Source organism: Pan troglodytes, chromosome 22 (assembly GCF_028858775.2).
Source record: "Pan troglodytes isolate AG18354 chromosome 22, NHGRI_mPanTro3-v2.0_pri, whole genome shotgun sequence".
Classification (NCBI taxonomy): Eukaryota; Metazoa; Chordata; class Mammalia; order Primates; family Hominidae; genus Pan; species Pan troglodytes.
This window is the reverse complement of record NC_072420.2, coordinates 46,000,923-46,244,715: the sequence shown is the minus strand read 5'-3', so window position 1 is coordinate 46,244,715 and position 243,793 is coordinate 46,000,923. Positions and strand designations below refer to the sequence as shown.

The 243,793-nt window shown below is 57.6% G+C and overlaps 2 protein-coding genes and 3 long non-coding RNA genes across 22 annotated transcripts; 2 read left to right on the top strand and 3 right to left on the bottom strand.

Annotated features, from left to right (window-relative positions):
* Window positions 1–5,410: 5,410 nt before the first annotated feature.
* Window positions 5,411–11,518, bottom strand: LOC129138291 (uncharacterized). Its single transcript, XR_008541472.2, has 4 exons — window positions 10,986–11,518; window positions 7,132–10,448; window positions 6,290–6,508; window positions 5,411–5,693 (listed from the first exon to the last, which is right to left on the bottom strand). It is a non-coding gene; the product is annotated as an uncharacterized LOC129138291 (long non-coding RNA).
* Window positions 11,519–19,874: 8,356 nt separating this feature from the next.
* Window positions 19,875–67,288, top strand: SLC19A1 (solute carrier family 19 member 1). Of its 8 annotated transcripts, none has more exons than XM_009441640.4 (6): window positions 19,875–20,233; window positions 44,163–44,400; window positions 50,501–51,257; window positions 51,498–51,699; window positions 56,481–56,622; window positions 65,868–67,288. In XM_009441640.4, exons 2-6 carry the CDS (start codon window positions 44,212–44,214, stop codon window positions 66,348–66,350), a joined length of 1,773 nt encoding a protein of 590 aa, XP_009439915.2. In that variant the 5' UTR covers window positions 19,875–20,233; window positions 44,163–44,211; the 3' UTR covers window positions 66,351–67,288. The 8 variants fall into 8 exon arrangements, with proteins under 8 accessions (XP_009439915.2, XP_054531118.1, XP_001157360.2 ...); XM_054675143.2 differs by lacking the exon at window positions 19,875–20,233 and adding an exon at window positions 33,515–38,148; XM_001157360.8 differs by lacking the exon at window positions 19,875–20,233 and adding an exon at window positions 39,789–39,916.
* Window positions 67,289–68,431: 1,143 nt separating this feature from the next.
* On the bottom strand, window positions 68,432–182,757 carry COL18A1 (collagen type XVIII alpha 1 chain). 9 transcript variants are annotated; one of them, XM_009441685.3, is made up of 42 exons: window positions 182,641–182,757; window positions 182,409–182,503; window positions 117,413–117,957; window positions 111,921–112,007; window positions 110,132–110,191; window positions 109,187–109,316; window positions 108,192–108,268; window positions 107,714–107,929; window positions 107,349–107,375; window positions 105,720–105,782; window positions 105,529–105,615; window positions 105,153–105,206; window positions 104,815–104,973; window positions 103,646–103,708; window positions 102,850–102,876; window positions 97,356–97,487; window positions 96,839–96,901; window positions 95,906–95,932; window positions 94,824–94,859; window positions 94,026–94,097; window positions 93,192–93,227; window positions 92,748–92,837; window positions 91,487–91,516; window positions 91,338–91,364; window positions 90,419–90,481; window positions 90,069–90,143; window positions 89,081–89,107; window positions 88,737–88,790; window positions 88,220–88,294; window positions 87,097–87,165; window positions 86,573–86,615; window positions 86,005–86,067; window positions 79,426–79,469; window positions 78,933–79,064; window positions 78,117–78,270; window positions 77,964–78,037; window positions 77,429–77,560; window positions 74,903–74,935; window positions 72,628–72,873; window positions 71,969–72,166; window positions 71,004–71,119; window positions 68,432–69,991 (listed from the first exon to the last, which is right to left on the bottom strand). In XM_009441685.3, the coding sequence occupies exons 1-42, from the start codon at window positions 182,649–182,651 to the stop codon at window positions 69,781–69,783; spliced, it is 4,023 nt and encodes a 1,340-aa protein (XP_009439960.3). In that variant the 5' UTR covers window positions 182,652–182,757; the 3' UTR covers window positions 68,432–69,780. The 9 variants fall into 9 exon arrangements, with proteins under 9 accessions (XP_009439960.3, XP_009439942.3, XP_009439944.3 ...); XM_009441667.4 differs by lacking the exons at window positions 182,409–182,503; window positions 182,641–182,757 and adding an exon at window positions 129,741–131,128 and having other exon boundaries at window positions 77,429–77,557; XM_009441669.4 differs by lacking the exons at window positions 182,409–182,503; window positions 182,641–182,757 and adding an exon at window positions 130,446–131,125.
* LOC134809220 (uncharacterized) lies at window positions 79,061–80,957 on the top strand. The gene is made up of 2 exons (XR_010154391.1): window positions 79,061–79,548; window positions 80,505–80,957. It is a non-coding gene; the product is annotated as an uncharacterized LOC134809220 (long non-coding RNA).
* A 57-nt stretch (window positions 182,758–182,814) lies between the features above and the next one.
* Window positions 182,815–198,226, bottom strand: LOC104004773 (uncharacterized). 3 transcript variants are annotated; one of them, XR_677809.4, is made up of 5 exons: window positions 197,714–198,226; window positions 194,263–195,589; window positions 190,546–190,617; window positions 184,921–185,371; window positions 182,815–184,819 (listed from the first exon to the last, which is right to left on the bottom strand). It is a non-coding gene; the product is annotated as an uncharacterized LOC104004773 (long non-coding RNA). The 3 variants fall into 3 exon arrangements; XR_677806.5 differs by having other exon boundaries at window positions 182,816–184,819; window positions 194,263–195,549; window positions 197,714–198,225; XR_677812.5 differs by lacking the exon at window positions 194,263–195,589 and having other exon boundaries at window positions 182,825–184,819; window positions 197,714–198,210.
* Window positions 198,227–243,793: the final 45,567 nt, after the last annotated feature.

The following is a 243,793-nucleotide window of genomic DNA, read 5'->3' as shown; positions in this document are numbered from 1 at the left end:
CCCTAATCACATAATGTTGACCCCTAAAGTAGCTGAGGGACTTGCTCAGTTAAAAAGGCTGGGCTGGGCCAGGTGCGGTGGCTCATGCCTGTAATCCCAGCACTTTGGGAGGACGAGGCGGGCGGATCACGAGGTCAGGAGATCAAGACCACGGTGAAACCCCGTCTCTACTAAAAATACAGAAAATTAGCTGGGTGCGGTGGCGGGCATCTGTAGTCCCAGCTACTCGGGAGGCTGAGGCAGGAGAATGGCATGAACCCGGGAGGCAGAGCTTGCAGTGAGCCGAGATCGCGCCACTGCACTCCAGCCTGGGCGACAGAGCGAGACTCTGTCTCCAAAAAAAAAAAAAAACGGCTGGGCTGGGCTGGGCTGACGGTCCCCTTCTAAAGTGGCCTCCTTCTCACTTGCTTGTCTGGTGTCCCCCCAACCCTGGGCTCCCTCTCTCCACATGGAAGCCCACCCCCCAGGCCTCTCCGTGAGCCTGGGCTCCACCCAGTAGGGGGGTCTCGGGTAGATGGACTTCCTGCGTGGCAGGAGCTTCTAGACAGCAGGAAGGGGCGGCCATAAGCCAGTTCCCGAGGACAGGTGGCTCTGGTGCAGGCTGCCCGTCAGCCCAGCCGTGGGGCACACCGGACTCGGGGCCACGTTATGGGATGAGGGCTGTGGCAGCTATCTCTGGGGAACACACTGGCCACAGTGAATCATGTGCTGGCACGTAGGGTGCACTCACCCTGCTCAAAGTCCCGGTGCCGCATCCCCCAGAATATCGCTCCCAGTTCATGATCTCCTCATCCACATGGGGTCCAGGTGAGGCTGAGGCTTCACAGGTGTGGATCCCCCTAGTCTACAATGGGACAGAATAGCTCCAAATAGCACTCCCCACTCCCAAGAGGGGCACGGGTGCGAGTGGCCACCGGCCCATAGCAATTCTGAAATCCGTCTGGGCGCAGGCCACCAGTGATCACCCCAGAGGCCCGATCAGTGGCTTTGCTGTGCCAGAAAGACAGTGCAGGTCCAACGCCCACCTCGTGTTGACCCTGCTCACCCAAGGCCTTCTCTGAGCCCACATTCAAATCCAAGCAGGCGCCTGAAGAGGGAGGTGAGAATTCGTCACTGCCTTCCCTTCATGTCTGCTGCAGTTCACACCTGGCTTCGCACTCACTGAATGGCGTGGGGCACGGGCCTGTCTCCGACAGAGATTCCCACTGGGATTGCTGCGTCACCTCCTCCCGGCTCGTCCCCACCCTCCCAGCGCTGCTGGGCCTCCTGCCCCGTCCTCGCCGTCTGGGATTTGTCCCCTGCCAGGCGTGCATTCCTGGGGCGGCATCCTGCCCTTCTCATCCTGCGGTCACAGCTGCAGGGCGGCTAAAGCACCTGGAATGGGGTGGGGACCGTGACTAGCTCCTCCTGCGCCACGTAGGGAGTCTGGCAGGGATATGACTGCCATCCAGAAAGCCTCGGGCCTCTGTGGCCCTGAGACTGGTCCTCACCAGCAGCATTTGGCAGGAGAGACGCAGTCCACTCCGCTTTCAGAGGCTTTTAGAGGCAGCTGTGTCTCCGTCAGGCTCAGGAGACAGCAGGGCTCAGCCACCAGCTAGCCAGGGACCCCATCTGGGACCCCATAACCACTGTTATGCTTGAGCCGTTTTGTACCTTGGGGCCTGTTTTTCACACACCCAGCCTGCCCTGGCAGCACAGAGGACCTCCGAGAATGTGTGTGGAACGAATGAGTGAATGTGGAAGCTGGCGGCCGGCACTGGGCACATGTCTGTTGCAGCTGAACCCCAGCCTCACATTCCAACTGCCCCCCCTCAATGGCCAGATGCCCAACAAGGAGGGTGCAGCTAGCACCAGAGGTCTTGGGCCTGTGCAGGAACCTGAAGACAGTTCTGGAACAGGGCTGCTGGCTTTGCATGCCGTCATACCCAATGTTCATTCACCTCGACTCTCCATTCAGTGCTGGCATCTCCAGGCAGAACCTCGCAGTGTGCAGGGCTTCCACTATGCCTTCCCAGTCCCCGCCACCAGGAAGGTCTCCTTGGCTCCCATGGAAATGAAGCAGTGGCCAGAGTTTGCACGAGTGGCCAAAGATCAAGTGGCTGAAGTTGCTCACTGGGAAGGACATCAGAGGCAAGTGCACCGGCATCCCGGGGCACCGACATCCCAGAGGCATCTGACATCCCAGGGGCACCCCCATCCCAGGGGCACCGACATCCCAGGGGCATCTGACATCCCAGGGGCACCCCCATCCCAGGGGCATCCGACATCCCAGGGGCATCTGACATCCCAGGTGCACCCGCATCTCAGGGGCACCCGCATCCTGGGGCACCCGCGTCCTAGGGCCACCCGCATCCCGGGGCACCCCCATCCCAGGGGCACCCGCATCCCAGGGGCACCCCCATCCCCGGGGCACCGACATCCCAGGGGCATCTGACATCCCAGGGGCACCCCCATCCCAGGGGCATCTGACATCCCAGGGGCACCCCCATCCCCGGGGCATCCGACATCCCAGGTGCACCCGCATCTCAGGGGCACCCGCATCCCGGGGCACCCACGTCACGGGGCACCCCCATCCCAGGGGCACCCGCATCCCAGGGGCACCCCCATCCCAGGGGTAAGCACATCTCAGGGGCACCCGCATCCCAGGGGCACCCCCATCCCAGGGGCACCGACATCCCAGGGGCAAGCACATCTCAGGGGCACCCGCATCCCAGGGGCAACCGCATCCGAGGGCTGCCCACATCCCAGGGACACCCCAATCCCAGGGGCAAGCACATCTCAGGGGCATCCGCATCCCAGGGCCGCCCACATCCCAGGGGCACCCCCATCCCAGGTGCACCTGCATCCCAGGGCCACCCGCATCCCAGGGGGCTCCCCCATCCCAGGGGTACCCGCATCCCAGGGCCGCCTGCATCCCAGGGGCACCCCCATCCCAGGGGCACCCGCGTCCCAGGGCCGCCCGCATCCCAGGGCACCTCCATTCCAGGGGCACCACCATCCCAGGGGCACCCCCGTCCCAGGGCCGCCCGCGTCCCAGGGGCGCCTGCGTCCCAGGGGTACCCGCATCCCAGGGGCACCCCCATCCCAGGGGCACCCGCATCCCAGGGGCACCCCCATCCCAGGTGTACCCGCATCCCAGGGCTGCCCGCATCCCAGGGGCACCCCCATCCCAGGGGCGCCCGCATCCCAGGGGTACCCGCATCCCAGGGGCACCCCCATCCCAGGGGTACCTGCATCCCAGGGCCGCCCGCATCCCAGGGGCACCCCCATCCCAGGGGCACCCGCATCCCAGGGGCACCCCCATCCCAGGGGCACCCGTGTCCCAGGGGCACCCGCATCCCAGGGGTGCTGTGCACAAGAGGTGACCCTCCCCTCCCCCGGAAGCACTCCTCTCCAGGAACTGCAGGCCAGGGTGGAGGGAACCCTGTCTGGATTGGGAGCGGGGCAGGGGGAACCCTGTCTGGATTGGGAGCGGGGCAGGGGGAACCCTGTCTGGATTGGGAGCGGGGCGGGGGGAACCCTGTCTGGATTGGGAGCAGGGGTGGAGGGAACCCTGTCTGGATTGGGAGCGGGGCGGGGGGAACCCTGTCTGGATTGGGAGCAGGGGTGGAGGGAACCCTGTCTGGATTGGGAGCGGGGCGGGGGGCACCCTGTCTGGATTGGGAGCGGGGCGGGGGGAACCCTGTCTGGATTGGGAGCGGGGCGGGGGGAACCCTGTCTGGATTGGGAGCGGGGCGGGGGGAACCCTGTCTGGATTGGGAGCGGGGCGGGGGGAACCCTGTCTGGACTGGGAGCGGGGCGGGGGGAACCCTGTCTGGACTGGGAGCGGGGCGGGGGGCACCCTGTCTGGACTGGGAGCGGGGCGGGGGGAACCCTGTCTGGATTGGGAGCGGGGCGGGGGGCACCCTGTCTGGATTGGGAGCGGGGCGGGGGGCACCCTGTCTGGATTGGGAGCGGGGCGGGGGGAACCCTGTCTGGATTGGGAGCGGGGCGGGGGGAACCCTGTCTGGATTGGGAGCGGGGCGGGGGGAACCCTGTCTGGATTGGGAGCGGGGTGGGGGGAACCCTGTCTGGATTGGGAGCGGGGCGGGGGGTACCCTGTCTGGATTGGGAGCGGGGCGGGGGGCACCCTGTCTGGATTGGGAGCGGGGCGGGGGGAACCCTGTCTGGATTGGGAGCGGGGTAGGGGGAACCCTGTCAGGGCAGGGAGGGACCAGGGCTGGGAATGCACATCGTGGCAGCTGGAGCCCTGATTCGAGTGGAGTTTGGCAGAGACACCCTGAAGACGCAGCACTTGAGTGCAGAGCTCCAGGCTGAGTGGGAGGGATGTGGGTGCAGGGTGGTGATCGGACATCCAGCCAGTGCCAGGGAAAAGTCCCATCAAAGCGACAGACTCTTTGTACAAACTGGCTCAGGGCCAGCTCAAGTTGAAGGACAAACAAGAGGTGAGCCCCAGGCTGCCCAGGCAGGCGGGTCTGATGCAGAGCTCGCGGCTGTCTGGCATCCAGGCACTCGGGCCAGAACCTGCAGCAGGTTCAGAGAGAGACAGCTGCGACGCGTCCTCACACCTCCACCAGGAAATCGATTCTGGGGTTCGGAAAGGAGGAGTGGGCCTGGGACAGCTACCCACACAGGAGCCCCCGTGGCTAAGGACGGGCCAGAGTCACACGGCGAGGACACTCACCCACCTCTGCCTGCTGGCCTCGCTGCCTGCCTGGGGCGCGTGCAGGTCCCAAGTGGAGACCACACCAGCCCCAGTCCCCCAGGCCCCGCCCAGGCTCCCTGAAGGGCAGTGAAGGCTCAAGAACCTTCCAGGCCATGCCAAACCTTCTTCCCCACCTTGGGTGTGAGACCACGCACCTTCCCCAAAAGCTGGTGCAGACATCACGGTCACCACTCACATGACCCCAAGTGCAGACTTGGTCACTGTCACCACTCACCTGACCCTGGGGAGTCCAAGCACGTGCAAAGCTCACCTCCAGCCCCGTGGCGGGGCCTGGCTGTGCCCTAGCTCCAGGCATCCAGGGTCACGTGGGCAGGATCTGAGGATCAGATCAGCAACCCTCCACCCACCTGCCACGGGGCTGTGCACTGGCCAGCTATCGAGGCCCTTTCCTAAGCCGGGACGCACCCCACGCAGCCCACCCGGGCCCCCTGAGCAGGTGGATTGTCCTGCCTCTCCTGCCTGTCACCCGGTGGTCCTCCTGCCCTGGTTCTCACCACCGGAGTCGCCAGCTCCTCCAGGTCCTTCAGGGGCCCCCAGTCGCCACCTCCCTAGTCACCCCCAGCCTCCCCCAGGCCAACTCAGGGCCCACAACACTGTTGTAATTACTTTTAAATCATAAGAAAAGAAAAAAGAAATTTTAGATCAAATAAAATGTTTTCATATATAATATTAGCACATTTGGGCTTCTTATCAACACAGACGTAAAACAGGATTTTTGATATTTTGTGGAGGGAGGGCCCACGGAGGCAGAGTGCTTGCCCCACGGCATCTTGTGTCCTGGCCGTTGGGCCACGTGGCTTCCCAGCTGGGCAGGACCCTCACCCTCTAACTCCTGGGGCTCACAGCCTTGGCAACTGTGAAACCTCATGGGTCCAATTGAGCGTCTGGATTCTTGTTGAACGGAGTTCAGGAAGGACTTTCTGATTCCGTGAAATCTTGCGGATCCGGCACAGCTGCCCTCTTCTTCCTGCCGAAAAGTGCCAATCACTCCCTGGTGTGGTGGAGCTGCCAGCCAGCTGGGTGGCTTGTGGCCCAGAGCCAGCAGCACTAAACAGAGCCCCCCACCCTGGGAGTGCCTGGGGGGCTAGTGAGGAGGCGTCCTCAGCAGGGGTGTCTGCACAGCTGAAGCCCCTCCAAGGAGTGCCCAGGCAGTGCCTACGTGGTCCAGAGAGATTTAACCCCTGGGCCAGAAGCCATAAGAGGCAGGCAAGCACTGCTTCCTGCGGGGTGAGGGCTGCTCGCCCAGACCACTGCAGCCACTGGCAGGAAGGCACGGGCTGCCCTGTGTCAGGGGTGGGATGGTGCATGGACCCAGGTCGCTCTGACGGGTCCTCCTCACCGTGAGAAGGGATGGCATCATGTGTTCAGAGGCGTGAATCAGTGTCAGGCATTGCTTGGTGCCGTGGCACGCTTTCCTGTACAGCCCGAGGCTGTCTGGGGAGAGGTGGGAACTGACCTTTCGTCTCTCTCTGCAGCATCCCTTGCCACGGGCAGCTCCCCATACGCCACCTCTTATTCCCGGCCCCTGGCCCTGCCCCAGGGGGAACTCAAGGGTTGTCTCACCCTCAAAATCGACCTGTAGGTTGATGGCCCCGAAGACCCGTGGAAACCAGGAGCATACCCCAGGCAGCTTCGGCCTCATTTTGGAGGTTCCAGCTGAGCTGAGCCAGCAGCTGAACAAGCCCACAGGCCCCACAGTGTCCTTCCCAGGTGGTTCCGGGGGGCGCACCTTTCCCTGGCAGGGACCGGGGGCTGGGTGGGGCAGAAGGACAGCCAGTGTCTCTGAAGAAGGAGAGAAGACTTTTATTGTCAACGAGAGGAAGACGGAAACAAAGGACAAAAAAAGATGTTATTGGTGAAAGCTTGGGGGATTCAGCCAACTTCTATTTCTAACAAATGAAGGACAAGAAAAGGCTTAATCAGCTAATGGAATACAGGCTGGGCCGCTAACGCGGTGTGAGGGGCCAGGGAGATGGCGTCCATGTTTGAAATATAAATCAGCTGTGAAGGCGCCAGTTTGCCAGGGAGAAACCAAGCCATGACCCCGGAGCTGCTCACAGCACCGGCCCTGCAGGCAGGGGAATGAGCTGGGCCAGGGTGCCACGTGAGGGGGCAAGGGGGCAGGGCAGGGAGCTGTATCCCAGGGTCCTCCTGCATCTGCAGCTCACGCAGCTGTAGACAAGGGCAGGATGAGCAGGGGCGCCGGGCAGGGGCCTCCAGGAGGCACTGGGAGAAGGCCCAGGGGGCCGGGGTGGAGGCTGCAAGGTCCTCCTGGGGATGGAGGCTGCAAGGGCCAAGTCTGTTGGCGGCAGTTTCACTGATGTCTGTCCATCTAGCTGTGGTGCATTCGAAGCCCTCTCAGCAGCGAGAAGACCACTATCCCCACATCAGGAACAGAAACCCACCTGCAGGGAGGGAAGCGAAGAATCCCACCAAGGGAAGCGAAGAATCCTCCTGAGGCCTGTCCAGCAGCAGGTGGGGAACTGGTGTGAAAGGAGCTTCGTGGGGAAACAGCCCGGCCTGCTCTGGGTGGTGGGTGCCCCTGTGCATGAAGTTATCAGAACCCAGAAGTAGACACCTGGTTTGTGCATTTTAGTAGAAGCTAATTAACCTCAACTACCCACATGTACATAAAATTCTCGGAACCAAATTTCCATCCTGTTGTCTCTGGAGGCAAATCCAGGAGCCCCCCCTGTGGCCCCCGGGCACTGCTTACGCACCACGCCCACACCGGAGGGCAAGGTGAGCTCCTGTGCCCAGCTAAGTGGACGTGGGAAGTATTCGTCCAGCAAAGGCGGTGGCTGCCCGTCTGCAGTGCCCATCTGCCCGTCTGCACGGGGCCAGCCGGGACACACAGGGCCAGCCGGGACACACGGGGCAGGGCCTCTCCCACCCGCTGGGGGGGTGCTGCTTTCTGGAGCGGGTCACGCTTTGGGGCCACCTTGAGAATGCGGGGGTTCTTTGTTCCCTAAGGAGACAGGAGGGACCCAGTGGTGCACACTGTACGCTGCTTCGTGGGGCTGGGTCATCCTCAGAAGTGCTTACGGTCAGGCAGGTGTTTTCCGCACAGAATGTCCACCAACCTACAGAAACCCAGAGGGCTTTTAAATTATTCTTATAATTTTTAATGAGGTAGGAGCTAAAACAGAAAAACCTGAACCACCAACAACCTGAAAGTCCCCATCACCAGAGGCAGGAGCTGGGCTGACTCCTCATCCTGCGGACATCAAGTGGTCCAGCCAGGCACTCCAGGGGAGACTGCGTGGTGGGGGGTGTGTGGAAGACACACTTGTCATGCTGGGGCAGGGCCTCCACCCCCTTCCTGCCAGCCCTGTGGCCCTGCGACTCTCCAAACAGTGCCCACTGCCTCCACCTGGGGGTGGGGCCCTTGTCGGTGTTCTCTGCCCCAGGATGGGGGGCACTGCCCGATACTTGGCTGCCCACTGAAGTGGGGGTGGGGCCGGGCGCCTGCGCACCCCCGGGGAGCACAGAGGTCAGGGAGGGCCTCCCGGCCCACACAGCTTCAGCCGGCTGGCCACCCATAGCCCCGGGCCCAAGAACGGTGCCAAGTCCTCCTCAGGCCCTGATCCCCATAAGAAGCGCTGGGCAGTTAGTGGATTTCCCCCACTCTCGGGAAAAAGGATGGAATCTAAAACTTGGGACTGTTCACCACTCTCTCAGGAGGGCACAGCAGGGAGTCTGCAGCTTCCCGCCAAGATCAGTTTAACATTGTGAAAAAGAAGCACGCAAGCCTTGAAACTTGGAGCCAAGAGAGAAAAACAGGCCCCAACCGATGGCCTCCTGTGGGGCCAGGGGTGACATCCCACAGCCCCAGGGCTCACCGAGGTCAGAACCACCTGATAGAGCCGACCCCTCCCCACACATGGGCAGTCCGAGGCCCTGGACGTGAGCAGAGGGGCCGTGAGAGCCGGGCCGGGGTGGGGCAGGCTGCTCAGGGCAGGAAGTGAGGCCCAGGACACAGCCCTGGGAAGAATGGAGTCCGGAGGGGGAGGAGGGTGGCCGGAGCGCCCACTGGAACGCCCACCGCCTCTTTGGCTTCGTTGTCCTGCCAGGGCGCAGGTGTGGGACGTCTCTCCCAGGTGGTCGGCGCGGCCGCCAGTCTGGCCTGTTAGCACGGGTGGCTCTGCAGGGGGAGATGCGGCCAGCGAGGAGAGCCCGGCAGAGCCTGAGAAACTGAAACGCAGGGTGTGCGGCCGCTGCTGGCCTTTACACTGTGGGAACAAGCAAAATGGAAAAACATTGAAAGGCAGAGAATAAACCACCACGAGGCCATTTGAAGGCCCCTCAGCCCAGCAGGTGGAAGGCGGTCCCACCTAAAACTTCTGGGCTGTGACAAACAGAATGGTCAAGGGCCGGAAGCCTCGGCATCCACCACAATGAAGCAAAAAGCCACGAAAAGAAGTGAGTGAGATAAAAAGCAAGGGCTACAGCTGAGTTCCAGAGAAATGCAGGTCACAAGGCCAGGAGGCGCTTCCTGGGAGGCAGTCACAGACCAGACCTGGAGGCCAAGGCAGAGACGTCGCACTGCACCGAGGGAGAGTGAAAGCAGCCAACATCCTTGGAGGAGACAGAGTCCCACTCAAGCAAGGGCTCTAGACATTTTTGAGGAATAAACAAAAACATTTGAATGGAAAGAAAAATAACTGAAAACATAAGTGGAAATGTTTTCCTCAGGCCTCGGAAGGATCTGTTGACACAGATGGGGACGTGCCCTGTGTTGCTTTAAGGAGTCAAAGCAAAGAAACACAGACACATGCTGGGAATGCACTTGAATCACACGGATTTTGGAAACATCCTACGTGTGTCTAATGAAGAAGAAAAAAAAAAACACGGAAAAAGTTTACCAAAAGAAACCAAAGCTGGCCTGTCCTCAATCCCCCACCCCCTGCCCTACCCCAGGTTGTCTCTGTGTGGGAAGAAAGAAAAGCAGGACCCAGGGAAGTGCGTGAAGCTTCCCCCTCTGTAAGCCTGTTTCCTCCTCTGCAAGATGGAGCTAATTACAGCCCCCGCCCATAATGCTATCGGGAAGACGAAGCAAGTTCCTGCCCGTGGAGACCTTGGCACTACCCCAGGTATGGTCAGGCACTGTATTATTATATTGTTATCATTGGCATGTATGAGCCCACAGAAAGACAACTTTAGCAACCTGAGAGCTTGATGTCCTCTCTAGTACTAAGAATGTTCCATTTAGTGCTGGCATCAGATGGGGACTTTTATGTTTCAAGAATGCCCAACTCAAACCAGCTTAAACATGAAATTGTTGATTAATATTGACTCATAACTAGAAAGTCCGGAGGAGAGCAGGCTTCAGGTACAATGTGATCAGGGTTCCAGTAACATTTATCTACAAATCTCTGCCATGCCGTGCTTCACCCATCTGTCTTATTCTCAGGGTTGCTTCCCTCCTGGTATCAAAGTAGCTGTAGTAGCTGGGCACAGTGGCTCATGCCTATAATCCCAGCACTTTGGGAGTCTGAGGTGGGCGGATCACTTGAGGTCAGGAGTTCCAGGCCACCTGGCCAACATGGTACAACCCCGTCTCTACTAAAAATGCAAAACTTAGCTGGGTGTGGTGGCGTGTGCCTTTAATTCCAGCTACTGGGGAGGCTGAGACAGGAGAATTGCTTGAACCGGGGAGGCGGAGGTTGCAGTGAGCCGAGATCGCTCCACGGCACTCCAGCCTGGGCAGCAGGGCGAGACTCTGTGTCAAAAATAAAAAAGTAACTGCAGTAGTTCCAGGCTTCATACCCACACCCCACACCAGCGACAGCGCAAGCTTCTGTCCTAGACTGCCCTGATGGCTGAAGGGCCATCCCCTGGAAGCTGGGATCAGTGAGGAGGCTGTGCTGACTGGCTCAGAGCATCAGGGCACCCACCCCTCCAGCAGGGGAGTGTGCGCACCCAGCATAACGGGGAAGTCGCTGCACCCTAAGAACAGGCAGTTGGCCTGCAAACCCAGACTCCATGCAGCCCCCTCCCCAGGTAGGAACCAGGCATCTGGCTGGCCACAAGCCGTCACGACTTCAGGGCTGGGCCAGGGCCTTGCCTCCTCCAGCCCCCCACGCCGGCTTCTGTCCTTTCCACAGTGTTAAGTCATCCTCCAACACATCTCTCAGCCCAGGGTTCAAGTCTCCTCCCTCCTCTCACAGCAGTCCTTGGGGCTGCTCCGTCTGCTGTACCTAATAGCTGGCCTTTGACTTCTGCACAGCTGGACGTTCATGCTAGAGGAAACTTTTACCTGTTCTCCCTGGAAGGAAAGCTGCAGGGACCCACACAACACCTGCAGCCTTGCTGGTGTCCTCTGCAGTTGCTTCTTTCTTTCATACGATAGAAAATAAACGGTCTCTTTTTCGTGTACTTTGTAGAAACACCGAGTCAGAGTCCGAAGAGCCCCAGGATGGTAGATAGGAAGGGGACGCTTCCACCACAGGGCACGGGAGGTTGGGGCCCAGAGAGAGTAAATCATGCTGTCAGGGTCACAGGTAGCAGTTTGTAGAACCGAATCTGACCCAAAACAAAGTCCGTTAACAGACCTTTGAGCGAAGAGCGATTTCATGAGTCACAATGCACCTGCACACTCCGTGTTTTTCTAACTGGAGTGAGGAGGGGAGCGTGCGTCCGTCTGGAAACGCTGCACATTCGTTTTGACAGGAACACGGCAGGCAAAACAATCTGATTAGTGACCCTCTGGGAGCCGCGATCCGATTAGGCCTCCCAGGCGCCTGTGCTGGCTGCCCCTGGACGGAGGTGGCTGGAGACAGCAGAGCAGGCGGAATCAGGTCTGGTTTATGTTGAAGACTAAGATGCGTCTCTGGGGATGCTTGCCAGTTTCTGCTTGGCCTTGGCAGCTTTGTTAACCTGGCAACTGGAGCAAGAGAGAGGCCTATTTGAAAAATTAAAGATGTGACGAAGGGATAAAAAGGTCTCTGGAAATTTCCATCTGAGTGCTGGAGACCAAATCTGTTCCCCCCATCAGGACAGCAACTTGGGCTGCCATCTTCCTGCCAAGAAGCTCAGCGGGGCACGTTTCCACTCAGCCTGCTGAGGAGAAGTCAGCTATTAGCAGTGTTATTTTTTAAACATGAGACGTGTTCTAAGAGAATTTAGAAGACATATTTGTCTTAAAAATTATGACTTATTCAATGCAAGCTGTTTGTTGTGTAACAAGATTGGGTGAAATGAAATCCGCTCCGATGACAGGGCTTCTGTTGGAATGTGCCACTGTAGACGGTCTGTGTTTATAGACTTGAGAATTAATCATTTTAAACTCCAGAAAAAACCCACACACTTCCGGGGTGAATGCTAAAGACAGTGCTGTGGTCCCTCTGTAACACCAACAATCCACAGACTTTACTCTAAAACCCACATTTCCAACTCTGGGGTTCCTACTTGCTTCCCGCACCCTGGCTTCACTTTATTGAGAGCACAGATTAACTGCACCCATTTAAAGTGCACAATATGATACGTAGGCACTTCTGAAACTGTCACTAAAATCTAGGTCATGAACATATTTACCCCAAAATCTCTTCCTCCGCCTCAGATTCTCTTACACTGCTCCCCTGTCCCCAGGCAGCTGTCGGTCTGTTTCCAGAGCTACTGACGGATCTCCACCTTCTAGAGTTGTATAGAAATGGACTCAGGGGGCCAGGCACAGTGGCTCACACCTGTCATCCGAGCACTTTGGGAGGCCGAGGCGGGCGGATCACCTGAGGTAGGGAGTTTGAGACCAGCCTGGCCAACATGGTGAAACCCTGTCTCTACTAAAAATGCAAAAATTACCCGAGCGTGGTGGCACACACCTGTAGTCCCAGGTACTGGGGAGGCTAAGGCAGGAGAATCACTTGAATCAGAGAGGCGGAGGTTGTAGTGAGCCGAGATTGTGCCACCACACTCCGGCCTGGATGACAGAGCGAGACTCTGTTGTTAGACTGGCCTCAGTCACGAGCACAATTGCTTTGACATTCATTCACAGCATTGCACGGGCCGGTCACTCCTTTACCGAGTCATGCGGATTGGTCATTTACTTCTTTTTTTTTTTTTGGATATGGAGTCTCGCTCTGTCGCCCTGGCTGGAGTGCAGTGGGTGCTATCTCGGCTCACTGCAACCTCCACCTTCCAGGTTCAGGTTGAAGCAATTCTCCTGTCTCAGCCTCCTGAGTAGCTGGGATTACAAGCGCCCGCCACCACACCCAGCTAAGTTTTTGTATTTTTAGTAGAGACGGGGTTTCACCATGTTAGCCACGATGGTCTTGATCTCCTGACCTCGTGATCCGCCCGCCTCGGCCTCCCAAAGTGCTGGGATGACAGGCGTGAGCCACTGCGCCCCAGCCGTCTTACCGGGTTTTAATTTCCGTTTCCCTCATGAATAATGACACTCTTTCATGTGCTTATTTGCCATAACTAAACTGTTTATTATTTTTTCTAGTGTAGTTTTTCCTTTTATTTATTTTTAAATCCTTTTTTTTTTTTCTTTTGAGATGGAGTCTCTGTCACCCAGGCTGGAGTGCAGTGGCGCGATCCCAGCTCACAGCAACCTCTGCCTCCCTGGTTCAAGCAATTCTCCTGCCTCAGCCTCCCAAGTAGCTGGGATTACAAGTACCCACCACCATGCCTGGCTAATTTTTGTATTTTTAGTAGAGATGGGGCTTCTCCATATTGGCCAGGCTGGTCTTGAACTCCTGACCTCAAGTGATCCACCCACCTCAGCCTCCCAAAGTGCTAGGATTACAGGTGTGAGCCACCTTAAAGTACTTTTTGTAACAGATTCAGATTTACAGAAAAATTGTGAAGATGGTACAGAGAGTTCCCACATACCTGGTACCCACAGTTTCCCTCATAAACATCTTCCATTACTAGGATACATTTGTTACAATTCATGAACCAATATTGATACATTGTCGCTCTCCAAAGTCCCCGCTTTATTCATATATGATTAGTTTTTCTCTAAGGCGCCTTTTCTGCCCCAGGATCCTGTTCAGAATCCCATGCTACGTTTAGTTATCTCGTCCCCATAGGCTTCTCTTGGCTGTGACAGCTTCTCAAGCTTTTCTTACTTTCGATGGCCTTGTCAGTTTTGAGGAGGACTGGGCAGGTATTCTGCAGAGTGTCTCTCAGTTGGGATCTGCTGGCGTCTGAGGTTTTCTCATGATTAAACTGGGAATATGGGGTTTTGAAAGAACACCATTGAGGTAACCCACCATCTTCAGCCAGTCATGTCAAGGATCCGTATGACCAGCATGATTGTCACCATTGATGAGGACTTTCATCACCTGGCTAAGACAGCTTGTCCGCTTCCTTGCTGAGAGTGTTCTTTCCCCTTCCAGAACAGTCCGTCTTGGAGGGAAGTTGCTGTGCCCAGCTTGCACGCAAGAACTGGGGAGTTACGCCCCCTCTGAGGCAGAGTGTCTACATAAATTACTTGTCATTCCTCCATGGAGATTTGTCTCTTCTCCTTCATTTATTTGTGGATATGTTATTGCATCCTTTATTTAGATTGGTGTGGACTTGTGGGTATTTACACTTGGGTCACGGTGCAATAACACTTCTTGATTTTGTTGCTCACATTGTTCCAGCATTGCCCGTTAGGAGCTCTTCCAGTCAACTCCTGTAGCCCTTTGACATAGCCCATCAATCTGAGGTTTGTTCTGGCATTTTATTACTACATTTTAGTACAAGATGTTCTAGTCTCATCTTGTATATTACTGGCCCCAGCTCTGGAATCCACCAGTTCTCCAAGGAACCCTGGTTCCTTTCATTGAAGAAGCGTATTGGAAACCGAGATCTGAGCATGAGATGTGCTTGTAGCTATTGAGGTGTTGTTGCTGCCAAACCCTCTCAGCTCACAGAGGAGAAAATATATCTGCATATATTAACCATGTATATATGCATATCTAAAATACTTCTCTAAGTAGCCGTAGAAATCTATACGGGGCTAAACATCAGTTCATACCAATGTCTCCAACTCAAATCTAGCACCATGTGGATCATCCCAGCTGCCTCCTCTTGCTTCTGTAACCTCCTAATAGTGAGAAACCTGGCTCCTACCATCTGCTATCCATGTATTTAATTGTTCAGTTTTCAGTATACATGTGCTGTGGTTTGAATGTGTTCCCCAAAAGTTCATGTGCTGAAACTTGATCCCCAGTGAAGCAGCGTTGAGAGGCAGGACCTTTGAGAGGTGATTGGATTAATCAGTTCATGGATGAATGGGTTATGCCGGGAGTGAGTGAGTTACTTCTCAGAAGAATGGGTCTGTTGTAAAAGCAAGTCTGGCCATCTCTTGTAAGACCCTCACCATCTGATGCCCTGTGCCACCTGGGACTCTCCAGAGGGTCCCCACTAGCAAGAAGGCCCTCACCAGACGCAGCCGCCTGACCTTGGACCTCCCAGCTTCCAGAATGGTAAGAAATAGATTTGTTTATAAAGTACCTAGTCTTAGGCATTCAGTTATAGCAACAGAAAACAGACTAAGACAATATTATGGTAGTGTCAGAACTGTTAACTCACACCTCACTGGGAGACAACTTTGTCAGCTAGAGTCCAGTGCTTACGTACTGTTCCTTTGCCTTTAGTCTTAAAGACTCCACTCATTCTGAACTAGGTCAGTGCTGTTCCCCCACTCCCTTCAGTGAGGATGTTCCATGCGTTTGTAATACAGTTAGATGGTTTTGTCACATTCTGGATTCCATCCTGAGGTCCTTGAGCTTCCTAAATGGTTTTTAAATTTGCATACAATGGGGTGTATTCTTTGTACTGTAAAGTTTCACAGGTTTTTGATAAGTTTATAATATCACATATCCACCAATACACTATCATACAGAATAACTGCCCTAAATAATCTCCCGTGCTTTAGCTATTCAGTCCTCCAGCCCTTCCCACAAACTCTTTACCACTGATCTTTTTACCAGCACAATGGTTTTGCCTTCTCCAGAATGTCATATCATTGGGGTTATAGAGTGTGTAGTGTTTTCTGCCTGACTTCTTTCACTGAGTCTTATGCTTTTAAGATTTATCAGGAATGTGTTTCTGTATCTATTGACCACATGATTTTTCTTTATGTTTATTGTGGTGAATTCCATTGATTGATTTTCCATTGCTAAACCAAACTTACATTCTTGGCATAAACACCAGTAGGTCACAGTGGAGTTTCTTTTTTATATGTTGTTGGGCATAATTTGAGAATTTTTGTGTCTACATTTAACTAAGGACAGAGCAGAGTGAAATATTTTAAATGTTGAAAGAACTCCACCAACTTCGAGTTCTATATCCAGTAAAATTATTCTTCAGTGTAAGGGAAAAATAAAAATGTTCTCAGACAAATAAAAATGGAGAGAATTAATCACCAGCAGACATGCTCTACCAGAAATATTAGAAGAAGTTCCTTAGGAAGAAGGAAATTATATAGGTCAGAAACTTGAATCTATATAAAGAAACTAAGTGTTTGAGGATGAATAAATATAAAATCCTCCCCCCCTTATTCTTAGTTGATCTAAAATACAACTATTTATTAAAAGTAATAATTATAATGATATTGGGTGATTATAGCATATAGATAAGTAAAACAAATGACAGCAATGTGGTAAGGGATGGGAGAGGACTGGGAATATTCTGTTACAAGATACTTGTAGTGTATGTGGAGCAACATAGCGTTATTTGAAAGTGGATTTAGATTAGTTGTAAGTGTATATTGCAAACTCTAGGAAAACACCTTAAAATTTTTAAATAAAAATTGATATGCAAAGAAAAGGAACATATGGAATGTGTACAGAAACATGTAAGATGCTCAGTTAAAACCAGAGAAGGCAGAAAAAGAATCTCAAATTGTGTTTTCATCTTCAACCAGTTTAAAATACTTTCTAATTTCCTTGTTCATCATTTCTTTGACTGGTGGGTTATTCAGATATCTGTTTTCAGTTTGTAAATATTTGGAGATTATTCAGAAATCTTTGTATTATTAATACCTGATATATTTCCGATTGGCCAGAGAACATACCATGATGCAGTGAATCCTTCAAATTTATTGGGAATTTTTTTTTTTTTTTTTTTGAGATGGAGTCTCGCTCTGTCACCCAGGCTGGAGTGCAGTGGTGCGATCTTGGCTCACTGCAAGCTCCACCTCCCGGGTTCATGCCATTCTCCTGCCTCAGCCTCCCCAGTAGCTGGGACTACAGGTGCCCACCACACGCCCAGCTAATTTTTTTTGTATTTTTTTAGGAGAGACGGGGTTTCACCATGTTAGCCAGGATGGTCTCAATCTCCTGACCTCATGATCCGCCCAACTCAGCCTCCCAAAGTGCTGGGATTACAGGCATGAGCCACCGCACCCGGCCGGGAATTGTTTTATGACCCAGAATACGGCCTATTTTGGTAAATTGTTTGTGTGCAGATGAAAAGAATGTGTATTCTCCTGTTGTTGGGTGACATATTTGATAAATATTAATTTGGCTGATAGTATCCTTCAAGTCTTGTCTGCCTTTACTAAGCTGTCTATCAATTTGTTCTATCAGTTATTGAAATGAGGTGTTGAAATCTCTTACTGTAATTGTTGGTTTGTGTACTTCCTACATTCTAGCTGTTTTTGCTTCATGTATTTTGAAGCTTTATTAGGTGCGTACATGGTTAGGGTTGTTAAGATCTCTTGATGAATTAATCCCTTTATTATTATAAAATAATCCTCTTTATTTCTTACAATGTTACTTATCTGATATCTACTTTGATATTGTAATAGCCACTCTGGCCATCTTTTGAATAGTGCGATGGTATATATTTTTCCATCTTTTGATTTTAAACCAATTTTGTATATTTATATTTAAAGTGTTTTTCCCTGTCAGCAACATAAAGTTGAGTCTGGCTTTCTTATCTAATCATATAATTTCTGCCCCAATTGAATTGTTTGGGCCATTAGAACATGACTGTGATTATTAATATGATTGGGTTTAAATCTATTATCTTACTTTTCTTCTTATATTTGTTCCATCTGTTATTTTTTCTTTTTTCTGCCTTCTTTTGCATTGTGTTTTTAATTCCATTTATCTTCTTTGTTGGCTTATTAGCTATAATTCTTGTTTTTTCTTTTATTTGTAGCTTTAAGATTAATCGTATGTATCTTTAACTTACGCAGTAATGTGATATTAAAATAGCATCTTTCCATCCCCTCTCACACCTTTTTTGCTGTTGTCAAACATTTTTAAACCTCACATGTTTTTAAACCTCACACTTGTTTTTTTTTTTTTTTTTTTTTTCTGAGACAGTGTCTTTCTTACTCTGTCATCCAGGCTGGAGTGTGGAGTGCAACGGCACGATCATGGCTCATTGCCACCCTGACCTCTCAGGCACACGAGGTCCTCCCACCTCAACCTCCCGAGTAGCAGGAACTATGGCACGTGCCACCATGCCCGGCTAATTGTTTGTATTTTTTGTAGAGATGGGGTTTTGCTACATTGCTCAGGCTGGTCTTAAACTCCTGAGCTCAAGCAATCCGCCCGTCTCGGCCTCCCAAAGTGCTGGGATTACAGGTGTGAGCCACCATACCTGGCCAACCTCACACATTTTTAAACCTCACAATACATCATTAGGTTTTTTCTTTTCGTTTTAAGCAGTTGGTTATCTTTTAAGGATATTTTAAAAGTAAGTTTTTAATATTCATCCACATATTTTCCATTTCCAATACTTTTTATTCCTTTGTCCAGCTTCAGATTGTCCTTCTGTCCGACGACTGCCTTTAACATGTCATATGACATTTGTCTACTGTTGATGAAATCTTTCAGTCTTTGGATTCCTAAAAAAGTCTATTTCACCTCCATTTTTAAAAGATGCTTTTCTCGGGTATAGAATTCTAACACTTTTTAAAAATCTGTTGGTACTTTCGGCCGGGCGCAGTGGCTCACGCCTGTAATCCCAGCACGTTGGGAGGCTGAGGCGGGTGGATCACAAAGTCAAGAGATTGAGACCATCTTAGCCAACATGGTGAAACCCCATCTCTACTAAAAATACAAAAGTTAGCCAGGCGTGGTGGAGCATGCCTGTAGACTCAGCTACTCAGGAGGCTGAGGCAAGAGAATTGCTTGAACCTGGGAGGCGGAGGTTGCAGTGAGCCGAGATCGCACCACTGCACTCCAGCCTGGCAACAGAGTGAGACTCCGTCTCAAAAAAAAAAAAAAAAAGAAAAAAAGAAAAAGAATCTGTTCGTACTTTAAAGAGGTTGCTCCATGGTCTTCTCACTTGCATTGTTTCCAATCAGAAATCCATCCTTATCCTTATCTTCATTCCTCTGTATGTGAAGTTTTCCCTCCCTCTAGTTGGTTTTAAGAAATTTTGCTTTAACACAAGTTTTGAGCAGTTAGATTATAATGTGACTTGGTGTTGCTTTCTTAATATTTCTTGTGCTTGGGGTTTACTGAGATTCTTGGATTTGTGGGTTTACCTTCTTCAAATCCTTGTTTTACAACTTAAAGTGCCTTAATATTACACACGCATTAGGGCACTTTAAGTTGTCCTGTAGCTCACTGATGCTCTGTCCATTTTTTAAGTATTTTTTTCTGTGTGTTTTATTTTGTACAGTCTCTATTGCTGTTGCTGTGTCTTCAGGTTCACGCATCTGTTCTTCTTCAATGTCTAATCTGTGGGGATCCCATCCAGTGTACTTTTCACCTCAGACGTTGTAGTTTTCATTTCTAGAAGTTTGATTTGTGTTTTTTTTTTTGAATCTTCAATGTGTCTCCTCCTAATACTCACTCTTTTCTTTACCATTTTGAACATAAAAATATAGTTACAATAATTGTTTTAATGTCCTTTTCTACTAAATCTACCTTCTTTGTCATTTCTAGATCTGTTTCTATGGATTAATTTATATCCTCATTTTGGGTTATGTTTTCTTTTTCTTTTTTGCATGCCCACTAATTTTTGATTGCATGCCAGACATTCTGAGTTTACTTTGTTAAATAATTGACATTTTTGTCTTCCTACAAATATTCTTGAGCTTTGTTCTGGAATGCAATTAAGTTACATGGAAACAGTTTGTTTCTCCCAAGGCTTGCTTTGAACTTTTCAGGCAAGGTCAGAACAGTTTTTAGCCTAGAACGAGTTTATCTCCCCTACTGTGGCAAAGCCTTCTGAGTGCTCCACTCCACGTCCCATGGGCCATGAGATCTCCGCTCTGACTGGCGGAACAGGCAACATTCCTGCCTATGCATGAGCTCTAAGGGTCACTCCTGCTTCTCTTTCTGATGGTCTTTCCCTGGCCTTGAGTATTTGCCTCTCACACCTGCACAGATCCGTACACACGTAGATACCGGAGGAGGATCTTCCACAGACTGTTGGAATCTGCTGTAAATTCAGCTCCTTCCTCTCTGATCCATTCACACCTAGACACTGGAGGAGGATCTTCCATGGACTGTTGGAATCTACCGTAAATTCAGCTCCTTCCCCTCTGATCCATTCACACCTAGATACCGGAGGAGGATCTTCTGCGGATTGTTGGAATCTACCGTAAGTACAGCTCCTTTCTGTCTGGGACTCCGTCCTGTGGTTTATGGCCATCTTTGCCTCACAGCCTCCCAGCTGTGTTTCCTCAGCTGTAGGAAACCGTGGTTCTGCCTGGATTCCTTTTCCCTGTGCTGCATCCTGGAAACTCTCTCCTGGTCATGAGCTCCGGCAGCTCTAGGTCTCAACCCGTTTGTTTCACGTCTCTCAGGGAGCACTGCACCACGCTGCCGGAGACCAGGCTCTGAAAACATTTTGCTTCACATATTTGCCTGTTTTTTTCAGTTGTTTCATGGGGGAGAGTGAGTCTAGGTTCTGTTCCTCCCGCGCTGTTAGTGGACGTTTTCAGAACTGGCCTTTTGAAAAACTTCCCAGAGACAGTCACAAATGTTCCGTAGTCACTGGGGCTTCCCTTTACGATGCCGATGTGGCGAATGCGTGTGGTGTCGTGTCAGTGTGATGCACCTGTGTGGTGAGTGTTGTCTGTGTATCATTTTCCACAAACATAGATTTTGGTTCATGCCTGAGCTCTCTGACTGATAACTGTCTTAAAATTAAGAGGAAACCCTTTGGAGTTAGTGTGCATTTCTGGATTTGTCTTTTTTTTTTTTTTTTTTTTTGAGACGGAGTCTTGATCTGTTGCCAGACTGGAGTGCAGTGGCGCGATCTCAGCTCACTGCAAACTCCGCCTCCTGGGTTCAAGTGATTCTCCTGCCTCAGCCTCCTGAATAGCTGGGATTACAGGCACCTGCCACCATGCCCAGCTAATTTTTGTATTTTTAGTAGAGACAGGGTTTCACCATGTTGGCCAGGATTGTCTCGATCTCCTAACCTTGTGGTCTGCCCGCCTTGGCCTCTCAAAGTGTTGGGATTACAGGCGTGAGCCACTGCACCCAGCCTGGAAGTCTTATCTTTCTTTGCTGTGCAGGTTCCCACCTTCACTTTTTATTTAATTTTTTTATTATTTATTATTTATTTATTTATTTTTTGAGATGGAGTCTCGCTGTGTCCCCAAGGGTGGAGTGCAGTGTCACGATCTTGGCTCACTACAACCTCCGCCTCCTGGGTTCAAGCAATTCTCTTGCCTCAAACTCCCAAATAGCTGGGACTACAGGTGCATGCCACCACACTTGGGTAATTTTTGTATTTTTAGTAGAGACGGGGTTTCACCATGTTGACCAGGCTGGTCTCGAACCCCTAACCTCAGGTGATCTGCCCACCTCAGCCTCCCAATGTGCTGGGATTACAGGCGTGAGCCACCGCGCCCGGCCTCACCCTCACTTCCAATGCAGAGTCCAGCACTTGCAGCTGGAACCCAGCAGGCCAGGAGTGGGAACACTGGGAGGCGCTCCGGGCCCCAGACCTGCCATATTTAATCCTGGCTGCACAAACGCAACACGTTCTAACTCGAAAGAGGTTCATTTATTACAAGTGAATGGCATGGCAAGTTACTGCAATAGAATACTCAAATATTTATTTTATACTTGGTCAATTATTTCTGGCACATCTTTTAGGGTCATTGCTCGTTCCTGTTTTACTTTGGTTGTGCTTGTCTGAAGGCATTTGCCCCCAGCTGGGTGTCGTTCAGACCTCTCGCCTCTCTTGTCTTCTCAACAAGACTCAGTGACATTTGCTCTCTCCAAGTGCACGGCAGCGGAAAATACTGTGGTTCGCAAGACAGGGAAAGTGGATTAGGCTCGGTCGTTTATTCTCCTTCTTTCCTTCTTCCTTTGCACATGGGTGGCTGGGAAGCAGCTTCGTTTCTAAGGGCAGGGAATGACCACAGCAGTGGTAAGAGCAGCAGCTGAGGCTGAGCCAGGCCATGACCATTCCCTCTGCCAGCCGTGAGAGCGCCTCTTTATCATGGAGAAAGCAGCATCAGAGAGGCCAGCTCAGAGGACAGCGCTGATTCTCTGGGGCTCGGGCGTCCCTCAGCTCCAAGCCGATTCTCTGGGGCTCGGGCGTCCCTCAGCTCCAAGCTGATTCTCCGGGGCTCGGGCGTCCCTCAGCTCCAAGCCGATTCTCCGGGGCTCGGGCCTCCCTCAGCTCCAAGCCTGGGTGCTGCTCTTCTTGTTTCTCTGTTTGGCCTCAGCCCAGCATTGGGTTCGTCCTCATTGGCACTTGGCCACTGTAGTCACCACTCCGCAAGACCCCTCACCTTTGTCATTCCTCTTCTTGGTCCTTCAAATCCTCATTCCCAACTCCAACCTCCGCTCCCCTGCCCCGCCGTGTGCGGCTGTCCTTGCTGGTGTTGTCTCTTCCCTCCTGTTCTGGAGGAGTGTGTGTCTCTTTGTTTGGACTCTGATTTCGCTTCCTACCATGGTGCCAGTGCCACATCCCATTCCCACATGGCGTCTCCAAGACCCCTCCCTGCTGTGTGGTGGATTAGCTCCTGTGGGCGCCACCGTGGGCACCCTAGCGGGGGTGCCAGTGCCACATCCCATTCCCACATGGCGTCTCCAAGACCCCTCCCTGCTGCATGGTGGATTAGCTCCTGTGGGGGCCATAGTGGGCACCCAGTGCGCTTTGCCTGACCCTCCCCAGGTGATGGACACGGAGTGTCCCGCTCCTGCCGGCCTCATTGAGCTGTGGGCACGTCCCTGTGTGGGCCCTGTGTGGCTGTGGGAGGAGTCCTTGGGGGGTGGATCCTGGAGAGGACTTTGCTGGGCCCTGGCGTCCCCACCTCTCAGGGCCAGGCCGCTCCCCAGGAAGGCTGCACGGTTTATGCTCCATGAGTGACCCCAGGGCTCCCCTATGCCCACGTTCCAGCCACACCTGGCACGAGCCAGTTTCCTACATTTTGGGAGCTGGGGGCTGTGACGTGCTGCCTTCCGCAGAGTAAGCTGCATTTCCGATGTTTTGGCCCCTGCGGGTTGTCTGTTCACATGCGGATCCTGTCTCTGGGGCTGTGGCCGATTGCCTGAGGTTCAGCTGTGCCCACTGCCCATGTGGAGGGCTGTCTGCCCCCATCATCACCAGAAATGGATGTCACAGTGAAAATAAATCTGCTTGTCACACTGGGGGCCATTTTGACAGCAAACTCCATGTCTAGCAATTTCTCTTAAAAATACCCTGTGTGAGGGAATGATGCGCATTTGAATGACTAGTTCTTCACTGCTGTTAATGAGGAACACGGAAGCTCTGCGTGTGCTGATGTGGAACCACCTCCGAGCCAGTAAGTGAGAAAACTCACGCGCAGGTGTGGCCCCACGTCCAGAGGTCCATCTGCACGCCCCGGGCTCTAGGTTTGGCCGGATGCTCCCTGGACAGAGCTGCAAATCAGAATCCACAAGTACCTGCAGGGGCCTCAATAAAATAAAGACTGAAAAACAACTGGAAAAAAATATAAATCTTAGCAAATCTTTGCAAGTTGGAGCTGGAAGACGTGGCCTTCCTGTGGTCTCCGGAGGACGCTGCCTACCGCTGGTCCCCATGGGGGACTCGCCCACACCCCTGGCCATTTTCAGTGTGTGTGTTTGTCTCCTTGTCGGTGCGTGGTGACACCTCACCGACCTAAATCCACAGATGGGGGCAATTCCCTGATGGACCCAGGACACTGACACTCACCCGGCCTCAACGTCGCGATGTTTCCACACAGCTGAGGGGCTAGCAGTTCTTCATGGTGCTTTTTGACTTAAAGATGTTTTTAGGTTGGATGCAAGCACGTCTACCCATCTTTTCCTTTGTGATTTCTGCCACTGGCATCCCCAAATTTATGTAGTTATTGACTTCCACATGAAAATTCAATTTAGGCCAGGCACAGTGGCTCATGCCTGTAATCCCAGCACTTTGGATGGCTGAGGTGGATGGATCACGAGGTCAAGAGATCGAGACCATCCTGGCCAACATGGTGAAACCCCATCTCTACTAAAAATACAAAAATTAGCTGGGCGTGGTGGCGTGCACCTGTAATCCCAGCTACTTGGGAGGCTGAGGCAGGAGAATCGCTTGAACCTGGGAGGCAGAGGTTGTAGTCAGCTGAGATTGCAGCATTGCACTCCAGCCTGGGGACCTAGCCAGACTCCACCTCAAAAAAAAAAAGAAAAAAGAAAAAGAAAAAGAAAATTCAATTTAACTGAAATGTGTTTCCCTGTGTGCTGAGAAATTGGAACACAGCTCCATCTTGTTCCAAGCAACCAGGTGGCCATGCTCTGTCCTGCCCTGGCAACAAGCCTGCCCCGACTCCCTCAGATTCCCGGCCGCAGGGCTTCCTGTAGCAGCTCCGCTCCCTACCTGTGCCTGCCCTCACTCAAACCAAACGCAGTCCTCTCACACATTTATTTCTGGAGCTGAACTCGAGTCACACTGGCCACATGCGAAGAAGAAACACCCTCTGCAGCCCAGTCACAGCCCCACCACCTGCTGCACCCCTGGGAAGATCCCCAAGGCTCGCCGGCCAGCACCCCTTCTGTGGCACCACTGCCTTCCCGGGTTCTCAGGGGGTCTCACTGCAGTGACAACGGGGTGAATCCTTCAAAGGGTGAAGGGCCCACTGGGGATTTCTCAGCAGCCAGAGCTGCAGGCCCACACCCTGGGGCCAGGCTGCAGAGCCGGCATGTCTGAGTCCCAGCTGAGGTCCAGCCAGCCGTGGCCCACCTGGACTTGGGGGGTCTCAGCCTGTCGTCTTGGATGCTGGGTGTCATGCACTTGTCTGGCCTGATCTGTCACCGGCCGTGTGGAGTCCGACTAGAGAGCCTTGGCCCCAAAGGGTTTTCAGAAGCCGCCTCCAGTCTCTCGTCAGCACGGGACGTGCTAACCACTGAGCCCAGGCTTGGAGACGATGCCGCCGCTGTCTGAATATGGAGCCACTCGGCACAGACTGCCTTGGATGGCACGACTCTAAAAATATCCCCAAATAGGTGGCCTCCTGGTCATGCCCTCCGAAGAATGGAGCTCATGTCTAAACAGGAATGATTCCGTCAGACACGCAGGAGGCAAAGGTGAGCATCACACTATCACTCCCCATGCCACTGGGCTCAGGAGGCCAAGTCCGAGTGCCGAGGGCACGGCCACCCCCACACCCGCTTCCCCTCCGCAACCATCTGGGCTGCCTCTGTGCTGTTAGTTGAGCAGAGGGCTCAGCCTGAGCCGGGACAAGCTCCTCACTAGCATCCCCGAGAGTCACCAGAGCCCAGGACAGGGTCCAAGAGAGGCACACTGTCTGAGTGTGGTGGAGGGTTGAGGCTCCCCGGGAGCCTCAGAGCATCCCTTCTGCTCAATTCAGGGCAGTGAGTGGCCTTGGTTTGGGCCCCTGCACCCTGGTCCTGGTCACTGCACAAACCCCCAGCCCTCGCTCCTCTGCTCTGGCCATGAACCACTGCAGGGCTGCGGCTGGAGCAGGACACTCCAGGCGGACCCTCACATGCCAGCAGCCTCCGGGCCCACCCGTCTCTGTGACAGAGACTACCAGCAAGGTGTGCAGGGCCCGGGGCTCAGGGCCAGGCTGGGGCCACAAGGCACAGGCCAGCACCTGGTTCACCCAGAGCAGACGAGAAGCCTCAGGATAATGTGGCACGGGCTACGGGGTCAAAGCCGGGGACTCCAGGGTGTCACGAGGCCAAGGTCTGTCTCCACTGATAGGGAAGACCCATCTCCCGGGCCACTGTCTGAGCCCCAGTGCCCTGGCCTCGGGTTCTCTATCTCAAATCCCTTCCTGCTGCCAGGGCTCCAGCAGCCCCAGGGCCCAGCCTCCAGCTCCGTTCTTCCTGAGTCCTGGGCAGCTCCATGCAGTGGGTGCCGTTGTGCAAAGAGCTGACACGTGGGGAGGCAGTGGCTGGTGCCCAAGTCCTGGCACCAGGGCACTGGCCAGGCCAGGGCTGAGCCCAGGGGAGGTTACATGGTGTCCAGAGGCCTCTCGGAGTGGCCGGGCATCTGAGGTGCCGTCCCAGGAGACACGTGCAGGCCGGTTGCCGTGCAGGGCCCCCAGGAAGCCCCAGCCACAGGTCTCCCACGCCACCCTCCACCCCACCTCTCTCTGCATCCAAGATCTTCCAGAGGACGTGAGAGAACATTTAAAATACTTTGGTGCAACAGAGACAGATCAGCCACAGAGCGCTTGACAACGTCCTGTTCTGTCCTGTCTGTGACAGCTCCGGCCATGTCCCTGGCCCCCACCCCGTGTCTCCTGGCGCTATGGCTGCAGACAGGTGTGTCTCTGATTGGTTTCGTCTGCACGGTGTTTTGAGAAGAATTCAGTTAGTTTTAATTAGTACAAATTTAATCAATTTTAATTAATTTTAACTACCTAATTTTAAGTCTTTAATTAGTTAAGAAAGGCAGGGTTTCACATAAGAATTACAGATTTCAAGCTTCTCTTTAAAAGTTGGAAGCATCAAACACCCAAGCCCGGGCGCTGGTGGGGAGCAGCGGGGGAGGACGAGCTGCTGACGAGCGGGTCTGGCTCAGAGCAGCGTCCACCCTCGGCCCTCACAGGCCCCGCTGCCCGCCAGAGCTTGAGCTTGCAGTCTTGGGTCCGCCCGGTCTTTCTGTCTGCAGTGGAGGTAGAGACGCTGACGTGCTCAGCTTAGGAGTCTCAGGTCTCCCCGGACCGCAGGCCGTGAGGACCTCTGCTGGTCATCCCCGGGGTGGCTGCAGCCACCCTCTTCCGGGGACTGGAACGGGAGCATCCTTGTGGCCTGGAGGGGACCCTGCTGGTGGCCGCCCGATGCTCAGGCCCCTCTTTCCAGCTCTGTGTGCCCCACCCCAGCTTCTGTTCTCGGCTTTGACCTATGACCTCCGACCTTCAGAGGATTAGGGCGGGGGTCTTCCTGGAAACCTCAGAGGATCGTCTGTGCCGTGGCCACCTCCCGGGTGTAGACCTTGCTGCATGCGCACCGTGGCCATCTCCCGGGTGTAGAGCTTGCTCCATGCGCAGCGTCGCGGTGATGTCACTCACTGGGCCCGCAGGGACCACGTGGATCCTGCCTCAAGGTCCGCGACCCCCTCCCGGCACCTCCAGGACCGTGCATGGGCGGCAGCCGGGCCCCTCGGCTCGCGCGGAACTCTGCGTGGGTCGCTTTCTGCCAGCGCCCGCCGTTCGCGTGGAGCCCACCCTGCTCGGGAGGCTGCGGTCCCAGGGCCTAGGCCAGCCTCAGGCACTCCCCACGCGGGCCGCCCCGCCCCGCCGCCCTCCTGAGTCCCAAGTGCCCGGGACGGTGGGTTGGCCTGCAGCCCCTTAGCCCCTGCGCGCTGCCATGCAAGCCCGTCCCCTTTCGCCGCCGCCCCCGCCGCCGCCCCCTGCACCTCTGTTCCCTGCAACCCGCGTCGCCTGCATCGCCACCCAAGCCGGTTCCCCTTCCCCCCACAACCTCCCTCATCCCCCTCCCGCCCCCAACACCCCCCACGGCCCCCAGCTCTCCACACCGCCCCTGCCCCCCATACTGTCCCCGCCGCCCCCGCCGCCCCCACCCCTACCCCCACCGCCCCCACCCCTACCCCCACCCCCCCACCCCTACCCCCACCCCCCCACCCCTACCCCCACCCCCCCCACCCCTACCCCCACCCCCACCTGCAGCGCTGCCGCCCCCGCCGCCCCCGCCGCCCCCGCCGCCCCCTGCGCCGCGAGGCTGCTGGGCTGGGACCCGCGGAGGCTCCGGGCGCCGCTCGCCCCCTGGTGGCCACTCCCCGCGTTGCGTCGGGGAAACCCGAGGCCTCCAGGCGCGCGCACAGGGCGGCCCCACACATAACCTGGACGTGCTCCTGGGCGCGGGGTTCTGGGAACATCGACCCAGGGAATGGACCGAAAGTACCGATGTCGTCAGAGGGGCTGCTTCTGGGAAGAAGGCGAGGGGCCTCGCCATTGAAGCCGGGAACAGGGCCCGCTGCTGGGACTTAATGAATCTGGACAGTTAAAAGCAAATAAAATGGGAAAAACCGAAACTGTAAGAGAAAGATTCACTTGTCAACTTGTCATAACAATAATGTAAAAATGATAGCACAGCAGTTTAGTCACCACAGCCAAGCGGAAGGAGATGTCCAAATGTCCATCCATAAATGAAAAATCAAAATGTGGAGACGCACACAGGGAGGATCGCCGGCCTGAAACGAAGTTTCCACGCCGCTGCCCCGTGCAGGGACCTGGAGACACGATGCTGAGTGCCCCTGGCCAGGCACAAGAGGACGCCCCCTGTGCGTGGTTCCTCTCAGAGGCCCCGCGGTGGCCAGACCCGGCCAGAAAGTGGGATGGGGGCGCAGGGGATTGGGAGGGGGGCGCGGGGGATTGGGAGGGGTGCGCGGGGGATTGGGGGGCATGGGGGACTGGGAGAGGGGCACGGGGGACTGGGATGGGGGCGCGGGGGACTGGGATGGGGCGTGGGGGATTGGGAGGGGGCGTGGGGGACTGGGAGGGGGCGCGGGGGGACTGGGATGGGGACGCGGGGGGATTGGGGGTGAGTGTCCTGGGTGCAGAGCTTCAGTTTTGCAGGACGAAAGAGTTCTGGAGATGATGGGGGTGACGGCCACACAACAGTGTGAATGTCCTTAATGCCATTGAAGTGTGCAGTTGAAAATAGTTAACATGGTACGTTTTATGTCTCTTTTACCACAAAAAAATACAAAATAATAACAGCAAGGCCTAGGGCTGGCACTGTGATTGGCCGGGCTGCCTCCCGCTGAGCCGTGTCCCCTGTGGCTCCTCTGGACTTTATCCCGGGGACCCTCACGGGCTGGAGGGAGGATGTGGCCTGGAGTCGTGTCCTTCATACAGCACCATGACCCTTGCACAGGTCCTAAAGGTCAGCGGCTCCTGTCCCCTTAGGCCGGTGGGAGGGATGCGCTGTGCCTGGAAGGACGCGCTGTGCCTGGAAGGACCAGTAGAGCTTGCAGGGCAGGACCCAGCCCCAGCCTCTGCTTACAAAACTGCACCCACGGCAGCAAAGGCCCCTGCCCTCCAGGCCCAGCCTCCAGCGAGGCCCCCGCTCCGGTCCTGCCCCAGCCCTGAGCCTGGCCACCTGCCGCCCAGGTGGAGTCTTGTTTCTTCTCAGCATCGGTGCTGATTCCTCCAGGTGAGCAAGATAGTGGAATCTGCCCCCTGCGATTTGCCAGGAGGAAGAGCTTGCATTGCGCGAGGGCTTGTGTAAAAGCACGTGGGGGGCGCCACGGAGAGCTGGGGCTGGCACTGCCCTGGGTGCCCTGTTCTGGGCGAGAGGCCGTCTGCTCTGCTGGTGACCGTGGATTATAGCACACAGCCGTCGTGTGTTTTGGGCAGTGTCCTCCTATCAGCACAAACGCAGGGACAGGGTGGACGGGTGGACCAGCCCAGAGACTCCCGTGTCAGATCAGACTCATGGCCCAGGAATGACCTGCAGGCTCCACATTAGGGGTCTGGGACACACCCAGGGCCAGGATGAGACTGACCCCAACCCACTAAGACCCGCTCCACTCCGCTGAGACCAGTCCCTCTCTGCTGGGGCTGGGGCTGTCCCGGGTGCCCTGTTCTGGGCGAGAGGCTGTCTGCTCTGCTGGTGACTGCGGATTATAGCACGCGCTTATCCCTCCTCCGCGTGGTCCCAAGACCCGGGCCTGGGTAGGACCCGGGGTCTCTGCACATTCGAGGGCTGCAGTCCTGTCCTGGCCTGAGCCTCTGGGTGGGTGTCGCTCTCCCCAGGGGCTCTCCCTGGGGCCCCCGACCCAACAGCCACCGATGTCCAAACTGCCTGCTGGTAGCACAGCCTGTGGGTCTCCCTGGAGTGGACAGGAGGGCAGTTTTGTTCTTTCCCTGGGACACTCCTGAGAGCTGGACCAGCCTGACCCCTGCTGCTCAGGCTGGGAGGGAGGTCCTGAGGCCAGGATGTAGCTCCCTTGGGCAGACACAGATGCAGCAGCAGCAGCCCAGCCTCTTCTTTGGCCCATCGCAGATCTCTCTGGTCTGACAGTGGCCTCACCCACTCCCTGGGGTCATCACTGTCTCCTCCTGAGGAGGCCGTCAGTCCCCACCACACAGCCAGCCCCGTGGAGCGGCGAGACAGTGGGTCAGACACTCGGGCAGACACCTTTTGTAGAAAAGCAAATTCCACCCCATGCTCTGAGGAACACACCTGAAACAGCCATAAGGAGGCCGCACAGGAAGCCGAGGTCTCAGGCCAGCGCGGCGGCAGAACACGCAGGCGGTGTGGGTCCATCTCCACGCTGCCCTAAAGTACGGACATAAAGGCGTGGACATGCAGGGAGGCGCGAACCCCAGTCACGGCGGGGCCCTTCACTCTGGCAAACTTGACACATACCCCAGACAATGCATGAATGAGGCTATCAGAGATTGAAATCCCACTATTTGCAATTTAGATTTTATTCATATAAAACACGATGTGCATAGAGAATATGCATTTTTCGAAAGCCCATGAAAAAGTTTAAAACATAACCCAAAACCAAGCCACAAATCGAAGCTCAAAACAATTTCACAAAATGAAAACCTGCTTAGGCCACGTTCTTTGATCTGAACTTTATAAAACGACATATTAAACCAACAAACAACAACATCTGGCTACTGGAAACGTTTGAATCATTCTCTGTAATGAGTCATGAGTCCAAGAGGAAATCAAGCAAAAATCACGTCCTACGTAGAGGCTGACAGCAACAAGTGTAGTGACACAGCGTCCATGGGCCTGGCCAAAGGTGCCCCGTGAGAGGAATGAATTATTAAATGGTTTATTATTCCTAGTTTTATTCAAATTAAAGGAACATAGCAGTTAATTCAGAAACTAGAACAGAAAAGGAACAACTAAGTCAACAGGAAAAAGAAAAAATAATGAGAAAAGCAGAAATTAATTAATTGGAAAGCAATTAAAACTTGATTTTTTTTGTTTTTTTCCTTTGAGATGGAGTCTTGCTCTTGTCGCCCAGGCTGGAGTGCAGTGTCTCGGCTCACTGCAACCTCCAATTCCCGGGTTCAAGCTATTCTCCTGCCTCAGCCTCTTAAGTAAAACTTGAGTTTTTAGATCCAAAAGGTAGTTCCTTGAAAGAAAATAAGAGGAACAGAGAGTGCAACCAACCCAGGCGCAGCTGGGACTGTGAAGAACAGGAAAGGGACTAAGACGAGGGGGAAGGTAGAGGAGGAAGTGGGTGTTGTGGGGAGGAGAATGGAGGCGGGGGCCAGTGCAGGGAAGGTTGGGGAGGGTGGGGGAAGGGTTGTGGGGAGGCGGGGGGGTGTTGGGGGGCGGTGGTGGGAGGGAAGGGGACAGAAAGGCGGAGGAGAGGGGAGGAAGGCAGAGGAGGGAGGCAGGGAGGGGAGATGGGTGTGGGGGGAAGGGAGGTTGAGGAGAAGGTGGAGGAGAGGAGAGGGGTCTGCAGACTGCACGCCCCTGCACTACTGCGTGTGAAAAGTGAGAGGGAACGCCAGTCATCCAGGAACACGTGAATACTGAAACATTCAGAAGAAGACGACGAAATCTGCATGCAACAAAACCACGGAAGCCCGGGGCCTGCAAGGCCAAGCCTCCCAGCGGGGCCGCTGTGATCCTGAACCGTGAATGGAGAGCTGGCTGTGGTCTCCCCTTGGCTGGGAGAACTGAGCTCCATCCTGCCCAAATCTCCCTGTTTATTTCATGCAGTTCCATTCTGGATCTAATAAGACCGTGTAGTCAAGGAAATTGGAGCTGGAGAACCAGCCCTTTCCACGTGGAAACGTTCACTTGTGCTTGTGGACGGGGTGGCAGGTGGCCCATGGGAAGAAGGGAGCACAGAAGACCCCGTCTCCATGGGGTCTGGCATATGGGGGCCTGAGGTGTCTGTGGGGGCTGGAGAGAACCAACAGCTGCCACCTGGGGACACAGTCTCATGTGACCCTTTGGGGCTCAGAGGCCTCAGGGGGCAGGAGGCGCCTCCCCAGGAGGGAAACACCCCAAACCACGGAAGTGACCAGGGCAGTGCATGGGGTGTGGGAGAGACCAGGAGGAGGTGCCAGCCTGGGCTGGGTGGGCAGGAGCAGGATGCACAGCAGCCCAGGAGGGGCTGGGATGGGGTGGGCGGTACCCCACACTGACCCCTACTGTCCACTTTTGGCCAATCCTGCAACATCCGCATGTGCCAGCCTGGCCGGGGAGAGACGGTTCCCAAGATGCCAGAGAGTTCGGGGCTCTGCAGCCTGGGAGGGCTGCCCTGGGGCTAAGAAGGGGCAGAGATGGGGGTCTCTGTGGGGACCAGATGTGAAGGAGGTCACATGGAGACCTACGTGGCTGGAGCATACTGGACCTGTACCCCATCTGCAACCAAGAGCCACAGTGTGCGCCCAGCTGTCCCCTCCCCACCGTCCACCACCCCCCACCTGTCCTCCTCCCCACAATCCTCCACGTGTCCCCCTCCCCACCACCAACCACCTGTCCCCCTGCCCCTCCCACACCACCTATCCCCCTCCCCACCACCCACCACCTCTCCCCCTGCCCCTCCCCCACCACCTGTCCCCCTCCCCACCACCCACTACCTGTCCCCCTGCCCTTCCCCTGCCACATCACTGCCCTTTTCTCCCGAGGCTGAGGGCATTCTGGGTTCTCCCTTGTAACCAGCTGAGGCCTGGATTGTCTCCCAAGAGACACGAGAGGGCTTGGAGCATTCGACGTGCTTCCAGGCCTTTCCCCCACTTCCAGCAGTGCAGGCTTTTAAAAAACAATTTTATTGAGGTGCAATTCACATGCCATAAATTGCACCCATTAGAAGCAGTTGTTAAACATGTCTGACAGATGAACACAACCATTAACCTCTACCCCCATCAGACACAGAACAATTCCACTGACCCCGAGCCTCCACCACAGGCACCTGCTCACCTGCCTCCTTCCAGGACGGAGCCTCCCTCCCCCACAGATGGACTTTCCCAGGCTGGACTCTGGCCCCCCAGCACGAGGGTGCTGAGACTCACTCAGTTGTTATTTCCTTTTAGTCTGAGTAGTCCCTGTTACGTGGATGTACTGCGTGTTTATCCTTCATCCCATAATGGATATTCGGGTTGTTGCCAGTTTTTAGCAGTTACATGAGAACAGGGTACAACCCCTGTGCATGGGCTTTTGTGGGATCATGCATTCACATCTCTTCAACAGATGCCTAGGAGTGGAACTGTGGTTCATAAAGTAGACACATGTTAAACTCCACAAGAAGCTGCCCCACTGTTTTCCAAAGTGTTTGTAACATTTCACATCCCCATATACCGCTCCACAGCCTTGTCAACACTTAGTATTGTCAGCTTCTTAAATTTTAGCCTTTACAGTAGGAGTGGTTTGGTACTTCAGGCCTTAATGACAAAGGATTATGATATTTATGATATTAGGTACATTTTCACGTCTTATTTAAGTGTTCAAATCTTTTGCATATATTTATTTATTTATTTTAGACAGAGTCTTACTCTGTCACCCAGGCTGGAGTGCAGAGGTGAGCTCTCGGCTCATTGCAACCTCCACCTCCCAGATTCAAGCAATTCTCCTGCCTCAGCCTCCTGAGTAGCTGGGACTACAGGCACCCGCCACCACACCAGCCTCATTTTTGTATTTTTAGTAGAGATGGGGTTTCACCATGTTGGCCAGGCTGGTCTTGAACTCCTGACTTCAAGTGATCAACCTGCCTCGGCCTCCCAAAGTGCTGGGATTACAGGTGTGAGCCACTGTGCCCGGCCTCTTTTGTGTATTTTAAGAAGTGGGCTATTTTCTTATTACTCAGTTGTAAGCGTCACTTACGTGTCTGGATACAAGTCCTGTATCAGATACAAGGAATATGAATGTTTCCTCCCAGGTGTGGCATTTTGTTTGCTTCCTGTGTCACTGGACACAGATCTACAAGTTTGACAGGGTTAGCTTTTAGTTTGAGTCTCAAATTAGTGTTTGTGAAAGGGACGTGATAAAGTCTGATGTTCATCTTCCCCTGTGGATATCCAGCTGTTCTTGAACTATGTGATCTAGAGACCACCCTTTCCCCAACTGAATTACGTGGACACCCTTGTTGGAAATCTGTGGTCCATGTGGGTGGTCCTATTGCCGGACTCCACCAGCTTCCCTTGGTCTCCATATCTCTGAGCTCTCCGACGTCACTCTTCTTAGTCACAATTGTTCTGGCTATTGTAAGTCTTTTGCATTTCCATCTCAATTCTGAATCAACATCTCAATTTCTAAAAAATAAGCCTGTGAGATCTCTGTTGGATTGCACTGAATCTATGGATCAATTTGGGGAGAATGTTCACCTTAATAATGAGCCTTCCAATTGTCAATGAAAAGAGTCAAACTATGTAAAATATATGAAGAGATTTATGCTGAGCCAAATATGAGTGACCATGACCCTTGACGCAGCCCTCAGGAGATCCTAAAACATGCGTCCAAGGTGACTGGGCACAGCCTGGTCTCATACATTTAAGGGAACATGAGACACCAATCAAATACACGTAAGATATACACTGCTCTGGTGTGGAAAGGTGGGACAACCTGGTGGGGGCTGGCTTCCAGGTTACAGGTAAAGCTAAACATGTCGGGATTGGCAATTGGTTGAAAGAGTTATTATCAATAGAAAGGAATGTCTAGGTTACAGTAAGGGGTTGTGGAGATCAAAGTTTTAGCAGCAGATGAAGTCTCTGGGTCGCAGGCTTCAAAGACTAGATTCTAAATGATTCTTATCAGACTTAAGGTCTGTGTTGACGTTGAAAGTTGGTCAGCTTTCCCTGAATTCCAAAAGGGGGTCAGGTATAATGACGAGTATCCATCCCTCCCTTCCCCTCATGGCCTGAACCAGTTTTTCAGGTTAACTTTGGAATGCCCTTACCCAGAGGAGTGGTCTGTTCAGAGGGTTGGGGGCTTAGAAGTTTATTTTTGGTTTACACAATCCATGAACAAGGTCTGTCTCCCCCATTTATTTAGCTCTTCACTAATTTCTCTCAGTAATGTTCTGCAGCTTTCGGTATAGAGAACTTACACATTTTTCATTAAATGCATTCTTAGATATTTTCTGATTTTCATTGGCGTTGTAAATGCTGTTTTTCAAATTCTGTCTTCCAATTATTTGTTGCTAGATTATAGAAGCACAATTACTTTTGTATATAGACTTAGTATCTCATGACCTTGCTAAATGCCCTTATTATTTCTAGTATTTTTGATAACCTGTTAGGATTTCCTGCCCTGACAATTGCATCATCTGTGAACAGAGACTCTGCCGCTTCCTTCCCAATCATTTTGTCTTCTAACGTCATGCTTAGGTTTCTCGGATAGCTTGCTTGCAACCAAGATGCATGCCTGTGATTGTGGCGGAGCTTGATGCAAACCTCCTCCGACCCCAGGATGTTCCTGTAGCCGGACATCACTCCACCTGTGGGCAGGAGGGTTATCACCTCCAAGTTCTGGAAATGAGGACCAGGCAGTGTAGGCTTCAAACTCCACCTTGCAGTGGCCAGATTTCCACTGGTTATTTTAATGTTTTTCGAACACTCTTTTGTTAGATGACATTATTCTAAACAGCTGCCTGTGATTCCAGAGGTTCAAACCTCCCCCTTTCCCTAGTAAAGATGGGCTATTTAAGCATGATTTTGTGAAAGTCTGGCTGTAGGGAGACTTGGGGGCATCGGGATTCAGTGTTCTGCTGCTGGGCCAGGCAGGGCTCAACTGAGAGGGGCTGGGCCTGCTGGGGCCGCTGTCCGGGGCCTCAGTGGGGCTCGGAATTCAACTCCATGCCCAGAGGACCAGGTGGGACACCCTTCCAGGGAAGAAGTGTGGCAGGCACAGGCCCAGGTTAGCCCCACTGCTGTGACAGGCTGTGACAGGCTGTGAGGGACCTGCGCTCACTTGGGGGATGCGGAAGCCAGGAGCTCCGGGGCTCCAGGCAGGCCAGGGACAACGCTTCTTCCTCTGGGCTTTGCTTCTCCGCTCAGCCGCCACAGGGCTTCTGGCTTCACAGAGAAGGTGCTGAGGACGGTGGCCCGGCTCAGCCTCTGAGAGGATGGGGGCCACAGCTGCAGGCAGGCCTGGGCTTGGGGCTAGTGCTGGGAGGCCTGACACAGGGGCATCCATGTCAGTCCCCCTTCTCCAGACCTTTGGGCCCCTAGGCCCTTGTGATGGGCCACCCCTGGCCGCTGGGAGTGTTAGGAGGTCAGCTCGTGGAAAAAGTGGGGGCGAAGGCCTGGCGGGAGTGGGGGCTGGAGAGAGGGGCAGCTGCAGCAGAGACCCACTGGCCAGCAAGCGAGGCAAGGCATTTACAGGGCACACTGCACCTCTACCAAGCAGATTCAGATGGGAGCAGAAGCGCCTGTCATTCAGCAAGGTGAGACTGGGGAGACGTCTGGAAGTGCGGGAGGAAAAACTGGCTGAGGCCATGTGCAGGCCAGTTCACTGCACATGCTGGGGCGTGGCAGGCCGGTCCGCGCCCGTCTTCCTGCATATGGGGTGCCGTGTGCAAGGAGCATGCATGTGTATGTCTCTGTATCTCTGTATGTCTGTGTCATGTGTATGTCTGTATGTTTACGTCTCTGTATCTGTGCATATGTCTTGGTGGTGTCTGTACGTGTGTGTATGTATGGGGAGGGCTGTTTTTGTGTTGCTATAAAGGAACACAGAGACTGGGTATCATAAAGAAAATAGGTGTAATTGGCTTACGGTTCTGCAGGCTGTACAGGAAGCATGGTGCCAGCATCTGCTCCTGGTGAGGCCTCAGGAAGCTTCCACTCATGGTGGAAGGTGACGGGGAGCCAGCGTCACATAGCAAGAGTGGGAGGAGGGGAGGGCAAGGGGGGGATCCCGGACTCTTTTAAACAACCTGCTTTTGAGTGAGCTAACTGAACAAGAACTCACTCATCACCAAGGTGATGGTGCTAAGCCATTCATGAGGGATCCGTCCTCATGATCCAACACCTCCCGCCAGGCCCCACTTCCAACACTGGGAATCACATTCCAACATGAGATTCGGAGGGGACAGAGAATCCAAACCACATCAGTGTGTGTGCATGTGTCTGCGCATGTCTGTGTCCATCTGCATGTGCACGTCTCTGCACGTCTGCGTGGATCCGTGTGTCTCTGTGCATGTGTGTCCATGTATTAGCATTTGGTCCAAGCCTTGCTTCCAGAGCCACAGCCACCACAACAGCACCAGCTGAGGGAAAGGGCTGCTCGAATGCCACTGCCTCCCTATGCTGACGGGGACCTTAACCACAGGGACAGCCCTGTGTCTCTCCAGCCAAGGCAGAGGACTGGCCGGTTGGTCTCAGAAGGCAGTGGGTGGGCAGGGTCCTCATTCTCTGGCAGAGATTTCTTGGGCCTGGACTATGGGTGCTAAGGCTGCTGGGGAGTGGGGGCCCAGGAGCTGGGGATGGGGCATTGCTGTGGGGTGGGCTGCAGAGCCCACCTGAGCCCCTCCAGGAGGGGAAGGGGTCTCTGCGGCCTGCAGCCCCCAGACATCACTGTATATGGCTGCAGCCTACAGGCTGGAGGGCTGGGATCCACACTGCTGGGCCCCTGCTGATCCCTCCAACCCAGGGCTTCTCCCAGGGACCAGCTCTCCCTCCCATCCCTGACGCTCAGGCACTTAACTATTTGACAAACCGATGATGAAACACGTAAGGACGGGGACCGCTGGAGGCTCCTGAGGGCCCAAGCACAGGATCCATTCCCAGATGCCAGTGTCACTCCCAAGTCACCTGCGTTTGTAAGTCTCTATTTTGGGTGGAGCCCTCTGGAAGCCCACGCCCCACTGTCTGTGGCCACTCCTCGCAGTCCTCAATGGAGGTTTCTGTAAGTTCTTCACGAGTCTCCTGGCTCTTTCCTCAGAGCAGCTGCCTCCAGATTACAACTGCCAAGTGCTGTTGGTGGCGGAAGCCCTACCTCCCCACTCCGAAGCAGCTCCTGCAGGAAACCTGGGCCTTGTGTGGCTGGGGAACTCCCAGGACTCCTGCCACGCAGGGGGACCCGAGGGCAGCTTGGGCAGGCCCCTCGCGGGCAGCGGCGGGTTCGCTTGGCTCCACCTGGCCGGAGAGACAGGTGAGGGACTGGTCTTTGTGGCTCCCTGCCTTGCTGTCTCCAGGCGGGAGGGGGGTGGGAGCCATCCTTCTGTGGGAAGGGGTCTAGGAGCCCCGCTGCTGTTCATCCCCACTTCCCCTCGGCTTCCTGGCCTGTCCTGCGTGTAAAGGGAGCAGGCTGCCCTGGCGAGCTGGCCCCATGGCTGGCTCCTTTCTGCCTGGAGGGAAGGAAGGGCCCCTCCTCCTCCGCGTTGCCCCTCCTGTCTTCCAGCAGGGCCAGGTTCTGCCCACCCGTGGAGAAGGCCAGTACAGGGGAGAGAGCCAGGGCTCCCACGAAGCAGGGGGTCCCTCCAGGCGAGGCGCTCCATCCTGTAGTGTTCCCTTAAATTCTGCAAGCTACCCCAGATCCCCCATTTCCAGCCAACAAATCCTTTTTAAGTTTCTTTGAGATTTGTTCGTGTGGCTTGCTACACTCAGGACTCTGGAAAGAAGGCCCAGGCCAGAGCTTTGGGCAGGCGGCCATTTAGGGCAAGGGCCCTGTGTTGGCTTCCTGGTGGGGTTGCCCAGCTGGTGGGCGGGAGAGCCAGAGCACCCCCGCAACACCAGGAGGCAGGTCGCGGATTGTGCTGTCTACACTCCGGAAGGGGTACATTCCAGGGGCTGCTGCCCCAGACTCACCCCTCGCCTGGGACCCGCACTCTTGAGCTGTGGGTACCACGGTGGCCGTCCCCTTCTGTTCTGTGCGGCGGACTTCCTGGCTCCTTAGCCTTGGGGCCCCCACAGCCCTCGGCTTGGCTTCCCTCCCCATAGCCAGGCCCTGGATAACTCCAGGGTAAAGTGACCCTGAGGCCCCCCACTTCCCCCCGTGTCCTGCACAGGCCTTGGGCTTTCGGCGGTGCTGTCTGCTGCAGCCCCACGCCTTCCTGGGAGAGTGGCCCAGGCCCCCCTTCCTGAGTGTGACTGCGCTGCCGTCTGCGAGGCCTGCGCGGGTCTCCCCCGGGCTCTCCCTGCTGGGATGGGGACTGGTGGCCCCGGGCCACGTCCTGGATCCGGCTTGCTCCTTGGTACAATCCCTTACGGGTCACAGTCAGGCAGGAGGGCGGGCGGCGGGGTCCCGGGGGCGCCGAGTTCGGGGCCGTGCGGTCCCCAAGAGCAGGCTGTGCGTGTCCCTGTTGGAGCCCCACGAAGGCGGCCCAGGGCCACCCCTGAGGGCGCGTGGGCCCGACCCGCGTCCCGGATCCAGCTTGCGGCCAGGAATGCAGGTGTTCAAGGGTGCCAAAAAGAAAACGCACAAGGCCTCGTCGAGGTGGCGGGGGTCAGGAGGGGGGCTAAGGAGGGGACCGGGGGTGGGAAGAACGCGGGGGAGAGGGATGGCAGGGTGCCCGCCCGAGGGACCGACACCTCCGCGAGTGGCACCCCAGGATGCTGACGCCGGCGGGGGTGGGGGCCCGAGGGGCGGTCGGGGTCAGGGGGCGGCCCCAGGGGTAGGGCCGCAGCACGAGGGGCCGCGTGACCCCTGCGGTGACCGGGTGGGGAGAGGCCGGCGCCGGGGCTGGGAGAGGGCCGTGGGCGGGCGCGGCCGTGGGTGGGAGGATGCCCCGTGGGGACGCTCCTGCCGCAGCGCCCGGCCACGCGCGAGGCCCCGCCCTCAGGACGCGTTCGGTGGGACGGACCCGCCCACCCCGCAGCCGCGCGCCCGCCGCGCCGCCTTGTGGGCGCTGTAGTCCCGGAGTCCGCGTGCGCGGGGCCGGGTCCGGGAGCCCCAGAGCAGCCGCCCCGCCGAGTCGCAGGTACTGGTGGGGAACGGGGCCACGGGGCCGCGTGTCGGGGGCTGCGGGGTGTCTCGGGGCCCTGGGGTGAGTGGGGGGCGCGGGCCGAGGTTTGCAGGGCCCTGTGAGGTGAGTGTGGGGGCTGGCGCTGGGGTCCGCGGGGCTCTGGGGAGGGTGCGGGGCGTGGGCCGGGGTCTCAGCGGGGGTCGCGGTGGCCCGGGCGCCGTGGGCTGCGTGCCGGGCGCCTGGCAGAACCGTTGCTGTGCAGCGGGTTTCCCGCCGCTAACTTTCCGCCGCAGCCTGCTAATGGGGTGGGGAGTCCCGCCCCCCAGCCTGCCCTCCGCGTCATCCTGGGGCGCCAAGTCCCACCCCCGGGTCTGGAGGAAAGCGTGGATCCGGCGTTCGCGCCCAGGCACGTGTTGCTTCGGGACGGGCCAGCCGGTGGGTGAACCCTGCCAGCCACGCGTGGGGCGGGCCCCTGGCACATCTCCAGGCCATTGTCTCCTGTGCCAGAAGCTTTGTAGGTGCAACTTCCCCTTGGAGCAGCTGTGGGTGCGGATCCAGCGGAGTAATCCCGAGGCGTCTCAGAGAGAGCCTGGACAGCCGCTGGAGCCTTTCCCGAGTGGGTCCTTCCAACACCTCCACAGCAGGAAAGCCATCCCCCTAGGGTCCTGTCCATCGGAAACTCCTGTCCTGGGGAGTCTGGCCTGCCTGGCCTCAGGACACAGGCTAAGTAAGCTGGCCCCGAAATCCAGAATGCATCCAGAGGGAAGGTGGGATAAAGTCCTTGGAGGTGCCTGTTGGCCGCCCTGTAAAGAGGTGGCCTCCCCCTACGGAGACCCGAGGATCCCCGCACAGCCCAGATTCAATCAGCAGAGCCGAGGTGCCTCTGGCCCAGTGCACCTGCCTGCCCTGTCCAGGCCTGGGAGCCAGGCTGCATCTCCCTGGCCGCCTTTGCCTGGGTGCCACCTGTGCACTGCTTGTTGCAATTGCTAATTGCTTTCTTTCCGAAGGGGCTTTGGTGGATTTTTATAATTCCAGATAGTACAGTTATCTCTGCTGGACACAGATGAGAAACAGTGCTTCTCGGGTGTTTGGGCCTGCAGCAGTGATAGCCAGAGGGTCTAATTATGCTGTTAGGAACCCTGAACTTGGTCATCTGAACAGGGGTGGGAGGGTGTGCAATGCTTTCTTCTTCTTCTTCTTTTTAAACTAGCAGGCGTTCTAAAAAACATCACGAACATTCTTGGTTAACCTTCCAGAGTAGGAGCTGGTTTAAACATGGAATGATAGGTGGCGTTTGCTTTCCGTTTTGATTGCAGGTCTCTGGCCTTCTCTGGTGCTTGGAAGGACAGGGCCTGGGTGGGGGTGGTCACTGCGGACAGTGGGGCCGGGGATTTGCGGGGGCTGTTACAACCTTCTCCTGAAGGCAGGGATTCTCTCTGCTTCCCCGTGGCCCTCCTGTCTGGTCGGGGACTTCCTTCAGATGCCGGGAAGAGGCCTCAAGCTGTATGGGACTGGGCTGGGGTCTGGACACTTGGAGTCTAGGCGTCCCCTGGCTTGGGGCTGCGTTTCTATGATGGTGACCAAGTTCCCTATCTTTCCTCTTGGAGGTGGTCTTGGCCGTGATGGCCAAGCCTCTGTCAGTGGGCTACGTTCACCGCACATAAGTTGAGTATGCTGGCAGCAGAGGCTGACTGTTAAGACCAGCGGCAGCCCCTTGCTGGCAGAGACTCTGGCTGTCTCTCCAAGGAAGGAATGTTCTGGTCGCTTCTGGAGGTGGCACCTTTCAGAACAGGGGGCCCAAGTACCCAGAGCTCCCGGGCCCCTGGGGGTCCTGTGGGTGGGGATCTGACTCCTGCGGCCATGGACTGTGGGCCCAGACCCTGGGCTTAGTTCAGCTCCTGATGGCTCCCCGTTGTCTGCGGCGATCTGGTTGCTCTGGTTGTCTGGGGATCGGTGCGCCTGTCTAAACCTGCTGACAGGTGGGAAAGTGAACTTGACAGGGAGTCCCAGGGCCAAATGGGTCTCCCAGTGGGGAGGGGTGGGTGCGGTCTGAGGTATGTCCAGCTCTACCCGTGGCCTCTCTGGGCATCAGGGTCCCTGGTGATGGAGCCCAACCTTTGTGCACTGATCTTCCCAGCTATTGACAGGCCCTGAGGAGGCGTGGAAGGTGAGGCCGAGGCAGGCGACCGTCAGATCTGCCTCAGCCTGGCAGTGGCCCCTGCCTGCGCTTCCTCCTGCCTGGCCGGCTGTTTTCATTCTGGCCCTTTGAGAACTTCTAGGGTCCTGGCTGCCTCCAATGGAGGGTGCTGGTCCCATCTTCTTCCCAGCTGTGCCCTGCCATGGAGCTCCGGAAACCTCGAGGTTCCCCTAACCCTTCCCCCTCCTCCCTGCGGCCCCCATTGCAAGCCCACCAGCCTCTGCCTCTTAAGGGCTTCCCTGCCATCACCTATGTTCCTTTGTCACAGACATGAGTGTGTAGAGGTGTCAAGACGGGACCCCAGATGATGCTGATGGCTTTGCCTAAGTGGCCTGGGGAGGGTCTCTCTCTCTGGTCCCTGAGGGCCACCTTTTTCCTAAGCCTGTGTGTCAGGTTGGGGGCGGTTCAGGGAGCACTTCCAGCCTGAGTGGTCTCTGATACGTGGAGACTGAATGCTGAGAGCCTGGGGCAGATTTTCCTAGGGGTCCCTGGACCCCCAAAGCTGGCCCCACATCGAGGGATGCTCTGAGCCCCTGCTGGAGGGTTGGAGGAGACTCAAATCCAGACCCTCTGCAGACCCCCCTGCCACCCTCCCAAGCCGGCCCTGTGGCGAGGCACAATTGTCCGACTGTCAGCCCAGTGCAGATGGGATGGCGACCCCGCCCCACAAGGCTGCTCAGCTGCCCTCTGCATGCACTGCATCCCCACCCCACCTGAGCAGCAGACGGCCTTTCCACGCGCACTCTGCCAGGCCTGGCCTCCGGGAGCAGAGGTCAGCTGATACAGACGTGAGGTGCACCTGTGGGGGACCAGGGCCGGGTCCTGGCCTCACGGGGTTGGCTTGGCGTGGGCGCCTGACACACTTGTTTATGGCAGTTCACTTTTGACTTACTTGAAGGAGAACTTTACACCGAGGCCTTAATGGAAAACCAGAGCCACGTGGCACCTGGAGACATGATTCTGATAAGTGGACAGGCTTTTGCCCCGCAGCTGAAAGGCACAATTTGTGGTGGTGAGACGTGCCCTTGCCCACACCGGAGGAGCCTTTCTCCTGGGCAGAATCAGGACTGAAAGAGACACGCCCTCGAGTGTGCTTCGTGCTGCTGCTGCTCCGCCATGTGCCCTGGCCGTGTGGGGCGGGGGTGCTGGCGGGATGGTCCCCAAGGTTGGGTGCATGTTGCCTCGTGGATGAAGGCCTGTGGTCTGGGGTGCTCCATCTGGAACGTGTCAGGTCCACTCATGGCTCCTGCCAGCTGCTTTCGTCTCGGGTAACCTGCCGCCGGGGATGCTGGGGTCCCTGGGCTCAGGGGCTGGGCCTCGGCTCCATCCCATCCTCCCTCCCACGCGTGTTTCACCCCTGGCTGCTCTCAGCCCCGTCAAGGACACCTGCTTTTCCCTCTGCCCTTCCCTCACTGTGGGCTTGGCCTGCACGCCCTCCTGCCAGGGCACGGGGGTGGGTGCCTTCCCCACGCTCATGTGCAGGATCCAACCCCAGGCTGATGGGGACCTGAGGCTGGTACCTGCAGCCTCCCGCCGCTGGCCACCTGTGGTGTGACCCCGGCCTCCAGCAGCGTCCGTTCCTGCCTGTGCCCTCCCTGGGCCACCTGGGTACCACTAGAGCAGCAGCAGGCACGTGGGCTGCCCTCAGGCCTGTGGGGTGAGGTGTGCCCCCCCGACCGCCACACGTACTGCCCAGCAGTGCCATGAGTCTAGTGTGGCCCCAAACCCTAAATTTTGTTAGTTTAGTTAATAAAGTAAGTCAATTAGTTAATTAACTTGGTTTTATTGGCATTTAAATCACTGCATGTGGTTGGAGATGTCCCTCAGCCTCAGAGACCCTGGAGGTGGTGACAGCCTGGCCTGGGGGACTCCGGAGCGGCTCAGGTGTCGGTGGCTCCCAGTTTGGTGCTACGGGGTGAGGATGGGTCTGGGGTCTGCATTCGTCTCCAGGGTGGCGTTTGGTCCTGAGTGGCGAGGAGGAGGCCGGCACTGGGCCTCGTTTTGCCGGGTAGGGAGGCCTGCAGACCATCTTCCAAGGTGCCCTGACTCCACCCCTCCTTCCAGGCACAGCGTCACCTTCGTCCCCTCCGGAGCTGCACGTGGCCTGAGCAGCATGGTGCCCTCCAGCCCAGCGGTGGAGAAACAGGTGCCCGTGGAACCTGGGCCTGACCCCGAGCTCCGGTCCTGGCGGCGCCTCGTGTGCTACCTTTGCTTCTACGGCTTCATGGCGCAGATACGGCCAGGGGAGAGCTTCATCACCCCCTACCTCCTGGGGCCCGACAAGAACTTCACGCGGGAGCAGGCACGTGGGTGCCGGGGTGCCGGGCGGCCGCCTGTGGGTGGGCGGGGAGCAGCTTCTGGAATAGGCACGTGGGCGCCGGGGTGCGGGGGCGGCCGCCAGTGGGTGGGCGGGGAGCAGCTTCTGGAATAGGCACGTGGGCGCCGGGGTGCGGGGGCGGCCGCCAGTGGGTGGGCGGGGAGCAGCTTCTGGAATAGGCACGTGGGTGCCGGGGTGCCGGGCGGCCGCCTGTGGGTGGGCGGGGAGCAGCTTCTGGAATAGGCACGTGGGCGCCGGGGTGCGGGGGCGGCCGCCAGTGGGTGGGCGGGGAGCAGCTTCTGGAATAGGCACGTGGGCGCCGGGGTGCGGGGGCGGCCGCCAGTGGGTGGGCGGGGAGCAGCTTCTGGAATAGGCACGTGGGCGCCGGGGTGCGGGGGCGGCCGCCAGTGGGTGGGCGGGGAGCAGCTTCTGGAATAGGCACGTGGGTGCCGGGCGGCCGCCAGTGGGTGGGCGGGGAGCAGCTTCTGGAATAGGCACGTGGGTGCCGGGGTGCCGGGCGGCCGCCAGTGGGTGGGCGGGGAGCAGCTTCTGGAATAGGCACGTGGGCGCCGGGGTGCCGGGCGGCCGCCTGTGGGTGGGCGGGGAGCAGCTTCTGGAATAGGCACGTGGGCGCCGGGGTGCGGGGGCGGCCGCCAGTGGGTGGGCGGGGAGCAGCTTCTGGAATAGGCACGTGGGTGCCGGGGTGCCGGGCGGCCGCCTGTGGGTGGGCGGGGAGCAGCTTCTGGAATAGGCACGTGGGTGCTGGGTGCCAGGGCGGCCGCCTATGGGTGGGCGGGGAGCAGCTTCAGGGGCCAGGGCGCTTTTCCTGTTGGATGTGCGAGCACTTGAGGCTGGAGTGGGTGAGTGGCCGTGTCAGCTGATAATATGGTCCCGGAGGGAACCCGGCTGGGGTCTCACACCCCCTGCAGCGGGCACCATCAGATGGAGGGGCCTGGCTTCGGCCTAGTAACCAGGCTAGATAAAAAGTGATATTGTGTCCTGCAGAGAGGGAGCCTGCCCCACCCCACCCGCCAGGCCGGGCTCATCGGCCCTCCTGGTGAGGAAGCCCACGTCCAACCCTGCTGGGCACCTGCCTTCAACAGAGACTTAGTGGCTATTTACCTAAAGAGATTATTGAAGGAATTTTCATTTTACTCAGCCATGAGGACAAAGGGTCTTACTGAAACTGTTCTAATAGGCTTATGCCCAGTCACGGGTCTCTCAGGTCACGTGAGCGGTGGAGGCGGGAGCGGCTGTATCTGAAGCAGTTTCCTCCTGGAGCTGTGGGGTCCTTGTCCATAAGGCACATCCGCACAGGAAGAGCCTGGAAAAGCGCTCTCACAGGCTGCCGGCCCAGCTGGTCACCCCGACACCCCATCCCCGGGCCCTGGGCCTGCTCACCTGCCCATCCCAGCCGCTGACCCCGTCCTCTGCTCCCACATGGCTGACGCTCGGCATGCCTCTTGTTCCCTGTGTCTCCTGGCAGGAAGCCGGACCCCACCTCTCCCAGACTCTAGAATTGTGAAACTGATGTGCGGCCGAGGAGTGTGCTTTTGGGACAGTGGAGGTGCTGCCCTTCCCGCGTGCCCAGCTCAGAGCACCGTGCGGCGTGATTGTGTCTTGTCCCACGGCCAGCACTGCTAACCGCCAGGCTGGGTCACTTTCTAGGCGAGGACAGGGTCTTGCCCTGGCTCCGGCTGTCGGTGGCGGGGCTGGGGCTGGAGCGGCGGAGCCATCTCCTTGACCCCTCATGAAATGCCTTCTGCTCCTGGCCAGTCCGCCCCTCTCCCTGCCACCCACTGACCAGATGGCATCTCTGCTCTTAGTGGAGGGCCACTGTCCACCGCCAAGGTTATTTATAGGGATGAGCATTGTGTGTGGCGTTTCCCTTAAAATAACAAAATAAGAAAAGTCTCTAGAGCGAAAATGTTTAAATCCCATCTGCCTGCCCTCTCGTGTTGTACATTAACGGATTAAAAAGTAGATTCCAGAAATTAAGCCATTCCACCAGGCCTTGGATGTCCTCAGAGGGACGATGGGTGCAGGCGCTCTGCGCACCTGCCACTTGGTGAGGCCCCCGATCTCAGCCCCTCTGGCTGCAGGAGAGGCCCGGGGAGAGCTTCATCACACCCTCCCTCCTGGGGCCCGACAAGAACTTCACGCGGGAGCAGGCACGTGGGCGCCGGGGTGTGGGGGCGGCCACCAGTAGGTGGGCGGGGAGCAGCTTCGGGGGCAAGGGAGGCCCAGCCTGCCAGGACTCGCCAGCCCCTGTTGTTGCCAGGCTTGTGTCTAGGAAGTTCACGTAAGTGGTGTCTTGTGACCCAGCTTTCGCAAGTTGCTCTCCTGCCCGATCTGACTTGAGAGACGTTCCACGTGGGTTCGAGGCTGTTCTTAAGCTGCGCCTCCTGGGTTGAACTACAAGGTGCTTATCTGCTGCTTTGCTGGAGGTGATCAGGGGATTCCGGCTTCTCCCACTGCAGGTGATGGCTGCAGGTAGAGCACGAGCCGGCAGCCTCAGGCAGTGGGCCTTGACCCAGCTGGCCCGGGCTGGCGCTTCCAGTTCACTCCTGGGGCGAATGCTGCTTCCTCCGCAGCCTGCCACGGGCTGCCCATGTTCCCCTCACCAGCTCGGGTGGGCTGCTGAGCGCCGGCCGTCTGGCCGCTGTGAGGAGCGTGGTTTCCTTTGCTCACATTTGCTCTGCCGCCATTTCTCCCGCCGTGGGCCGGTGTTTCCCGGCAGCCCTGTGGTTGCTGTCCTCCTTGGACCTGGTTCCCTTTTCTGCCTCCTGGGGACCCCGTGCCCTTGGGATTGGACCCGTTGTGTGTTACATACGGTGTTTCTCTGGAGTCATTTTGAATTTGGCCAAATTTCCCACCAGGGTTTCTGCTTTGAGTGTCAGCTGAGAGCGCTTTCCCCGGCCGAGTCCGTGAGGTGCTCCTGGGTGCACTGAGGTTGCCTGGGCCCCCGCTGGAACTGTGCTGTGTGGTGGGAGCTGCAGCCCCCGCCCTCCTCCAGGGAGACCCCCCGGCCCAGGACCCTGTGCACAGCAGTCCCTCCTGACCTGCGGCCCATGCCCCGTCCCCAGCCAGCCCCTGTTGGGTGCCCTTCTGTGGCATCCAGTCCTGCTGCCCCACGCCTGGCCCTGCCCTCGCGTCCTGCCTGCCTTCGGGCCTTGCCCACCTTCCCGCCTCCCTGTTCAGAGAAGCCGCCCTGAGGCCGTCTGGATGTAGATTTGGGCGCAGCTGCCTGCACTCTGCCCATTCAGCCTGGACCCCAACCAAGACCTGTGGAGAGCAGGGCCGACGCTGGGCTCAGGCAGCAGGAGGCTGTCCTCGTGTCAGAGTCGTGGCCGCCTGACAGATGCCACCTCCCTGCTGGGACCGTTGTAAGGGCCCCTCCCCCAGCAGCCTTGTAAGTGGGACGCAGGTCACAGCTCTGGGCAGAGCCTCCCTGCTGTCTGCCTGCCAAGGCTGAGGAAGGGGGAGTAGGGGCCGTTGAGGAGGTGCAGGGAGAGAAGCGGGAGGGCTCTGGGTGGGTGTTAGGGGGTGTTCAGGCTCCACCTTGACCCCGTGGTCTGCCAAGGGGGAGCTCTGCACTCAGACCCTCAACTAAGACCAGGAGGTGCCTGATGAGGCCCCAGCCTGCAGAGCCAGCTCCTGGTGGAAGAGGAAATGAGGCATGCTCCATTCATTCAGACGTGGGTGAGGCTTCTAGGACCCCGGCCGCCCTTTTCCAGAGAGCCGTGGGGTCTGGGGAGAGCCTCTCTGCTGGCTGTCTACCATTTTGACTCTGGGCTGTGGGCAGGACCTGTGCCCCGGCCAGGGGCTGGGGCTGTCATGCCCCCGCGTAGCCTCCTGTGTCTGGGGGTCGGGGGTCCCTGAGGTCCTAGGAGGGCCCCTGCCTCTGAGCCGCTTCTTTTGGAATCTGCAGGGGTTCCCTGGGCTGGCCCTGAGGAGGAGCCTCCCCCAGTCGAGCAGGCCATCAGCCAGGAGAGCTTGCCCACAGAGGGGCTGTTTGATGTCCCCAGGACATTGCTGTAAACACAGTGCAGAAGCCAATGGCTGGCCCTGAGGCTCTCTGTGACCCGGCGGGCTCACTCAGCCTCCTGGCACATGACCTGCCCTCAGAGTGTCCTGGAATGTCCTGAGCAGGACGGAGTGCCGGAGGGACCTTGGGTGCCTGGTGCTGCTGGGACCACAGCCTTTGGGTCAGCCTGGCCTCCATGAGGGTGCAGGCTCCGGGGTGCGACCTCAGGGTGCCCTGAGGTGGGGTCTCTGGGCAGCCTTCCCCTGAGCCCCTGGGAAGCTTCTCAGCATGCCGGCCTGGCTGCAGGGTCCTATTGCCCAGCTGTTCACAGTAGCCGGTGGCCGGGCTCTGAGCACATCGGGCCACACATCTTGGGTGTGCCAGACACGAGGCTGAGAGCCCCCGGGGAGGCGGCGTGGCTCGGCGCAGCACCCCATGTGCTGACCCAGGGTTTGGTCCTGCCAAGTGTGGCTGGCAGGGGCTGAGGTCACCTGGGGCAGCACGAGTAGGGCTGTGGGGTTACTGGTGGTCAGGCCTGAGTCGGGTGGGGCCTGCTGGAGGCCCAGAGTCCAGCAGGGCCCTGCTGGCTCATCTGGTACCAACCTCCGGTGGATCTGAGGTGGGGTCTGGTGGGGCCCGTGGGCGGGGCCACCTGCTGAAAATGCACCTGGGCCCCAGGGGAGGCTCCAAGCATAGGGTGGCTCCCACATCAGTCCCCAGGGAGGGGCAAGGCAAGCGGCTTGGCCTCACAGGGGTGGGGCCTCTTCCTCTGGACTGTGCCCAGGTGTGCCCAAGTGTGCCCACAGCAGCCCTGGCCCCTGCCAAGACAGCTGAGGACGTTTGGTGCCTGCCTGGAGTAGTCTGGGGCAGTGCCCTCTGACCTTGTCCTGTAGGAGGTAGCACCCCCAGCCCCATGCCCAGCTCCACGTTCCCATGGAAGGTGGATGTGTGTTGAGGCCACAGGCATGGAAGCCAGGCCTGGAGTGTCCACCAGCAGCTCAGTGGCCAAGGCTGTGGAGCTGGGTTCCCACATAACATGTGATGGAGGAGGAGGGGGTGGGCAGGCTGACAGCCTGTGCTCCCCCTCCTGGGTGGGTACAGGGTGGCTACAGGGGCGTTTGCCCCCCTCCCTGCTCCTGGGTTGGAGTCTGGCCTTAAAGACCTTGCTCTGGGGACAAGTGTGAGATGGGAGTGCGCAGCCCAGGGCCCTCTGCCCTACCCCACTCCCTCTCTTTCCCCTTCTTCCCCTTCCTGTCTTTCTTCCCCTGCCGGGTTCCCCCACGAACAGTCCCTCCCACGAACCTGCTGTTCCTGATCCTGCCCTTCCTTTCTTTGTCTTCTGTTTTTGTCTCTCTCCAGGAAGGATGGAAGGAGCTTGTGCTGGTGTGAATGTGTATGGGTTACAGCTGTGTTTTCCATATTGTTTAAAATGAAATAAAACCATGTTTTGATTCTATTAAAAATAGAGAAGCTGGCTGGGTGTGGTGGCTGGTGCCTGTAATCCCAGCACTTTGGGAGGCTAAGGTGGGCAGATCACCTGAGGTCAGGAGTTCGAGACCAGCCTGCCCAACATGGTGAAACCCCATCTCTACTAAAAATACAAAAATTAGCCAGACATGGTGGTACGCACCTGTAATCTCAGCTACTCGGGAGGCTGAGGCAGGAGAATTGCTTGAACCTGGGAGGTGGAGGTTGCAATGAGCTAAGATCGTGCCACTGCACTCCAGCCTGGGCGACAGAGCAAGACTCTGTCTCAAGAAAAAGATAAAAATAGAGAAGCTTAGATGAACAGGCTTGTTAATAACGATTCCTTCTGTGGCCACTGCCAGCTTTCCGCAGGCAAACGCTCCCAGGCTGCTGGGATGGTCGGGAGCCAGAGGTCCCTGTTCAGAGAGGACGATGCAGTGGGACATGGGACAGGGGCATGTTGGGGAGAGGGGTCCCACCAGGCAGTGTTGGGGCAGGAAGCCGTCAGCAGCCATGACCTAGGGCGGGCTGTGTCCGCCGCAGCGGCAGCATTGCTAACGCCTGGTGGGGCGCACGCCCGCCTGTCCGCAGGTCACGAACGAGATCACGCCGGTGCTGTCGTACTCCTACCTGGCCGTGCTGGTGCCCGTGTTCCTGCTCACCGACTACCTGCGCTACACGCCGGTGCTGCTGCTGCAGGGGCTCAGCTTCGTGTCGGTGTGGCTGCTGCTGCTGCTGGGCCACTCGGTGGCGCACATGCAGCTCATGGAGCTCTTCTACAGCGTCACCATGGCCGCGCGCATCGCCTATTCCTCCTACATCTTCTCTCTCGTGCGGCCCGCGCGCTACCAGCGTGTGGCCGGCTACTCGCGTGCTGCGGTGCTGCTGGGCGTGTTCACCAGCTCCGTGCTGGGCCAGCTGCTGGTCACCGTGGGCCGAGTCTCCTTCTCCACGCTCAACTACATCTCGCTGGCCTTCCTCACCTTCAGCGTGGTCCTCGCCCTCTTCCTGAAGCGCCCCAAGCGCAGCCTCTTCTTCAACCGCGACGACCGGGGGCGGTGCGAAACCTCGGCTTCGGAGCTGGAGCGCATGAATCCCGGGGGCGGGAAGCTGGGACACGCCCTGCGGGTGGCCTGTGGGGACTCAGTGCTGGCGCGGATGCTGCGGGAGCTGGGGGACAGCCTGCGGCGGCCGCAGCTGCGCCTGTGGTCCCTCTGGTGGGTCTTCAACTCGGCCGGCTACTACCTGGTGGTCTACTACGTGCACATCCTGTGGAACGAGGTGGACCCCACCACCAACAGTGCGCGGGTCTACAACGGCGCGGCAGATGCTGCCTCCACGCTGCTGGGTACGCATGCCCTGGTCCCCGAGGCTCCTTCCCCCGGAGGCTCCCTGCCACCTCCCCCTGCCCCGTGGATCCTTCCCCCGGAGGCTCCCCGCCACCTCCCCCTGCCCCGTGGATCCTTCCCCCGGAGGCTCCCCGCCACCTCCCCCTGCCCCTTGGATCCTTCCCCGGAGGCTCCCCCTCCCCGCCCCCTGCCCCGTGGCCCCCCAGACCTGCTGCAACGCCCCATCCCTCCCCTCTCAGGCGCCATCACGTCCTTCGCCGCGGGCTTCGTGAAGATCCGCTGGGCGCGCTGGTCCAAGCTGCTCATCGCGGGCGTCACGGCCACGCAGGCGGGGCTGGTCTTCCTTCTGGCGCACACGCGCCACCCGAATAGCATCTGGCTGTGCTACGCGGCCTTCGTGCTGTTCCGCGGCTCCTACCAGTTCCTCGTGCCCATCGCCACGTGAGTTCCAGAAGGGTGGGAAGCCGGAGGCGGGCAGGCGCCAGGATCAAGCCCCGCACTTCGCTGGGTGCTCCCACCTTCCTGCTGCGCCCCAGCGGCTGTGCCACTGCTGGCCCCGCCAGCCACCTGGAGCTGACCAGGGTCCCCACTTGCCTCTCCCTGGGACCTCAGGCGTCCCTTCCTGTGCCGTCCTGCTGCTCCCCCACGCCCTCCGCGCTCCTCTCTGAAGCCTGCTGGGCTCACAGCCTTGCCCTGCTCCCAACCCCACCCTCCAGGCCCCGGGCTGCTGAGACCCCATCCAGGCAGGAGCGGGAGCTTGCACCTGTGTGAGTTCATCCTCAGCTTACACTCACACCAGGCACTCACACCACACACACACCACACGCTCACACATGGACACACACCACACACTCGTGAACACACAGCACATGTGCACAGATGGACACTCACCACACACTCATGAACACATACCACACGTGCACACATGGACAAACACCACACTCACACATGGATATATCACACATGAACACACCACACACACGGACACACACCGTGCTCACACATGGATATATCACACATGGACACACTGCACATGGACACACCACACACACACGGACACACAACGCACACTCACATGAACACACCAGATGCTCATAGATGGACACACCACACAGACACACCACACACACGAACACACACCACATGCTCACAGATGGACACCCACTACACTCACATGAATGCATCACACACTTACACATGGACACACACCACACATGGACACACCACACGCTCACAGATCAACACCCACCACACTCACATGAACACACTACATGCTTACCCATGGACACACAGTACACACGGACACACACCACACACAGGGACACACCACATGTTCACGGACACCCACCACACTCACATGAATGCACCATATGCTTACACATGGACACACACCACACATAGACACACACCACACACAGATGGATACACCGCACTCACATGAACACACCACATGCTTACACATGGACACAGAGCACACATGGACACGCTACACGCTCACAGATGGACACACACCACATGGACACAACACATGCTCACACATGGACACACACCACACGTTCACACATGGACACACCACACGCTCACACATGGACACACCACACGCTCACACATGGACACACCACATGCTCACACATGGACACACACACGCTCACACATGGAGACGCCCACACATTGACACACTCCCACCACATACTCAGACCACACACACAGACACACTCAGACACTGACCCTGTGCGCTCACAGGGTCCTGCTCCCTGGACCTGCCCCCTCTTTCCTGCCCGCTGGGAGGACTTTGGCCCCAGCTCAGTTCCCCTTCCTGGGCGTCCCCTCCAGGGTGGCCTCCGAGCCCTGTCTCCCTCCCTCCGTGGGTCATCCCCCTGGGCCTTATGCTGGTCACGAGCCTGTTTGAGCTCAGAGCACCCTCCTGACCCTTGCATTGTGCCCTCTGCGTCGGTGGCCTCACCCCTGCAGCATCCTGCCTGGATGTGCTCGGCCCTGTACTTCCCCATCCTCCCCACGTGCAGGCAGCAGTCTCCTGGCATGGGCAGCCCGGCCCACCCTTCTCTCCCGCCCCTGCCATACTCGGGGCCCCTTCTGCTCCTGTGTGGCCGCCTTCTCCAGGCTCCCTGAGGCCCACACTGGGCTCTTGCCGTCCCTGGCTCATGAAGGCCCGGCGTGATCTTGCTCGGGCCCTCCTCCCTGACCTGCCACACTGTGGAAAGGGCCGGGCCTCTGCCGATGTGCTGTCCCATTGCTGCATCCAGGGGGACAACGCCTGAGAGGTTTTAGTTATAAAGTCATTGATGCCCATCGCAAAAAAATCCAACACGGTGCAGCAGCGTGCAAAGCAGAAAACTGCTGTTTGCTACGGGGAATCCCAGCATTTTCTGCTTGTCTGTGTTGGGTTGATATCAGACACAGATGCAGGTGGTCACTCACAGATGCAGGTGGTCACTCCCGGTCATGAGCGGTGGGCCTTACAACCCATCCCCACTCTATGGGTAAAGTCACCATTTCCATTTTTCTTATACGAGGAAAACACTGAGATGAATGCCCTTCTACCTACATTTTTGTTTCCAAATTCTAATAATGACCCTCAGGTGGATTCCTGGAAGGGGAATGGCCAGGTTGGAGAGTATGTGCTTTTGAAAGCAGGTTTCCATCAATATTGCAGGTACCCTGCAGGCCGGCATGCGGGCTTCCTCCCCGTCGGGATGGTGGAGTGGCCTCCCCACCCTCCCTGAGCCCCTGACGGGCCGGCTGGGCTCCCAGCCTTTCCTTAACCAGAGTGAGGCCGGCCGGCCTGCTGTGGACTGAGTGGCCCCTGTGTGTCTCCTGACTGTTGGGACTCGCTTTCCTCCCTGCTGATCTGGGGAGCATTCATCTGTATCATGTATTTTCAATCACCTGTGCCCCCATCACGCCCCACACTCATCTGCCTTTAATTCAACTCACAGTGTTTTCTGAGTGTCCTTGGAAGCACCCTGGGGGCTGGCATGGGTTCTGCCCTGCCCAGCGCCGGCATCCAGAAGCTCGTGTTTGTGCTGGGTTCTCCCTGTTGTTCGTCTGCCCTTCATCCCACTGACCTGCTCACCAGGACCTCTGTGTGCTTCTCATCCTCCCTGCCGCCCACCCGCCTGCCTGCCCCCCAGCCTCCACTGTCCCCCCGTCTCCAGTGCCCAGCAGCACAGACACCTCTGCCCTTCTCTAAAGGGTTCCTGGGCATTTTTATTTTTTCTGCAGGTGAACTTTAGGACATTTTTTGTCCGGTTCTTTTTTTTTTTTTTTTAAGCACTTTGCAGATTTTAATTGGAACTGCATCCGAAGACTAGTTTCTTTGCAGAGCACCAGAAGCCTGGCGTGTCACCTCTCCATGTCAGGAATGTGTTGCCTTCATTCCTGGACATGTTCATGCCACCGCTCACCTCCAGGGCCTGCCGTAACTGGCTGCCACTCACCTCTAGGGCCCACCCTGCCCGGCTGCCACTCACCTCCAGGGCCCGCCCTGCCTGGCTGCCACTCACCTCCAGGGCCCACCCTGCCTGCTGCCACTCACCTCCAGGGCCCGCCCTAACCTTCTGCCACTCACCTCCGGGGCCTGCCCTGCCTGGCTGCCACTCACCTCCAGGGCCCGCCCTGCCTGGCTGCCACTCACCTCCAGGGCCCGCCCTGCCTGGCTGCCACTCACCTCCAGGGCCCGCCCTGCCTAGCTGCCACTCACCTCCAGGGCCCGCTCGATCTGGCTGCCACTCGTCTCCAGGGCATGCTCTGCCTCCAGGCCCCCCATCCCCAGCAGCTGCCACTCACCTCCAGGGCCCACCCTATCCGGCTGCCACTGACTTCCAGGGCCCGCCCTTCCTGGCTGCCACTCATCTCCAGGGCCTGCCCCGCCTCCAGGCCTCCCTCCCCCGCAACTGCCACTCACCTCCAGGGCCCGCCCGGGCATACCCAGCTGCTACTCACCTCCAGGGCCCGCTCTGCCCAGCTGCCACTCAACTCCAGGGCCCCACCTACCCAGCTGCCCCTCACCTCCAGGGCCTGCCCTGCCTGGCTGCTGCTCATTCACCGACTCTGTGGTTTCACTGCTCTTCTAATTTATCAAACATTTAACCATGAAAGACTTTCATTCCAGACTTTTCTGTCTGTGCCCAGAGGTTCTCTTGATGATGATTTTCTGAGTGTTTTGAGACGCCCGTGACCTGGTCTGTCCCAGAGCTCATGGGAGCCCTTGCAGGCATCTTCTCGAGTTTGTGTTTTGTGACACCCATTGTATAGGTTCAGCATCCCTAATCAAAACAGCCAGAATTCAGCTGGGCGCAGTGGCTCACACCTGTGATCCCAGCACTTTGGGAGGCTGAGGTGGGTGGATCACCTGAGGCCAGGAGCTCGAGACCAGCCTGGCCAACATGGTGAAACTCTGTCTCTACTAAAAATACAAAAATTAGCTGGGCGTGATGGCGCGTGCCTGTAATCCCAGCTACTCGAAAGGCTGAGACAGGAGAATCGCTTGAACCCAGGAGGCAGAGGTTGCAGTGAGCTGAGACTGTGCCATTGCACGCCTGAGCAACAGAGCGAGACTCCATCTAAAAAAATAACAACAAAAAATCCAGAATTTGAAATACTCCAAAATCTGACAGTTTTTGAGCACTGGAAAGATAACCCAGTGGAAAATCCTGTACCTGACCTTGTTTGACGAGTCTCAAAACATGGTCAAAAGTTTCTTCATGCACAAAATTACTCCAGAACTCAGGGTGAGGCCCTGGGCAGTAGCAGGCAACCCCTTTGGCTTGCAAATGTCTGTCAGGTATTATATAAAATCACCTTCTGGCTGTGTGTATACAGTGCATATGAGCATAAATGAATTTCGTGTTTAGACTTGGGTTCCATCCTCAAGATATCTCATTATGGACATGTGAATATTCCAAAATCCAAAACTTTTGGTCCCAGGCATTTTGGATAAGGGACCCTCACTCTGTACTGAGCCAGGGGGACACGGCAGCTCCCAGAATGGCCCCTCGAGGGTGGCCTGGGTGCTGGCTCCTGCCTGGCAGGGGCGGGCATGTGTGGGAGAGATGGGGGCCTGGTGGGGGGCTTGTACGTGCCCTGGGACCCCGTGGCTGCCGGGCGGGTCATGGGCTGGTGGGAGCTGGGCTGCAGGCTTTTCCCTGTGGCGGCTTCTCGTTCTCCCAGCAGCGCCTGATCTGCTCGCTCTTCCCGTTCAGCTTTCAGATTGCATCTTCTCTGTCTAAAGAGCTCTGTGCCCTGGTCTTCGGGGTCAACACATTCTTTGCCACCATCGTCAAGACCATCATCACTTTCATTGTCTCGGACGTGCGGGGCCTGGGCCTCCCGGTCCGCAAGCAGGTGAGCCCATTTCAGGCCTGCGTCCTCAGGGACGGAAGCTACTTGTGGGGACGTTGTCGAGGCCTCCTGGTGCCCGCCTGATGTGGAGCCCACTGTGGGCTGGGGGCACAGGGTGCGGGCCTGGGGCTTCCAGTGGGACACACCAGGCCAGCGAGAGCAGGAAGTGAGAGAGACCCTAGCGGGGCTCAGTTGTTGTGGGCGGGAGCCTCCGTCAGGCCCTGGGCTTCAGTGGGAGCAGCTGAGCCTCTGCTCGCCACGGCAGAGCTGTCCTTGTCTCCGCCCTCTGCCTGTGGCTGCCGGAACTTGGTGTCCTTGAGCCCTGGCTGGAGGCCACGTGAGCTTTGTCCTCTTCAGGAAGGAGAGCTGAGCAGAGCCACTCAGCAGTGTCGGCGCGCAGGCCTCTGCGGGTACCCTCCCCTTTCCCACCTCTCGCGGGCCTTTGCTGCTTCTGAGAAGAGCTGGAAAACACACATTTAACTCCTGAGGGTCCCAGCCAAGGCCGGGTCTCCGAGTGAGCTGGAATCAGCCATGGTGGGCGTGGTGTGAGAGGTCCTTCCAGGCTCCTCAGGACTGCCCCAACCTGCAGCTAGACAGATGCCCTTGGCGGGTGGGACAAGGGCTTTGTCCACCTGGGGCCCAGGTCTCACTGGGCAGGAGGACTGTCAGGGTTATCCCTGATCCTCTGAGGGTGCGGAGTCTGTTCAGCCTCAGTGACTCCAGAGCTCAGGGTAAGGCCCGGGCAGTAGCAGGCATCCCCTTTGGCTTGCAAATGCCTGTTAGGTGAGGATGGCTGTTGCTCGCTCATCGAAATGCATTCTTCAGCCCAAGAGTGTCATTAGGGCCTGTCCACGCTGGCAGGCCACGTGGCCCTGTGCCACAGAGCCCTCTGGGTACAACACCCCCAACCCAGGTGTGAACACTCAGGGCGGGTGAGCCTCCGAGGCCCAGGTGTGAACACTCAGGGTGATGAGCCTCCAAGGCCCAGGGGTGAACGCTCAGGGTGGGTGAGCCTCTGAGGCCCAGGTGTGAACACTCAGGGCGGGTGAGTCTCCGAGGCCCAGGTGTGAACACTCAGGGTGATGAGCCTCCAAGGCCCAGGGGTGAACGCTCAGGGCAGGTGAGTCTCCGAGGCCCGGGGGTGAACGCTCAGGGCGGGTGAGCCTCCGAAGCCCAGGGGTGAACGTTCAGGGCAGGTGAGTCTCCGAGGCCCAGGGGTGAACGCTCAGGGTGATGAGCCTCCAAGGCCCAGGGGTGAACGCTCAAGGCGGGTGAGCCTCCGAAGCCCAGGGGTGAACGCTAAGGGCAGGTGAGTCTCCGAGGCCCGGGGGTGAATGTGTCCAGGCCCGGCCTGGGTGGACACAGCCTCCTGGTGGCCGGGCTGGTCTCAGGTCTGCAGAAAGGGGGCCCAGAAGGCTTCTATTGAATGCATGGCCCCAGGGCGGGGTGCTGGCAGCAGTCCAGCTGGCTTTGGAGGGGCTCCAGCACCCGGAAGGAGGTCCTCCCCATTCTTGGAGCCCCGAGTTACCTCTGTCCCCAGACAGCAGTGGCTGCCAGCATGTATGGGCAGGGAGCGCCCGTCCCAGGGAGACCCCCAGGGCCCTGTGTGGCCCCAGCCAGGCTGGAACTGGCATCTGACCTGCCTCTGGGTGCTGACTGCCCCTGACTACCGTTCCCGCCCCACCTCCATCCCTCTGTGACTGCCTCTTGTTCAGCCCCTGGCAGCTGGAGGGGCAGATGCCTGAGGGCTCTTTAGGGACCCTGTGCGTGTGCTCCCCTGCAGCTGCCCTGTGGAGGGGACCCTTCACGGTGGGCTTCTAAGGGCCCATGGGGGCTTGGTGCAGGGGGTGGAGCAGTTCTTCCCCAGAGAGCTGGTCACGAGGAAGCCCTTTCCCTTCCTTAGCTGGTCCTGGTTCTGGTGTGGCCGTGGAGGCTGTGGGGAGACAGCTCTGGGGAGGTGGAGGCAGGTTCTGGCCTGTGGTTCCTGGCTGCCTCTTGTCACATAGAAAAAAAACACGTGGACTTTTCTCTGGCTGGTTTGATTTCTAGGTTAAAAAGTAACTAGTGGGGCATTTTGCTCATGGCTGGACATCCTGTTGGGTCTAGAGGAGGTGGTGCGGGCTCATCTTGCCCCCGTGCCTGTTACTGGGTGCCGAGTGTCCACTCTCTTTCCTCCAGCATGGGGAGAACAGCTGGGCCAGGAGTTCAGGCTTGGTCAGGGGTAGAGTCTGGAGACGGGAGGGAGCCGTGATGGAGCACGGGGGGACAGACAGGGCTAGAGCTTGCCTGGGTTTGTCTGCTTTTTAAATTAAGCTTTATATTTGGGTAATCTTATATTCACATGCTGTTTAATAAATAATACAGGGAGATCCATGTACCCCGTACCCAGTTTTCGCAGTGGTCACGTCTTACAGTTCTGTAGCACATCACAACCAGCATGGTGACAGTCAGGATCCAGAACATTCTATCCCCACAGGGATCCCTCATGCTGCTCTTTATAGCCAAGGCCCACCCTACTCCCAGCCTCACCTCCTCTTTAACCCCTGGCAACCACTACCCTCTTCTCCGCTTGTATGAGTTTGTCATTTCAGGAGTGTTGTATAAACACAGCTATGCATTGTGTATCGTTTAGGGATTGGCTCTTTTCACTCAACATTGTTCTCTGAACATTCATCCATGTTGTTACTGTGGCTGTGGCTGATTCCTTCTTGCTGCTGAGTGGTGTTCCAGGGTGTAGGTACAGCACACTTTATTTATTCACTGTTGAAAGACTTGTTTCCAGTGTGAGGTATTACCAATAAAGCTGCTACGGACATTCTTTTATAGGTTTTTGTGTGAATATAGGTTTTCCTTTCCCTGGGACACACGCCCAGAAGTGCAAGTGCTGGGTCACCAGGTAGTTGCCTGTTTCTTTCCAGGAAAGAAGCAGGGAAGCAGCCCACTTTCCATAGCAGTCGTACCGTTTTATATCACCACCAGCAGACTTTGAGAGATCCAGTCACAGCGTCTTCGGTATGCCGTGTTGCCACTAGTTTTTATTTTGGCCGTTGTGATAGGCGTAGTGATATTTCATTGTGGTTTTAATTTGCATTTCCCTGGGGGATAATGTTGTTTTAATTTGCATTTCCCTGGTGGATAATGATGTTGAACATCTTTTTATGTCCTTATTTTCCATTTGCAAAATCTTCACATCTTCTGCCCATTTTCTCATTGGATTGTTCATTTTTATACTCTTGAGTTTTAAGCATGGTTTGTGTATTCCAGATATTAGTCCTTTGTTGGATATATACAGTTTGCAGTTTTTTTTTTCAACTCTGTAGCTGGTTGTTTCATCTACTTAACGTGGTCTTTTACAGAACAAGTGTTTTTTAACTCCCATGAGGTCTGATTTAACAGTTTTTCCTTTTATGGAAACTCTTTGCCTAGCCCTAAATTCAGAAGATTTTCCTCAAATTTCTTTTTTAAAGTTTCGTGTTTTTACATTTAAGTCTCTGACCAGCTTTGAGTTAATTTTTGTATAAGATGTGAAGTTTAGGTTGAGGTCACTTTTTTTTGGCCTGTGTGTATCCATTTATTCCAGCATCATTTGTTGAAAAGACTTAGCTCTCCCCATTGAATTACTTTTGCACCTTTGTCAAAAGTTGGGCATATTTATGTGAGTCTGTTTCTGGGTTTTTTATCCTGTTCCATTGAACTATGTGTTTACTCTTGTACCAATATCACACTGTCTTGGTTATGAAGCTTTATAGCTAGTTTTGAAATTGGATAGACTGATTCCTCCAACTTCTTTTTATTCAAAATTGTTTTGACTATTATAGTTTCTTTGCCTTTCCATATACATTTTAGTGTAATTTTGTCTATATCTACAAGAATTCTTGCTCAGATTTTGTTAGGAATTGCAATTAAGCCAGTGTATCAATTTTGGGAGAATTGACATGTTTACTGTGTTGTTTTCCAATCCCTGAACATGGTATGTCTTTCCATTTATTTAGATCTTTGATTTCTTTCAGCATTTTGTAGTTTTCAGCATATGAGTACTATACATGTTTTTAGTCTATGCTTTTTCTTAAGTAAATCAAACCATATTTTGAAATTTGTTATCTGCATTAGTCTGTTTGGGCTGCCATAGCAAAATATCACAAACTGGGTGACAAACAACAGAAATATATTCTCTCACAGTTCCGGAGGCTTGAAGTCTGAGATTAAGGTGTTGGCAGGTTGGTTTCTCCTGATGCCTCTCTTCTTGGCTTGCAGTTGGCATCTTCTCCCTTTGTCTTCATATGGTCTTTTTTTTCTGTGTATGGTCCTCCCTGGTATCTTTTTTTCGTTTGTTTGTTTGTTTGTTTGTTTGTTTTTGAGATGGAGTTTCGCTCTTGTTGCCCAGGCTGGAGTGCAATGGTGCAATCTCGGCTCACCGCAACCTACTCCTCCTGGGTTCAAGCAATTCTCCTGCCTCAGCCTCCCAAGTAGCTGGGATTACAGGCATGTGCCACCATGCCTGGCTAATTTCATGTTTTTAGTAGGGATGGGGTTTCTCCATGTTGGCCAGGCTAGTCTTGAACTCTGGACCTCAGGTGATCCGCCCGCCTCAGCCTCCCAAAGTGCTGGGGTTACAGGTGTGAGCCACCATGCCCGGCTAGTGTCTGTCTTCTTATAAGGACATCCAGTCAGGTTGGAGTAAGATGCCATCCTTGTGACCTCATTTAACTGTAATTACCTGTTGAAAGGCCCTGTCTTCAAATGCAGTGACATTGTGGGTTAGGGCTTCAACATATGAATTGGGTGATGGGTTCACAATTCATTCCATAACAGTGTATACATGTTCGTTGCTAGTGTATAGAAATGTAGTTGATATATTTGTGTGTTTATCTTGTATACTGCAATTTTGCTGAGATTACTTATTTGTTGTAGGAGGCTTTTCCGTTTTTTGGTCTTTGTTTTTTAAATTCCTTGAGATTTTCTATGTAGATAATTATGTCATCTGCAAATATTTCTTCCTTTCTGATCTGTATATCTTTTATTTCTTCTTGACTTAGTGCACTGGCTGGAACTTTATTAATTCCTTCTTTCTGCTTGCTTTAGATTTATTTTGCTCTTCTTTTTTCTAGGTTCTTGAGGTGAGATATTGATTTGAGACTTTTCCTCTTTTCTAATTTATGCATCTAATGCTATAAATTTCCCCACTCAGTACTGCTTTAGTTGCATCCCACAAATCTTAATAGGCTGTGTTTTCATTTTCATTCATTTCAGTGTGTTTTTTGATGCATCATTATTTCAAAGTTTGTTGTTTAATTTCCAAGTGTTTTGAGATTTTCCTGTTATCTTTCTGTTATTAATTTCTTTTTTGATTCTGTTGTGATTGGAAAACACATTATTATTTCAGTCCTTATAAATTTGTTAAGATTTGTCTTATGACCCAGAATATTATGTTTTGATATACTGTGGACACTTTGAAAGAATGTATATTCTGCTTTTGGGTGGAGTGTTCTGTAAATGCTGATCAGATCCTGTTGGCTGATGGTATTGATTTCCTCTCAGTTCTTGTGGATTTTCTGTCTAGTTTTATTATTGAGAGGGGGTATTGAAGTCTCCTAAGTATAATTGTGGATCTGTTTCTCCTTTCAGTTCTGTCGTGTTTTTGCTTCACATATTGGCAGCTCTTTTGTTTGTTGCATACACGTTAGGGATTGAAATTTGTTTTGGTGGACTGACCCTCTTGTCAATTGTGTAATAGTGGGATTATATAATGTCCTTCTCTGTCTCTGCTGTCCCTGGTCTTTTTTTTTATTTTTATTTATTTTTTATTTTTTTTTTGCTCGGAAGTTTATTTTACCTGACGTTAATATAGCCACCCCTGCTTTCCTTTGATTAATGTTCGCATGATACATCTTTTTCCATCGTTTTACTTTCAACCTTCCTATCTTGGTATATTTGAAGTGAGTTTCTTGTAGACAGCACGTAGTTGAGTCATGTTTTTAAATCTACTTTGCCAATCTCTGTCTTACAGTTGGTGTATTTAGATCATTCATATTTAATGTGATAATTTGTATATTAGGGCCTAAGTCTGCCATTTCGTTTTTAATTTTTCATTTATTCTCTGTTTTTAGTTTCTGTTTACATTTTTTGCAGCTTCCAGTGGGTTACTTGTACATCCTTTAGAATTTTGTTTGGTTTATCTATTGTGTTTTTGAATGTACTTAGTATAGCTTTTTTGGTTGCTTTATGTATTACATTAATACATAAAGTTTGAGTGAAGTATAAAAACGTTGCCTTCCTTTATGTCACTATCATCTCCCGCTTACAGTACAATTATCTTAAATATTTTCTCTATATACCTTTAGTGCTACATAAGAAAATATTGTAATTTTTGCATTAATCATCAAACATATTTTAGGAAACTAAAGAAGGAAAGTCTGTTTTATTTACCCATAATGTTGCCTACTGTGGTATTTCCTCTTTCCTGTTACTTCAAGATTCTTTCCTTCTTTAGTAATTTCCTTTCTCTTTAGAGAACTTGTTTTTTGTTTGTTTTTTGCCATTATTTTAGATAGATCTGCTGGTTACAAATTTCTTCTCTTAGTTTTTCTTCATCTGAGAGTGTCTTGATTGCTCTTTTATTCTCAAAGGATGTTTTCACTGGATATAGGATGTTGGGTAGACAGTGTTCTTTTTTTTTTTAGCCTGTGAGAAATGTGGTGCCCCTTCCTCATAGCTTTCAGGATTTTTGATGAGCAATTACTGTTATTCAAATTGCTTGCCCGTAAAGTGTCATTTTTCTCTGGCCACTTCCAAGATTTTTTCTTTATTTTTATCATTAGCTTATAGAAGTTTGAATATGGTATGTGTTGGTGTGATTTTGTTTGGGTTTTCTATTTGGGGTTTGCTCAGCTTCATGAATCTGCAGTGTACATCTCACCAAATTTGGGAAGTTTTCAACCATTATTTCCTGAAATGCTTTTTGAACCCCACTCCTTTTCTCCTCTTTTTCTAGAACCCCCATGTCACAAATGTTAGATCATGTTGTGTAGTCCCACAAGGAATGAGGCTTTGTTCATTTTTTTTCAGTCTATTTTTTCTTTTGTTCAGGTTGGATAATTTCTATTGTTCTACCTCCAGTTCATTGATCATTTCTCTGCCTCTTCTATTTTGTTGTTGAGATGATTCATTAAGTTTTTAAATTCTGATTATTGTACATTTCAGTTCTAAATTTTTTTTATTTCTCCTATTTCTTTGCTGAGACTGTGTTTTTTCATTTGTTTCCAGCATGTTTGTTATTGTTCACTGAAGCATTTTTATGGTGGCTGCTTTAAGATCTTTCTTGGCGAATTCTACTGTCTGTGTTGTCTTAGTGTTGGTGTCTATTAATTGTTTTTCAGTTTGAGATCTTTGTGGTTTAGTGTGCCAAGGGATTTTTTAGTGAGATGCAAGCATTTTGGGTATGATGTAATTTCAGCATCCTGTTGTGGCTGACGCAACTCCTGCAGGTCAAGCGGGGTGTGCACCTCGCTACAGGCAGGTGGGGTGGAAGTCCAGGCTCTCACTCAGCCTTTGTGACACCTGAGGGAGGGTGGGTGGCTGGGTGGGGGCTCCTTCTTGTTGCCAGGCAAGGATGGGAGTCCAGCTCCCCTCGTGGCCCCCTTGATGCCCCTGGGGTTGGGACATTCTCATTATTGCTGGGTGGGTGAAAGTCTGGACTCCCGCTTGACCTCCTCTGACACCCCCCAGCATGGAGGGGGACAGGCACGCTCTTACTACTGGGTGAGGATAAGAGGCCAGGCTCCCCATATGGTCTCTGCTGACTCCGTGAGGCTTCGGGGGTGACTAGGCTCCCCACCTGGTCTCCACTGACTCCATGAGGCTTTGGGGGTAACATCTTAGGCTTCCCTGTGGTCTCTGCTGACTCCTTGGGGGTGAGGGTGGGTGTCTTTACCAACCAGTGGGAGTGAAAGCTCTAGTCTCCACTGGTGTTGTCTGACACCACCCCGCAGGGGACTCGGGGGTCCTTGTTACAGGCTGGCGAGGGTGGGGGGTCCTTGCTGACATGGTGGGTGGAGCCAAGGTCTGGTGTCTGGGGGGAGCAGGGCGATTCCTGTCGAAAGGTCTTTCCTCATGTTGGGCTGACCCTTCCCTGGGTCTTAGGCCAGAGAGAGCTGCTTCCATGGGCTCTTTTTTCTGCATCTGTTGTCTTTTCCAGCCTGCTGCCTTCTTCAGTTTCAAAATATCTGAGGTGAAAAGAAAAGCCCCCAGGGAGCTCTGCGTGGCACAGTCTGTCCTTGCGTGGCACAGCTCCCCAGACCCCGAGGGCCTGGCCAGTCTGCCCTTTCGTGGCACAGCTCCCCAGACCCCAAGGGCCTGGTCAGTCTGTCCTCCTCGCTCCTGCTTTCAGAGTCTTCCCAGGTGTTTATCTCAGTGTCTTGGGTAGGAGAAGAGCAGGGAGAAGCGTGTCAGCCCCATCTTCCTCAGTTTGCTTTAAAAACAGCTGTCCTGGAAGGGTGCCGGTGCCGATGGGCTGCAGGGATTCTGGCCTGCGGATGTGGAGCTGGGGCCTTAGGGGTCTTGGGCGGGACTCACTGAGCTCTGCCCATGGATGTCCTGAGGGCACTGCAGCCTCCTGAACCCTCTGCACCTCCGGGAATGATCAGGTCCCTCCCTGGTGTCCCAGGGACATCTCCAGTCCCTCCTGCCCCTGGCAGCTGCGAGAATCAGGAGAGATGTGGCCACCGCTGGTGCCGCTCCTTCTGGTCATCGTAGCACAGCTTCCGCTGCCGAGATGGAGACGGGCTCCATGTGCAGGCTGCTGGGGGTTGCTCTGGGCGCGAAGCCCTGGGGATCAGCTCCTGTTCACCTGCTGTGGCTCTCCTCACCCTGCTCTGCCAGGCGAGACGTTCTGGCCCTCATGGGCGCCCTTCCGCTGTCTCAGCACCATGGGGGGGCAGCAAGCACCACCAAGCAGGGGACTCGGGAGCAGACACTGCAGGCCACACAGAAGCAGGCCACCTGCCAGGTTCCGAGGGGTTCTTGGGAAATGGTGGGAACCCCCCTTCAGGCCTGTGCCAGGCGGTGGAGGTCGGGGGGGCTGTGGTGAGCACTGTGGCACCTGCTCCCGGGGCTGGCCTCTGACCGCTGTGCAGTGTTCAGGGTCAGCCTCTGAGCTGGAGGAGGGTGAGCCTGGGAGCAGGCGTCGGGGTGTAGGGTGCCAGTGTCCCAGCCAGGCCCCCCCACCCACCTCACCCGGCCTCTCTTTCCAGTTCCAGTTATACTCCGTGTACTTCCTGATCCTGTCCGTCATCTACTTCTTGGGGGCCATGCTAGATGGCCTGCGGCACTGCCAGCGGGGCCACCACCCACGGCAGCCCCCGGCCCAGGGCCTGAGGAGTGCCGCGGAGGAGAAGGCAGCACAGGCACTGAGCGTGCAGGACAAGGGCCTCGGAGGCCTGCAGCCAGCCCAGAGCCCGCTGCTTTCCCCAGAAGACAGCCTGGGGGCTGTGGGGCCAGCCTCCCTGGAGCAGAGACAGAGCGACCCATACCTGGCCCCGGCCCCGGCCCCGCAGGCAGCCGAATTCCTGAGCCCAGTGACAACCCCTTCCCCCTGCACTCTGTGCTCCGCCCAAGCCTCAGGCCCTGAGGCTGCAGATGAGACTTGTCCCCAGCTGGCTGTCCATTCTCCTGGTGTCAGCAAGCTGGGTTTGCAGTGTCTTCCAAGCGACGGTGTTCAGAATGTGAACCAGTGACTCTCAGGCGCCCCTGTGGTAACTTTGCAGGTGGCCCTCGGTGCATCCCCATGACCCCTGCCTCGAGGGCCGCCTGCCTTAGCAATGGGGGCCTCCGCTTATACTGCTAGCAGGCCCCCTAGGATTCCCTCTGCCCTGTGCCGCACTCTGGCGGTGGCCACAGCGTGCTGGCGACACTCAGGGCAGCTGCCTGGCCATGCTGTCCCTGCGCTGTGCCCCGCGGGCTTTGGTTGCTGGAAGAGGTGGGTGGTGGGCTTCTGCGTCCACCAGGCCTCACTGGCTCATGCCCCTTGGGGGGCTTGAGACAAATCCTTTCTGCCCCCCAGGGCTAGTGAAGTGGCCTTAGATACCAGCTCAGGGGACACTGGCCCCACAGGAGTTGTGAGCCCTCTAGGACAGGGTGGGAGCCGGGACCCTCAGGTGTAGCTGAGCTGTGACATTGCTGGTGATCCTTGGTGCTCTTGCTTTTTTGAAAGATGCTTTTTTTAACTGACGTAGAATGAAGAACTGCATGTGGCTTCTCTGTCTCTGTGGAAAAGCCATCTCAGGTTGGCGGCAGACACATTGTCATCAGAGGGGAGCAGCGGCTCTGGTCCTCGGAGCTGGTTCCTCTCTCCCACCCTAAGGGCAGCCCTCCATGGTCCTGTCTGTCCTTCTGAAGTGTGTCCATCCTGACCTGCGGGTCCTCAGCTGCTCCCACACTTGTGCCAGCCCGGAGAGGACTGGTCCCGGTCACCGCGGACGTGCTGGCCTTGGTATGTGCCAGGCTTGCCTGGGCTGGGCAGCCTTGGGGGGGCTGCAGGTGGTGGGCGCTGGGGAAGTACGTCCCAGTGGCCTCAGGGTCTGAGGAGCGCTAGTGCCTTGCCCACAGGTGCGGGACCATCTGATGTGATGTGAATACTCTCCCCACATACATTAAACACACTTAAGTGAGTGTGCGCAGGGCTTCTGATTCAGGGCCGGCCTGGCCTGGGGGTTGAGGGTCAGCAGTCAGTGAGGAGGCCAGGAGAGGCGTCCCAGCCTTCTCCCACCTCCAGCCCACGCGGGGCCTTGGTGCCCATGAGCTGAGCACCCCCACAACCCTAGTCAACGGCCCTATCCTGTGGGGCCTCTGCCACATGTCAGCGGCCCCAGGTGAATGGCTGGCTGCTCAGCAGCTCAGCACGGAGAGCTGGGGAGAGAATCTCTGGCTGGGGAGGGGCTGCTGGACCCAGGGGTCTCCCGAGGTGGCTCAGGGGAGCAGGCATCTTGGGGTACCCTGGGTTGAGGCAGAGGCTGCACGTGGAAGATGGCCCGAGTCAGTAGATGGTGCCAGTCAGACAGGGCCGTGGTCCCAGGTGCATCCAGGGGCTCTGTCATGGCCACCCTGGGGACCCTGCTGGGAGGGGTCTGCACCAGCCATTTCCTGGGCTCGTAGATCTAGCAGGATGTGATGGGTGGAGGTGGGCTGGGCCTGTGCCATGGGCTAGAGCGTCACTGGGGAGGCCCACACCGCCATCGGAATCCTCCTCCCAGCGCCTCCCCCACCTGAGGGCCTGCTCCCTCCGCAGCCTGCTCACTGCACCCACCACCTGCCTGCCTCTGAGTCCTGCACTCACCCAGCCACCAGGACAGGGATGGCTGTCAGGATGTAGTGTTGCTGGGAGCAAGTCAGGTCCTGCTGTGAGGAGAGACCTAAGAGTGTTGCTGTGTGTCCACATACCCGTGCATGCCTGTGTACCTGTGCACACTATGGATGCTCCTGCACACCTGTGTATAACTGCACGCCTGTGTATGCTGATGCACACCTGCGTCTAACTGTGCACGCCTGTGTATGCCCAGGCACACCCGTGTATAACTGCACACCCATGTATGCCCAGGCACACCCGTGTATAACTGTGCACACCTTTGTATGCCCAGGCACACCCGTGTACAACTGCACGCCTGTGTATGGCCATGCATGCATACCCCATGTAACCGTGCGTGCCTGTGCACACTCGGGATCTGCCAGTGGGGCAGTCCAGGGATAAAAGACTCCTGAGAACTCCTTTTGGAGAATTGTGTCCTTCCTGTGACAGTGAAGGCTGCTTGCAAACCAAGAGTCAGTGTAAAAGGTCACTTTTATTTGCTTGTCTGAATTGGCTTCACATCACACACAATTACAGAACCAGCCCCACCGGTTTCGTCGCAGTCCTGAGGCAGGTGCGTGTTGGCCGTGCTGTGGTCAGCCTGGCGCTGCCCTGAGTCCACTTGTCCCTCCACAGAACGAATGACTCTGGGGTTGATGTTGCCGGATCTCAGGGGTGGCTGTGACTGACAGAGGACCTTGTCGCACCTCGTGGCTGCTTTGTTCACCCGCAGGGCGGCCTGTGGGCACCCCGGGGTTCCCCTTCAGTCCCAAGGAGGGCAAGGATATGGGTTTCCTAGGAGACAGCCAATGACTGCCCTGCATCTGGAGCCAGCCTGTCCATGGGCAGTGCACAGATGACAGCCCTCCCTCACTGCCCTGTGTGCTGGCTACCGCATGTCCTGTGCCAGCCTCAGCCTCTTTGATGTGGCCTTGTTCCATCCTGGCATTCAGCTGGACAAGTGCTGGCTGAGCCACGTCCCAGCCAGGGGCATGAGATGGGGGCCCTGGATGGGAGGCTGCCAGACCCCAACTCATGGGTCCCTTGAATCTCCCAGCTTGGACTCGGCCAGGGTGGCGCTGTCTGCTTTGGATGTATCTCATGGCTCATTTGGGAGGCCAGCCCCAGGCTGCTGTGCTTGGTGTTGGAGGACAGGCCAGAGCTGGGGGTCACAGTGCGCCTCTGAGCTTGGGAACCTGCTTCAGCCTGGGGTTGCTGTGGAGAATGGCCCAGAGCTGAGCAGAAGGGGCTCCCCCTAGCCCCAGGGACCTGAGCCTCCCTCCCATCTACCGCAGGGCGAGCACACACCCTGGAGGAGCCCAGATGGCCTTGTGCTGAGTGTGGCCTCAGCTCCCATTGCCTCACGGGGCCTGTCTGCTAACAAACAGGTCTGGCTTTTGTGCACAGAACGGTGCTGCTAGGTGGGAGATGAAGTCAGCACCTGCCGGGGCGAGCACGGCTTCCCAAAGCAGGAAATCCTGGAGAAATCGAGCCGTGGTCTGATCAGGCCAAGAGGTTGCACAGGGCATGATACTGTACCCTGCCTGACCCAGGCCACATGACCCAGGCCGCACCAGCTGGGCTCACAGGTCAGGGGAGAGTTGGGGCAGGTGAATGTCAGTATCAGGCTTCTGTTTTAAACTTTTAAAAAAATACACTCTTTGGCTTCCTTTTATTTCTTGAGGATTACATGAAACGTGAACTATACAGGAAAGTATGGCAGCCAGGTCCTGGGGCCAGGGGCTGGCCGGCCGCTCCCTGCCCACGGTGGGGGCTTCCTCCGAGCCGCCCGTCCTCTCCGGCCATCCGCATCCAGGCGGCGGCTACTTGGAGGCAGTCATGAAGCTGTTCTCAATGCAGAGCACGATGTAGGCGTGATGGCAGCTCACGGCGCTCTGCCCCAGGAGCCTGCCCCCCAGCAGCGAGGAGGCCTGGCCCGTGGCCGAGGGAGCCTCCGTCCGCCACGTCTCACAGTAGCTCTCGGTCAGCCTGCGCCCGTTGGGGTCCGAGCCGTGCCACACGCTCTTCTGGGGCCTGTAAGACGCGCCGGGCCGTCAGTCAAACCCAGACCTGCTCTGCTTAGGGCAGAGGCCGCTCCCCGGACAGGAAAGGTGGAGGCAGGAGGCCAGCCCTGGGGTTACCAGGGGGCTGCAGAGGCTCCCACAACCTGGAGGACCACATGGCCTCCCTGCTGGCTGCCTGTGGAGGGGGGTGCATCTCCCAGACGGCCCCCCAATGCTGCTTCTGCCAGACACACCCACGGCAGAGGGGAGAGGGGCCAGGGCTTGGCCTGGCTGGGTGAACCTGGCCCTCATGCCTGCTGAGCAGAGGCTTCCTGTGGCTGCCTCGCTAGGAACCAGCTCCGCCTCCCGGGCTCCTGGCTTCAGGCCTTCCCTGGGGCCCAGCCCCGCCCACAGCACTCCTGTCAGAGACCCTTGGCAGGTGCATCTCCGTTACAGCAGATGGCCAGGCGCTGCTGGGGACACGCTGTGTGGCACCCCGAGACACCCCTAAATGCATGAGTGTTGGAAGAATCGCGGCGCTCACGTGGGGAGACACCCCTAAACACATGAGTGTTGGAAGAATCGCGGCGCTCACGTGGGGAGGGCAGAGCGACATTTGGGACCAAGCGTTCTTCTAGATACCCTGGAAATTTCTGTCAACATTTTAAGGGCACACATGCTCGGACTCCGTGTTGCCCTTTGAGGACTTTATTCTCGGTGAATAAACTCGCTGCGCTGCTTCCATGGCTGACTACAGGCTTGGTGACATCCGGGAGACGTGGAGTCTATCCGCCATGAGCAGAGGGCCGGGGGCACCTTCGGGGCCTTCTTACAACTACCTGGCTCTCAAACGCATTGCTGATGATGACTTCTCAGAGCAGTTCTCATTTTTCTCAATGCTCTTTTGGATTTTGTAATTTTAAAGTAATGAGCATGTATAAGATTTGTCCAAAAACTCGGGGGGAAACTGCGGATAGGAGCCCGCCCGCCCGCCTTCCCTGGCTGGGGCTCTCAGAGCTGCTCACACGGCACTGGGAACCTACCAGGTGGGGTGCCTCAGGACGTCCTTGCCGTCAAAGGAGAAGATGCGTGCCCCGGGCTTCAGCGGACCTTCAGAGCCTGAGAACAGAGCCTCCCAGCTGGGAAACAGCAGCTCGTCCTGGAAGAGAAACCGTGTGTGTATGTGTGTGTGGTGTGGATGTGGGGGGGGTGTGGGGGTGTGGATTGTCGGGTGTGGGTATGTGGGTGTGGATGTGTGGGGGGGTGTGTTGTGTGTGTGGGGTGTGGGGGGTGTTGTGGGTGTGTGTGTGGTTTTTTGGGGGGTGGGGTTCTGCAGCCCCTGGGCATGTCCCGCCAGGGAACAAGCGCGGGGGAGCCAGGCCTGGCCAGGCAGCCTCTGCAGACCCCAAGAGGCCTTGGCTAAGGCAGGGGACCCTGTCCCCTAACGCCAGGCTGTGAGGGTGGGGAGTGCCAGGCCGCAGCCGCCCGCTCCCAGCCCTGGGTCTCTGACCCCTCTGCTGTTGGTTCTGGGGAATGTGGGTGCTCCCCGGGGCACCCAGAAGCCACAGCCCAGTGCACGAAAAGGGGCCACAGAATAAAGCCACATGGGTGCTGTGGCAGAGGGGCCACCAGCCCGGGTGGCACTAGAGGCCCAAAGGACGGTTCCTGATTCCAGGCTTGTATGTGAGGCCTATCACCTGTGTGGACACTCGGTCCAGCAGCATGGGACCCTCTGAGGGGCACTGCCGGGGGAGCGGGGTCAGGGGCCACGGGGGGGCCTCATGGGATGCCCTGAGGGAGGTGGCAGTGCCCAGGGATGCAGAGGCCTGGCCTGAGCCTGGAGGGGTGTGACCCACACAGAGCCTGCCCTGAAGTCGCCAGCCTAGGCGCCAGTGTCTGTACCATGGTGGCCTCCAGAGGCCCTAGAGGGGAGCTTCCTGCTGGGAGTTCACCCCAGAGGTCAAGTGGGGGCCGAGGAGCCCGTGCCCTCAGGACTGGACTGACCCACCTTGAGGTTGACGATGGGCACAGCTGTGCGGTCGGCACGGCGCACGATGCTGTACAGGTCCTGCAGGCGTGAGGACAGGAAGGCGCGGAAGGTGCCCGCCAGCCCCACGGCCCGCGCCTGCTGGAAGCACTGGAAGTCGGCCCCGCGGATGCCCCGCATGCTGCCTGACAGGGGGCTGTTGAGCGCAACCAGGTGGAGCTGCAGGGAGAGGGGCGCGTCACGGGCTGTGTCCCACGCTGCCCCCTGCACCCAGGCCCCGGGCGCACCACCCCGGCCCCGCACCTGTGTGGACAGGCACGGCCAAGGGGGGCTGAGCGGGAAGCGTGCAAGTGACACACTGAGGGGCCCAGGCAGCAGCCCCCATACGCTGCCAGGTCAGAGCAGCCCTGGGCCACGTGGGTGCCCCCAGCTGCCTCTGTAGGCGGAGGTACGCCGGTTCCTCAAGGGTGTGACAGGGGCTGGACTTTCATGACCACTGCTTGGCCACCAGAGGGCAAGTCCCAGGCCCAGCCAAGCCGCCCCGAGTGGCCCTGAGCTGCCAGACCCCCACCCATGGCCGAAGCCTGGGACCCCCAGCAGCTCTGCAGGGGCTGGGCCCTCTTCCGCTGCCGAGAGCCGAGGGGCTAGATGGAGGCGAGCCCACTTTGGGGGGCACTCACCACCGGCTGGAAGTCGCGGTGGGTGTGGGCGGGTGGGCTTGTGGGTCGCGCCGGCCGCAGGTGCACGTAGGAGCTGTGGTGCGGGGCTCCGGGGTAGGGCTGGGGCTCGGGCAGGCGAGGGGGGCTGGCCAGGATGTCATCTGCCCGCCAGGGCCGCGCGGTGGGGTGGGGGTGCTCCCGCCGCGGGTAGGGGTTGCTGTCGTGCAGCTGCACCACGGGGGGCTGCAAGGCGGCCACTTCGTTGTCCTGCAGGTGGGAGACGCGGGGCCTGTCGGCGGGGGGACCCTCCGGGTGCCCCTCCTCCATCTGTGTCCTCCTCTGGGCTGGGTGAGAGGGGCTGGGCTCTGAGCTGGCAAGCAGGGAGCTGCGCCCCCGACTCTGGGGCTGCCCTGGGGGTGTGGGCAGCAGCAAGGGTGGGGAGTCCTGCCTGCTGTGGCGCCAGATCGCGGGTCACCTCTGCTCAGGCCCCACAGACCCAGCCGTGCTCAGAAGCCGCGGCCCTCACTCACAACATGCCCTGACCTGCCCTCTCCTTTGCCGTGGCTCCAATTCAGGGCCCCTGACCTCAACACGGCGACCTTCGACCTTCTAATCTCCCAGGGCCTTTCTCTGTCTCCCTCAGAGGTGACCTCCACCCTAGAAATCCCAGCCCCCAGGCCTGCACCCCAGTCTGGATGCCCCTATTGATTCTGCACCTTTCCTCACAGCCCTCAGCCCCTCCTGACCCAGCTGCCATTGCCATCCACCTGCACCCTGTCCACATGGCTGTCCCCACTGTCTGCTCCACAGGGCCAGGCTGTGTGTTACCCAGGGCAATATCCATGGCCACCCGGCACACAGGAGGGGCCATGACTATTGACTGGCTGAAGGAAAGAATGAATCAGCAAATGAGTGAGAGCAGACTGGGCTGAACCCTGTGAGGAGACAGGCCGCTGTGGAGCCCCTGACACTGCTCCACATCAGGCCTCACTCCTGAGCCAATTAAGGAATCATGACCTCTACTCAAGGAGGGGCCGACAGCCGCTGGACGCAACACTTAGGAAAACGAAAATATTTCTACCCACCCATCCACTCACCCATCCACTCACCCACCTGTCCACCATCCAGCCACCCATCCATCCACTCACCCACCATCCATCCACCCACCCATCCACTCACCCACTTACCCACCATCCATCCACCCACCCATCCACTCACCCACCTGTCCACCATCCATCCACCCACCCATCCACTCACCCACTTACCCACCATCCATCTACCCACCATCCATCCACCCACCTGTCCACCATCCAGCCACCCATCCACTCACCCACTTACCCACCATCCATCCACCCATTCACCTATCCACCATCCAATCTGCCCATCTATCCACTCACCTACCTGTCCATCATCCATCCACCCACCCATACACTCACCCACTTGTCCGTCATCCATCTGCCTGTCTATCCACTCACCTGTCCACCATCCATCTGCCCATCCACTCACCCACTTGTCCACCATCCATCTGCCCATCTATCCACTCACCCACCTGTCCAGCAGCCACCCATCCATCTACCTCCCCATCCACCTCCCCATCTACCTACCCATCCACTCACCCACCTGTCCACCATCCACTCACCCATTCATACACTCACCCACCTGTCCACCATCCATCCATCTCCCCAGCTACCTACCTATCCACTCACCCACCTGTCCATCCACCCACCCACCCGTCTGACCACCATCCATCCACTCACCCACCTGTCCACCATCTACTCATCCAACCACCTCCCCATCTACCTACGTATCCACTCACCCACCTGTCCATCCACCCATCCATCCATCCACCTCCGTATCCACTCACCCACCTGTCCATCCACCCATCCATCCATCCACCTCCCCATTGATTCACCCACCCAGTCACCCACCACTCTAGAGATATCCATTCTTGTGTCTGGCACTTTGGGTGAGGGAAGGCAAAGACACAAGATGTGGATTTTGGCCCCAAGGATTTTGACCTTGAGGAGGGCAATGAGCGGCAGACACAACTGGGAAAGTTGAGGGATGAGAGGGGCTCCCTCGTGAGGCCAGCAGCTGAGACGGAGGTAGTGGGGGGCCTGCACTGAGACGGAGGTAGTGGGGTGTCCTGCACCAGTTTCTGCAGCAGGGGCTGATGGTGAGCCACATGTTCAGCTCCAGGACTCCAAAGGACCACGTGTTGTTCCTCAAACGGGACAGCACATACCCCCTCATGTCCTGACCACCCACCAGTCTCAACAGAAAAAATGCTCCTTACCGTCCCTCGTGGGAGTGGTGTCCGGGCCTCCAGCTGGAAGAAAGCAGCAGGGTCACCCAGGACCTGCGGCTGGGCCTGAGCCAGGGTGCCCTCCCTGCCCAGCACCCGCCTCTCCCGCCCCAGCACCTGGCCCTCCCAGCCCACAGGAGGGTGCCCTCCCTGCCCAGCACCTGCCCCTCCAAGCCTGTGCCAGAGTACGCTCCCTGCCCAACACCCGGCCCTCCCAGTCCACAGCAGGTGCCCACCCGGCCCTGCCAGCCCACAGGAGGGTGCCCTCCCTGCCCAGCACCCGCCTCTCCCTCCCCAGCACCCGGCCCTGCCAGCCCACAGGAGGGTGCCCTCCCTGCCCAGCACCCGCCTCTCCCGCCCCAGCACCTGGCCCTCCCAGCCCACAGGAGGGTGCCCTCTCCGCCCAGCACCTGCCCCTCCAAGCCTGTGCTAGGGTACGCTCCCTGCCCAGCACCCGGCCCTCCCAGTCCACAGCAGGGTGCCCTCCCTGCCCAGCACCTGGCCCTGCCAGCCCACAGCAGGGTGCCCTCCCTGCCCAGCACACACCTGTCCCTCCCCAGCACCTGGCCCTCCCAGTCCACAGCAGGGTGCCCTCCCTGCCCAGCACCCAGCCCTCCCAGCACGCGTTTGCTAGGATGCCATCCACTGCCTCCTCCTGTCAGGACCAAAGCCCCTGAAAGTTAGGATGGGGCTGCATCCGGGTGCCTATGAGCAAACCTGGCACACAGTGGGCACCAGCTCAGCAGCTGCTATGAGACTGGCAGCCTCTCCCTGGCCAGATGAAGGGACTGGAGTGGGATTCACTGTCTGGGGTGCTGCAGGGGCTGGCCAGGCCCAGGAGGGGGCCGGTGCCGAGAGGGAGGGAGTGCTAGAGGGAAGGTGGGAGGGCTCCAATAGGAGGGTGGGAGGGCTCAGAGGGAAGGTGGGAGGGCTCCAGAGGGAAGGTGGGTGTGCTAGAGGGAAGGTGGGAGGGCTCCAGAAGGAAGGTGGGAGGGCTCTCGAGGGAAGGTGGGAGGGCTCTCGAGGGAAGGTGGGAGGGCTCTCGAGGGAAGGTGGGAGGGCTCTCGAGGGAAGGTGGGAGGGCTCCAGAGGGAAGGTGGGAGGGCTCTAGAAGGAAGGTGGGAGGGCTCAGAGGGAAGGTGGGAGGGCTCCAGAAGGAAGGTGGGCGTGCTAGAGGGAAGGTGGGAGGTCTCCAGAGGGAAGGTGGGAGGGCTCTAGAAGGAAGGTGGGAGGGCTCAGAGGGAAGGTGGGAGGGCTCCCGAGGGAAGGTGGGAGGGCTCCAGAGGGAAGGTGGGCGTGCTAGAGGGAAGGTGGGAGGGCTCTCGAGGGAAGGTGGGAGGGCTCTAGAAGGAAGGTGGGAGGGCTCAGAGGGAAGGTGGGAGGGCTCAGAGGGAAGGTGGGAGGGCTCCAGAGGGAAGGTGGGAGGGCTCCAGAGGGAAGGTGGGCGTGCTAGAGGGAAGGTGGGAGGGCTCCAGAAGGAAGGTGGGAGGGCTCCAGAAGGAAGGTGGGAGGGCTCTCGAGGGAAGGTGGGAGGGCTCTAGAGGGAAGGTGGGAGGGCTCCAGAGGGAAGGTGGGAGGGCTCTCGAGGGAAGGTGGGAGGGCTCCAGAGGGAAGGTGGGAGGGCTCTAGAAGGAAGGTGGGAGGGCTCCAGAGGGAAGGTGGGAGGGCTCCAGAGGGAAGGTGGGAGGGCTCCAGAAGGAAGGTGGGCATGCTAGAGGGAAGGTGGGAGGGCTCCAGAAGGAAGGTGGGTGTGTTAGAAGGAAGGTGGGAGGGCTCCAGGAGTCAGGGCTGTGTCAGTGTGCAGTGTTCTGCCATGGAGGCTCCCACGGACGTCACAGGCCGTTTCAGCGGCATGGGGCTTCTACCAGTCCTCACCTTTGCCACACGAAGGTAAACCTTCCCGGGGCCCTGCAAGCATGGCCGCGCCCACCTGGATCAGAGCGGCCACTCCTGCCACCCAGACCATTTTGGGAAAGCAGGAAAGGGGCTGGCCTGTCCTGGAAGGGGCAATCCCAGGTGTGTCTGAGGAGCCAGGCTGGTGAGCAAGGCCCATGCTAAGCGGAGAGGATGCATTTCATCCCACCTTGGTGTTTATAATGCGGGGTGCAGAGCCACGGGACAGCCTGCACCCCAGCCGGGGCCGTGCTGTGGACGTCACGTGGCCCTGGAGGGCCTGAGCCCCCCTGCCGCCTCGTCCCGTCAGGCGCCTTGTCTTATTCTCGGGTGTGTGAGGTGACGTTTATCTTTGTAAACGTTCACTGTGACACGGCCCACCCGGAGCCCCTCACACGCCATGTGTTCATCCGCTTTCAGAAGCTTGAGCTCACTTTTCTCTAAACCCAAAACTGCTCACAAAAGCATTTTACTAAACTTTACCAAAAGTTTGAAAGTTTAAGAAGCGCTGGCTGCCACCTGCCCCCATCCCTGTCCGGGGCCTGAGCCTCTCGCCTTCCTTAAGCCCCAGGAGGCGGCTTCAGCCCTTCCACGGGTCCAGAACCCGTCACACAGAGCGCTCACCTGGACCTTCCGGAACCCGTTCCGCACACGGACGTAGAGCTCCTCCTGCTCGGCCACGAAGATGAGCCAGCCCTCGGGAACCTCGTGCACCTGGCCCAGCATGGCCTGGCGCGTAGCCCAGAGCCTCACCTGCTGGGACCAAATGCAGAGATGTGGGGCTTGGCGGGGAGGGCGGGGGGCAGGGGCAGAAGGAAGGAATGCCCGTTTCAGGGTGCTGGGCAGGGGCCGCAGGGCTTTGGACAGGTGTGGACTGAGGCGGCTGCCCCCATGAGCACCATGGGGACCCCTGCCTGCCTCCAGCTCCTCAGCCTCTGTGGACAGTATACGGGCCCTGGGCACTTCCTGGCTGGTGGTTGTCCTCCTGGGTCCACCTGATTCCCCCATGGCCTGGCCCCACTTCCACCCTGGAAACCGCATCTTGGCCTCCTGTATATCTCCCTGTGGGGTCCATGGGATAGTGTCTCTGAGGGGCAGGGGCTGCAGAACCAGCCAGGGCACGGGACGCAGGTGCCCAGCCGGCTGCCCAGATACTTACCCCTGAGGAGGCGCCCATGGTTCCAGGGGGCCCAGGGGGCCCAGGGGGGCCCGGAGGGCCGGGAACACTGATAGCTGCAGGAGAGAAACCAAGGTGGGAACACGAAGCCACACGAGGCGGCCTCTGCCCGGGGCCCACTCCCCACTGACTTACTCTGCCTGTGAGGGCCGGGAAATGAAGGGGGCCCTGGGGGGCCGGGGGGGCCTGGGGGGCCGGGAGGGCCCTGGCGCCCCTCGTAGCCGATGCCGGGGGGTCCCTGAGGTCCAGGTGGGCCGGGCTGGCCCCGGATGCTCTCTCCCTTGGGACCCTACGGACGGCGACAAGAGATGCTTCCTGGTTACCTCGTGCCCTGGACTGGGGGCGGGCAAGCTTGTGGGGCTGGGGCTGCCCCGGGCTGGGGCTGCCCCAGGCTGGGGCTGCCTGGGAATGGGGGCGGGCAAGCTTGTGGGGCTGGGGCTGCAGCTGCCAAGACCCCCTTGGCGAGCGCAGCCTCTGAGTCACCGGTCCCCTCCCTGCCCATGCCATAGCCTGAGAAACCCCCACACCATCACCCCTTCTTCCCTGGGGGTGCGATCCCGGGGGAGAGACCAGCAGAGACCAGAGACCTGACAACAGTGTGGGCCCCCAGGCAGTAGCTGGGGCCCGTGGCTCTCTGGAGTCTTCCAGGACTGATGGGCCTAAACCCTGATCTGACCTGACCCGGCCCAGGAGCAGAGGTGGATGCACGTGGCCCCAGCAGGAGGGCAGGCCATGGAACGCTGCAGGGGGATGCGGGGTGTCCGGGGTCAGTGCACCCACACCCATGCGGCCTGCTGCGTCCCCACACGGGGACAGGGACATGTCGGGGCTGCTGAGCTTGCAGGGGCAGCTCCGGCCTTGGCGGGTGTCGAAGGCCGGGCTGGACCTGCCCTCGGCTCCTGCACCCAGACCCCTGGGACATGGGCTCTGCCTGCACAGGCTGGGACTTACTGGAATCCCGGGGTAGCCACGTGGGCCTGGGGGGCCGGGGGGGCCTGGCAGGCTGGAGCTGAAGAAACCGCCGCCCCCAGGCTCCCCCCTTTCGCCTTTCTGTCCTGCATCACCTCGGTCTCCCTTCTCCCCCTGTGGACGGAAACACTTGTTACACGGGAGCCCTGAACCCCTACAAGCCACAGGTGGCCTCCCATCCCCCCGAGCCAGGGCTGGGCAGTCAGAAGCTTCCGGAGCCCAGGCCTGGGAGCTGCTGGCTGCATAGAATAGGGCTCGACTCCCCACCTCCCACTGCATCAGCCGAGTCCCCCAAAAACTGAGCCGGGGACAGGAACGTCCTGAGGGACGCCCTCGACACCCTCTGGAGCCAGCGCCCCTCGCAGGGCTGAACAGGAAGGGGGCTTGGGCTGGATGGGGCGAGGAATTGGGAGCAGCCACCCAGCGGGATGTACAGGACCTTGGGGGCCCCCAACCCCACAGGGAGATCACCCACCTTCATTTCAGCCTCCAACTGAAGAAAGTCAAACGGAAACTGCCCTGCAAGAGAGAGACAGGCGGGGTCTCGCTGAGGTGGCGTCTGACAGCGCCGGGGTTCCCTCTGCAGCCCCCAGCACTGGTGGGTTTGCCTGAGGCCCTTCTAGCCATTTCGCGGTAGAGATCGCGTATTTCATTAGGTTCTTCCTAGTTAACCGATACTTTCTGATGTTTTTGTTAATGGTGCCTTTTTATTTTTTATTTTAATTTTTTAATTTTTTAAATTTATTATTATTATACTTTAAGTTTTAGGGTACATGTGCACATTGTGCAGGTTAGTTACATATGTATACATGTGCCATGCTGTTGTGCTGCACCCACTAACTCGTCATCTAGCATTAGGTGTATCTCCCAATGCTGTCCCTCCCCCCTCCCCCCACCCCACAACAGTCCCCAGAGTGTGATGTTCCCCTTCCTGTGTCCATGTGATCTCATTGTTCAGTTCCCACCTATGAGTGAGAATATGCGGTGTTTGGTTTTTTGTTCTTGCAATAGTTTACTGAGAATGATGATTTCCAATTTCATCCATGTCCCTACAAAGGACATGAACTCATCATTTTTTATGGCTGCGTAGTATTCCATGGTGTATGTGTGCCACAAACAACCCCATCAAAAAGTGGGCAAAGGACATGAACAGACACTTCTCAAAAGAAGACATTTATGCAGCCAAAAAACACATGAAAAAATGCTCATCATCACTGGCCATCAGAGAAATGCAAATCAAAACCACAATGAGATACCATCTCACACCAGTTAGAATGGCGATCGTTAAAAACAGGTGCTGGAGAGGATGTAGAGAAATAGGAACACTTTTACACTGTTGGTGGGACTGTAAACTAGTTCAACCATTGTGGAAGTCAGTGTGGCGATTCCTCAGGGATCTAGAACAAGAAATACCATTTGACCCAGCCATCCCATTACTGGGTATATACCCAAAGGACTATAAATCATGCTGCTAGAAAGACACATGCACACGTATGTTTATTGCGACATTATTCACAATGGTGCCTTTTTAAAACTTCATTTTTAATTGCTTAGGACTCGGTGGTGGTTTTTCTAGACTGCCCTTCCATCTGGTGACCTCAGTACATTGACTTACTCATCCTGAGAGTTCACCTGCAGATCCACTTGCGGGGCTTACGTGGGAGACGTGCTGAGAAAAGAGCAACACGCTTCCTTCCTCCCAGCGTCCTGCCCTTCCCATCTCTCCTCTGCCTCCTCCCAGGGTGGGCAGGCAGCTGTGTCTTGGCCCTGACTTGAGGGTCCCTCCACCCCCTCCAAGGGTGAAGCTGTGGCAGTTCCAGGTGGCTCCTTCCAGACCACGGAGGAGCCCTTTGCTGAAATCCCTGCTTGTTGCTGCTTCTCTCCTTTTCATCAGTCCCGGCAGACGTGCAGGAATGTTGTTAGCCTTTGCAAAGAATTAACTTTGGATTTTTGGACTTTCTTGATCCTTGCTATTTTTATATATAAAACATACGCAATTTCTCTTCACTCATTTTTGATGTTTAATACTTCTTCCCATCTATTTTCATCAAATAACTGTTTGTTGTTCTTTAAATGCTGTTTGTTCTTTAACATCTTAGGCTGATGTGTAGAAACAGGTACTACTTAAAGCTGTAATTTTGTCAACGGAGATGACAAAACCCCTTCTCCTTCCAGGTGGGACCTTAGATGGCCCTGGGCAAACCTTCTCCTGTGACTGTTCCCCTGAAACCGTGACCGGGGTGGGGACCACCTCACCCCTGGAGGCATGCCCTGTAACCCAGAAGCTTTGGAGCACGTGGCTCCACACCCCCAGGGCCCCCCATCCCACAGGAGCCGTCCCTGGGGTTGGAGGTCACTGCTGCTGTCAGGACCCGTGCTTCCTCTCGGGCTGGGCCCTGCTCCGGGTCCTTCTGCAGAGGTAGGTGACCGGCTGCGGAGGCCCCTGAGGGTCCTTCTGCACAGGGAGGTGACCGGCTGCGGAGGCCCCTGAGGGTCCTTCTGCAGAGGGAGGTGACCGGCTGTGGAGCCCCTGGGGGTCCTTCTGCAGAGGGAGGTGACCGGCTGCGGAGGCCCCTGAGGGTCCTTCTGCACAGGGAGGTGACCGGCTGTGGAGGCCCCTGAGGGTCCTTCTGCACAGGGAGGTGACCGGCTGTGGAGGCCCCACCGCCTGGGAGACCGGGGATCGTGCAGGGCAAGGCCCCTGCGGCTGCAGTGTGAGGGCTGAGGATGCCCTGGACGCACCTAAGCTCCAGGGGTTTCTGACTTCCACCTGCTTCTCCTGGATTCCTGAGCCGAGTGGAAGGCCACTGCCCTGTGGGCACTTCCCACTTGCTTCTACTGCACTTGTGGGGTCACAGTTCCTGGAAGCCAGGCCTGCTTTCAGCCCAGCCTGGGCCCCTCTGGGGCAGACCCCGGTCCCGATGCTGGGGACGCGGCCTGGAGACCTTCGCAGGTGACGCCTGTCAGACCTGCTGTTCAGATCTCCCTGGGCTGAAAGTCCCCCTATAATGATTGATTTGTGTTTTTCTTTTTCACTTTGCCAATTTTTCACTTGTCGTATCTTGAGGCTATCTCATTAGACGCACAGAAATGTAGAATTACTCAATTTCTCTGGTAGACTTGCTCCGTTGTCTCAATGAACATTTATTTTTGACCATGTTTCTTACTCCAGGATATACTTTGCGCACACACACACACACACACCAAACGACACCCCCACACTACACACCCAACACACACACACCAAACCACACCCCACTACACACCCAACACACACACACCAAACCACACCCCCACACTACACACCCAACACACACACACCAAACCACACCCCCACACTACATACCCAACACACCAAACCATACCCCCACACTACACACCCAGCACCCCCATAGCCACACTCCACACACACCCCACACCACACACCCACATACACACACTCCACACACCCCCACCCCCTCACACACTACACACCCAACACCCACATACGCACACTCCACACCCCTCACACCACTACACACCCACATATGCACTCCACACACCCCACTACACACCCAACACCCACATATGCACACTCCACACACCCCCTCACACCTCCACACTACACACCCAACACACACACTCCACACACCCCACTACACACCCAACACCCACATATGCACACTCCACATACCCCCTCACACCTCCACACTACACACCCAACACACTCCACACACCCCCTCACACCTCCACACTACACACCCACATATACACTCCACACACCCCACTACACACCCAACACCCACATATGCACACTCCACACACCCCCTCACACCTCCACACTACACACCCAACACACACACTCCACACACCCCACTACACACCCAACACCCACATATGCACACTCCACACACCCCCTCACACCTCCACACTACACACCCAACACACACACTCCACACACCCCACTACACACCCAACACCCACATATGCACACTCCACACACCCCCTCACACCTCCACACTACACACCCAACCCAGCCACATACACACTCCACACACACCCACACTATACACCCCCACACTACACACCCACATGCGCACACTCCACACTCCACCCACACCCCCACACTGCACACACTCAGCACACCCACATACACACACTCCACACACACCCAAACCCACACCAGCCTCTAGGTGCCTCGACCTCTCCAGCCCTCACGTTCGGCGAGCGTCTCTTGTAAGCAGCACATGGTTTAGCCATATCCCATTGACAATGTCTGTCCTTCAACGGATGTATCTACCCTCGTCATACTTACAGCACCTGTAGATGTATCGGGACCTAAATCTACTGTTTATTCCCTAGTTTCTATTCATCCCACCTGTTCTGCATTCCTTTTTCTCTCATGTTTTGCCTTCTTTTGGATCTACTCTGTGTGTTTTAAACGTCCTGTGTGTGTGCCGTCCTGCCTGCCCTCCTGTCTCTCCACCAGTGTTAGCTCTGCATTCCTCTCCAACCTCACCGTCCAATATAGTGAGAACTACCACCACTCCCCAGGGCGCGGAGACCACGGGAACCTCTAATTGCACTGATGCTGGGACACCGTGCTGTGCAGCCTGTGCCGGTTCCTGCGGGAGCCTCTGACCCCACTGTTCCTGGGATGCCATGCGGGGCAGCCCACGCGGGTTCCCACGGGAGCCTCTGACCCCACTGTTCCTGGGATGCCATGCGGGGCAGCCCACGCGGGTTCCCACGGGAGCCTCTGACCCCACTGTTCCTGGGATGCCATGCGGGGCAGCCCACGCGGGTTCCCGCGGGAGCCTCTGACCCCACTGTTCCTGGGATGCCATGCGGGGCAGCCCACACGGGTTCCCGCGGGAGCCTCTGACCCCACTGTTCCTGGGATGCCATGCGGGGCAGCCCACGCGGGTTCCCGCGGGAGCCTCTGACCCCACTGTTCCTGGGATGCCATGCGGGGCAGCCCACGCGGGTTCCCGTGGGAGCCTCTGACCCCACTGTTCCTGGGATGCCATGTGGGGCAGCCCACACGGGTTCCCGCGGGAGCCTCTGACCCCACTGTTCCTGGGATGCCATGCGGGGCAGCCCACGCAGGTTCCCATGGGAGCCTCTGACCCCACTGTTCCTGGGATGCCATGCGGGGCAGCCCACGCGGGTTCCCATGGGAGCCTCTGACCCCACTGTTCCTGGGATGCCATGCGGGGCAGCCCACGCAGGTTCCCGCGGGAGCCTCTGACCCCACTGTTCCTGGGATGCCATGCGGGGCAGCCTACGCGGGTTCCCGAGGGAGCCTCTGACCCCACTGTTCCTGGGATGCCATGCGGGGCAGCCCACACGGGTTCCCGCGGGAGCCTCTGACCCCACTGTTCCTGGGATGCCATGCGGGGCAGCCCACGCAGGTTCCCGCGGGAGCCTCTGACCCCACTGTTCCTGGGATGCCATGCGGGGCAGCCTACGCGGGTTCCCGAGGGAGCCTCTGACCTCCCTGTCGCTGGGACGCCGGTTCCTGCCAGCGTTGTCTCTCCCCATCTCTGCACTCCTTTCCCTTGGCCTTGTCTTCCCCCTGAAATGCCCTCCACCGCCGACACAGCTCGGGTCTGGAGTGGCTGGCCTGCATGTCATCCTCGTTCTGAAGGCCACGGGAGTACCACTGGCTGTCGGAGTCTACACTGGCAATTGACTTTCTTGGATATTTTGGAAACCATTTATGGTCTTCTGGCTTCTCCCGTTTTGTTGAGAAATCTTGTCAGTCTAATTGTTGATCCTTCAAATGAGTGGAATGCTCTGAGCCTTCCTTGGCTTTGGAAGAGCATCAGCCATTCCGCCTGCAAACACTGTTCCCTCTGGAGCCCTCGGAGCCCTCGTTCTGGCTCCCAGGGACAAGCAATCCCACGTCGACCAAAACCTGTACACAGGTCTCAATCTCCAACTGTTCCGCCTTCAGCCCCAGGTTCATCCTGACACCTCTGAGCTTCCCAGCTCTCTGCTGCCATCTCCAGACTTCCTGTGGCTTTTGAATGTGTGACCTTCAGAGTTCAAGGTGGGTCTGATGACCCCATGAGCTGGGCCTCCTGGTCTGGTGTGTCACTGGCCTCTTCTCCTGGTTTCTGGTCATCTGTGCATCATTCACTCCTTCCTGGGCGTCGTGTGTGACGCTGAGAGATCCAAGGCTGGCACGGGTGCATCTTCCATGTTCCCGCTTGCTTTCTGCCTGCCTTTGCCTCCACAGGCCTTAAGGATGTCCCGGCCCAGACTCGGCCTCTGCCTGCCTGGTCCCTTCCCACCCCAGAGTGCAGCCCCAGCAAGAGCAGGTATGGCGGCCTCCTCTGCAGAGGACCCTGGCGGCGAGAGGGGACCATGGCGGCGAGAGGGGACCCCGGCGGCGAGAGGGGACCGTGGCGGCGAGAGGGGACCGTGGCGGCGAGAGGGGACCCTGGCAGTGAGAGGCGCCCGAGGCTGGCCTGGCTCTCTGGGCTTCTGCTCTGCCAGCCCCCAGACATCCTCAAACAGTGGTTTTCTCACATTTTATCCAGCTGTTCTCAGTGATCTTGGCAGGACATCCAAGCAGCCCTGCCACCCTCAATGGAGGTGGGGCTCAGGGGGGAATTCTTGTCCTTTGGGGGAGCAGGGGTGCTGGGCTCACCCTCCAGACGGCCTGTCGGGCAACGCCTCCTTCCCACATGAAACCCTGGAGAGTTTCTCGACAGAGAGTCCTCCAGTGCCGACCCCCAGCCCCGTGGAGGGGAGGGGGCATCTCAGGACACTGAAGCTGCTGTGTCTCTGCGCAGTGCCCACCTGGGTCTAGCATGGAAGGGCAGCCATCTGCTCCTCAGGAGGTGATGGGGCTATCTTGCTGGGCCTGTGCCCTGCAGCCACCCTCGCCCCCAAATCCAGGTCCTACGAGGCCATCAACCCAGAAGGGGCTTCCTTCCTCCCGCAGGGTGAGGTGGTCACCACCCAGTGAGGGTCCAGGACTTGCTTGTGGTGGCGGCTCTAGGTGTGACACTTCAGTGCTGGCCACGCCATGGCTCTCCTGCCTGGGATGTCCAGAGTTGCTCACCTGGTGGTCCGGGGGGGCCCACTTCTCCTTTGGCGCCCTTGGGTCCTGGAGGGCCCTGATTCCCTGGAGGAAGAGAGACCCAGTGCCCATCAGGAATGTGCCAGGGAGGACTCCAGGGTGGTGCCCCTCCTGCCCGAAATGCCCCAGTGCCTGGGGGCCTGGATGGGGGGGCATCAGATGGACATGGGGACAGTCAGGGTAGGAGCTGCTGGAGAGCAGGGGTGCCCTGGGTCCCCGTCAGCAGGCCATGTGGGGGCCAGGCCACATCTGCAGGGCACGTGCTGACCAACAGGAGGGACGGGGCTGCTTCCACGCTGCTTTGGCCAGAGAAGCAAAATCTCAATGGAGAACAGCAAATGGGGGCCACCCCAAGGTCAGGTCCTGGACGGCTGTGCTGGGAGGGCCCGCAGGAAGGGCCAAGGTCATCGGAACTGGGGCGTGGGCTGGGCGGTAGCACTGGCCTCGGGGCACTGGGGGAGTCTCACTGCTGCTGGCATGGGAAGGAAGGTGGGGCTCTGGAGCATCCCTTCAGAGCCTGTATCCCCGGCTGTGAGCCCAGGGCCCTCACCTGGCAATCCTGGAGGCCCGGGGCGGCTGGACTCAGCAAACACCTGCAAGGAACGGGGAGAGGCGGCTGCTGAGGGCGATGTTCTGAAACGGAGGCCACCACCACTCAGGGGTCCCCAAGCCCAGAAGCACCAGCCCCTGTATGAGGCCACATAGCAGCCTCCCCCAGTCAGAGACGGGAGGGAACAGGGGTATGGAGAGCAGGAGCCACGGCCTGATGCCACTTGGCCCTCATCGGTCACTTCACCTTGCTGAGCCTGGGAAAATGGGGGTGCCCCTAGCAACCGTGGGCTCAGGCCCTTAGCAGAGCCAGCTGGAAGCAGCTCCACACCCAGAGAGCCCTCCCTTTCCCAGGCCTTCACCTTCCGTGGGAACTCAGCTGCTAATCCACTGCCCACCAGACTGGCACATCCTAGAAGGACCCCCAGATGCAGAGGCCAGGGGAGAAGAAGGCCCAGCCCCTCTGTGGGGCTCTGTGTGACAGCCAAGGGTGGCTGCAGGACAGTGGGTGCCCCGGGGACTTACATTGCTGTCATAAACAGGAGTCCCTGGAGGGCCTGGGGGCCCTGGAGGTCCTGGGGGGCCGGGCATTCCCTGTGGGGAGGGCAGAGAGCTGTTAGGCTTATGGCCTGCCTGTCAGGCAGCAGCTGGGAGCAGAGACAGTTCAGAAAAATCAGAAAAATCAGAAACCTGACCAGGCAGACCTCTGACCAGGCAAAACCGAGAATGCAGTGGGTCACTCGGGCCACGGCTCCCTGAGGACAGGAACTGGCCCCGGCCCCCCCTCATCCCACGCTGGAGTCGTGCACAGACGTCCCTCGGGAGGGGTGAAGAGGCCACCGGGTCTGCGTCTCCGGTAAAAAGGGGACTGAAAATGCCCCACCCTGCTGACATCAGGGAGACAAAGCTCTTGGCTCAAAAGACAGCAGAGTGGACGCCTTTGGGCTGAGCGGGAGAACCCCCAGCATGGAGGGCTTGGAGGGCATGGAGGGCATAGAGGGCATGGAGGGCATGGCCCAGGCCCATGGATGCCCTGCTGAGAATCCACGGGGGCCTGTTGTGTGTATGTGTGTATATGGGTGCACATGTGTGCATATATGTGTATTAGTGTGTACGCATGTGTATATGTATGTGTGCATGAGTATACATGTGCAGTGTGTATGCCCATCATGGAATGGGCCAGGGAGGGCTCATAGTCATGTATATGGATACACATGTGTATACGTGCACATGTATGAGTGTATGTATATACCTGTATGGGTGTGCATGTGGACAGGCCCGTATATGCATGAATACATGTGTATATGTGCACCTATGTGGAGTGTAGGCATGTGTACACACATGAGCACGTGTGGATGTGTCTGTGCATGTGTATGGGCATGTATGTGCATAGATGCATGTGTATGTGTGCACACATGTATGAGTACGGCCATATATGTGCGTGCATGTTTGAGTGGGCACACGTGTGCATGTGTGTGTGGACATGTATGACTGTGCATGGGTATGGCATGACCAGTGCTGTGTGGCCACATGGCAGGGCTGCTTATAAGTGGCCTCTGAGAGGAGCTGCAGGACCCCAGGCTGTGGCCAGGCCATTCCCAGGTCCTGGTCTCCCAGCCACCCAGTCCGCCCCTTGAGAGACACTCACCCTCATGCCAAATCCAAGGCTGGCATCTCCCGGCTCCCCTTTCTCTCCTTTCAATCCGTTCATCCCGGGGCGACCCTGGGGCGGAGCACAGGGGGTGGGGACTGCTGGGCACTGATCATTACCAGACACCTTCCCGCAGGGTGCCTGCCGTAGCCCCACGCCAGGCCCGGCGCGGCCCACGCTCAGCCTCACACGTTCCCAGCTCTCAGGCTACCCCGGCCCTTCTCACCCCTTTCCTGCACAAGGACCCTTTTGGGAGGAGGTGACTGAGCCTAGCACACACAGGCCCACTGCCCTGTCTGCCCCCAGGGCTTCCTCCTGGGTACTGGCCCCTCGTGGGGTACTGCCAGCCACATCCAGGACAAGAGCTGCGCTCAGGCAGGGCCGGTTCTTGGGGGAGGACAGTGGGTGCGGCGGCCGTCCACTCCCCTCTGGGCATGTCACCCCTGTGGGCCTGGGCTGCTCCCCACCTGCCAGACCCCATCTGCCGCCCCCACTGGAGACCCCAGGTCCTCACCGGCCGTCCAGGAAAGCCAATCTCTCCCTTGTACCCTGGCCGTCCGTATGGACCCTGCAAGAGGAAAGGAGCCAGGCTTAGTGGGGCAGACCCCGGCCCTTGACCACGAGTTGGGGGGTCCTGGGGAAGGGGAGGGGCCATGCAGAGCACAGCACCCTGGGCCACCCATCAGCTCGGAGGAGCCCACTGCAGCCTCACGCCGACACCTGCCCCATACGCTTTAAAACTGCACTAGGGAGATGAGCCCTGGGCCGCACAGCACAAGCTCAGCAGCCTCGGGCGACCGTGTCCTTGGGGGCCGTCATGCCCGAGCTCAGTGCAGAGAAAGCCAGGGACCGACTTACCGGGGGTCCTCGGAAGCCCGGCTCTCCCTGAGCAAAAAAACAAGAAGACAGGGTTAGGTGGCAGCTTGTGCCCCACCTGGCAGCCTCTCTGAGGGCCCCTGTGGCGAAGGCACGGTTAGGTGGCGGCTTGTGCCCCACCTGACAGCCCCCCTAAGGGCCCCTGTGGTCCCTTTGGGTGCACTGGGCCGTCCCCAAGGTGCAGGCAGCCCTGGGGAGGACAGGGTCGGGATTGGGGTTTGCGTCCAGGTTGGTGCGTGCATGCATGCCCCGGGGCCCTGAAGCAGGGGTGGAGGGTGGAGGGCGTGTGCCACGCAGTGTCCTGGTTGCCACAGGCCCCAGCTCCAATGCACAGCTGGGTGGGATAGTGGAGCTCTCACTGGGCCTGGGGATCCTGTGTCTGAGGCCCACCCCAAACACCCCGGAGGGCTCACTGTTCCGTCTGAAAGTGGGAGAGCCGGTGCCCCACACTCCAAAGATCCAGGCTTCTCCCCAGGACCCTCCCCAAGGGCTTTTCTGGGCGGCTGCCTGCTGGGGGTGGGGACGCAGGCACAGGCCCCTTGAGGAACTGACTCCGGGCCCTGCCCACAGCATCAGGGCCCCCAGGAAGAGGCTGGAGGGGCAGCCAGAAACCTGCTGAGGCTGAGCTGGTACAGCCTGGGCTCCTGCACCCCACAGGCCAGGCCCCAGGGAGGCGCGAGCTCAGAGCTGCAGCCCACTGAGAACCTCCCCTCGGCAGGGTGGGCTCAGAGGTAGGGAGAGGACAAGGGGCAGGGAGAGGATGAGGGGCAGGGAGAGGACGAGGGGCTGGCGGGACCGCCGACATGGGTGCGAGAAAGGAGGGGCCACCAGGGCCAGGCCTGGATGGTGGAGCCCTGCTTGGGAGAGGCTCGTGCATCAGGAGCCAGACCCTCAGGAAGACCCTCCCCAGGCTGTCTCCACGGCCCCAGGAGCCCCCACGCCCACTGGAAGGAGGCTGCCCGGCCCTCACCTTGGCTCCTTTCTGGGCAGGGCCCAGGGCACCACCGTCAGAGCTGAAGATGCTGCCCGGTTCACCCTTCTCACCCTGGAATGGCAGGAGGTCCAGCAGAGTCAGGGCCAGCTCCTTCCCCACAAAGCCTCACCCAGAGCCCCGAAGGCAGGGCCGCTGTGACTGGGCCTCGCAGCCTGGGTCCTTTCACGGGAGGTGACCACAGGGACGGCCCAAGCGGGGATGTACCCCTCACGTGTCACAGCAGCAGCCAGGGCGTCCCAGGTCCCTCCCAACAGTGGTCATCTGGGCAGGCTGGAGCCACCCCTGGGTCACAAAGGGGGTTGAGGGACAGCACCTGAGCCCCTTACCTTGGGTCCCGGGGAGCCTCGTTCGCCCTTAGAGCCCAGGTTGCCCTTGGGTCCTGCAGGTCCCTGGAATGGAGGCCAGGCCGTGAGGCCCGAGCGGCTGGCATCTCCCCCATCCCCGACGGCTGCTCCATCTCCCCCGACAGCTGCCCCATCTCCCCCGACAGCTGCCCCCCGCAATATGCCTGCCTTGTCAGCCCCACCAGGGCCCCTCCCGGCCCCAGCCTCACTCTGGACACTGCAGGCCTCCGCAGGTGACCCCCACCAGGACACCTCCCAGCCCCAGCCTCACTCTGGACACTGCAGGCCTCCGCAGGTGACCCCCACCAGGACACCTCCCGGCCCCAGCCTCACTCTGGACACTGCAGGCCTCCGCAGGTGACCCCCACCAGGACACCTCCCGGCCCCAGCCTCACTCTGGACACTGCAGGCCTCCGCAGGTGACCCCCACCAGGACACCTCCCGGCCCCAGCCTCACTCTGGACACTGCAGGCCTCCGCAGGTGACCCCCACCAGGACACCTCCCGGCCCCAGCCTCACTCTGGACACTGCAGGCCTCTGCAGGTGACCCCCACCAGGACACCTCCTGGCCCCAGCCTCACTCTGGACACTGCAGGCCTCTGCAGGTGACCCCCACCAGGACACCTCCCGGCCCCAGCCTCACTCTGGACACTGCAGGCCTCTGCAGGTGCAAGGAGCTGCCTTACCCTCACGGGTGCCCACCCAGCACAGGGCCTGCCAGGGGCTCTCGCCCACATCCCACTCCCATCATTTCCTTGGGGGCAGTGACTGTCGCTATCCCTCGGGCCTGACAAGGCCCACCCCAGCTCGACCGGGCTGCTCTGTGCTACCAGGTGGAGACCCCTCCCCAGCCGGGAGGGCAGTGGCAGGCAGCATGCAGCTCTGGCACCAGGTTACTCACGGGAAAGCCTGCGAAACCCGGCCGGCCCTGGGGAAAGAGGGACGGCGTCAGCTGGGGTCATCACGCACCCTCGCGCCTGCCCGGACCCCACCCAGCCTTGTACCCAGGTCCCCGCAGGCCCGTCTCTTAGAAGCCGGGCAGGCACATACCTCAGGTCCCGGCACGCTCAGGACGGATCCCTGTCCACGAGCAAAAGGAAAAATCGGAAACAAAGAGCCGCGTTTAAAATTAAACTGGACTCGAGCGACTCACAGATCAACAAAACACCAAACCAGGAAATTCAAGGAAAATGTTGCTTTCCAGTCTTCCTGGGCCTGGGGCATCCCTCCTGCAGCACAGACGCCCCTCAGCTCAGAGCAGCTGGATGCAGACTCCAGACGCCCTGAGGGCCATGGTTTTTACTTCCATTTTGTTTTAAAATGCTCCTGCCTCTGCTAGACGCTCCCTTGCTAGCCGGCAGAGGTGGCTCGGCCTACGGGAGGCTTTTCTGATGTTCTGATGTCTTGACCGTCACGCCGAGGTCCCTGTGGCCTCTCGGGCTGCCCCTGCCTCCCGATGTCTGTCTGCCTGCTCCTAGCAAAGCCGTGCTGGGGCAAGCCCTCTCCTGCCTGTTCCCAACTCCGCCCCTCCTCTCAAGACTGTTAGAGTCCCACCTCCTAGGTGGGGAGCTGGAGCACAAGGGTTAGGTAACTTGTCCAGTGTCACACAGCTGACGGTGCCTGCTCTCAGCTCTGCCCCGGGCAGCCCCCCTTCCACTGGTGGCCACAGAGAAGCAGGGATCTGAACCCCTGGCCACACCCAGCTCTGCTGCCCTGGGCACTGCATCTGCCCAGGGCTCAGCTCCCTGCCCAGAGTGGGGCTTGGTCCCTGTGTTCCATATGGCTGGGCGGAGACGCGTCTGCCTCTGTGAGGCCAGGGTGGCACAGGGACCAGTGGGATGCACTGCTGGCAGGCGCAGAGGGTGCAGCTGAGAGGCCTGATGGACGGGCCGCAGTGGGGGAGGAAGGTTCCGGAACCAACACAACCTTCACCAGAGGGCCAAGGGTGCATCTGCTTCTTCTGACGGGGCAGCTGGGTGACTACATGCAGCTTTGGGGCCACAGTGTCAAGGACACAGGGACTGAGCCCAATGGGAGCCTTTGACGTAAAAACACTGGCCCCTGTGCAGGCCCTCCCCCCTCCCCAGTGTCTCCAACACCACATGGAGCTGGGCTCCCCAGGCGTCTCTGACCGAGGGCGTCTCTGACCGAGGGCCTCTGCAGCCCCCACCGTGGAGGTGGAGTGTAGACTGGCAGTCAGGGCCTGTCCTGACCTGGGGGGTGTGGGGGTGTGGGGGGGGCTCGGGGAGGGATCTCTGCACCCAGTGGGGGGTCTGGACAGATTGGGTGCCCACCCACGCAGCGTCCTTACGTCCTGCTCCGACACGTAGACCACAGGCCCCGGGGGTCCGGGGGGGCCAGGGAGGCCCGGCTGCCCGACTCCGTCCTTCCCTGGATCTCCCTGGAAGAGGAGGCCACACGTCCGGCATTTCATCTCAACCGCTCTGGCCAGGACCCCAGAGTCCACCCAGCCCTGGAGGGGGTGCCCAGAGCCCATGGTGGGTGAGGAGGCACCCGGGGCTGTGGACTGTGGCCTTGGAGCCCCCTGCCAGGCAGGGCAGGCTCCAACAGGGACGGTTGAGCCACACACGCTGCCCCCAGCCTGAAAGCCACCCCTGTCAACTTGAGGGTCTTTGCCCTGAGTCTCTGAGGTCACACGGGCAGCAGGGGCACGGACCTGGGGGCAGCTGAGGCCAAACCTTCTGGGATGTCCCAGCGCCCCCCATCCCCATCCACCCGCCCCAGGGACACTCACCTTTTCTCCCTGGCTGCCTCTGTCTCCCTTTGGCCCCTGAAGAGACAGGAAGGAAATGGTTCATCACCAACAGAAACAGGAGCCCCTGGCCCCCCGTGAGGGATGGCTCTGATGAAGATGTGGGGTTCTTTATTCCCGACCGGCTGGGGCCTGGGAGGGAGGCAGCCACCAAGAGCCCTGACGGAGACTTATACTTAACTCCTGGCGCTCAGAGACCCGGGAGTGGGCACACGGAGGCCCAGAGACCCGGGAGGGCACACGGAGGCCCAGGGACCTGGGAGGGCACACGGAGACCCAGGAGGGCACACAGAGGCCCAGAGACCCGGGAGTGGGCACAGGGAGGCCCAGAGACCCGGGAGTGGGCACACGGAGGCCCAGGGACCCGGGAGGGCACATGGAGGCCCAGGGACCCAGGAGGGACACACGGAGACCCAGGAGGGCACACCGAGGCCCAGAGACAAGGGAGGACACACGGAGGCCCAGGGACACGGGAGGACACACGGAGGCCCAGGGACCCGGGAGGGCACATGGAGGCCCAGGGACCCACGAGGGCACACGGAGACCCAGGGACCCGGGAGGGCACACGGAGACCCAGGGACACGGGAGGACACACGGAGGCCCAGGGACCCGGGAGGGCACACGGAGGCCCAGGGACCCGGGAGGGCACACGGAGGCCCAGGGACCCGGGAGGGCACACGGAGGCCCAGGGACCCGGGAGGGCACATGGAGACCCAGGGACCCGGGAGGGCATACCTCGTGCCAGCTTTCATCTTGGCATAGTCCCTTCAGGGCTCCACGCCCCCCCTGCACCCTGGGCCCACCAAGGCAACTCACCTGGGGCCCAGCAATGCCCTCTCTGCCAGGGAGGCCAGGGAACCCGGGGACTCCATCTGCTCCAACTTCTCCCTGAAAGGGTCATATGGAGGACGCAGGGCATTGGCCACATGCCCAGGAATGCAGGGACCCCCACGAGGAGTCCGGGGCACCCGTGGACGTGGTGATGGCCTGGGCTTCTCTCTCTCACCCCTGTGGGCCTGAGCAGGGGCTGTGGAGGGATGGAGGAGTGGGGGAGGGGGGAGTCGGGGGGAGGGGGGAGTGGGGAAGGAGGTGTGGGGGAGGGGGAAGTGGGGGAGGGGGAAGTCGGGGAGGAGGTGTGGGGGAGGGGGAAGTCGGGGAGGAGGTGTGGGGGAGGGGGAAGTCGGGGAGGAGGTGGGGACGGGGGTGTGGGGGAGGGGGAAGTGGGGGAGGGTGTGGGGGAGGAGGTGTGGGGCAGGGGGAAGTGGGGGAGGGGGAAGTTGGGGAGGAGGTGTGGGGGAGGAGGAAGTGGGGGAAAAGAAGGGAGAGGCGGGAGGCCAGTGGCAGGGGCCGACGGGGCCTGCACAGCCAGACAGCTGGGAGGGAGGAAGGCCATGTTCCTGACGCAGTCAAACCTGGGGGTGCCCTGGGGTTGGGTGCCCTGCAGGTGGGTATCCTGGGGGTTGCCTTTGAAACCAGCACGTCTTCAATTATAAAGAAACAAAGCAGTGGCAGGAAGAGCGGGGGAGGCTGCCCCGAGCTGATCTCCGCAGGTGTCCAGCTGGGCCCTCCCTGCCTCTGCCTGGCCACGTCCCTGAACCCGGGCACAGTGCTTACCTTCGCCCCTGGCAGCCCAGGCACGCCAGGATCCCCCTAAGTGAATAAAGGGGCTCGGTGAGCACCTGCTGGGGCCAGCCCAGTCCTCAGGCAGCGTCCACCCCGGGTGAAGGGAAGGGTGAGTTACCCAGGATGCATCTCACCGCCCTCCCCCAGCCCAGAGCCGAGGGGTCCCAGGGACACTGAGCAACTTGTGCAGGGACCCCATGGCCCAGGCTGGCTGAAGGCACCCGGCCGGGACGGCTGCGGAACCTGGGGACATATTCCATCACTAGGACTGCAGACTGCAAGAGGAACCCCGCTGAGACGGCCTCATTCAAACAATTTAAGAAAGCAAACACACGGCCCTTCCCAAAAGTCAGCCTTTTGAGTGTCCCGATGTCTTGCAAATGAAAGCAAAGCATTCTCAAAGGAGCAGGTGCCATGGCAGGGGCTGGTGACACGTGAGAGTGCAGCCCCAGGGTGGGCCCCGTGCGCCCTTGGCCCCGCACGCAGCAGAGGATGCTTTGATGAGCACACAGCGGGGTGAAAGGCGGCTGCTGCCCAGGGCCTAGGAGAGGAGGCTCCAGGCTCCCCACTCAGGCACCTGCCCTGGGAGCTTTGGGGCCTGGGCAGGGGTGGGGTCTTCGGGGCCAGGCTGGGGGCTAGTGTCCCCCAGGGATGGGGGGAGCAGAGGACAAAGCTCCTGGGTCCTACAAGGTCACCACGGCTCTGTCCCTGAGCCCAGGAGTCCACCTGTCCCTGAGGCTGAGGTGGGGACCCTGAGTTCTTCCCCTATGCCCCTCTTTTCGGCCCAAGTCTGAGAATATGCTTCAGGTGTGTGAACCCAGGAATCTTGATTCCTGGGCTTCGGAGAGAGAACGGGACAATGGCCCCTTAACGCTGGAAGTCTAGGTTGGGGGTGGTGTGCGATTATTTCCCTGTCAGGCTTTTTTGCTGTATTTTGCAAACTTCCCAGGATGAATTCATCCTACTCCTGCCATCAGAAAACCTGAGGCAAGGCCCTGTCTCCCCCAGCCCCAAGGTGTCGAGACCAGGGCCAAGCCAGCAACCACAGAAACCCAGGCATATCCGTCACTGACCTTGAGTCCCGGCAGGCCGGGGGGTCCCTGTCAGGGCAGAGGAGACACAGTGTTAGTGCAGCTGGAGGCCCTGCTGTGAGATGCTTCTGCCGCAAGAAAAGCCCGCTAGTAACAGTCAAGATTTCAAAATACGTGTGTAAAAGGAAATGTACTAAGTTAAAATGGTAAAGCCATTCTAACTTACTATGGAATCAATTAGTTTCTGCCTAATTGAAATTTCTCATTCATTTTGCTCCGAGTAAGAAATGTGTCCCAGCCACCCGTGCTCTCAACAGGCTGAGTCTCTGAGCATGAAGCTGGACGCTGTGGCTTCAGCCACCCCACGTGTCTCTTGGGCAGGGCTGTGGCCCCGGGGGCTCCTCCATGCTGGCACCACGAGAGCGGGGGTGGTGTGGAGGGGACAGCGGGGGCAGGGGAGGAAGGAGCTTGTGGCCCCCGGGTCTGCCCCTGGCACGTCTGAGCTATCTGAACACAGTTGTTTTGGGATTTTGGTCACTCCTTGCTGGCCCTAACCCTGAGCAGTATACATGTTAACAGTAGAAGAAAGTGGCGATTTCATAGGAATTTCAGATTCTACTCAGGCCAAACATTTGTTACTACCCAAAATTGGGGCCACAAAAAGAATGTGATGACTTGAATTTCCCCGGAAAGGCCTTTCAGGGGGCATGCGGCCCCGTGTTCCTCTGTCTTGGCCACTCACAGTGTCTCCCACTTTGAGGCCTGCCCTCACCCCGTGACTTTAGTTCAACGAAGGGGCATCTCCGAAGCGGGAGGGTGGCCCGCGGGGCACAGCGCCCGCCACACGTGGTCCTCACGGCTCTGCAGGGCGGCTTCCGATCCCATGCAAGGCCGGTGGCTCTCGGGGACACTCTCCTGCCCCAGGCAACACCCCCTTACCCCTCAGAGCCGGCCACGCCCAGCTCACAACACTACCTGTGGCCCAGCAGCGCTTCGGGCTGTTGACCAGAAGGGCCCCCCGGAGCCTTCCATGTCATCCTGGAAGAGACACACAAGACACGTAGGGGCCTGTGTCCCTTCTTAGGGAAGGACCCCTCCCTGGGGCGGCACTGCCCGAGAGGAGGGTGGGACATGCTTTGGGGCCACGGTGGCCTGGGGAGCCGCCGTTCTCGGATGGGGACTGTCTACCTGGTGGCAGGGCCTGGGTAGGGCCCCCCCGGGGCAGCCCGTCTCGGGTCAGCTCATTCGTTCTTGGTCAGGGCACGGGTGCTGGGGCATGGCTGGGCCGAGATCCCCATCAGCACCGTGGGGCACGGGCGACGGGCGACAGACTCGAGCCCCACCATGGGGAATATGGAATCCCAGGCCGAGGGAGTGCCAGCAAGCCCACCGCCCAGGACGTGCTGCTCTGTGAGTGAGATGCCAGGGGTAGTAGGGCTGGGGCAACGGCAGCCCCCGGCTCTCCAGGGGGTCAGGTGTAGGCGGCACTCACAAATCCAGCGGGGAGTCCTGGTCCTGGTGGCCCAGGGGGCCCAGGGGGGCCTGGTGGTCCAGCGGGTCCAGGGGCTCCTGCCAGGCCGCTCTCCCCACGAGCGCCAGCAGGACCGGGGTCTCCCTTGCTCCCCTGCGTGGGGTGAGGAGAGCGTGTCAGGACCCAGCCCAGCCCCCGCTGGCCCTGCAACCCCAGTGTAGACACGTTTTCTTATGATGCTTTCTAAACCCTGCAAATCAAAAGGTAAGGAACATTCTGCCAAGCAACGCAGGCCCCACAGCAGCCTTTCTTCTAACTTTACGACACGATTTCAGCCACACAGAAACACAACTGAGGAGAGAGCCACGGAGCCTGAACTTGGTCGGGGTTGGGCCCACATGCACAGCGGGAGGCCCACATGCACAGCGGGAGGTGCACACGGCACCCTCGTTACCTCCAGCCCTGGCTCCCAGGCAGGCGAGGGGAGAAGAGAGGAGAGAGGAGAGGAGGCTCAGGGCCCTGGGACCAGCCCTGGCTTCCAGGCAGGCGAGGGGAGAAGAGAGGAGAGAGGAGAGGAGGCTCAGGACCCTGGGACCAGCCCTGGCTCCCGGGCAGGCGAGGGGAGAAGAGAGGAGAGAGGAGAGGAGGCTCAGGACCCTGGGACCAGCCCTGGCTCCCGGGCAGGCGAGGGGAGAAGAGAGGAGAGAGGAGAGGAGGCTCAGGGCCCTGGGACCAGCCCTGGCTTCCAGGCAGGCGAGGCGAGAAGAGAGGAGAGAGGAGAGGAAGCTCAGGACCCTGGGACCACCGGGGCTAGGGTGGACACAGGCGTTGCGGTGACTCTATTAGTCCGAAAGCCGTGAGAAGCAGGCGAGCCCGGAGGCGTGTGCTGGAGCCATCGGTGACCCAAGGCTCCAGCCACCTGGAGTGTGAGGTGAGAGCCCGGTGTGGGGGGCGTGAGGGAGGGAGGCCCTGGGGCAGGGGTCCCGCTGTGACGTGGCCCAGCTGCACCACCCCTCTCGTCACAGCCACAAGCTCCCTGAGCCTCGGTTTCCGTGGCTGTAGACGGAGAGGCCCAGGGTTCCTTCCCCGGCTCGGGACAGAGTGGAATGAGATAGTGTGAGCCCAGCACTGTCCACAAATGGGGCAGGAATGTGACCCGCTGCCTTGATATGGTCACAGGCCCAGCTGGAGGAAGGAAACCCCCTCTGTGGGGAAGGGTCCTTCCTGCTTCCCATGTCCCCCACAGGGGCTGGGCCCCCAAGCCAGAGCTTTCCCCGCCCTCCACCCGCCAAGGTGATCCTCGACTGCCTCCTGTCTCCTCCCTTCTAGGGATGGGTCTCCACTGGGGCCACCCTCCAACAGCTGGGTCGTAACAGATGGGCACCATGTACACCCACTTAGCTTGAGGGCTGACTTCATGAGAATCTTAGATTTTACTTTCTTGGCTTTAATCTGTCTTAGTGCCTGGCATCCTTTTATCGTCTTTAAAAATCTAATTTTTTTTCTTTTTGGACACAGGGTCTCACTCTGTTGCCCAGGCTAGAGCACAGTGGCATGATTGTAGCTTACTATAGCCTTGAACTCCTGGACTCAAATAATCCTCCCGCCTCAGCCTCCCAAAGTGCTAGGATTACAGGTGTGAGCCATCGTGTCCAGCCTCATCTAATTTTTGATCTTTAAAAAGTGCCTATAAAAAAGTTTGTTTAGGCCGAGTGTGGTGGCTCACGCCTGTAATCCCAGCACTTTGGGAGGCCGAGGCAGGTGGATCACCTGAGGGCAGGAGTTCGAGACCAGCCTGGCCATCATGACGAAACCCTGCCTCTACTAAAAAAAAAAAAAAAAAAATACAAAAATTAGCCAGGCATGGTGGCGGATGCCTGTAGTCCCAGTTACTCGGGAGGCTGAGGCAGGAGACTCACTTGAAACTGGGAGGCAGAGATTGCAGTGAGCTGAGACCACACCACTGCACTCCAGCCTCGGTGAGAGCGAGACTCTGTCTCCAAAAAAAGGTTTGTTGAAAACCTCTTTCTAATTTCATCCCTTTTTTCTTCATTTTCTATTTGGTTTACAATTAGGTTGTAGGGTTCTAGAATTCTCATTCATGTTACTTGACATTTTTGTTTTTTTAAAACTTTCATTATTTTCATACATGCATATCTAATTTTGCTGATTTTAAAGCTGATCAAAATATTCCTCCCCTGCTTAACTCAAAGCCTACATGTGTACGCGTATGCACACATACTAGAGACACAGATGTGCCCACACACTACAAATACATGTGTGTGTACATATGCTAGAGAGATGTGTGTGCATGTGTGCTAGAAAAACGTGGGCACATACCTACATACATGTGTGTGTATGTGCACATAAGAGATGTGTGTGCACATGCCCCAGATACATGTATGTGTTGCACATATACACGATACATGTGTGCATGTATGCTAGAGATACATGTGCACACACATGAGATGTGTGCACATATGCTATGTGTATGCATGTGTATGTGCACATATGCTGGAGGCATGCGTGTGTGTGCACATATGCTGGAGAGGTGCATGTGTGCATGTATGCTGGAGGTGTGTGGGCACATATTCTGGAGAGGTGTGTGTGTATGCGTGTGTGTGCACATATGCTGGAGATGTGCATGTGTGTGTGCGTGTGCACATATGCTGGAGAGGTGTGTGTGCTCACATATGCTGGAGAGGTGTGTGTGCGTGTGCACATATGCTGGAGAGGTGTGTGTGTGCTCACATATGCTAGAGAGGTGTGTGTGTGCTCACATATGCTAGAGAGGTGTGTGTGTGCTCACATATGCTGGAGAGTGTGTGTGCTCACATATGCTGGAGAGGTGTGTGTGTGCACATATGCTGGAGATGTGTGTGTGTGCATGTATGCTGGAGATGTGTGTGCGTGTGTGTGTGCGCACATATGCTGGAGGGGTGTGTGCGCACATATGCTGGAGATGTGTGAGTGTGTGCGTGTATGTGTGTGTGCACACATGCTGGAGAGGTGTGCATGTGTGTGCACATATGCTGGAGATGTGTGTGCGCACATATGCTGGAGAGGTGTGTGTGCGTGTGTGTGTGCACATATGCTGGAGGTGTGTGTGCACATATGCTGGAGGGGTGTGTGCGCGCACATATGCTGGAGATGTGTGTGCCTACGTGTGTGTGCACATATGCTGGAGAGGTGTGTGTGTGCACGCGTACATATGCTGGAGAGGTGTGTGTGCGTGTGCACATATGCTGGAGAGGTGTGTGTGTGTACATATGCTGGAGAGGTGTGTGTGTGTACATATGCTGGAGAGGTGTGTGTGTGTGTACATATGCTGGAGAGGTGTGCGTGCATGTGTACATATGCTGGAGAGGTGTGTGTGCATGTGTACATATGCTGGAGAGGTGTGTGTGTGTGTACATATGCTGGAGAGGTGTGTGTGTGTACATATGCTGGAGAGGTGTGTGTGTGTGTACATATGCTGGAGAGGTGTGTGTGTGTGTGTACATATGCTGGAGAGGTGTGTGTGTATGTACATATGCTGGAGAGGTGTGCATGCATGTGTACATATGCTGGAGACGTGTGTGTGCATGTGTACATATGCTGGAGAGGTGTGTGTACATATGCTGGAGAGGTGTGTGTGTGTGTACATATGCTGGAGAGGTGTGTGTGCACATATGCTGGAGAGGTGTGTGTGTGTGTACATATGCTGGAGAGGTGTGTGTGTATGTACATATGCTGGAGAGGTGTGCATGCATGTGTACATATGCTGGAGACGTGTGCGTGCATGTGTACATATGCTGGAGAGGTGTGTGTGTGTACATATGCTGGAGAGGTGTGTGTGTGTGTACATATGCTGGAGAGGTGTGTGTGTGTGTGTACATATGCTGGAGAGGTGTGTAGGTACATATGCTGGAGAGGTGTGAATGTATGTGTACATATGCTGGAGACGTGTGTGTGCATGTGTACATATGCTGGAGAGGTGTGTGTGCATGTGTACATATGCTGGAGAGGTGTGTGTGTGTACATATGCTGGAGAGGTGTGTGTGTACATATGCTGGAGAGGTGTGTGTGTGTGTGTACATATGCTGGAGAGGTGTGTGTGTATGTACATATGCTGGAGAGGTGTGCATGCATGTGTACATATGCTGGAGACGTGTGTGTGCATGTGCACATATGCTGGAGAGGTGTGTGTGTATGCACATATCCTGGAGAGGTGTGTGTGTGCATGTGTACATATGCTGGAGAGGTGTGTGTGCGTGTGCACATATGCTGGAGACGTGTGTGTGCATGTGTACATATGCTGGAGAGGTGTGTGTGTGCATGTGTACATATGCTGGAGAGGTGTGTGTGTGTGTATATATGCTGGAGAGGTGTGTGTGCATGTGTACATATGCTGGAGAGGTGTGTGTGTGTGTACATATGCTGGAGAGGTGTGTGTGTATGTACATATGCTGGAGAGGTGTGTGTGTGTGTATGTGCACATGCATTCACTCCCAGCCCATGTCCTCTCAGCCCCTCCGGGTGCTCTCACCACCTGACTCGCAGCTGTCCTCTTCCTCACTCCTCTCCCCACTGGCCTTCCTTCCCTCATCACCCCCATCCTGGAGCTTGGCCATGCTCTGGGGAAAGTTCCCCGTTAGTGCCAACCCCGTCCAGCCCAAGGTGAGGAGCTCCTGATGTTTTGGACATGATTCGAGTGGGCGGCCCGTGGAAGCCTGGATCCTCGAGGGCACCTCCAGGGGCGTCTGTGGTGGGGTCGGCACAGATGCCGACTGGAGGCCCAGACCCGGCTCCCAGCCCCTCCTCTGCAGGGTTCTAGCTCCTCCTCCAGCTCAATTCCCGCAGAACAGAAGGAGGAAGTGGGTCGTTGTGGGGGTGTCAGATAAATTGTCTGGTCAAGCAGGCTGTGGCCCAGACCTCGGGCTGCCCAAAGGAAGGCTGGGTCCATGGAGAGCAGCTGCCCTGAGTCCAGAGGGTCTGAGCAGACTCTGAGCCAGGCCAGGGCCGCCAAGGACACCCAGGCTGCCTTCAGCGCTCCTTCCGAGTGCCCCCAGACGCTCATGAGCCTGCGAGACGGGTGGATGGGGCTCCCCTATGGGGGGATGTTGGGGGGCCCAGCTCAGGGCCCTCCCCAGGCCACAGGCAGCCTCTCCACCTGCTGTGGCCCAGCCCCTCCTCCCAAAGCTCCTGGAGCTGCTTTATCGCGCTTGCCACAGGGAGCTTGTTTCCAGATGAGCTCAGCTTCCAGGGCGCGTCTACTCTCAGTTCACCGGCAGACCAGAGCTCGGCGGAAGCCACATCACAAAAGTGACAAGGGCCGAAGCCACCTCGCCAGACTGACAGAGGCTGCTGCCCGCGATTCCGGCAGAACGGATGGACAGATGGCAGGAGTGGGGGTCAAGGCCAGCCCCAAGAGAGCTCACTCTCTCAACCGTGGAGCCGCCACCCTCTTTGGGGGTCCGAGCACTGAGTGGGCACCAGGGGCAGGGGACTGATGTGCCAGGAATTCTGCTTGTACCTTATGTCCTGGGGCGCCTGCTTCACCCTGTACGGAAAAGAGCAGGATTATGACAAAATCAGACTTGCAGCACAGCGGACAGAGGAAGGCACATCGCCCTGCCAGGAACTGTGCCCCGACCCGGGTCCCTGCTTTGCTGCCTGTGCCGGTTTAATAGTTTCTGAGGCTGTTGCCACTGTCATCCCCCCTTTCTGGTGTGGTTGGGGTCCTGAAAGGGAAGCCACAAGGGACGCCAAGCCTGATCCCAATGCTGGACCTGGCTACATGTGGGGCCTGGGGCCTGGATGCCTCCCCAAGAAGGGCCCTTCAGCTCAGCCACAGGCTTACAGCAGTGAGGGGCATTTACAGCCCGCGTCCCCTGCTCAGTCCAAAGCAGTGCAGCTCTCATCTGAGGTCATGCTGGAGACCGCTCCCCAGGGGGCCAGACGCAGGCGACTCCCGCCAGGTCCACCCACAAACGCCCGGGGCCCCGGCTCCTTGCGTCAGTCCGACAGAGGCTCATGGCCACTGCCCCGTAACCAACGTGGAAGCTCGGAGTACGATCTCAGATCTCGCGGGGTGCCCACGTTCTTAAAACCTGTGAGTCCGCTCATCATCACAGGGTTATGAATTTCTACCCAAGCCCCAGCCGCCCAGGTCAGGGTGACCTCCAGAGCGCGAGGCCCCAGGCTGTGGGGCTGTGATGGGGGGCTATTCCTGGCATTTCCCCTTCACGGGCGTCACCAGGCACCCCCGGACCCGGGCCACATGGTGTGGTGCTGGGCCCCACTCACCCTGGACTCGAGGGAACACTTACCAGGCTGCCTTTCTGCCCAGTCCTTCCTGGGGGCCCCTCTCTTCCCGGAGGGCCTGGGGGTCCCTGGGGGAGAGCAGAGCACAGTGGGTCTTGATGGCATTCGGCCACTAAAACGATTTCTGGGTTAACAGGTTATCTGGGCTTCCGCAGGTTTCCGGAAGGCAGGACACAGAACGTTCCCCCAGACACAGGGCCAGAGTCCCAGGGCTCACGGGAGACCCCACAGCCTGCGTAGCCCGCAGTTTCGCGGCCACATTGGCAGGATGAGATGGCAGGGTTGACAGCACCACGGCGGGAAGATGCTTGCACACCAGGGCTGGCGTAGCCGCTGCTCCCTCTGAGAGGCAGTCTGGCCACATGCGTGAATATGGATTAGGCATGTTCTTTAAGCCCAAATTCCCCTCAGAATGGATCCTGGGGAGCACTTGCCATGCAGCACCCAGAGAGGCCTCAGAGCCGATGGTGACGGCGAACGCCCATCGGTAGGGTTGGCTGGCTCAGGTAGGGACTGTTACGGAGGCAGGGGCATGTCATGGGTGACCTAACCCCACACTCCCTGCCCTGCACGTCATGGCATGCTACCGAGTGACCCCAGGCCACGGGATGCCAGTGCAGCATGACCCAATTACAGCAGCCATGTCTGCACCTGCTGCCCATCATGACCTGCTGCCCATCATGTGTGGCACAGCTGGTGGAGCAGGCACCTGCTGCCAGTCATGACCTGCTGCCCGTCATGTGTGGCAGAGCTGGTGGGGAGCCTGCCGTGGGGACCTGAGACCCCACGAGCCATGTTGGCCAAACAGGCTCCTCCCTCCCCTGGCCCTCCAGCAATGCTGACCTCGGCCCTCCCACACCCACCCATGGGAATTGCTCATGGAGACGCTCTCTGTGCAGTCCGTGGACCCACAGGGCCAGAGAGGTCGGAGGCCTTGCTTGCGGTCACCCCCACTGGTCAGCACCCCTAGAACCATGGGGTGGCCACTCAGGTGCCTCCGCACACCCCAGGGCGGCCCCGAGTCAGCAACCGCCCACCAGCTCCCAGAGGAGATGAGGTGAGGGGGCGGGGACTGGGGAGGCCTGAGGCGGGGCAGGGGCTCCCATGTGGGGTGTTCATCCCTCACTCCCAGCAGACAGGGCTCCCGACACTGACGGTGGGAGGCAGGACTTACCGGCAGGCCGGGAAACCCGGGGGGACCCTCGCGCCCAGGCACACCAGGAAGGCCGGCGGGTCCTGGGACGTCGGAGCTGTTCACCCCAAAGCGGCCTGGCTCGCCGGGCAGGCCTGGGACACCAGGGGGTCCGGGAGGTCCAGGGAAGCCTCGAGGACCCTGGATGTGGGCGAACACAGATAGTCACAGCCCATGTGGCACCCACCAGGGATGACCACCACCCCCAAACCGGGCCTTGTCCCCACCCCCCAGAGGACCCCAGCTGAATCTCGGGGGTCCATGGCTTGTTCCTCACGGGCACAGACATCGGGCAGCGCCGCAGGTTAAGGGCCACTCACCCGCAGGGCCTCCAGATCGCCCCCGAAGCCAGATCCCTCCATGTCAATGAAGGTCTGAGGAAAAGAGCCGGAGAGACACGTTGCCCTGAGCTCGGCCCCCCGCCTGGCCTACTCCTGGCCCCTGCCCCCCAAGCTGCATGTCGAGCTGTTTCTACAAGGAGCTGAGAAACCACGGCCCCTCTGCTGCCCCCAGAGAAGCCTGAAGGCAGGTGGATGGGGGCTCCCACCACACCTGTGACCCCTCAGCTCAGCCAAGACCCCACGCAAGCCCCTGAGGGTGGAGCTGATACTTCTGGGCCAGATGCCCTCCCAGAGGCAGTGCCTGCTTTTGAAGAGGGCAGACCCCGGGTCACAGGAAGCCAAGGGCGGGACTTACCAGCTTGTCGTGTCTGAAGGAGGGTCCTGGGGGCCCTGGAGGCCCTTGGGGTCCTGGGGGCCCTCTCTCTCCAACCCCAGGGTCTCCCTGGGAACACAAGACAAGCCCGTCATGCCCTGGGCATGCACACAGCCCCCACCTTGGCCAAGGGCCAACACAGGAAGGGGCCCCACCCAGCCACGGAGACTCACCTTGTCGCCCTTGGGACCTACGTCCCCTGGAGTCCCGGGGAAGCCTTGTGGCCCGGTGTCGCCCTGGAACACAACATCCGGGTGCCCGGTCAGGGAAGGCACCACCATGGGCCGCACCCAGCACTCTCAATGCTCCTCCCCCAAGCAGGGGACGGACGGGAGCTGAGCCCTTCAGGGGAGTCTCTGGGGCCCGGAAAGTAGGAGGGCGCCAGGCCCAGCAGACTGTCTCCCGCCTGAGCCCATTTCGCCAGCCACGCCTGGGGGAAGCTGTGGGCAGCATCCCTCGGGAGGTCACAGCAGGTTCCCCGAAGGCCTCCACAACAGCTGGTGCTTGGGTGTTACATACGTGTGTGTGTGGTATGCATGGTGTGTGTGTGAGGAGTGTGGTGTGTACATGTGTGATATGTATGTGTGATGTGAGTGTGCATGTATGGTGTGCATAATCCATGGTGTGCGCATGTGTGCACACGTGGTATGTGTATGGGTGTATCCACGTGTGGTATGTGTATGGGTGTATCCACGTGTGGTATGTGTAATGTGTGGTATGTGTGCATGTGTCCACGTGTGATGTGTGCACGTGCGTGTAGCATGTGCATGTGTCCACCTGTGGTGTGTGCACACACGTGTAGTGTGTGTATGCAAGTGTATCCACGTGTGGTGTGTGTAATGTGTGGTGTGTGCACACGTGTGTGTAATGTGCATGTGCATGTGTCCACGTGTGGTGTGTAATGTGTGGTGTGTGATATGTGCTGTGTGTGCATGTGTGGTATGTGTACGTGTGGATCCTCACCCCCACACACACACGCGCAGTCACACATTCACACACTCAAACACACACGCACATACACACACGTGTGTGTGCCCTGTGGGTGGGCCCCATGGATCCTCACCCCACACTCACACACACGCGTGCGTGTACCCTGTTGCAGTGGGTGGGTCCCGTGCCGCCCCCCAGCCGACCGTCCTTTGTCTGCCGTGGTCCTCATCGCAGGCAGCTTGGCTGTGGGGTGCCAGGCGGTTGGTAATGACCGTTCGGTGGGCACCATGAGATGCCCTCCCTGTCCTTTCAGACCTTCTAGACTGTTTTTAACTTGAACCCTCCTGTCCAGCGTTCGTGACGGCCCCACTTTCTGCCGAGTGTTACCATTTGCTGGGCAGGCTGTTTCCAGGTCTTTATTCGCAGTCGATCACGTCATTACTGTGCTTGGAAACGGTGTTTGCTGATTTTTAAAGACTGAACTGCGTGTTTTGCGACGAAGCTCGGACTTCACAGAGTCTCAGGTCGCCCCGTGCTTCCCTCCCCTGCAACTTGCACCACCCCTTGCCCTGCCCGACTTCCTTTTTCTTTGCTGTGCATTTTCCCTCTAAGGGTTTGGAAGCTCTGCCTTTTCTCACTTCCTTTCCTTCTTCATGGTAGTTGTGGCCCAAATGTCTCAACACAAATGCATAACTGCTATTTCCCATCAACAGTTACACTCATCTTTTCTTTACAAAATTTCACTTTCAAAATGGTTTTGCTGCACAGTCTCCTCACTGGGTCGCGTTTAAAGAGTGTCACTGCCAACAAAGCCCTGGGGTTTAAGCAAACATCACAGATAACACGGGGGCCAGAAAGAAACGCAGACTCACCGGCTTTCCGTCTTCACCAGGGTCACCCTGGGTGTGCAAGAGAAGCTGTTAGTGATGGGAAATGACTCCTCCGGCGCCACCTACAGTCTCTACATGGAAGTGCACCCCACGCTGCAAGTCCCCCCGATGTCCTCGCACCCGCGCCAGGAGCCTCCTCACACCCACAAGGGCTGTGTCTGAGCAGCTCCACCTCCCACGTCTGACCACCTTCCAGCACCAACCCCGAGCAACGGTGGGCCTAAGGAGGCTGCTGACCTGCCCCGATCCCAGCTCAGCTCACTCCCATGTCGGCCGCAGCCTCTCCCCCTCCTGCCCAAGCCCCCACCTCCAGACCGGGCCGGACTCGGTGGGGCGTGAGGACTCACCGGCTCGCCGTCCCTTCCAGGGGTGCCGTCCCTCCCCGGAGGCCCTGGGGGTCCTTGTGGTCCGGGGACAGGTTGCAACGCTGGGCCTGCAGGACCCAGGGGACTCACCGGGCACGGGAGACCCGGGGGACCAGGTAGGCATGGGGATCCTGGGGGGCCTGCCCGGCCAGGTGGGCCCGGAACACCTGGCTCCCCTTTCTGCCCCTTCAGGCCGCCCTGGGAATAAACAGAACACAGGGCTCGGGCTGGGGTGGGGCCCCACACACCCTGCCTGCGTGTCCCGCTGTGCTCTCCAGAGTCCCAGGCTAGGCTGCTTCCCACAGTGGACACGCAGGGTGGACGCATGCTGGCACCGAGTGCTGGGCACAAAGGAGGCACGGGCACAGAGGGGCTTCATCAGGGCTCACCAGTGAGTGGCCCAAAAGGCCACAGGTGCTCTGGTTCAGAATGGTTCAGGAGCACAGGGAGGTGGCCTTACCTCTTTCACGCGGCCCCCAGGGGTCCGGACACTCCCATCCCATGTGGAGACAGAATCTGAGCCAGGAAGTGTCTGAGCTGGGAAGAGAAACAGAGGTGGCCACGGTCAGGCCCCCCGGGTGGCCCCAGCTCTGCTCTCGGCACCCCAAATGGCCCCGGCAGCCCAAACGCTTTCAGTCCTGGAGCCCGGCTGGACACCGTCAGATCCCCAGCCTCAAGCCGCACTCCCCTGAGCTCCGGCTCCCGGGCAAAGGCAACAGGGAGACAGAATTTAAAATCAACAGTAAGGCCGGTGTGGCCACCTAAGCCGATGACAGCTGAAACCTGGGAGATGCTTCCTGAATTTGTTCCAAGAGACCCCGGGCCCCCAGAATGCCTTCTTATCACCCAGCATGCTTTGTCCCTTTTCCTTTTTCCCTCTTAACTTTTACTTAAAATAAAAATGAAAACCAACAGAAATCCTGCAAGAGAAGCACAGTGAACACCCAGAGCCTGTACCCAGAGCCACCATCCGGGCCTCGGCATCTCCCCACCTGCCTCACACACACACACACACACACAAAAACACATAATACACATCACACACGTACGTTACACATGCACATCACACACACGCAATACGCACACTACACATCACATACAACACAATGTGCACTGCACACCACACACGTACACTACACGCAACACACACACCACACCACACACAATACACACACCACACACTGCACACACCACACACGCCCACACATGCATGCACCATACACACTACATACACATCACGTAAACATCACACATCACAAACATGCACATCACACACCACACATCAAACACCTGCCATATATTTCACACAAACACGTGCCATATCACACACACGTACCATATACACCACACACTACACACACCATACATCACACACACCTCACCATCACACAAACACACGTTACACAACACACACACCCCACACCACACACACACCACATCCAGAAAAGAGCTTACCTCCTAACGAAGCCACCGTGGTCTGCTCCTCGATTTCTTCACTTCTGGAATCTTCCGTGCTGCTGCCTCCAGCCAAGGGTGGAGTGGTGACCGGGGGTGGCGTGGGGAGCCTGGGTTTTAGGGCCACGCCCTGCAGGATGAGAGGGGAGGTGGCCTGTTACTCAGCCGGCAGATGCCCGGTGGAGACTTGCTTGGTTTGTGAAATGAAATACTTAAGATTGCAAGAAAGATAAAGAAAAATCCTCTGAAACAGGAGGGTGCTCCAGGGCTGTGTGCAAGGGGCTTCCTTCCGTGGGCCGCAGGGGTGTGGCCGCCTGTGGGCTCCCCGGCTCCCCAGGACCCAGGACTGCGCCTGCCGTCACCACAGAGGCCTCCTGGCGCCCGACAGGCCATGCTGGGAAGCTGATGTGAACCTGCAGAGGGTCCCTGCAGGGAACACATTCCCGCACCCGTCTCTAACGGAAAGCACCGCGCCTCAGTCCCGGGGCTGGGGCCTCCCCACTCCCCGCCCCTCCTATGTTTTCTCAGGTGGCCCGAGCTGGCGAAAGCCTTCCGCACGCTCCCTGCACCGCCTTCTCCTCCTGGTCGTCAGACTCACACACCCGTTCATTCCCTGGTGGCCACCCACGAGCTAACGGAGGGATGGGGCGAAGGGAAGGCCAAGGTTGCCTCGAAGACCAAGGAGTGTGCAGGGCAGGACCTCGTTTTAAAGGAATATCCTCTCACCAGAGACACGCGGCGGCCAGGCAGGGCCGGAGCAGGGCCTGTGCCCAGGCTCCGAGCGTCTGCCCAGCCCAGCATCCCTGTTCCCAGCCAGGAATATGTCTTCATGGCATAGAGGGAGCTCTTGGAGCCACACCTGCGTGTGCACATGTGTCACCCCACTGCTGGGAGGGGCTCTCCCGGGACCCTGCAGGGTGGGCGGGGCCCCGTCCGGCTACTCACCGTCTCCTCCCTGAGAAGCTCCCGGGTGTCCCCGAGCCCGCTGCCAGAGTCTCCGGATGCCTGAGGAGTTTGAAAAGGGAAAGGCTGGAGAGATGGCAGCCAGGCCAGGCCCCGAGCCCAGCAGGCCGGGGAAGCAAAGGACGCTGCTCTCGCCTCCTCCCGGCCCCCTCTCGCCTCGTCCAGCCCTCTCTGGTGCTCTCGGGGGGGCCGCTGGGGTGGGCACGCTGGCCTTCCCTGTCCAGGCACCATCTGAGCTTCAGAGTGGTGTCCAATCGGGTCGAGGACAGTGACGCTTCTGAACCTGCCTCGGCCGGTGGTCAGACATGCGGAGGCGGGAGGGGGAACGCGCTCCTCTCTTCTGGCCAGAGCCCTGCCCTGGAGGAGGCCGCACCACAGATCCTCCCCGCACAGGTTTCCCCAGCGCACGCCCGGCTGGGCCGAACACGCGCCAAGGCGGCCGGATGTTTTAAACTTCAGGAAAACCCGGAGGAGAAACATCCTCAGGGACCGCTACTGACCCCTGAGGGCAAGACAGGCCAGGGGAGGGGTGCGGCGCCTCGGCGACCCCCCGCACCCAGCAAGCTGTCCCAGGGCGCAGCCTTGTCATGGCCGCCATGTGAACAATCTGGCGTCTTCTGGCATGTTCCAGGCAAAAACAACGGGCTTATCGGGCAAAATAAGAAAAAGCATGAAAGTAACATGGATGTTCACACACTGCCCACACAGTGTGCCACACACAGCAAGGCTGTGGGTCCACGTCCACGGCGTCTCCTGCCCACGCCCCCAGGAGCAAGGCTGTGGGTCCACGTCCACGGCGTCTCCTGCCCACGCCCCCAGGAGCAAGGCTGTGGGTCTGTGTCCACGGTGTCTCCTGCCCACGCCGCCAGGAGCAAGGCTGTGGGTCCACGTCCACGGCGTCTCCTGCCCACTCCCCCAGGAGCAAGGCTGTGGCTCCACGTCCATGGCGTCTCCTGCCCACGCCGCCAGGAGCAAGGCTGTGGGTCCACGTCCACGGCATCTCCTGCCCACGCCGCCAGGAGCAAGGCTGTGGGTCCATGTTCACGTGGGGCATGTTGTGATCTGGGCCCCTGAGTGAGAATTCCCTGCTGTTCCTCACACCTGGGGCTGGGGGAGTCTCCCCTTGGGTACCACATGATTCCACACACCCCACCAACACACACGCCACACAACACACAGACACAGAGACACACGCACCATGCAGACATGCAGACACAACACACAAGACAGACACACCAGAGACACACCACACACACAGAGACACACCACACACACAGACACACTACACACAAACACAGAGACACACCACAGACACACACGACACACAAGACAGACACACCAGAGACACACAGAGACACACAACACACACAACACACAAGACAGACACACAACACATACACACACATCCACACACAACTCACAAGACAGACACACCAGAGACACACCACACACACAACACACAAGACACAGAGACACACCACACAGACACAGACACACACACACACACACACACACACACTTTGCTGAGCTGCCTCACATCCTCTGTCTCACCAGCTGCCATGGAGGGTGGTTTCTGGTGTTTATATCATGCTTTGTATTTGTTTTTACGGGAAAGTTCATGGCAAGGAAGGGCTCTGAGGTGCTACAGGAGAGCATAGAAATGGTATCGCAGCTTCCCAGTGCCCCAAGTGGTATATTTTGGGACTTTTCCCTGAACTCCGCGTGCCAGGGATTGAGGGGAGACCCCACCCGGGCCCCAGATGTCACTCACCCCATCTGAGTCATCGCCTTCCTCGTCCAGGCAGTGCATGGGGCTCACCTGGGGGTCCCTGCGCACTTTCAGCTCAGCGATCACCCCCTAAATGCAGACAGAGAAAGGGGTCACCAGCGGTCCTGAGGCGGCAGCGGCAACCCCGGCGCTGCTTGAGCTCCAGATTTCGGGGGGCCCACAAAGGGCAGGAGAGTCTCGGAGAGGGAAGGGGTCTCAGGCAGCCTCCCTGGGGGTGCGGTATGCCTCATGGTAGGAAGACGTGGTGAGACCCAGGGGCGTCCTGGGCGCTTTCATGTGGAAAGCACCCGGCTGGGCGGAGGCTGCTCCCTCAGACTCGGCTCATCTGAGGCAGCTGATGGGCCACCTGAGGGCTACGGGTTTAGAACCACAGCAGGTGTGGCTCGATCTAAGGCCTGGGAGGGCGGGCAGATTTGAGGGGCTGCAGGTCAAGTCCCCCAACCCCAAGTCCCGGGAGCTTTACACAAGCACCAAGCGGCCTCATCTCCCAACTCGGACCAACCGAGGCGGCACCATGGCTTTGCTTTCTTTGAACTTCACCTTTTCATCAAAAACAAAACCCAGAAGCCAAGGACAGAAACGCCGCAGATGTGGGGGAGTTTCCTGGATCTCTGCGCCCATTCCGTCCGGACCCAATCTCACTCACTCACCCACCTACCCACCGCTCCCTCTGGCATCTTCATTCCTGGGCTGAGTGCCAGGGTGCCTGACCCTGCCCTCTCGGGCCCTGGCGCGGCCGGCGGTGCCTGGTGAGATGCAGGCCGGGGATGCTGGGCAAGGACACAGGAGGGCGCAACGTCCTAAGCCTCAAGCGAGCAGCTCGCCCGGTGGGGAGAGGACGCTGGGAGGGGCTTTGGCAGGAAAAGGGGCTGCCAGGTGGGGGCTGCGCACAGTACCAGGGGCTCCACTGGCCGCACTGCGGGTTCTGCATCCTGGCCTAGATTTCAGAGCCAAGCGAGGCCAGCTGGAGCCTGGGGCTCCCCACGCCGGCTGGGCCCCCAAAGCCCGGGCAGGTGGCTCAGGAGTGGGGCTAAGCCTGCAGGACGGGGTGTGAGTGCTGAGTGTGTGGGCACATGTGCGTGAGAGCATGCATCTGCATGGACACGTGTGCAAACATGAGATCACGTATGCACGCGTGTGAGCTCATGCGTGGGGGGGGGTTGTGGACCCCGTGGGCCCCCTGGGTTTCCCACAGGTTTCCCACAAAACGCACCAGCGGTTCTCAGCGTCACACTGCGGGGGAGGGCGTTGCCTACAGTGCCCCCAGGTCGGCCAGGGGCAGCACCGTGGGGTCCAGGGTCCACCGTCCACCAGGACCTACTGCGTGGGGGTGGGGCAGCAGCCCAGCGGCTGAGCCTTCACATTCAGGAGCCCCCAGGTCAGGCCCAGGGAGGAGCTGGGGTTGAATTCTAGAAAACTGCGCTTTGGCCGGGCGCAGTGGCTCACGCCTGTAATCCCAGCACTTTGGAAGGCCAAGGCAGGTGGATCACAAGGTCAGGAGATTGAGACCATGGGGAAACCCCGTCTCTACTAATAATACAAAAAATCAGCCTGGCCTGGTGGCGGGCGCCTGTAGTCCCAGCTACTCGGGAGGCTGAGACAGGAGAATGGTGTGAACCCGGGAGGCAGACCTTGCAGTGAGCCACAATCGTGCCACTGCACTCCAGCCTGGGCAACAGAGTGAGACTCCGTCTCAAAAAACAAAAAACAAAAAACAAACAAAAAAAAACTGCGCTTCTCCACTGGGGCAGCCCGGGCGGGGGGTGCATCTTGGGTGGTCTTGGTGTCGGGGAGGGACTGGGCATTCCTGACACCCGATCCCCACACAGACATGCACTGTCCAGAGAGGCCCGTGAGGCCCTGACACCCCCACAGGTGGCCACACGCTCTCCTGAGAGTGCCCCCGACGGGCCGACACCTCCTGCATGGGGCTACAGGGTGCCTGGGTGGGGGGCGACTACAGAGGGCAGAGAACTCTGAGCCCGTGGCGGCCGCTGGCTCCAGGGGTGGGGCAGGAGGCACTAGTGCAAAAGCCACAGGCCCATTGCAAATATTTTAGGGACTTCGGACTGAAAGTTATGAAATCCGGAGACACCCGAAACAGAGATCACAGGAATTCTGTGAGGGAAGAGCATGTAAAATGCTTCCCGACACGCTGCAGCCTCAGCGCCCTGGAAATCAGGACACAGCTGGAAATCAGGACACAGCTGGAAATGACGTTCAAGGCAACGGCAGCAGCTGGGAGGGGGTGCATGATTTCCCGGGAGACGGCCACTGACAAACCTGACTCAAGAAAGTGAACCTGAAAAGACCAACAACGCCCAAGGACTCTTAGGATGAGGAACACAACCAGTGCTCCGGAGGGCTCTGTTGGACCCAGCTGCGGCCAGGGATCCCAGGCACCATCTGCGGCAGCGCCAGGGGCGATGCAGCCTTGTGGAGAGGCTGAGGAGGAGGAAGCCTCCGTTTCCTCCCTGCTCCCAAAGCTCTATGCTTGTTTCTGCCAAAAATTATGAGTCACACAACTTGAATGTTTCTTTCCCAAGTATCTCAATTCAGAAGTCTGAGAAAATCTCGTGCTGAACAAGTCTGTCTTCTTCTCTACCACACAAGCATGCTTCTCCTCTCCCCAGCTGGAATCTCATCTAAGACCCAAAGAGAAAGTTCCTGACACCTGAGGCCTGCAGGGACCTGACACAGAGATCAACCAACACAGCCCTCAGCACACGGCCCGCAGCGCGCCACCCACATCCAGCAGCACGAGGCCCGTAGTGCGCCACCCAGGCCCAGCAGCACGAAGCCTGTAGCGCGCCACCCAGGCCCAGCAGCACACGGCCTGCAGCACGCCACCCACATCCAGCAGCACAAAGCCCGTAGTGCGCCACCCAGGCCCAGCAGCACACGGCCTGCAGCGCGCCACCCACATCCAGCAGCACGAGGCCCGCTGCACGCCACACACGCCCAGCAGCACATGGCCCGCAGCCCGCCACCCAGGCCCAGCAGCACAAGGCCCGCAGCGCGCCACCCAGGCCCAGCAGCACGAAGCCCGCAGCGCGCCACCCAGGCCCAGCAGCACACGGCCCGCAGCGCGCCACACACACCCAGCAGCACACGGCCCGCAGCGCGCCACACACACCCAGCAGCACACGGCCCGCAGCCCGCCACACACACCCAGCAGCACACGGCCCGCAGCCCGCCACCCAGGCCCAGCAGCACACGGCCCGCAGCCCGCCACCCAGGCCCAGCAGCACACGGCCTGCAGCACGCCACCCAGGCCCAGCAGCACGAAGCCCGCAGCGCGCCACCCAGGCCCAGCAGCACACGGCCCGCAGCACGCCACCCAGGCCCAGCAGGGCCCCAGCCCAGGGCCAGACCCAGGGCCCTCTAGCTCCCTCCTGTTCCAGCTCTCTGACCTTCCAAGGTTTCACTGGGCTGTTGTAAGTCATGGTGTCTTCTCCAGGCCAGATTTAACCACATAAACACATCAAATCCCAGCTGGGTGCAGTGGCTCACGCCTGTAATCCCAGCACTTTGAGAGGCTTAGGCGGGTGGATCACCAGAGGTCGGGAGTTCGAGACCAGCCTGACCAATATGGTGAAACCCCATCTCTACTAAAAATACAAAAATTAGCCAGGCATGGTGGCAGGTGCCTGTAATCCCAGCTACTTGGGAGGCTGAGGCAGAAGAATCGCATGAACCTGGGAGGCAGAGGTTGCAGTGAGCTGAGATCACCCCATTGCACTCCAGCCTGAGCAACAGAGCGAGATTCCATCTAAAAAAAAAAAAAAAACACAAAAAAACCACACATCCAATCCCAATGGTCAAAAAAAAAAAAAAAAAAAAAAAAAGACAAGGTAAAAAGGCAAATGACAAGGTAGAAATAAAATCTGCAGCATGCAAAACCAAAGAGAAGTTTCTTTTAAAGATAAGGAGTTTGTATAAATCACTGAGAGTTGGGCCCATCGAAAACCACAAAGAACATAAACCGGTCAGTCACAAAGGAAGAAATACAAACAGACAATAAACAAGTGACAAAATGAAAGTCTATCTTCACTAACAGTCCAAGAAATGCAAAATTAAACACCCAGACCCCCTCTTCCTACACACGGGACTTCGCTGATGAGGAGGCCCTCACCGCAGGGCGGCGGCCCGGCTCCCATAGCACCATCGGGGCACAGCTGTGCACCCACGTACCGAGCTCTCGGCACTCAGCCGCTTTTCCTAACAGTGTTAAAGATGTACGGCACTTGTGGGCCACTTTATTCCACCAAGAAACGGCTGGGGACTCACACAACAAATTGCCTCTCACTGGAGGGGGTGACTCTGACTTCTTTCCCGGTAATCATGTTTGTGATCAAGAGGAAAACAGAGGCCCAGTTTGGTGTCAACGTCCTAGCGGCTCCTGAGCTCTGAGGGTTAAAAGTTCCTGCCAAAGGTGAAAAGTCAGCTTTCAGAACCCCCAGACACCAGGACTTAGAACAACTTCAAACAAACAGCCCTTGTCTGGGCAATAATTAACCTTCTGTCCCCTGCGGCCCGCCAGGGCAGGGGCGTCCAGCTGCAGGCCAGCTTGAATGCTAGAATTCAGGGACTTGTGAGACAGTGTCAGCTGAGGTCACCCACGTGGCTGTTCCCAGAAATGCAGGGGCTTTGGACACAGACCCCACATGGGTTTAGGGATCTGTCCACTCCCCCAACCCCAAGAAATGAAGGCCCACTGGAGGGACTTCCCGGAGACTCAGGTGGAGACGGCCACGTGCATTCACCGCTGGGGGACTCCCACCACGTGCTCCAAAGTGGAGTCTCCCAGGCGTGGGTTGCTGCACCCTTTGTTAAAGGTGCTGACCTGCAGGGCCGCCCTGAGCCCCTGGTCCCAGCGGGTGTGCAGATACCACAGGAGAACCCTGCTGGGATCAACACCCTGCTGCCGCCAGCTTTGGATCGTTCATCGTTTTCAACAAGGACCCCAGCTTTCATTCTGCATGGGGCCACGAGGCGTGTGGCTGGGCCTGGACTCGGTCCCCACTTACCCGACCGGCCGGTCAGAGGCCGGGAGCCCCACTTCACCACGGGGCTTGGCACAGGCCTGGGGGTGTCTCTGGGTCACGGGGTCACGGCTGGGGTGGATGTCTAGTTACAAAGTCGTTCAAAGAGGGCCCTCCTGGGCTGGGCCTCGGGGTCTCAGAGAAACCATGGAAGCCCAGGGCTACCCTTCCTGGGGGTGCAGGAGCCAGAGAGCCAAGAAAGTGAATGCCACCCCAGCCAGGCTGGCCAAGAACCCGGGAGGCCTGCGCCGGAGGCCAGGGCTGAGCAGCCAAGAACCCGGGAGGCCTGCGCTGGAGGCCAGGGCTGACCACAGCTGGGGTGGGGACTCTCCTCTTCCGGCCACAGCTCCGTCCCTGTCCCAGTGGCCACCCCCACCCCACCCCACCCCAGCTGCTCCAGTCCCCCAGCAACGGCACAGTGGGGGTTACCTGGAATTTGTCAGGGTCCGCTCCCCCGGCCTGAGCCACGAAGAGCCCGGCGCCAGGCTCCAGCTCCAGGCCCCGTGAGGACCGAGCAAGCGGCATTCTCTGGAACTCCTCACAGTCCACGTAGAGGGCCACAAAGCCACCCGCCACACTGAGGGCTAAGTGTGTCCACTGGCCGACGAAGGCGGGGAGCCGGAAGCTGGCGGCTGTGTGGGTCTGGCCTGCACCTGGTTCCGTGTAGAGCAGGGAGATGTCCTGGTGCCCGTCCTGCACCCCAGAGAGCTTCACGCCCAGCAAGACCACGGCCTGCGCCGAGTCCGTGATGGCGAACAGCACCCCTGGGCCCTCTGTGGCTGGCCGGATGTGGAACAGCAGTGAGAAGTCACGGAAGAAGAGGCTGGGGAAGTGGTACCGGGCCACTTGGCCACTGTTGGCATCTGGCCCAAAGACGTAGGCCAGCCCGACGTCGGGGTCATCCGTCTGGGTGACCTGCTGGGGCGGGGGGTCCCCAAGGAGCTGCAGCAGCCCCACCTCCTCGCTGACGCGCTCTGCAAAAAGAAAGACAGCTGGTGAGGTGGCTGTGCAGGACGGAACCAGGGGCCACCGACGCGGCCTGGAGAGGCAGCCAGGCAGGGGCAGAAAGGAGAAACTGAGTCTGGGAGGGCTCTCCACGTGCCTGGCAGCCTGCCCTGATCCCCTGGGCTCAGCCACCCAACGGCCACCCAGGTTCACTCATTCCCAAACGACAGGCAGGCTCCATGCAGAAACCTGTGTGCAGGGGACATGGTGTCTGCAGGACACATGGTGTCTGCACGGGACATGGTGTCCACAGGCCCCCTTCCATGCTTTGAGCAGGGATGGGCACAGCGGACATGGTGTCCACAGGCTTCCCCTTCCATGCTTTGAGCATTGATGGGCAGAGCCAGTGGGGAGAAGGGACCAGGGACTGGCCGGCACCCCCGCTGGGGCAAGGAGCTGTGAGGGGCTGGGGCTGGCAGCCTTCCCGCCCGGCCCTGTGCCCTGCCCGCCCACTCTGACCCTGCTGGAGCAGCCCAGGCCGGCACCCCAGCCTGGCCTCCACTGTGAAGCCACAGTTCCACCACAGGGAAGGAGGGAGGCTGACCCCACACCCCAGTGTTCTTCGAAACCTCGGCTACGGGGCGTCGCCCAGAGTGGCTGCCTCAGCTGGGGTTCCACGTGGCATCTGAGGACACAGTGTGGGATTTCACCCAGCACTGTCGGGCACCGGCTCACCCGCTGGGCCAGGTGCTTCATGTGGCAAGGACAAGCTGTATCTCCCCACCCCCCCATGCTGATTCCCCTCGGGGCCACAATCACCCCTTGGAGGGGCTGCATGCCTGACGTACCTGCCAACGTGCCACAGTCTCCCCACCAGCCCCGCTGCTCCGTGCAAATGCCCCACAGCGCCGGGTGACTCACTCCACTCATTCCTGCCCAGGCGGAGCTTGACTTCACTTCGACTCAGTAGCCCAGGGTCAGAAGGAGCCCTGTCCATCCCTCGCCCAGGGAGCCCAAGCCAGGACGCAGCCCCGGTGCCCAGAGTTCTCACACCTGGTTTCCTGCCTACGGGAGGGGGGCAGCACCCACTCAAGGGCAGACCCTGCTCAGAGTGACTTCCCAGCACACCTGCCGTGCCAGGCAGAGCCCGGCCTTTGCAGCCACGGTCTGGGCCAGGGGCAGAGGGGTCCCAACGGGCTGAGCCTGGGTTCTGGGGGCCAGCGGTCACATCCCCCTCAGACAGAGGCCGCCGTCCGCCCAGATGGCAGCTGTTACAACGATCGTCCATCCAGATGGCAGCCGTTACAATGATCCTTTTTCTCATAAGAAGTGCCCTGGTCCCACATGTCCAAGCTGGGGCTGTGCTAAGATCAGGAAACAGGACTCGGCCTGGGGGCCAGAGGCCGTGCCAGCTGCCCAGCTGCCCCCGAGTTCACCTTGGAGAAACCTCCCACCACCCTTCCTAGAACATTCCGTCATTGGGAAAGCAAGATGCGGCAGCTGCCACCTTCCTGGGCTGGAGGGTACCAGCACGCTACACCGGCGGCCCCAGGGACCCCAGTGACAGCAAAGCCCTTTCCAAAGCTGTCCCATCTCCTCTCCACGAAGCTCCTGGGGGCTCCCTTCAGAAGCCAGCTTCCAAATGCCCGGCCCTAAGATGCTGGATGGGCAGAGAATGGCGCAGCCTCCACTCCCCGAGGTACGGGCCCAGCTGTCTCAGATGTCCTGGAATCAAACAGCAAATGCCTGAACCCCATTTCGAGAGCTCAGCCTTCCCGGGTGCGAGAGCTCAGCCTTCCCGGGTGCGAGAGCTCAGCCTTCCCGGGTGTGAGAGCTCAACCTTCCTGGGTATGGTGGGGCGGCCCCTCCTGCTGGACCACCTCCCTTTGGATCAAGGTGCTTGCTTCTTTAAAGACCATTTCCCCCTCAGGAATCAGGCCAGCCAGAAGTGTGGATGGTTCTGGAGTCCTGTGTGTGTTAACAGAGGCCCCTTTAAATATGCCCAGGACAGACAGTGCAGCCAGCATCCTCCCCGCAGGAGAGCAGCGGGTACCTCTGGCTGGGACTCTCCGCTGTTCTCACACCAGTGTGGAACGTCCCCGCCCCTCCCCTTGGGTCCCTTATCTTAGGGGACCGGGGACGTCCATCCCTTCCGCAGTGGCAGCCTCTGAGCCAAAGTGCCCTCTCCCAGAAGCCGGACTTTCCAGGACCCTCACTCCCAGCCTCACCCTGACACGGCCTGACTGGGGGTCTCCTGTGAGTCCCATCCTCGGCTTTGTCTGACACCTCCCAGGACAAGAACCTCCTTTCTCCCCAAACTGGGCTCTCCACCAAGAGCTGCGTTCACCCACGGGGGAGTGGGCTCCAGACAGGCCAGTCCTCGAGGGCCACACCCAATGTCCTGCATCCCTCACGGCCACCGTGGCCCCGAAGAAAAGGGCAAACCCCTCAGAGACCCTCAGACACGTGCACTCCACGGACGCCCACCTGTGCTCAGCACCAGGTGCTCCAGCCACTCCCCAGAACCAGCCCAGCCTGACTCTTCGGGGCACAGGGCCTGGAGTCTCTGCCGCCCCTTTGAAGGGCTCCTGAGGACAAGATCCAAGGCTGCCTGGCCAGCCCCCCGCCCTCCAGCACAGCCCCCTCCAGTCCTGCAGAGCCAGGGCCGCTCCTGCCCGCATGGAGTGCTCTCAGCCCACTTTCCAGGGAAAAGAGAAAATAACCACCTCAGTAAGACTCACACAGAGCTTCCGGAACCTGATCCAGAGCTTCAAGAGTGCGCCACCATCATCACTCCATCACACCATAGCACTTACGCAGTGAAGTGCCCGGGGGGACATCTTGGCATCAAAGAAAAACAGCCTCAGAACAAACACCTCCACCAAATCCCAAGGCTGCAGAGCCCCCACGGAAGGCTAAAAAGAACCTAAGAAACGGGCCCCTGTCCCCGGGTGGAGACTTCCTGTTGACACTCGGACACGTTTACAACATTCAATCTCTCCACCGTCAGCGCTGACCCAAAACCCACGCCAGGCACAGGTGGGGTGGCTCAGCTGGTGTCTGATAAACAAAGGCGAGGCTGTGCGATGAACCCGCCAGTCGGGGCTGAGCAGGTGTCCGCAGGGTCATCTGTTATATAGAGAAGCAGAAATACCTGCGAGTGCTTCAGTCAGGAGGGGCTGAGGAAAAGACCAGAACAACACGAAGACCAGAGCATCTCCCTGGAGTTATGGAGACTCCTGAGATGCAGGATAAAGGAAAGAGGAACTTTCAGACACAGGGCAATCCCATTAATGCAAAGTAAGACTCCCATGCATATGTACACATGTGCAGCCGTGCACATGGACAAACTGTGGTGGGCAGAGCCATGGCCCCAAGGATGTCCACGGCACAACAGCTGGAACCCACAAATGTAATTTTACGTGGCAAGGGGATGCTGCAGCCAGGACTCGGGCTGTGGACCTGGAGATGGGAAATGATCCACATCTAACCACACAAAGCCTTAAAATCGAAGGACAAAAGATGGCACCATGAGGACTTGTCCGACACCGTTGGCTTTGAAGGGGGAAGAAGGGGCTTTGAGCGAAGGGAAGCGGCAGCCTCTAGAAGCTGGAAAAGTCAAGAAAACAGATTCTCCTCCAGAGTCCCAGAGGGACCCAGCCCTGACAACACCTTGGTTTCAGCCCAGTGAACTGGTTTCAGACTCTGACCTCCAAAACTGAAAGGTAAGACAGCTGTGTTGGTTTAAGCCACTGAATTTGTGGCAATTTCTTACAGTCGCCAATAGGAAGCTACATACCTATATGCAAATTGGCACAAACCCATGGGGGGATGGACACGGTGCCCCCACCTGACCACTGCAGGTGGCTGTGGTGAGTGGGACTCAGGAGCTCTGTTCCACCCTCTCATGTGTGGCTGGAGTCTTGCCGAGGGCCTGCCTTATCTAAGAGGGTCTTTTTTGGCCCCAGGTTGGGCTGTTGACTTCTGGGACAGACTCCAGCCCACCAGGAAGATCTCATCCCCCAAATCCCATCCCGGGAAGAGGAAGAGATGAAAACGGGAGGCTTTGGAGCTCCCACCGAGGGACTACGGGATCCACCTCTGCCCCAGTGCCTGGGCACTGTGCCACTCCCGAGGGCTGGGCAACCTGGAAATGTGGTCACTCTGCCCCCGCAGATGTGTGTCTCTTCCTGAGAGCTAGAGGCTTCCATCATGGTTTGGCTCCAGCCCAGTTCTCAAAGCTCCAGCCTCTGAGCTCTGGACCCAGCCACAGTGCCCATAGGGAGTTTCTCCCCGCACTTGGCATAGCTGGGTGGCATCCAGGCTAGACACCTGCACATGATATAACAATGATGATGCCTCAAGACTTGATTTCTTTCCTTTTCTTTTCTTTTTTTAGATGGAGTTTCGCTCTTGTTGCCCAGGCTGGAGTACAGTGGTGCAATCTCAGCTCACCACAACCTCCACCTCCCAGGTTCAAGCAATTCTCCTGCCTCAGCATCCCAAGTAGCTAGGATTACAGGCATGCACCATCACACCCAGCTAATTTTGTATTGTTAGTAGAGATGGGGTTTCTCTGTGTTGGTCAGGCTGGTCTCGAACTCCCGACCTCAGGCGATCCGCATGCCTCAGCATCCCAAAGTGCTGGGATTACAGACGTGAGCCACCATGCCTGGCCAAGACTTGATTTCTTGACAGAAAGAAACGTGTTTGAAAATGATTCTGGAGTACTCTGGTAAATGGCAGATGGAAAGCGCCAGGAATCCATCTCCCCAACTAATTAACAAGTGCATGGGCAGAATTTGTCTTAGAACTCTTTTGGAACTCTGGAGTCTACTGAAAGCTTGCAATGTCCAGAGGAAGGCTTGGACAGTAACGGGTGGTTAATTTAGCTAAACCCCAGCTCTTGGCACAATAGCAGCCACACATCCATCCTCCACCCCCATTCCCATAGCAGGTGCCATGCACGAGTTCCTGGAGCAGCAGCCACACAGCTTGTGGGAAACAGGACGGCAAAAAGGACCCTGTCCTGCAGACATCGAGAACCTGTGCTCCGATCAGGTTGCCTGGGATCACAGATGTGCAGACAGGGAGGTGGGGCCATTGTTTTACACTCCCTCTGTTGTTGCAAGCTCCCCCTTCCAGCTGAAGTGACTTGAAGGGGATTTAGAGGGCTGGCACTGTTTTTTCTCCCTCATTTTTATCTTATTCCTCCTTTGGGAGCCAAACATGAAAGAACAGGACATTGAAAAACAGCAGCATGTAAGAGGAAAATTAGAAAGTGGCTGCACACACCCAGGGAAAGGGACAGGCTCAGAAAAGACCTGAGAAGACCTGAAGTTCACACCTAAGGGAGATTTCTGGCACAGACACAAAACATTTTTAAAAAAGTAACAAAAAAAAGCAAACGCTGGTGAAGGGCAAAATTGACTTCAAGAGCCACATTACTGAGTTCAAATGTTCACTTTTTAACACAAAATCACAAGGCACACAAAGCAATAAGAAAATATAGCACATTCAAAGGAGAAAAATGAATCAACAGAAGCTGTCTCTGCAAAAGACCTGATGGCAGATCTACTAGACAAAGACTTTAAAATGACTGTCTTAAAGATGCTCAAAGAACTACAGAAAGGTGTGGAGAAAGTCAAGAAAGTGATGTATGAACAACATGGAAATATCAATATAAAAACCTTGAAAGAAACCAGAAAGAAATTACAGAACTGAAAAGTACAATAGCTGAAATTGAAAACATCACTAGAGGAATCTGAAGGTGATTTGAGCAGACAAAAGAATGAATTAATGAGCTTGAAGATAAGATAATGGAAATTTTCAAAGACAAAAGATGAATGAAAGGTGAAAAGAGCCTAAGGGGCTTGTGGCCACCATCAAGAGACAAGGAAGCATGCATGCCGTGGAAGCTGCAAACAGAAGAGAAAAAGAAAGGTGCGGAGAGACTAACTGAAGAAATAATGGCTGAAAACTTCTCAAATTTGTTGGGAGACATGAATATAAACAGTTAAGAGCTCAGGGAACTCCAAGTAAGGTAAACTCAAAGAGACTCACACCAAGTTACATTATCATCAAACTTTCAAAAACAGAGAAAGAATCTGGAAAGCAGCAAGAGAAAAGCAACTGCTCACATCCAAGGGCTTCTTAATAAGATTATCAGCAGATTTCTCACAGAAACTTTGGAAGCCAAAAGGCAGTGGACCAATATATTCAATGTACTAAAAGAAAAAAAAAACTGTTAACCAAGAGTCCTATATCCAGTAAAACTGTCCTTCAAAAGTGAGGGAGAAATTGGCATTCCCAGATAAACAAAAGCTAAGGTAGTTAATTGCCACTAGACCTGCCCTGCAGAAAATGGTCCAGGGAGTCCAGCAGGTAAAATGAAAGGACACTAGTCAGTAACAGTAAGTCACATGAAGAAATGAAGATCTCAATAAAGGTAAATACATGGGCAATTATAAAAGCTGGTATTGCAACAACAGTTTGTAACTGCACTTTTTATGAATGAACCTGGAGGATATTAAACTAAAGGAAATAAGGCAGGCATAGAAGCAAATACTGCATGATCTCACATGTGGGATCTAAAAAAGTCACATTCATAGGAGCAGAGTAGAATGGTGGTTGTCAGGGGCTGAGGTCTAGGAAGGACAAATATGTGTGTGTGCCACAGATGTGGCTAGCAAGAAGGAAGCCTCAAGGGGGGCCCAGCAGCCTGGCTCCAGACTGCTCTTCAGCATTGCAGCAGATGCAGGACAAGCAAGAGCCCTGCAGGGGGGCACCAGGAGACCAGCAGGTGTCCACCCTAATGGTGCAGGCCATCTGATAAGGGGTAGGGACTGGTGCCGGGATGGACGGTGCCCATGCACAGAGTAGGGTGCAATGGGGCACAGCTGCCACCCCACTCTGTGCATAGGCAACGGGGGCCTCCTTGACTTACTGTTACTGAGTAGTGTCCTTTCATTTCACCTGTTGGACTACTGGACCATTTCCTGCAGGGAAGGTCTAGTGGCAATTAACCCCCTTAGCTTTTGTTTATCTGGGAATGCTAACAGGGCACAGCAGAGGCCAGCCCACAGAGAAGAGGAAATGTGACTGTTGGTCGAAGGGTACAAAGTTTCAGTTATGCAGGAAAAGTAAGTTCTAGAGGTCTAATGTACACGTGGTGATTACAGCTAGAATACTATATTGCATATGGCACTTCAAACTTGAGTAGATCTTAAGTGTTCTCACCACACTCACAATGGTAACTGGTTGAAGTGATAGATGTCCACTAGCTTGACTTTAGATATATACAAAAACCCAAATATATGTAAAAGGACCTGCAGGAAGCCCTGTTTGGAGTGCTGTGCTTTTCATTCTGTCTGTGCTTAGTTCAGAATCACACAAGATCTTGTACCCACAGACAACTGCACCCAATGCACTGGGCCCTTGACACTCCAGTAGGAGTTAAATGCTGAGTCACTCTTGGTGCATCTAAGAGGCATGGAGAATTTACGAGAAGCTTAGCCAGCATCATCGAAAAAAAATATTTGTAGGTTGCCAAGCGGTGAGAGATAAGCATGAGTTATTTCCCACGGAGTGGTCTTCTCCCTTCTTAAACCAAAGTTACATGGAAACGTCAAACAAATCAAAGCATTTTAAGGAGAAGGGACATTTTCTCAAGTTCTGCATTTGACTAAAGGAGCAAGAGGTAAGCACCGTGTAAGGACACCTGTGTGCCAGTGGCTGGCCCATGGGGTAGGGAGGAGCGATGAAGGAGCAGCCCCTCGGGGCCATCATGGTGACGTGACCTTCACGTGCACTCCCGTGGCCTCCCACTGACCTCCGAATGTCCAGTGATGGGGGTGGAGGCAGAGGAAGCCCCAGCCCAGGGGCCTGTGCACCACTTGCCAAGATCACGGGACTCGTGCATTTGAGATGAGCGACTTGGCCGGCGTGTGTGTGGACCCGCCTCCCTAGCACCCCGGTGGCAGCTGTGCCCAGTTGCGCCCCACTCTGTGCATGGGCACCATCCATCCTGGCACTGGTCCCTGCCCTCATCAGATGGCCTGCACCACGAGGGTGGACGCCTGCTGGTCTCCTGGTGCTCCCCGGCTGGGAGCTTGCTTGTCCTGCATCTGCTGCGATGCTGAAGAGCGCTCTGGGGCCAGGCTGCTGGGCCCCCCTCGAGGCTCCCTTCTTGCTAGCCACACTTGCGGCACGCACACGTGTCTGTCCTTCCTAGGCCTCAGTTTCTCACCTGTAAACGGGAACAATACGCAGCTCCCAGGTCAGAGGATGCTTGCCTGTAGGACTCCTTGGAAACATCACCTGCCTCTGCTACGGTCCCAGGGGCCAGGGTTTGTGAGAGCTCAGGAGGGGTGTAGAGAGCAAAGTCCAGAGGGCCAGGCACCCATTGCTGTTGTGGGGTGACACTCCCACAGCCCTTGTGACCTGAGCTCCATGTGTCACTCACAGAGTCCCACTGAGACAGCCCAGGGGGCTTCCTGGAGGCAGTGTCCCGGGCAGCCCAAGCCCAAGCCCCGCTCACTGACTCTTGGCAGCTGCAGCAAGGGAGCCTCCCTACCCCACCCCGGCCCTCCCGTGTGAGGGGGCCTCACTCCCTTCCTCGTGGACCTGAGGGACAAGCCCACAACACAGCAAAACCCTCCACAGGGTCCCTGCTTGTGTGCTGACCACAGGGTTCACCCTCCCTTTGAGCGCCCCCCATGCCCCAGCACGGCTGCACTGTCCCCCACGCTCTCCTCGAGGTGGGCCGGCGGGGTGGACACACAGGGCAGTGCCCAGGATGAGGTGGAGGGGGCGCTGGAGATGGAGCCGGGCAGGAGGCAGCAGGACCCCTCCAGCTCCCCTCCCCTCAGGGGCACATACTCCCTGACCCCTGGAGATGCAGCCAGGGACCTCTGTGGGCCTCGAGGGCTCTGTTCTGGTGCCCAGATCACAGCCCAGCACCCCCACTTTCGGGGCCTCGCAGTCTGCCCGAGGGGTCAGGCTGGGCTCCCCCTCCTCCTCCTGCCCCTCACCCAGGGCTGGGAGTGTCCAGCCCAACATAGGGGCCCGGCAGGAGTTGGGGCTAACCCAAGAGGAGCCTGGGCTGGGGAGGAGCTGAGAGGCCAGAAGAGGGGGCAGGACCCTCCCGGCCAGGCCACACCTGGGAAGGGGCTCCTTGATAAAGCTTGAGGCCCACCCCTGGCCAGAGGCAATGCAGGCCAGGAACGCTGATGGAGTCCCCCAGGACCCTGCACGGGACACAGCCTCCCTCGCACGGGGACACTACCAAGCTGTCCAGATGTTCAGTGAAAAGTCCCCATCAGGCTGTGCCACCGACCGGGCCAGCTGCAGTTACAGAAATTCCTCGCCCTCACAGCCCCACTCGGACCCCAGCCCCCAAGCCATGCAGCTGTGCCCCAACTCCCAGGAGACCGGCACCTTCCCTGAGGCTGAAGCTTGCTCACAGTGCTCAGCTGATCCCAGACAGTCTCGGGCTGGCAGGGCTAGGGCAGGGTCAGGTGTGCAGGCCTGGCGTTTCCCCTCCCACAGGCTGCAGCCCTCCCAGCCCACCGCTGTCCTGTCTGCCTCCATGGGCTTGCAGTGGAGGACAAGGTGGGCTGTGCTCGAGCCTCCCGGGGCTCCAGGACACCGGATCCGGGTCCCTCCAGGCAGTACAGCTCCTGCAGGGCTGCCCTACCCACATGCTTGGTGGGGAACAGTAGCCAGGTGGGGTGTGGCTCTGGGGGGATTGCCTGCAAGGCGGCTGGTGCTTGCTTGCCATTTGGGTGTTCCAGGGACGGAGCATGAGTGGGACCCAGGAATCTGGCTGCTTGTGGCAGTGCCAGCTGCCCTGGGGGTGACATCTAAGCCCTGAGATGCCAACATTCGCGGGCACAGCCCCTGCCTCAGGAGAGCTCCAGCCCTATGAGATGCCAACAGCCGCGGGCACAGCCCCTGCCTCAGAGAGCTCCAGCCCTACAAGATACCAATAGCTGCGGGCACAGCCCCTGCCTCAGAGAGCTCCAGCCCTACAAGATGCCAACAGCCGCGGGCACAGCCCCTGCCTCAGAGAGCTCCAGCCCTACGAGATACCAACAGCCGCAGGCACGGTCCCTGCCTTGGAGAGCTCCAGCCCTACGAGATGCCAACAGCCGCGGGCACAGCCCCTGCCTCAGAGAGCTCCAGCCCTACGAGATGCCAACAGCCGCGGGCACAGCCCCTGCCTCAGAGAGCTCCAGCCCTATGAGATGCCAACAGCCATGGGCACGGCCCCTGCCTCAGAGAGCTCCAGCCTTACGAGATGCCAACAGCCGTGGGCACGGTCCCTGCCTGGGAGAGCTCCAGCCCTACGAGATGCCAACAACCGCGGGCACAGCCCCTGCCTCGGAGAGCTCCAGCCCTACGAGATGCCAACAGCCGCGGGCACGGCCCCTGCCTCGGAGAGCTCCGGCCCTATGCTTCTGGGGCGCATCCACAAGGGCCCCCACTCCTGCACACACCAGGCCCCCCCTGCGCAGTTCCTGTGCCCCCCTCAGGCTCAGCCAGGCCCCGCTGCAGCCCTCCCTCCCTCCCTCCCTGCCCCTCCATTCCAGCCCACGTGGGCTTTACTCCTGGGACCACCTGTTGTCAGCACTTGTCCCTGCCCTGTCTGTGGCCCCTCGGCCACTCCCCAGGCCCCACACAGGGTCTGCAGAGGCTCTGGGCTTTGCTGAGAGAAACGGTCACTGGCCAGAAACTCGAGGGGAATCACCAAGCTCGTCATCCCTCACGGAGCCTGGCGGGTGGGCGTCCACCAGAATTTCCACTGCAGGTACCCCCACCTCCAGGTCCGGCACAGCTGCTAACCCCCACCAACCCTGTCCCAAAGCCCAAAGAGCAAACAGCAAGGCTGCTTCCCCTCAGCACTATGGGGAGGACAGCAGGGGAGGACAGAGCACCTCACCCTGCAGGGGCGGGGACAGGGCCTCCGGGCCAAGGCTGCCAGGTGCACACAGCAGGCAGAATCCGAATGGGGCAGGCACAGCTCAGGGGCCCCGTCTATCCCCGGACACAGAGGAGACAGAGGAGGGAGCTGCTGGGGTCCTTCCTGGGCTGCTCCTGCCCCCGGGAGGTTAAAGAGTCCCCCCTTCCCTCCTCTTCCTGCCCCCAACTGTCCAGCCAGCAACAAGGCCAGGCCACGTGGTGATGGGGCAACGTCCCCTGGGCCCAGGAGCGGCCCCCACTGTGGCAGGGAGGCTGTGTGCTTCAGGATGGGGAGGGGGACATGAAAGGCTCCCTCTCAGGACGGGCCCTGCAGACCTCCCTGGTCCCCACGCTGGGAGGGTCTCTGCACTGCCCACGCGGCAGCGCCCTTGGCCCGAGCACGCTGGGGCTCCCAGGAAGCGCATGGAACCGTGCAGCTCAGTGACCGGAGCAATGTTGATGCAGCCACACCTGAGCGGGAATCTCGGCTCCCTGGGGTGAGTCACGCCACTGCCCCACGCCTCAGTTTCCCCTCTTGACTCGGGGCATGGCAGGGTAACTCGGGACCGTGCTGAGGACTAAATGCGCTAAAATGCTCAGGGAGCCTCAGGCCCAGGTGGCACCTGGACACATCGGCTGCGGTTCATCCAGCCCTCTTCCCGTCCAGACGCCGGCCTCCTCCCTGCACAGGAGGCCTCACTCCCAGCTCTCCCACCTCCCGAGGGCCACGGGCCCCTGAACGTAGAGACTCGGTGTGGGCGGAACCTGTACCAGGCTCACGTCAGCCCCGCCCACACTTACCTGGCAAGGCAAAAAGGAAAGGGTGGGGAGATCGGGGCCGGCCAGTTACCTGCAGCCGGCCCAATGAACACACAGTACCCGTCCTCCTGGGTCGGGAGCGAGGCACAGGCGACGGGCAGCCGGCCCCCGCCCAGGCGGCTCCAACACGCATCCTGCAGGGCCTCGCAGAACTGGCGGCAGGGTGGCGGGGCGGGCGGCGGGACGCTGCCGCATGGGGGGGCCAGCAGCAGGCAGAAGAACCAGGCGAGGAAGGGGTGGCAGTGCGTCCGCAGCAGGCCCCCCCACGCCCGTGCCCCGGCCCGCACCTGCTCACCGCTCTCGTGGTGGAGGTGGTTGGGCAGCCAGAAGTGTGAGATGCCCAGGCGGCCGCAGACTGGCAGGGAGGGCGGCAGGGGCAGGCAGCGACCGGCAGGGGCCTCGGGGTCAGCCCCGAGCAGGGCAGAGTTATTAGCGAGACCCGGCCCCACAGAGTTAGCCACGTGGGAGACCCAAGCACCGCTGTCCCTGATTAAAGTGGTGACTGCGACCTGAGACAGTGCGCCCGGGAGCCCAGAGGAGAAGGCAGAGGGGGCCGCGTGCTTGCCCAGGGAGCCCGTCACCAGGGGGTGCAGAAGTGGCGTGCGCAGGCGGACGTCAGGGCGTTGGAGCTGCTGGCTGGGAGCGGCTGCGGCGGGCGAGAGTCCTTGGCTGTCTGGGTCCTGCAGGCTTCCCCAGGGAGGGGCCCCGCCCAGCAAGGAGGAGAGAGAAGCTCTACCTGAAGACGGTGGTGGCACTGAGGGCCCCGTGAGTGGTGCCCAGGGCCTGCCCAGGGAGGGAGGCGATGGGGTGGGTGCAGGCAAGGTGCCAGCCTCGGTTGTGTGGGCGCCCAGAGAGCTAGGAATGCCACGGCTGGGCCAGAGAGCGGTCCCATTCTCCTGGGGGGTGCTGGAAGGCCCAGCGAGGGCAAGGGGGCCCACGGGAGTCTCGAGGACCAGCGTTTCCGCCCTGGCCAAGCTCTCAGTGGGGACAGTGTCATTCCACAGCTGGACGAAGCTCCGGATGCCTTTGGCCACGTTCAGGATCTTGGCTCCAACACCGGCAATGTTCTCCTCTGGCGCGTCCGGGCTCTCGGCAGAAGTGGGGGTGTCCTGGCCATCTTCCAGCAGCTCTGAGGGTGGCTCAGGGCTGCCAGGGGCTGTCGCTGGCTCTGTGGAACCATTCCGGGGGGTCACGTGTGTGGTGGTATCTGCTGTGGGCTGCACAGGCAGGGGCCCCTGGGGCTCAGGGATCGTGGTAGCTGCGTGGCTGGTGTCCTCATTACTGAACCAAAGCCAGTTCAGGTTCAGCAGGTCGGCCCGGGCAGCCGCCAGGCAGCAGAAGAGCAGCAGCAGGATGTGGCAGCCACAGGGGTAGGGAGCCATCGGGGCAGTGCGGCTGGAGCTGCGGGCGGCGGGAGGGCCTCTGTGCCTGGAGGTGGGGCTAGCCAGGCTCACGCCCTCCTGCCCTCCCCTGTGCAGGCTTCCCAGCCTCTGGCCGGCTGTCTTCCACCCCCCACTCTTGCAGAAGGAAAGAAGGCACCAGCCTTGGAATCAAGGTGCCCAGCACCCGGGGGTTCCAGCACCCAAGGATTTATAACTTCTTTCCCACGGCCCTGCAGCAGCCCCAGGCTCCGTGAGGACAGAGGGTGCTGTGTGCAGTGTCCACAGGGTTCCCAACGTGCTCCGCTAGGCTCTGCCGGGGCAGGGCTGCTGAGTCTCTGGATTGGGGCTCCAAGCCAGGACCCCATCCCAGAAGCACTGAGGCAGCGGCCCCCAGCCCCTGCTCCCCCTCTGACCTGGAACGCCCAGAGGCGCCTGGCCTGGAGCCATTGTGTTGTGGGAAACTTGGAACCGAAAAAATGCTCAGCTTGTTGCAGTGCCAATTCCACTGTTGCAATGGCTGCCCAAGTCGTTAAACATCCCGGGGAGGGTCTCGAGGGGCTCGGACCCTCTCAGAGCTGCTGTGCCTCCCCTCGAAGCTGGGGCTTTACCTGCCTTGGACTGTGTCCCTCTCAGCCCTTCCTGACCTTCTGCCCAGGAGACCCAGCAGAGACGGAGCCCGGGACTGGGGCAGGAATGCATCCTCCTTCCCGGCCTCAGTCTCCCCGTCCACAAAAGGATCTGGTTAGACTGGAACATTCCAGGCAGCGGGTAACCCACAGGGATGTGAGTGGCATGTGAGTGGCTGCTGTGCCCCCCCCCCCAGCTGCCCAGGCACAGCAGTGGGTGCTGAGTGTGCCTTATGCCCTCTGAGGACCTGTGTGCAGCCCGGCCATCGGCCCATTTCACAGAGGAAGAAAACTGAGGCGTGAGCCTGGTGACCCCACTCAAGACCACGGAGCCCATAAGAGGTGGAGCCAGGCAGTCTACACAGGCGTGCTCACTCACACACGTTCGCACATGTGTACATCCTCACACGCACACACCCAGATTTCACCCCACAATCCACCCACCCCCTCAGTGCTCTGCACGCCAGCTCCCCCAGCTGGAGTCCCTCGTCACCCTGCCTCCTCCAGGCTGTGCGGCTGGGGTTGCAGCCACCCTCCCCCAGGGCTGGGGTCAGTTGATGTGACAGCAGCTGTGACGAAACAGCCCCACAACCTGTCCCCAGCTGTCCCCAGGTCAGGACATGCTGTAGCCATCGGTCGATTGCTGTCCACAGGGCAGGGCTGGGCTGCTTGGGACCCAGCCTTGTTTCAAGCAGCTGAGTGCCACGTCCTTCTCGAGGGCAGGCGCGGGCATTCCACAAGAAAACATCTGCATCTCGGTGAGGCCGTGCTCCCAAAACTAATCCCCACACTGCTCAAACTCGTCTTAGAGATGCCCAGAGAATAGTCTCTTTGCTTGAAAACTGACTGCTGCTGCTGTGATTTTATGCCTGAACACGCCTCCAGAAAGTCTCCCAACAGAAATTCCAGAGACTGCCCCCTCCTCCGCCAGTGCATCTCAGGGAGGGAACTCTGTTGTGGGGGACGCCCCCAGCCCCATCCCGAAGGCTCTGTGCTCAGAGGGTCACTGGCCAGCTGGGCTGGCCCTGCATTCATGCCCCCCAACATACACCTCCTGGGCAGAGCCAGGCGCAAGGAACTGATTACGCCTAGCAATGGAGAGAGAGCAGCTCCGGCCCTCGGGGCCACACTTGGAGGATGGTGGCAGCCCCATCGCACTGAGCACCCACCCTGCCATCTGCAGGGTGCCCAGCTCCCTCCACCCTTCCCCTGTCCACTCCATTCCTGACCCCACCCTTCCTGCCCAGTGTCCAGGACTCCTCCACCTCCAAGTGCTTTGAGAGCTTCCTTTCCACCATCGGGGTTCCCTCACCTCCAAGCACCTCCACAGCATCGCACGTTTAACCTCCTGGAAATCCTAGTGCGGCTCTGCCACGGCTCCACAGCTCAGCCCCCGGGATCTGGTTCCCACCAGGAAGCACCTGGCAAGGGTGGCTACTACATAAGCCTCCTCACATCATCACTCAAACGCACGCATGTATACGCACATGCTCACACACGAACACCCACATATGCACACATATGTATGCTCACTCCTGCTCATGCATGAACACATGTACATGCATGCTTAGCTATGCCATATGTCACGTGTAAATACTCACATGCATACACAAGCCCCCACACACGTACATATAAGCTTACATGTGTCAGACATGAATGCTCACATACATACACAAGCACACACATGTACATACATGCTCACATATCACACATGAATACTCGCATACACAATCACACACGTACATACATGCTCACACATGTCACGTGAATACTCACATACACAAGCCCACACACATAATGCTTACATGTCATACATGAATGCTCACATGCATACACAATCACGTACATGCATGCTCACACACGTCACGTGAATACTCACATGCATACACAATCACACGTACATATATGCTCACACGTCACATGTGAATACTCATGCATACACAAACTCACACATACATGCTCACGTCACATGAATACATGCATACACAAGCTTGCACACATACATACATGCTTACATGTGTCAGACACAAATGCTCACATGCATACACAAGCCCCCACATGTACATACATGCTTACATGTGTCAGACATGAATGCTCACATGCATACACAATCACATATGTACATGCATGCTCACACGTCACGTGAATACGCACATGCATACAGAATCCCACACACGTACATATATGCTCACACATGTCACATGTGAGTACTCACATGCATACACAAGCTCACATATATACACACTCACACGTCACACATGAATACATGCATACACAAGCTCACACACATACATGCTTACACATGTCACATAGAGTGCATATGCATGCTCAGCTCTGCCATGCATGCTCACACACACATGCACGCACACACACATGCACACAGGCAAGCACACTCACCATGTACTTGCACTCTCAGAAAGCACCCTGGTGTTGCCCAAGTCCTGCTAGCAGCATGGCCAGGGATCCAGGCCTCCTTCCCAGCCCCTGCCCAGCTCCATGTAAAGGGCCTGACTGTGGCTCGTTCCAGGAGTCTGTGTGCCCAGATGGCACCATGAGCAGTGCGGACCAGGGTTTCGGCGTGGCCTCTTCCCCTTGGTGGAGGGAGCAGAGAAGCTGAGGCAAAAGGAGCAGCAGTTGGCAGTTTCCCTGCGGCTCCTCGGCGCCTCCTGGGGTGAGTGCGGCCTCAGGCCTGCCAGAGACGGAGGACACACGTGTCGTCATGAGGGACCTTGGGGTCTGCAGGAAGGCAGGAACCACTTGGCTCTGATGGGGCGGCTGGGAGGCCCATGATGGAGCTCACTGGAGACGACCCAAGCCAAGGAGGAAGAGGGCCCATGGATCCCGATGGAGCAGAGTTGACAGGACAGGTGAGACCCCTCCCTGGGGGTGCGCGGGACCTGGGTGACACAGGAGAGTGCCCCAGTCTGAAGTGCCCCCACCCTATTGCCTTGAGGCCTGAGATCGTCCTTCCCAGTCTGACTTCATAGAGGAAGCAGCCTTCAAATCCCACCGCCTTCCCCTCTGAGCGTTCCAGCTGCTGAGTGCAGAACATGGCGTCCTCATTTGACTCAACAAAGGCAACGTTAACCACAAACTCCCTCAGCAAACCCCACGCAGACAAGTGCATCATGCCTGTGAAGGCCAGCGAGGTGCTGGGGAAGAGCATGGCTCGCCAACCCCGTGGGATCCCAGAAAGGCAGCACCCCACAACACAGCCACCCAACTGTGTCCCCAGGGCCCCAGAGCCTGTGGGGCCCCTTTCTCTGGCTCTCAGTTATGACAACAGGAGGGCCAAGGGGCTCCCTTCCTGGAAGCCAAGCTGACCTGGCTGCTGGGTTGCGTATCATCACAGCCTGTCCCAGTGCGTGTGGAGTTTGACCTTGAGTTGACTCCCTGCTCTATCCCTGATGAGAAAATGGGTCTCCTCTGTTGCTAGGCTACAGTGCTGTGGTACCATGGCCCCCGCTGGCCGGCCATCTGGCCAGGGCACTAGAAATGCCCGTTGGAAGCTGTAGCCATGGGCTACCCGCACGCAGCCACTCTTGTTATCATGACCTGCCCGCTCCTGAGGGGCCTGAGGCTAACAGCTCAGAACCCCACACCCCCTAGAGGACCTGCTGTCCCCCACTGGTGCCGTCCTGCAGAGTCGGGCCCTGTCTCCAGAGGTGACGGCACCGCCGGAGCAGCCACGAGGGCCCTGGAGCCTAAGCATCCACCTGGCCTTGGTGGACCCGGGGGTGCTGTCCCACCATGGAGTGTGTGTCCTCCCTCAGCCTCTGGTGTCCGCACAGCCATCGAGGGCTCACCACTGCCACGCCAGCCACGGGCTCCAAACATTGAAGCAGCTGGCAGCGGGGTGCAGGGTGGGCACACCGGGAGGGAGGCCTGAGATGCGGTGGGGAGGTCACATGCACGGGCTGCAGTTTCAGAGGACGAGGGAGACCGCCCACCATGAACACAGGTGCCAAGAACTGAGCCTCCCCACTCCCTGCACCCCATCTGGTCTTCGGGAAGGTTCCACCCTCCCACTGTCTCCGCCCTGCCCCGAGCCAGGGTTTGTCCTGTCTTGTTGGCCTGTCTGGTTTAAATTCCTAAATAGTGTGGTCTTTTATTTTCTTTTTTTAAAAAGGCGCAAACACCCACACGTGAACAGGGGAAACTGGTTCATCAGGGGGCAAAGAGGGGGGCTCATTTCCGGGCTGAAGGCCCCAACCGTAGCTGTGAGGCTCTGGGCTGTTCAATCGTCAGAGGCGTCCCTCCTGCTTCTGGCCACCCTAGGCCTCAGCCCGTGGCGGGTGGCTCTGGGCTGCCTCTCCGTGGGTCTCCCACACCTCGACCCTGAAGGCTGGGGGAGGATGACAGGGATGAGGGAGCAGGGCAGACCCCACCTGAGCCACCCTCTTCATTCCCTGAGCTTGTCCTTCCCCCAGATGCTCGCCCGAGCCCAGAATGTCCTGCAGAGACCCCTCAGGTGTGGCCTCCCTCCCCTCCTTCCCCAGGGACCAGAGACTGTCCAAGGACAGGCCCAGGCAGGCTCCTGGAGATTCCAGGGAGCGAAACCTGGGCCCTGAGGTCCCAGTACCCACTGCCCATGGGCACGCCCCCAGGCAGGCACAGCCAGTCAAGGTTTGGATGCCGCAGACACGTCTCCAGCCCTTTTGAAATGAAAACATGACTTTTCATCTTTCTGTGGCGCAACTAGTTTATGATTGTCTGAAGTCTCTGAATGTGCTTCCTGGGCTCTGCATTTTGTGGCTACTTTTTCAAACCACAATGATAAAGGCAGCTTTATCATGGCACTTCCAGAGTGCCCCCTGACAGCTCTGCTGCTTGGCCAGGACCTCTCACCAGACCTGGCCGCCGGGCACAACCCGGCCAGCGGCACGACCAGCAGCCGCCGCCTGCAGATTCAGTGGCTGGAGGTGGCCGCACAGTGAGAGGGCCGGGTGGCCAGGCCTGGGTCCAGGTCCCTGGAGGGCACTCCCCTGTCACCAAACACATGGACCTGAAGACCTACGGTAGCAGAGGGAGTGTGGCAACACCCTAACACCCACCCCCAGCTTACAGCCTCTTTCCCCCTCTGCTCAGTGCTCAGGGTGCCCCATAAGCCCATTCTCTCCCCCACGGTGGGGGCAGGGTGGAGGCTTCTGTCCCCCGATTCCACGACGAGGCTTCTCTTAGCTCTTCCCTGGATGTACATTCCTGGACTCAGCCGTGTCCCTCCCCAGGCTCTGGTGTCCCTCTGACCGCTCGGCAGAGCCTGGGGACTATGAGGTGGGGAGCCTGAGGTCTTCAACCCCAAAATCCTCCACTGGGTGATCACGAGCGGTGGGAGCCTTCTTGGCTCCTAAATTAATGCCAAGCACAGCCTGGCGCTCAGCGGGCAGCCTGCCTCTTCTCCCCGCACCTGGCCGGCGGCAGCTGGAAGCCCATGCGAGCCAGGCCCTCCCCTCGGGCTTGGTGCAACCTCCACCGCAGCCCCGGGGCCCACCCTTGGGAAGGCCGCCAGAGACACAGGAGATGGATCACTGGTGAAGGGTCATGAGCCGGGCAGCGGGGCCTGAGGCAGGAGCAGCAAGAGGATCAAAGCGCCACAGGGAAAAGACACTTTAGACATCTTCCCAGGGACAGCTGCCACCTCTGCCCCGACAGGAGGCCACGGGGAGGACACACAGTCCCCTGCCATGGCTCTCCACAAAGCCTGCACCTAAACACGAGCAGGCAGGTGGGTGAGTCCAGGCTGCGGGTCAGACACCCCCACAGAAACCCGACTGGACTGCCACGTTAGGAAGAAGGCGGCAGGGCAGCGGGGGTGGGCAGGGCTGCTCCAGAGTCAACAGAGTACAGAGCAGGACACTAATGCAACACGTGGTCCCTGACAGCTCTGGGACTGCCCAAAAGATACGCAGGCCAGTGGGGCAAAGGACATTATGGAGCGCATCTGGAGACGGCCTGTTCACAGGAGGACGGACAGAATGATTGTAAACTTCTCAGGCATGACGATGACACTGTGGCTCTGTGGGAGAATGTCCTTGTTCTTGGGACACGCACGCAGAAGTGCATCTACAGGGCAATGTGTGGAGACGCTGCGGCTCACCTCAGCGAGCGTCTGTACTTGCATGTGGGTATGCAGAAGCACACGTGTGTGCGTGTACACAGATGTGTGGATATGGATACATGCATGCATGGATATCTGTGTGCGTGGACTGCATGTGGATTATGTGTGCATACAGATGAGCATGTGTGAATGTGTGCATGGGTATGTACATGTGCACACATGGATATGCATCACGGATGTGTGCGGATATGTACGCATGTGGAGGTGCATGTAGATATTCTTGTGTGTGCACACGCATGGATACCTGTGCGTGTGGATATGCGTGTGTGTGGATATGGACACAGATGGAGAGAAAGGGAGTGCCTGGGAAAAATGTGGCAAGTGTTTGCTTGTGAGTCGAATGGAAGGTGTGTATGAGCGTTTCCTGATCATCGTATCAACGTCAATGCAGGTTTGAAATGTTCTCAAAGGATGTTTGTAGAGAAAATAGAGGTTTCTTCCTGATGTCTTCTGGCAAACTCCCTATGCCAGCTCTACCTCTGGCAGTGCAGGTGACTCAGCAGAGGGTGGGAAGAAATGCTTTTCAGACCTCGATCCACGTCCCCTGGGGCTCTGTGTGTTATTCCTGCATGCCTTCAAAGCCTTGTTACTCCTTCCAGTCCGAGGAGGCTGGCAGAAGACGCTGCCTCTGTCTTCTCCTGAATGCTGCTGCAAGGGGGGCCAATGGGTGGAGCACAGCAGGGCAGCGAGGCTCACCGACATCTCCTGCTTGATGTGATAAAGTTCACTGAGGGCGAAACAAAAGACCTCAATGTGCTCTATATGCTCTAAGGGAACCATCCATGCTCTACCCAAAACAAAGCAGATATTTGCAAAGACTCTAAGAAGTTCGAGAGCCAAGAGGTCCCCCGATTTTGTTCTTCTCCAGGATTGCTTTGGCCATTCTGGGTTCCTTGAAATTCAATTTAAGTATTGGGGTCACTTTGACAATTTCTATAGCCAGTGGGGATTCTGGCAGGAGTTGTGTGGACTCTAGTTGATTTAGGGAGTATTCTATCTTCCAATCCATAAACATGGGATAACTTTCCATTTATTTAGATCTTCCTTAATTACTTTCAATGTTGCTTTGCAGTTTTCAGAGTATAAGTTCTTGTTGATGCTGTTGTAAACAGATTTTTCTTTCTTAATTTCATTTTTGGATTGTTCATTGCAAAATAAATACAATAGATTTTTCTATACTGATTTTATACCCTGCAACCTTATTGAGCTCATTTATTGGTTCTAATAGTTTTTTTGTGGATTACTTAGAAAAAACTGTAATTTTAGAGGAACAATAAAAAACTTTTTAGAGGTTAGAACTTTTACTTTTAAATATATATATGATATACGATATATATGATATATGATATATATATATATAAGATCTGGCCTCTAAAAATACAGTTTTACTTGTTCCTTTCCAATCTGGATGTCTTTTATTTCTTCTTGCCTAACTTTCGTGGCTAGAACCTCCAGTACAATGTTAAATAGAAGGCACAATAGGGAATGTCCTTGTCTTGCTCCTGATCTTAGGAGGAAAGCATTCGCTCCTCCACCACAAGCACGGTGTCAGCTGTGGGCTCTGTCACAGATGCTCTTTACCAGCTTGTTAAGTGTTTTTCATGAATAGTGTTGAATTTTGTCCAATACTTTCTCTGCATCTATTGAGATGATTGGGTGTTTTTAATATTTTATTCTATTGATATGATGTATTACATTGATTTTCAAGTGTTAAACCAACCTTGAATTCCTGGGATAAATCCCACTTAGTCATGGTGAATTTTTTTAATATGTTGCTGGATTTTATTTACTAGTAGTCTACCAAGGATTTCTGTGTCCATATTCGTAAGATAAACTAGTCTGCAATTTTCTTTTTTTGGCAATGTCTTTGTCTGATTATGGTATCAGAGTAATATTGGTCTCATAAAATGAATTGAGAAGCATTTCCCACTCTCCTAGTCTTTTGAAAGAGTTTGTGAGAATTGGTTTTAATTCTTTAAATGCTTGGTAGAATTTAGCTGGGAAGCTCTCTGGTCCTTGGCTTTTCTTTATGGGTGTTTTTGGATTACTAATTCAACCTCTTCACTTGTTATATATCTATTCACATTGTCTATTTCTTGTTGAATCAGTTTGAGTAGTTTGCACCTTTCTAGGAAATTTTCAATTTCATCTGCCATCTATTTTGTTCATAGTATTGGATTAGAAAAAAGTCAAAGGACTTACATTCCCAGTTTTAAGACTTACAATGCGATGGTAACAGGACAGTGTGGGAGTGGCGCAAGGACAGACACACGCATCGGTGCAGTGGAACTGAGGGTTCTGGAATAAACTCATAACCTACGGGCAACTCATGTTTGACAAGAATGTCGAGACTGTTCAGTGAGGAAAGAGCAGCCTTCAACAAACGGTGCTGGGCCAACGAACAGATACACGCAAAAGGGCGAAGCTGGATCCCTACTTCACACCACATGCAGCTATTAAAATTTTTATTTTAGCTCTTAAATAAAAGAGCTAAAATAAAAAAACTTTTGAAGGTTTTCTTTTTCATAACCTTGGATTTGGCAAAAGATTCTTACATATGACAGCAAAAGCCCAAGTGACAAAAGAAAAATAAATTGGACTTCGTAAAAACTTAAAAGTTTTGTGCCTCAAAGGACACCATCAAGAAAGTGAAATGACATCTCACAGAATGGGAGAAAATATTTGCGAATCATATATGTGAGGAAGCACTTCTATCTAGATGATGTAAAGAACTCATAAATCAACAACAAAAAGACAATAATCCAACTAAAAGTGGGCAAGAATCGGAATAGACATTTCTCCAAAGAAGAAATACAGATTGCCAAGAAACACAAAAAAAGATGTTCAACATTATCAGTCATCATGAAAATGCAAATGAAAACCACAAGACACTGCTTTACACCCAAGATGGGCTGGAAACAAAAAGTCAGATAAAAACAAGTGATGGCAAAGATGTGGCGAAATCAGAACTCTCAAGGCTGCAGGAAGGGACGGGAGATGGTGCAGACACTTGGGAAAGCAGGCTGGCGGTTGCTGAAATGAGTAAACACAGTTACCATAGTCCCAGTGATTCCACCTTAGGTATATACCCAAGAGAAACGAAGATACACGTCCACACTGAAACTTGTACACAAGTGTTCACAACAGCACCATTCATCACAGCTAAAAGGTGGACACCGCTCAGAAGTCCACCAAATGCTGAATCCATAAACACAGCATGGTGCCTCCACCCGGTGGGACATTATTCAGTGACAGCAAGGAATGAAGCCCTGGGACAGGGTGCAACACGGATGAACCCGGAAACCACACGCCGAGGGGAATAAGCCAGACAGAAACGACCACACGTTACATGGTTTAATTCGTATGGAAGCTCAGAAGAGGGAACCCAGGGACAGAAAGGAGATGACCAGTGGCCAGGACTGGAGGGAGGGAGGGTGGCGGAAAGGCTTCTCTCTGGAGTGATGAAATGTTCCACGGTCGATGGGGATGATGGTGGCATAGATTTTTGAATATACTGAAAACCACTGGATTGTACACTTCGAGTGAATTGCACGGAATGTGAATTACATCTCAATAAAGCCGTTCAAAACAATCAAGGGAGACCCACATCACATTTTCCAAACCACGCAATCCTTAATGCTGCTTGATTTCTTATTAATTCCATTTTGAGTGAGATTGATTTTTTTCATGTATTTGATGAAAGTTTTTCTCTTATAAATTCCTGTGCTTTCAAACTCATTTTTAGAGGGGCTGTTTATCAACTTTTAAAAACTAGGGTATGGACACGAAGTCATCTTTGCTGCTAGTGTTGGTTTTCAAACCTAGTACCAGCATGTTCGAGGAGCACGCGGCTTCCTCCTAACACGTCGAGTAGTGTTTCCTCCCTGGCTCACAGCCTCCACTCCCCGGAGCCTCTCTCGCCCTGCATGACCCAGGCTCTCAGAGCTGCTCTCGTGCTGGCCCCCGGTGCTCGCAGCTGGCATTTATCGAGGGCTCCTCTGTCCACAGCACTGTGGAACCACCCTCCATGCAAGAGTGAGCGTGCACCTCACAACTATCCTGGCATGTGCATTTTACAGCCAGAAAACCAAAAGTCCGGACGACCAGCCGACCCCAGCCCTACGCCTCACCACACCCCCGCACACCACCCACACGAGCACACCGTCCTTCATTCACTCCGCACATCCCACACCTCACTACACCCCTGCACGCACCTCACTACACCCCTGCACGCCACCGACTCGGGCACACGGCCCTTCATTCACTCCACACGCACACCCGTGCTCCTGCTGCAAGCCCAGCCTGCTCGCAGCACTGAAGATGCATTGGAGAACAAAACCTGGCACAAAGTGAACAGAGAGGTGATTTCGGGAGGCAGGAGGTACCACGGAGCACACACGTCACATGGGAAAGGGTAGAGGACGCCACGGGACGACCACGCCAGGCCAGGATGTGCAACGGGGAAGGGGCCGAACAGAAGACAAGAGACAGCGACAGCGTGGCAGCCGGGAAGCACGTTCCCCACAGAGGGACACTGAATTCTTGCGTGGCAACGTGGCCCCCCAGTGGTAGGGCCAGACACCTACTCGCCCTGTGACATCCTGGCCACCCAAAAGAGGACAGGCAGTCCTGGCTGCCACTGGGAGGACGGTCCCCTTCCTAGGAGTCTGGAGGGCCACCAGATGTCCAGTGTCCCTCGGACGCATCTAGGGGATCACGTAGCGGGCATCTCTCCTTAGTGCTGCAGCTCAGCTGTTCCTCTCCACCAGCAGAGCCGCGTAAAGGGGCACGGGGCCGCATTGCTCTCATAAAGACTCTTCGCCAGGAAATTGGCACTTGATTTGTGTTTTCACGGAGGCCTCCCTGGGGACCCGGCTGCAGCCCAGGATGTGACAGACAGGTACAGGACCACCCAGAGGCTTCACCTTTCACCCACATGGGAGAAAAAGGGCCGCCTGTCGGAGAACAGTTCAGCACAGTCCACACCCCGGGACCTCCTAGGTCCCGAGAGACCACAGTGCACGGAGGGAGCCCTTGGCCGAGGCTCCTAGCCCTGGGTGGCCAGTGGCAAAGCATCTCCACCACCGGGACTCTGCTGCGATGCCGAGCTGGGCTGTGAGGGCCAAGGAGGAAAGGCACGGGCGGCCTTTCAAGCTGGTGAAGGCCCACTTGGTTTTCAAGGGTTTACCAGGTTGCTCATTAACTGGGTTTTCTCATGGAAGGCCCCAGGGCAGGCTCACACAGCCAGGTTCCCATGGGGCTGCTAGACCTACCCAGACCCCAGCTGTGACAGCCACACTTGTGCCGGATGGGGCCATGGGGTAAGCACCTCCCAGGCACCAGGACCTGTGCTGGATGCAAGACCCAGCTGTCCTCCAGGAATCCACCCACACCAGCACCGCCGCCTGCACCAGCACCGCCGCCCACACCAGCACCACCACCACCCACACCAGCACCACCGCCCACACCAGCACCGCCACCCACACCAGCACCACCCACACCAGCACCGCCGCCCACACCAGCACCACCACCACCCACACCAGCACCACCGCCCACACCAGCACCGCCACCCACACCAGCACCGCCACCCACACCAGCACCACCGCCCACACCAGCACCACCACCACCCACACCAGCACCACCGCCCACACCAGCACCGCCACCCACACCAGCACCGCCGCCCACACCAGCACCACCACCACCCACACCAGCACCACCGCCCACACCAGCACCGCCACCCACACCAGCACCGCCGCCCACACCAGCACCACCGCCCACACCAGCACCACCGCCACCCACACCAGGACCGCCGCCCACACCAGCACCACCGCCCACACCAGCACCACTGCCACCCACACCAGGACCGCCACCCACACCAGCACCGCCGCCCACACCAGCACCGCCGCCCACACCAGCACCACCACCACCCACACCAGCACCACCGCCCACACCAGCACCGCCGCCCACACCAGCACCGCCGCCCACACCAGCACCACCGCCACCCACACCAGGACCGCCGCCCACACCAGCACCACCGCCCACACCAGCACCACCGCCACCCACACCAGGACCACCACCACCCACACCAGGACCACCACCCACACCAGCACCACCACCACCCACACCAGCACCACCACCACCCACACCAGCACCACCACCCACACCAGGACCACCGCCACCCACACCAGCACCACCACCACCCACACCAGCACCACCACCCACACCAGCACCGCCGCCCACACCAGCACCACCACCGCCCACACCAGCACCACCGCCCACACCAGCACCACCACCGCCCACACCAGCACCGCCGCCCACACCAGCACCGCCGCCCACACCAGCACCGCCACCCACACCAGGACCGCCGCCACCCACACCAGGACCGCCGCCACCCACACCAGCACCGCCACCCACACCAGCACCGCCGCCACCCACACCAGCACCGCCACCCACACCAGGACCGCCGCCGCCCACACCAGCACCGCCGCCCACACCAGCACCGCCGCCCACACCAGGACCACCACCCACACCAGCACCGCCGCCACCCACACCAGCACCACCACCCACACCAGGACCACCACCCACACCAGCACCGCCGCCACCCACACCAGCGCCACCGCCACCCACACCAGCACCACCGCCACCCACACCAGCACCGCCACCCACACCAGGACCACGGCCCACACCAGCACCACCGCCACCCACACCAGCACCACCACCCACACCAGCACCACCGCCACCCACACCAGCACCACCAGGACCACCGCCACCCACACCAGCACCACCGCCACCCACACCAGCACCGCCACCCACACCAGCACCGCCACCCACACCAGCACCACCGCCACCCACACCAGCACCACCGCCCACACCAGCACCGCCGCCCACACCAGGTCCGCCGCCCACACCAGGACCACGCCCACACCAGGACCACGCCCACACCAGCACCGCCGCCCACACCAGGACCACCGCCGCCCACACCAGGACCACCGCCACCCACACCAGCACCACCGCCCACACCAGGACCACCACCCACACCAGCACCGCCACCCACACCAGCACTGCCGCCCACACCAGCACCACCGCCCACACCAGGACTGCCACTCTTGGGCCTGGGCGTGCTCATCCGAAGGGGTCCGGCCCTGCTACTACCCGGCAACAGAGACTACGATGTCCAGGAGTGGAGGAAGTGGAGGCAGAGGCTGACAGGGCAGCGCCTGCCCAGCTGACAGAGGTGAGGGTGGGCTCAGGGGCAGGGACACCCGTGGTGAGTGAGACACATGGGTGATGTGCAGCCAGAGAGTGAGGGGCCCTCCCCACAGACACGACGTGTGCCTCTGTGGCTTCACGGTTTTCATCATGCTCTGCAGTTACAAAAATAAAACTCACAGGTAGGATTTAAAGGAGAAAAAGCAAGGCACAGGCACGCAACGGGCAGGGTTTCCTCATGTGCACCCTGTGCACTGGTGGCATCCAGTCATGGCCAGTGTCCAGGCTCAAGGCTGTGGCCCCACAGCAGCCACGGTGGGCAACAGGGCAGCGCCACCCACTCAAGGGCACAGCCGAGCTGCAGTCAGGGCAAGTGGGCCTCCCCGCAGGACTGTGTGGATGAGGGCGAGGTGACCTCCCCTGGGCTGAACCCCACACAGTGACTGTGAGAAGCACACAAGATGCACAGTCCTCTCCCTGGAGTGAGGGTCCCAGGGGGTCACCAGGCCTGTGCTTTGGCAGGGAGACCCCGAGACCCCACGGACCCTGTGCTGAGGGCGGCCTCCCGTGGCCTTGCGAGTGGCATGGGAAGTCCCTCCTTTATGGAGAGAGCCATGTTCCCAGCAGCGTGCTCCATCCTTTAAGGACACAGAACATTTTCTGCTGGAAATAGTTGCATATCAGAGGTGGGCGTCTGAGGGGGACAGGTGAGAGCTGACCCGGCGCCACGCCATAAGCTGGCCCTGCTCAGAGCAGACCTGTTGGCATGAAGAGCCAGCGGCAGAACATGGGAAGCTCACGGCCGTGTTCTGTAGAAGGCGCCGGCTGGTGAAGCAGAGATGGCAGATCACGGAGAGGAGCAGGGGGAACATGAACAGCCCGGGACGGGAACCATGGCCAGAGCCACCGGGTAGCAGGACTGGAGGACCCAGTGGGGGCACCTCCAGGCCAGGAGCTGGCAGCCCTCGAGGTGGGGTCAAGCGTCCCGAGGCCTGGAGGCAGCTGCTGGGGCAGGTGGGGCGCCTGGGATGGGCATGTGGGGGTTTTATGATTTAACACAGGAAAACTCTGCCTGGGCATCTGTGCTGTCCCTCATCTTCTGGGGACAGTAGGGGCAGCGTCTGGCCCCATTGCTTCCCCCTCTCCCAGTACAGAACCAAAATAAGACCTCGATGAACCCTGAAGGGCAGCAGGTGGAGGAGCGTGTGCCAGAAGTAGAGGTGAGGGACCAGGGGCACGCAGGAGCAGCCTCTGTGTGTAGGGGAGCTGTGGTGTCCAGAACCTGCAAGACCCCAGGTCTGGGCAGCTGCAGCAGATTCCGTCCATAGTGGGGAGATGGGAAAGTCTGTTGTAATTCCCAGGGCCATGTGAGGCGGTGGGCAGAGCTTGGAGCGGAAAGGCGGGTGTCCTCGGGGTTTGCATCCCGGGGGCAAGCAGTGAGGTCTCCATCAGCCTCGGCACAGCGAGAGAACTGCTGAGCCTCCTATGAGTGAGCGTCCCGTGGTTCCCACGCACGATAACGTCCTAGAAGTGCTGATCTTGCCCCCAGGTTCCAGCCCTGCTCCCAAGTTCAGATCACCCAGGGTGCTGGGAAACCTCACCCTGCCTGGGCCCACGGCCAGGGGCCAGTTCCTAGCTCCAGGTCTGGGGCGGAGTCCGGCATCGACATTTCCAAAAAGCTTAGACACGATCCCCACGTGCAGCCAGGGTGTGACATAAACCCCCGCAGGCCCTGACTGCTTCTGGGGAACGTGGCTCAAACCCCAGCAGGCCCCAGCTGCTTCCGGGGAACGTGGCTCAAACCCCAGCAGGCCCCGACTGCTTCCAGGGAATGTGGCTGAAACCCCAGCAGGCCCCGACTGCTTCCGGGGAACGTGGCTCAAACCCCAGCAGGCCCTGACTTCTTGCGGGGAACGTGGCACGGAGGCCCAGGACCTGGAGCCAGGGGTCAGCCCTGGGCAGGGCCTGAGGAGCCCACCCAGCAACTCCCAGTGGACCCCTGGCAGGCCTGAAGCACCCGCTTTCCTCACAGACAGCAAGGGGCAGCTCTGGACCCTCTACGTGGGTGGGCAAGAAGCTAAGGGGCTGTGAGAGCCCAGGGAGGCCTCTGCTTCTGAATCTTGCAGAGCTTGGAGAACGCAGCAAATTCCAGCGGGAGCCTGTGTGCACAGGTGAGGAAGCTGAGCTGGTGCGGAGCAGTCACACAGCCACAGCCACAGCCGATGTTCCGATCCCGCAGCCCTTGCCCTTACATCCTCGAGCGTCGGGGAGCGTCGGGGGCTAGGCCGGAGACGTTTGCCCCATCATCGGAGGACCGGCCCCTCCGCCCATGCGGCCCATGGCCTGCCAGCCTCCTCTCGCGCTTTCTGGGTGCTGGCCCCACAGAAGGGGTGGGAGGTGCGGAGTCGGGGCACCAGCGCGCAGCCCGAGATTTCCCAGTTTGCTTTCGCTCAGGAAGTCATCAGACAAACACTCCCATCTCCCAGGCCTAGTTCCCACTCCTTGCTGCATTCACAGTCGGAGACTGTAATGGACTTCACAGGCTCGCACTGAGCACTCAGGGGCGCAGAGAGCGGCATTTCCCGAGCATCTTAGAGGCCAGGCTCTGTGCTTGGCGCCAGGACAAGCTGCACTTCCAAATCCAAACCCTGCTTGCTGCACGCGCCCAAAGCCGCCCAGGCTGGCAGCAGCTCCGGGCAAAACACGCTCTGCACACGGCCGCAGCTCGCAGACCCGGAGGCCCCGCGCACAGGACTTGGCCCAGGACGTCTGGAGCCCGCGCGACGCGCTTCCGTCAAGCCAGGGACCGGCCGCCAGGGGGAGCCAGAGGCCCAGGCATTTCTCAGCAGGCACCGAAGTCCCAATGGGAACTTTCACCAAAAAGTTCACTTTGCTCTTGGTTTCGTTGGACATTTTTACGATGAACGTAACGCACACGTTGCAATACGTAAAGGCCTAGAAAGTAAAAGGTCATGACCTCTCTGCCCACCAGCCCATGACCGGCGGGCGCCCGGCATCCACACGGCCTCTGCGCACACGCACGCGAGGCACGCACCAGAGGAGCCGAAACGGAACGCGCTGCGCCCTCCGCGCCCCTCGACCACGGCCACTCGGGCGGTCCAGGCCTGCCTGGGGTGCCGCGGAAGAGCAGGCCCCTCCCACTGTGTTCTGTTGCGGAAATGACCAAGGAACACGTTTGCTGATTACAGCACTGTACATAACAGCAACAGATAGGTTTTCTCGAATTAAAAAACGTTAAGTGTAGTTTTTAACAGACACATAAGGGTCACATTTGTGGGATGCCTGGTGGGGTCAGATGCGGGTGATGGGTGTGGCCTGCACCTCCGACAGCCTTTCTTTGCGCTGGGAACGGCCCTGCCAAATTGCCATGCAAGTCCCTAAGCACGTCCTGTGGCTTTCGGTATCCATCTCCACACAGACCCACAGCAGCCCCTCGGCCCCCACCGGCCCCCAGACCACACCAGGGAGCCCCGGGTCGCCATCTGGAATGTGCCTCTGGATGCCAAGTCACATGTGGGCATCTAACTTCACTTTCTTCCTTCCGGCTGCACAGATAGACCTGCTAATGTGTCTAATAAGCCACTCTGCCTGCAAGGATTAGATGCGCCTTTGTCCACGTGCTGTGGAGCTTGCGTGGCCCTGGCACCCTGCAGAGGTGCCCTGAGCCTCAGTGGACTCCCGTCAGAGTTGAACAGCCATGGAAGGGCTCAGTGCAAACGGGGTCTTAGCCTCCACAGCACACACTGCCTCTCCACTGCCCCTTTCCCTTTCCTGCCCCAAACACCAGCCCTGCAGAGTAGCCCAAAGCCCTGAGAAGGGCAGGCCGTGCAGCCGGCAGGAAAAGTAAACCCAACATCGAGAAAACAAGGATGGGTGCACAGTGTGACCGGCACTCCCTGCCCAGCCACCCAGGGATGAGCTCCAGAGGCCAGGTCCAGGGTCCCCTGCCCAGCCCTGGAGTGTGAGGGTCTGAGTGTGTGAGTGTGTGTGTGTGCAGGAGAGTGCCTGTGTGATGCTGTGGTGTGAACAGCACACACCCCCACCTGCAGAACCTTGGCAACAGAACCCACCTTCACTATGTACAGGAACGGATGCAGAGAGCAGAAGCCCCAGCCACGGCTCCTGCCACAGCCAGCTGCTCCCCAGCCAGGGCCCCCCACAGCCCGGCTCGCCCCTAGCCAGCCCCTCCCTAGCCAGGGTTCCCCCAGCCATGGCTGCCCCCCAGCCAGCAACTCCCCAGTCACGGACCCCCAGGCACAGCACCCCCCCCAGCCACAGCTCCCCAATAGCCACAGCTCCCTGCCTCCACAGCTTCCCCGCCAAGCCACATCTCCCTCCCATCAGGGACCCCACAGCCACGGCTCCCTCCTTCTAGGGCCCCCCAGCGGCGGTCCCCCGAGCAGCCTCAGCTCCCTCCCCACCAGACCCCCTCCCCCAGCCTCAGCACTACCCCAGCCACAGTTCCAGGGCTGCAGGGGTGGGGCACTTTCCCGCCATCCAGTCCCATGGTCCCCTCCCCAACGGGAGTTCCATGTGGCCTCCACATGGCCTGAGGCACAGGCGCCCACAAAGACGACCTTTTTGCCAAACCAAAAGCCCTCTCCTTCCAGATAGAGCAGGAAGTAGAATCTCCACTCCCCAGCTTTAAAATCACAAGAAATGAAGGAAGTCAGGAAAATGAACACAGATTCACAATGGGGCGGCGGCACAGTCCCTCGTCCCTGCCCAGCTCACGCAGGCTTCTGCCCACTGCACACGCTGGATGGGCCCGGGGTGAGGGTGGCTGCTTTGCTGTGACACTGCTGTACAGCTCACTCATCCCTGGGCCTGGGACCTCCTGGCGGAGGGTCTTCTCAGCCCAGGGGCCCACCATCAGCTCAAGGAAATCAAGGGCTAGAATCACTGTCACCCACGTGGGCATTCACCAAAGGGATGGCAGCCCTGTAGGTAGGGTTTCAAATGAGCCCCCTTTAAACGTGCTCTTGCTCACAGAGGATACTGTCTGCAAAGGCTCCACATTGTGCTGGCTTTATAAAGGCACCCAGAAGATGAGCCTGAGGCCCCAGTGTCCCCCTTGCCAACTGCAGTGGGCAGGAATTGGCCACCCTGCCTGGGCCATGGACCCACAGCTCTGCTGTGAAGGACAGCGGGTGAGGCTGGGACCCCAGGGTGCATCTCACAGGGGCTCAAGAGAGGGGCACACGGAGTTACTGATGGGAAGAGCATTTGTTCATAGGTGTCCCAATTGACAGACCCACGATCCTGAATGCAGAGGAGGCTGACACCCTCCGAGCAGACCTGTGCCAGGGAGTGCCGGGGGGACATCCAAGGGGCCCATAGGTGCTCGTGATGCCCCAACATGCCTCAGCCCACGGCAGACCCTTCACCCTATAGGACTCCCAGCTCCCCATCCACCCAGCGTCTACCCCAGTGGGCAAACGCTCACTTACTGCTCCGTGACCCCACCTCTGCCCCAGCCAACCTCTGACTCCCTCCCGGACTCCCACAGCCTGGCCCTGCCCGTGCCTCCCACCTGACACATGGAGGCCGAGCTGGGGCTCAGAGGGTGGGTGCTCCTCAGCCCCCAGGGTCACTAAGAACAGGCTGCCCATTCCCGGTGGGTCTGTGCTCAGAGGGAAGGCCAGGACTCCATGGCCCAGCTGAGCACCTACACTGAAGGGGCTTCTGAACCCAGACCTAACCAACCCACCCATGGACCAAACAGCTGGAGGTCTGCAGGAGGTCTCTGATGGGGACGCCCCCACTTCCTCCTCCTCCCTCCGCCCACCCCACACCCCCCCTTCCTCCTTCTCCCTCTTCCCACCCCCACCCCACCTTCCTCCTCTTCCTTCCTCCCTCCCCCACCCCCTTCTTCCTCTTCTCTCCTCCCACCCCCACCCCACCTTCCTCTCTTCCTCCCATCGACCCCCTACCCACTTCCCGGGACTCACACCTGCAGTGCGGCATCCCGGCATCCCTATATCTGTCCCAGGGAGGGCGGGTTCACCCCACCATCCCCACCTGCACCCACAGAAGAACGGGGACCAGGGCTGCGAGAAAGCAGGGCAGTGGCTTTCCTTCAGCCCTTGGTGCTCCAGGGACAAATCCCACTGAGCACGTCCCTCAGGAAACCATGCAGGGTCAGAACCAGCCCCCGGCTTCCCCTCTGACTGGGCTTTCCCGACCCAGGCTCTCAAGCCACAGCCTGTCAGCATCACAGGAACCAGGGCCTGGTCTAGGACCGGCTGTTCAAAGGCCCTGGGTCACCCCTCACCAGAGAGACCCCAGCACAGCCCAAAAGAAAGAAGCGATGCCCCTTTCCGGGAAGCCCGGCTCTGGGGGCTGCAACCCACCGGGACCCCCACCAAGATGTGGGGGAGCCCCCATCTCCCCACTGCCAGTCAGCCCAGATACATCCACGAACCACCTGCATATACAGTCTTTGGTTAGGAAGAAGGTGGAGGTGGAATGTCCAGGTGCAAATTCATTCAGCCTCTGCTTCCCTCTGAGAAGATGCACTGGGTTCTTCTCCATGACTTTTAAAGGTTGTTGTAACAGCCCTGCTTGTACATGCCAAGCCTCTGAAGCTCACAGAGCCACGGGAAGCCCTCACCCCGACTCAGGCAGGGAGTCCCAGCCTCCGGCCTGATGCTCAGAACTGCTGCAAACCCCCCTGGAGAGAGCAAGGAAAGTAGGTCTCATGCACAAACTCTCTCACCTGGACCGGTTAATGGCTGTCTGGGGGGTCAGATGGGAAAGATACCTGGTTTCTGAACTGAGAACAGAGGTTTCAGGAGCTCCTACGCCCGTCCCAGCACGGGCCGCCTGTCCCCAAGGGCAGAAATGCTGTGGCCCTGCACCCTCTGGTCAGATGCTTCTGTCCTGCCCTGCCACAACCCCCTCCTGCAAGAGCTTGAATATCACCACCCCCCGGTGAAGCCACTGCCTCTGGGTTTCTGGATCATGCACCCATGAGCCACAGGAGCACAGGCTTGCACAGGAAGTGTCTGCTCACACACCTGGCCCATGCACCTGCTCACACATCTGGCCCATGCACCTGCTCACACACCTGGCCCATGCACCTGCTCACAGGTCTGGCCCATGCACCTGCTCACACATCTGGCCCATGCACCTGCTCACACACCTGGCCCATGCACCTGCTCACACACCTGGCCCATGCACCTGCTCACACATCTGGCCCATGCATCTGTTCACACACCTGGCCCATGCACCTGCTCACACACCTGGCTCATGCACCTGCTCACACATCTGTTTGGCACCTGAGCCCCCAAAGGGTGGGTGTTCATTCCCCTCCGCCCCTGATGGTCTCTTTCCCACCGTGCACAAAGACTGGGGTTCCTGGGGGGCTCACCTGACACCACCTGGCTCCTGGCACCTGCTCAGTGCCCCTCAGCCTGTCATGCCATGCCACAGCCCCTCCCCTGGCCAGTGCTTTCAGTGAACCCATTTGCAGGGGAGAAAAACTGAGGCACAGAGAAGACACATGACCCAACAGTCACACGGCTGGCCAAAGAGATGCTGCCTGTCAGTGTAAAGAAAATTATCGAATCCCACATGGGACCAAGAGCTCAGGAATGTGAGCTGCTGGGGGCTCCAAATGCCATCCAGCTCATCTCCCCAAGGGATGACTTCAAAAGGTGTTCTTGCAGGAGCTCTTCTCATAGGACAAACCCAGCTCACAGGGGCCACGGCAGCCACGCGAAAGGAGCCTCCTTGCAGGCCCTGGGCTGGCGTCTGTTGGATCAACCTGAATCCACCCGAGACCTGCAAAGGCCCTGGTATTTTCTTGGTGCTCTGTGGCCCTGCCCACCTTCCAGACAGAACTACTACCAGGCACAGGCACAGACGCACACAAAGACAACCAGAGAGGCTCCCGGGCTCCACTCTCATGGAGCTGGTCCAATCCACACACAGTGGGTACTAGCAACCTCAAATTTTAAAGTTTGTTTAAAGCCTGTTACCTATAAAAAATAAAGGGCTTTTAAGAGCCGTAAGTGGAAAGATTGAACTAAATGTTCTGTCCTATCATCCAAACTTTCTGTCCACATCTGAACAAACCCAGCGCGTCCCTCTCTCCTTGTCCTTCTATAAACTCACAAGGTCAGAAGGAATCAAACATGAAAGGGTGTCCGTGACCCTCTCGAAATGAAGCCATTGTTGCTGTTTTCTTTGGCTAAACGACTCAGTCAAGTTTCGAAGAGGATTAACGTCTGTGTACACTGCTGTTTTTTCTAGAACCTATTTGGGGTTTCTCATACTTATTCTAGGAAAAGTGGATGCAGGAGGCACCTCTCCCTAGAGGGGTGAATTTAGTGGGACATTTGGCATAACTCTGCCGGAGGGGTTGGCGCAGGCATCTGTCTTCTGCAGCCTTGATTTCTGTGGGTGGAGGGTGAGGCCCCTCGCGGCTGTACCGAGGGAGGCCTGCACAGGGCTGGCTCACAGAGCAGGCTTTTGCTGTAGGACAGCCTGCTACGGGGCCATGTGCCACCCTGACCCACAGAGCCACGTGCCCAGAGACATTTCAAGGAAGCTTCCAGATCCCAGCCCACGGACCCACGGACCCACGGAATGGCTCAAGATTCCCGCCAGCAATCACACAGAAACTGGCCATTGTCCTGCCGCGCTCTGACCATAGCAGTGTGGTCCAGACGCTCTGACTGGAGCCACAGGCTCTGAGATGCGGCAGATGTTAAGACTCGAGGGGGTTCTCGCCCAAAAAGTGGGTGATGAAAAGTGGCAATGTGGCTCCCAGCAGGGCCTGCATAGCCCAGGGGGCTGTGTCTGCAGAGCCTCCAGCTGAGCACCCCAGTCCATCCCGCTCCAGGCCCTGTGCAGAGGGAGAGGAGGCCACTAGGTAAATATCTGCCTGATTTAAACCTGGAGGCAATCGATGGACCACATCACCCACAACATGAAGTGGGGGGTCCCTCAGCGGCGTCTGCAAGGCTGCCTGCCACAGACTCTCACTGAGACCCTGGAATGTGGCCTCCGCCAAGGCCACCTCCGCCAGCCCAGCCCCAGCCCCAGCCCTGACCTTCAGGACCCCCCATGAGGGCACCTGTCCCCCAAATCCAGGGAGGCCCTGCTGGGGCAGGGAGAGGCCTGGGGCTTGTTCCAGTCTGTGCTCTGGAACTTTCCTTATCTCCAACCTGTGTCTGCTCTAAAGTGCTGGAAGGAGGCCAGTGGGGACTGAGGTGGGCACCGCCCAGGGCCTGCAGCCCACAGCAGGCTCAGCTGTGGGAGGGTCTCCATGGGCTTAATAGGATGTGGGCCGGGAAAGCAGCTTATGACACCCTTGTTAGCAATGGGGCAGGAATGAGAGCAGCCGTCACCAGGGCAGCAAGTGCAAACCAAACCAGGGCTGCCCTTGGCAAGAGCAGTGACCACCCGCCCACTCACCCACCTGGTACCCCCGCTGTACCCCGAGGAGCTGAGAGCAGGGGCTCTGCTGCCCCCACCAATGCGCGCGGCTTAGACCGTCCGCGACAGCCTGCCCTGCCCGTGCCCAAATTGTCTCAAATGGCAGACACTGAGAGCCGCAGAGAGCCAGCTGGGATTGTCTTGGGGGCCTTGGGGTCTGCTGGGCCCTCCAGAACATCACCACTTTCCGGGGGCTTCCAGGAATCGGTCAGAATGAGTCCACCCTCCTGTGGGCCGTCTAGGCCTGGCCTCCACCCCTGACCCCCAGGGCCGCCTGGTCCTGTCTGCCCACCTCCCCTGGGCTGGGGGTCCTGTCTGCCCACCTCCCCTGGGCCGGGGGGTCCTGCCTGCCTACCTCCCCTGGGCTGGGGGTCCTGTCTGCCCACCTCCCCTGGGCCGGGGGGTCCACACACGCTCCGCTGTCTCTGCAGCCAGCACTGGCCCTGCACACAGCAGGTGCTCGGTGGAGGTCACCTGGGCCTCCCCAGGTCTCTGCAAACACTGACCCTCTGTCCTTGGCCCAGAAGGGGTGGGACACCCTGTCTGTCCGTCGCCCACCCTTGGAGAGCACAGAGGCGGGCTCCCTCCCAGGCCTGCCTGACAGCTCAGATAAGCCGCTATGAATGGAATGCAACCTCCTCCCGCACAGGAGCGTCACCCCCAGCCTCGCAAACAAACCACCTGGAAGCCAAGAGACCAGCGCCTGCCTGAGAACAGTCCTGCTCGGCCCACCCGTCAACAGGCAAGGGCACCCTGGGACTTATTTCTAGGTCTTTCTACGGACTTGATTTTCAATGGCCCAGCTGACTAAGGGCGGGCGAGGCAGTCTACGTGTTCTGTTCCGTCTGATCCGCCTTGCTCCCGAGCTGACCCTGCCTCATGGGGTGACCACGGCCGGCAGAGCCTCGTGATCCCGGCTTCCCAGGGCAGCCCCACAAAGGAGCTTGCTTTGGTGGACGAGCGCGGGCTGAGGGCCGGGGAAAGCCAGCCGGGCCACGGACACTCCCTTGCAGTGCAGCCTCCTGCCTAGAAATAAAGGCAAGTTCTCCCAGACCAGCCACGAGACCCCAGGCCGAGACCTGCCATCTCCACATTCTTGGGCTTCCAGAGACTTAGGTAGCCACCCACGCTCTCCATCAGCCTTTGTAACCGGACCCGGGGTCACCAACAATGACCCTGAACCTGCCCAGGGTGGATGCCCCACCCGGTCCCTCCTCAGCAGCTCCCTTGGGCACAGCTGGAGCAGAAGCCCAGGATCCCAGTCTCGAGCCCCCTCCCCAGCAAGCAGCAGAGGACCCGGGTGGCAGGCAGGGCCCTCCTGCCATGTCAATCGTAGCCTATGAAAAGGCTGTGTCCTCCCAGAGCATTCAGGGTGAGAGGCGCCGGGGAGGTGCTTCGACCTATTCAGAACCTTAGCTCTGACCACCACAGAGTTCCACACGCTCAGGAGAAGGCGAGAGGGTGCTAGAAAGATGGGGGCCCCCAAACCATGACCCCACTTCACACGCAGGAGAGGGCGAGAGGGTGCTAGAAAGATGGGGGCCCCCAAACCATGACCCCACTTCACATACAGGAGAGGGCGAGAGGGTGCTAGAAAGACAGGGGGCCCCCAAACCATGACCCCACTTCACACGCAGGAGAGGGCGAGAGGGTGCTAGAAAGATAGGGGGCCCCCAAACCATGACCCCACTTCATGGACACAGCACATGCAGGAGAGGGCGAGAGGGTGCTAGGGAGACGGGGGGGTCCCCAACGAGAGGGTGCCAGGGAGACAGGGGGCCCCCAAACCATGACCCCACTTCACATGCAGGAGAGGGCGAGAGGGTGCTAGAAAGATGGGGGGCCCCCAAACCATGACCCCACTTCACACGCAGGAGAGGGCGAGAGGGTGCTAGAAAGATGGGGGGCCCCCAAACCATGACCCCACTTCACATGCAGGAGAGGGCGAGAGGGTGCTAGAAAGATGGGGGGCCCCCAAACCATGACCCCACTTCACGGACACAGCACATGCAGGAGAGGATGAGAGGGCGCTAGGGAGACAGGGGGGTCCCCAACGAGAGGGCGCTAGGGAGATGGGGGCCCCCAAACCATGACCCCACTTCACATGCAGGAGAGGGCGAGAGGGTGCTAGAAAGATAGGGGGCCCCCAAACCATGACCCCATTTCACGGACACAGCACATGCAGGAGAGGACGAGAGGGCACTAGGGAGATGGGGGCCCCAAAACCATGACCCCGCTTCACAGACACAGCACTCCTGGCCTGGCACCGCTGTAGAGACAGGAGCCGTTCTGCTGGACCAAGGTGGGCAGGCTTGGTTGGGGGAGCCCAGGTCTCACGCACATGGGCCCAGAGGAGGTGGGGAGGGGGCACTGGCAGCTGAGGACACACAGTGGCCTTCACATGCCCTGGAGAGGATGCTGACAGGGGCTGCCAGAGCCTGTCCGTCACCCGCAGTCAGGCTCCCAGCTCCACCGTCCTGGGATCCCGCCGCCTGCTCATGAGCATGTTCATTAGCTCAGAACTCAAAACTAGAAGATGCCTCCAGCCCCATCATGAGACTGGAGAGGGGAGAAGAGGAGACAGGAAGTGGAGCCTTCCTGGGCCATGTTCTATGCAGCCGAGCCTGGGTGCTGGGTGCACAGTGGGTGACTGAATGATGGAATGGGCGGGCACTGCCAATCAACGTCCGCTGACTCCCTCTCCTCCTGCTGTGGGCACTGCCCCTTCCTCACAGGGATCTGCAGCAGCCATCGCTGACAGTGACCGTCACCCACAGCTCCCCGTGGCAACTGTGCACCTGCAACGCCCATGCCTGGGACTCTGGCCTTTCATCTTGGGGAGGCCTGGCTGAAATGTTTTCCAAAGGAAAGGAGACAGGGAAAGAGACTCTCAGATCCCTCCAGGGATGTGGTTAAAGAAAGCTGTAGTCTCGGCTGGGCGCAGTGGCTCACGCCTGTAATCCCAACAATTTGGGAGGCCAAGGCGGGCAGATCACAAGGTCGGAAGATCGAGACCATCCTGGCCAACATGATGAAACCCATCTCTACTAAAAATACAAAAAAATTGGCCGGGTGGGGTGGCACGCCTATAGTCCCAGCTACTCGGGAGGCTGAGGCAAAAGAATCAGTTGAACCTGGGAGGCAGAGGTTATAGTGAGCCGAGATCGCACCACTGCACTCCAGCCTGAAAACAGAGCAAGACTCCATCTCAAATTAAAAAAAAGAAAAGAAAAGAAAGAAAGAAAGCTATAGTCTCGAGTGCAGAGACATTTCAGGCACATAAAACATGCTTTAAAAGGTAGAGAATCTATGGTGGACTATTACACACCCATGAAAAGGGATGAATTGTGAGTCCGCACACCACCACGACGTACCTGGAAACGTGAGGCTTGTGAGAGGAGCCCGACACAAAAGGCCTCGCACTGCGGGAGCCACCTGCATGAACGTCCAGAACCGCCGATCCAGAGGTGGAAAGTGGACTCGCAGGTTCTCGGGGCCGGGCGGTGGCTGCGTGACGGCCCAGGGCTCCCTCTCTCCGGCGTGTGAATGTTCTAGAGTTGGGCAGTGGTGATGGCTGCACAGCCTTCTGGCTGTACTAAATGTCACTGAATTGTTCGCTTTAAGATGGTTAATTTTATGCGTTGTGAATTTCACCTCAACTTAAAAAAGTTAAAGAATCCAATCGTTTCCAGTCCTTCAAAAGATGGAAAATGCCAGGGTGGAAACTGGTGGCCTCGGTCCTGGCTGCTCCTGAAGTCTCCTGACCCCAGAGACCCCATCCTTGGCCACGCCTGGCTGGTCAACCCTGCACGCCGGGTCAGCTGAGGGTGTCCCTGGCCCCACCTTCCTCAGCGCGGGCTCAGCCAGTCTCCCGGTTCCCACAGCGCTGCGTCTTTGAGGCCCGAGGCCACCCTCACCACACGCTCCTCAAACTCCGAGAGCCCCCAGGCCCAGATGCCGCCTGCCCGCAGGAGCGCCGGGCCCCACCCTGCACGGCACTCAAGATGCACACTCGAGCTGCCCACAGAGGGATGGGGGCAGTCAGGAAGGCTTCATGGAGGAGGTGGTGCCGACGGGCCTTGGCCGGTGTGAGCAGTGGGCGGGAGTTGGCTGCCTTGGCTGTGACCCAGGAGGCCTCGTGTCCTCCCGGCTCTGCAGGGCCAGGGACAACATCTCCCAGGACAGAACAAGCAGGGAAGTGCCTGACCCAGTCAGACTCATCCAGGCCCCGGGTGTATGAGTCACCTGGGCTCATTAGTCAGGCCTGAGCTCATCGCCCGTTGCAGGCGCATTCCCGAGGCCTCGCCCCCCTTCCGCTGGTTCTCAGTCCTGCAGACCCAACCCCAGGGCCAGGGCGCATGGGAGTCAAGTGACGGCGACCAGCGTGAATGCTCGGCCCGGCAGACCAGTTGTCCGGCAAAGGCACCCAGAGCACTGGCCACCCCTCACGGCAAAGTCCAGGGTACGCACAAGCATGCACAGAGACCTCAACACCCGCCGGCCTGCCCACCCCACCTGGAGAATTCCGCTCCCCACCCGCCGTGGTGCTGGTGTGTCCAGACACGCCGCAGAGGTGTGAGGTCAGGAGCAGGGGTGGCCGCGGAGCAAGAGGGGGCCTGCCTGGGGGAGGCGGAGCCCATGGGCACGGCACCCGGGCACACAGTCTGGTCAGTGCCAGGCGGGTCAAGAGGCCTGAGGCAGACATGGGAGGCTGGTGGGCCAGGGGAGCCAGAAGCCTCAGGGACTCCTGGTGAGTTACTAGCGGCCACATCTGGCCTCCTGATTCAATGCCAGCCTTAAGAATTGCCCCAGAAGAAAGGGGTGGGGAGAAGCCTCCACGGGCCACCGGCAGGACAGCAGGGGGAGGTGACACTGTGATTTAAAAGGTCGAGAGAGAAAGGGCTGCGATGGAGGTGGATACGGCACCCACATGGAGAACAGAAAGCTGGGCCCAGCCCCCAGCGTGGCTGCCATTAACACTGAGTCCAGATATTCCAGTGACCAGGCCCCACACATGCTCCGGAGAGAGCCCGGCTTTTTAAACTGCAGCAGAAAGCAAACGCACAGACATCGCCTTCCAGAAGTGTGAGCGTGAAGCTGGGGCGTCTGCACCTCAGGAGTCTGCCCTGCTGGAGTGCAGCCCTGGGACAGCAGGGCTGAGATGCCCCTGCGTCCTGAGAGCACCTGTGTTCACGGCACCCCCGCATCCCCTCCCCTCTGCTCAGCCCCCTGCTGTTCAAGAGGCAGCTCCTTCCACCGCGGGGAGCATCAGTCCCAGCAGCATGGGCACCCTCCAAGGCCTCCCTCCCAGACCCCTCAACACTTAGAGGAGAAAAGACAGAGAGGAGGCCCCAGAACGGGCAAGGGTCTACAGGAGGATGCAGCCACAAGCTCCCAAACCTGCTGGACGAAGTGGGCAATCAGCAGCATGTGCAGAGGGCGGACACTCCCGTGGTCTCACGCAAGGGCTGAGCATGCAGTGTCGCTGCCGTCCCGGCCAGGCCTGGCACCCAAGGGTTTCCGGGGGCTTCCAGGGCCGGAAAGGGACCTGCGCTCTCCCGCTCAGGGCGTGGCAGGGTTTCCGAGGGCTTCCAGAGTCGGAAAGGGACCTGCGCTCTCCCGCTCAGGGCGTGGCAGGGTTTCAGGGGGCTTCCAGGGCCAGACAGGGACCCGCGCTCTCCCGCTCAGGGCGTGGCAGGGTTTCCGGGGGCTTCCAGGGCCGGACAGGGACCCGCGCTCTCCCGCTCAGGGCGTGGCAGGGTTTCCAGGGCCTTCCAGAGCCGGACAGGGACCTGCACTCTCCCGCTCAGGGCGTGGCAGGGTTTCCGGGGGCTTCCAGGGCCGGACGTGATGGGGGAGCGCTGCAGGTGTCTGGGCTTCTCCATCTCGGCGAGGAGGGAGTGGACGCCCGCCCGGGAGAGCAAGCGCAGCCTCGCCACGCTGAACCAGGGGCTGCCCTCTCTCAAAATAACTCCAGGCCAGGCTCGGTGGCTCACACCTGTAATCCCAGCACTTTGGGAGGCCAAGGCAGGCGGATCACCTGAGGTCAGGAGTTCGAGACCAGCCTGGCCAACATGGTGAAACCCCATCTCTACTAAAAACACAAAAATTAGCCGGGTGTGGTGGCGGGCGCCTGTAATTCCAGCTACTCCAGAGGCTGAGATGTGAGAATCGCTTGAACCCGGGAGGTAGAGGTTGCAGTGAGCCAAGATTACACCACTGCAGTCCACCCTGGGCGACAGAGCGAGACTCTGTCTCAAAAAAAGAAAAAAAGTAACTCGAAAGTCACTCAAACTAAATGCTGTCAATTCACTTACGCCCCAGCCAGGCAACTGCGAAAAGGTGGGGAAGCAGGAGGGGGCGGGGCGGGGGCAGTGCTCTCTAAAAACCAGGGGAGTCACACTCAGCCCCTTCCTGGGTTCTCATCCCACATGAAAGAAGCAACAGGGATGCAGGGATGAGGCCTCACGGTGCTTCGGGCAAGAAGGACAGCCGGCCGAAGTCAGAATGAAGTTTGCACGCACAGATGTGCTGTTCTAACTTGGGATAAATGTGGATCTCGTGAATCCCGAGAGCCCTTGGCGCTCTGGCTTTGCTTTGGAAAACAGTGTCCCCTGCCAGACCACCCTGGGGAGGATGGGGGTCACCACAGGCTCCCAGGGATGTTTCCTTTCTGCTGCCCAAGTCCAGAGACCAAAGGCCCCGAACCTCCCCCTGAGGAGCCGGGGAGGCTGGACGATGAGAGGGACCCTCTGACTCCAGACACAGGACCCCACCTTGTGCAAGTCTGCAGCTCAGCTCCACACCTCACAGGGCAGCCCACGGGAGGTAGCTGTGCAGTATTCACGCAGGAGGATGTGGGTGAGTGGGGTCGTGGCCCCTGCCGTGACGGTTTTCAGAGGCCTTGGGCCACCCGAGGGTGAGGCAGGGGGTCCACCTCCATGCACACCTCTTGGGGGACAGTTGCAGGGACCCCAGGGACCTGCTGACTCTGTGGCAGCACCAGGGTCCTCCAGGGGAGCCCAGTCTGGGGCTCTGACAGGCATGTCCAGGGAGACAGGTGGACGCAGTCACACTGCACTCACGGCACACACACACACACACACACACGGCCGGGGCTCCGACAGGCATGTCCGGGGAGACGGGCGGACGCCGTCACACTGCACTCACGGCACACACACACACGGCCGGGGCTCCGACAGGCGTGTCCGGGGAGACGGGCGGACGCGGTCACACTGCACTCACGGCACACACACACACACACGGCCGGGGCTCCGACAGGCGTGTCTGGGGAGACGGGCGGATGCGGTCACACTGCACTCACGGCACACACACACACACGGCTGGGGCTCCGACAGGTGTGTCCAGGGAGACAGGTGGACGCAGTCACACTGCACTCAGCACACACACGGCTGGGGCTCCGACAGGTGTGTCCAGGGAGACGGGCGGACGCGGTCACACTGCACTCAGCACACACACGGCTGGGGCTCTGCGCAGCCCAAGACTGGTGTGAGGAAGGAGGCGGTGGGCGGTGCTGCCCACCCATTGGCTCACAGGCCCAGCAGCACCGATGGAGAGGCCGCGATGCCACAAGTCAGACCCACCCCCTCACCATGAGACTGACTGGCCCCCGAGCCCGGGGCATCTGAGAAACCTCCTGCGAACGGCTACAGAGGAAATTTTCAGGTGCGAGAGATCTGAAGAAAGTTCTGGAACCTGCGCCTGGACCGGTTTGGACCCTCAGTGGAAACACATCAAAGAGAAGGAAAACCAGCTGGGGAAGGATCCTGGCAGCGGTGGCTCAGGTCTGGGAGAAAGAGGCACAGGCGAGGCAGTGCCTGAGCAACGGAAACCAATGGGCAGGAGGCGGGAAGGGGCTGCGCCACGAGCCTCCCAGGGTCCCCACACCACTGCACACCTAGGGCTGAGGGAGGGTCAGTGGGGGCCAAGGGCTGCCCCGGAAGGGAGCCGGTTTTCAGGAGCTTCCAAGCTGAAGGACAGAAGCTACCAGGACCTGGCCCAGCGCTCTGGTCCAGGGTCAGTTCACACCTCCGACCAGGGATTGGAGGCTGCAAATTGGAGCCACCACTGGCCGAGTGCTCGCGAGTTCTCCACTGGTCAGGTGGGCCGCAGGGGCCTTGGGGGAGCGCCTTGGCACTGCGGGAGGTGACCACGCAGGCTCAGGCACGGCTGCCCTGGGGGTCATCCTCTGTGGGGCACCTTGGGGCAGGTGTCTGTATCCCGGGAACCCTCGCCCAGAGACGCACGGCTAACCCACAGCAGAGTTGCGCTCCAGGTGTGTTTACCTGCAGCCACACACCTCCCCACCTGGCTCCCCGCCCTGCAGAGAGGGCCTCCCACTGCTCCCCAGTGGAGCCCTGAGCCTGCCTGTGCCCTGGGCCTGCCAGCACCACCGGGGCCCACCACAGAGGCACAGGAAGCCTGGGTTTGCTCCTGAATTGCCGTGACTGCCACCTCCTCCACCTGAGAAGGTGTCCCTGTGTCACTGCGGATGGCGGACCGGGCACTGCGGGAGGTGGGGTGGCCTGCCAGGGTCCCGACACGAGGCCTCCTTAAGCCCTACCCTCCCCTCAGCACCAGCGCCCGGGACCCTCTGCAGGGACTGTTTCCACCAGGGCCCTGCAGCACTGCCCAGCACCCTGGCCCGGCTCCGTCTGCAGGACCTGCTGGCAGGACAGGCCCCTGTCTGGGCATGAGAATTCACTGGGAGGCAGCTGCTCCTACAGCCTCAGATTCCAAATCCAAATGCCCAACAGGAGGGCCCTGGGCGAGCAGCTGAGTGCGTCAGGCCTCTGCCCCCAGGACACTGCAGAACCCTCCTCCGAGAGAGTCTTAAACTGGCCGGTAAGGGCTCCAACTCAGAACCACCGAGTCTGCAGGACAGAACTGCCTCCACCCGGTATGGGCAATGCACTCAGGGAGAAAACCAAGCTATCCTCCAAACACTGGGGAGCTCTGGCCAGCCTCCTCCTCTGTTAATATTTGACTCAAGCCTGAGGTACCTAATTCAGCATTAACTGGAGTCACTCAATGGCCATGAGCCCCTTGGTTCCGCAGTAACTCAGGTGGGGGTGGGGACAACCTGGGCTGACCCCGAGGAGGCTGGGATTCAAGAGAGGCCGACCTCCAGATCCACTCATATGACCCCTGGAGCCGGGCCCTCCGGGGGGTGGGGGGCGGGGGGGCAGGCGCCCAGCTGTGTGTGGACACAGCTTTGGGAGGGTCCTGCTGCTGCCCGAGGTGCTTGTGGAGCTCCACGCCTTTCTCTCTGCAAATCACTGAACACAGCAGCAAGGAAAGGGAAACTGTGGAAGCTCGGGGAATGTACCCCAGCACAGCAAGGGCAGCTGGCTGACGCTCAGCAACTGGACCAGCCAACACTCAGGGACCAGACGGGCCAACACGCGGGAACTGGACCAGCTAACCCTCAGGAACCATGTCATCATGGAACATAAGCCATGGTTTCCAACTCCCTTAAGCTCCAGGACACCATTTCCAAGCTTGATTTGCCCTGTGGAGAAGGAGAAGTGGTCAAAAGTGGGGACATTAAAACCACTTCGGCCGGCTGCGGTGGCTCACACCTGTAATCCCAACACTCTGGGAAGTAGACGCGGGCAGATCACCTGAGGTCGGGAGTTAGAGACCAGCCTGACCAACATGGAGAAACCCTGTCTCTACTAAAAATACAAAAAATTAGCTGGGCAAAAATACAAAAAAATTAGCTGGACATGGTGGTGCATGCCTGTAATCCCAGCTACTCGGGAGGCTGAGGCAGGAGAATCTCTCGAACCCAGGAGATGGAGGTTGCAGTGACCAGAGATCATGCCATTGCACTCCAGCCTGGGCAACAAGAGTGAAACTCCATCTCAAAAAAAAAAAAAAGCCACTTGGACCTTCCTCACACCACCCACCAGGTGGTCTCCCAAAGAACAGGCCCCTCCACCCAGGAGGCCCACAGCCCCGCCTCACCCAGTGGCCTGACCTGGGGCCGCTACCTTCCCTTTCCTTGGCAGGGTGCTGGGCGGAGGCCCCATTTTTCACCGACCGATGGCTGGGAGAGCCTGTGCCACCCACTATGCCCTGACACCCGCACAGGACGGCGACTCACAGATGCCTTTTGCTGCTCTGCCCGGGTCCTGCCACGGCGCGAGGTGCATCAGGCCAGGCAGCCACGCAAAGGCCCCGGCTCCTGGCTTCTGCCATCTTTTCTGTCCTGCAACTCTACCCTGGAGCCTCCCACCCCTTCAAAAGCTGCAGGAAGAGGTGAGACCCTCAGTGCCCACAGGCGAGGCCCCGCCATTGCACTCCAAATGCCTGCCCACCAAGCCCAGGGCCTCCTGCCCCTCTACAGACAGAGCCCACCAAGCTCAGGGCCTCCTGCCCCTCTACAGACAGACAGCAAGCGGGTATGCCAGGTTCCGTGAGCCAAGTCCAGGTGCTCAGACTTTGCTGAGATTAAACCTCACAGTGAGCCTGTGTGTGCCTGCATGTGTGTGTGTGAGCCCATGTGTGTGAGCCTGTGTGTGTGAGCCTGTGTGTGTGAACCTGTGTGTGAGAGCTTGTGTGAGCTGTGTATATGTGAACCTGTGTGTGTGTGAGCTGCGTGTATGTGAACCTGTGTGTGTGAGCCTGTGTGTGTGAGCCTCTGTGTGTGAGCCTCTGTGTGCCCGCGTGTGTGTTTGTGAGCCTGTGTGTATGTGAATGTGTGTGCATGTGAGTCGAGTGTCTGTGAACCTGTGTGTGTGTGACAGCCATGTGTGCGTATCGGCCTGAGCGTGTGTCTGTGTGTGTGAGCGTGTTGGCATGGAATGGGGTGAAGATGGCACCACACCACAGGCAGGAATGGAGGGTTGCAAGCTGAGAGGCCGCACATATGACACAGGTCACAGTCACAGTGCTCAGGAATTCCAGAGGTGCAGCTGGCCCTGGGGGACCCGGGCTGTGTCCTGTCACAGGGCCCTGAGCCTCAGGTGCTGAGGTGTTCAAAGGTTCTCTCCACTCGGCGGTCCACCTGGCTGCCTACTGCCTGGGAGGTGGCAGGAATGAGGGTCTCTGTGCCAGGCAGGCACGGCAAGTACCCGGCCAACCCTGAAATAGTGTGAGCTTCCTTCCTGGCAACCTGCCAGCCATCTGACCCGCTCCACACCTTCCAGGCCTGCAGGCAAGAGAAGAGGACTGCAGGAGTGAGCAATTTAAGAAATGGAAGGCCGAGGTTTTCCAATCTAATTAACAGCATGACAAGCCAGGATGGGCTGCTGACACGCATGGAGCCTTGCACAGCCAGAAACGCGGTGTCCTGCTCCGCTCCTGAGACGCCAGGGCTGTCACTGCAACACAGCCCCCAACACTTCCACACGGGCGGACTCTGGCTCTCCAGGCACCGCAGCGCCCTCTCCTTCCCTTCCCAGCTCTCCTGAGGCCTGTGGTTCTGGGAGTCTCTGCCCCGTGCAAGCGTGACCGTGGCCCTCCTCCCATGTCCAGCCGCACCAGGCCCTGGGATCCCGGATCTGGCTTCACCTTTGCAAGGGGCTCAAAGCAAGCACCTATGGGGGTGGGGGCGGCAAAGCCGCCTGGCCAAGGTCCCTTCTCTAGAGTGCCTGTCTGTCTGTCTGTCCTTGAGGAGCCTGAGGAGTGCAAGGCAGGACAGGCAGGCACCAGCTGACCCGGTACCGGGCAGGGACCAGTGCAGGACCTCGAGGCAGGGCTGGGTGGGGTGGGGGTGGCCAGAGTCTCCTGGCTCGGAGCAGACACGGGTGAGTGGCACAGACTGTCCTCACACCCTCCTGGGACAAAGGTAGGAATCCGTGACCAGGACAGACACAGGCAGGACTGGGAGAGGCAGAGCAGGTGCCTGAGCTTGGCCACGCACAGCTTCCAATGAGGTTGGGCCATCCACAGCTCCCTAAGGTTCCCCGCCACTGTTCACCCCACCCCAGCACAGCCGAGAGCTGTGGTTTCTCCTCCCATGGAGTCCTGCATGGCTGCCCACTCCAGGCCCAGCCCAAGGGCACCGCCTTCTCCAGGCTGCCTTCCCCGCACATGCCACACCTCCAGCCCCAGCAGGTTCTGAGGAGGGGAGGAGCTGGGGCCCCCACTTGCCCTCCTGTTGCCAGGATACAGGCCCAGGAAAAAATGCCACAGTGCTGGATTAATGTCTAGACAACGTGACCTTTCCCCTGGTTCTCTAGATATAATTGGGACCCAAATTGTCCGGTGTCATGAGCTGACAGCAGGGATGAAGGAGGGGTCTGTTCTCGGTGCCCCGAGGGGACTCCGGGAGAGGGAGAGGGCAGCCCACTACCTGCGTGGGGGCTGCATGGGGACGAGCCAGGGTCGCCCACAAAGGCGCTTTCTGTGGAGGGGACGTCACCTCTTCCATCAGCGATGACGCAGCTCTGAGATCACAGTGTCCTCGCAGTGGCTCCCGTTAACTCCCTGCTGCCCATCCTGCCAGGCTGGTGCCACGAGACCCTCGGGGCTGGGCCGTGGGACAGGTGCCTGCCCAGCCCTGCAAACACATCCAGCAGGTGTCAAGGGCTGCCAAGCACAGACTCCGACTGCCAGCCATGCACAGTGCCAGCTGCGACAGCAACGCCTCTGCCAGGAGACACGGAGGAGACCGGCCCTGACGCTCCTGTCAGGGGGGGCTGCTGCACACTCAGGCAGGATGCAGGGGTCCTGAGGGGGACCCTCGGCTCACCCACGGCTCCCGTGGCCGGTCTGGTCCTGGTATTTATCTCAACTTCATTGTTGTCCAGAAGCTGCTTTTTATTATTTGTGACCATGAAAGGATGTAAACAAATTCCTGTTTTGAGTCAAAGCTACCTGCATCCACCAGGCCACAGAGCAGGGACACGGCCGCAATGTGGAGTCAGTAAGCCAAGGCTGTGAGAAGATTCTCAGGAGGGGGGTCCAGGGAGGGAGAACTGAGGGCTGGGGTTTCGGGGGGGCATTTTACTTTTTATTCCAGGCAGCGCTGTATTGGCTGGGGCCTCAAATGCTGAATAATGCTCCTGTTGGACTTCAGTAATTTAAAAAAATAAAACTGTTTAAAAATCATGAAAATTTCACAATGCAACCAAGTGGCCCCAGGTCCTCCCCTAAGCATGGTGCCCATCCGTGGCTTTGAGGAGGTTCCTTCAGCGCCAGCCAGGCTTCCTGGCATTTACACCCAAAACGCCTGATAAATCTGCCGAGGGAAACACTGTGCCTGGCAGGACATAAAGTCCAGGCCACTTTGCAGCCCAGCTCCCACCCCAGGGCCCGAACAGTGATGGGCGGCCTCAGAGAGCACCCAGCGGCCCCAGGAAGCCGGACCCAAGCCTTCGGAGCCAGCCTGGCCTTGGCGATCCTACAAGCGTGTCACTACATGACATTGAGTGTCACCACACACGGCATCACGCATCACTACACACAGCATCATGTCACTACACGGCATTGCGTCACTACACGGCATCACGTCACTACACGGCATCACGTCACTACACGGAACTGCATGTCACCACACAGCATCACGTGTCACCACACGTGGCATCACATGTCACTATGCACAGCATCATGTCACTACACGGAATTGCATGTCACCACACAGGCATCACATTACTACATGGAATCACGTCACTACACGGAATTGCATGTCACTACACACAGCATCATGTCACTACACAGCATCACGTGACTACACAGAATTGCGTGTCACCACACATGGCATCACGTGTCACTACACACAGCATCACGTCACTACGTGGAACTGCATGTCCCCACACATGGCATCACATCACTACACAGCATTGTGTCACTACACAGAATTGCATGTCACCACACACAGCATCACATTACTACACGGAATCACGTCACTACACGGAATTGCATGTCACTACACACAGCATCATGTCACTACACAGCATCACGTCACTACACAGAATTGCGTGTCACCACACACGGCATCACGTGTCACCACACACAGCATCATGTCACTACACAGCATCACGTCACTACACAGAATTGCATGTCACTACACACGGCATCGTGTGTCAGGGCCCAGCTCCAGAGCCTCTAGCCAGGGCTGGCCAACTTCTGCTCAGCACTTTGGCATCCCTGACCCGCCACTGACACTGGGGACCCTGGTCCTCTCATCCATCCTTTACTGAAGACAGGGAAGAGCTGACCTGCAGCCCTGATGCCCCCAGACTGAGGCGGTGAAGACTATGGCACTGTCTGCCCCATGGAGGGGTTGCTTCTCCATCTCCCTGCCTGCAAGCCGTCCGGGGGGTCTGGCTGGTTCCACATGACACAAGCCCCTCTAGAGGGTGTGTATTGGTCATCACGCCTCGCAGGGCCGCAGGCACAGGAGGTCGGGCTGGGAGGGACCCGGGAACCTGACGCTAAAGCAGAGACAGCCTTGGAGGCCCCTGAGGAGGTGATACTTCCCTGAGACCCCAGGAAGTGACGTGAGGTGGCTGGGAGGCCCCTGAGGAGGTGCCGCTTCCCTGAGACCCCAGGAAGAGATGTGAGCCAAGGAGGGTGGGCTGTGGACACGGTGGGGTCAGCAGGTGCACGAGGCGGGCTGTGCAGAGCAGGTGAGAACCGCCGGCGAGCACCCCAAGGCTCAGCAAGGAGGCAGCCTCTGCAGTCACCGCAGCAGACAAGCGACCGGGCAAGCGTGGCTCCAGAGCCTGCCCGGGAATTCATCTAAACACCCGGCAGCTGTTCCCAGGCCACCAGCTCCTGCCACAAAGCAAGGGAAACCACCAAGAAGGGACGGCTGCCTTGACGTGGGAAGAATGAGCCCAGCACTGAGCTGCCCTGCCAGAGACATCCCTCCCCAGCTCGGGGACCCTCAGCGATGCTGGCGGGCAGGCGTGGGAAGGGCGCGCCCACCCTACCACTTCGGCAGCCGGGGGCTGGGATGCAGACCCCTCTGCCCCCACCAGGGATGAGCACCCAGCCAGCTCTGCTCAGCACTGTCCTCAATCTGCAGATGCAGCCCACAAAGAGCTCGGAGTCAGAGCCGGCTCCCCTGGAAGGGAAGGGTCTTGTCACTGCACATCTAGACAGCAGGCCCTGGCCGTCCAGCCCCACGCCAGGTGCCCCCACTCACAGCCAGCGCTCCGGGGGCGGCACACATTAACGAACAGGTACCTGCCCTTCTCGGTTCCTGCGGCAGCAGGACTGGCCATGCCAAGGCCACCTCCCAGGAAAGACGGGTCTGGGGAGATGGAAGAGGCGAGAGACACAGAGTGCTGCCAGCTGTGCTGTGGGTGGGGCCTGGGGAAGGAGGTTGGAGGCCAGAACCCCCTTTTCTCTCTTCCCTACAGTGCAATTCTCCCCACCCTTAGCGTTTTCCACAGAGCAGCACCTCCTTCACCGCTTCATGGGAGTGGCACCCAGGATGGAGGGCCCAGCTCTGCCCAGACCACAGTGGCTACAACGGATGCAGAGGATTTGGGCCAAACCACATCCCCCGGCCAAGAGCGGTCACCCCACAGTCTGTTGTTATTAACAGGCCTGGTGCACAGGTCCTGGGTGTGCTGAAAAGCCCATCGGGGAGCTGGAGGGAGCAGAAGTTGGCACACAGAATGCCAGAGAGACCGCGGGCCTGGAAATGCCACGGAGAGGGCAGCTGGGCCAGGCAGGGCGGGGGCACCCGTGAGACCCTCGAGTCGGAAGAGGGCACCTGAGGACACTGAGCAAGCCACAGACTGCAGGACAGGGAACCTTCACTGCAGGTGAAAGGGCCCCAAGCCCCGGGGAACCCAGGGATCCCTGCACAGCAGGCAGGCACGTTCGGGGGCCAATCCAGAGACTACAGTGGAACAGCCCACAAGCACAGAGAAGCAAGCGCCAGAAGGAGGTAAGGCAAGCCGGTGCCATTCGTATCCATTAAGAGGCTAAGAATCCCACAAGGCCCTGACAAGCCAGGAGGTGAGTCCACGTGAAATACAAAAACCAGCAGGGTCTGGCAGTGAGGGTAGGAGCTGCTCCTGGGGAATCTGGGCGGGCTCTCTGGGATCCCAGCACCACCTTTGGGAAGATCATTCCCCAAAACACACATTATCTAAACAGCAACCCACCACAACCAAAAGCAACCAAGAACACCGACAGTCAGAAAAGCCCTTTAACAAAAATAACTTAGGGAACTAGAATTATTTCTGCTGAAAACAGAAGGGTAAAGATCAAATTAGCTGCTTCCAAATATCTGAAAACTCACGCAACAAGAAAACATACCTGACATTGAAAGCACTGTCACTCTCTCGAGAGCAAGACCAGCTTGCAAATCAGACGAGGAAATGCAGAACGAGGAAATGCAGAACGAGGATATGCAGAATGAGGATATGCAGAATGAGGGAAGGGAAGAGTTGTCAGGGGCAGGGGCTGGGGCTGGGGCTAAAAGACCCGGGCAAAGTGAGCTGTGCTGCTTCCAATCAAGTAGGAGAGTAGAGGCTGCACCTCTGGAGTTCAACTAGAAACTGTGTGCTAGTCAGCATGCAGCTCCAATCTGACTAATATTTAGCACCTGCTGAGCCTAAGCTGGAACCTAAGAGATGCCGGGTGACTGGGTCACAGAGGACAGACCAAGGTCCAGGAGAGCGCGCTGCCCTCAGAGGAATCTAAGAGATGCCGGGTGACCAGGTCACAGAGGACGGACCGAGGTCCAGGAGAGCACGCTGTCCTCAGAGGAATCTAAGAGATGCTGGGTGACCAGGTCACAGAGGACGGACCGAGGCCCAGGAGAGCACACTGTCCTCAGGTTCAACACCTAGGGGCCTGGATTTCTGAATCCAAGCAAACACCACCCTGCCCCGGCCACCCCCACACCAGTGCGGAGCCTCACGGTCCCCACACCACCCCCAGTTCACAAAGGACACCAGGCGTGGGGAGACTGTGCCCCGGCCACCCCCACACCGGCCCCAGTTCACAAAGGACACTGGGCATGGCAAGACTGTGTGTGCTGCCCCAGTCTCCTGGCCAGAAAGTGGGCTGCAGGACAGAGATCCAGGCTGGCCGGCCCTACTGCTCCTGACCAAGATGGACCTCAGAGAAGGTCCCCATTCCCCAAGAATAGGTTTAAAAAACTGGGTCTAGGGAGCCACGATCCAGATGCCAATGAGAGGTGTGATTCACAGGTTTCACGGGCCCCACAGGAAGGGCTGGTGTGGCCACGTTCCCAACTCAGCTGGGTCAGGGTCACAGAGGCATACCTGCCCGGTGTTGCTGGGCAGTCCGGATAACAGAAGGGGTCTGGCTGTGTGTTCTGGATAACTGAAAGGCCCGGCGAGGCATTCCAGATAGCCGAGGGCCCACGCAGTGTTCTGGATAAGCGGGGGCCCACACTCTCCCAGCCCCCGGCAAGTACCCTCAGGGCTGAGGGCCTGCTTGGCACGCGCCTGGTCAGCTTTTCTTTATGAAAACCCCCAACACATCATGCCCGCCTGGCTGCGTGAGCACCACCCGGGGCTCCACCCGGCTGCAGCGCCAGGCACTGGGCTGGATGGCACTTTCCGGGAGTGCTTCTGCGCCTTTGCCTCATTCTCCAAAAGTAGAGCTCGCACCTCTCTGAAGGCCAGGCAAGGCGGGAACCCCAGGCCCCCAGCCAGGGTCTGATCAACGGCACCGCCTGCACTTTCCCGTCTGGGGCCTGCCCCGGCCGCCTGCCGCACCCCCGCTCTCAACTCCACACCACGCTGGTTCCCACCTGCATCCATCTTCCGGAAGGGGGGCTCCATTCACAGCCCCGCTCCGCCACCCCTGCGCATGGTCCTGCCCCTCCTCCTGCCCCACCCGTGGCAGCCGGTCCTGAGCTCTGAGCCCCGGGTGTCCAGCTCCTGGCTGCTGCCCTGGGCCTGTTGGGAGGTCATCCTGGGGACCTGAAGACCAGAGGTTCCATTGAGTCAGGAGATCCCGAAGGCCGAGGACTCATCTTTAAGTCTCCACAAAGCCTGCAGCCTGGGGTGGCCCTGGGTGTGCAGGAAGTGCTCATATTCTGACCCCCAGCAGCCTTGAGGGTCCTGCTGAAGCCGGCACACATCCAAGACTTCCCGCCCCACGGAGTGGCCCTTCGCAGGTGAGAGGCCCTTATTCCCATGGTTACTAATGCCACCCCTTCTGTGAACCAACACCACGCCGCACTGTCACCTCTGGCTGCTGGGACAAGTCAGTCAGTGTCTTAAAGCAACACAGGCATCCCTCAGAGCTCAGGAGACTGGAAGTCAGAAGTCACGGTGCCCGCAGGGGTCCTCTGGAGGCTCCAGGGGGAACCCACTTCCTGGTCTTCTCATGCCCTCCCCAGCGGCTCCATCTCCATCATCCCCTCCTCTCCCTGTCCTGCCCCATCTCTGTAAGGACCCTCGTGATGACGCGGGGCCCACCTGATAATCCAGGGTCATCTGCACCTGATCCTGAGCCTCATCCCACACACAGGCCATACTCACGGGTCCCACAGGCCGGGGTGGTCAGCTCGGGGTCAGTATTCGGCCTTCTATGCATGTGATCGGAAGCGGAAGCATAAATGAGGGTTTTGGGTTTTGTTTCTTAGGTTCGGGGACATTAGTGTCCATCTGTCTGCCCTCTCACTGGCGGGCAGGGCTGTTTTCTGGTCTGGGAGGCTGGCTGTCCGTGAGGCCCTCAGGCCCCATGCCCGGAGCATGGCCATCAGCAGGGGCCAGGCCTGGGGCAGAGTCGGCCGCAGGGTCCGAGCCTCGTCTGCAGGAGGCCGCCTGGGTCTGTTAAAACGTCAGACGTCCCCTGTGATGACGGGAAAGGCTGAATTGGGACAGGTGGTCCTCCTGGTTTCCAAACCTCGCACAACATTCTCAGTCATTTTCACAATAGAAACGTGTGACTAACAACCTGAGTAGGTCGGGCTGGAGCCCATTCCTTTGGGGGTGAAGTCTCATTTCAGCTGGAAAACAGGGATGGCCTGCTGCCCCGAGGGGATCAGAGACCCCGCATCAAGATGTGCCCCCGAAAGGGAGACAGGGCTGAGATTTGGGGACCCAAAACAGATGAGAGGTCAGCAGCAACACTGCCTGCCAGGCACAGGCACACCATGGCCTCCCAGCAAGAGGCAGGGCAGCAGCAAAGCCAGGAGAAGGGAGCTGATTGACGGCCAGAGCCACAAGGCTGGGCAGGAGGGCCTGGGGCCAGGCGGTGCATCCAATACAGAAAGGGCCTCCCCCTCCTCCTCCCGATCCTCCTCCTCCACCTCCTCCTGCTCCTCCAAGGGACCGAGGCTCAGAGAGCAGAGATGGTTCAGGTGCACACGGGCTTGGAGAGGGCAAGCTGTTTAGCTGAAATGAGAATTTATACTAGAAGACGCCTCCCAGCTCCATGGACCAGCTCACTCCATAAGGCTCCTGCCCCTGAGGGTCCGCCACCTCCCTCAGCACCCCTCCAATCCCACACCTAGGGAATTTCCTGGGAACCTGCCTTTTAAACCCTCTCCATCCTCTACCCTGCCTCTAGCCTCTGCAAAGGCCCAGGCACAAGTGCTGGGCATGGCTGGCGGGGCCTTTGCGTCCCTCAGTGCCCAGGGACAAGGATGTGCAGGGCTGGCAGAGGGACCCCAAGGTTAGCGTGGATGGGATCCATGGACGCTTCCTTCTTTCTGGCTGGAAGGCTGAGATGATAACAGAAAGGAAGCGGATGTTCTCTGGACTCCTCCTCAGAGGCAGCACGTGAGGCTAAACTTTACAAAGCACAGACGCCTCCCTCCGGGAACTGCCTCTTCACAAGAAAGCTCCTTGCCGGGGCAAAAGAGGCCCGGCTTTCTCAGAAGTCTCCTGACAGCCGAGGGGTCGTAGCGGGAGACTTTAGAAAATGTTCGCCACCCAGTCACAAATCCAGCAAGTGGAGGAGACAGGTGTTCCCTGGGTCCCCGCGACAGGGGCATTGAAGCCTGTCATGGTGCAGGCGCCCTGGCCTGCGGACACGTAGCGCGGCTGGAGGAGGTGGGAGTGGCTGCCCTCTCTAATACACATCTGTCAGTTCAGCAGGCACAGCGCGGGGCTCAGTAAGAAGCAGCACAAAAGCTGTGTCTGCTCACGGGGACCCATTTTACTCACGTTGCAAACCAGTCCCTCCTACGGGGCTCTGCCCTAAGGGTGGGGATGGAGCCCTCTCTCCACTGTGGAGTCCCCCCTAGAGCCTCAGGACCAGCTGGCCTCAGAGGGCTGTCAGCAGGACACACCCCAGGAAGCCGATGTGTGATGTCCCATCCTTCCTGTATGGCCCCATGACGCTCCAACATCCCCAGGCACAGATTAGAGACCAAGACACGGAGAGGGTGAGCAGCCTGCCCGTGGCCACACACACTCAGGGTCACAGCCTGAGCTCTCAGCCATCACACTAGGCGGCATCCCACCCATGAGGGCAAAGAAGACCATAGATGACGGCCAGGCTTCCTGACAGTTTAGCCACTACTGTGAGAAGCATCTCTAATTCCATATCCACAAAGGCAGAGTCAAGACGCTAACAGCTGACAGGTGCCACGTGGCCTCCCCACAGGCACTGAGGCCTCAAGCACCTTCACTTGCAGGACCCCCACGGCCCCTCAGCAGACCTGCACCACAGATGAGCAAAGTGGCAGGGCCAGCTCCATTGTCTGTGTGCCTGGGCCGCAGGCCCCTGAGCTCTGCTGGCCACTCCAGGGTGCCATCTCTAAAGGGACCAGAAAAATGAGGAAAAACAACTCCACACATTAAGAAATATACCCCATGGCTGGGCACAGTGGCACACGCCTGGAATCCCAGCACTTTGGGAGGCCGAGGCAGGTGGACCACCTGAGGTCAGGAGTTTGAGACCAGCCTGGCCAACATGGCAAAACCCCGTCTCTACTTTACAAAAAAAAAAAAAAAAAATTAGCCAGGCGTGGTGGCCCACACCTGTAGTCCCAGCTACTCAGGAGGCTGAGGCAGGAGAATCGCTTGAGCCCGGAAGATGGAGGTTGCAGGGCGCCAAGATCACGCCACTGCACTCCAGCCTGGGCGACAGAGCCAGACTCCATCTCAGAAAAAAAAAAAAAAAGAAATATACCCCCAGTTAAAGAAATATCATACCCCCAGTTAAAGGCTGACCATAAACAATAAAAGTACGCAAAATAGGACATCCAGAGCTGAAAGCATCAACAGACAAAAAGCTACGGGGAAAGAGAATGCACCTGCAGGGCAGTGGGCACGAGCCACAAACCCAGCATTCCCAGAGAAGCACGACGGCCCCTTAGTGCGTGAAAAAGTTCACCCACACGGTGAACGCCACGTTCCCAGAGAAACACGACGGCCCCTTAGTGGATGAAAATGTTCGCCCGCATGGCAATGGGGACTCACAAAACAGAACTCTGAGATGATATTTTCCATCAACCAAATTAGCAAGGTTTTTAAAAGACAGGATCCAGCCTGGCCGTTTGGGCCGCAGAGCTGTGTGTAAATGAACGTCGCCCATCAGAAGCGAGGCCCTCCCCTCTCCTGCAGGTCCCTGACCACAGCACCCCCCCCACCCCCCGCCACTCAGCCCTGACTCTGGCTGGGGTGACACCCAAGATAAGAGTGGTGAGAAGACGAAGCCCTCGCCTGCGTCAGCGATAAGGGTGCACTGTTCCCTGTGACTGCTCACTCACAGCGCCGGGCCCTCCAGAGCCTGTGTCAGCGATAAGGGCACGCTGTTCCCTGTGACTGCTCGTTCACAGCGCCGGGCCCTCCAGACTGTGGGCGTCTGAGGCTTACTCCAGGCCCTTCAGACTGTGGGTGTCCGAGGCTCATTGTGGTGTTTCCTTCCCCTCTCTCGGGCAGGCACGGCCTCTCGCACACAGAAGGTGCTCAAAAATGCACACAGGAAAAAGGAATCAAAGGCCGGGTGGACCAAGAACAGTGGCTGGGCTCTCCCCAAGCAGCTGGCGGGGGCCTCGCCACCCATCAGCCCACAGCCCTGGGCTCTGAGGTTCTCCACTAATGCCAGCCCCCAACCCTGCTGGCCTCTTTAGCCCCAACATGGAAGAGGTCACAGACACTGGCTCCATGGGGTCACCTGGCATCGGGGAAGGCAGAGCCACTGCAGACGATGTCCTGCCCCTGGATAACACCCTGCACTGGCAGCTGCAGGGCTGGGACTTCGCCACAGGCCCACGGAGTTCCTGGGACACTACCCCTGTCTCTCCCATGCCCCTCCCTGCCACAGGGAGAGGCCAGATGTCCCGCCCAGCTGCAGCGTCCACCTGAATTGAGTGATTCCTCCCAAAACAAAGTCTCCCGTTGTCTAAGTTGAAACATGGAAGGAAGGTCTCTCTCGGTTCCTGAGGCCATAGGGTGTGTGGACTCGGGCCTGCCCAGGTGTGTCCAGACGAGGCCTCCGGAGCAGCCGAATCAGAGGCTCTTCCTGAGCCCTCATGCTCCAGGACCGGAGATGCCAGACGGCGTGAAGCCGCCACCAAGATGGGCTGCCGGCCCAGGAGCTATGTCCAGCCTGGCTTTCCCATCAGCGCACGTCACCCCAAAACAGACAGTGCCTCTCCTGCCCCCAGGAGCAGCTGTGCTGGCAGGTTCTCTGCAGATAGAAGAGTCCGAGCTGCTGAAACTTGACCCTGTCTCACAATCTCTAAGCACAGATTCCAGAGAGGCCTAACTGCGGCAAATGTTGAAGCTGCTCAATGGAACGGTGGGGAAATACAAAAGCACGGACTTCAGACCAAAAATAAATGAGCAAACGAACAAACGGCTGGTGGGGTGGGTGCGAGCTCCGCCACCATAACCAATCACGCTCCCTCCTCCTGCTGTTCCCATTGGCCTTCCTGCCTGTGGCTCTGGCCCAGTGTCTGTCCGCAGGGGTCCCTGCAGGGGTGAGCCCTGACCCCCAATGTCCGTGCACAGGCACTCCCCACAGGGGTCAGCCCTTGACCCCCCACCAGTGCCCGGCCCCAGCACCAGCGTGTACCCACTCGCAAGCCTGCTGGCCTTCTGGAAGCCGGCGTGGTGAGAGCCAAACCGCCACCCAGCCTGGTGCTGGTGCCTGCCCTGCCCTGCCCATCACAAGGCTCCTGTGGGAACGAGGGGCCCCACAGGGGATCAGCCCCGAGGTGGCGAGGTGACCCCATCTGCCACCATGAAATGCCAGAAAGTGCCAGAAAGATGCAGGGGCTTGAGAATAATTCCCCTTTCCACGGCTCCTGTGGAAGAAGCCAGAAAGGCCGTGCCGGGGCCTGCCTGCGCCGGAGGAGCTGCCGGGGGAAGGCGTGCTCCTGCAGGCACGGGGCACAGACACTTCCCCTGCAGCCTCCACATTTCATCTGACTCAGCGCATCCGTGATCAAAAGCTCCTCCTGACAGCCCTTCTGCAGAGGCCCAAACTCGCCATCTAAAACGTTACCGCCAGGGCCGGTAAGCACCGCTCCCTCACTCTCTGTGGCCCCGGGCAGCGCCAGGGGACAACACAGATCAGCTCCCTGCCTGGGCTGGCTGTCTCCTCACGTGACACGGGATCTGGCACAAAGATCCAGTGTGTGGTATGTGGCTTTTACACAATTGCCAGCGGCCGCTCACAGAACCCCTAGAGGAAGCAGCCACTCCCGCCCCGGGGTTAAGGAGGGGAAACTGAGGCAGCAAGGCTGGTGACGGCCACTGGCCGTGGAGCAGGGTCTGCGCTCAGGCACCAGATGGCAGGGCTTCACTTGCCTGGCACTCCGCTGCCTTGGACAGGTCCTGGCCTATGACCGCCTGGTGCAGGGCTCTGGCCTGTGACCGCCCAGTGCTGGCCCTGGCAAGGCTCCCAGGAGGGGGGTCTCAGCTGCCCAGTCATTCTGGGCAGGTGCCTGGGCCTTGAAAAGGGCCTTAGACCCCAAACTCCCAGGCCTGGGAGGCCTTGGATGAGAGGAGCACGCGAGCCCAGAGGCCACAGAACACCCCACAGTGCCCCAAACTGCTTTCAGGATCTTCATGGGCCACAGTATTTCAAAATGTACCAAATATCATCATCGTATAAGGGTGCCCAACATGCATTTTAGTTTCCCAGGATTCTGCCACTGCCCTGCACAGCACCATACGAGGGAATATCTGTCTCAGGCCCTGTGCCGTCCACCGCTGGCCAGCCGCTGAAATCTCGCTGTGGGGTTGGGCCTGGCCAGGCCTGTCGTCTTGTTCTCTGACAGGCACCCGCTAACAGACAGCCTGGAGGGTGGCAGCTCTGACTGGCCCTGGCAGGCACTGGGGTGGCCCCTTCTCCGCATGGTCCAGTGCCCCATGCCGGGGGTGGGGTGAGGGCCATAGCCAGCCCCTCCAGACACAGCCCCAGCCTGGGGGCTGTGCTCAGCCACAGCCAGCTTTGTCCCTGCCAGCCTCTGCACCTGACCCCTGAGCACTGGTGGGGAGCCAGTGCCGGCACAAAGGCCCAGTTGGCTGGCAGACCCTCCTCTGCAGGCCTGGGGCTGAGAGAGGAAGAGACTTGCTGGAGGTTTCAGGTGTTGCCCCACTCCATCCCCCACAGCTGTGAGGTTCTTTGGATCCCTGGGCTTCACCTGGAGAGTTCCAGGGTGGCCTCGAGTCTCCAACATACACTCCACAGCCAGACCCAGCCGGGTCTCCTTCCTGAGCAGAAGCAGGCACCCCTCCCCCCACCACAGTGAGCGGGGGTGGGGAGGGTGTTGTGGGGGCCCCTCTCTCTGAGCTGCCTGCATACTCCCTGCCCCCACACAATGAGCAGGGGGGTGGGGAGGGTGTTGTGGGGGCCCCTGTCTCTGGGCTGCCTGCAGGCTGCAGCTTCTACCCCAGCCCAGCCCCTACTGTCTGTTCCCAGCAATCAGGAGCTGCTCCCAGGGCGGTGGTGCTGTTGCTCATACCACAGGATCCCCTGGCACTCCCGGGGCCCAAAGAACCCAGCCCCCAGCCTTTTCAACAATCCAGGTGAAGACAGAACAAGGCACTCTGAAGGAGGAAGACTTTGTGTGGATGCAGCATGACTATGTGAGAATCACACGCCTGCGGGGGGCATGTGTGTGCACACACGTGTGCACTTTTGTGTGTGTGTGCATGTACACAGGTGTGCCCCTGCACTTTGCGTGACTGGGAATGTGCACCTGTGTGCACAATTGTGCATGCCCGTGTATGCATGTGCCTTGCACTTTTAAATGGAGCAGCAGCAGGTGAAGTGGGGCTCTCCCGGACTGGCCCCCAGTGTCTGGCGCCTGCACTCTGGAGCAGGGCAGTTCACTCCTTCTAGGTTTTCCTACAGAGGACTTCCCCGGCTCTGCTTTCATTTATAGGAAAACAGGAGTGCCCTGAAAAACAAGTTTTGCTGAAATTCAAAACTATCTTCCAAAGTCCTTGCATCGGAATCATGAAGACTCCCCAGTGGGTGAGCCCAGAAACAAGACCACCTTCTATGCGGGAGGGTCTCTCGTTACCTAGGCGCTGTGTGCCCTGGGGTGAGCCACACCCACGGAACCCAGGTCACTGAAGCCCAATCCCTGCAGGGCTTCAGAGGGAGTGGGAAGTGAGGCGCGGGGACCCTGCCTTGTACCCACACCACTGGGCTCTGTGCTGACCACCAGACAGGAGCAGGTCCTAGTGGTGAGCAGGGGCAGGACGTGCATCTTCTGGGGGCTGCAGGGAGGCAGGGGGAGAGCTTGATACCATGGTGGAGTGCAGGAGAGGCTCAGAGACAAGGAGACTCATGAGACCAGGCTCCTGGCGTGGCCATAGGCATCAGCAACTGCCCCGGTGACACAGTCCTCTTCCTCAGCCCCACTCTGACTCTGAAGCACTGACTACAAGCACCTCTTGGGGGTCACGGCTGTTTCGCACACACAAATCCACCAGAGGAGAGACTGCAGGTAAGACTGCGGCACCTCACACAGCTGGGTGGCAACCAAGCGGCCAAGTGACCACTGAGCCCAGGTTCCTGATTACAGGGAAAGGCACAAACACCATTCAAGAACCTCAGCATCACAGCGACCAATCCTGACACAAAAAAGCAAAAGACTTTTCTAGGGATCAAGTGTAGCACAGAGACATGGAAAGATGCATCATTCTTGGCCAGAAAAAAATGTGCAAATCAGCAAACTGGGCCTCAGGCCTTCAACTCTCAAGGGTGCTTTTTAAGTTTTGAGAACAACTGAAACCCTTGCCAGAGTCAGCATTTCAGACACATTAGCTCTTCTCCAATAACCCCTAAAGGGGGCGACTGTTTTCCCATTTCAGGGGGACTTGGTCCTGCAAGGACTGGAACCTGGGCTGCGGGTGGCCTGGAGCCTGAGTTCTCTCCGGGCTGGGGGAGGGGTGTGTGGGCAGCATGCAGACCCCTCTCTGGGCCTGCTTCCGCTTCAGCCTCCTGGCCACCCGCCTTCCACATTCCATTAGACACCTCCAAGGGGCCTTCCTGCCCCAGAGTGCTTGAGGCTGGGGCAGGCCCGGGACAGAAGAGGAACGCACAGCCCATTTGGCCAACCGTAACTTTCCCTGCTGAGGCCTGCACTGACTTTACACCCCACTCTTAGATCTCAAGATTGCATCTCACCAAAGCTCGCGTCAACAGTTTTTGTTTTTTCTATTCAAAGGCAAAAAAACCATCACCTTTTACATCTCCTCCTTGATAACGTTTCATAAGCTCGGGCTTGGGCCCCAGCGTCTTTCCTTTCCTTTGTCCCTGTGCGATTTAAAACATCCCGCCCAGGGAGCCCTGGTCTGGGCCCTGTGGGCGCTGGCGGCCCGGCTCAGAGGGCAGCTCTGCGGCCTGATTAATGGCCCCGAGTGACCCTGGGCCGCGGTGGGGATGGAGCCGCGTGAGCTCACAGCCGCTCTCCGCCCGTGTTTCACCCCCTAGAGTTCACACAGTAAATGAGGAATTGTCTACGACTCAACAAGCAGGTGTTTTCAATACATCTACTTATAAGGTAGCTACTTTTTTGAAAGGTCTATGCTACTATTTAACCTGGTGACTAAGTCGATTGGAAACAATGAAACAGATTATTACAAGAATCCAGACGACATCCCTCCCTCCCTCCCTCCCCCTTTCCTGCTTCCTCACCCGCTGTAGCAAGCAGGTGTGGAGTCGAGTCGGAGGCAGGCGCTGGCTGCGTGGACCCCCGGGTGGGATTCCACCCGCGACAAGGCACCCAGGCCCTTTGGGCGGGGCTCCCCTGGGGTCCGCGTCCCCGCCGCCTCCCCCGGGCCTCTGCTGGGCTGGCTGGAGGCAGGAGGCCCCGGTTAGCAGCGTGGTGGGGAACTGGGTCCCGGGGTTGGAGACAGGAAGGTCCCCACGGGCCCCGCGCACCGTTTGCCGCGCACGGGAAGCGGCGAGGCCGGCGGGGCAGCGGCTTCTGGGCATTGTTCTCGGACCGCGCGGCGCTCGGTTGGCATCAAAGGGGACCGCGCAACCCGACACCACGGCGGACGCGGGGACAGAGGCCTGAGGGCGGCGGGGACAGAGGCGCACAAGGCCCGGCCCGCGGCGAGGAGCCTCAACAGGTTGGAAACGCGGAGACGACGCCCCGCGCTCCGCCGCCTTCCGCCCGCGGTCAGTCCCGGGACCCGGCGCTGCGGGGACGAGGCCGTGACGGCGACACAGGCCGCGTCTCCCGAGACCCCGCGGCCCCGCCCCGAGCCCTCCCGGCACCGACGACCCCGCCGGCCGCGGAGGTTCGGTCCCCGCGCGGGGACTCCGGCCGCTCGCACCGCGCACCCCTCCCGGCCCGGACCCCGCGGGGAGAATGAATGGGCGGGACTCCGGCCACCCCGCCCCGCTCCGTCCGGCTCCGGCGCCTCCTGCGCGCGTGGGCAGGGCCGGGGCTGAACCCAGAGCGGCCGGGGCGGGGGTGAGGGAGCCGGGCGGGGACCCCAGCCAGTGCGGCGAGGCCGGCGGGCACCGGCGCGAACCTTCCCGTCCCGCCCGGGTCTTACCTGGCTCCGCGGAGGCCGCGCGGACCCCGAGCAGCAGGACCAGGGGCGCGAGCACGTCCAGGAGGCGCCGCCGCCGCGGCCACGGCCAGGGACACCTGCGCGGGACAGGCTCGGGTCAGGGCCCCGCAGAACCCAGCCGACCCCCGCGACCCCCGCAGCCCCCGCAGCCCCGCAGCCCGTCCGCAGCCGCACCCTGGCGTCCCCCAACCCCTGCCCGCAGCTCCAGCCTCACCTCGGCGCCATGCTCTCCCCAGGACCGTCAGCGCCGCGGGATGCTGCCTCCTCCGCCGCGGTGCACCCGCTCGGACCGCCGCGCTCCAGCCGCCGCCGCTGGGAGGCCGGGCAGGGGGCGGGCAGGGGGCGGGCGCGGGGCGGGCGCGGGGCGGAGGCGGGCAGGGGGCGGAGCGACGAGCAGGGCAAGGCCCGGGGAGGGGAGAGGGGGGCGGGCGCCGCAGCGGACCTGCGGCTGCGAGGACGGGGCGGGCCGGGACCCGGGGGCGGCGGGGACGGGCGAGGACGGACGGGGACACGTCCCGCCCCGAGGGAACCGCCCGAGGCTGCGACCCAGCATAGGGCCCGGGGGCTGCCCCGCGAGGAAGCCCAGGTTTATGCGGAAGGTGAACACCGCTGCCCGCCGGGCTACGACCCCAGCCCGAGTCCGGCGGGGCAGCGGGAAGGGGGGAGATTTGAATAAAGAGATTCACCGCGGGGGGGACGGGATGGAGGAGGAAGCCGGCACCTCCGGCCCGCAAGGCCCCTGCAGGGTCCTGCCCCGGCTGCACGGAGGGACGGACGCGAGACAGGAGGGGCGTGCGAGGGCCAGATCTGTCCCCAGGTCTCCCTGTTCCCAGGACGCGGCCCAGCAGAGCCTCTTCCTCCCCAGTTCCCAGGCTCCTCCTCCCTCCCAGGTGAAAACCCTGTTTCTATTTCTTCAGGGCCAGCATCCTGAGCCCCACCTGCAGGCCCTGGGCGCTTTCCTCCTGGCAGCTGTGCCCCCACCCAACCGGACCGCTGCCTGCAACCAGAGAGCCCTCACACCAGCAACACCCCCCCCAGCCTGCTCCCTCCTCGTGTGCACGAAACTCATGGCACTGGCTCGACGGCTTTCTCTGAAACCCTCTGATTCCGCCTGGCCCATCCACACTGTCCCTTCCCGGCCAGGGCTCATCTCCTATGCCTGGACCAAACAGCGTAGTCTCCAGTCTCCCTGGTATCCCCACACGTGACCCCACCCATCCTCTGAAGCAGCCCCAGGAGGCAGCAGTGACTTCACACTTCTAGTGCCCGGCCCTCCCAGCCCTCCTCTCTGGGCTTGCTTGCCAGGGTCCTCCCAACCTGACTGCTGCCTCCCACCTCCTCTCCGCCCCTGGAGCTCTCCAGCCGCAGCCGCGGGGCCTGCTTGGGATTCTCCTCTGCTGGCATCATCCCTGCCTGCCTCAGCCTTCCCAGGCCCAATCCTGCCCCATCTCACCTTTTCCCGCCCAGCCACCTGGCCGGGTCCCCACCAGCATCTGCCTTCAAACCTGGAGTCCTTCTCTGAGTGCTTGCGGTGCAGTGAGGAAGGAAATCAATGTAAAGGATTATGACCCACATTTTTTAAAAATAAAAAGATTAAGGAGAACAGCATAGAGTAGAAGTGGTCATCCCACACTTCTGCAAAACTTTTGTTTCTCAGGTGGATGGAGGAGTGAGTCTGTGTGTATCAGGGTTTGGTGGTGTCTCTGCAGTGCAGTGGGTGTGTCTGTGTGTCTGCTGTGTGTGTGTCTGTGACCGTACCTTGTGTGCATGTGTGTGCATGTCTCTCTGTGCTGTGTGTGTGTGCATGTGTGTGTTTCTGTAACTATGTACCGTGTGTGCATGTGTGTCAGCCTGTGTGCGTGTGAGTGTGTGTCAGGGGTGTTCATGTGTCCTGGGTCCTGGTGGCTTCTCCTCCCGAGGCTTCTGGTCTGTCTGGCCCCCGTCCATTAACCCTGCAGTGCAGGTCTCTTTCACCTCTTCCATCTCACCTGCCCTGGGGCACCACTTCCACCCAACCCAACCCATTCCTAAGTCTTCCGTCAGGGGAGGTGCCTGCTGCCAGGGGAAGCAGGTCTCTGCAGGTGTGGCCTGATGCACTGCCCTGGGGGCCTGTCTGCGGCTCCCAGGAGGGAGGGGCTGGGGCAGGGCGGGTGCCAGCCCACCTGTGGCCCGAGTTGGCCTACCTCTCTCCTGCCCCACTCCCCACCTTTGGGGACTATGGGGGTGTGATCAGTAGGAGACGCAGCTACTATGAAACACATGTGACTGCTTACCTGGTAGCTGTACGAACTCTTTTTGCTCATTCATTTCACTTGGGGCCTTACCTTGGCCTCTTGGCTGTGTCCCCATAGGCTCTGTAGCATCCCCTCTTTCTATTAGAGTTGTATTGTTTCCTTTGTAGACACGAGTAATATGTGATAACCACAGAAAAATCAACAGAAAATGCAGAAACACACGTAGAAAATAAGAACAAAAGTCTCTCCATTCGCCTTACCTCCTCCCGGGCCCTTCTGCACAGACACCCGCAGGTGCTCTGAGGGCAGCGCCCAGCGTCCACATGGAGCTCTGCTCGGCCCTGTTTGTCCCTCCACCAGGGTCCCGGAGGCTCTGTGCCCTCTGGTAGGGGCAGGCTCAAACCAGTGCCCCCAAAGAGACGGACGTGCCAGGTCCCTGGGGGGCCTTGGAGCACAGGTGTGGGGAGCAGGGGAGTGGCCATGGCTCATTGCAGGGACCAGGGGAGGGCTCATGGGCTGTGGAGGAATGGGCTGTGGGGTGCGCAGGGAGGAGAGAGCATCCAGGACCGAGGGCAGCTCCGGCAAAGGTCCTGGGGTGGAGCAGGTGGAGCAGGCTTAGGACCGTGTCTGGGTTCCAAGAAGCGGTAGCAGATTCCTCAAGTCTGGGGCCTGCACCACAGGTGTCTGTCTTGCTTCCTGGGCAGGTGGGGCCTGGGATGGGGTTGATGGGTTTGCAGGGAGAGGTGGTACAGACAGGGAAGGGGCTGCACTCAGGCTCAGAGGAGCTGCCCGGGCCGTGGTTACAACCCGCAGTGCGCAGGAGCCTAGGAATTGTTCAGCTTTCGTGAGAGGCTGCACTCCTCTTGACATAGAGCAGACCTGGCCTCAGCCCTGCCTCCACCTGCACCTGCCAGGGCCCTTTGTGCTCCCTTCCCTGCCGCAGCATCCACCCAATCACAGGGTGAGTTGTCTGAAGACACATAGCTCACACAGGATACAACCTCACTGTAAAAACTCCACATGTGACCAGTAAAGCTGGAGTCCCAACCCTGCCTCCTGCCAAACCGAACCCTTATCATCTTCTGTGGGTTTTCCTTCCAGGCTGTTTTACAAAATGCATTTTGTAGATATTTGTTACTCTAGAAATATTATGTTGCTTTGTGGAATTTTAAAAACAAAGCATACATGAGATAATATCCATGGTTTTGAAACTTGCTTTTAAAGCTCAATTTCTGTTCTAGCTCTTTCTATGCCAGGATGAACACATTTACATAAATGATTGAATGAAACTAGCTAAGTCTCCCTAAAATTAATGAGACTTAGCTTATTTGTCAATTCTTCCACCATTCATGAGACTTAGCTTATTTCCATTTCTTTGCTTAAAATAATATGCTGTCTTGAAAAGAGATAGAAACTGTGAGAAAGAACAAAATGAAAATGCTAAAAATGAAAACACAGTAAAAGAGATGAAAAATGGCTTTGAGAAGCTTGTCAGTAAACTTGACTTAGCCAAAGAAATCCATGAATTTGAAAATAGCTCTATAGAAATCATCCAAATGGAAAACCAAAGAGATAAGAGGAAAAACATAGAGCGTGTTTCCAAGGGATTACAATACGATCTCAAGTAGTGTAACATAATACAATTGGAATCACAGATGGTGAGGGGGTGGACAAGGAATATTTGAAGAAATAATGGTCAATAATTTTCCAAAATCAATGACAGACATCAAAGCACAGATTAAAGAAACTCAGACAACATCCATCAGGTAAAACACCAAAAAAGTAAAACAAACAAAATAGAACAGAAACAAAAACAAGCACAGAAACCTGTGCATATTCAAGCTGCTGGGGAAAAAGACATGCAGAAACTCTCTAAAGGAACTGGGAGGAGAAGGGAGGGAGAGGGACACATGAGACGCGAGAAAAACAAAGATAAGAAGCACAGCAGAACTATCTGCAGACACTATGCAAGGTGGATGATGATGGAGGGATGGCTTTCAAGTACTGAAAGGAAAAAAAAGTGCTGATTCAGATTTTTTTTTTTTTTTTTAGACGGAGTCTCACTCTGTCAGCCGGGCTGGAGTGCAGTGGCGCAATCTCGGCTCACTGCAAGCTCTGCCTCCCGGGTTCACGCCATTCTCATGCCTCAGCCTCCTGAGTAGCTGGGACTACAAGCACCTGCCACCATGCCCAGCTAATTTTTTGTATTTTTAGTAGGGATGGGGTTTCACCATGTTAGCCATGGCAGTCTCAATCTCCTGACTTCATAATCTGCCCGCCTCGGCCTCCCAAAGTGCTGGGATTACAGGCGTGAGCTGCCACTCGTGGCCTGATTCAGAATTCTTTACTAGTGAAAATAACTTTTAAAAATTAAGGGGGGAAGGGGGAGGCCAAGAAGCAGGTGTTGGCTATCCGAGCAGGGGCCTAGGATATCCTGTTTCTTCTGCAGTTTGCTGACCTAAGCTGATTCAAGGCACTTTGTCTTGGAATTGGACCACTGTATACATTATTTCCTTCAGACATGAAGAGTAATAGAGTATAGAAATGGAAGAAATAGTTAAAAATTGTAATTGCTGCAAATGACAGCTATCTAAAGGGAAAATGGTAGTGTTGTATCATGTTGATAACATGCTCCAAGGTAAAGCATGTGATGATAATTCACAGAGCATGGAAGAAATTGTTGGGAAAATACTGCTGTGGGGTCCTTACACTATATGTGAAGCAGTCTCATACTATCCGAAGGTAAACTCTGATTAATTTAAGACTTAACCCTAGGACAGTGAGTACAATTTTCTAAAAGAGGTATAAGTTATAAGACAAGAGGACATAAAATGGAATGATAAAGTAATGCTCAGTTAACCAAGAGAAGGCAGAAAAGCGAGCAAAAGAAGCAAAAAACATGTAACAAATAGAAAACACGTGACAAAATGGTAGCTTAAAATGCAATTGTATCAATAATCTATTAAATGTGGATGGTCTAGCCATACCAGTTAAAAGATAGATTGTCAGATTGGATTTTGTTTATTTTATTTTTATTTTTTTATTTTTTTGAGACAGAGTCTCGCTGTCTCCCAGGCTGGAGTGCAGTGGCGCCATCTCGGCTCACGGCAAGCTCTGCCTCTCGAGTTCACACCATTCTCCTGCCTCACCCTCCTGAGTAGCTGGGACTACAGGCGCTCACCACCATGCCTGGCTGATATTTTTGTATTTCTAGTAGAGACAGGATTTCACTGTGTTAGCCAGGATGGTTTTGATCTCCTGACCTCGTGATCTGCCCGCCTCCGCCTCCCAAAGTGCTGGGATTACAGGCATGAGCCACCACGCCCGGGCTGTCATATTGGATTTTAAAAAGCAGGATTCAACTATATCGTGGCTACAAGAAATGCACTTTAAATCTAACGGCATATATAGAGTTAAACATAATACACCATTCAAGCACTAGCCAAAAGAAAGGCGGAGTCGCTGCTTCATCTCCGACAAATAGATTTCAACATCTACGTGGATGTAGATGTAGATCTAGAAGGAGCATCCACATGGATGATGAGGGACTTTGCATCATAATGAGGCTCAGGGCTCCAAGAAGACATCACAGTCATAAATGAGCATGTACCAAACAACAGGGCTTCAAACCCCATGAAGAAAAACCCATCGAACTGGCAAGAGAAATAGACAGATCCCCAGTTATGCTTTAAGACTTCATCTCTCTTCTCTCGGTAATTGTCAGACACATGGACAGAAAAATCAGTAAGGATGCAGAGGGCATGAGCAACACTATCCAGCACCTAGAGCTGATTGATGTTCATAGAACACACCACCCAGCAACAGCTTAGAACATTCTTCTCAAATGTGCATGGACGTCACCAAGATAGACCATATCCTGGGCCATAAGATATATCTTAACAAATTTTTAAAAATACAAATCCTACAAAGTATGCTTTTAGGGCATAACAGAGTTAAGCAAGAAGTAAAAAATAGTTATCTGGAAAGTCCCAACATATTTTGAAATTTTAAACAACACATTTCTCAATAAATCGTATGACTCTTGGGAGACAATTAAAACTTTGTTTAGTTAATTGAAAATAACAGCATATCCAAATTTCTGGGGAAAAGCTAATGCAGCGCTTAATGGGAAATTTATAGCACTAAATGCAGAAAAGAAGGAGCACAAGGACACGACCTGAGCCTCCAACTGAAGAAGCCAGGAAAAAAGCAAATTAAGCACAAAGTAAACAGAAGAAAGGAAATAATAAATATCAGAACTGAAATTAATGAAAAATAGGAAGCAGACCAAAACAGTAGAGAAAAATTATTGAAGCCAAAAGCTGCTGTTTTTTTGTTTTGTTTTGTCTTCTGGAAATTCTGTCTGGACTGATTTTTTTTTTTTTTTTTTGATGGAGTCTCACTCTGTTGCCCAGGCTGGAGTGCAATGGTGTGATCTCGGCTCACTGCAGCCTCCATCTCCTGGGTTCAAGTGATTCTCCTGCCTCAGCCTCCTGAGTAGCTGGGATTACAGGCATCAGCAACCACGCCCGGCTAATTTTTGTATTTTTAGTAGAGATGGGGTTTCACCATGTTGGACAGGCTGGCCTGGAACTGCTGACCTCAAGTGATGCACCCACCTTGGCCTCCCAAAGTGCTGAGATTACAGGTGTGAACCACCGCGCCTGGCCCAGACTGATTTTTTTTTAAAGGGTACTGACGTAAATTTCCAATATCAAGAATGAAAAAATAGAAGAAATAAAGATCCTACAGATATTAAAAAGATGGGCCAGGCTCAGAGTCTCACGCCAGCAATACCAGAACTTTGGGAGGCCAAGGCAGGACGATTGTCTGAGCCCAGGAGTTCAAGGTTACAGAGAGCTATGATCACGCCACTGCACTCCAGCCAGGGTGACAGAGTGAGACCCTGTCTCTTAAAAAATAAAAAGGGTAATAAATGCTACTTATGAAAATAGAGAATTTATAAAATACCATTTGTGAACAATTTTAATTTTAAAAACTGAATAGCTCCATGTCTGTTGAATAAATTAAACTCAATTAAAAGCCATTTAGGAGGAAAACCCCTAGCCCAGATGTCTTCACTGGTCAATATTATAAAATATTTATTGAAGGAATAATTGCAAATTACAGAAGCTCTTTTAGAACACAGAGGAGAAAGGGAAACTTCCCAATTCATTTCGTGAGGCCTCTATTACTCTGACACCAGACAGAGACACTGCAAGAAAATAAAACTGCAGATCAATATCCTGCAAAAATCCTTGACAAAATGTTAGCAAAGAAAACCCAGTACTGCAGAGAAAGGATCGTCACAATCCTGACCAGCAGGTACCATCTCAGGGATGCAAGGTTGGTTTAACATTCAAAAGTCAGTCAATATAATTCACTCTATTAGTAGAATAACTGAAAAAAGTCACGGGATCATCTCCCTACAAAAAATACACATCTACAGAAAAATAATATAGCAAAATTAAACGCCCATTCTTTAAAAAGTTCAGGAAGTTAGGAATAGAAGGGAATTTTCTCAGCCTGGTAAAGAGCATAATTTTATACTTAATATTGTAAAACGAAATCTTTCTCCCAAGGTAAGGAACAAAAGAAGGATGCTGCTTTCACCATTTCTATACAGTATTGCATGGGAGATCTTAGTTTAATTAGGCAAGAACAAGAAATAAAGGGGTACAGATTGGAAAAGAAGAAATAAAAAAGGACTAATCACACACGACATGATTGTCTGTAGGAAATCCTAAGGAGATTATACACAAACTTTTAGAATTAATAAGTGAGTTTAGCAAGGTTGCAGGACATAAGGGCAACACAGAACAACTGGCTGTGTTTCTATATACTAGCGACGAAAAATTAGAAATGAAACAAAAAGCAATACTTACCACAGCAGGGAATATGAAGACTCGGAAGATACTTGATCAGAAGTTTCAATATTGTGAAGATGTCAGTTGTCCCTAAATTATGTATAAATACAACACAATTACAATCTACATGCTAGCAACTTTTTGGTAACTATTAGCAAGCTGATTACAAACTCTGTATAAAAACACAAAGGAACAAGAATAGCCAAAACAAGGTTGAAAAAGGAAGAACGAGTTGGAGAATGCTACTCCCTGTCTTCAATATTTTATTATAAAGCTGCAGTCATCAAAATAGTGCAGTTTGCAAAAGGAAACAAATATAGACCAATACAACAGAATAGAGTCCAGAAATAGATTCGTGTGTATATGATCAATTGATTTTCAGCAAAGGTGCCTCCTCTTCTCTGGCCCCTCTCCCCCTCTCCCATCAAGTGGCAGCTGGGATATGGGAGAGCAAGATCCATATGGATGGGTGAAACAACCCTGGCCTACGGTTCCGTCTCTAGTTCAGCTCCAGAGGGGTCGGTGCAGCACGCATCAAGGAACACGCCCAGGAGCAGGTCACTGCACCCGGGCAACCGAAATCAAGGGTACCCCCAGCAGATATTTCTAGTACCTGCAAAGACCTGCAAATTTAGGTGCAATGCGCCCATCAGGGGTCACGTCCTGGGTAACATTCTGCCTTGATTAGATTTTCAGGGAAACATAGCTAGAAAGTTAAATCAGTATTAACTTGTCCATATTGATGAGAGAAGGTTATGTTAATCTTTTACTCATCTCCCAGAATCGGTTAAAAAGAACACAATGGACAACACCAGCTCTTGGAGGGGATAAGAACCGGGCGGAGCGTCCCCATGCTGCTGGTGGGAGCATAAATTGTACAGTCTCTTTGGAGAAGTGGCCTCTCTGATAAAGTGGAGCATGCATGCATCTGACGAGAAGTCCTCTCCTGGGAATGCGCCCCACCGCACATGTTCTAAAAACACGTGCCCGGGAACCTTCACAGCAGCACCGTTCATCACAGTCTGAACCAGAAATAGCCCAGTGTCCCTCAGCAGTCAAATGGAGACGGTGGTTGTTTAACGCAATGTGGTGACCTTCGGCAATGAGGAGGAAGGTGTGACAGCAGGGCTGAGCCTCACAAATGTCACGGTTGCGTGGGAGGAGACAGACGCCTAAGTGCACACAGTCGATGATCCCATGCACACAAAACCCTTACTGTTTAGTGGTCAGAAACATTCAAAGTCGGCTGGGGGACAGTGGCTCACGCCTGTAATCCCAGCACTTTGGGAGGCCGAGATGGGCGGATTACTTGAGTCCAGGAGTTCGAGACCAGCCTGGCCAACGTGGTGAAACCCCATCTCTACTTAAAATACAAACATTAGCCAGGTGTAGTGGCACGTGCCTGTAATCCCAGCTACTCGGGAGGCTGAGGGGGGAGAATCGCTTGAACCCGGGAGGCAGAGGTTGCAGTGAGCCGAGATCGGGCCACTGGACTCCAACCTGGGCAGCAGAGCAAGACCCTGTATCAAAACACACACACACACACAACCCACCATTCAAAGTTATTCTTACAGATCATAGAAAAACTGATAAAATTTCATAAGAATAAACATTTGATACTTCTTGAGATCCTAGACGATGTGATCAGATAAGGAATGAATTTTCCAATTCGTCATACATCACACAGAGACTAGTCTCCCCTAGAAATACAGAGGCTCAGAATCCCATCACATTCAGAAATATAAAGATGGGTCAATATTAGGACATCAGCGACCACAAGTCACTGCTTTATCAGAACAGAAAGCCATGGGATGCATCAATAAATTCCAAGATGTTCAATAAAATTCAACACTTGATGATAAAAACTCTTTTGCTATGGGGCAAAGCATGCTTTCTTTTCTTCCTTTTCTTTTCTTTTTTGAGATAGGGTCTCACTGTCACCCAGGCTGGAGTGCGATGCTGTAATCATGGCTCACTGCAACCTTGAATTCCTGGGCCCAAGCAATCCTCTTGCCTCAGCCTCCTGAGTAGCTGGGACTACAGGCACGTGCCACCATGCCCAGCTAATTTTTGTATTTTTTGTAGAGATAGGGTTTCTCCATGCTGCCCAGGCTCGTCTTGAACTCCTGGGCTCGAGTGACCTGCCCACCTCAGCCTCCCAAAGTGCTGGGATTATAGGTGTGAGCCACCATGCCTGGCCAGCATGCATTCTTAACTTCATAAAAGTCATCTCCCAAATATTGAGAATAGATTGTGAAATATTTTGCATTCCTTTTAAAATCACCAAAAAGAAAATGATAAAATTTGATAAGAATAAACACTTGATACTTCTCGAGATCCTAGATCATGTGATCAGATAAGGAATGAGATGGAGAATAAGCATATTGAGTTATTTGCAGATGACAGCATTGTCCCTCTAGAAATTCCAAGAGAAATCTGTCAGAACACTGCAAAGGTATCAGAATAAATAAAAGTTGGGGATGATGTGCATAGGCAAGGTGAACATCGAAACAAACCAATAGTTTTCATATACATCAACAATAACTAATATAGTATGATAGAAAAAATGTCTTCACGATAGTCACGAAACATGAAATGCCCGCAGTGAGCCTTGAAAGGTGTGCAAACAACTTCATCAAAAGGATAAACTTGTACCAAGGGATTGGAAAGAGTCTCCACAAACGTGAGCGCCCCTTCGTTCCCTCAGTGAAGCCCAAGGGTGAAGAGCAGAGCTTTCGATGTTAGAAAGAGGATGGGACACCCAGTGGTCCCCAGGCCGGTCAGCTCAGGGCTCCATCGCGTCATCACCCTGCCTGTCCCCTGCTTTGCTCTCCGCCTGCTCCCTGGATCACAGTCCCCACAAAGCTCTTGCACTTAACCCTTTCCTCAGGCTCAAGTCTCCAGGGAACCCACCCAGGACATCCTCTAAATTCATAGATAGGGAGTTCACACCGAGGGGTGGTGAAGCGGGAGAGGCACACTCAGCTTCTGCAGCCGTCCTGCCTGGCCCATGTCCACTTGCCAGCGAGGACCTTGGCAGATGCTCGCCCCTCTGACCTCCTGAGCTGGTCCTCATCTGAAAAATGGCAGTAATAACAGTGTTTGCCTCCTGAACCAGCTGGGGGGATCCAACATGACAATCCACTAAACCTCAGCAATCGGACAGGAGCCGAGGTGGAGAGAGTGTAGGCCGGGGTCTGATCCCATTTCAGAGACCGGGTTCACAGAGAGGAGGCCATTTTCCCCAAGCCTGCATGGCCACAAGGGAAGAGCTGGGTTCGGAGGTAGACGGCCTAAGAGTGCCTGCTCAGCCCCCGACCCCACAGCCGACTGGGACCCAGGCTCAGCCCCCGACCCCACAGCCGACTGCAACCCAGGCTCAGCCCCCGGCCCCACAGCCGGCTGACACCCAGGCTCAGCCCCCGACCCCACAGCCGGCTGACACCCAGGCTCAGCCCCCGGCCCCACAGCCGGCTGCGACCCAGGCTCAGCCCCCGGCCCCACAGCCGGCTGACACCCAGGCTCAGCCCCCGGCCCCACAGCCGGCTGACACCCAGGCTCAGCCCCCGGCCCCACAGCCGGCTGACACCCAGGCTCAGCCCTCGGCCCCACAGCTGACTGATACCCAGGCTCAGCCCCCGGCCCCACAGTCGACTAGGACCCAGGCTCCCCACACCCGGACCCCTGCGCTGAGCCTTGCTACGCCCCATCAGCCCCTGCTCCCTGCGAGGTTACCTTGCTGGCTCCAGGCCTCCTCCTGTCTTGGATGGGCCTGCTGTGTCCCTGTGGCTGCCACGCCAGCCCCGCTCTGTCCTCTAGTGTGGAGGCTGCCCTTGTCCTCTCCCCAACACCTCTCTGTGCACCTTTGGTTGTGGGATTTGATCCTTAGGTTGCATGTTCTAGAAAGGCGTGTGGCGGTCGTTTTCTTGCAGTTTTTTCTTGTTTGGCATTTTGTGCAGGCTGCCTGGGGTCTGCGTGACTCCAGGTGTGATGTGGGGCATGTTTGATTGCAGGGTGTGCGTATAACTCAGCTCTGCTGTGTGCCCTCCTCAGTGAGGCATGCATGTCAACAAGAGAGGCTTCGGGAGAGTTCCAGGAACACCACCACAGAGGGTCTCTACTGCAGGAGCAGTCCTGTCACGCCCCCGTGTCCCCTGCACCACTTCTCAGATGACACCGGCAAAGCGTGACAAAGCGTGACAGACAGCGCTGCTCTCCCCGACTGTCTTTCTCCTCCGGTGAGAGCCCACTCTGGTGGCCCCGGCGCAGGAGGCGTCCACACCATGCACACCGTGCTGGCCGTGTTGAGGTCTGGCTGTCAGAGGCCGTGAACCCCGGGAAGGATGACGCGCTCAAGGCATGAGGAGCAGGCGGGGACCCACCGTGCCCCTGCGGACCTGCTGCAGGCGGGCGGCCTCGTGCCGGGAGCAATGCCCTGGCGAGCATGCGAGTAAGGACTCAGCCATGGGGCCCAGGCACTGCACCTTTTTGCAACTTACTCTTGGCTCTGTGAGCCATATCCAGGGGATTTCATGGGCTTCTCTCCCCACACTGTGACTGGAAACCAACGCAGCTCCTTTTCCTGTTCCTCTAGGCAGGACAAAGCCCAGCTCACTGTGAGCGTGAGGGTGACCCAGCGGCCAGGCGGCCTCCTTCCCATAGCAGTGGCTCCTCACCCATGGGCCCCATGACACCCCCTCTGCCCACAGGCCCAGCAGCCCCCACCTGGACGCAGGGGCTCTGCCTCCTCGGAGGCGGCTCAGACCAGGCCTCCAACTTCAGGGCCTCCAACCATTAAGGACCGGGGAGTCAGCACTTCTGGGAGCCATTTGTGGAGCAGCTGTGGGGGTGCCACAGGCTTTGTAGCCTCAGCCATAGGGAGTGGCGCCTGTGGCTCAGGCCTTCTCCAGAGACCCCCACTGAGTTTCCGCCCGGCTCAGAGCTCGAGGCCTGACTCCAGGACTCGCCGGGTTTGTGACTTCGGGAACATTCCTCAGCCTCTCTGTGACTCTGTTTCCTCATCTGTGAAAAGGGGAACGAAAGACTCTCTCATCCTGGGGCCCTGGAAAGGTTACGATTTACGAGACCGACTGTAGCAAGAGTTGTCAAAGGTGTGGAGCAGCTAGAACTCCCGGCCCTGAGTGTGGAAACTCAGGGAACTCCCAGCACTGACTGGAAACTCAGGGAAGGCCACTCACTTCCGCAGTAGGACAACCCTTCTGAAAAGCAGTTTTGCCACTTGCTAAAAAGTTAAACACACACCTGTCTCGTGATCCAGATATTCAGGTCCTCAGTCATCCACATCAAGACCTGAAGCCACATGTGCATAGCGGCCTTGTTTGTGAGGGCTGCAAACTGGAGGCAAAGCAAGCTCCTGTCAGGAGGCGAGTGTATCAGCCAACCCGGAGCTCCTCTCCCACGGAGGGCACTCAGGAGCAGAACGCAGTGAACTCAGTGTGGGCCACAACACAGGCAAACAGCACAGAGCTCGTGCCAAGGAAAAGAAGCCAGACCAAAAGGTGTGAACTGCAGGATTGTGTTCACGTAAGATTGTAGCAAATGCAAACCAACCTATGTGACAGAAAATAGATCAATGGTTGCCTGGGGTCGGGACTGGGAGTGGCTGTGGAGGACAGGACAGAGGACACAAGGAACCCTGAGAAGTGGGTCTGTTCACTGCCTGTATGGTGGCAGTGGATTCATGGGTACACACAGATGTCAACTCATGTCAAATGGACACTGATGTGCAGCTTGTTGTATGCCAATTCTCTGTCAATAAACATGATTCATGACAGTTCAAGCACTAGTTAGTTCAGTCTGCACCCTCGGGTGGGGGTTTCCCTGGCCAGGTATGCATGGTACAGTAGTAGGTAGCCAGGTGATGTGGTTTGGCTGTGTCCCCACCTGAATCTCATCTTGAATTGTGGCTCCCATAATCCCCGCATGTTGTGGGAGGGACCCGGTGGGAGGTAACTGAACCATAAAGGCATGTTTTTCCCGTGCATCCTCTGGGTCCCCGTCTCCACGTGCCCTGCCCGTGCCCCCAGGGACCACCTCCTTGCCTGGGAGCCTTGGCCTCAGACTCAGCTTGTGGACAGTGGTGTGTTTCAGATGGTTTTTATGTTATTCTGTAAACCACGCAAACACATCACACACACACTTGTGGATGCATGGTGTATCTTACAATAAGCAAAGTCAATAAAAAACCTTAAGACCAGGACTACAAATGTGGATGAATTTTTACAATGAAGTTGAGCTCTCTGGGGATGTTCTCAGTGAAAAGGCTCGTCCAGACCCAACTCCCCTGCTCTGCCTTCAGGTGCCGGTGAAGGGGACACATGGCGTTTCTGGCCCCTCAACTCGTGGGAGGAGACCTGGGGGTGCTGGGAGGGCCGGGGTGGGAAGAGCAAGGACTGTCACGTCCAGGACGCAGGTGAAGGGGCTGGGGGGCGAGCCTGGGAAGGCAGTGGTCGTGGGGGCCTCACGCTGCAGCCCCACCCACCGAGCCCCTCTCCTCTCCGTCCTGCCCTCCCCACGGTGGTCCCCCTCTTCCCTCTGAGCTCCTGTCCTGCCTCCCCACCATCTGCCTCCCCTTTTCCTGTTTCCTGTCTGGCTCTTCTCTCCACCTTCGCCTCCCTCAAGGGGTTTCTGTAAACGAAGGAAAAGGGAAAGATCCAGGGTGTTGCCCGGCCCCGTGAGGGGAGGCAGAGGCCAGCGTGCCCTTTGCCCAGCCCTGCAGGACACCCGGCCTTGGGACATCCTCGCAGCCAACTCCCGCTGCCGTGGGCCGGTGGTTCTGGAAGTCTTCTGAGCTTGCCACTGGCTCTCCCTGCCCACCTTAGAGCCACACGGAGCCCTCTGTGTGCTGCTGCAGGTCGGCGCAGAGATCCCCGGGCAGCAGCCTTCAGCCTTAACTCACTCACGGCGCGGTAAAAAGGCAGCCTCCCCAACCAGCCGCCAGCCCGAAGTCACCTGCTGCGGGCTGTGGAATGAGTGGAGGGGACCTGGCCGGCCCACCCGGGGGGCACAGGCGGGCAGGGTTTGGAAGGCCTCTGCAGGCAGAGCCCCTCTGTGTCCTCCCGCCTTGCTGTCTGGGATGTGGGCCAGGCCCCTGGTGCTGGTGAACAGAAGCACTGGGCCCCCACTGGCCAGACCTGGGGCAGGAACCAGCGGCCGAGTTCGTTACCTGTTGTGGTTTCGGTGAGGTGAGTGCTCAGCAGGAAGAGACGCAGGCAGTTCTTGGAGAATCCTGGTGTCAGGCCTGTCCCTTGCAGCGAAGCCCCTGGAGAAGGTGGGCATCTCCCCAGCATGGCCAGGCAGGGACAGGGGTTGGGGGACGTCCAACCAAAATCCCAAAAATGTGTTCCGTGAGACTTGATGTGATTATTCTAAAATGCATATGGAAGACTAAAAAAACAGGAATAGCCAGGACACTTCTGAAGAGGGAGCGAGATTTTTCCACCGCATGTTGGGATTGTTAAGAAATTATAGCAGTGGAAGTGATGTGAGATTTTTGCCTGGATAAACAGATGGGCACCAGGATTGGACAGAGAACTCAGGAACAAATTTTTGTGTGGGTGGAACCAATGGCTTTGCAGGTTGGTGGAAACAGGGGAAACCTCTCAATCAGTAGAGCTAGAAAAAAATAGTTGTCCATATGGAAAAAGATGAAAGTAACTCCCAGTGGATTAAGGATTTAAATGTCAAAAACAAAACTGTAAATTCTAATTAGAAAATGTGGCCGGGCGCAGTGGCTCACACCTGTAATCCCAGCACTTTGGGAGGTCGAGGTGGGCGGATCACGAGGTCGGGAGATCGAGACCATCCTGGCTAACACGGTGAAACCCCGTCTCTACAAAAAATACAAAAATTAGCTGGGCGTGTTGGCAGGTCCCTGTAGTCCCAGCTACTCGTGAGGCTGAGGCAAGAGTATCATTTGAACCTGGGAGGTGGAGCTTGCAGTGGGTCAAAATCGCGCCACTGCACTACAGCCTGGGTGACAGAGTGAGACTCAGTCTCAAAAAAAAAAAGAGAGAAGAAAAAAATGGTAAGTGGCTCTCTTTTAGAGGGTGTGTTTGGAAAAGATTTCAAAAACACGACACACAAAGAAGCAGAGGGCATAGTCAGAATTGATACTCTGTGAAGACTTTAAAAAGGAGATGATTTACAAAGGCAAAGGCAGGGTTTGTGGAACTCAACACAGGACGTACAGTGCCCAGGGCTACTAACTCATTTATTAGCGTCCGAGAGCGTGCTCCAGCGGGGTGAGCCTACAGTAGTGGTCCAGTGGGGGTGAGCCTACAGGAGTGGTTCAGCAGGGCGAGGCTACAGGAGTGGCCGGCTCAGTGGAGGACTCACTTGTTTATTAGGGTCCGAGAGCGAGCTGCAGTGGGGTGAGCCTACAGGAGTGGCCGTGCTCATTGGAGGACTCACTTGTTTATTAGGGTCTGAGAGCGAGCTGCAGTGGGGTGAGCCTACAGGAGTGGCCGGCTCAGTGGAGGACTCACTTGTTTATTAGGGTCCGAGAGCGAGCTGCAGCGGGGTAAGCCTACAGGAGTGGCCGGCTCAGTGGAGGACTCACTTGTTTATTAGGGTCCGAGAGCGAGCTGCAGTGGGGTGAGCCTACAGGAGTGGCCGGCTCAGTAGAGGACTCACTTGTTTATTAGGGTCCGAGAGCGAGCTGCAGCGGGGTAAGCCTACAGGAGTGGCTGTGCTCAGTGGAGGACTCAACCACTACAGCGATCGGCAGGGAGAAACCCAGGGGAGTCCATTCCCCCGAACTCGCCCTGCGCCCTGGCCCTGCCTTCCTGCTGGGGCCTCCCTGTGGATGAACGTGGGGACTGTGGGGAGTGCAGCTTATGGGCCTGAGGGCGGGGAGGAGTGGCTGCCCACTCCCCATGTTCCCTAATCTGAGGGGTTTCCTTCCTGAGGGGCTCCTGGGCTTCAACATGGCCTTTGCTCCCTACAACCTGTGAGGCCAGCAGGGTGGCTTACAGGGCTGGTTTCTATGCTCCAGTGTGGACCACGGCTTCCTCCCTCCCCAAGCAAGCCTGCCTGTCCTCTCCTGGCCACCCTGGGAAGGGCTGCAGTGTCCAAAATAGCTTCAGAATTCCTTAGAGCCAGAGAATGCAGGGCCTCGGACAACAAAGACCTCTGGGGACAGGGCAGATGTCCCTGAGCCTGGATTCCTGCCTCTGACGTGACCTCCGACTTGGGATTCCCAAGACAAGGGTCAGTGTGGGATGATCCTTTTAAGGGAAGTGTCCCCCTTGGGGCCAGTGAAGTCGCTCCTGTGGTGGGGAGTGCTGTGGTGTAGACCAGGCTCGCCCAGCAGTCCCTCCAGTGGAGGCCGAGAGGCCTTCCCTCTTCTCCCAGGACCAGGGACAGTGTCCAGTGGACATGGAGAGAGCAGGAGGGGCGGGAGTGGCTGCCAGCTCCTGGCAGGGACCATGGCCAGCCCCATCCCCATCTCCAGCCTGGGCCTGGGCTGCTTGCCCATCAGTTGGGTTCATGAGGGCTCAGAGCCCCTGAAGTTTTCAAACACATCCTGATTCCCAAGAGCCGTGATTTGCCGTGTGACCTTGTTCTCCCGGCACATGAGAGGCATTAAAGTTCACGTCTTTCATTTCCTTTCATGCTCAGTTTGCCTCTGGTGAGCAGGGGCTGATTTTTGCTGTAGAACCTTCCAGCACAGACAGGGAGCCCATACACATGGGCTTGGAGCCCCATGAGGCTGCCATCATATGCCAGTCAGGGTTGTTAGTGTTGAGGTGAGAACACGCTTATGAACACACACATGAACACACACTCACATACTCCCACATTCACACACTCACGCACACACAAACGAGACACCAAAGCATGGCTCGTTCTGCCCCCGCCCAGACACCATGTCAGGAAACTCACGTCTCATTGCTGTGACGTTGTGACGTCCACCAATGACCGTGGAGGTGCCCTGAGTATTGAAGCTGGGTTAGGGTAAATGCTAGTGAGTAGGCGAATTTGCCCATGAATAATGAGGCTCGACTGTGTTTTACTTGAAGAAACACGTAGGAGCTAGAAGTAAATGGAACAGCATTCAGGAAGGCAACGCTGTTTTTCCTGAACTCACGCAACATCAGGGTCCCAGGGTCCCAGGGTCCCCGCACCCCAGCTGCCAGGCCTGGCAGTTCTGGGCTGAGCAGTGCGTCTCTGACGCGTCCCCGTGATGCGGCTTCTGCTGGTCTGGGTTCTACACTGAGAGAACCTGCTCTCATCGAACGGGTGCCTCAGGTCAGGCTCTGCAGAGAGCCAGCTGGGGACCTGCCTTGTGTGTGAGAGCTGCATGGAAGCTCCTGGCACAGCCCCGTGGCAGGAAGGGAGCGATGCAGGAAGCAAGCCCAGGGCCGTCTCTGCAGGCTGCAGCTTCTTCCAGGACAGCCTCTTCCTGCAAGTTTCAAAGTCAGTTTCGGTGCACATGAAACCAGAGTCAATGAGGCTGAGTTCCAGCACAACCAAGCTGCCCCCGTGAGGCTGCCTGATACCTAGATGTGTGTGTTTAAAAGAGACATAAGGCAAGATTTGTCACGGGATGAATCATCTTCCGTGCTCCTAGGGGCAGCTAATTTTAAAGTAGCCAGGACTGTTTCAAGGTCACGGTGACCCTCGTGGGCTGTGTTATTGCAAAGTCAAACTGGAGAGAGCGTGAGAGTGTGTCCGGGACAGAGTGGACCTGTGGATGCTCCTGACTTTTTGCACAGATGACGTCAATGTTTAGGCTTCCCTCCCGACGTTAGTGTCCACCTCAGCATCTTTCACCTGCAGAGCACTTAATGGAGTTGCAACTTAGAAACAAGGAGGTTGAGGTTCCTCGAGGTACCAGTAAAAGTGCTCCTGAGAGCAGCTCAGGTGTGTATGTCCCCAGCCCTGGCCGGCCGGACACAGCCGGTGGGACAGGAGCCCGGCAGGTATGGGCCAGCTCAGGTGACTGCCCAGCCGCTGCCTGCCTGGAAACTGTGTGGCCTCCCCTGTCTGCCTGGGCTGGCCAGGAGCTCACATGGAAAGGGATGCACCTGACCCTGCAGTGCCGGTTCCCAGGGCAGTTGGGCGACGCGCAGTGAGCTGCACCCTGGATTCCTCACATAGCTCAGGAGCCTCGGCGTGTGGCTCTGCAGAACCAGGGCCCCTGGAGCACACTTACCCGCAGTTTAAACTGCTCCTGCCACCGGGGGGCTGGACCTCTCCCACCCTGGGGTCGGCCGTCAGAGCCCTCCACAAGGAGGGAAGCAGGCACTGATGACATCTGGGGGAAAGATGGACTTTGGGGGTCAGCCCTTAAAGCCCTCCACAGGGAGGGAAGCAGGCACTGATGACATCTGGGGGAAAGATGCGGACATCTGGGGGAAATATCATGCAGAAAGTGGCATTCGTCTGCCTCGGAGTTGGCGTGGCTGGGTGGCTTGTTTCCCATGTCCCAGCCAGTGCGACTCAGCCCTCCCTCCGGCGAGGCACGCAGGCCTAGCACGCTGCCTGTGCGGCTCACGGAGAGGCAGCCACGTGTGGTAGAATCAGTCCACAGGCCTCTCGAGAGCCATGTCCACCAGTCGAGGACCCTCACTTGGCCTCAAGGCAATGCTAAAGGCCAAGGAGGGGTCAAGCCTGCTCTTCTGATCTAGACTGGCCTCCCCCGACCAGGGACACCTGCCTAAAAGCACCCCTCACCAACAGGGAGGGCCCTGCCTGCGAGCAGCATGAAGGCAGGGTCTCCCCTGTTCCTCCCACACTTCTTCCCCACCCAGGCTCCCACACTTCCTTGGGCAGGGGTGCTGGGCTGGGTGGATCTGCCTAGCTTCTGCCCAGCTTCTGCCCAGCTTCTGCCCTGCTCCACTCCCCCTCACTACCTCCCTCTCTAGCTCCTTCTGCATCTCCCCAACGCATCTCATCGCCACCCTCACCTCCACCTCCCTCCCTCGGCCTGTCTCTTTCTTCTTTGTCAAGCCACGAGTGGCCTCAGATGCGGTTACAAACCTACTGGGGCTGGCAGGCCATGGAGACGGTCTATGACGCCAACCCCAGGTGCACACAGGGGAGCTGAGGTCCTGCCACCATGACTTGGCCATGGTCACAAAATCCCCGAAGGAATAGAGGGAATAGAGCAGAGGTCAGCTTCTGACCCCCGGAATGACTCCTGCGGCCGCCTCCTTGGCTCTGGCAGTGGAGAGAAGGGGCTCCAGAGTGGGTGGGAGGTTCTGGTGGAAGGCTTTGGTGAGAGAATGCAGATGGGGCCAGATGTGCGTCCTGCAGGAGCTGGAGCTGCTGGAGCTGGGTGGACGGGAAGCACGCCTGCCCCAGCCACACAGCCCGACCTAGCGCACGGCTCCAGGGTGGCAGGGCTCCTCCAGGCCACTGAAGGGTGCCCTGGAAAATAAGGGGCACTTTCCCCTCCTTTAAGGAGGCTTCCGTGCCTCAGAACATAAGTTTTCTTTTGTCATTACTGAGAAAGCTCACTTTGTTATGGGAAAAATGAAACCAGAGAATTTGTTCAACCAGGAGCCGTGGGTGGATAAACACAAACACACACCAGCCGGTTCTAGGCAGTGGGACGGCGCCGCGCCTCCCCGAGACCCCAGTCAGGGCGGCACACACACCTGCACCTGCTGCTCGTCAACAGTGACAGGCATGTCCAGGCCAAGCACACCAAGGTCAGGGAGGGCCTCTGGACCCGCTTTCTTCACCATGCGGCATTCCTGGCCTTCCGGTATTGATGTCGTAACTGCGTTTCTATTGGCACCACTTTTAACTGAGTTATAGAAAATCAGACACTTCTGTCTCAGGAGACAGATTTCCGACCACTATTTTTATTTTATTTTATTATTTCACCTAGAAATTTTGCCAGCTGGGTACGGTGGCTAATGTCTATAATCCCAGCACTTTGGGAGGCTAAGCGGGGGGATCACTTGAGGCTGGGAGTTCGAGACCAACCTGACCAACATGGTGAAACCCCATCTCTACTAAGAATACAAAAAATTTAGCTGGGCGTGGTGGCACGTGCCTGTAATCCCAGCTACTTGGGAGGCGGAGGTGGGAGAATCGCTTGAACCCGGGAGGCGGAGGTTGCAGGGAGCCGAGATCGCACCACTGCACTCCAGCCTGGGCGAAAGAGCAAGACTCCGTCTCAAAAATAAAAATAAATGTCCTCTTCAGCATGAATGTAGCTGTTTTGATGCTTGTGGCTTCGGTCATGCACAGGGCACAGGCTCCACCACATCTGACCACCCCCCGGCCCTGCCCCCAGGCTCTGCAAGGACATGGTCATCACGGACGAGGCCTCAGGTCACAGCACAGCCTGGCACGGCGATGCCACCGCCGCAGCACTGAGTCCCATCCCGTGCCAGGGAGCCTCAATGGGCTGGCGGCTGGGAGATTCCCTCTCTTCTTAAAGCAAACAGCCAGCTTGGCCGAGGTGCTCAGCCCTGGCTGCAGGGAGGAAAATCACCTGGGAGCAGAAAACCCGAGGAAGCTGAGCCCCACCCGCAGGGCAGGCAGGTCCGGACCTTGGGCGGTGGGGCTGGCTTTGAGCAGGGGCAGGCCCCTGGGGGTGCCGCTGTGCAGCCGGGAAGAGGATGTGAGGCCCAGAGAGTGTTTGCTGCTCTGCAGGCAGGTCCCAGTGTCTCACCCCAGAGGCCGTCGGGACCCGCGGATTCCCTCAGGGAGGGCGCCTGGCCTGGCTGTGGCACCAGAGGAAGTGCAGCCCCGGCAGGTGAAGGGACTGTGTCCACATCTGGAGCTTTGCTGCTGCCACCATCATCCTCAGATGACATGGCCCGACTCTGGGGCTCACAGTGCCCCTGTTTTCACAGCCATTTAATTCCTTAGGCCCAGTCCTGGAAGGACGGATGTGCAGCCTCTGGGCCCCAAGGGGAACTTGTGTCCTTTTCCACCGAGTGACCAGCCCAGTGCTTCAGCCGACCCCACCGCAGGGGCCGGGGGGAGGGGGCTCCCACGCCGTGCAGTGCCCAGTGGAGGGCCAAAGCCCCACACCTCTGCAAAGGGCAGATAAAGCCAGGATCAGCTTTAGCAGGGACAGCACTCCTGCAGCAGAGAGGAGTGGATGTGGCCCGTGGTCGGTGACCCCTCCTGGAGGAAGACTGTGACTGGCAACAGGCAGGTGCAATCACCAGATAATTGACCGACAGCTTCTCTACCCAGCGCTTTTTCCATGGGCAGCCCCTCCCTGAGCTCCCTTTCAGAGGCTCCTCCCCACCACCCAAGGGAGCCCCGCACAGCCCAGCCTGACAGCTGAGCCCAGCCATCCTCCCCTCCCATCTCCTTTCCCATTCTGTGGACTTCCTGGGCTTGCTGTGACAAATGGCCACAGCCTTGGTGATTTTAAACAACGGAAACGCACGCTCATGGTCTGGAGGGCAGGAGTCTGAAACCAGCATCACTAGGCCAAGGGGCCCCTCTGAGGCCCCGGAGAAGGTCCCGCTGGCTTCTCTTGGCTCCCAGCGGCCGTGCACTCCTTGGCTTGCGGCCGCATCGCTCCGACCTTCGTGGACGGCCTCTTCATGGTGCTCTCTGCCTCCGTGGTCCATGGCTTCCTCCATGTCAAGTCTCCCTCTCGTGTGAACCTTGCGATGCCACCTGGGGCCCACCCGGATGACCCCAGTTGATCACCCCCATCCCGGGATCCTAACTCAATCCCATTCCCAAAGACACATTTGCCACATAAGGTCACATTCAAGCACCACAGGGATTGAGACCTGGCGTATTTGGGGACCATTTTCCAGCTGACCATGCTGTTTACACCTGAGCTGAACCCGCAGGCTGCTCCCTGCCAGGCACTGGCCTCCTGCCCATCCCTGGCTGCAAGGGCAGAGGCTCCTGAGAGGCCTGTTTCCTTCTTCCTCCTCAGCCAGCGCCTGCCTCCATGGAGCTTTGCAGGTGTGTCTTCCGGTGGAGAAGACGCTGCCCCCTTATTCTTCGCCCCTTCTCTGAAAACCAAGAAAACCAAGAAAGGGCCGACTGGGATGGCAGCTGTCCACACAGATCCCGGGAACTTGAAGACACAGTCAGGCGCCCACCAAAGGCTCTGGGCTCCTTGTCGTGGTGCACTGGCATCCACTGCTTGGCAGCGATCAGCCCCTTGCTCTGTCTTCCTCAGTCTATGCGTGTGTGGCCGTGGTCGAACAGCCCACGCAGCCATGACACGGAACATCCATGTCCTGCCTTGGTGACAGCGTTGGGGGCAGCGGGCCAGGAGCCAGAGAGCAGGATCTGGATCGTGTCCCTGCTCCAAGAACCGGATATGCTGAGAAGACACAGACGCGCCACCCAGGTCCTGGGGCAGGCGCTTTGTGGGGTGGGTTCCTTGAGACTGGAAAGGAAGTGTCAGGAAGTCACTGGACACTCAGCATCTGAACCAACCCTGGGGCCACAGCAGCGTGAGGGGGCAGCTGCACAGAGATAGCTTCGGCCTCGCTCCCCACTGGCCCCTAAGGGACCCACCCACCACCGTTCGGCCTGGACAGGACTCCAACCAGTTCCTCTCTGGGCGGACTTTGGCTGTCTCTGATTTCGGGGTGAAGGTCTCTGTACACAGTTGCTTCTTTCTGCTTTAGCCTTTCCCCATCTGCGTGCTGGGGTGAACACCAGGTGCCTCTCTGGCTAAGTGGCTCCTGGGCCTCTGCTGCTGGTTTTATGTGCTGGGCCTTGTTGGGCTCCTCTGGGTGCTTGGTCACTGCTCCTAGACAGCCCAGCACCTGCCCCTGCGGCTGCCTTGGCCGTGGCCCCCATGCCTGGTGCTCAGTGATCCCGCATTGGCCGTGGCCCCCATGCCTGGCGCTCAGCGATCCCGCCTTGGCCGTGGCCCCCATGCCTGGTGCTCAGTGATCCCGCCTTGGCTGTGGCCCCCATGCCTGGCGCTTAGCGATCCCGCCTTGGCCGTGGCCCCCATGCCTGGCGCTCAGCGATCCCGCCTTGGCCGTGGCCCCCATGCCTGGTGATCAGCGATCCCGCCTTGGCCGTGGCCCCCATGCCTGGAGCTCAGCGATCCCACCTTGGCCGTGGCCCCCATGCCTGCTGCTCAGTGATCCCGCCTTGGCCGTGGCCCCCACGCCTGGCGCTCAGCGATCCCGCCTTGGCTGTGGCCCCCATGCCTGGCGCTCAGCAATCCCGCCTTGGCCGTGGCCCCCATGCCTGGTGATCAGCGATCCTGCCTTGGCCGTGGCCCCCATGCCTGGAGCTCAGCGATCCCGCCTTGGCCGTGGCCCCCATGCCTGCTGCTCAGTGATCCCGCCTTGGCCGTGGCCCCCACGCCTGGCGCTCAGCGATCCCGCCTTGGCTGTGGCCCCCATGCCTGGCGCTCAGCGATCCCGCCTTGGCCGTGGCCCCCATGCCTGGTGCTCAGCGATCCCGCCTTGGCCGTGGCCCCCATGCCTGGTGATCAGCGATCCTGCCTTGGCCGTGGCCCCCATGCCTGGAGCTCAGCGATCCTGCCTTGGCCGTGGCCCCCATGCCTGGCGCTCAGCGATCCTGTACCCACAGGAGCTGGGCTTTCCAGAGCCACTTCCAGAACAGCAGCCGGGTGGGCTTTGCCTCAGCAGTGGCCAGCTCAGGTAGCCAGACAAGGGCCAGGCGACCTCGCGAGGGTGAACCAGACCTAGACGCTGGGCTTGGGAGGGGGCAGTGGTGAGCGGCACCCCTCTCTCCTCCCCTGGAGGCTGCTTCAGGCCAGGTCTCCAAGTGTCCGAGCGTCTTGCGTGAGCCGAGGTGGGCCGGGCAACACATCCCCTTCCCTTTCTGCTATCTGTGCAGGGCCGGTCTCTGTGGTTATTCCAGCCCATGCCTCCCTCTTCCCCAGCCCACTCCCAGTAAAGCGCCACACACAGGCCTTGCCTGGGGGTGCTGGGAACCCTGCTGAGATGGCAGAGGTGGGTGCCCAAGAGGAACGGGAGCTGGACGGATGTGTCGGGGGAGAGTGGAGTGGGAGGGAGGTGGAAGCATCGGGCTTCAAGGAGTTTGGGGCCACAAAATCATGTTCCTGAAAACAGATAGAAGGGATCGGCTTGTCTTGGCCACTTTCATCCTTTTTTCTTGTTTCTGTCAAATATATTCCTCGGATTGCGGGGGCCTTGGTGTTTAGAGAGAGGAATGGACGCAGAGTGTCCTTGCTTCCCTGCCTGGATGCCGCCTCCATGGGAAGTGCGGGAGGTGAGCGTGTGTGCACCGACGGACGCTGGGTGCGAGGGGAGTGTGTGTGAGGTGAGCGTGTGTGCACGGACAGACGCTGGGTGCGAGGTGAGTGTGTGTGCACAGATGGATGCTGGGTGCAAGGTGAGTATGTGCATGGACGGACGCTAGGTGCGAGGGGAGTGTGTGCATGGACAGATGCTGGGTGCGAGGGGAGCGTGTGCACGGATGCTGGGTGCGAGGGGAGCGTGTGCACGGATGCTGGGTGCGAGGTGAGCGTGTGCACGGATGCTGGGTGCGAGGGGAGCGTGTGCACGGATGCTGGGTGCGAGGGGAGCGTGTGCACGGATGCTGGGTGCGAGGGGAGTGTGTGCACGGATGCTGGGTGCGAGGTGAGCGTGTGCACGGATGCTGGGTGCGAGGGGAGCGTGTGTGCACAGACAGACGCTGGGTGCAAGGGGACCGTGTGTGCATGGATGCTGGGTGCGAGGTGAGCGTGTGTGCATGGACGGACGCTGGGTGAGAGGTGAGCGTGTGTGCATGGATGGACACTGGGTGTGAGGGGAGCGTGTGTGCACAGATGGATGCTGGGTGCGAGGGGAGCGTGTGCACGGACGCTGGGTGCGAGGTGAGCGTGTGTGCACGGACGGACGCTGGGTGCGAGGTGAGCGTGTGCACGGACGGACGCCGGGTGCGAGGTGAGCATGTGTGCATGGACGGACTCTGGGTGCGAGGTGAGCATGTGTGCACAGATGGATGCTGGGTGCGAGGGGAGCGTGTGCACGGACACTGGGTGTGAGGGGAGCGTGTGTGCACGGACGGACGCTGGGTGCGAAGTGAGCGTGTGTGCACGGACGGACGCTGGGTGAGAGGTGAGCGTGTGTGCACGGACGGACGCTGGGTGCGAGGTGAGCGTGTGTGCACGGACGGACTCTGGGTGCGAGGTGAGTGTGTGCACGGACGGACTCTGGGTGCGAGGTGAGTGTGTGCACGGACGGACGCTGGGTGCGAGGTGAGCGTGTGTGCACGGATGGACTCTGGGTGCAAGGTGAGTGTGTGCATGGATGGACTCTGGGTGCGAGGTGAGTGTGTGCACGGACGGACGCTGGGTGTGAGGTGAGCGTGTGTGCACGGACGGACGCTGGGTGCGAGGTGAGTGTGTGCACGGACGGACGCTGGGTGCGAGGTGAGCGTGTGTGCACGGACGGACGCTGGGTGCGAGGTGAGTGTGTGCACGGACCGACTCTGGGTGCGAGGTGAGTGTGTGTGCACGGATGGACTCTGGGTGCAAGGTGAGTGTGTGCACGGACGGACGCTGGGTGCGAGGTGAGCGTGTGTGCACGGACGGACGCTGGGTGCGAGGTGAGTGTGTGCACGGACCGACTCTGGGTGCGAGGTGAGTGTGTGTGCACGGATGGACTCTGGGTGCAAGGTGAGTGTGTGCACGGACGGACGCTGGGTGCGAGGTGAGTGTGTGCACGGACCGACTCTGGGTGCGAGGTGAGTGTGTGTGCACGGATGGACTCTGGGTGCAAGGTGAGTGTGTGCACGGACGCTGGGTGCGAGGTGAGCGTGTGTGCACGGACGGACGCTGGGTGCAAGGTGAGCGTGTGCACGGACGGACGCCGGGTGCGAGGTGAGCATGTGTGCATGGACGGACTCTGGGTGCGAGGTGAGCATGTGTGCACAGATGGATGCTGGGTGCGAGGGGAGCGTGTGCACGGACACTGGGTGTGAGGGGAGCGTGTGTGCACGGACGGACGCTGGGTGCGAAGTGAGCGTGTGTGCACGGACGGACGCTGGGTGAGAGGTGAGCGTGTGTGCACGGACGGACGCTGGGTGCGAGGTGAGCGTGTGTGCACGGACGGACTCTGGGTGCTAGGTGAGTGTATGCACGGACGGACTCTGGGTGCGAGGTGAGTGTGTGCACGGACGGACGCTGGGTGCGAGGTGAGCGTGTGTGCACGGATGGACTCTGGGTGCAAGGTGAGTGTGTGCATGGACGGACTCTGGGTGCGAGGTGAGTGTGTGCACGGACGGACGCTGGGTGTGAGGTGAGCGTGTGTGCACGGACGGACGCTGGGTGCGAGATGAGTGTGTGCACGGACGGACGCTGGGTGCGAGGTGAGCGTGTGTGCACGGATGGACTCTGGGTGCAAGGTGAGTGTGTGCATGGATGGACTCTGGGTGCGAGGTGAGTGTGTGCACGGACGGACGCTGGGTGCGAGGTGAGCGTGTGTGCACGGATGGACTCTGGGTGCAAGGTGAGTGTGTGCACGGACCGACTCTGGGTGCGAGGTGAGCGTGTGTGCACGGATGGACTCTGGGTGCAAGGTGAGTGTGTGCACGGACCGACTCTGGGTGCGAGGTGAGTGTGTGCACGGACCGACTCTGGGTGCGAGGTGAGTGTGTGCACGGACCGACTTTGGGTGCGAGGTGAGCGTGTGTGCACGGATGGACTCTGGGTGCAAGGTGTGTGCACGGACGGACGCTGGGTGCGAGGTGAGTGTGTGCACGGACCGACTCTGGGTGCGAGGTGAGCGTGTGTGCACGGATGGACTCTGGGTGCAAGGTGAGTGTGTGCACGGACGGACGCTGGGTGCGAGGTGAGTGTGTGCACGGACCGACTCTGGGTGCGAGGTGAGTGTGTGTGCACGGATGGACTCTGGGTGCAAGGTGAGTGTGTGCACGGACGGACACCGGGTGCGAGGTGAGCGTGTGTGCACGGACGGACACCGGGTGCGAGGTGAGCGTGTGTGCATGGACGGACGCTGGGTGTAAGGTGGGGGTAGATGACAGATAGATACAGATAAACACGGGAGAGGCTGGGTCGCGGTGAGGCCGGAAATTATTCATCAGCAGGAGCTTCTGTTCTGGGATGGGCACCACGGCGCTGACATTAACTGGCCAGAAGGCTGAATCAAGACAGAGGAAATGGAAGAGGAAGGGGTGTCTTCCCCGTGATAGCACTCACCACCTGTGCTGAGATTGGGACATTCGAGCCTCTGTCGATAAGTGGCTCTGGAGCCAGCTCACCTGGGCTCACCGGGGCTCAAACCCTGGCTTCCCATCCACCAGTGGGGTGTTGATGGCTGAGGCATTTGACCACCCCGTGCCTCAGTTTTCTTACCTCCCTTAGGGATCTGTCAGCATGAAGGTGGGGATGGGTGTCCAGGGCTGTGAATGTGGCTCCTGGGGGCGGGCCCAGCAGATGCCAGAATCAAGGCAGAGGTGAGGGGTTGGCTCAGGTCTTTTGGATCTGAGGGGCTCAGGGAGGTACAATCAGGGAAATCAAGTCAGCCCCTGGACAGAGGAGTTCAGAGAAGGAGCAGGGACAGCACCCCGGATGGGGAGGGCGTGCGCTGTGACCAGGGAGCAGCAGAGACAAAGGTGCAAACCAAGCCTGATACCCGGGGGCTGGGGAGGAGGTTCCGAGGAGAGTGGGACGGCTTCCTGTGGCTGGCTCGGGGCCACCGTAGCCCTGATGGGAGCGGCTCTGGACAGTGATGAGAAGGAATCAGGCGGCTCGGGGCCACCGTGGCCCTGATGGGAGCGGCTCTGGACAATGATGAGAAGGAATCAGGCGGCTCAGGGCCACCTTGGCCCTGATGGGAGCGGCTCTGGACAATGATGAGAAGGAATCAGGCGGCTCGGGGCCACCGTGGCCCTGATGGGAGCGGCTCTGGACGGTGATGAGAAGGAATCAGGCGGCTCGGGGCCACCGTGGCCCTGGCGAGAGCAGCTCTGGACAGTGATGAGAAAGAATCAGGCCTCCAGTTTAGGGACTCTGTTCCTGGTGATCCCTGGGCTAAAGGACTAATCAGGGGAATCTCAGTATTTTCCCTGACACGTAAGTCACTGAGGAGGGCGGTGGCACGGTCACAGCAGTGCAATGTGCCTCCCTGTCACCTGAGAGGTCACCCAGGGCCTCACCTGCCTGCTTCTCCAAGGCCTCCCTCCCTGGCCAGCCCCAAAGGAAGGTGAGGCGCTGGGAGGGCAGGGGGAGAACTGCGGGGATGGGGAGGAGTTTGGGGTCAGGCCCTCCTAGAGCTGGGTTTGTGGGACCTCCAGGTCTCAGACCACAACTGCCTTGTCATGCAAAGAGAGAGCCCAGGAGGGACCAGCCTGGCAGTGCCCTTGTCCCTGTGTATGGGGTGGAAGTGACAGAGAATTCTATGCTTGAAACCCGAGTTGCCCCAGGGCTGGGTGAGTGGACTGGAGACTTGGATTACTAGCCTGGGAGGGTCCATGTGGTTCTGTTTAAAGTTTCAGTAAGAGTCGGCTCCCCTCTTTGGTTTGTTTGTTTGTTAATGAAGATTGCTTCTTCCTTTCGAGTCTTTAGAGGAAGAATCACAAAGAGCCTGGGGCTGGCTGGAATTTTCTCCCGTGCAGTCGTCCAGCCTCCCGTGGCAGGGAGCGGCATCTCAGTGTGCGAAGCCCTTTGTATACTTCCCTGGAATGTGGCTTTTATTTTGTAACAAAGCAAATGTTTTACTGCTGGTTTTCCTTTAACAAATAAATATTGGCTCCAACACATGTCAGAGAAAGTCGACAACAATAAACCCAAGTGTCTGTGATTAATGAAGGAGAAAATGATCCTCCCCACTCTTCCCCTCCCAAAACATAGGTCCCAAGATGGGATTTTCAGCCGTGGACCCCTCCAGAGCCTGGGTGGGTTCTGTACTTTTGGGTGGTTGAGTTTTTTCTCTGGCCTGGGGAAGCCCCATCCTGGAGTCCTTTATCTGCTGTTTCCCACCTGTCAAGTGGGGTTGGAATCCGATAATGGGAGAAATGGCCCCTCTGCGCTCTAAGGAAGGGCTTTGCGTGGTGCTAGTACCTGCTTTCATATCTGTGTTTTTAAAAACACAAGGCCAATGTGTTGATTCTCCCAGGAGATTTATGGTATCAGCCAACCCCTGGGCACTGTGGGACTGGGGTAGCCCTTCCAAGTAGCCCCCACAAGAGCAGGGGCCTTATGGACCTTTATACACTGTATCCTTCCCTATTGGCTTATTTAGGGGAGGAAAACCTTTATCACTCCCCTCAGGTTCTGTTCCTGAGGTTTGCAAATTAAACTGACAAAAGGCAGATTTGCAGCAGAAAAGATGGCAGAAAATTAAATTTAAATTTGAATGTTATGTGCACGGAAGCTTCACAGACAAGAAGCAAAAACCCAAAGAAGGGATGAGACACGGGGACTTATATACCATTTTAACAAAGGGTGATAAATTGTGGAGAAGTCACTGGACAAAGGAAAAAGGGGGTTTGGGCTCCTAGGGGTGGTAGATTGTTGGCGGTGATTAAAAAATGCACGGGAGGTAAGTGTTGTTTGGTAGGGGCTTTTTCGTAGTTAAGAGTCATTCTCCTCTGCCTGGTACTGGAGAGGGGAACACCTTTACCCAGAGAAATGTTTGCCCTGCTTTTAGGCGAAAAAGGAGGGCAGAGAGCTCTTCCTGAATCTGTAGCTTCTGAATTGCCTTCAGCTCAAAATAATTCTTATGCAAAAGTGGCATATTTTGGGGTCATGTATTACAATCCCCTTCACCAAGGGCTGCTCCCAGAGGGGGTGCAGTTGAACAAGGGAGCCATCAACATGCCCAGCAGCCAGGTCCCCCGGGGTCTGGGTAGGGCCCCTGGCCTCCACCACCAAGACCTCCTAGGCTGACCAGTGTCATCCCTCAAAGCTGACACCCCATTGGTCAACACCAGTTAAACCGGCTTCACCATCAAGAGGTTTTTTCAAGGAAAACATTTGCCTGAACAAGAATGCAGGATTGCACCGCAGCCTTTGCTGAAGGCAGAAGTGGCTTCGGTTGGATCTCACATGCCCTCCCTCCGCTGCAGAACATGGCCGATTCCCCAGGGGCTGGTTTCCCGCTCTCATTCCACTGATGTCACAGGGGCTCTGAGTTTGGTTCTTGCAACATCTGAGTTTGGTGTTTTATGGCCACCATGGGTTCCCAGGGCAAAGCTCCCACAGAAACTCAGCCTAGGTTCAATTAATGGGGAATGCTCCCCCTTCTCTCCAGCTGCTGCAGAAGCCCCCACCCAGGAGAGGACCAATCTTGCTGGGGAGCCGGGGCTCCCAACAGGGACCCCCAGAGACACAGGCAGGCAGGTAAGCCGGCACTCAGGGCCACATGGGCAGCTGGATGGTGTCCCTGGACAGGGTCTGCTCATCCCTGTGGCTGGTGGGGGCTTGTCAGAGTCACAGGGGCTGAAGCTGGGGGAAGTGGCTCAGCAGTGGCTGGCCAGGCCTTCCAAAAGACCCCTGGCTGCCATGAGGATGCAGCAACAGGGGACGAGCCACCTCCAGGCCACCTCCAGGCTATCATCTCTAGGCCTGTCCAGGCCATCTCTAAGCCATCATCTCCAGGCCACCTCCAGCTTTAAGCCTCCTTATTCGGGCTGAACTAGGCCAACCCGGCAACCTTCTAGGTAATGACCACATCCACGACGTCATCGTCACAGCCCATGCATTCGTTATAATCTTTTTCATAGTAATACCCATCATAATCGGAGGCTTTGGCAATTGACTAGTCCCCTTAATAATTGGCACCCCCCACGTGGCATTTCCCTGCCATCTCCAGGCCATCTCTAGGCCATCATATCCAGGCCCTCTCCAGGCCACCTCCAGGCCATCATCTCCAGGCCACCTCCAGGCCATCATCTCCAGGCCACCTCCAGGCCATCATCTCCAGGCCACCTCCAGGCCATCATCTCCAGGCCACCTCCAGGCCATCATCTCCAGGCCACCTCCAGACCATCATCTCCAGGCCACCTCCAGGCCATCATCTCCAGGCCACCTCCAGGCAGTATGCCCACTCATCTCTGTGCTTTACTCTTCTGTTCCTCTCCTGTCTCCGGAGTGGTCTGCAAGGACCTCTTCCCCACTGCCCCTTTCTCTGGTCTTCAGATATTTCATCTAAAAGCACCAGAGAGGATTGCTTGGAGCATGGCTCATCAAGGCAGAGCCCTGGACTTGGGAATGGGTCCCCAGTGATTGGCAGAGATGGGGCACCCTCCTCCATCCCGCCAGCCTGCGGTGCCTCTGCTCCTCCCCGCCTCCATCCCCCAGCCTGCAGTGTCCCTGCTCCTCCCCCTCCTCCATCCCCCAGCCTGCAGTGTCCCTGCTCCTCCCCCTCCTCCATCCCCCCAGCCTGCAGTGTCCCTGCTCCTCCCCCTCCTCCATCCCCCAGCCTGCAGTGTCCCTGCTCCTCCCCCTCCTCCATCCCCCCAGCCTGCAGTGTCCCTGCTCCTCCCCCTCCTCCATCCCCCCAGCCTGCAGTGTCCCTCCTCCTCCCCCTCCTCCATCCCCCAGCCTGCAGTGTCCCTGCTCCTCCCCCTCCTCCATCCCCCCAGCCTGCAGTGTCCCTGCTCCTCCCCCTCCTCCATCCCCCAGCCTGCAGTGTCCCTCCTCCTCCCCCACCTCTGTGGTTGACCCTCAGCTCCCCTTCCATGAGGAAGATCGAGGGAGCCTCCGTGGTCCCCGCCATCCAGCATCCCCAAGTGTGTCCTCCTCTATATGTGCACTCCCTGCTACGGCTGCTGGACTCAGGAAGACCCAGCCCCTCCCTCCCTCCCCACATCCTGCTCTGCACGGTGCTGGAGGACAGACACCCACCGTCCTGCCCTGCTCCTCTCGGCCCTTTGCTTGCACCCATGGCGTCAGTCAGATGCCCAGCCCCACCCACAGCTGAAGTCTGTCCAGCAAGTCACCCACCAGCCTCCCAGTCACGGCCGTCAGCCGACCTCTTTCTGTCTGTCCTTGGAATGTGCTTCTCCTGGCTCTCCCACCCCCCGCCTGACACCCCACTGCCAATCTCCCATGCCCCTCGTAGGGTCGGAGACCCCAGTGCCTGGCCCCTTCTGCCATTCACCTCCTCACTCCCTGGGCCATCTTGCCCAGCCTCATGGCTTCCCAGAGATCGCACAGACCCCTCCCAGCCTTACATCCCGTCCCCAAATCTGCTTCCTCCCAATGCCCATTTTCAGGCCAAGGAGGTTACTTAGTTCCCATCTCGAACAGAACATGTCAACAGACGCCCCCTCCCCTCCCCGCCCCCCACAGCCCCACGGGTTTCCTGTGCTCCCTGTTCAGGCACTGGAACCACCATGAACAAGTCTGCAGCTACTGAAAGGTCAGGCTCTGTGGAAGGGGAGAGAACGGCACAGCCCAGTGGGCTCTGCCCACACCCCCGTGCAGGGATCTAGAGGGGCCACAACAATGAGCCCAGCGTACAATTCCAGGATGTGTCTCTGTTCCTCCAGGCCAGGACAGTGTCATCAGGGAACGGAAAACACCAGCCACTGCAGCAGCCCAGCTAGGGATGAGGAGGGGCAGGGGAGGAGGCAGGGGTGGGGAGGAGGCAGGGGAGGGGCAGGGGTGGGGGCAGCGCTGCAGGAGGGTGGTGTCCATGCGGGTGTCTGTTTCTGTTCCCTCCACCAGAGCTCCTGGTGTGGGTTGTGCGGGTCCCTCTGGGCGGCATCCACCTCCAGGGCTTTCCTCTGCTCTGGGCAGTGCTTGGACATGGTGGAGGGGCAGGCCCTGCCCTTGAGCCAGTGGCAACATCCTCTTGGTCCCTCAAATTCCCCTTGGAGCTGCCTGATCCAGTCCCCCTTCCCCACGAGGGCTGATTGGACCCGAGGCACCAAGGAGCCTGGCTTCCACCCTGGGACGGACTCTCTGCAGGAGGGGCCGGCGCCTGCACTGGGCTGATGGTCACCTGCATCCCAGGGGAGTCCAGCCCCCAGGCTCTGCAGCACCTGGCTGTGGCCCAGCTGCACCTCCACGGGTCCTGGGGGGCTTCTCTGGCTTTGCTCATGGAACAGTGTGGCAACCCCACCTTGAGCTCTCCCCTCATCAGGAGGGACCCCCGTGGGGAGGAGCCCACAGCCAAACCCAGCTCAAGGGTTGTACCCCAGGGCTGGTCTCAGTTGGGTGGGAGAAGTAAGCAGGGGTTTCTGAGGAGGCTGGCCCATCTCAGACCCTGCTGCTGATCCTGGCCTTCAGGCCAAGAGCTCCATGGCTGAGGGGCAGCTCCTATTTGGGACTACCCAGGGTTTCTGGGCTTTACTGTCAAGAGTCTGAGTTTGAAAAGGGTGATGGCAGGGGGCTGGCAGGGTATCACCCCTGGTCTTAGGTGAGGTGGGTGATGGCATTTCTCAGCTGACCAGCTTGGGCGTGTGACCTCGGAGGTGTCCATGGGACAGGAGTGCCCATCTACCACATTCCCCATGGAACATGGCAGTGGCTCAAAGCAGCTCCAGAGATGACTGTTAGGTCGGCCCCGGGCCCTGCCCCAAACCTGGTGTGTGCTGGGGGTGAGTGATTTTACTTCTCTGTAAAATGGGGGTGTTTCACACCTCCTGAGGGTGTTAAGAGGATAAGGGGCACAGAAGCTTCTGCACCGTCAGTCCAAATGAGTATTAAGTATTCATGTGCTCCCTGACGCCCCCTGGCCTGCGGCAGGCAGTAGTGGATGGGCCTCTCACTGGCAGTGAGTCTGGTGCATAGATTTTACTGGTGGCTCACGCTCCCACTCTCTGGGTCCCACCTTTGCTGTGTGACTTGGGGCACCCCAGGCTCTGATAATGACACAGCCTAGTGACTCTCTTTGGCCAAAGGGGTGTCAGCAAACATGGCCCAGGCCCAGGCTTCAGAAGTGAGGCTGTGTGGCTGGACTTGTTCCCTGTGGTGCCTCTGCCACCACCATTAGACCATGCCCAGGCTAGTCTGATGGGGGATGGAGGTGTGTGTGCACTGGTGCTGAGTCACCCGCAGCAAACCCCAGTGTGTGAGCTCGCCCAGGTGCTGAGTCACCCGCAGCCAACCCCAGTGTGCGAGCTCACCCAGGCAAGTTCAAGACAAATACAAAGAAAAATACACCTATGCATATCACAGTCAGATTGCTGAAAGCTAAAGCTAAAGACAAAACTTTAAAAACGGGAAAAAAGGCAACTTCTTTCAAAGGAAAACAAAACTTAAGCTAACTTTCCCAAGGAGATGATGGAGGCTGGGAGACAATGGAATGAGACCGTTACAAAGTTTAGAGAGAAAATGCGGCTGTCTCCTGGTATCCAGAGTGGATTGGTCCCAGGACCTCCCGGAGATGCCAAAATCTGCAGATGCTCAAGTCCGTGCTGTAAAATGGTGCAGTGCTTGCATACCACCTACACACACCCTCCCATATGCTTCAGATCATCTCTGTGTTACTTACAATACCTAATGTGCTGCAAATGCTGTGTGAAGAGTCGGTATACTGTGTTATTCAGGGAATAATAACAAGAAAAAGTCTGCATATGGTCAGTACAGATGCAATTTTTGTTTCCAATATTTTTAATTAGTGATTGGTTGAACCCACGAATACAGAGGGCCAGCTGTAAGTTCCAACCAAGGGTGTTTCGAGCATTAAATTAATTTATTTAAATTTGTATTCTGAGATCATTTTAGACCTTCTACACAAGAAGCGTTATAAAAATAGTCCAAGAGTCCACATATTCACTGAGCTTCCCCAGTGTTAATGTATTACATAACCATGGTACAGTTATCAAAACTAAAAAATTGTTTTTGGTACACTACTATCAAAGAACCAACAGGCTCTAGCAGCATTTCACCCGTTCTTCACTAACATTCTTGCTCTGTTCCAGGATCCCATCATGGTTCTCCTGTCAAATCTTCGTCTCCTCACATCTGGGACCCTTTCTCAGTGCGTCCTGGCCTTTCATGACCTGCACACTCTTGAAGAGGATTGCCAGCAGTGTCGGAGAGTGACCCGCGGTAGGGGTTTGTCTGAGGCTTACTCACAATTGCCGTGGGTTATGGACTTGTGGAGAGAATACCACGTACGCGAGTGCCCTTTCACGACATCACGTCAGGGTGCAGGGTATTGTCCTGACTTACCACTGTGAAGTCACCTTTGATCACTTGGGCAAGGTGAACTCTGTGCATTTCTCCAATATAAAGTTATTATTTTCCCCTTTTCTTGCTCAATTCATGGAAATTGAGTCACTAAATTCAGTCCACACTCAAGGGGAGTGACACTAAGCTCCGTCTCCTAGAAACAGGGAGATAAATGAGGATGAGGACGCATGCTACAGCCACTGCAATAACTGCTATGTTGAGTTATGTAAATATCCTGTTTTTCCTTAAAATTCTGTCCACTAATTTTAGCATTTATCAGTGGTGACAGCAGCAATTACTACTGTAATGTCATAACAATGATTTTCTATTTCCCTTATTCCTTTTACATTTATCCATTGGAATTTTTCTGTAGTTAAGAGTTGCCCCTTCTTATGAATTTACATATTCAATCATTAATCAAATCAACGTGGACTCCTGTATATTCATTTTTCCTTTGGGCTTTAAGTCAATAATATTGTAATTTATGTCATTGCTCAGTTACCAACTATCTTATATCCAGGAAAAATATCCTGTAAAAATGAAGTCAAACTACAAGCATTTCCAGACACAGGAAAATAGAAAGTGTTTGCTTCCAACCACTGGAAGGGATCCCCAGGGGGCTGCTCTGATGAGGGGTGGCCGTGGCCCACAGAACACAGCACAGAGAGGGGGGTGTGGAGGCCTTGGGGGGTGGGGACCACCAGAGTCACAGGACATCAGCGTCACATGACAGGCTTCACGGGTTTAGAAGCAGTGGGTTAACACTCACGGCCGCCACAGCAGAAGGCGTAGAAGGGAGATGCATTCATCTTCTGCAGCTGCATAGAAATCACCGTGCGTTTAGCGGCTTGAGAATGCAGACCTGCACTCACAGACGGTTTCTGGTGTCAGAAGTCGGGGGGCTCCACTGGATTTGCTGCCGAGAGTCTCTCGGCCAGAGTCCAGGCGTTGGCCGGCTGGGCTCTGAGTGGGAGCCCTGGGAGAGGACCCGCTTCTGAGCCCATTATTATTGTCGGCAGAATTCAGGTTTTTGCAATTGTGAGCCCAGGGCCCCCTCTCCCTCCTGGCTGTCAGCTGGGGCTTCTGCTCCTGAAGGCCCCACATTCCCCATCATCCCCTTCTCCATCTCCCCTTCTTCTCCAAGCCAGTGAATCGCTCCAGCACGAGCCAGGGAACGTTCTCTGCCCTCGAAGGCTCACGTGCTCAGGCTGGGCCCGTCCAGATGATCTCCGTATCATGAGCCAGTGAATCGCTCCAGCACGGGCCAGGGAACGTTCTCTGCCCTCGAAGGCTCACGTGCTCAGGCTGGGCCCGTCCAGATGATGTCATAAGACCGCAACCCTCATTAAAAGTCTCTTTTCAATTGTGTAATATGTAACATAACATATTCACGGGGTCTAGGGATTTGAACAAGCACATCTTTGGGGGAGGGGTCATTCTATCTATCACAAGGAATCATGGAATTAAAGAGTTCAAAGGTCCTGGCGTTGTCTGGGGAGAGGTAAAAAGCTAACTTCCATTAGATTCTTAAAAATCAAAGATGCATATTGTAATTTCTGAAGTCACCACTAATAGAACACTAAAAGAATCTGTAGCAAGCAAGCGAATAGAAGGAGAGTATAAAATAATAGAAAGATAGGTAATAAAACAAGAAAGAAGATAAAGGAAAAGACAAGGAACTTGGAACAGGAAGGGAAGCCCACCTGCAGGATGGCAGTGGAAACCCCACATATTCGAGGTTACATCAATGGCAAGTGAGCAAACACTCAAACATTGTCAGACTTGATTTAGAAAAGGCAGCAAAATCCAGTAATATTCTCCTTATGGGGGATACATCAAAAAACACACAGAAAAATGGCAAGTAAAGGAATGCAAAAATATATCATTTAAACACCAAGCAGAAGAAAGCCGCTACAGTTGCCATGATGTCAAAGTAGCTGAGAAACCACAGAGGTGACTGTGGCTCAGCAGCAAAGGCTTTTCTTATTTTTTTATTTATTTTGAGACAGAGTCTCGCTCTGTTGCCCAGGCTGGAGTGCAGTGACGCAATCTCGGCTCACTGCAACCTCCAACCCCTGGGTTCAAGTGATTCTCCTGCCTCAGCCTCCCAAGTAGCTGGGATTAGAGGTGCTCGCCACCACGCCCAGCTAATTTTTGTATTTTTCTTAGAGACGCGGTTTCGCCATGTTGGTCAGGCTGGCTTCGAACTCCTGACCCCAGGTGATCCGCCCGCCTCGGCCTCCCTAAGTGCTGGGATTACAGGCGTGAGGCACCGTGCCCAGCCGGGAGGGCCTTTCAACAAGCGGTGCCATGTGGGCGGCTTTTCAACAAGCCGCGCTGCATGGATGGGGTCTCTAATCGGAGGAAATGAATCCCGATCTCACCTCCCATCATTCTAAAGTATCAGTTCCATATGGATTATTGCTCTCAAGATAAAATAATAGAGATTTTAGAAAGTGAAATAAGGAAATATATAATCATGATATCTTACACAGACCAGAAGAGTGTATCACAAGGACTACATGAAGTTTAAGGACTTCTGTTATCAAAAGACACTGTGAAGACTGAAAAATTAAGCCACACAGTGAGAGAAGCTACAGTACGTGTCATTTCTTAGGATTCACAGAGGACTTGTGTCGAGAATGTATGAAGAACTCTGACAAATCAATGAGAATAAAGCGCCTGCCTGGCAGAGGCAGGGACAGACTGAGGCGCGTCGCGATGCTGGTGTCCGGTGAGCACGTGGGAGGGGCCCAACCTCACCCATCGTCCGGGAGGTGCAGACTAAACCCTGAGACGCCGTCCTACCCCAGAGAGGCCAACATTTCAAAGATCGACAGTTCCAGGCGGTGGGCAGAGTGCCACGGCCGGTGTGGAAAATGGTGGCCGGCATCCACTCCAGTCTAACGTTTCGTACCTGGGACCCGGCAGTCCTAGGCCTCAGTGTGTGTTCTGGGTAGGAAGCACCTACCCATGTTCACCCAAAGACATGAGATTGTTTATAGCAGCATTATTCCCAATACCCCTGAACTGGAAAGGACTCAGATGACCACTGGCAGTGGGGTGGGGGTAGAACAGCTACATAATAGAACACGTGGCTGCGATGAAACCAGCTCCTGCAATGTGCAGCCACATGGCTGCATCTCACAACTGGGAAGCACCTGTCAGGAGGCGCTGTCCCTCCCAGCCTCCTGCAAGCACAAGGTGGGCACCTGGGAGGAAGGGTGTCCTTTGTGCTGTGGCTCACTACAGCCCTTCTCCCAGGGGCCCCGGGCATAAGGCTCCATCCCCACGGTGCCTGGACGTCCCAGCCAACTCAGCGTCCTTCCCTCGCTTCCTCCACCTCCAAACTGTCCTCTCGCTCTGTGTCCCATGGGCTGCCCAGCAGGAGAGCTGCAGGGTGGCCTGCGAGGAACTGAGGACACACACCGTCCTCCCTGTGCAGAATAAGGACAGAGTCTCCCTCTTCTCTTCTTTTTAAATTCTTTCTCTGTCCTTTTCAAATGTATGTAAATCTGTTTTCTAGCTAAGGAAGCCTCTGCCCAGGCTCACAACTCAGGAACGTTTCCTTGGGAGGTTAGCGCCTCAGAGCAGCGGGCCTCACTCGCCAAACTGCAAACCCCCCGGAAGGCACAGGTGCGCAGTGTTCACTCGGCTGTAAGGAGTGAGGTTTCTGTCTCTGCGATGCCTTCAGTGGGCTGCCCCAGCCGCACCTCGCATTCTGGCTTTAACGCTTACTCAGTAATAGAATTGCTTTTTCTCTTCCACCTTTCTGAAGAGGTTTTCTGGGTTGGAAAATACGTTGCGTCAGATTCTATTTCCCCAGCAGATCCCTGCCAGGAGATGACAGCCGGGAGGACAGCGGGCTCGAGGGCCTCTCCTGGGCCCCACGAGCCGCTCGCTCCAGCCTGGGTACTGCGCCCATCCTAGCTGCGTGTGGGCCACCCAGTGCTAAACTCCCCTCCACTCCCAGGTTTGTGTCTCCCTCAGCCAGAGTCCGAAACCCCCTGGGGAGGAGCATCTGCCTTGTCAGAGCCCGTTCAGGTTTGTGTCTCCCTCAGCCAGGGTCCGACCTGCCCTGGGCAGGAGCATCTGCCTTGTCAGAGCCGGTTGCCGTGTGCACTGCGTTTGCTCCCGGTGGTCAAGGCCACACCAAGTGTCAGGAGTTCCCAGGCCCTGCAGCAGATGAACCTCTTCCCCTCACTGCCACACACACTCTGCAAGACAAGACCTCACTGAGTCCCCTCTGGACCCACTGGGCTCAAAAGCCACGCCCAGGGGCTGACCACGGGATCCCAGGGACAAGGACTTCACCTTGTGCCTTGTAACTGAGGACACAAACTTTTCTTTCTCTCCCCAAATGCTCTTTGCACAGTGCATGGCAGGCCAGCAATGTGGCCTGGGTTAGCTCTGCCCCGTGTGGGACAGACAGGCCAGGCACAGCCTCCAGGATGCCTGGTCTCCCTGCTGGAGCTCCAGGCGACACCCAGCCTCGTCTCCTCAGCCACGCTGGCCATGCCTGGACACGCATCAGAACCTCCCCATCAGGGACCCCCAGGAGTACCTTTCCCAGGGGTCCCCTTATTTCCCTAGCCTTTGCGCAGTCATCAGGGACTGTACATGATGGTTATGGAGGAGTAATTCACCAGGCAGAGGCAGAGAGGAGAGGAATCTGCAGAGATAGAAGGGGCCACCCCACAGCCCAGCCTTGGCAGCCAGCAGTGGGAGAGGGGCTCACGTGTACTTATATCTGGAATGAGCGGCTGGGGCCGGATGCCCATGGGTCGGGCGTGGAGGGAACTGGTGCAGAGGTCGGGGAAAGGCTGGCGTGGGACGCACAGCACTGCACTGGCTGGAAGTGGCCCCCAGAGGCCAGGCTGGTTGCTGGTCTCCAGAGCCAGGAGGACCAGGCCTGGGAGCCCCACCCCACGTCCAGTTGCAGCGAGGGCTGCGTCCCTCCCCCGCCAGCTGGGCCTGAGTCACCTCTGCGGCTGCTCTCTTCCCAGGCCCCACTGACCCTCCAGAGCCTGGAGGGCCGCCAACTGCATCTAACCTCCCTTCTCCAACCTCCAGCTCCTCTCCCCAGCACCTTCTGCTCTCTCTCAGCCCACAGGTCTGAGTCTGAACCCCAAGGACCCGTGAGGTGGCCGGGAGAACGGGGCCAGGTGGAGGGGGTCGGACTCTCACTCCTCTGTTTAATTCTGTGTGAACTTCCCACAGTGGGCTGGAAACGCATCTGAGCCCATGCCGACTTCTGGTCAGCCCTCGGCCTGAGGGTCCTTCGCTGCCAGAAGGAGGTTGTGCCACGGCCAACCCCGCCAGGCTGTCCCCATCACCAGGCGACCCAGTGGGAGCACCTCCCTGGCAGCAGCTCACTCACCACCTCTCATACATGCCAATACTGCAGCCTCGCATCTCAGAGGGGCCGAGTGCACACCACCACCCGCCCTGCCGCTGACCCGGAGGCCCCAGGAGTGGCCCAGACAGAGAGGACGCGAGCCGAGCCCTGTGTAGCCTCCTTGCCCCAGAGACTCTTCCTTCAGTGATTCTTTTTTGTTGTTGTTGTTGTTTTTGTTTTGTTTTTCTTGAGACGGAGTCTTGCTCTTGTCACCCAGGCTGGAGTGCAATGGCACGATCTCGGCTCACTGCAACCTCTGCCTCCTGGGTTCAAGTGATTCTCCTGCCTCAGCCTCCCAAGTAGCTGGGACTACAGGTGCCCGCCACCACGCACGGCTAATTTTTGTATTTTTTTAGTAGAAACGGGGTTTTGCCATGTTGGCTGGTCTCGAACTCCTGACCTCGTGATCCACCCGCCTTGGCCTTCCAAAGTGCTGGGATTACAGGTGTGAGCCACCGCACCTGGCCCCTTCAGTTTCTCTTCTATAGCCAAGCCGCTGGCGCCAGGAAAACCAAGGCGCCTGGAACCCTGATTTCTGACGTGAGGGATAAAACTCCTGATGTCATAGAAGACACAGGCTCATGGGTGCCAACACCGCCTGGTTTACAGAGGAATGCGGTGAGGAATGCGGTGAGGAATGTGGTGAGGAATGTCACGTTCCCACACCTCCTTGGGCTTTGAACTCAGAATCTGTGAAAATCCCCCAAAGGCCATTCAAGATAAAAGGAACTGAAAAAGCCGCCCGCTCCCAGTGCCTATCCCATCAAAGCACAGATGGGAATTAGATTCAAGATTCAAGGCCAGCAGATGGTGGGAGGTCCCCCTCCCTCCACCCGCGCTCGGAGGCACTTTGTGGGTTCAGTGACAACAGGCTGGTCCCACTGTAGCCCCGACGGCCACACCTGGAGTCAGACGCACGAGTCAGAGCTGCCTTCCGCTCCTGCCATCAGCCCCTCAGGGCCCCTTTTGGAGCAATCCAGCCTCTCCTGGAGAAGCTCCGGGTCTCCTCTGGGTGAACGCCTCCGTGGATGAATTCTGGGTTTCTCTCCTCTCAGGGATCCCCGCCCTGGGGTCTCTCCAGTCTCCTCTGCCGCTCAAACAGGGTTTCTCCTGGGGAGTGAGGGCTGGGCCCACACCTTGCCTCTTCCCCTCCCAAGGCCTGGTACAAACTGTGTGCTCCTCCAGGACTGGGAACCCAGAAATCCTTTTGGTGCGGCCGGCTCTGGCAGACCAAGGCTTGGCCGCTCACTATGGCCCGGTGACGCTGGCTTGGCCGCTCACTATGGCCCGGTGATGCTGGTGACGCTGCGCCTGTCAGGCTCCTCGGGTTTGACAGGGAGGAGCGGGGTTGAAGGAGCCCCCTTTGCTCCAGCCGGGACCTGGCCCAACTCCAGGGGCAGGGGTCTGCGGGGCGCCAGAAATCGCCTGGCAGCATTGCGTATCTGGGGCTCCTGGGACCCCAGAGAGTAGGAGGGGAGGGAGGGCAATAGCGCGGCCCTGCCGTGAGGATGCTGGCGAGTCCCATCTGCTCTTCCCGCCCACAGCCTCATTCTCCACCATCCCGTCTCCAGTCTGCTGGAATTAGCTGGCCGGGATCGCTGCCTCGTGTTTTCAGGAGAAAAAGCAAACCTGACCATTCATCAGACAGGGCAAGTCAGCCTCGTCCGGCCCCTTGTCCCCGTCGGGGAATTCCAGTCCATCTTGGCTCCACCTGGCCCGATCTCTTTGGGCAGCACCCATGGGGTCACAGCTTCCCTGAGAGGCAAAGCTCAGCTTCACGGATGTCTCTGGAAGAACAGTTTCCTGGGTCCCAGGCCCTGCCCCTTTTTCAAACACCCCTTTCCTCTCTGATGCGGCTCCAGCCCCAGCCCCTGGAGACTCCCCCTGGCCTCCTGGTGCTTGGCCCCGGCCCCGGGCTGAGCTCACAGACTTCCCTGCCCCATCTCAGGCCCCTCTCCCCATCCTCTCCTCTACCCCGCAGCTGGGCCTGGCCCAGCGGCCCTGGGAGGGACTGCCACAACACAGCTCAGCGGTCGCTCGTGAAAGCGGGCTGGGTGATTTGGCCGGCCGTCCCCGCATGTTCGAGGGACACTGTGGTGTCACGGGCTCCGCAGACAGTGGGAAAGCGCTCCCAGCAGCCACTCAGAACTTGGCCGCCTGCACCCCATTGTTCACGCTCCGGCACTGCTTCCTTTGGTCGTGAACCAGCAGAAGTTGCTGAGGTCTGTTTCCCCCATCAAAGTTCACATGGCCTGGGTGAGTCATATTGCGGCCACTTCCTTTTGGATACACTCACCAAATATCCACAGTTTGACTCCCAACAGCCAAGAAATTTCCATCTGTTCAGAACATACAATTAAAAATCCATCCAAAGTGAAAGGAACTTATGACTCAGCAGTGCCCCAAGAGTGACTCACTGGCAGGGAGCCGTCGGCCCGTATTTCTGGCCCTACACTCCTTTCTCATTGACTCAGCAGACACTCGCCAAGCTCCTACTGTGTGTCAGGCACCACGCAGAGCTCACACAGATGACCAGAGGCCCAGTGTCCACGCTCAGGAGCACCCAGTCTAGCGAGAGAAGGAGCAGTGGTCACAGCACAAGCCAGGCTGTGGCTGGGCCGGGGCTGGGTGTGGAGAATGGGCGAGGCCCCCGGCCGCAGCATGAAGGGTACCCTTCCTCCCAGGTGCCCACCTTGTGCTTGCAGAAGGCTGGGAGGGACAGCGCCTCCCGACAGGTGCTTCCCGGTTGTGAGATGCAGCCATGTGGCTGCACATTGCAGGAGCTGGTTTCATCGCCACCCCGTGTTCTATTACGTGGCTGTTCCACCCCCACCCCACTGCCAGTGGTCATCTGAGTTCTTTCCAGTTCAGGGGTATTGGGAATAATGCTGCTATAAACAATCTCATGTCTTTGGGTGAACACGAGTAGGTGCTTCCTACCCAGAACACACACTGAGGCCTGGGACTGCCGGGTCCCAGGTACGAAACGTTAGACTGGAGTGGATGCCAGCCACCGTTTTCTACACCGGCCATGGCACTCTGCCCACCGCCTGGAACTGTGGATCTTTGAAATGTTGGCCTCTCTGGGGTAGGACGGCGTCTCAGGGTTTAGTCTGCACCTCCCGGACGATGGGTGAGGTTGGGCCCCTCCCACGTGCTCACCGGACACCCGCATCGCGACGCACCTCCGTCTGCCCCTGCTTCTGCCAGGCGGGTGCTTTATTCTCATTGATTTGTCAGAGTTCTTCATACATTCTCGACAAAAGACCTCCGTGAATCCTAAGAAATGACACGTACTGTAGCGCCTCTCACTGTGTGGCTTAATTTTTCAGTCTTCACAGTGTCTTTGTGAGGAGGCCGCGGAGATGGAGGTCTTTCCCTGACTGTGTTCTTGCTGGGAAAAAGGACTAACGGGGCTTCTCTGTGACAGACCAGGTGTCCGCAGAATCCACAGACTCCACAGACCAGTGTCCCCAAGTCACAGCCCTGGGTGTGGGAGAGTTGTCACCAAACCCAGGAACAGAGCTGTCCAGCAGGGGCCGACTCAGGCCGGGAGGGTGACGCTGAGCCCCACGGAGGGGCGTCGGGGAAGCGCCCACTCGCCCACTCTCCCGCTTGCCCTCCGGGGTTCTGTGGGGCTTGGCCTCTCCTACTCCAGACCCGACTTCCAGGCTCAGGACACGATGCACTTTGGGATCAGAGAGTGGCCTTTTGTGGGCCCTGGGGGCCCTTGTCAGTGGGACCACCCACCCCTCCTGGGGGCTGCTGTAGTGATTTTCAAAAGAAAAGAAAACATTGCCGAGGGTTTCTCAGCGTTTAAAAGCAAAGCAAACCTGAGTGTGCGCCTGGCAGCCAAGAAGAGGCCTAAACAACTGAGATCAGTCAGGATCGTTAAGGACAAAGATGTTCAAAGGAATTTGATGGAGAAAACCCCACCGGGTCAGTCAGAAACCCCGGCTGCCATCGAGCAGCTGACGCTTGAGGACATTCACTGCAGTTACTGTTGGGCCCTGGGACAGGCAGGGCTGTGTCCTCGGGGTCCCAGCACCCCTGTGGAATGAGCTCACCGGCAGCTCTTTCCGATGACCTCTCTCTCTCTCCCCGCCTGGTGTGGTCAGGTTGCTTCTCTCTCTTGCTCACAAGGAGGGGTCCCCTCTCCACGCTTGCTCTGTCCCCAAAGTCCTGATGCCACCCCAAAGGTGCTGACGTGAGAGGGGTGGTGTGTCCTGGGTCTGGGGACAGGTGGGGTGTGGCTGGATGCAGGTAGGGGGCCTGGGCAGAGCTTGGGGCCAGGTGATCAGGGAGGTGGGTGGGGGCTTCCCAGACCCCCTCACCTGCTCCTAAGGGGAGGAGACACGGCCCTGCTCTTGGGTCTGCAGGTAGGAGTGGGGGAAGAAGCACATGATGAACATAAAGTCGCAGCTCAGAGGTGACACTGGGCTAAAAGCAACATTTTCAAATAAAATCTGTTGGAATTCAGACAGGCAGGACAGTGGGGAGCTGGCCTAGGACCTGAAACCCAAACCTTGCAGGGCAGGGAGCTCACCGAAGCCACGCCAGGCAGGGGGGCTCGGGCACTGCCTTCACCTCCTGCCAAGACCCTTGAGTTTCACTAAGAGCCTCCTTGCTGTCAGCGTGTCCCTGCGAGGGGCCCTGCCCACGTGACCAGGCAGTCCGGCCTCTGGGTCAGCCTTCTTGACCTCATGACTTGCAGGTGACCAGGGCTGTAGAGGGGCAGCTGAGGCAGCAGGGAGGGAGGCCGCTGGGGACCCCAAGCACTGGCTCTGGCCCGTATGGGTCCTCAGGTGCATGGTTCAGCCAGAGGCACCATGGCTGCCTGGAGATTGTGGAGCTGGGAGCAGGGACTAGGCGGGGGTCGGGCTGAGCTCACAGGGATCTTTGCTTATCCAGGGGGAGAGGTTTTCTGCAGGAAGACTTAGGACTGCAAGTGGGGCTTGGATTTTTGGGATTCCAGCCTGGGAGGGTGGCTTCCTGTGAGTCCTGGGCCACTCCTTGGGTAGCCCACATGCCCCATTTTATGCGGCCGTTAAGACATCTGGACTCTGTCCCATGGCTGCTGAAGGCATCTGCCTGCCTCTCCCGTCTGTCTCTCCTGTCCTGTCTCTGGGACAAGAGGGGGTTGGGGTAGCGGCCTGCGCAGTCTCTAATAGCAGGGAGGGTCCCCAGGGCACCCTCCCCTCAGCCTCCAGGAATAAGTGCATCAGCTTCCCCTCCTCCCTACCCCGGGGCCTCGAGGTGGGGCCCCCAAGATTGTTTTTGGCTCAGCCCTCGCACAGAGCATGAGGCTGATCTTAGCAGTGGTCTCTGGCCCCACCCTCCCACGAGGCCACAGCACCCCAGACCCCTCACCCTGCCCCAGGGACACACAAGGACCTGGTCTTGGCCCCTAATGGAAGCCCCCGAGCTGGCCCAGCGTCCTCACCAGCCACCCAGCTCTGCCCTCTGCTCAGGCTCTCAGAGCCACAGCCCCTGACGCTCTTCCCTTCATAGATGATAATACTTTCTCTTCCTATCTGTGTGATTTTTATTAACTTAAAAATTTTTGTGGCATTTCTCCATTTGTGGCATCTTTTCAATTCCCCTGAAATGATCTGCTTCCACGTTTGTATGAGTTCCCTGTGGCTGCTCTGACAAATGACCACAAACTCGATGGCTTAAAACAACACAGATTCGGCCAGGCGCGGTGACTCACGCCTGTAATCCCAGCACTTTGGGAGGCCGAGGCGGGCGGATCACCTGAGGTCAGGAGTTCGAGACCAGCCAGGCCAACATGTTGAAACTCCGTCTCTCTTAAAAATACAAAACTTAGCCAGGCGTGGTGGCGGGCATGTGTGGTCCCAGCTACTGGGAGGTAGAGGCAGGAGAACTGCCCGGGAGGTAGAGGTTGCAGTGAGATGAGATCCCACCACTGCACTCCAGCCTGAGCGACAGAGCAAGACTCCATCTCAAAAAAAAAAAAAAAAAAAAATAGATTCATTATCTCATGGCTCCGAAGGAGTCACTTGGGGTGGGCAGGGCCCGCTCCTCCTGGCCGCCCAGGAGAATCGCTCTCCTACTTTCCCCGCCCACAGTCCCTGCTGCAGTCCTGTGCCTCCCCCCGGCCCTCCTGCCTCCCTGGATAAGGGCCCCTAAGGATTACCGGCAGATAACCAGACCTCCCGTGTCAGAGTGCCTGGCCTTCATCACAGTGACCAGTCCCCTCTGCACAGAGCCACACATTCCTGGGAGGGAGCAGGGTGTGGGGGCTTTACGGGACTCGTATTCTGCTTAACACAATGGGCTGATAAAACCTCATTGTGTCTGGGGAAGATTTTGGTGGGGGCTGCGTTCCCCCTTTATCCTCCCTGAATGCCTGGGCTTTGTCTTTTGTTCTGAGATGCCCATGTTTCCCTCTGGGTGGGGAAGGGCGGCAGGGCCAGGGAAGAGGGTGGGGGGCGGGAAGGGGAGTGGGGGCCGCACCTGAGTTGTGGGACCGCACTGATGAGGATGAGGACAGGGACCCGTGTCCGAGGGGGTGGAGACGGCGGTGAGTGGATACTGTGAGGCCTCCTGGACACCAAGACCACCTGCACGATCCCCCTGCCCGGAGCCCCCTCCTCAGTTCCCACGTAATGAATTCGGGGATGACTGGGTCTGGTCTAGGCAGTGGACGATCGCTGGTCCTGATTGGATGTCCCAGGGGTGTGGATGGCAAGAGGGCAAAGCCACACTTGCTTGTCCTGGTGAACCTCAGAACAAGCCTTCGCTTTAAGGCCCTTGCGGGGGGGTTCTCTGGGGACTATCCATGAGGAGGGAGCGCCCTCTGCATAGGCTGGTGGCTTCCAGCTCTCAGGGTCTCCTAGAGGAATCTCCCCAGCGGGGCCTCCCGACCCCACCTAGAGCAGCCCCCATCCCCTCCCTCTCAGGCCTGTGCCAGCCGTCATGATGCTCTCACCTCCTTATCACCTGCACGGGAGGAAGGCCCAGGACAGCAGTGGGGCCCGTCCAGTTTCCCTGTCCCTGAGGCCTCACCCGGTGCCCATGAGGACAGAGGGATGGACGCGTGAGGGGTCAGGGGATGTGGGGCTTCCCGCCCTCCAAGTGCCTAAAGCTCACACTGCAGTTTAAAAGCTCACTCGTGTTTGGCCACACACAGTGCAGATTGCCTGTGTTAACGTTTGCGTGTGCCTGCAATTGTGAATATGAGGTCTTTTTTTCCATTGCATTTTCTGGCTGGTGAGCATGAGGGAGTGGGAGGTATAGCCCCTTGAGGGACTCCTGGGGCTGCAATGGGGAGCGCCGGAGGAGGAATTAAAAGCTGAGCTGAGGAAGGCATCTCCCTGGGGCCGTGAACCCTGGGAGGGTTCAGTAGGGTTGGCCCTGCCCCTAGCTGCTTCCAGTGCAGGGGCAACTGACGCACAGACCCCACTCCATGCCGCTCTCCTGCTCTGCGCCCAGACTAGCCCGCCTTCCCAGGGCCTGCAGGGCTGGCCCCCACCCCCTCAGATGCCCCGAGCTGCCTCTGCTGCCAGGATGCTCCCCTCCCTATCCATCTGCTCGGCTTCTCATTCCTGGGCTGTGCCCCGGGTTCCCAAAGGCTGGGACCCTCATGCACACTGTCCTAGGCCCCACACCTCTCTGTGGCCCTCTGGGCAGCTGGTGGACTACAGCTTTGCCGTCCGATTCCCCGGCTGCAAATCCAAGCTCTGTGCTGCTCAGCTGTGCGGCCTCCCTGTGCCTCAGTTTCCTGCTCTGTCAAGTAGGGATAGTGGTGGTACCTATTCATGGAGTTGTGTGGCCAGGCTGTGCTCACAGCCAACAGCCGTGGAACATGACACAGAACATGCTAGTTAGGGGAACTGCTGCTCTTCCATACTTGGTGTGAAATAATGAGGCTATTTTGTTCCATCATCTTTTGTTCTGTCATCTTTTGTTCCGTCATATTCCACCCAGGCCCCTCGCCCACCTGGGGGCTCTGGCTCGATGGTCCCCCCGGGCAGCAGAGGCTCGGGTACCAAGGAACATGTGGCCAGTGGTGGAATGGCTGGATCCCCGGATCTTGGCTGTGACCTGAGCGAAGCTCTCAGTCCTGGAATTGGCTGTGACTCCAGGTTCTCTGTGTGGACGGGGCCCCGGTTCACAGAGCAGCCAGGAATGGTCGCTAGTCATCACTGGTCAGATTTGTTGGCAGGAGGTCACTCATGTGTCCACCACACACAAAAAGCAAAACAAAGCATGGAGAGAAGGGGCTTGGAGAAGGTGGCCTGACGGGGGCCGCGGCTGCTCCGGGAGAGGCTGCCCCTTGTGATTGGAGCCTCACCCATTAGGCGGCATTTGTGCAGCTGGGCCCTTCCCGGCATCGACCACCAGGCCCGAGTTGCTGGCTGCCCTGAGTGCCCTGGTCCTGGGGTCCCCATGGGAGATCGAGGGGCTCAGGAGAGGGCATGGGACTCAGGAGGTCCCGGGGCAGCTCCCCCTTCAGGCAGATCAGGGCTGCTTTTCGCTTCACATATTGGGCCTCATTTATCCCAGTGCTGCCGTGTACGAAACGGATTGAAGACTTTGAAAACCACAGGACCCCGGGGGCCTGTCTATTCCTTCCACATTGGACATGCTGTGAAACCAGGACTCTCCACCCAGCAGCCCACAGGTGCGGCAGGGGCCAGCTCGCTGTCTTGCTCCTGATACCCCCCGTGCCCTGAGAGTGCCCGGGGTATGGGAATATGCGTTCAGTGGTCAAGCAGTCCTAAGCTGGCTGGTGAAGAGAGAAATGAGTGGTGTGGGCCTGTGTGTGTCCGGCCCCACGCAGCCGGAAAGCGTCACTAACAGTGAGACTGAAAGCAAAAAACTGAACATTCTTGTTCTGCAAAAGAACGTCTGATTGGAAAAACATGCACCCAGCTGCAGGAGCTGAGGGCAGCTGTGAAACGCGCCGGCTCAGCGTGTTTGACAGTGGAACCGCTTCGCAGTCCTGGAGTCGGCGCCTCGCTGATTGTGATCGCGGACACGTGGCCACTTCCCTGAGCGAGAAATCATGGCTTTTCCGGGACTTAACGTTCTCATTCTTTTCACTGCTATATTTTGAAATTTAAAACTTAGAAGACAAAGTTGCGAGGATAGAGAGGGAGCACCTCACTCGGACTCACTAACTTTGTGCGTTTTGCCCCATTTTCTTTATCACACTTCCTCTCCCTCACTCAAAAGTGTTTTTAGAACCAAAAAAAAAACAAGTAGGCTCGCAGAGGCCAAGGGAAAAACTTCCCCTTTGCCCTCGGAAGTTTCACTGGAAAATCAACTCACAGAAGGCAGATTAACTGGAGGAAAGGCTGACATGTGTTCTAATGTGCATAGCATGGAGGATCTTAGGAGGACGATTACCCCAAACCCCGGGGGGCCACAGACGGCCATGCACCCTTCTTCTTGGGGGAAAGGAGATGGGGCAGTGTGGGTGACTTTAGGGTGGTAGTAAATGATTTTTAGGGAATTCAATGGGCTTGAAGCACGGACAATGGCCTGGAACAAAGTCCGCTGGAGCAGACAATGGTTGTGACATTTGCCAGGTGTGTTGACAAACCTTGGCCTTTCTTCTTGCGATAGAAACTCAGTTAATGGAAACGCAGGGAGGGGACTCCGGGTCATTGTTTTCTTCTTTGGCTGGTAGGGACTTCAGGCAGATAAGGGAGATTCAGGGAACAACTTCGTGCTTTGGGAGAGACAGGAGCAGGGAGGTCAGAGAGACCTTGAGGCTGCCTCGGTTCACATCAAAGCTGCATCTCAGGTACCAGCTTCTGAGCCCCAGCAAGCTGGGGTCACCATGTCCACTCACCCCTGTGGACCTCAGCGTGTGCCTGCAGGGAACGCCCCTTGGTGCAGTCACCTAACGATGTGATACAACCATCTAGCGGGCAGTCCATTTCCCATTCTTGTCCACTGTCCCAGTAATGTTCCTTCCCACCCAAGGGTGCAGTGCAGGAGCACGCGTGGAATTTAACCGTCATGTCTCCAATCTCCCTGAACCCAGAACACTCGCCTGAACTCTCCTGTCCTTTTGGACCTTCGTGGTCTCTCCAGCGCCCCTTATTGGCAGTCTAAGGGGATGCTGGCAGGCCGAGCAGAGATGTGGTTTGTGGGGTCCCAGCCCCGGCAGCTCAGGATGGGGTCCGGAGGGTGGGTTTGGGTGGAAGACCACACCTTCATAACAGGCACCCTCTCCAAACTGCACGACTCTCGTTTGTCTCACCTTGTGGCATTGGCTATAATTTCCAGTACGGCATTGAACAGAAGTGGCCAGGCAGACAGCCTCACCCCGTTCACAGAGTGAGAGGGACACTGTTAGGGAGGCCCACCCCAATGGCCACATTTTCACTTGATTACCTCTGTAAAGATCCCATTCTCCAGATACAGTCACCTTCCAAGACGCTGGGGTTAGGATGTGAATTTTGGCAGTAGGGAGTGGGGCAAATTCAGGACAGAGCAGGAATTCTCCCCTCTTCCTCTGTTTTCTGAATGAGTTTGTGTAAGGTCAGCATTCCACCATCACATCTGATTTTAGCTGTAGGCTCCTCATACGTGGCCATATCGTATGGAGAAAGTTTCACTTTGTTCTTAGCCTGTCTCGAGTTCTTATCTGTGATAATGGGTGTTGCTTTTTTGTTGAATGATTTCTCTGCATTTATTGAATGATCATGTTTTCTGCTTCTGTGAATGACACTGATTGATGCTCAAATAGTAAACGGCTCTTGCATTCCCGGCGGAAGCACGTTTGGTCGTGGCGTACCATTTACTTCCCTTGCTGGCCGTGATTGCTAACATCTGGTTGAGTGTTTTGTGTCTGTGTGGATGTGCGGGACGTTCCCCAATTGTGTTTTATCATAATGTCTTTGTCAGGTGTCCTCTCAGGCTTACATCCGCCTGGTACAACGCACTGGGGATTTTATTAGTTTGTTTGGGCTGCCTTAAGAATGCGCAGAACGGGTGGCTCGAACAGGCACTTCCTTCTCACAGTCCCGGAGCCTGGGGTCTGAGATCAAGGAGGGGCAGGGCTGGTGCCTGGGGTCTCTCCTCGGCTTGCAGACGCCATCTTCTCCCTGTGTCCTCACAGGGCCGTCCCTCTGTGTGTGTCCGTGCCCTCATCTGCTCTTCTTACGAGGACCCCAGCAGACTGGGCCAGGGCAACCCTAATGACCACGTTTTAACTTAATGGCCTCTGTAAAGATCCCCTCTCCAAATACAGTCACCGTCTGAGATGCTGGGGTTAGGGTATGAATTTTGGCAGCAGGGAGGGGGCAAATTCAGGCCATGGCAGACGTTCTCCCTTCTTCTGTTTTCTGAATGAGTTTGTGAAAGATCAGCATTATTTCTTCCCTACGCATTTGATACAACTCACCATAAAACCACCAGGGCGTGCAGTTTTCTTTGTGGAAGGAGTTTGATAATGAATTCAGTTATTAAGAGTAGACATAAGGCTATCCAGATTTTCTATTTCATTTCATGCTGATTTTGGTAAGTTGTGTTTTTCAGAAATTTGTGCCACCCACATTGTTAAATTTACTGACATAAAGTTGCTCATAAAGTTTTATTATTATCCTGTGCTGTCTCAAGGATCCACATTGATATTCTTTCTCTCAGTCTAGATATTGGCAATTTGTGTCTTCTCTCTCTGTTTTAAATCGATCTTGCTTGACAGATAACAATTTTAACAACTAAAAAAATCAATTTTGGGTTTGTTGATCTTTTTATCTGTTTTGTATTTCAATAATTTCTGCTACTACTTTCATTATTTATTTTCTACTTTTTGGGTTTAATTTGCTTATCTCTTTTATGCTACTTATATTGGAAACTTATATTATTGATGTTAAGCCTTTTTTTGTTTCTAATCTAAGTATTTAAAGCTATAAATTTCCCTCTAAGCACCCTTTGCCTGCATTTCCACAAATTCTTACATTCTGCATTTTCATGATGATTCAATTCAAAATATTTTCTTCAAGATTTCTTCTTTAAAAGTTTTTTTTTGTGGCTAAGTCTTGCTACATTGCCCAGGCTGATGGACTCCTGGGTTTAAGCAATCCTTCCCACCTCAGCCTCCCAAGTAGCTGGGGCGATGGGCGAGAGCCACCTTGCCTGGCATGCGATTTCTTCTTGACCCACACATTATTTAGATGTGTGTTGTTTAGTGTACAAATAGTTGAGACTTTAAAAAATATTTAAAGCATGTACAGGAGACACTGCAGCCCCTCATGCCAAACCCAGGGCAAAATGTCCCGGCTTCTTGCAACAACCCTACGAAGAAGAGACTATTATGATTCCTAGTTTTCAGGTGAGAAAACTGAAGCTCAGAATCATTAAATTACCTTTTCAAGGTCGAACAGGTGGAATACGGTCCAGCCAGGTCCTGAGCCCTGCTATGCTGGACTTTAAAGTTGATGCTACTGACTACGGGTGAGTTGTGTGCACCTGTGTGCCTGTACCTGTGTGTACGTGCCTGTGTGCCTGTGTCTGTGCGCCTGTACCTCTGTGTATGTGCCTATGTGCCTGTGCCTTTGCCTGTGCCTGTGTGCCTGTGTCTGTGTGTATGTACCTGTGTGCATGTACCTGTGAGCCTGTGCCTGTACCTGTGTGCCTGTGTGCCTATGTCTGTGTGCCTGTGTGTCTGTGTGCCTGTGTCTGTGTATATGTGCCTGTGTGCCTGTGTCTGTGTGTTTGGGCCTGTGTGCCTGTGCCTGTGTGTCTGTGCCTGTGTGTATGTACCTGTGTGTATGTGCCTGTGTGCCTCTGTGCCTATGTCTGTATGCCTGTGTGTCTGTGTGCCTGTGTCTGTGTGTCTGGGCCTCTGTGTATGTGCCTATGTGCCTTTGCCTGTGTCTGTGTGCCTGTGTCTGTGTGTCTGGGCCTGTGTGCCTGTGCCTGTGTACCTGTGTCTGTGTGTATGTGTCTGTGTGCCTGTGCCTTTGCCTGTGTGCCTGTGTCTGTGTGCACAGTTTGCTAGGTCTGTTACAATAAGCCACCACACACTGGGGGCTTAAACAACAGACATTTGTTATCTCACAGCAGGCTGATTCCCCCTGAGGCTGTAAGGGAGAGGCTGCTCCAGGCCTCCCCCAGCTTCTGGGCGTCCCACAGCCATCATGGCTCCTCAGTTTGCAGATGCATCCCACAGCTGTCTCCACACGGTGTCCAGACCTCCCCCTTTAAAAGACACACAAACACACCCTAATTACCTCATTTGTACTTGATCAGCTGCAGACCCTATCTCCAGAGAAGTTTATTCACAGATCCTGGGGGTTAGGACTCCAACATGTGAATTTGGGAGAGACACAGTTCAATCTATAACGGCATGTATATGTATATGCTTGCCTGTGCATGTGTGTGCACATACGTGTGTATACCAGTGTGTGTGTGTTTGTGTGTAAACTGTGTGACTCTGCATAAAATCCTACCCTGAGGCTGACAGGTGGTGAAACCGGGCCCAGTGCAGGGCCAGGACCTGCCGGGATCATATGAGGCTGGGCAGTCGCCTCCCCCGCATCCTCCCAGCTGACACCCTGTGCTGTGAGGTCAGGCCGCCCCAGCTGTGGGCACAGGAATGGGCAGCAGGCTACCAAGCCGAGGGTCTGCATGGGTCCTCCAGCCATCTGTGGAGGCGCCCCACGGGCAGAGAGGGGAACAAGGGCTGTGTGTGCCTGGATGGAGGTAACTGCTGGGCGGGGGCTGATTGTGGGCACCAGGGATAAAGCCTTGAAGCCAGAGCCAGAGGAGGCCAAGGAGGGGCTGGCGGGGTGAGCACAGAGCCGCCGCAGGAGCCCTCGGGACTTGGTGCCTGGGTCTTTGGGAGGGACAGGGAGCAGGACAGCGTGGCCTGGGCACCGGGTCCAGGCAACTGTCCAGTCTCTGGGGGCCAGGCCGAGGAGCTGGACTTCTGCTCCCATGAGATCCCTTGTATGGTGTGGATTTCTGGCTTCTCTTTCTTTTTCTTTTTTCTTTTCTTTCTTTTTTTTTTGAGATGGAGTTTTGCTCTTTTTGCCCAGGCTGGAGTGCAATGGCGCGATCTTGGCTCACCGCAACCTCCGCCTCCCAGGTTCAAGTGATTCTCCTTCCTCAGCCTCCCGAGTAGCTGGGATTACAGGCACCTGCCACCATGCCCTGCTAACTTTTGTATTTTTAATAGAGATGGGGTTTCACCATGTTGGCCAGGCTGGTCTTGAACTCCTGACCTCAGGTGATCCACTTGCCTTGGCCTCCCAAAGTGCTGGGATTACAGGCTTGAGCCACTGTGCCTGGCCCTCATGGCTTCTCAAGTCTGGCAGATCCTCCCCAGATGCCTAGGCCTCCACAGCTCCCCGCATGCTGAGGTCCAAGCTGAAGGCAGCGTGGTTTCTGTGTGGGCTGCTGGCTGCAGGGCTGACCAATGGCCGGGGCTGCCCTGGACCTGCCAGCAGTGGCAGCCGGCAGGAAGTGGGTCCCAGGTGCAGGCTAGTGGAAAGAGGAGGTTGAACCACAGCCAAGCTGCTCAGATTTTCCAGGGTTGGACCCCCGGGTCATCCATGTGGGAGGAAGGAAGTGGTCCTGGGAGAGGCAGAGGAGCCCTCTGGCCCCCACAGGAAGGGTGGGCCCTGCATCCTCAGCCCGTGCCCCTCTTCCCTAGAAACTGTGGGCCCAGGTTAACCCTGGGGCCTGTGGGGGCTGGTGCAGAGCTGAGGATGAACACATCCCCACACCGGGGGCTCCCCACTCAGACCCCGGAGCCAGAGGGGAAACTAGGGATGCCTCCCTGTTCCACTGCCAGGGCCCAGGCTACGCTGTCGGTGGACAAATGGGCAGGCAGGTGGGTAGGCAGCAAGGCCAGGCCTCTGCTGGCCTCAAACTCAAGGTGTCCAGGAGGCCCTCAGCGGAGCGGAATGCCTGTACAGCATGAGGTTCTAGTACCACATGTGCCAGGGCGCGGGCATCTTTACCCACCACTCAGAGAGGTTGTTTGCTGAGTTCCTTCTATTTTGTAGCAGCAAGATCTTTCCTCATTGTGCGAAGAGCTGGTGCAGAACCTCCCTGATCCACGTTCTCCGTCAGTCTTGCTCTGTTTTTGGGGTCCATCCGGCCGCCACCATGTCCTGGTCCCCGCTGAGCCCCAGGTAGGCGGAGGCCCTTCCCCCATCCTGGGTCTTGTCATTGCAGGGGAAACTCTGAGGCCCCCCAGCCTCGTGGTCCTGCCGCCCTCCCTGGCAGGTTCTTGTCGACTCAAGCCCAGTGAACGAGGCAGCTGGAGGACAGACTTGCGGTCAGCGCTGGGACCGAGGCGGCCCTGGGGGGCCGTGCTGCCCACCTCAGCTTTGCCTCCAACATCAGCTGCTCAGCTTGTCCCTCACCCTGGGGTCTTCTGTAAGTCCCGAGCACTGCAGCCCATGGGAGGGGCTTTCTCCCAGCCCCAGTCAATCTCCTGATCACCAAACTCCTCTCACAACGGCTTCTGGGTTCTGAGGTTTTCATTCTCACACCTGGCTTCTATGGCAGGTCTATATGTAAATGCAGGTCTATGTGCAGATATGTGTACATACGAATTGTGTGTGTACATAGCTATGGTATATGTGAGTGCATGCACCCATGCACACGTATGTGGTATATGTGGTACATGTGCACACGTATGCAACACACGTGTATATGTGGCACTGTGTGTGATGCATGTGGGTATATAAATGTACATGGTGTGTGTGGGAATGCATTGCACATGTGTAAGTCTATGTGTGATATGTATACACATGTGTGTGATGTGTGTGGTGCTGTCTATATGCACATGTGCTGTGTGATACATGTTTGTGTGCAGGTACATGTGGTGTGGTGTGGCGCATGTCTGTATGCATATGTGTGGTGTGGTGTGTGGTGCAAATTTATATGCATGTGTGTTGTGTGATACGTTTGTGTGCACATGCATGTAATGTGTGTGGTGCATGAGTCTATATACACATGTGCTGTGTGATGCAGCTCTCTGTGCACATACATGTGGGGTGTGCCTGTGTGAATGCATGTACATGTGCAATATATAGCATGTGAGGATGTGTGCCTATGGACATGCATGTGGTGTGTACACACGTGAATGCATGTGCGCATAAACGTGTGTGGCCCATGTGAATGCTTGTGCATGTGTACATGTGCCTCTTTAAATTCAGGAGCTGTTCACTTGAGTGATGTAGGAATGAGCAGAGGCAGGAGCTCTGGAGTGTCCCTGACGGCAGTAAGTTCTTCCAGTTCTGGAGCAGAGCTGCCGGCGAGAGAGCCCAGCCCCGTTTTCTCCTTCCTCCAGGGCGATAATGTTCCCATGAGGCTCATTAGAGAAGACGGATGAATGCTGGCAGCTTGAAGGCTTCCAGAGTCACGAGCGCGCACACGCACACACACGCACGGCCCCACCAGTCTCATTACCAGCAGTTACGTAAAGCACACTTCCTGGGAACAGCTCGCCTCATTAGTCCACTGGGGTGATCAAGCTGCAGAAAGAAACCTCTCTTCCCAGAGTGGGGCCCACCGTGCCCAGTCGATGCAGCTCAAACCACACTCCGTTCCCAAAGGCTGGAAGCAATTTTCTGGCTCTGAGGGAATTTCCATGCATTTTTTGTTCATTTGTTTTGTTTTTAGAGACAGAGTCTTGCTCTGTCATCCAGGCTGCAGTGTGGTGGCACGATCATATCTCACTGCAGCCTTGAACTCCTGGCCTTAAACAATCCTCTTGCCTCAGCCTCCTGAGTAGCTGGGACTACAGGCACGTGCCACCACCCTCAGCTAATTGTTTTTTGTACTTTTTGTACAGATGGAGTATCACTATGTTGCTTGGGCTGGTCTCAAACTCAGGGGCTCAAGCAATCCTCCCACCTTGGCCTCCCACAGTGCTGGGATTGTAGGTGTGAAGCTTCAGCTGAATTCCCATGGATTTTATGTCAATTGGTGCTGAGGAGTTTGAGGCCAATGCCGGTGGTGATTCCTGGAATGTGGTGACCACCCACCTTGGAGATGATGACCCCAGGTCCCCTCCCCCAGCCCTAATTAGAGCAGAAGCACCAAGGCTTCTGCCTGGGAAATGGCTGGGAATACTCCTCCTCCCCAGCCCCTGAGGCTGGTGTACAGCGTGGGCATGGGGGCTGTGGGGACCCAGACAGGGCCTGACTCTGGCCTGCTGGGGACCCGGGCAGTCTGTCTCCCAGAGACTGGTGGTTCCGGCTGCCAGACCCCTGGTTAATGTGGAATTGGGTTCCAGCCACCCTGGATCCATGCACCGGGCAAGTGCCGCCGGCCGGCCGTGCTCCCATTGGTTCCTCACACCCACAGCATGATGCTCGTCTTACATATGAGGACTTTGAGATCCAGCAAAGTCACTAACTTGCCCAGGGTTGTACAGCAGGCAGGGGAGAGAAGAGGTTGGGAGTCAGGCAGCCTGGCCCCAGACACAGGCCCCAGACACAGGCCCTCACCCACTGTTCTGCCCTGGCCTGGCCTAAGCGTTCATAGGAAGCCGACGATGGGAGGGCCTGGTGTCCCGACAATGCCCTGGGCCCAACTCCTCCGACCCCAGGAGAACCCAGAGGAGGGCTGGGCCCTCCCACTCCAGGTCCTGGGATCCTGGCGGACAGGATGCTAGGACCCCTCTAGCCTGTGCTGCTGCAGAGGGTCACCCCACAGAGGGGGTCTGCAGACCGCCTTGGAGCCCCCGCCCTCAGCCCTTGGAGCCTGAGACTCCCAGCAGCCTGACCTATGACCTTCAGTAACGGTGATGTATCAGCTGGAATCAGACAGACCACCCAGGGACTCCGCCAGTAAGGAGATTTCCTTTTACTTCCTTTGTTTAATATCCTTCTTTTATCCACTCTTACATAATTTTATAAATTTTTATTAGGAAGATGAATCCATTAATGCATCACCAAGCTTCAGTGATAGCCAGCCTCCCTCTAGCCTCATAAATCCTCCCGTGGGGTATTTGAAATGAAATGAAGACGTCCTATCACTGTGTCCATAAATACTGTGGTATGCGCCCCCAGCAGATAAAATCTCTCCTTTTTAGAAAACACAGTCACAATGTAATCATCACAATGGATCCCTAAATATTCAGCCTGTTCACATTTCCCTGACTGAAAACGGCTGTTGTAACGTCTTTTCCTTGCTGCCCCGGCCGAGGCGCGTCTTCCCGCCCTGCGCCCTCTGTCCTCTCGCTTTCTGGGCATCTGCATGTGGATCCCGGGCCGTTCGTCCCATGGGATGCCCACTCTCGGGCTGCTGCTGCTGCTGCTGCCTGGCCGGATTTGATGAGCTCCTCCCTGCATTTCCTCCAGCCTTGGGGTTGCCAGGCAGTGCTGGCCTCTGCCCTTGGCATCTTGTGGGGGCACAGGGCGTCCTGGTGCCTCTCTTCTGGGGATGGTCAGCCTGGTCACACAGGTCCCCAGAGGAGGACTGGGTACTCCTGCCCCTGGTCCTGGGATCCCTGGAGGGCAGGATGTTGGCACCCCCTCCAGCCTGTGCTGCTGCAGAGGGTGGCCCCGCAGAGGGAGTTTTTGGACTGCCTTAGAGCTCAATACGGCAGGAGGCTGCATCGGCTCAGGCCCTAACTGTGGTCTCAAGCCGGCTCTCTCCTTGTAGGGACTCGGTTTCCCTGTGTTACCCTACTCCCGCCCTGACGGCTCAGACCCTCTCGTGGCAGTGGCTCACCTCTGGCGTTTCCTGAAGGTTTGCAAAACGGCGATCTTCGGATCCCATCACTCCTTCTGCGTTTACTCGCTGGAGATCCTCTGGAAAGAGCTTTCTCCCGTGAGCTGCTCGGCTGGGTGAGAAAGTTCCCGCGGGAAAGCCGGGACACGTGCTTGCTCCCTCCCCCTATTTGCCGGTTCGCAGCATCACGGCTTGGCGCCCTAACAGCACCCGAGAGGGACAGGAGGTTTTGAAAGTGGTTTGATAAATTCTCGGAGTTTCAAACATTTGATGTTTTCTACCATCACTACCATTAGTCTGTTCGATGCCTGTCATGCCCCAGCTGGCGCTGGGAGCCCTTCAAGCTGGGGGCTGCCCTCTCGACAGGAGGACGCCGGCGTGGCGGGTGACACTGCACTTGCTGGTGCCTCCTGGGCTTCCAGCAGCTCCCTGTGCCCCTGCCCAGCCCGTGCTCAGTCACTTCCCAGAGTCCAGGTTCAGGTGAGTGGGGAGAGGGGCTCAGAGCCAGCCTGGGTGCCGGGGACTGTGGCTCCTGAGTCATCTTTGCTTCTGGGCAATTCCAGATGACACAGCGGAAAAAATGTATTTTTATGAAACAAACATATGGCATGAGTTCAAGAGCTTACACAGGTGCCTCCTATTCAAACTGGAGAGTTTCTTCAACTTCTTTGACTTTATACTTGTATGCTTTTTTCTCTAACCCCGAAAATCTTGGCCCCTGATGGTATTAACATGTTTTGTCTTCATTTGCTTTATTTGAAACTGTATATATTCTAGTTTAAAATAAGAATACCAATATTATGGCCAAGTGCAGTGGCTCACACCTGTAACCTCAACACTTTGGGGGGCCGAGGTAGGAGGATCACTTGAGCCCAGGAGTTGGAGACCAGCCTGGGCAACATAGTGAGACCCCATCTCTACAAAAAATCAAAAATTAGCTGGGCATGGTGGTGCACACCTGTAGTTCCAGTTATTTGGAAGACTGAGGCAGGAGACTCTCTTGAACCCGGGAGTTACAGGTTGCAGTGAGCTGTGATTACACCACTGCACTGCAGTCTGGACGACAGAGTGAGACCCTGTCTCAAAAACAAACCAACAGGCCTGGTGCGGTGGCT

Bases quoted from the DNA above. Each gene is read 5' to 3' on its own strand.
- COL18A1 (XM_009441667.4), bottom strand. From the start codon at position 131,091: ATGGCTCCCTACCCCTGTGGCTGCCACATCCTGCTGCTGCTCTTCTGC. The intron at 72,167-72,627 runs GTGAGTGCCCCC...CTCTCCCTGCAG, and splicing joins ACCGCGACTTCCAGCCGGTG to CTCCACCTGGTTGCGCTCAA. The intron at 69,992-71,003 runs GTAGGTTCCCAG...CGCGTCTTACAG, and splicing joins GTCCTGAGGCACCCCACCTG to GCCCCAGAAGAGCGTGTGGC.
- SLC19A1 (XM_009441640.4), top strand. From the start codon at position 44,212: ATGGTGCCCTCCAGCCCAGCGGTGGAGAAACAGGTGCCCGTGGAACCT. The intron at 44,401-50,500 runs GCACGTGGGTGC...GCCTGTCCGCAG, and splicing joins AGAACTTCACGCGGGAGCAG to GTCACGAACGAGATCACGCC. The intron at 51,258-51,497 runs GTACGCATGCCC...CTCCCCTCTCAG, and splicing joins TGCTGCCTCCACGCTGCTGG to GCGCCATCACGTCCTTCGCC.